This window comes from Pezoporus wallicus, unplaced genomic scaffold (assembly GCF_028554395.1).
Source record: "Pezoporus wallicus isolate ANWC-B61680 ecotype Strahan unplaced genomic scaffold, APGP_CSIRO_Pwel_v1 contig_4131, whole genome shotgun sequence".
Taxonomy (NCBI): domain Eukaryota; kingdom Metazoa; phylum Chordata; class Aves; order Psittaciformes; family Psittacidae; genus Pezoporus; species Pezoporus wallicus.
This window is the reverse complement of record NW_026641950.1, coordinates 2,357,916-2,644,424: the sequence shown is the minus strand read 5'-3', so window position 1 is coordinate 2,644,424 and position 286,509 is coordinate 2,357,916. Positions and strand designations below refer to the sequence as shown.

At 40.8% G+C, this 286,509-nt stretch overlaps 5 protein-coding genes, 2 long non-coding RNA genes and 22 other non-coding genes across 37 annotated transcripts in view; 23 read left to right on the top strand and 6 right to left on the bottom strand.

Moving 5' to 3' along the window:
* Window positions 1-21,295, bottom strand: part of TRIM55 (tripartite motif containing 55) — a 37,213-nt gene extending 15,918 nt beyond the window's left edge. The window contains exons 1-9 of one of the 3 annotated variants that reach the window (XM_057426112.1): window positions 20,939-21,286; window positions 20,357-20,529; window positions 12,567-12,732; window positions 11,031-11,126; window positions 6,986-7,219; window positions 6,110-6,132; window positions 5,886-6,010; window positions 3,517-3,740; window positions 1,357-1,644 (exon numbers count right to left, since the gene is read on the bottom strand). In XM_057426112.1, coding sequence (XP_057282095.1) covers window positions 1,357-1,644; window positions 3,517-3,740; window positions 5,886-6,010; window positions 6,110-6,132; window positions 6,986-7,219; window positions 11,031-11,126; window positions 12,567-12,732; window positions 20,357-20,529; window positions 20,939-21,127 — 1,518 coding nt within the window. In that variant the 5' untranslated portion in view covers window positions 21,128-21,286. Of the gene's footprint in view, window positions 1-1,356; window positions 1,645-3,516; window positions 3,741-5,885; window positions 6,011-6,109; window positions 6,133-6,985; window positions 7,220-11,030; window positions 11,127-12,566; window positions 12,733-20,356; window positions 20,530-20,938 lie in introns of all 3 variants that reach the window. The other 2 variants (XM_057426111.1, XM_057426113.1) reach the window with 2 other exon arrangements.
* On the top strand, window positions 20,432-22,220 carry LOC130608285 (uncharacterized). Its single transcript, XR_008974501.1, has 3 exons — window positions 20,432-20,557; window positions 20,894-21,049; window positions 21,590-22,220. It is a non-coding gene; the product is annotated as an uncharacterized LOC130608285 (long non-coding RNA).
* A 17,255-nt stretch (window positions 22,221-39,475) lies between these two features.
* TRNAR-ACG (transfer RNA arginine (anticodon ACG)) lies at window positions 39,476-39,548 on the top strand. The gene has a single exon. It is a non-coding gene; the product is annotated as a tRNA-Arg (tRNA).
* A 3,290-nt stretch (window positions 39,549-42,838) lies between these two features.
* On the bottom strand, window positions 42,839-42,929 carry TRNAY-GUA (transfer RNA tyrosine (anticodon GUA)). Its single transcript is given in 2 exon segments — window positions 42,839-42,874; window positions 42,893-42,929. It is a non-coding gene; the product is annotated as a tRNA-Tyr (tRNA).
* Window positions 42,930-43,107: 178 nt separating this feature from the next.
* TRNAR-ACG (transfer RNA arginine (anticodon ACG)) lies at window positions 43,108-43,180 on the top strand. Its single transcript has one exon. It is a non-coding gene; the product is annotated as a tRNA-Arg (tRNA).
* Window positions 43,181-43,839: 659 nt separating this feature from the next.
* On the bottom strand, window positions 43,840-43,912 carry TRNAR-ACG (transfer RNA arginine (anticodon ACG)). Its single transcript has one exon. It is a non-coding gene; the product is annotated as a tRNA-Arg (tRNA).
* Window positions 43,913-44,239: 327 nt separating this feature from the next.
* On the top strand, window positions 44,240-44,330 carry TRNAY-GUA (transfer RNA tyrosine (anticodon GUA)). Its single transcript is given in 2 exon segments — window positions 44,240-44,276; window positions 44,295-44,330. It is a non-coding gene; the product is annotated as a tRNA-Tyr (tRNA).
* Window positions 44,331-48,902: 4,572 nt separating this feature from the next.
* Window positions 48,903-84,289, bottom strand: DNAJC5B (DnaJ heat shock protein family (Hsp40) member C5 beta). The gene is made up of 7 exons (XM_057426224.1): window positions 84,118-84,289; window positions 83,950-84,021; window positions 83,022-83,270; window positions 80,272-80,399; window positions 59,176-59,389; window positions 55,098-55,272; window positions 48,903-49,210 (listed from the first exon to the last, which is right to left on the bottom strand). The coding sequence occupies exons 4-7, from the start codon at window positions 80,376-80,378 to the stop codon at window positions 49,116-49,118; spliced, it is 591 nt and encodes a 196-aa protein (XP_057282207.1). The 5' UTR covers window positions 80,379-80,399; window positions 83,022-83,270; window positions 83,950-84,021; window positions 84,118-84,289; the 3' UTR covers window positions 48,903-49,115.
* On the top strand, window positions 62,101-62,188 carry TRNAY-GUA (transfer RNA tyrosine (anticodon GUA)). The gene is given in 2 exon segments: window positions 62,101-62,137; window positions 62,153-62,188. It is a non-coding gene; the product is annotated as a tRNA-Tyr (tRNA).
* TRNAY-GUA (transfer RNA tyrosine (anticodon GUA)) lies at window positions 63,314-63,401 on the top strand. Its single transcript is given in 2 exon segments — window positions 63,314-63,350; window positions 63,366-63,401. It is a non-coding gene; the product is annotated as a tRNA-Tyr (tRNA).
* Window positions 63,724-63,796, top strand: TRNAA-AGC (transfer RNA alanine (anticodon AGC)). The gene has a single exon. It is a non-coding gene; the product is annotated as a tRNA-Ala (tRNA).
* TRNAY-GUA (transfer RNA tyrosine (anticodon GUA)) lies at window positions 64,881-64,968 on the top strand. The gene is given in 2 exon segments: window positions 64,881-64,917; window positions 64,933-64,968. It is a non-coding gene; the product is annotated as a tRNA-Tyr (tRNA).
* Window positions 66,111-66,198, top strand: TRNAY-GUA (transfer RNA tyrosine (anticodon GUA)). The gene is given in 2 exon segments: window positions 66,111-66,147; window positions 66,163-66,198. It is a non-coding gene; the product is annotated as a tRNA-Tyr (tRNA).
* TRNAY-GUA (transfer RNA tyrosine (anticodon GUA)) lies at window positions 67,324-67,411 on the top strand. The gene is given in 2 exon segments: window positions 67,324-67,360; window positions 67,376-67,411. It is a non-coding gene; the product is annotated as a tRNA-Tyr (tRNA).
* TRNAA-AGC (transfer RNA alanine (anticodon AGC)) lies at window positions 67,729-67,801 on the top strand. Its single transcript has one exon. It is a non-coding gene; the product is annotated as a tRNA-Ala (tRNA).
* TRNAY-GUA (transfer RNA tyrosine (anticodon GUA)) lies at window positions 68,548-68,635 on the top strand. Its single transcript is given in 2 exon segments — window positions 68,548-68,584; window positions 68,600-68,635. It is a non-coding gene; the product is annotated as a tRNA-Tyr (tRNA).
* TRNAA-AGC (transfer RNA alanine (anticodon AGC)) lies at window positions 68,953-69,025 on the top strand. The gene has a single exon. It is a non-coding gene; the product is annotated as a tRNA-Ala (tRNA).
* Window positions 69,772-69,859, top strand: TRNAY-GUA (transfer RNA tyrosine (anticodon GUA)). The gene is given in 2 exon segments: window positions 69,772-69,808; window positions 69,824-69,859. It is a non-coding gene; the product is annotated as a tRNA-Tyr (tRNA).
* Window positions 71,002-71,089, top strand: TRNAY-GUA (transfer RNA tyrosine (anticodon GUA)). The gene is given in 2 exon segments: window positions 71,002-71,038; window positions 71,054-71,089. It is a non-coding gene; the product is annotated as a tRNA-Tyr (tRNA).
* TRNAA-AGC (transfer RNA alanine (anticodon AGC)) lies at window positions 71,413-71,485 on the top strand. The gene has a single exon. It is a non-coding gene; the product is annotated as a tRNA-Ala (tRNA).
* TRNAY-GUA (transfer RNA tyrosine (anticodon GUA)) lies at window positions 72,212-72,299 on the top strand. The gene is given in 2 exon segments: window positions 72,212-72,248; window positions 72,264-72,299. It is a non-coding gene; the product is annotated as a tRNA-Tyr (tRNA).
* TRNAA-AGC (transfer RNA alanine (anticodon AGC)) lies at window positions 72,623-72,695 on the top strand. Its single transcript has one exon. It is a non-coding gene; the product is annotated as a tRNA-Ala (tRNA).
* On the top strand, window positions 76,314-76,401 carry TRNAY-GUA (transfer RNA tyrosine (anticodon GUA)). Its single transcript is given in 2 exon segments — window positions 76,314-76,350; window positions 76,366-76,401. It is a non-coding gene; the product is annotated as a tRNA-Tyr (tRNA).
* On the top strand, window positions 76,725-76,797 carry TRNAA-AGC (transfer RNA alanine (anticodon AGC)). Its single transcript has one exon. It is a non-coding gene; the product is annotated as a tRNA-Ala (tRNA).
* Window positions 77,524-77,611, top strand: TRNAY-GUA (transfer RNA tyrosine (anticodon GUA)). The gene is given in 2 exon segments: window positions 77,524-77,560; window positions 77,576-77,611. It is a non-coding gene; the product is annotated as a tRNA-Tyr (tRNA).
* Window positions 84,290-93,418: 9,129 nt separating the features above from the next.
* LOC130608280 (uncharacterized) lies at window positions 93,419-100,431 on the bottom strand. The gene is made up of 3 exons (XR_008974498.1): window positions 100,242-100,431; window positions 98,716-98,849; window positions 93,419-93,655 (listed from the first exon to the last, which is right to left on the bottom strand). It is a non-coding gene; the product is annotated as an uncharacterized LOC130608280 (long non-coding RNA).
* A 1,605-nt stretch (window positions 100,432-102,036) lies between these two features.
* On the top strand, window positions 102,037-178,188 carry PDE7A (phosphodiesterase 7A). 5 transcript variants are annotated; one of them, XM_057426110.1, is made up of 14 exons: window positions 102,037-102,634; window positions 142,989-143,049; window positions 149,821-149,853; window positions 150,351-150,434; window positions 162,599-162,750; window positions 164,447-164,510; window positions 166,761-166,856; window positions 169,172-169,272; window positions 171,116-171,247; window positions 171,972-172,063; window positions 172,726-172,870; window positions 173,719-173,815; window positions 174,812-174,892; window positions 175,961-178,188. In XM_057426110.1, exons 1-14 carry the CDS (start codon window positions 102,497-102,499, stop codon window positions 176,170-176,172), a joined length of 1,488 nt encoding a protein of 495 aa, XP_057282093.1. In that variant the 5' UTR covers window positions 102,037-102,496; the 3' UTR covers window positions 176,173-178,188. The 5 variants fall into 5 exon arrangements, with proteins under 5 accessions (XP_057282093.1, XP_057282089.1, XP_057282091.1 ...); XM_057426106.1 differs by lacking the exon at window positions 149,821-149,853; XM_057426107.1 differs by lacking the exons at window positions 102,037-102,634; window positions 149,821-149,853 and adding an exon at window positions 136,006-136,158.
* Window positions 178,189-179,695: 1,507 nt separating this feature from the next.
* On the bottom strand, window positions 179,696-204,275 carry MTFR1 (mitochondrial fission regulator 1). Of its 2 annotated transcripts, none has more exons than XM_057426130.1 (8): window positions 204,141-204,275; window positions 199,498-199,640; window positions 195,646-195,744; window positions 190,413-190,531; window positions 185,268-185,509; window positions 183,200-183,464; window positions 182,858-183,020; window positions 179,696-181,328 (listed from the first exon to the last, which is right to left on the bottom strand). In XM_057426130.1, exons 2-8 carry the CDS (start codon window positions 199,561-199,563, stop codon window positions 181,269-181,271), a joined length of 1,014 nt encoding a protein of 337 aa, XP_057282113.1. In that variant the 5' UTR covers window positions 199,564-199,640; window positions 204,141-204,275; the 3' UTR covers window positions 179,696-181,268. The 2 variants fall into 2 exon arrangements, with proteins under 2 accessions (XP_057282113.1, XP_057282114.1); XM_057426131.1 differs by lacking the exon at window positions 204,141-204,275 and adding an exon at window positions 203,228-203,252.
* Window positions 204,276-206,216: 1,941 nt separating this feature from the next.
* Window positions 206,217-236,626, top strand: ARMC1 (armadillo repeat containing 1). Of its 2 annotated transcripts, none has more exons than XM_057426087.1 (7): window positions 206,217-206,320; window positions 208,601-208,804; window positions 212,103-212,194; window positions 229,952-230,141; window positions 233,568-233,684; window positions 233,780-233,854; window positions 234,391-236,626. In XM_057426087.1, exons 2-7 carry the CDS (start codon window positions 208,613-208,615, stop codon window positions 234,580-234,582), a joined length of 858 nt encoding a protein of 285 aa, XP_057282070.1. In that variant the 5' UTR covers window positions 206,217-206,320; window positions 208,601-208,612; the 3' UTR covers window positions 234,583-236,626. The 2 variants fall into 2 exon arrangements, with proteins under 2 accessions (XP_057282070.1, XP_057282069.1); XM_057426086.1 differs by having other exon boundaries at window positions 206,226-206,320; window positions 208,604-208,804.
* Window positions 236,627-286,509: the final 49,883 nt, after the last annotated feature.

The following is a 286,509-nucleotide window of genomic DNA, read 5'->3' as shown; positions in this document are numbered from 1 at the left end:
CAGCTCACTTGAAATACTTAAGACAAGGTCATAGCAGCTTTGATAATTTAATTTTACTTTTTTTATTCCACTCAAATATTCTCAAATCAAAGCATGACTTGAAAAATAATTACTGAAATTTGGGGGTCAAATGTTGCTTTTGTTAAGTTTGGAGCTGGTGAGAATCATTCCATCAGCAAATTCAAGTGTCACTGCTAAAAGATAAGTGCCCTTTTATCATATCTGTAGGAAATCCTGATAACTTTCTGCTCACCATGTGGTGGCTTATCATGGTAAGACTTTTTATGTATGCCAAATGGTCAATTCCAACTTTAAAGGAAACAGCATTAAATACCTACTACCCACTTGTGCTTTTTCACACACACACACATAATCTCATCATACACATATATGTAATTGCTTTGTTACAACATACAGCTTCAGCCTGTAAATCAGGACAGTTTGATTTAGAGAGTGCTGTGCATGGGCTGGTAGACAGACACTAGAGCGGGAGCTGGCATATTGTGCAAATCCTTCACACACAGCTCCCTCAGTTCTGTTCTTTGAATCTTTGACCCATGTGGCGTTTGTACACATATACAAAAGAAGGAATATTCAAATTCAAGTTACATCAACTCTAACACTGTACTTTTAAGGAAAACACCCTCCTGTACATTGGTATCTGTTATCCCATCATGCTGCTGGAAGTCTAACACAGAACTGGAATATATTATCTCCCTGCTCTCCTTTAATCAAGTCCCAAGAATCCTTGGAGGAAACCCTCTGCAACAGATCTGAACCTAGGAAATCACACTGCTTACTGAGAGGCAATGAAGCACACAAGGCGGCTCCGGGTATTTGCATCGCTTCGTGTTCACGTGGGAAAGCCATACACTCCAGGTGCGGCCACAGAGCTGCACAAGGCAAAGCCAAGCCATAGCTGCTCAACCAGCAGTAGTAGGACAGCACGTGATGTACACAGGCTTACACAGGTGAAGGGAGTAATCTCTTGCACAAGATTTGTCTGCTGGTAATACATGCATCTGATGCACAGAGACATTGCGCAGCCCCTCCAACAGCTCCTGAGCATGCGCGTGAGCAACTCGGATAACAGCTCGCACAAGCAAGGTGCACTGGCAGCTAAGCACAAGCAGCCATTGGCATGCTACTCTGAAGCTGAAAAGTCAGCCTGTCACATATTGAAATGGTCTGTAAATCCAGGGGATTTGCTGAAACGACAATTTGTGCTGGTTTTGTATTTCTGAAATTATAATTCTTTAGCATGCAGAGGAAAGTTAAGTCACATTCTCCTTAGCAAATGCCGTTCCCGCCTTGCTGCACGTCACAGCCCTCCGAGGTGACTTCAGTAGCACTGACCTTGGACATCACTGCAGTGGAATTACTTTCCTTACCACTCCCCGGTGCACTCTCCTCGATTGCTGCTGTTGCTGGGGCTTCTGCCTTCTTTGCACTTGTTTCCAGAGAAACAGGAGGCCCTACTGTCCCCAGCCCACTCACTGGGGGTGAGCTTGGACTGCTTGGTTGCCGTGACTGAGCTTTATACCAGCTAGGGTAAAACAAAGGATCGGTGGCTTCTGCTGTGGCCGGCACTTGAGTGTCAGACTCTGGGGTCTGTTGAGAACCACTTGGTGTCACAACCTCATCCTTAATCAGGACAGATAAAGAGAAGAACAAGCATAGTGCACCATGTTACCTTCCTGCCATTGCCACATCGCTCTGCATGCCATGTTTTTATATATGGTCTGACAGAACTATAATCAAAATGCAAAGCAAAAGCAACTATCATACAAATAACACAGATAAGGGAAAGAAAATAAGTTACCCTAACAATAGAATTGGAGGGTAGAATTAGCTGGGAAGGGGATGCTGCCTGAGAAAGGAGCGAGCAAGTGGTTCCTTGATAATTCAGATAAACACCCAATTCAATCCTAAAAATAAAAGAAATTTTGCATAAGAGCCTCATGAACCGGCACTATCTGTGGACAAGTGTAGGTACCTACAAATGGTTTGTCAGGTTTTGGGTTAAAAACAACACATTTCCCAACAAGCCTGTTGATATGAGCAGTCGGAATAAGGGTAATGCAAAGACACTGGAGAGAAATATTTGCCCACCAACCTTGCTATCAGTGCTGTAAGCCAAGCACAGTTTCTCTGCCAGGTAGAGGAGCAGCCAGATAAACTGCACCCCTCTACCTGCACCAAGCTCTCAGGGCTCGCCCACACCATTTGTGCTATCACCACAGCATTTTTGTTTTGCCTTTCTTGCACCAGAAGGCAAAAGCTGAAATACAGGTATCCTGCACTCCTCAACACCCACATGCCATGTCTGACTCCACATCTGACCATCTTCTAATGACATTTTACAGTTGCTACAGCAGCATGCTGTACCTTTCCCATTTTAGCCTTAGAACTGAGGGACTTCATGTTAGTGGGCAGAACTGCTTATGTCTAGTTCTTTTTTGCATAAAGCCCTACATCAGTTAGGCTATATAAGCTTAGTAAGTCAGTGCAAAATCTCAAAGGACAAACTTCAGTTAAATCAATAAAGCCTGATTTAAGAGCATCTTCACACAACTGGTGTTAACTCAGGTATGTTTTTAAATCACAGCAAGAATGAATCTACAGCATTTATTTTCCCTTGTTTTATGTGGGGAGCTTGCTACAAGCAAAGATTCTTTACATGCTCTATTGTTTTCACACTGGGCTACTCAAATATCTTCACAGCAGACTTTACCTGCTCAGCAGCTTCACTGGGTAAATTGCATAAGAGGAGAATTTGCTAAATTAATTGTATGTAAGGCCAGCTAAAGTAGCACACAAAATAATATTTTTTATGTAGGTCTTTTAGAATATGCAGCAATTATGGTCTCATTCTAATTGCATTCCTTAAGAATAAGTGCTGGCCTAAATTATTCACACCCTGAATCTGGTTGTAAGAGGCCATTTCTGCTGCTAGGTTGTAAGAGGCCATTTCCTCTCCTCTTTGGTCTATGATATTCCTATATCCTCCTAGATGAAATCCCTAGCATAACAAAAGCAGAAGGTGGCAAATGTCATTCACAGAAAACAGATAGGAAGTATTATGTAAAAATTGGTGCAAAAAACCTCACTAAATCCAGAGAGAATACCATACTCTCTTAGTAAAAATATTTTAACAACCATTTCATTTATAATAGTTAGTCTGAGTTAAACCACAGCAAGCAGAACATTCATTGGTAATCTGCCTGATTCCCAAACTGAATCTCTTCTGTTTATATCTTATGTATCCCATATACATCTCACTTATTTAGCAGTGTAATTTTTTGCCTATCAAGCAATAAGTACACAGGTTGAGAAGACAGGGTACAGCTGTGCAAATGTGTGCAAGGGCAATAAACAATTCTGCTCTCCAGCGCATTGACTCCCTTAGCTGTGCTCCTGACAAATGGTGCCTACAAGGCACAGGGAAGTGTTTTCTTGCTCTGCCAGGGCACAATCAGCACAGCTGGTGCGGCAGTGGGGCACCGGGGCACTTACCTGGCCAGCTGGGGTGGCAGGCAGTGGCACTGCAGAGGGTTCGGCTGGGGGCTCTCCTGCTGTGCTCTGTGGTTTTGGGTCCTGCTGAGGTGGCTGTGGTGCTGTCTCAGCCCCTTCCTCCTCCACCTCTTCCTCCACCTCCTCCCCTCCTGATGACTCTGTGTGCACTTCATCCAACTCTTCACCATCCACCGTCTCCTCCTCTTCCTCTTCTCCCTCCTCCTCTGATAGGACACATGTAAAAGGACAGGGATGAGCAACAGATGAAGATGGCTACAATCTTTATGTAATTAAAAAGCCATTTACAACTACATGGCAGATGTACTGATAACCTTTTGCCTAGCAGGGGATGCAGGCTGGGGAGAGAACATTGGTGAGAAGCCTAGTCCCACCAGCCTGGATGGGGCACTGCCATACGTCTGCCATTGAGCACTTCACAACAGGGAGGACACTGAACACACACGCTTGTTAATATCTAAAGCTGACCCTTTCCATGGGAAGGAGGACAAAATGTCCAGTCAATGCAGTTATCCTCATGAGGGATGTGCAGCACAGCCCTGCACCTTTTGGGGAGAGGATACCTGCTCTGGCACAATCTGCCAGGAGAAAAATCCCTCCTGAAATTGTAGGTGCATGTTTGTTTTAAAGACCACTGAAGCCATCAAAATAAATCTTTACCACATCAGTGCTCTGCAACACCTGACTGGAAGTTTGGGATATCAACCTTCCTAAAATCAGACTGTCAAACTTGGTCAAACCATCATTTCTGCATCATCTGACACATCGCGTTGTCAGCATTCATGCCTTGGCTAGTTTCCAGAGGGAGCCCTCTAACAATGCACTTTCTTTTGCATAATCGCATTACTCATTCTTATAAACACTTGATGTTGTTCAGAGCCATCCTAGCACTTCAGAGAATGCACTAATGCAAGCTCCAAATTAATTGCACTTTTGCACAAGTTATAGTTCTGCCTGAATATTTAGAAGGAATGCAGATCTGTGAATTGAGTAACGCCCTCACAATGATGAAATGATTCTGCAGGCAAATACACTTCTGTAAGCAGAGTGCTGAATCTTAGCTTACACATCCCCTGGCTGCAGTAGGAGTTTCAAATACAGGACCGAACTCCTGATTGCCAAAGCCCTTGCTAATGGCTTGTCTCCAGGAGGTGGGTGTCACATTCCTTATCACATGGTGGGCATGTGTGTCTGTCCAGAGCATAAGGTCACGATCTTGGCAGACGCTTGTGCATCGCAGGGATGTGGCAGCTGTGGCTGATCACAGGGATGAACTGGGCATGAGGCTGTGACTAGGGACTGTCCCTCCCAGGACAAATCCCTTGAGGTTCATGGCCCTGTGAAATGACACCTGCTTCTCTGCTGCTGAGTGGTGCACAGCTGCTGTCCCGCTACATGGATCCCAGTGCCAAGCATAGCTAGTCAACAGATTCCAGCCCACATACAAAGGTCTGCACAGCAGGCATGCAGGGTCCTTTGCAGGGAGCAGCCATACATTCTGAAGTTAGGGTCTTGGCAGAGGAGTAAGCAATGGGTGGCATCTGCATGAGGCTTAATTGGCTGGTAAAGGTAAATGTAAATGTAAATGTACCAGCAGAATCCAGTGCTAGCAAGAAAATTAAAGATATCAAGACAACTGTTACAGCTGCCTTTTAATAGGAGAGATCTTATTTGAAACATTTGTCTCCATTAACTTCTTATGGTTACTATGTAAGGTAAAGCATAGGTGAGCCTACCTTTCAGGCTACTTTGGTAAACATAAAATTACAACAATAGATATATTAAGCATGTTTAGTCATGATGTCATGACAAATGACATCACACGAGATGCTAAATACATGAAAGATTATGACATTTTTTGCTTCCCTCTATAACTCTTCTGATCTTGAATGTTATGTTTGTGTTATATTTCTCAATTATTATCAAAAAAGAATAAAACAAAGTATCTTTCGTAAGTACTTCCTTTAGTAATAAACATTCTACTTCTTTAATGCCTTTCTAGAACAGACAGGCCACACAATAATGGCATCTTTAGGGGGCAAAAAAAAAGACTTTAGAGAATGAGATAAAAGCTTAATTTTGTGGTCCCTTCACATGAGGAATCAGTAAAGATCTCAGGCTTAGGAAAGTGCTGAGGATACATAAAAGGTAAGATTCATGGTGTCAACATGTTATGTGATTTTTTTTTAACTGTGATGGATTTTTGTTATTGATTATAATTGATGCAAAATGGTCTAGTTATACTTCAGGATGGACAGAAATACCAATTCAAGTTTGCTACTCAGTATCATAATGTAAATCACACAGAGCTGCAATTTAAGAATGCAATTTAGGCGAAATAAATGACATACCTCTGTCAAAATCAATTTCTCGTATTATCTTTTCTTCTCTACTGAGGTTCACTGTGAATTGGTTCATATTTTCATATCCATCCTCTATTTTTTCCATTTGAAATCCTTTAGATGCTTCAGTAATTCTAAAACACAGAAATTAGTTATTGGCATTTAGATTTGCAGATAAATTTGCAATTTGTGATTCATTATAATGATCAAGAGTCTCAAATTTAGGTACTTACTTTTGTAGCAATGTTTTGGCATTCTGTGAAAACAAAAAGGAAATAACTGACTTCTTAAATGGTTCATTTTTTTTTCAGTGATTTTATGCATTGAGATATTATTCTTACAGTGGCTGCTTCTAAACATGCTAATATGGATCTCATAAATGACAACCATGACAGATCTATGAATGCAATCTGATTTACATGGTAATTAGTATACAGTTGAGTAAACCTTTTCGTCCATTGAAGACTTTTTAAGTAAAATCCAAATACGATGGTAAATAAGTACAATTTCTACAAAAATGAAATGGAAGTAGTTTTGCTCTTCTTTTTTTGTGTGTTTGTGGTGAAAAGCAATTGCTGTGTTACATCTTCAGTCACAGCAACTATCTTTGGCCATCCATAAGGCCATACTTCTGGAGCCTTTTTGTCTGGAAAGAATATTGCCTTTAACGTAGAGAAATTGTAGGAAAAAAAAAAGTAAAGTCATAAAAAAGTGACTTCAAACATAAATATTTAATTCTTGGAAAGTTAATTGCTCTGTCAATACACAAACAAAACCTGTAACTCACAGAAGTTCAACTACATGCATATTAAAACAGCGGGACAATACAGATATGTTGGAAAATGTTAAAATTCCTGTTTCTTCTTTGGGGATAAGAAATTCATACCCAGACTAGTATATTCTGGTGCACATATCAAATACTTATGCTCTTGGTTTGGATACTATTCACAAGAAGACTAGTCATTTGCCTGTGCTGATGCAACTGTTTAAAAAATGAGTTTGTGTGAAAGTTTACTCGAACTCTGAATGTGCCTAAAATCGAGAAATGCTTAAATAGTATTTCAATAAACTCATCATTCTTCTTCTGTCTGCATTTATTGACTTTATACCTGCAAAAACACAGCCATTTCTGGTTCTTCCATAAACTGGATTCCTGATTCAACCAGCTTTGACACAGCTTCCAAATGATCTGCGTACTTCTTCATCAGGGAGCGGACATGTTCCAGTTTCTCCTCTTGGGTTCTAGTGATTATTTGTGTCATCTCATTTTTTCTTTCTTCCAGTACAGAATAGAGATAATCAAATTTTTCACACAGCTGCTCTTTCTGTCGTCTGCAGCATTCCTGCAAATCATTTGGTTTATGTTAAACATGTTATGTTCTTAAAAGAGTTTCTATTTTTACAGTTACTTGGAAGCATTTTCATCAAAGAGATTCCTCTTTCTGAGTAGTGCAAAGGATTCTGAATGACCCCAGAGACTTTTATAATTTTCAAAGCCCAAGCTATTGGAACAAAAGTTTTAAAACCATTCTCAGACTCTGAGTTTTGAGATACTGAAAGCCCCCAGATAGGTTATTGTATAACTTGTCAGTTATGCTAAAAATCTGTAACAGGTATTTATGATGTCTGCAGTGACGCATCAAAGTCTGCACAAAAAGTAAAAACCTCCACTTTAGTAGCAGCTGGATTCATTTGCATGGACAGAATGTTTTTAGAGCAGGGATTGTCTCATATCAGCTCTGGAGAATTTTATTTTTCTACCAGAGAACCTAGAACTATCCTGGCTGGCCTTGATTTTCACATACACCCACTCAAGACTCTATTTTGACAATAGGTGTCCATTATATTCCATTTACTGTGCACTGAATGAGGAAGCAGTACCACAAAGGAAACAGCGTGTGACAGAAGCACAAAGACAAGAAGAAGGTTTCAGGTTCCAACCCTACCTTCAGGCACTGATTTTAACATCATTTTTTGAGGCACTTTTATTATCCTTCCAATCAGACTACATAGCATATTTCACTGAGTAAGGAGGATGGGTTTGATGACTGCTTCATTGAGTGCTCTCTAGCAAGAACACACTGCATTTGCAAGGGAGGATTTATGGGGAGGAAATAGGAGACAGAGTATCTATAATGTCTGAGGTCTACCAAACAGAAGTACTTGAGTCATCTGTGTGCCCTGGGGCATAACCTTATTGTGGTTATATCTGGTTCTGGTTGGTGGTGATTATTTAAAAACCTTTCCTAGGAACTGAGGCTGAATCAATTCCTCATCTTCTTCCCTTGAGGCATAATGCTGAGATCCTGGCAGCACAGAATTATTAACAGTGCAACAGTACTTTTGGAAGTGATAAGACTGATTATTCATAGCACTTGGCCAGAGAGAATCCCACTTTTTCTCTTGACTTTCAGCCAGAGCTCTTTCCTACAAGTGGTGACAGTCTGCTCTGTATCATTCAGAGAAGAAAGCCTTATGAAGCTGGACACGTGGCCAAAAATCATAGTCTGCATTGAGGGGTGGGAAACGAATACAGATCTTGTTGCATTGACCCAAGTATCCACCTCTGCTTTCTAATGAGGAGGACTAGGCTAAACAGGCACTTGTAATTTAAAACTCCCTGCAGGGGGGCAGGCTTGTCCTGACCTTCTGGAGGTCCTTGCCACTTCCCAGAGATTCCTGATTAGTGAACTAAGGGGTGGGGATAAGGAAGTTTTCAAACCAAGTGAGTCACAGTTCCTGGGTGTCATTCTGTTCTTCAGACCTCAAATAATCTTCCTCTTTCCTTTCACGCCTCTCCTAGCTTTCTCCCCTTGTTGCCTGCACTTTTGCTTGCTCCAGATTCCTGTTCAGTTTAGTCTACAATGACCTCCTCAGAAATGTCATTCAGACCCCTTGTAAAACAACCTTTATTTCAAGACAGGTATGTGCTATCTTTGCCATTTGACACAGGACAAGATGTAGGAGGAGAACAAGAGAGTGATAGCAGGGTGTCCTGAGAGATCCTTCCTTAACTCTTAGCTGTAATACATTATTTCCTGCCAGTAGATATTACAGAGCTGTGAACCTCAAAAGTAAGAGTGTAAAACAGGTTCCTAACTGCAAATGCTGAAATATTTCTGAAATATTCTCTTTCTGCATAAAATGTTCCCATATGAAGTCTCTGCCTCATGGAAGTATCCTAATCAGATTCTGTGTAATGAAAAATTTTAACAAATACATGACTTTCCATTCTGTAATGTTCTCAGCCTTTTTGTTTCTTAAAGCATGGCTACAGCAAAAATAAGAGTCCTTGCCACTGAGCATGAGTCGCACTGCTTGTTCTGAAGTTATCTGTATTGACTGGTCTATGTTATTAGTATTTGACTGAAACACAGTAATTTTTCATTATTTGACTCATATTGTTTACAGGGCTAAACAGTACTTAATTATTTATACTTGTTTTCCACTATCTAGCATTTTATATTCCTTTTTTATTTTCAGTGTAATCTGTGTTTTTTAGGGTTGAATAGAAGCAATAACTAAATACGGAACTTAACCCAGCTAAAAGGAAAGTTATCATGTATTTTCTGCTAAAGCAGATATTTACTGTTCTCTACAGAGTGTTAAGCAGAGAGAAGAGACCATCGTGGATTATAAGCATTATTTCCATGTGTGCACATTTCTTAGCTCCAGCTGTAGCTTTTCATCTTCAAGAACAAACTGATGTCAATTCAGACAAAGCTTTTGTGTGGTAGGAAATGTGATTTGTTTGAAATATAACAAGGAAGTGCCAAGGTAAGCTCTAAGATCTATTTTCTGCAGTCTTTGACTTTAAAGGTGAAAAGCCTGTTTAAACATCTGAAGGCAAAATGGCTGCATTTTCTTTAGGTTTTGAGTTTAAAAGTTAGACTTTAAATTGAGTGGATGATTCTGAGGAAGCTAGTTTCAGAAACTGTTGTATTTGTTAAGGTATTTTTAGCATAGAGTTTTCTCCATACTTCAGACTAGATATTTGAAGTTTTGTTTCTGGTTCAGCTAGTTCAACTTAAGCGAGTATAAGGTTTTGCTTTTATATCATTCAAATTTCTGCAGCTAACCTACTCGAAAAGCTTGTTTCTGTCAGCAAAGTCCTGATAGCGGCCATTTCCTTCCTTGTGATTTCATCCTTCCTGACTACAAAGTTCTGGCTGCTGCTAACATCCACTCTCATTTACTTGGGTTAATGATTTTATGTTCCTTGGACCAAACTTGAACATTTTCTGTCCTTCCTTGCTCTAAGGAAACAGGAGCCTTGGCCAGTTGTGTACATTCTTCTTACCAATTAGAGTCCATACATCTTGGATTAACTTATTATTCTCTGCTATTTCTCTTTTCTGCTCCAGCTCTAAAGGGTCAATATTATTCTAATTGTGCTGAGAGGGATGCAACTCCTTCAGTAGATGCTTCATCAAACTCTTATCACAAAATCAATCCATATGAGCTCCTTTCAGCTTTTGCTTTTGCTGGTACAAACCTCTTGGAGAAAATGAGAGCCACTTCTGCTACTGAATGACACAAAACTAATTCCAGATCTGTCAGAGTGAAACCTTTACCAGAAAATCCAGTAAGAACCTGAAGTCTTCTCTCCCACAAGCAACAAAACAAGACTCCTTAAATGACAACGTAAGTGTATTAAAAAAGTGCTTCTGTGCAGAAGGCAGATCAACCAAATACAGAGCTCACTGACACACTTGGGTGCCATGCTACACAGGTTATGCTGTGGCTTAGGCTAAGGCTCTGTTCACAGGACCAGTCAGGCTTTAGACTTCTACAGCTCTAGAACCTGATCTTAGATGTTAAATGACATGGGAGTTGATGGAATTTTGTTGGAGCTGCTTTTAACTTCAGTGATATCTTATTCCAATAAGAATGCTGAGCAAGATGTGCTGATATGGATTATTCTTATTCTTTGTCCTTCATCACATGGCCAATGTCAGATGCAGGGTGCCCAGCAGGACGCACCCTTTGGTTGAGGCAGTACAGCTGATAATGTACAAAGTCTTAGGTAATGGTTTAGTAAAAGGCTGTGGGAATGCATTTGTGTAAAGTGAGGTCCGTTAAAGAATGATTGTTACCAGCAGTTTAAAAGATGTGAGTTATTGAAATAACTGCATTTAAAGAGGTAGTACCTACCTCAACCGTCTTGCAGGTCTCCTCCAGCTGCGTGACTATCCCTTGCATTCTGTCATTGCTCCCCACAAGGACTGCAATGCCATCACTCAGCTCAGACTGGGAAGTAAGGGGAGAACAAGCAAGAGGTGTTACATACCGTCCTATTTCAAGGTGGCACATCTAGTTGTTAGGAGCAAGAGATGAATGGGCCATACCAGGATATTAGCTTTACCTAGTTTCCTCTCTAAAAAAAAAACTATGAAAACATTGACATTTTGAAACTTTTAATGGAGAAGAAACTGTGGTTTTGAAAGGAGGAAGCACTTTGTTCTAGGAAGCTCTTCTAGATGTTTTTGTCTGAAGCACTTTTTCAACAGCCCCAAAATATTCCATTTGGGTTTGACAGAAAAGACTTTATCTCTTGATGGGTTGGTTCTTTTTAGTGTCTGGGTCTAGCCATGTTACTGTGCTATTCCCTGAGGCCTGCAGCTCTTGCCACTAGAGAGGAGAAGAGATAGCCCACTGACCTGGAAGGACCAGGGTGCTACAGAGCCCCTGGCATGAAGGCAGCAGAGCTGGGGCTGTTGTGAGAGGGGAAGAGAGGAAAGGAGGAGGCGAAAGTGGAGGCTGCTGATCCACTAGCATGAGGGAAACCAGTGGAAGTAAGAAATGGCCGGAATGTGGGGATGGTGATGACTGAGTCTTGGGCATGACAGCTCCTTTCCACAGGCACTCTGGGAAGGAAACCACGCCGTGCAAATCTCCATGCAAAGGGAGTGACTGGATGCATGGATTCAATTCAAGAAACTTCCCCTTCTCCCTCCTTTGTTTTGATTGAAATGATGTTTGTAGCTACTTTCCTAAAGCAACTTCTCATTTATAGTTTCCACACACAAGCATCTGTGTGACAAAGTTGGAGGCTGGGATTGCAAACTTGGCCTGTCTGATTGCTTGCCCCACTGGGACCCTCCAGAAAAATGAGCTGTTTATCTCAGGAGGATAACCCAGTGAGTCAGGTTTTAAATTAATACTGTATTAAAAATAAACAAGTCTTCTACTGGTGACAGCAAGGGCAGAGGATGTTAGGTACATCCTGTGCTGCCAACTATTGAATATTCCTGCATTCACTTGCAGAAGGAGGTTTTTCACTTAACTTTTCTTAAAAATTGGATGCTTAAAGGCAAAAGTGCCTGATAGATAACTACTTGGCTTGTAATGGTCTGTTCTCTTTCCAGTTCATGTGTTGTAAATCCCACTTGTTTTTCTGATCTAAAAGCACTAAAAAAAGACAACAGGAACCTTGTGTGAGAGATCCTCAGCTTCACATCAAACTGCTGTCTAAAATGTTTACTCACTATACTAATAAAAATTGGGGCACTCTAATATATTTCTGTGTGATCTCTCATAAATTTATTTTCCTGTGTTTCAAAACAGTTCTAACAGATTTGTGCGAGCCTTTCACTCAAACACAGGAATGGCAAAGGCCCCTTTGGAAACTCACAGGAATCCCTAGTGATGGTCCTGTCAGTTGACTGTGACATACAAAAAGATATTTACCTTCTGTTGCTGGTAAACATTTGTGAGAGGAGCAACTTGACAGTCTTTGTGGGCACCAAAGACTTTGCACAAGGAGCAGGTGGGTATTTCACAGTTCAAACAATAGATATTAATTCTCTCATCTTCATGCTCTTCACACATTGGCTGGTCACACTTCCTTTCAGGTCTGCAAAGGAATACAAAATTAAAACAAACTTGGTGCTCATGAGTTTTTGATGACAACACTTACAGTATCAGCATGAAATATGATATATAGCAGTGTCCAAGGCTAACCTGAATATGCAGTGTACACTTAAACCTGCCACATGGGATGACTAAATAGACAGTGGGACAGATTAATGTCCTGACACAACAGGATGTGATGACAATATAGCAATATGTCTTTATATGCGAATGCCAGCTGGGAGTGTGACTGAACCCTCACTCATATTTTAAAATGTAAACAACCTCACTAAGAGTGATCTCAGACTACTCATATACTTTAATTAGCATGTTATCTAACATCTATCTGAAATACAAAACATATGTAATTTCTCTCAGGTTCATCATACAAAATGTTGGGCACTTAGCCTTAAAATAGAAAAGCTCTTATGCAAGGGAATAATTGAATCAAGTTAGGTATTGATGGACCTTTATGCCCTTAACTCTATGTCTCTGCTGATGAGCATTGCAAGGCTCAGGTCAGGACTGTATCAAACAGGACTGGGTCCTTATGGCCTTTACACTAGGTCAGCAACCAAATAAGGTCTGACACAAATTAATTTTATCTGGGCAGCACGTGTCTAGCTTGTACGACGTTGAACTTTTTAACAGTAGGTAACTCGATTGTACCCATCTCAAAATACATGGGTTACACAAGGAGCATTCCTCTCCTGTGCTAAGCCAGGAACTGTCACCAGACTAGAGTTCAGTCCTGATCTTCTCTTCAGCAAAATGATTTCTTCATATACACACAGGTCAATTCCTGCTATTTTAGGAACTAATTTAGTTGTAGCTTCCTTTAAATGAGCCATTTGACTGATGTGAATGCTCCGGTCTAGTCTGCATGGGCAGGCTGATGGTTTTCTGAGACCATGCTTTGGGCTTAACACCCTGAACACATCTGCAGCAAGCACATGAGTATGTGAAGATGTGGTACCAGAGGACAGGGTCAGTAGCTTGATGGAAGGAGTGTGTCTGGAGGTTCAAGTCTCCAAAGATTGCCACTCCTATGGCAGCAATGTTAAATATTTCCAACATAAGCCATTATTGCCTTCTGCTGCCATTTGGAAGGAGAACTACGATTTACCTGTAGCAAGTGGAGCAATGGCATCACACAAATACATCTTTTCATCTTCAGATACAAAATATTTTCCAAAACTATAAAATGTAATGGAATTGCATTAAAAAAAAAAAAGCCATTTTATGGAGCTCTGTAGCAAAGAGGCAACCAGTCATTCTGTTCAACCGAAAAAAAGTATGGGAAAATCACTATTTTAGATTAAACTTCAGTAGAGTTTTTCCATACAGTTTGGTAGAATGGACATGGCATTTATTTTTTAATTTTTTTAAGTACAGGTTTTCTCTTCTTAAGGGAATGGAATGAATATGATCCACTAGATGCCTTTAAAAAAACATCAAGCAACAAAGAAGATGTCTCATGCACTCATTATTTAATTTAAAGAAGGCGCTAGAATTTTAAGGATTCATATGGAAAGTTTGTAATCTGCAGTATAACATGATATACCAGAATAAAACAAAACAGAAACTTCTGAAGGAAGCCTGTATTATTTGGGTCAGATTTCTAGCATATATTTACATAAGGCACTCAGTGTGTCAAATCCAGCATCATTTTAATGCTATTCAAAAGGCGTGTGTTTCCACCATAAAAACACTTTACACTGTCTGCAGGTGACTGCAAACAGCCCCTGATATATTCATGTTATAGCACACCAGTAGGAGGGCCTGCATGTGATGGCACTAACAGACAATGAATTTCAAAGTGATTAATTAAGCCTGAAATAGCTGCTCTTCCCACAAATATTTACAAGACCAGAAATTACTAGGTTACTTGACACTGGAATGATGACACTAACATGAAAGACACATCGCACACGGCAAAAAGGAGACAGTGTCAAGCAAGTTCAGCCAGAAGTAACCAACCTTCAAAAGTGCAGCAAAGAGCTGGGAGAAACCTGGCAGAACTCCCTGAACTAGTGGGGCCCTAAAGATACCGACAGAAGAGTAGAAGTAAACAGAACTACAGTCTCCTTCCCAGGCTACACAAAAGGAATGACTTTTAGCACAACATTCCCTAACTTCAGAGAGAATCCTCTAGGTCTACATTGGTGTAGCAAAGGCCAAAACAATCTTGATGTTTAAAATGGTGGCTGCTCCTGAAACAGGCGATTAAAGAGTAGCTGATTAAAGAAACAGCATGGCTGTAGTACAAGAAAAGATTCATCACAGATGTTCAGCAGGTTGCTGAAATAGCCTAATAGCTTTGTGCTCTCCTTCTCTGACTCTGCTCTTTGAATTACTTAGCCTGTGTTTGACTGTTAGGGGTTTATTCTTTTCCATTAAAATTGGGTTTGGATCCTAACATGTGGAGTGTTGTGTGTGCTTTATGGAGGGGAGGATTCTCAGCACTGGTAAGGCCACACCTGGAACACTGGGTCCAGTTCTGGGCTTCCCAGTGCATAAGAGACATGGACATACTGGAGACAGCCCAACAAGGGACCCTGAAGATGATTAAAGGTCTAGAGCATCTCTCCTGTGAGTAGAGGTTGTGGCTTGCGTTCCTGGATAAGGGAACGTTCAGGGGGATCTTAACAATGACCTTGATCTTACCAATATCTTCAAGTATCCAAATACCTGAACAGAGGGTGTAATGAGGATTGAGCCAGGCTCTTTTCAGTGGTGCCCAGTGCTAGGACCAGAGGCAATGGGCATAAACTGAAGAGCTGTAGGTTCTCTCTGAACTTCAGGAAACACTTTTTCACTGTGAGGGTGACCAAGCACTGGCACAGGTTGCCCAGAGAGGTGGTGGAGTCTCCATCCATGGAAGTCTTTAAAAGCCACCTGGACATGGTCCTGGGCAACTGGCTCTGGGTGGCCCTACTTGAGCAGGGCAGGTGGACCAGATGATGTCCAGAGGTCCCGTCCAGTCTCAGATGTTCTGTGATTCTATGATTTGGTGAGGAAATGCAAAGTTGCTGCGCAAGTAAAGGAGCACACTTTAATTAAAGGCATAGTAAGACCATAGGAAAGCTGCTGTTTTGTTAGAAAGCATGTTTTCCTTCGGATTTTTACAAGTCCAAGAAGGTGTCTACTGAAATCCTGAATGCAACTGTACTGTCACATCACCTAGTGCCTGCACCTGGTCAGGGAATGGAGAGAGAATCTGTATGGCTCTATGAGGCAGTGTCAGGTCATTAGTGAAGATATTACACTGTATTAGACTCAGTATTAATCTCGGGCATACACCATTAATGACTGACCTCCACCTGACTTCATATTGCTCACCATGACCCTCTGAGTCTGGCAGTTCAGCCAGTTTTCAGTCCACTTCACTGTCCACTATAGACCTTCTTTCAGCAGGTTGTCAATAAAGATGTTACAGGAGACATTGTTGAAAGTTTAGATAAACAACTTCCACTGCTCTCCTCTCATTCACTGGGTTAGTTGTCTCACTATAAAAGGCTATCAGATTAGTCAGGCTAATTTTCCCTTCATAAATCCATGCTGACTATTTCTAATCACCTTTTCGTCTTTTATATGTTTGAAAATAGCTTCCAGGAGGGTTTGCTTCAACAGCTTTCAAGGAACCAGTGTGAGGATGACCAGCCTGTAGTTCCCTGGATTCTCCTCCTTGAAGATTTGAGTAACATTTGCTTTCTTCCAATCCAGTCCTCAGGAACCTCTCCCAATTACCATGATCTTTCAAAGATTATTGAGAATGGTCTTGCAATGACATCAGCCAGTTCCTTCACCACTCATGGGTGGGTCTCACCAGGGTGTCCATTTTTTTTCCCTAACCTGATCCCACTCCTCCGAGGCTAAGTCTTCCTTACTCTAGTCTTTCCCACTGGTCTCAGGAGCCTGGGATTACTGAAGACTGATTTTACCAGTAAAGACTGAGATGAAGGAAGCATTAAGTACCTCAGCCTTTTCTATGTCCTTTGCCACAGAAGACCCTGCTCCATTCCAGCAGTGGACCCATGCTTTCTCTAATCTTCCTTTTGCTGCTGATGCACCTGTAGAAGCTCTTCTTGTTAGCTTCCATGTCCCTCCTGAGTCCATCTGTACATGATTGGACAGTGTATCCCCTGAGTCATCTGTCCACCTTGTTTTTGCTTCTTTTCTAGTGTTTTATCAGGAGCACCCTGTTAATCAATGCAGATATTCTGCCACTGTTACTTGAGTATATAGGGATAGACCATTCTTAAGTTTGGAGAAGATGGTCCTTGAAAATTAATCACAATGATAGGTTCTCCCAAAAGCAGTGAAAAGCCTGTCAACAGCCAGGGTAGAAATGGGGCTTGAAAAATTATAAGACTACAAAAGTTCATATGGACATGGGGATTCCTGCAGCTCCGTTACACAAGTACTATCATAAATGCCTGGCCCAAGAAACCAGGTGTGCCTGGGGCTTTGTCTCCATGTGGGACATGGAGATGGAGACAATGGGGGGATGGGCAATGGGGGGGTGGAGAAGATCCAGGTGATCTCTCTCCTCATGTCTTTCACTGCACAATCTGTGGGGCTTCTCCTGCAGCTCCCTTGTTTGGCAATCTGTGGGCAGGGAGCTCATCTCCCTGACCCAGCCTATCTGAGATCCCCTGCCATCCCTGCAGCAAGTCCTAGAGAGCCATGGGAGCTCTGGCTGAGGCCTCTGAGGTGTCAGGGATAGCTGCTCCTGGAAGTGGTGGCTTTCCCATCCTGCAGCACATCACCACTGTCACAGAGCCCATACATGCTGCTCTCAGCACAGCGCCTAGTCCCTCCTGTGCACACTGCTCCATCTGTGCTCAGGGCTGCAGGGACAGCCTGTACCTAGGGCTCTCCCTAGTAGGTGCAAGGCTTGACTCTCCCTGATCAGGATTCAGCTGGTAACAAAGCCCAAAGCGTCTTTTGATCGGGGATAGCCAGCCAAGCTTGTTAGAGGCTGCCAGAGCTTGCAAGAAGACACAGCCTCCTGTTGCTACCTTGTCCTTGTGGCAGCAGGAATCCTGGTGGTCTTCAGTCCAGGTAATCAGTGGCCTACAGACTTTCAAAGATTGGTTTAATGTTTTAGCCAACTTTATTTCAACTGGGTCAGTCCTTTGATGACTTTGTAGAAAGTCTACAAAACTTTGTAGATGACACATCCTGCTTGAGGATTTCTTTCCTGTGCTGCTAACAGGTTCTAAATTGGGCAACAGGTTACATTGCCATCAGCTGGAATTTGATAAGCAGTGGTATAAAAGACATTATGATGTGATTTTTAGTAATAGGGCTGCCTGTGAGGGCAGACCCTCTCAACTTGTAGCTCAGCTGCTGCCCCAGCTTCTACAAAGCCCTAATTCCATAATTTAAATAGAAGCTCAAATTTAAAAAAATATTTTAAAAATAAATTGGTTTTGCCTAAGCAGGAGATAAAGCTTGCTCCCTAGGTGAATTATTCATGACCCTCCTAAGTCCATGTGAAATGCAGCTGGGAGCTGGCATCATTCTGGCAGACACAGTTATGGTGAATTATACCCACAGGAGGACTGAAGGGAAAGAGGCTCCTGTGCAAATCACAGCTGCTGCCAGTTTGAAGGGCTGTCTTGGGAAGAAACAAGGAGGCAAAGGTCACATCTCACTCTTCCTCTTATGTACCTCTGCCAGACCTCAGCCCTTCAGTTAGGAAGAGGAAGGAAGAAGTGGAGAAGACTTGATTTCCCTTGCTTTTTTGTTTCAGTGGAACAGCATGGCAGATATCGCTCACATCCTCATAGGAGCTTGAGAAATGTTAGGCAGAGGGAGATAAGTAGCTGAGGCCTACAAAGTGCCAAATAGTTTAGATAATGCTGCTGTGCATTGCCGCTCCTACGTAACCCTGACGCTAACTCTCATTCTAAGGACATATATGAAGGTTAAATAAGCACCTTAACAGACTGAATAAACGAGCCTTTTGAACAAGTATCTCAGCAAATATGTGTTCATGCTGCAATTTTTTTTCCCTATTCTCCTCTTTTATTCATCATGTGGTTTACTTCTGTGGAACTTAAAAAAAATTCTACCAAATCTCTTACATTTGTATTTAACTGAATTTTGTTCCAATTCCCATGAACTACATGGGAAAAGGAGGAGCATTTATATTTTAAGTTAAATACAGCTGTGAGCTGAAAAAATAAACCCCCCCAAACCAAGAAAGATGTGAAGCCACACATATCTAGCTGATCTGGTCAAAAAAAGCAAAGTCCACCACCATAGCTTTGTTGATTCATTTCCTCCGAGATTTTCCTGACTAAAATAATATTTGGGTATCAATGACACACACAGGGGTAGCTGAACTTCCCTTGGCACTGAGAGCGAAGAGCAGCAAAAAGGACAATTTTAAGCCAGCTTCATGCTCTCTGACACTTTGGAGTCCAAACTATGCCTAGCTACAACAGTCCCCAAAGGCATCTGAACAGCCAAGAAAAGCCAAAGCCACCATTGGAAATGTCCTCTCTTTTGGTGACTGTCCTCCTCTGCCAGAGAAGGCGAGAAGTGCTCTAAGCCACCTCAGGCTCTCGGCTCCAAAGGCTGTGTCCACCTGCTGCAGTGATACCACCTCATTGTCCCTGCAAAACCCAGCTCCTTGTTGGGGTGGGATGGGAAGACCGTCAGGGAGCACAGGCAGGATTACACCCTCCTTCAGGTGTACAAAACACCTTGCCATATAAAACTGGCCCTGTGGATCCATGCTGGTGGCAAAAGGCCAGGCTTAGCCTTCCCCCTACTAAGCTCCCCATAGCAGTTCCATGAGTCTGACCCATCCCAGTGATACAAAGATGAGAATGCAACATTTTTCTACTGCTGGATCCATTACACATCCAATGCAGGAAATTAACATTCAGGAGTAATCTTACTTTTTAGGACAAACCCAGTCCTCTACCCTGAGGTCTTGACTCTCGTGCACAGCCACACAGCACTGATACATACTATTTCTGGGTATTCTTCCTCTTTTATGGAGTCTTAAATAAGACTTGATTTCATGAGTTCACATGCCAAGCTGTCAGGAATGAAGATTTTTTTTATTGAGTTCTGATTTGACATTGTGATTCAGGGTATCTTCTGTGTGAAATTCAGTTTTCTTCTTGTTTGCACTGTCTTTCCCTCAGGATTTTCTAACAAGACTTGAAATTTCTTTCCCTTCTCTAGCATGAGAACACCCAGGTTAAAGACAAATGAGAGTAATCTGAACTGTTTTAAAAATAAATGATGAGAACCTAGCTGCTTTTCCCTTATTCACGGAAACATGCTGACCTCAAGGGCTTTGCCTGCATGAGTTAAGTTTTGTTCAAGTGAATAAGCACAGCACAGTCCTCTGATGTAAATGGAAGCAGAGAAAATCAGCATCTATTCAGATAAGGTTTTCTGTGCTCAGTCAGAGCTGACTTCATTGTACAGCAAGCAGACAGGCATGCATGGCAGCACGATCCCTTTCTGTATTTCCAAGAGGCAAAACATCTCAATCAGCCTCATGTGCACCAAACAAAGACACCAAAGGCCACCAGCCTCCTGAGCCCTGTCTGATTTTGTAGCAAACCTCCTCCAAAGGGCACACATTCACCCTTTACCTTGTGGACTCCTGCTTGTAGATGTCGATGATGTTCTCCACCAGCAGGTTCCTCTGCAGCCCGTAGACGCCATGCCGGTCGAGGACCACCTCGTGCCTGCACGAGGGACAGCGGAAGCGGCCTCCCGACGCCACAGTTGTGCCTCCTCTGGTCGGCAGGTAGGGGTTGGAGGCCTGCTCTTGCCAAGAAGCACAAGGAAAGGTGAGTAAGGCCATGCAAAGCCATAAAAACCCCTTTCAAAAGCACTGGGGCAAAACCACACTTGTAGGAAACATTTGTCAATGAGCCCAAGGAGAGGGTAGCTCCAACAACCTCCCCTCAGCAAAGCACCCAGTGACCGTGAGGGGCCAGTTCCTCAGCTCACACACGTGGCCATGTCCCTGCAGCTAACGGGTGTCAATTCAGTCTGCTGTGAGCTCAGCCCTGGCCCCCAGGGAGACACAGCTTCTGTTTCAAATCACCTCCCTTCCTGCCGTACCCATGGTGGAAAGCAATCAGGCACACCATGTAAAAAACCTGCTTTTCCATTCATTTCAGCCAGTGCTGTCTGGGAAGCAGGGCTCTCTGCGGGAAGAAACCTACCTGGAAGATGTCGCTGGCGCACTTCCTACAGAGGTTGTGCTGGCAGGGCAGGATGACGACAGGCTTGGTGAACATCTCCAAGCAGATGGGGCAAATCAGCTGTTTCTCTAGGTTATCCATGGTTTCCTGCTCTTTGGAGAAGGACTTGTAGTTCAGGGCAGTGCTCATCCCTACCTTTTCCAGGGGCATACGCTTAGGATTACAGTCTCGCGGAGGGGTTTCCGGGTTAATTTCCCTTGAAATAAGTCCAAGGCTGTGCTGCGATCAGAGGCTCCCTGGGTTGCTGTGGCTGGAGGACATTGTTCAAACGCGGGGCTGAAGGGAGCAGGGGCTGTTTTTAGCAGCGCAGCGTCACGAGATGCCATCCTGCCGTGCCCATATAAGCGCGTGAGAGGAGGACAGGCTGGGACAGGTGACAGCTGGCGGGGGATGGGGGTTGGCCCCCAGGGCCCTGGCTCTCCTCACTCACACATGGTGGCCTTCACCCCTTGAGGAAGACAGCAAGCGATAAGCAAACTAAATCCGCTCCCCCCTTATCTCTGCCCGGCAGCAGAGAGCATAGGGCTGCCCCAGTCTAACAAATGCTCTGTTTCGAGCAAGCAGTCGTGGCTGTGAGATGCAGGATATTATTTTCCCCATGTGTTTTGGCAGGGTCCAGGATCTCACCTTCCCAAGGTGTGAAGCACGTGTGGTTGCTGGAGAAGACAATAGGAGCGACGGCTATGCTGGAGCTCAGACACATCAGGGTATAAACATGTCACCACCCTGAAGAACAGTTAAAAAGAAATTGCCTGCCTATAAATGTGCTTAAGGTTCTTCTGGTCTGATATTTTTCTAGGAGCTGTAACATAAGAATCTAACACAACCATTCAAGCTGTGAACTCCACAGTGGTTTAAAAATGCACAAAAAAAAAAAAAAGTTTGAATTTTCTGGTGAGAAAGAGGCAGAAGAAATACAGTATTGAAAAGCTTTCATTTGTGGTGCTAGAGAATAGGTGCTAATTGTATATGCTCTCTCTCCACACAGTTTAATTCAAATATATTTTAGTTTTGGGCACTGCTGTGTTTATATCTGTTTATTAGACACTGATATCCCTCTCAGCTTGGCACTTGTTCCAGAGTTATTTTTAAAATGACAATTTCCCAGATAATTTGTGGCATGTGATGCCTGATCTTAAGGGAAAGCCATCTGTGCTTCTACTTGTCAATTTATCACACAACTGTACAAGCAATAAATACCCTCAAATTTAAGCCTAAGTCCCTGCATGTACTGTATAAAATCACTTTGCCACTGTACTGTACATGAAATCAGAATGTTGTGTTCTCTTTTAATCAGTAACTACGATTGATTTCTCTGTTAAGTGTCTTGTAGACAGTTCTCGTTTATAATCCTTCATGACTGTACAGGGCTTGCATCTGAAAAATGCTATAGAGTGGCTGGGCAAGTCCCAGGGGCAGACCCCAGCTCCAAAGCCCTTCTCTGGAATGACCCCGACTCCAGGGTCCTTCATCTGCATGCAACACCAGTCTGGAAACTGTGTGCTTTAGAGGAATGTAAAAGTAAAGGTTTTTATTGCTCTCTGCATGAAAATGAATACTATTCTCTGCATGCAACAGCAATGATCACATTAAGTTAAATGTATTACTGACTATTTTATTTTCAAAGCCCTACATACTTTTAAAGTGTTTGGGTGAACTCCTGTACCCATTTTCAGCCCACTGAGCTGGCACTTCCCCTACCTAAACATACACATTTGTCAGCAGTCACACGAAAACAGATTTTTCTGAAGTCTTGCATTCATGGGACATATGTGATATCTCAGTTAAACCCATCTGAAATCACACCTTTGCTTTGACTGCCTAATGCAGAGGAGAGCCCGGAGCTGAGCGGGAGAAGCTGGTCCGGCAGCTGAGCCATGGACAGCTGGAGCTTTGCAGGACTGGCAGGGAGCCTCTCCTGGCATCTTCCCTCCCCTCTGTGGCTGGGTCAGAGGTGACTTTCACGTCTGCAGGAATCTGAATGCCTCATTCCTACCCTCCTAACTCTGAGTCAGCTGCCTCTCATGCATCAAAACCTGCTTTAATGAAGGAGTTTGAGTTAGAGGAGGAAAGCCATGCTTGCCTGGTAAGGCAGGCACTTCCACCTCACTACACAGGCAGAAACAGATAAAAACCAGGAGGAAAAGCTGAAGGTTAGAAATGTCAGTGCCCAGAAATACCTGCATATGGTGATGTAGGAAGGGGCGGATGTAGGCATCAAAAAAAGTTTGGGGATTGTGCTGCTGTGTCAGCCCTTTGGACAACGAACTGAGGCACCTTTCAAGGTGTAATGGGCCTTTAGGATGTAAATGTAATGAATTTATACTTAATCTGTGGTAGCCCACAAAAGCCATAAGTTAACAGGCTCAGTGTGAACCCTGATGCATCCGGATGAGGAATAACAGTTTTAAACTAAAAAAGGAGAGATTCAGGCTGGACATGAGGAAGAAATTTTTACAGTGAGGGTAGTAAAATCCTGGCACTGTTTCCCCAGAGAGGTGGTGGATGCACCATCCCTGGAGACATTTAAGGCCAGGCTGGATGTGGTTCTGGTCAACCTGATGTAGTTGAAGATGTCCCGGGTCACTGCAGGGAATTTGGACTAGATGAGCTTTAAAGGCCCCTTTCAACCTAAACTATTCTGTGATTCTGTGATTCTATGATCTGGTGGCAACAAGATACGGGACAGGCTGCTGCTGGTTTTCCCCTTTCTGTGTGCTGAAACATGCTATCACAAACCAGACGGTAAACAGTGCAACCATGAAAAGGAGCCAACAAAACAAAGAAAAACCCACCTCCTGCAGCCACACCTAAGCTGAAAGATTTTTCTGGCAGGGATATGTAGTTCAGGCACATAAAAAAATAGTTCAGGTTTTTCTGTCAAAGTATTATGAACCCCAGCAGTGATTGCTAGGTAAAGAGGTGCGGAGACTCGGTCATGATTGTGAATGCTGGATGAGAAATGCCAGGAACGCCACGCACTGCAAACTGCAATGTTGCATACTTGTCCTGGGTTCAGCAGTAGCAGTCATGTTTCTCCTTCTTGGTAGCTGGTGCAGTGCTGTGTTTTGACTTTCGGCCTGGGAGCAGAGCTGATAGCGATGTTTTGGTTTGGACAAGGACTTTGTGAGCCTCATGCTCTGCCAGGGAGGAGGGGAAGCTGGGAGGAAGCAGAGACAGGACACCTGACCCAAACTGACCAAAGAGGTATTCCATACCACACCACGTCATGCCCAGGATGTAACTGGGAGTTACCCGGAAGGGCTGGGAGACTGCGGGGTTGGAGGAGGTATGGGTTGGAGCTTGGTCGGGCTGGGGGGGCGAGTTATCGGTTGGCTGGTGGTGAGGTGATGTATTCTCTTCCCTTGTTATTTCCTTTATTATTATTATCATTGGTGGTAGCAGTAGTGATCTGTGTTATACCTTAGTTACTAAACTGTTCTTATCTCAACCCGTGGGAGTTGCATTCTTTTCGATTCTTCTCTCTGTCCCTTTGGGAGTAGGGGGAGGGAAAGAAGGGGGGGGGTGAGTGAACGAGTTACCTGACTGGGTTTAAACCACGACAATACTGCACTGTAACGAGGAGAAAGAAGAGCAAAGTCCAAGAGGCAGTGGATCCAGGGGATGGTTCTGCAGCCAGTCTTCAGCAGAAATTGCTTGGGTTGGACTTTGAAGTACTTGCACTGAGAAAGAGCCCAGCACCCTCCCATCTCTCCTTAGAAGCCCTGTCATCCTTCTCTTCCTCCCCTTCCACACTTGCAAGGGAAGGCCACTGGCATGCACAGCTGTCCATCAAGCCATCTCTCAAGTGACTAACAAAGGGCAAGAGGGCCTGCTTTAACCCCACTCACAGAAACTCTGGCTGCTTTCCAGCCATCACCAAGAAGAAAATACCATTTTTACTTTTTTTTTCAGTACTGCTTGCCTTGGAATGTTACTTGGCTTTGCTGCCACAACCAGAGCACTAATTCCCAGAGATATGCTTACTTTTATGGACATTACTTTTAACTCCTCTGGTTTTGCAGCCAAGTAACAGCTTGTGGGCTGTGGACTGTTGGCCAGGAGAGCCTGGAAGGCTAGCTGTAAAGCAGTGGGTTTAGGAAAGGGATTTGGAAGAGGAAGAAGAGGCTGAGCAATGTCCAGGTTCAGGTTTCAGGATTTTGTGTTCACAGAATTCCCCTCTGCAACCTCTTCTCTTGTACCAGTGCTGTGAAGCTCTTGTGTGTCAGTCACAGAAAGTCTGCTCTGTGGCTCTCTTGCATGGCCTGAAAACAAAGACAAAAAGCGTATTTTGCCAGAGGGTATGTCCCATGTGACTTACCTGTCCACTGAGCCCAGCAGAGACAAAGCCTGCTGTGCAAGCACAGGCTCCTTGCCCAGGAATGGACATGATGGGTGGCATGGAACATCCCAGTCCATGGGATGGTGCCCTGGCCTGCAGCCACCCCACCTCCTGCCTATCCTTGGGGAGGAGCAAGGATCCCAACACCCTTGCCATCCCTAAAGCAGGTGGAGAGCAGCCCACTCTCACCTGGGCAGAGTAGATACCTGCCTTCATCCCATTGCCTCCAGCAGCTCCCTGCATTCCTGAGGATCCTGGGGCTCAGCAGAGGGCTTTGCAAGACAGCTCTGCTGCTGGAAGAATACGGGGCTGGTTGGTGCCTGGAACCAGCAACCCATCTCCCCTCAGCTTTGCCCTCCCTTACTCACCTCTTGGCAAAAAGCTCTGGCTGCCCGAACACTACAACATCCTAACAAAAAGGAGGCTGCTGCATCCATTTCTGCCCACCCACATGTGAGATTTAGAATAAAATGACAGGGCAGCCTTCCCCTCCTCCCATCCTGCTAAGCCTCCCTTGGGGAGGTAGGGGGGAGGCTCTCCATCCATCCCACCTTTTTTCTGTGCCCATTTACCCTGCAGTGAGCAGCCCCTCAGCAGCGAATGGTGAGCACCAGCATTCCCACCTACAGCAGGCATGTTGCAGGAACTCAAATCTCACTTACATTTGCAACAACTCGCTAAGCCAATGAGCCAGCTATAAGATGAAGCCCTCCTACCTGCACAAGTGCAAGTTGCAAACAGTATCTAGCATTTTTGCCGACTTGCCCAGCAAGTCTGTCGATGACACCAACCTCTGTAGTGCAGTTGACACATGGGAGGAAAAGGGAAGGTTTAGACTGGATATTAGGAAAAATTTCTTCACAGAAAGGGTGATCAGGTATTGGAACAGGCTGCCCAGGAAGTGGTGTAATCACCACCTCTGGAAGTGTTCAAAAAACATGTAGACAAGGCCCTCAGTGACATGGTTTATCAGTGTACTTGGCAGTCCTGGAGTAGCAGTTGGACTTGATGAGCTTAAAGGTCTTCAACTTAGTTGATTCTATGAGCCTATAATTTCATTGTTTTATTGTGATCACTCAACATCCCACAATAAGTACCAAAACTACTCTTGTATGTCAATTTATGTTGTCAAAGACAGCCTTTGCAAATGACAAGCATTTTCAAAAGTAGTTGCTTTTTGAGAATGACATTTTTCTACTCTACATATATATATTTTTCTTTGTGTACCTCATACATGACGATAGGCCATATGCGGTCAGTATTTTGATACCTTCTAAAAACTACCAGAGAGATGGTTTCAGATCTCCCAGAAAACAAGGACCAGCACAGGAGATAATGACATCTTTCAAAATTTCCTTTTGCACATACAAAATCATAACAGCAGGGGCAAGCTCAAAGGATTTCTAATGGTGAGCCATTGAGAGTACATCAAATATGCAGGAGCACAGGATTTCAGGGACAAGCTACAAAGATCAGTAAGAGGGATGATTCTTTTGAATAGGGGATGGACCCTGACTTGAGCTGAATTGTGCTTGAAAACAGCTTTCTCTGGCCTTATCCATGCTCAGAAAGCTTCCACAGATGGGAGTAAACAGACAGAAACATGGGATCAAAGGGCAGATGAACTAGATTATAATTTCTGTCCAGATTCATCAGCAGTACCAACATAAATTATAGCAGAGAAACCTCAGAGATTCAGATTAAAGGACCTTGAAACATGGAGAGTCCACGGATGAACTCCATTGAGGATTCTACCCTGTGGGCCGTGGCTCTGCCACTGGTGGGACACCAATGCATGGGATCGGTGCTCTCAGCTCCCTGCCTGGGAGCAGGAGGATCCTGTGGCTTCTTGCTGCCCTTCAGTATTGCCAGCAGGCCCGTGTGGACCTAAGTGTCACCCAGTTTTAGGAGCCACAGGGAAACAGAACACCCTCCCCTCCCAATAGAAAGTGTTGTCTTTCTCATAGTCCTTGAGATTGGGATGAGAAATGGTGGTCATGGGAGGCAGGGTGACCACAAATGGTGATGATGACAAGGTGTTTTCATCTTCCCTGCAATTATCTGTTATTCACTAAAGTCTCAAAAGCAGTGAGTCTGAAAAGACAGGCTGCAAGTGCTGTGGAATAGCAAACACGAGATCAGTGCTTCAGTATCTCCCTGAGCCATACACAACTTTAAAAGCCCGGGGCTTCCCAAACCCTCATTCCCTTAACACATCACTGCTGGAAAGATATCTACGCTTCACAGGAGAGTCACAAAAATAAGTCCAAAGCACTGCATGGAAGAAGTACTGCATGTGGGGAAGAAATAGCACTGCCCTACTGCCTACCTAAAAATAGGTTCTCTCCAGGGCTAGGGACAATTTCCACAGATAACAGGCACAGGCTTGTTTTTCCACCCCCCAAAATATGCTCTGCAGTGAAAATGCGATGTGAAGGAAGAAAGGACGTAAATAAAACAAAATCAGGTAGAAAAATAGGAGAAAACACCAGTTAGAAAAGTGGGAGAATCCTGCTTCTTGTTGGAGAGTAAGTGACCAAATGCTTTATTATTCCAACACAGTCTCCCGCTCTTCAAATGCAGCCGTGACCCTTTCCCCTCTACTCTATCACAGCATCCCATGGGATCCTGTTTGTAAATCATCACTACATGTCTCTCTGCTAGCAGAGAGAAAGGAATGACAGCTCCTCCCTAGGTTCCTTCATTTTATGGAATAACATGATTGTTTAGTGCTGCGTTAACTGTGGTGGTGTTGGTGCTGTGACAGCAGGGCTGGACACAGGTAGCACAGCTGGGGCAGCTCTAGAGGACTTCTGACCATACCAAAATTCAAGGAAAAGGTGATTGCAGAGTTTTAACAGTAGGCATTTTGACTGGGAAATAGATACGATTACTGCTCAGGCTGTGGTATTCCCCTTTAAAATCTGCTGCTGCAACCCCAGCTCTGTCATTAGGAATGGAGAGTGATGTTTCAATAGAGAAGTGACTTGTGTTTCACAGCACAAAACCAGCTTGGGCTTCCCAGCTGGCATCAGCTCATCACTTTGCAGAGATACAGCCCTGTCCCAGTGTCAGGTTTCTCCCCAGCCTCGGTCTGTTCAACATAAGGCACTCTTGATGCTATTTCAGTACAACCCCTCCATAGCTCAGCTGGCAGAGTAAAGGAATGCAGGTATCTTTTTTCTCCAGGACAATGCTGAGGTCTGTAGTTCAAAGAAGAGATTGGTTTTAAGGTTATACTCAGCACATGACTTTACACTACATCAGAGACCTGCTGAGACTCTGTCCCAGCTCCTTAGGTAGTCTAGATTATGTTTTTGACCATTCCCTTTGAGGGTCATTCCTCCAGGACAGAATAGGGATTTGGTGCTGGAAGATAAAGGATCTGACATTATGGTATTACAGCTAAACAAAAATGCTGTTCTGTGGTGGCAGGAAGGCATTACCTGAACTGGTCAAGTGCATGCTTAGCACGTGACTGGCAACAGAGGTGGTACCTCTGTCTTTTAGCTCTTTTGTCAAATTTCTCAGTTTTCCTTTCATGTGTTCCTTTCCCCTGTAAATGCTCTTTAGACAGACAGCAAAACCAGCATGACTATTCATTTCTGAGTGCCAATGCCTTTTTTTCTTTTGAAACTTAGATTAGAAGAGCAAGTTTGCCTTTTGGCCATTTTCCAGCCATGTTCTTTCTCTCATTCCTTCATGTGAGATTCATGTGAGTATAGGGAAGCACGATGCATGAGAGATGCAGGTGCTTGCAAGGACAACAGCTGGAAATGCCTTCAAGCTGGGCAGGAGTTGAATGAATGCACTTCAAGCTATGATCAGGGATGCCATCCACTGTGACATTGTGTTCATTGTACCAAGCAGCAGTCTATTAGATTAATGTCTTTTTTAACTGTTACTTCAGGAAGCATCCCAAGCATGGCAGCAGATCTCTGCACGTACAGTCTTGTGTCCCCCTCTCCCATCCTGCTCTTCCCCAGGATTTAGCGTTTCTGATTCTGGCTGTGTTTAGAGAATGTGAGTGAAGAAAGGGCAGGCAGCAAGTTCTCTGGCCACAGAATGAATCAGATTTCAGATGCCTTTTCAAAGCTTTTGACCTTGCCATGGAAGGGGCAGCTGTGCAGTAATATCCGAGTAAAATCCTCAGGGCTGCCTGAGGATGCACATCTCTCCATGAAGTCCTACCCCCCTGTGGTCAAGTTTGGGCAATATGAATGAAGAGTTCATGGCAGCAAACTGCATCATATTAATCTGATACTGCAATCTGGGAGAAGAGTTTGGGGCTTTCTTCCTCCCCACCCCAAATTCTCCCCCTGCCTCCACCTCACTCAGCCAAGCACAGCCTGTCCCCAGCCTAGAGGGTGACTCCCCGTGACCCCAGCTATAGGCAGTGAGGAAGGCTGCTCCGGCACTGTGTATTGAGGTAAGGAGTGCTGCTGTGAGCTGAATGTGCCTCACCTTCCCTGCATTACCATTGTGGTCAAGAAGCTGGGAAAACAGGGCACCCCCATATTATAGAATCATAGAATGGTTGGGGTTGGAAAGGACCTTAAGATCATCCAGTTCCAAGCCCCCTGCCACAGGCAGGGACACCTTCCACTACACCAGGTTGCTCAAAGCCCCATCCAACATGGCCTTGAACACTGGAGCATTCACAGCTTTCTTGGGCAATCTGTTCCAGTGCCTCACAATTCTCACGGTAAAGAATTTTTTCCTTATATCTAATCTATATTTCCCCTTTAAGTTTAAACCCCTTACCCCTTGTCCTATCACTACAGTCCCTAATGAAGAGTCCCTCTTCGGCATCCTTGTAGCCCCCTTCAGATACTGCAAGGCTGCTATGAGGTCTCCATGCCACAGCCACCCTTTGGATTAGAAGAATGCAGCTGGGGAGAGGAGAGGTGTGTGCAGGGTGCAAGCAGGGCTGGGATAAGATGGCAAAGTAGAGCACAGGATCAGTGCCAGAGCTACTGTGCATTTCTGTTACCACAGCATTTAGAATTGTGCTGCCAGTGAAGCACATGGATGACTGCACATAATCTACAAGAAAGAAGAGGTGGTGCAAAATCAGTCCTCTGATGGATCTGCTTATTGCAAGCTTTGCCTCCTCATGTCACTTGTGCTGCTGTTTTTCTAATGCCATGGATCGTACCTCCCTCATCTCTATCCTGTTGCAGGGAATCTAACTTCAGGGAAAACTTCGGAGGTGACAAGCTGGAGCAGTACACAGTGCATTTCTGATGTTTCTGATAATCCCAAGGACTGCAGTGCAAACAGGAGAGAGAGGTGCTAATAGATTTATGTGTGAGTAGACTACAAACTGCATCTCTCCCAGTTACCCACATAGTACGCATGGCCTTGGTGCTATTTCTATCCGTAACCATTGCTATGAAGGAGCATGGAGGTGACAGCTTTGTAAGCAGCATCCCTTTGTGCAGAAGTTTGTATCTTGTGCCTTGTAGGCCTTGGCTCTCCATATCCCAGAGTGATGATTCTGCCACTTGTGATCATGCTGCCAGGACTGGGCCTGCTGCAGGATCCTGCTGGGAGTCTCTCTCAGGACAACATCTCTTATTCTTTAATAGCTCAGCTCCCAGGTGGAGAGCTGTGGTGCTTTCAGAGACCTCACTCCTGCAGCCAAAATAGGGCAGGCACGGCTACTGCTGCCCTTTAATATTCTAGAGAGCATGCCAAGGAGCCAGACTTGAGTTAAGAGGCCACAGGGTAACAGTTCACCATAACCTTCAGCAAGGAATGCCAGTGGACAACCAGTAACATGGAAATCGCACTTAATCCAGACAAGATTAAGCAAAACTGCAAAAAATTTATCCATAAGAAATCTATTAATACCCACCCAAAATAGGTTATATTTATGGAATACATAGATAGGAATACATGGTAGGAGACTTGCCAGACTGGTCAAGGAGGCTTTAAACTAGATGTGTTGGGGGAGGGGGGCATCATTCCATCCCAACACACCTAGTCAGTTGCCAGCACCTATAATAAATGCTTGGAGCAATGTAGAGATATCCCAGCCGCTCCAGCCAATGAGCCGGCTTCAGTTGGAGCTCGGCTCAGATGCCTCTATACAAATGCCCGTAGCATGGGGAACAAACAAGAGGAATTAGAGATGTGTGCAGGTCTACAGGGGTATGATATAATAGGCATCGCAGAAACAGGGTGGGATGGCTCCTGTGACTGGAGTGTTGGAATGGAAGGTTACAGGCTCTTTAGAAAAGACAGGCCTGGCAGGCGGGGAGGGGGAGTTGCCCTTTATGTTAGGGATAGGCTGGAGAGTATGGAACTCTGTCTGGGGACAGGTGAGCAGTTAACAGAGAGTTTGTGGGTCAGGGTTAAAGGGAATATAGCTATGGGAGACACTACTGGGGGGATCTGTACAGACCGCCTGATCAAGGATAACCTGCAGATGAAGCACTCCATAGATAGATAGGAAAAGCCTCACGCTCGCAGGCCCTTGTTCTCGTGGGTGACTTCAACCACCCTGACATCTGTTGGAAGGACGGTACGGCCCAGCACAAGCAATCCAGGAGGTTCCTCGATTGTGTGGAAGACAACTTCCTTCTGCAAGTAATAGAGGAGCCAACAAGGAGAGGTGCCATGCTTAACCTCGTGCTCACCAACAGGGAAGGGCTGGTGAGGAAATGTGATGCTCCAGGGCAGCCTTGGATGCAGCGATCATGAGATGCTCAAATTTGAGATCCTCAGGACAGTGAGAAGAGCGTGCAGCAAGCTCATTGCCCTGGACTTCAAAAGAGCAGACTTTGGCCTCTTCAGGAACCTGCTTAGTAAGGTTCCATGGGATATAGCCCTAGAGGGCAGGGGGGCCCAAGACTCTTGGTTGATATTCAAGGATCACCTGCTACAAGCTCAGGAGTGTTGCATCCCAACTAGAAGGAAGTGCAGCAGGAGGGCCAGGAGACCTCCTTGGATGGATAAGGAGCTGCTGAGGAAAATTCAAAGGAAAAAAGAGGCTTATAAAAAGCAGAAGCAAGGACAGGTGGCATGGGAAGAGTACAGGGATGTTGTCCGGGAAGCTAGGGACCAGGTTAGGAAAGCTAAGGCCCAGTTAGAATTAAACTTGGCTGGGGATATAAAGGATAACAGGAAGGGATTCTACAGGTACATAGCAAATAAAAAACAGACTAGGGAGAACGTAGGCCCCTTCAGGAAGCTCTCAGGAGAACTGGCTACACAGGATTTGGAGAAGGCTGAGGTTCTGAATGACTTTGTTGCCTCGGTCTTCACTGGCAAAGGCTCTGACCACACCACCCAAGTCTTGGAAGGCAGATGCAGGGACTGTGAGAATGAAGACCTTGGGCCCACTGTAGGAGAGGATCTGGTTCAAGACCATCTTAAAAATCTGAACGTGCACAAGTCCATGGGTCCTGATGAGATCCATCCGCGGGTCCTGAAGGAGCTGGCGAATGAAGTTGCTAATCTGCTGGCCATCATATTTGAAAAATCATGGCAGTCAGGTGAAGTTCCTGATGACTGGAAAAAGGGAAATGTAACCCCCATTTTCAAGAAGGGCAAAATGGATGACCCAGGGAATTACAGAGCAGTCAGTGTCACCTCTGCGCCTGGCAAAATCTTGGAGCAGATTCTCCTGGAAGACATACTGAAGCACATGAAAATCAACAAGGTGCTTGGTGACAGCCAGCATGGCTTCACCAAGGGGAAATCCTGCCTGACCAATTTGGTGGCCTTCTATGATGGGGCTACAGAACTGATGGACAGGGGTAGAGCAGTTGATGTCATCTACCTGGACTTGTGCAAAGCATTTGACACTGTCCACATGACATCCTTGTCTCTAAATTGGAGAGACTTCAATTTGGTGGATGGACCACTCAGTGGATAAAGAACTGGCTGGATGGCCGCACACAAAGAGTTGTGGTCAATGGATCAATGTTCAGCTGGAGAACAGTAACGAGTGGTGTCCCTCAGGGATCGGTGTTGGGACCGGTCTTGTTTAACATCTTCGTCGCTGACATGGACAGTGGGATTGAGGCGCCCTCAGCAAGTTTGCTGATGACACCAAGCTGTGTGGTTCAGTTGATACCCTGGAGGGAAGGAATGCCATCCAGAGGGACCTTGACACGCTTGTGAGGTGGGCTGATCCCAGGTTGGAGCAATCCCAGGCACAGCTACAGGTTGGGCAAAGAAGAGATTCAGAGCAGCCCTGCGGAGAAGGACTTGGGGGTGCTGGTTGATGAGAAAATGAACATGAGCAGGCAGTGTGTGCTTGCAGCCCAGAAAGCCAACTGTATCCTGGGCTGCACCAAAAGGAGCGTGACCAGCAGGTTGAAGGAGGTGATCCTGCCCCTCTACTCTGCTCTTGTGAGACCTCACTTGGAGTATTGTGTGCAGTTCTGGTGTCCTCAACATAAAAAGGACATGGAACTGTTGGAACAAGTCGAGAGAAGGGCCACAAGGATGATCAGGGGACTGGAGCACCTCCCGTATGAAGACAGGCTGAGGAAGTTGGGGCTGTTCAGCCTGGAGAAGAGAAGGCTGCGTGGAGACCTCATAGCAGCCTTCCAGAATCTGAAGGGGGCCTATAGGGATGCTGGGGAGGGACTCTTCATTAGGGACTGTAGTGATAGGACAAGGGGTAACGGGTTAAAACTTAAATAGGGTGTCCTGGGTTCAGCAGTAGCAGTCATGTTTCTCCTCCTTGGTAGCTGGTGCAGTGGAGTGTTTTGACTTTCGGCTCGGGAACAGAGCTGATAGAGATGTTTTGGTTTGGCCAAGGACTTTGTGAGCCTCATGCTCTGCCAGGGAGGAGGGGAAGCTGGGAGGAAGCAGAGACAGGACACCTGACCCAAACTGACCAAAGAGGTATTCCATACCACAGCACGTCATGCCCAGGATGTAACTGGGAGTTACCCGGAAGGGCTGGGAGACTGCGGGGTTGGAGGAGGTATCGGTCGGTGCTTGGTCAGGCTGAGGGGGGCGAATTATTGGTCGGCTGGTGGTGAGGTGTTGTATTCTCTTCCCTTGTTATTTCTTTTATCATTATTATCATTGGTGGTAGCAGTAGTGATCTGTGTTATACCTTAGTTACTAAACTGTTCTTATCTCAACCCGTGGGAGTTGCATTTTTTTTTGATTCTCCTCTCTGTCCCTTTGGGAGCAGGGGGAGGGCAAGAAAGGGGGGGAAGTGAGCGAACGAATTACCTGACTGGGTTTAAACCACGACACAGGGGAAGTTTAGATTGGATATAAGGAGGAAATTCTTTCCTGTTAGGGTGGTGAGGCACTGGAATGGGTTGCCCAGGGAGGTTGTGAATGCTCCATCCCTGGCAGTGTTCAAAGCCTTTTTGGACGAGGCCTTGAGTGATATGGTTTAGTGTGAGGTGTCCCTGCCCATGGCAGGGGGGTTGGAATTTGATGATCTTGAGGTCCTTTCCAACACTAACTATTCTATCATTCTATGATTCTATAAGCAGACCCCCACCTTTATCCATTTAAACTATCCATTTAAACCAGATGGTGTATAGGTGATTGCCCTAAGAAGGTACAGTGCTTCCTTGAAAGTTTCTTCTGCACATCACGGTTCAGGTTGCATTCTTTGGAGTGCTCCTGATGTGTCAGGTCTCACAGCCAATTCCCTGGGCTCCTGGCAGACTATAATCTGAAATGCATCCAGACTGGCTGCTCATTCCCAGGAACTGAAGCCAGCTATCTTTCACTTCCAGGGAAGTATGTCTCGTTATCAAGCTGGGTGTTACCCAGTCAGGTATAAGAACAGTGACATCTCTCCCATCCTTTCTCTGGTGACTTCATAATGTGTTCCTGGGTTGCCCCGGGTTGCACTGAGCTGGACATTGAGAAATGAAGCAACTGAAGGAGCCAATGTGTAGAGCAAGAAGCTTTGCAGGAGCTGTACAGGGGGACAGAAAGATGCTGGCCACTTCCTTTTCAGTTTAGGGAGGAAACTCTGCTGCCAGCAGGCTCACAGGTACCTCGGAGTGGTCCCTATGTGTGGTCACTTTGTAAAACTGGAAGGAAGAAGTTTGCAGAGGCAAGAGGAAGATGCAAAGGAAAAAGGACACGATAACAAGGAAAGATAAGAAAGGAGACCACATATGCATGCACAGAGGTAAGTCTAGGATGTCCTTTGCATTGAATAAGCCTTTTGAAGTGATTCCCCAAGTCCAGCACAACTTCCCTACCTCCTCTTCTACTTTGCAGCACCACATCAGCCTGCTTTTCATCCTTCCCACATCAACCCTTATCCTCCTTTATCTTCTTCCATGAAGGGAAGGGACTGTTTCACCCTCTCCCTGAAAAGACAAGCCCTGTCAACCAAAAGTTAACCTCTGCTTGAGCAGGCAAAACCACTCCTCTAGTTCCTTCACTAGCTTGAAGCAAGACATTCCCTCCAAACCAAGGCTGATTAACCCCACTATGCTTTTCCACATGCCCTTTAAAATAGTGATAGCAGGCAGAGCAAAGAGTAATTTACATTATTACAGAAAAATACTAACAATAATAAAAAGAGAGGCAGGAAAAGAAAGCAGTGGCATTCAAATAATCTAGCCAGTACATTTCCCATGACAGTACTCTGGCTTAGCACTTCACCCAAGGCATTGTTAACTGGCCTAGTAATGCTAAAGAAACGAAGTAATTTTTGCCAAGAGGAAAGGCCAGCATGTCTCCTGGATAACGAAGAAATAGGAAGAGCTCTGTACTAAAGTGGTGGACCTCCCTGGAAAGGGAGGTTTTTAGAACAAAATTAGATGCGAGAGGTACTTTATTTCCCCATGAGGAAATACTTCTTGGCCAACATAACCTGAGGTATAAGCTGAGGAGGAAGATAGGCTCGCTGCTCCTCACTGTGTCAGGAGAGCCTGCGGCAAAATGCCTCGATATGAGGGAATGGCCTTGCTGATTTATCTTCAAAGCCCGTAACTGTAGCCTGGTTTTCTCTCATTTCTCCACCTGCATCTTTTATAGGTTTATCTATCTTGGCAGCTGTGAGTAAATGTTTTTATTTGCTTTCTGTCTTAACCTGTCTTGAATTAAATATGATTTCAGTGTAAGTGGATACTAATGACTCGTTCCTTGCCACAGGATGTGGTAAATCTCCACCTAGAGCTTGGGGCACCTTACAAGCACCCTGGGTTGCCAGCTTCTTCTCTGTAATAACCAAATCATTACTGAATGTGCCTTCCTCCAGCTGCAGCCCTGCCCTGGATAAGCAACAGCCAGGAGGGGAAAAGTGTCTTTTAGAGTTGTATCATGCCTTCTCATCTCCAGCTCTCACCTGTATTCATTCCCTCCCTGGGACACTGGCCTGGTTTCCCAGCTCTGGCTCCAGCTTCCTCCAGGCATGAAGATGGTTCCCTGCTTGCCCAAGGTTTCACTTCAAATCGTTGTTCTTGGTTGCAGCCCTCACCTGGGCTCGAGCAGGGACCTCCTGCTGTTCTTGCATGCAGTATCTGTGTACCATTAGGCAGAACTGAGCGGCCTTGTTTGCTCAGAGCAATTCTGTTTGAAGTGCATGGAAATTTGGGCAATCACCCTTTTCTAACATCATTCTTCATCCCATTGTTGCAGCGGGGTAATAACATCCCTAGGATCTCTGGGCAAATACACAGGAGCCCTTTATCCTGCCTGGCCTAGGCATGTGGTGGATCATCTCTCTGGCTGCCAACTAGAAGAATAGGTGCAAGTTCAAGCTGTCCAACTAGAAAAAGGTGCTACCTCCAGAAACTCCTCTTTCTAATTAGGTTCTTCCTGGTTTTATATGCCCACCAGCCATTTGGACACGCTCACCCCCTTTCATTCACTTTGTGGTTTTTCATGATTGATTCAGAGGGAAAAAAAACAAAACCCATGTGCAAAAGAGGAGCCATTTGCAAGTTTCTGCTTATGAGGGAGGTGCTTCCCTCAGTGCCTACCCCTCTGCACTGGCTTGAGGCATTGGCCTCATCTTCACCACCTGCCTTACTAGTGCCTGCAAAAAGTAAAGAGAACAAGAAGGAAAATTACGAGAGGATGGACATAACAGAGAGTGAGGTGTCTGTGGAGGCAGACAGCGGCTCTACCTCTCACCTACTGGATATTCTGTCCAATTCTTATGCCTTGTTCCCACTCCCTGTCTTCAGTTTCACTGTCTCAGCACGACATTCTTCCTTTGGGCTGCAGTTTGACAAGCAACTGCAGGCAGCTGAGCTGCTCTGGCCAGCAGGATGGGGCAGAGTGTGCCTCTCACCTTCCTTGTGCTGGTCCTGGTGCAAGGTCCTGTCCCCAGCCGAGCTGATCCCCCTCACTGAGCAATAGAAAATTACCCCCTTCTTTGTTGGATTAACACATTGACTCAGGTGCCGGAAGTGACCACAGGACAAGGACAAGGCCAGTTGTGCAGGGGAGAAGAGGGGAGGTCAAGTGAAACCTTTTTACTTTGGAACAAGAGCTGCTAAACTGGCCCATTCTGCTTTCAAACTTCAACCTTAACATCCTCATTGGTAGCCAGAACATAATAATACCTTCAGTACCCCATGAGATGGTCCATGACTTGAAGGAGCACTCACAAGCAAGTCAAGTCAAAAGCGATCATTTACCACAGTAGTCTGGCAAAATAACTGCTGCTGAGGGAGGTACAGTAGCAATGAGTGTTCAGATAGGGTTGCAGTGATGAATATCTGTCTCCAGCAGCTCCTGGCATTTTCTCTGGCACCAGGTTACATGAATCCCATCCTGCTCCTAAGGAATGGAAAAAAGAGCCATGCCATTCACTTATTTTCATGCTTCCTAATGTCCAACACTGGCAAACTGGGTTTTTTGTTTGCCTAATAAAGCTAGGGCTAAATAGGCTAAGTTTATTTTCAGTAGCTGTGCTCTCTCTGGCACTGATTTCTGTTTATTTGCCTGAATGGACAAGGTCAGGCCAGAAATCAAACAGCAATCAAAGGCTACCACTGGAAAGAACCCAGGAGTTCACAGACACCCAGGTTATCAGCAGCAACAGGTCACCATGTTTGGCTGCCATAAGGTCAGCAAAGGGCTCAGAGAAGCAGGCAGCAAATGTCACCAAGAAGCCCTGACACTGAATCCAAATGTTATAAATCTGTGAGGCGTTCCCTGGCTCTTCCTGCAAAAAGCAGAACCTACTTTGCATCTGATTGACAAGGAAAAACTGGAAAACAAGTTCTGGGGTCCTGTGACCTTTGCAGTGTATACCAACTGACCAAGACAAGAGCTGCTGGGACACCGGTCTCCCTCCTGAAGAACCAGCATGGTGCTTTGTATGGATTCAGAGGCAAAGATTCTCTCGACAGACCAAAGAATGCTGTCTCTGACATCTGAGCTGCAGGAAGAAAATATGGGGCATGGACCAGGAGTAACTCAGAGGCTGGGGCAGGAATCAACATGCAGAGGTGAGTCAGGCACGTTGTAATGGGAGAGGAGTCGGTGTGACAGTGGAGTGGGGGTTTCCTGGAAGACAAGGTGCTGATGGTATCTTCAGATCTGCCCTGAACAGGCCAGCTCTATGCTGCACCACGCAGCCTGTCCCAGCCCTGCAGGCCCTCTCTGTCTGCTCTGGGGTCCTTCTGCAGAGGTAGGACTGAGTGTGGGGTGAAGGCTACAAGGCTCTTCTCCTACAGCATCATGGAGTCAAAGGCAGATCCCACCTCTTCCTCCCACTGGCAGGGATTCCTCCTCCAGACACTACAGGAGCAGGCAGGCTCTGCTGGCCCCAGTGGCTGCCTGGGGCGTGGGGAACAGTTTGTGAGTGAAGGGGCATGACACAACTCCCAGCATTTGGGAACTGGATAGGATTACTGCGTCTTCTTAATTTCCCTTTCAGCATAGATATTGCAGCAGGTGACGCAACGTGACTTGTTCCCAGCTTGTAGTTGCAAAGCTCTTCTTTGGAGCAACACCAGATAGTGAGCTTGGACAAGGATGCTGGAGGGAAAATGGGATTTCCACTGCACACCCTTCACAACTGCTACTGGGGATTTTGGGGTGTTCCCCCCAAAACAAACAGCACAGCCAAGACCAAGGTCGGGAGCAGCACTGAGACCCAGCATTTTGGGAACTGCGTGCGCAGCACTTTACTCTGCCCCACCGCAGGCCCCGTTTGGCCTTTGCCTCCCCCTCCCCCCCACCCTATCCAGGGGCCAGTGGCGCAATGGATAACGCGTCTGACTACGGATCAGAAGACTGTAGGTTCGACTCCTGCCTGGCTCGCTAATCTTTTACACATTCTGCCCCCCGCACCTATTCCCGGCCTGCACTTCTCCTGGGGCTCCTACCCAACAGTGGGTGGAAGGAAAAGTGGGAAGCTTAGAAGAAAAACAGATTGGACAGCTGGAGACACGGACTTCCTTGTTAGGGGATTTCTTTAGTTAACTTGGTACCTGCACATCCTGCGCAGCACCCTTGGAAGTCCTCAATTTTGTCAACTCATCTCCAAAGAGATTAGTTTTTTAAAATCTTGCTTATTACATGGATTCTTTCCGTATCCCGCTGTGAACCTCCAGCACCCAAGTCTATAACCAGCATCTTCCAGTTTTCCACTGTCTTGCTCTGGCTTGGCTGACCTCAGAGGATCCTCACTCATCCGGCTTCTGCTACTGAAATGGGGCAAGTTTGGCTGCTCTGGGGAATGGCTGGGGAGCTAAAAATCACTTCTTGGTGTCAGCTGAGACAGCTGCTGTTAGCCGAGTGATAACCACACAGACCTGGCGACCCTGAAATCCCATTTATCTCAAGCCGGGTGAAGAGTTGGTAGAAACAGAATAATGTGTTTACCATATTCATAAGAGAGACACTGAGAAGTTGACCTAAGTCAATAAATAATTTCAGATGCTAAGAAAACCAGGAAAGATGTTTCTCATTTCCAGTGGTTTCCCACCTGTGCGAGCAGCAGAACACCTTGTCCAAGCATGCTATGTATTAGCTCACACTGCATCCCTCAGCCAGTACCTCTTAATAGGAGAACATTTTCACCATCTCTTCTCTGAAATCCTCCAGGCAGTCCGAATATTGTTATCCTCATACCCTTGTCTCCCCTGAGATTTACTCTATTTCCCACTTCTCCAGGAGAAGGGGCAGCTTTTGGTGGAAATGCAAACAAACCTTTTCTTACAACACTGGAGCCAAAAATCTCTTTTTGTTGGAGCAGGTCACCCCCAGGTAACCATCAGGCTATTTAACAGCACCCAGTTAATCTGTTTGCCTGCCCACTTCACTGTGGTGACCCAGAGAATCAGTGTGAAATGTCTTATTAATGGCATTTTTGGTTATTAAGTGCTACAACTGATTGAACAGGGTACACATAGCTTGTTACTGGCCCTTGCTGGAGACCAGGTACAGAAGTAATGAAGCACTTGCAAGTGACTGGTCACTAGTAATTTGCTCCTAGATGAAGTGCTTAGCAAGCCACACTGTCATCCAAGCACTGAATAGGCTGTTACCGTTGTAAAATGCATTTAGTACCTTTAGATACATGAGCATCTGCTAGAAGAGTGGGAAGCTGAGCCAAGCAGTCGCATTAACGTAATAGCTCAAAAGGCAGAATAGTTGCTTAACATACAGTAAGTTCTGAGTCTATTTTTCTTCCCTGGCTTTCATTCTGTTGTATTTTCTTATTATTTCCTTTCCTTTTCCTCTGCCTTCCTTTTCCCCTGTGGGTCACACAGAGTTACATAGAAACCCATGCATGTCAATACTTTCTGGGTGGGTGGGAGACAAAAAGTATCTCAGAGATGAAGATGGGGGAAACGGGATGGTCCCTTCTCTGGAAGAAACTCTGTGCTTTTATTTTGTGAGCTATCCCACAGGAAAAGGGAAAAGGGGTGCTACTGTGTGCATGGAAAGGAGTAAAGGATTTTGCACGAAGTTCTGCAAAAAGAAGGAGCAGAGACATTGGAGAAGGAAGGGGGGAATCTTAACCAAGAAAAAAAATCAATCTTGTGCCCTGGACAAAGCGTGCCCTGCCTCACCCCGGGGCATGGCACAGGTATGTGCTTTTGGACTGTGGATTCAGATCAGACTGCTAGAGAGTGCAAACACATATGGACAATGCACTCCTAAGGAAATGGTGTCTTTCCTCAATTTCTGCTCACTGTGGTGCCTCCGTTCCCTGCTGGGCAGGCTTTCCACACCCAGATTTCTCCTGAGACAGCTCCCATGAGGGATGCCCTGCACCATGCTGGAAGGGAAAGGAGAGAAGTTTGGTGTTGTTTGGGTCTGTACACAGACACAAACCCCTACTAATAAATAAGAGTTAGCTGGGGCCAGGGATGTAATGCACAAGGTGTGTAAGCTTGCAGGTCTGACTCCTGCTGAGTTTCACCGATCTGTTTCCCTGCTGATAATCTTGATTGTACTACATCCCCACAGACACTGTGTCTTCCCTGCTCTCATATCTGAAACCTACCCCACAGAAACACTTATCCAGAGAAGTCTCATTCTGTGCTCTTCTGAAGGAGAAAACTTCCATTCTTCTCCCGCTATACAGTCAGACTTGGCTGCCTTCAGACACATTTACCTTCTCCAAGCCAGCAGTTGTTGCCAACCATATTTTTCTGCAGATCACGTAGCACCTGTAATGGAGAAGACTTGAAGGAAAAAGGAGAGGTGATGGCATGTATTGATAGGACAAGGGGGAAAGGTTTTAAGCTGACAGAGATTTAGGTTAGATATAAAGAAGTTCTCCACTATGAGGGTGGTGGAACACTGGCATAGGTTGCCCAGAGAAGCTGTGGCTGCCCCATCGCTGGCAGCGTTCAAGGCCAGGCTGGATGTGGCTTTGAGCAACCTGGTCTAGAGGAAGGTGTCCCCCTGCCCATGGCAGGGGGATGGAACTGGATGAGCTTTAGGGTCCCTTTTCAACCCAAACCATTCTGTGATTCTATGAAAACAGGAAAAAAAAAAAAGGTGAAGAATGAGTGCTAGCCCTGTTATTTACTAAATCTTAAGCAAGCCCATGTCCATCTGCATGGGGTTAACCTTTCTGTATGAAGGACCTCTATGCCCTCTCCTACTGCTTTACCTTCACCTAAATCATCCTGTGTACATCTGTGTGTATAACAATAAATTTGGGTTCGCATACGAGAATACCAAAATACATTGTAATATTATTACCAATTACATACTATTATTATTCATAATAGTACTATTACATATAATAATATTATGACAGAAACCAAAAAGCACTTCCACAAGCGTTGCTGCAAAATGGATTTCAGTGTTTACTGCAGGGCTGCTACCTCTTTGCAGTATTTTCCTTTCTTCCCCTCAAGAAAAGAAAAAAGGAATGGAAAGAGCAGAGAGATGTAAATTCTTACATATTACATGTGCTTGAGATGGCTTTGGGAGCCTCTGCCTGGGCGCGCTCCTGCCCTTCCGCCTCTGTCCGGGGCTCGGGCAGGGAGCGAGGGAGGGCAGGGGCGGGAGCAGAGACCGCGCCCCCGTCCGATACCGAAAGGCTAAAATAACAGAATTATTCCAAGATGGAATAAAAACGCGACGTCTCCTTCGAGCCGGAATCGAACCAGCGACCTAAGGATTTCCGCAAAGCCAAGCCTCTACAGTCCTCCGCTCTACCAGCTGAGCTATCGAAGGGACCTGACAGCCACCGCCCAGCGGCCGCCCAACGTCCCGCCACACCCCGCGCAAGGCTCTGAGCATGCGCCTGGCGGCGGCAGCGGCCGAAACGAGTGATCGGCGCATGTGCGCAATGGGCTTGGCGCGGGAGAGTATTCCGCCGAGTGGGCGGTGGCCGGCGTGTTTAGCGCGCGCGGGGCCAGTGGCGCAATGGATAACGCGTCTGACTACGGATCAGAAGATTGTAGGTTCGACTCCTGCCTGGCTCGCATGTGTTTTGGTTCCTTGGACTCGTTTTCACTACGCCGTGTTTTCTGTCGCAGTGGAGCGGAAAACAAACCCTCCCGGCTTTTCGCCCTCGCATCCTCGTGTGCACCCCGAAACCGCATAACACACACAGCTGCAGAGCATCCTTGGGTGTGTCCTTCTTTTCTGCTTCAGGTAGACATTTCTCGAGTTATTATTCCCAAGGAAGTTTCCAGACACAGCTGCCTATGGCTATTAGCTGAGTGAAAGCAACGGGCAGGAAAATGAGGGTCTCAAGGGATGTGTGTGACACAGTGGGGTGCCCTTTCGTTATGCTCCCTGTCTGCACACCCTTCTGTTGTGGCTGGCACTGGCACTGTTCACAGACAGCAAAACAAAGGATGGAGGTTCCAAATTGGTTATTTGTTCATAACATGAACTACTACACGCAGCAAACTTGCACTGAATCCACGGGCAGTTAATGCATTTGAGAAAATGCACTTGTGGATCGTCTGAAAATCTTGGGCCTAGATGTGTGCTTTGGGTGACACAATAACCCAGTGATGTGGTGGGCGTATAAATGGAGTTCAGTGCTGTATTCTATGATTCTATTCAGATGGAAAAGAATCCCCTCGGTGCATGTAAAACACCACCGCTGACTGCGGAGCGACAGAAAAACATGCGAGCCAGGCAGGAGTCGAACCTACAATCTTCTGATCCGTAGTCAGACGCGTTATCCATTGCGCCACTGGCCCTTTACGCAAAGCCCTTTTCTCGCTCTGCCATGTAGCCTCGCACCCTAGCGCAGCGCCGCCCGCCCTGCCGCCCGCCCTGCCGCCCGCCCTGCCGCCCGCCCTGCCGCCCGCCCTGCCGCCCGCCCTGCCGCCCGCCCTGCCGCCCGCCCTGCCGCCCGCCCTGCCGCCCGCCCTGCCGCCCGCCGGCGCTCCATGCAGTCCCTGCCCTTCCGAACAGTGGACCCCGGCGTGGGCTAGCGCCCGTCCCCGAGCCGTGTGCTCCGCGCATGCGTCCAGGCGCACCATGCTGGGTTCTTGTTGTATGGCGGCAGACTTATACTATAGGTCCCTTCGATAGCTCAGCTGGTAGAGCGGAGGACTGTAGAGGCTGGGCTTTGCGGAAATCCTTAGGTCGCTGGTTCGATTCCGGCTCGAAGGAGGCTGCGTTTTTTTTTCCCCACCCCCTTTTCCAAACGCGAGCAGTGTGGGTTTAAGCAGCCTCTCTAACCAGTTGCACATACGGTTGCTTTTCTCTACGAGATCCATCTGTGCCGCAAGCCGAGCAGCTCCGCTGTGACTCGCTGATACTGCTGCGGGAGCAGAGGATGCAGCACACACTGTGTAACTGCCAACACCTCGTTCATTTTAAGTGGAAACCAAGATGCGTGTTGTTCTTAGTCCAACTTGCCACAACTTCCTACAGAGCAAGCCAGAGCAGACCTGTCTCATCTCAGTTAGTTAGGATGTTGAAATTCTGAGGGTCTCTTTTTGTCTAGGCATTGTTTTCCCAGAGTAAGGATGTGTCTGTACATCTGCACGCTGCCACCAGAGGAGAGCATTTTAAAACCCAGCCAGGTGGTACTTGACACGTTAACTCTCTCTGCTAGTAGGAGATTACATATCTTCACTGGTAGCTTTCTGTTACCTGTAGGTGCTGGCTACTTTGCAGGTGTCCCATATTGTGGCTTTCCCAACCCTGGGATGGGTGACAGTGGCACGAAGGACTGAGTCCTCGTGTATGGACCTCTGTACCCATTCACCTCTCTCAGAGTGAGAGGAGATGCTGGATGTGACCTTTTGGCTGACTTTAGTTCGTGGAGGGGAGGAAGGGGATTCCTGTCATCTGTGGCCTTTCTCTGCTTTGTAACAGGACAGTGGACATTTGTACAGAAAATGATAGCGGAGAAAACCAAATCAGTCATTTCACCTGTGATCAGTTTGGCATGCTTCATCTTTTCTCTTGAATGATTTTATCCTGGAAAGAGGCAGAAATGTAATCCTTTCTGACTGAAAGCAAATGAAATCATGGTATCTACTCTGAGGGAAGGTAAGGAATGAAATTAAATTACATACATTTATGTTTGATATTTTCTGGATTAAGCAAACTTGTTGTGAGGAGAAAGGTGCACAAACTGCCTGAATAACTGGTTATGTTGACGGTGGGCCTAATTCTTCTATGATGCCTCTTCTGTTTGGTATTTTGTGTGAATCTGAGCATCTAAACACACGAAAGGACAGCCATTTGGGCATGCAAACAAACCAGCTTCCCCTTGTCCATTTCCCAAACGCCTGGGCTCCTGTGGTCACAGAGACTGGACACCACCTTACTGAGAAGTATTGGTGCCTCATAGCAGGCCCAGATCACCTGGCTGTTAGACAGATGCAAACCCCCTGGGTGAGATGCTGGTCCCAGGGGAGTGCACAGGACACCTGCTGCTGTCTTCAGCAGCACTGTGGTGTCACTCTCCACCCTTTACTGGGAGAAATTGTTCCATAAAGGAACTGATACTGGTAAAACTCTCTACAACTACCTGAAAGGAGGATGGAGTGAGGAGGTGGCTGGCCTCTGCTCCCAACAACAAGTGATAAGACAAGAGGAAATGGGCTCAAGCTGTGCCAGGAGAGGTTTAGAATGGATATTATGAAAAATTTGTTCACTGAAAGGGTTGTTGAGCATTGGAATAGGCTGCCCAGGAAGAGGTGGAATCACTATCCCTGGAGGTATTTGAAAACCATGTAGACGAGGTCCTCAGTGACATAGTTTAGTGGTGGCCTTGGCAGTCCCTGGGTAGTGGCTGGATTTGATGAGCTTAAAGGTCTTTCTCAACCTAAATGATTCTATGGTTCTATGATTCATCACACCACTGTTTTCTTTTGTTTTAATGTATACAAGCATTCTGCATTATATAAAGGATTTGCAATGTGCAGCTATAGCTCTGGCTGCTTTGCATAGGTAGGTGCATCTGCTGCAATCCAAGACCTAGTTCCTCTTTGGGGAAACCCTGAGTTGCTGCTTGCCGCTTGTTGGCGTGCAAAGCCCTAACTTTTGACAGCTGTCTCAACAGCTTCTCTATCTGCTACTGGAATGAACCTGCTGATAGTGTGGAAAAGTAAAGGGAGTGCTACAATTCATACATACAACCTTTATTAGTCAGAGTGGTTGACAGCAAGGGTAGCTTTGAATATATAGTACATTACATATAAATAAATGCAGTGAAGCAGAACAAACATTTGAGGTTCTCTACATTTTGAGAAGATTAAAGGGTATGCAATTGAACTTTCCACTGAAACAGGTAACATAAGAATGGCTGAGTTCACATGAGGAACTTTTCTGAGAAGCAAACAAATGAGTAAAATCCCACTGAAGAGCCAAGTCTTGAAATCCTTATTCATCCTTTCTCCATGTGTCCTCAGAATAGCTGATCCTGACAGCAAATGCCCTGGTACCCTGGAAACTGAGATTCCTCTTTGGAATTAAACAATGAGTTCAGACACTCTGATTTTTAAGCTGCAAGTCCTGGAGAACCTGCTCAGAGGCTTGGTCACTAGTTTGTTCTAAGAGTTTTGTAGTAGTACAGGTCCCTGTGTCTGTAAAAGGGCTTTGCAGACACGCAGCAGCTTGTCTACTTTTGCATCACACTGCAGGATCGAGTCATAAACCTTTCCCAAGAAAAATGTCTCATTTAGAAAGAGCAAATAAGAACCACATGACTCGTGGCCACATTTCAAGCCTATGGAGATTACTTCCTTGATTTCAGTAAATTTTGGCTCTGGCCCATAATGGGGCCCTGAGGGATATCAAAGATGTTGTATGTGAAACAATCACACCCCCCACCCCCCACCCCCCCCCCCATTGTTTTTGCTAATCTGGGATTTCCCTTTCCCTCCCTGGTTTTAGGCCTGCTCTGTAGCTGCTGTTGAAATGAAGGGTGTAAATCTTGTTGACTTCCATGGGAGCAGGAGATAGTCTGGCCCCCCAGAGGTAAGGTGCGCAGCACATGAATGTGTCTTCTGGGCTCACATCCCCTCAGCAGCAGGATAGTGCCACGAAGGCACGTCCACAACTGGGATGGATGGGCACATTCCCGCAGCACCGCTTAGCAGGCAGGATGGCACCCTGGATTTACGTACATACGAGTGGCCTCCAAAGTATTGCAACGTACAACTGAGGACAAAGAGGAGCCCATGGGTAGGAGGGAAGTGAGTGCCTGTGCACAGCCCCAGCCATGCCAGGACTTTCCTCCGGGGCAGAAAAATAGGACTATTTCTGAGGGCAATGTGTATGTCAGCTGGCCCCACTGCCTGCACCTGGAAGACAGATATATAACCTGAAGTGGAATTAATGGCTTTTAAAATGTCCATGTGTTACGGGAACTTTAAAGAAATGTTGAAAGTAGTATTTCTTGACTTCGAAGTTACAGCTGGGTCTATGAAACACACTCTTTTCCCATATATTTAGCTGCTGTGGGATGACATTTGATGTGAAAGGTGAGAATAGAAGAAAGATAATAATGTTTCACAACTGCAGGATCCAATTTTAACGTTTTTGACTGGTCTATATAGTATAGTGTAACATTATACCCCCCTTTGGACCACAGCACTTTGATTAGAAGAGCAGAAATAGCAAACATACAGGACTGACAGTGATTGGTGTAACATAATGATTAAGAAGAAATGCAGCTGTCTAAGGCTTGAACTATTATGCCCAACCACAGAAGGGCTAAGTTTAGGATCTAAGAGGTGTTTCTTCATCTCTTTCTTACAAATTAGGGGCTTACTTTCTTCATGCTGTACCCACCAGCAATACAACTCATCCCTACCTCTTTATTTTAAATCATGCCATGTGCTCTTAAACCCCCTGTGCCTGGGGCAGAGGGGAGGACCTGGGCTGTGAGGATAGTTGCTCCTCTGCTGCTTGCCTGCCTTGCCGAGTCCTTGCTGGTTCCACAGCTGTGGTTGCCAGCGCTGGTGCAGTGGCTCCCAGCCCAGTTCCAGCAGGGCAGTGGGGCCAGCAGCCAGGGGCATGGTACAATAAGAACTCCAGCTGAAAGCTGCTGGCTGGGGATCAATTTCCAGCACACTGCAGCTGCAGCTGGAGAAGCCAGGGCCGCATGACATGGGCAGCAGGCCTGACTGGGCAGGATCAGGGAAGCTTTGCCTTGGGGCTGTCACCAGCTATGGGGACAGGAGAGAGGCACTGGGGCAGCCAAGGGCAGCCTTCCCCTCCACAGGGTGCTTGCCCACCCTCTCCTGTGTTTGCAGGTGAAGGTACAAAGCCCTTGTGTGCTTCTGGTGCTGGATGAGGCTACAGGATTTGGAGTGACCCATGTTGTAACCATCTTCAGAACAATCTCCAAGCAGTTTGTCCTGGCTCAAGTTTATAACTGCCAACGCTGGGCCCAGGCAAGCTGTTCACTGCTTTCCAAAGAGTACTTAGTCTCCTGGAAGGACAGCCCCATCTGCCTTGTCATCAACTTTGCCTCTGAGCTATGCTAAAGAGCATTTTCAGGATTCTCTTCATGGGAATGCTTCACATCCAGCAAAACTTCAGCATGCGAGGAGTATTCCCAGGGCAGGCAGAGATGGAGCTGGTGTGTCCTGAAAGGGACTTGGGATTGTGTCTGGGAGGTGAACCCACAGCTAAGGGCCTGGAGGAGAGCAACTATACAAAAGGAAGTATTGTTAGAGGGAAAGACCATGCTGAGCATAGCAGTTTGAAGCCATGAGTATGCTGGTGGGTAGAGCTCTGTAGCGGCCCTAGGTATCTCCTTGCAGAGTGCAGATATCAACCAATGGGAAGTGGCCTAGAGGGAGATTCTGCCTTGATAGGAAATTCTCTCAGGTTACTCTTGATTAGCTTAAAGACAACTACAAACACAGGCTGCAGAGCTTATCAGTGTGTTTGTTCTCAGTGGGAATCACCAACAGGTTGTGTTTGCTGGCTCTAGGAGTCTGTGTGATAGCTCCGACGGCTGTCCCCTATTAGCTGTGTCTTCTCGGTCGCATTAGTCGGCTGAAGCATGATAGGAGTTTCTCCATCTAAATTGGGGAGGATGACAAAAAATACTTTAAGAATCCTTCAGTGGCTGCCAAAGTCAGACTTCTTGGTAGTACCACAACATTTCATCTGCTATTCTGGCTATAGCTTAGGCTTGGCTTCACAGACAGCTGTGTGCATACGCAAGAGGCAGCAATGTCCAGAGTCTACAAATGCCCTTACTCCTTGTCCACCAGTAATGCCAGATTTCTGGGTGCTATTAAACTGAGTATTAGCTGTACCTGGTGCTTTGCAGATATTGCAGGTTAAGGGTTCCTGCCTGTTCCAATTGCAAGTGCTTGTTCCTGCAAATGTCTGAATATAATGAGTGCTGTTGTGAGTCAGCAAGTACAAACCTTGATGGCGTTTGTGAGAATGGGCCAGAAATTACTCTTGAACAAGGCGAAGTTAACAGCAAAGAAAGAAGAGAGGTAAAAGGAAATAAAAATGTGTGAGAGTAATATACTTGAGGAAAGAAATCACATAGATCCTGAAAGGCAGCTAGTTAATTAGACATGTTAAATTGCATTTTGAGTTCTTACGTAGTATAAATGCAATAGGATTTTGAGAATTACTGTTTTAATGAGTTTGGAACTGCCAAAACCTCATATTATCCTCTACTGAATATTATCACTCTATTATCACGCTATATTGTCACTCTGTTGACTCTTACTGATTTGTACTTTCACATTCCATGAAGTTATGCAGTTTGGTTTCCCAATATAAATACATAAAAAGTGCCTTTGTTGTAGAGTGGGAGAAAGTGAAGTCCTTACAGAGTTCCTGATGGCTGTTGTGTTCCCTCTGATAATGAAGACAGTTTGGCTGCCCTTCTCTTGGGCCTCTTTCCAACACACCCTTTTTTGGGAGGAAGGATGAGACTCAAAACTCAGAGACTGACTTTTAAAGGTTCATCCATCTCAGTGAAGTGTTTACATATGAAAAATTTTTGACTAATTCTGTCTTGATGTAGAGCTTTCTATTAGGCTCTCTATCTCAGCCTTCACAGTAACTGAATACAAATGATGACCTTTCTTGCCAAATGACCAAATGTTCAGAAAAAAAACCTCATCTGACGTTTCCTACTGTTTACATGACAGTTGATGGGATGAATCACGGGCAAAAGATGCAATGTACAGGAGTAACTCAACCCAGAGCAGGAATCTAATTGCATGCCATACGGCTTCTCCTCAGTGGGGGAAGAACAACTTTGACTGTGTCAAGGTGAAAGGCATGAATGATTAAATGCCAGGTAGCTTCTCTGTATGGGCAATTCTGCATTTAGACACAAGGTCAAAGGCAGACATGTTTCATAACTTCTACAAGTATATAAGTAATTAAAGCTTAGAGCTCAGATTGGGCTCAGATTGGTTTGGCAGCTTCAATCAATTTTTAAGTTGCTGTGTATTTTCTAGATTTCTGAGCAGCACTCCCTCCCACCCTTGACTGCCTCCAAGTTGTTCATTTTCTGGAAGATCACTGATGGAGGGCAGAGACTAGCAGTTCATTTTGCTGCGATACCCAGATGTGCAACAAGGGGACAGGACCCACTGCAAATTATGTCACATTGCTCCCAGCTGATTTGCAGACAGTTCTGAGCTGACACCTTCTAGAAGCTTTTTGCTGCCCCCACCCTTTTAAGATTTATGATGGGTTTTATCAGAACAGGGACCCATCATATAATAAACTGTACAAATATAGTCTGCTAATGGAGAGCTACAGAATGGAGGTGCAGCAGAAATCACAGTTTAAACTGTGTAAACCACGACAACTGATTTCTATAGATAGCTCTTGCTTGCTGTTCGCCTACATTGATATCATATGGAGTGTGGAGGAGACAATGAAGTGCTAAAAACTTATTGCTTCTGAGTTGAGACAGTATTTTTTGTTACTTGGGTTCCTTTTTTTTCTTTTCTCTCCCAGATTTCATTTTCCATAAAATGAAAGTCAGTTTAGAAATGCCTTGCTTTGTTCTTACAATGATAACCAGAGAGAGAACAAACCTACCAAAATGTGCATCATTACAGCCTGAAGTAGCTACCTGAAGTACCAAGACAATCCAAATTCCAACAGCACCTCCCCTGGGACCACAGAAATCAACAAAAGGTTTGCCACTGACTTCAGTGGAAGCAAAATCTGGCAACCTGTCTCATGTGTGTAAGTGAAAATAATGAATCCTTGTATGCCTCTGTTCTGCAGATGAGCAAGTGGTATTTCCCTCTACCAGGGTATTTTTGCAGGTCACCCATAACATCATGGCATGACAACACAGATTACCCTACTTTATACTTTTTTAATGTCATGTTTGATCTGAAACCCTAAAAATTGCCATTTTTTAAATGTAATAATCCAAATATTTTTGGTCTTCCATTGTACATTAGGCCACAGTCCTCTCTAGTACAAATCAGTAGTCATGAGAGGGAATCACTGTAACCTAAGTACAAGTTAGGGCTTGCAAATCCCCACGTTCCTTTAGTTCTGATGGTCATGATACCCATGGAAGTATATGCTGTAAAGTGAATCTCTCATGGGAGATGTTTAGCTAGCTGAGCACCAGAACTAGTCAAATATATTTGAATAAAACTTTGTTCTAGAGGAGTATGCCATTTTAACAAGACTGAAGCATGATTGTGTTGATTTCAGTGACAACACACTTTGCTTTTATTTTAGGAAAAGGTTTGCTGAATTTTTGGCCTCACATCTCTTCTTTTTCACTAATAATCATGTTTTATGGTATCTTAATTTGAGGAAAGAAATCAACTGCGTAACACCTTCATTTTATTAAGGAGAAATGTGAGAGACTGAAAATTATTACTGTTGTGCCAGTTCAAAAGATGAAGTCTAAATCTCAACTCCCACAACACACATAGAGTGTCTTTTGAGCAGTACAGCCGGCTCCAAGCAACTCCCACTGAGCACAGTAACAACTGCTGAAGACTCACTAAGAGGATTTTAGCATCAGGAATGGTGATGCGCTATCAGTGTTGCATTCCTCAGGAAATCAGTGACCGACTACAAAATATTTGGATAAATTATAGTATGGCCTTAGCTTGAGAAGCTATGCTTTGGCCTTAGCAAAAAAGCTCTGGCTAGCAATAATACAGATAGTGGGAATCTTAATTAAGTTATTTGCAGGAAGCAATGAAATGAATTACCATCTAGAATGCTCAGTCTGTGGGCAGAAGGCATGCAAAGAATTTGGATCCTAATAGGATTTCCTCTTCCAAAATGAAAGCTGCTGCAGGAGTGATTACAGTTTGTTTCTGAATTACCTAAAATCTGGAGGTGGGGTGGGTGGCAAGGTGCATTTTGAGCCAATTGTCATTGATTTTTCTAAATACAGTGTAGTTCTGGTGCCCTCAACATAAAAAGGACATGGAACTGTTGGAACAAGTCCAGAGAAGGGCCATGAGGATTATCAGGGGACTGGAGCACCTCCCGTATGAAGATAGGCTGAGAAAGTTGGGGCTGTTCAGCCTGGAGAAGAGAAGGCTGCGTGGAGACCTCATAGCAGCCTTCCAGTATCTGAAGGGGGCCTATAGGGATTCTGGGGAGGGACTCTTCATTAGGGACTGTAGTGATAGGACAAGGGGTAACGGATTAAAACTTAAACAGGGGAAGTTTAGATTGGATATAAGAAGGAAATTCTTTCCTGTTAGGGTGGTGAGGCACTGGAATGGGTTGCCCAGGGAGGTTGTGAATGCTCCATCCCTGGCAGTGTTCAAGGCCAGGTTGGATGAGGCCTTGAGTGATATGGTTTAGTGTGAGGTGTCCCTGCCCATGGCAGGGGGGTTGGAACTTGATGATCTTGAGGTCCTTTCCAACCCTAACTATTCTATGATTCTATTTTCCTTTCAGCTGCTCACATTACCCTCTGTCATGGCATCTTTTCTTCCTGATGTGTTGTTTTCTTTTAATCTAATTTTAAAATATAGAGTATTCTACTCTATTGAGGCAATCTGGTTTTGATTGGTAGGAAGGTGTAGCAAGACTGAAGAGAAGGGTAAGAAAGGTACAAATATCTAGTTTTCTTCAGGCCCTACCTATATATTCAATACTGTCTTCAAAATACCTAAACCATATAATTCCATATTCTATTAATTTTTCAGGCTGGGACTTTGCTAAACATTTGAAATTATTTAAAAAACTGATATGTCTGTGAGACTTGGTGGGAGTAAATGGATGGGAAGTTGGCCTAAAATTACTGAATACCAAGAAACATCACCTGTGCTGGAAGGAGGGTGGTATTTGCCACTGGGGAAATTTGTGCTGGATTTTGAGGGAAAGAAAAACACCTGCCAAATTAGAAAAATAAAAAAAAAAATATCCAGGCAGAATTAAAAAATTCTTACCCTTCAAATTTCCATCTTCATATTTGAAACTTGGTTCTGCTGTCACAGACCATAAATATCAAGACCCATTTTAGATTTGCACTTTGCAGGTGCCTATGTCACAGAGTATATTACATTTATTTCAGGTAGTGCACTGTGGTTGTAAAGTCTTCACTAGTACGTTTTGTTGCGTTTGCAGAGACTGATCAAATATGATCAGTTTTTAAGCTGACTATATTTACCTTGATATGCCTCTAGGCAAAACACATTTAAAAATACCACCACACGTTGGCATACCAGTTGTATAAATAGCATTTGTTTCAACTACTACAAGTGTTTTGTTGCATATTTCTGGAAGGGTAAATTTGTGTGAAAAGTTGGGGGAAAAAAATCTCCCCTGCTAAGGGAACATGACTTTTGCAATCTGGCAGTGCTAATTTAAGCATAGTAAACGTAAGAATGTAGCAGCGTAAGACCTTCCACAACAATGGAAAAGAAAAAGAGTGATCTGAGTCCTTAGGTCCTTCCTCATAAAAAAGCATACTCCTAATCATTGTTTATATGAATTTGCAACTGAGAAGTGGCCTAAGTCTATCCCTGCTGAAGCAAGGGATGTTGCCTTTCTCATCCTGACCTGCAAGTGCCCAAATCTGTCCAGTCTGAGATGTTTCTGCTTCCCTTGAAGATGAAGGCAAACTTCTGCCCCACTTCAGCAGATTAGGACAGGGCTCTTCGTTTAAAATACGTAACTCACACTCATGCCAAGTCAGAAAATTACCACCATCATCCTTTGGTATAGGCAAAACTTGAATGTGCAGACAGAAGGGTGTCCCATTACCCTCGCCCATGCTCTTGGCCAGGCACTCTTGCTCCCTTCTTTGAACCAGCCTCAGCACTCAGCCTGCCTCACTGTGAGGCATGGCAAGGTGTTAAATGGGCAGGGAATTGCACATATTTTTGAGAGGATTAGTTTTCATCTGGATCATGTCCAAGATCTGGCTCCTGGTAAGGCAGCATAATCGCTACTGTCAGTGTAGGAGAGAGTGAGCAGCTTGGGGGCTGCGGCAGCTCCCATGAAAACTCTGTTAGGTTACTGCACAACCTTACTGTTGAAGACTTTGCATCTTCTCTTGAAGCCTTTTATTGGATGGATACAGCTGGCCCACCACAGCTAGCCATAAATTATACATGATAAAACCTGAATGAGAGCTTATTCAGGTGGGTCAGATGTGGCAAGCACCAGTCAATTCAGATCTCATGTATAAGTACGGGATCTAGGATATGAAGCAGCGTGGGTATGGGGGACAGAGAGTGAACACCATTGCTTAAGATAAGCCTTGAGACTTCTAATGATGCAGGAGATATTTGTTAGTGCCGTAAGTTTTCATTAACACATGACTTGGGAAGTTCATCAGGTCACGGTGTTAGCTAGAGTGAACTGGCACATCTCCACTGATGTCTGGACCAGCCTCAGCATCGTGAGCAGAATATCTGGCCTACAGGCTTTAAAGATTGTTGTGAACAGCTTTGCCACACAGTATGCCCACATAATACACACCTCTTTCCATGTCGTTCTTAATTTGCTCTTCCAAATCTTCTGGAGACACACAAAACTCCTGCTCTTCCCCTTCGGGTGCTTTGGGTTTACACTTCCCACAGCAGCAGTTGAAGCAGCAGCAGAGGCAGCAGCAGAGGTAGCAGCCCGTCAGCAGGCCACAGACTGCAAACAGGCCCTGTGTTAAACACAGAGGGAGGAAAACCCTGTGAGCAGTGACCTTCTTCAAACTCTCAGCAGCCTGCGGACGGCAAATTGTCAAAGGAACTTGGGTTCTGAAGTGCTTAGCACTCAGAGGAGTCCAGCTGCTGGCCAAGTGCCCAAACAAGGGCCAGACCTTCTAAAGTCCTCACGAATGAGCTCCTCTTTGCCGCTTAAGGACCACATCCGCAAAGAAGACACCAACCAATAGGCTCCCACAATGCTCAACTTCTGAAAGTCTGTCTTCAGAGGCTGTTCCTCAGGAAAAGCTTCCAAGCGGTATGCAAAACCCCACCCACCTCAAAATGACTCATTTCCATCTTAAAAATGACTCATTTGCCCAAGATCATTTTTGCAAACACTTATTTACTGGCAGGTTCTTGTCAATAGCAAAGCTGAGAGAAAAAGAAGTGAAGACCCAGATGCATCCCACATAACTTTAGGCACTGGAATAAGGCATCCAAATTAGGACTGTAGCTTCCATGAGCTCCCCACAGTCAATGGGCAGTTGAAAGTCCTTCCAGAGGGTGACTCAGCCTCAGGAAGATTTGAATTGCCCATCGGAGGTGTCTTTCTCTCCCCATTAGCCTGTGCCAGAGCACACAGGTGACATCTCCTAAATTAGACTCCTTGGTCTGTGTTTCCTGATCTGGGACTCAGGCGCCAAGAAGTTCTCACTTGCATCACCCTCTGCCCACTCCTGTCCCTTTGACACAAAGCACAGAGGCTTCAGCAGAGCCAGCACAACTGTCTGGGGCCGAGACTAGAGATCTTAGCCAGATTAAACAGCCAGAAAACTTAATTTACAGACCTCTTCTTCCTCCAGACCAAGTCACTGCCTGGGTACACAGCACAGCTCCGCAGCTGTGGTGCTGGGGGCTGTGTGTTGTGTCGCAGCAATGGTTTGGGGGACCTGCAGAAGAGGAGCCCTTATGCTGACACTGCCACCCCATGTTCCTTACTCAAGTTCTTTGTGGCAGAGGAGAAACCTCCACATCTCTCCTTGGGCATAATGGCATAAGATCAAAGGAAAGACAGTGACATTTCTGAAAAGCAAATCAAAGCTGATATGTGGAATGTGTATGTAAAGCCAGCACAGCTTTGTGGCCACCAGGTATAAGTAGGTTGGAGGTATAGCCAGGCTTTAGCATTATAGTTGTATAGTCTGTACTTTACTAATTATTCATTATATTCGTAAGAAAACATGCTGCTGAGGAAGAAAGCAAAGACAAATGTCAGGATATTGTCAAACTTTGACAATGAAGCTATGTAAATAACACTCAGTTTGAAAATGTTAGTGCAGGCCGACTGAAGCATCTCTGAATGTAGTAAGACTATTTACATGCCTAATATTAATATAGACATGTATCAAGTGTGAGCAAGGTACTTATAAATGAAGGACTCTGACTTTCTGTTTTAAAATGTGTTCCTTCCAAGGGACACCCACACCTATTCTAAATATTGTAAGTCCTAAAATAAGTTACCTGACTGTTTATCATTTATGCCATAATGGAGAATAAATAGCCACAATGGATAGTATGAAAAAAGAATAAAAATGTATAGAGGAAAAAAACCCTTACATTTATTCATGATACCTTAAATGTTTCAAGATTTCTTGTGTTTACATTATCATAGTAAATGTTTATTGATGTGATCAATAAACTGTTTTTATGGTAGAGGGAGAATTGCTTTTTGCTAAAACAACCAACCAAATCCTATGCTGTCCGGTAGAGAAGGAGTTAAAGTTACCATTAGCTATGTCAGTATGTTCCCAGCTTAACATGCCTGCTAAGGAGTCTGGCACTCCAAAAAAATGTAATTTTCACTTTGCATTTCTCCTTTCATTTGAGTTTTCTTACTTCTAATGATACACCTCCTCACAATTGTCAGATCTTCTGCGTATGAGTGTGCTAGGGAAGAGGATTTACTAGGAATGTTCGTAGTTGAAGAGAAAGATAATGTGTGAAAGCTATAGTCCCTACTGTCTTCTATCAGAATGGAAGAAATTAGGGGTCCAGAGGTCATTTTTAGATAATGTATCAGAGTCACATAGCATTGTGATAGTCACTAGAAAAATCTGAAAATGACCCAGCATTTGTGCATGAGTTAAAAAGAGATGAGGAATAATGAGCTCAGCTTGCAAAAAAACCCACTTGGATGGCGTGTTCATGCTTTGGAGGTGGCAAGATTTTGGGTTGGGGGAGGGATAGAGAGACTACCTGTGACAATCCTCAAATAAGTCTCTATGGAGATTTTGGAGTTTTTGTACAGAATTCTTAAAAACCAGGACACAGTGATAACTTCTGCTGGGATATTCAGGGTATCTTGTCTCACCTCTGGAATACAGCTACCTTGAAACAGTCCACACATTCCTCTTTTAACTATTAGGGACTTACTAGCTGCTTCCTGTACTGTCCACTGCTCTCCTTATGAGTCAAAGCCAAAGCAGTTATTTCTGTTCCTGATTTTCTAATCACAGAGGATTTTATACTCCATAAAATTTCCATTAAAGATCAGTAAGAAGAAGGGGAAATATAAGCTAAAAAGAGCAGCAAACTGTGATTTAGCTTACTTTGAAAAACCTTGCTTACCAAGACTGTTAATAGCAGTCAGCTCTAAGCCAATGCTTCCTGGCACCTGAACTGTGACACAGAGACCAAAGGAGAGGGTGGGCAGCAAAGAAAAGAGGGAATGATGCCGCAGGAAAACACAGTGGCTGTACTGGGGAGTCCAGCCTGCAGCAGGAGTGAGCTACAGTAGCTGCAAGTGAGCAGCTTCCAGCCTGTTTCTGAGGGTGCAACTGTGCCTTTGCAAGTGTAATTTAAACACCAGTATCTCATTCATTAGTTTCATTCACTGTTCTGCATCTGAGTAGTTGCTGTCTCATCCTGATTCAGCAGACAAATTGTGGCTTCTCACAAAGTGTGCAAGTGACTTCTCAGCTTGAAAGGGGGCTTCAGGGCAGTAAAGCACTGATCTTTGCTGAGTACAGGAATCCATGTTCCATGGTTCTCAGATCAAAGCTGTGCTTGCTTCACGCAGTACATATCATTTTCCTATGCACTCCAGCAGAGCCTTGCTTTCCTGTTGGTGGAAAGAGGTGGGGACAGCACAGATTTTGCACATTTGCAGTTCCACTGGTTTGTTACATTTCTGTAACATATGAGTATTTGCAGAAACACTCAATTTTGACATATGCAAACATCGGAAGACACCAGTGACATAAGAAAGCACATTAACAACTCTTTTATGATGAGAACAGCCCATGATGAGCTTTTCCTTGAGCAATATGCCAGTTTTTGATGTATCATTTTCTTCCTTTCCTGCTCTCTTCCTCCACTCCACCTTTTCTTCCACTTCCTTTCTCTCACCCCCTCATCAGGGCACATATGACACCATAATCACAGTGTTATGTATTATTATTGCTTGCTTACGCTATGTGCTATATATAGCAAAGAACACAGCTAAATTTGTGCTGTAATAACTTATTAACTGGTTGTCATATAAGTGGGACTTCCCGTTTTTGGACAATGAGTCATTTTTATTTAGTCATTACTGAAAAGAAACTCAAAATTAACCTGGAGCACTAGATTCAAATCTGATTAATGTCTGAAAGTGTTACAAAACATGCACCCTATTTAACTATTTACCAAGTTAAAAGGGAAAACATTCAATATTAGTTCTATTCTGAACTTACGTTACATTCTGCCACTGTTGATTTTTCAGATAATGTCATTGTTTAATTAAGCTTTTAGTAGTGGTTTAGAATCATATCGTACTATCTATTAAGCTTGTAGAGAGATCATTTTTCAGGGGGCTCCTTGTGTATAGAATTGTGTACATTGCAACATTCGATTTCCAACAGAAAATAACAGCTTACCTTTGCCCACCAGCTTGAGAGTATGAAGTAGGTGTTAACATTTTCCTCACCAAACTGTTCTGCCACATAGAGCCCTAAGGATCCATACTTGTCATATATGTTTCGCTTGGACAGATCAGTCAATGTTGCGTGAGCACTGTTGATCTCTTTAAATTTTTCTGCAGCCTCTGGATTGTCCGGGTTCTTGTCTGGATGGTATTTCAGAGCCAGTTTTCTTAAATAGGAAAAACAAAACAAAGCAAAAAGGAAACAAGTCATCTGTATGTCTGCATAGGCATACAGACACTTAGAAAACATTGCAAAACAGATTTTAATAGAGATATAATAATTCCAAACAGTTCCAGAGTTCCAGGTCTGACACACTCAGTGAAAGAAAAGTGACACAAAATGACTGAACATGAAAATTTTGGTAAAAAAGTGTTCTATGACAATAAGCATGAACTTTTTGTATGGATACCTAGTCAGCTACCATGTTAAAGGAGACAGTGAAAATTCTGAAAGCATAGATTGCAGCATGATAATAAAGCACAGGCATTTGTTTCATTATGACTGTCAACTGATTTACATCATTTAGCAGGTTTCAACAAAGATAAAGACTTTCTAAAGGTTGTTTAAAACCAGGATAATCACACTGCTTATGCCGTCAACACTGTCTTCTTTATAACAAATTCTGTATTTGATTGCCTGCCGAAAGTAGCTCTATTAAAATTTTGTGAACAGTATCTGTGTTTGCAGAAGCCCAGACAGTGGTTCTGTCTGGAAACACAGGTATGAGCTGCAATAGAAAGGAACTATCTTTCTGAAACACAAGTGGGAAATCACAGTAAGTTAGCCCCAGTTTTAAGTGCTTTTCTCTGGGCCTAGCTCCCCACTGGTGCACTTCTGAGACAGTCCTTAAAGCAGTGGAAGCTGATCATCAATAGCTTTGGGCTGTTTATGCTGGTGGGAAGGCTTTGTTGGGACAGGGCTCAGTACCACTTTTCCCCCCTGACTGTACTCAGTGCTATGGCATCCAAGGACAGATACAGCTTGAAAGGAACAGTGTGGGACTGTTAGCTCACAAACAGCACTGGGGAAGAAAAGCTTACAGAAGAAAGGGTTTGCTTCCAACCATGCTGAAGCATTGGCAGTGTGAGCTCACATGTACTTGTAAAACAAGCATAGACAGAAGTGTATCTTTTCAGAAGTCACCACTCCTTTTGGAGAACTGGCAATAAGATTTTCCCAAGACATGTATTTAATGACTAGTGCTGACCTCTGGTGGCATCAAAAGTGATTTAGTAGTGTTTTAAATAACTGATTCTCACCTCAGTCAAGGTGTGTTGCATTTCATAAATACTCGTTCTGAGTGTTTCAGGAGCTAGCCAGGACCATTATGCCCCAAAATACTATTTGTGGTGCAAAGGCAGTGTTCCCACTCTTCCCCTAACGAATTTATCCTCAGGGTGGAGTCCTGCTTGACTTTCCACTGAGTCCCAGTAGAAGATATTCCCCCAGTGAAATATAACTGCTTTGCTCCTGATGACAGTTCCTGCTTCAGACATATTCTGCCAATATCAAGACTGATATGAGCCTGGGAAGCACCTCTGCCAACAATGTCTTCAGTTCTGTATGCTGAACTCCAGTCATTTTCTCATAGATCATACAGAACTCCTTAAACATGTCTCCAATAAAGTGAAGAGCTTCAGTTTTGGTCATATTTACTATACTGTGCATGTGGTACCTTAAGCATACATTTTCAGTCATATTTAACATGTGGGACCTTAAACATAATAAAAGATGGAGAACTGGAAAAACAAGCTAAGTCTTGCATGACTAATGACATCACATGCCATCCAAGTATTTAAGTAGCTTATGCAATCTATCCCTTTTCTTAGCAGAAAGCAAACCTGCAATTAGAATTAAAAAGCAAAAAATGGGAGAGGTATTTACTTTCAAAACCTATGTGTGGTAGCAGGCATAGGACAACCAGTCTCCAGCCATTCTTCCTTTTCCTACATACAAAGAGACATCTTCTGCCCTCTCCGTATACCCTCAAATCTCATGAAAATAAGAATTTGAACAAAATGAAGTTTCCAAAAGGTGAAAAACAGCAGCTGCACACTCACCTTACTTAGTGTTATTTTAGAATACTAATAGAATTGCTTTCAACATAGTACAGTTAATAAAAGGTATGTTCTTATTTTGATTTTGGGAAAACTGTCCTCACTAAAAAAAGCACATTAACAAAACAACTTCCTGCAGACCAAGATGATATATAGTAATTAGAAATGATTTAGTAACGGGAAGGTGATCTATCTGCTGGCAGAAGAATTCATAGGAGTGAGAAAAAGGACTCGCTAGGTCCAACCCAAGAAACAGTAAGAGTAAGGACAAGAACTATGTGACCTAGCATGAAGTATGAGCTATATAGACGCTTCCCTATGGGTCCTTAGGAAAGTTATATTCCTAGTTGTGTGATAATCATTGTTCAGTACAAAGAGGGAAAAAGGAAAAAGCCAAAAAATGGAGAGTGAACACAGGAGTTTTTTGGCTACTTCCCATACAAAACACAAGGATTTAGGTCCATTCAATTTTTTTTTGTGATAAATGGTCTCACTCACCACCTCAGGACCACTAAACACTTCAGACCTCCAGAGCAGCAAGCAAAATGACATGTTTCAGAGAAAAAAATGAAAACAAGAAGGGTAACAGCCATGCCACAAGATGTATAAGGCACTTCTGGAAATGAAGTCAGAGAAATACACTCACAAAAATGACCTCTGTCAGTAGGAGGCTTAAGTTAAGAGGTAAGATCAGGACAGACTGTGCTGTAGGGGTGATATGAGAAGGGACCAACACGTGGAATCAGGAAAGTATCTTGCACAGGGAAAGATATGGTTGTGGTACAGAATCTGAACGGATGTCAAACACAGCCATGGAAATCCTTCGATAGCTCAGCTGGTAGAGTGGAGGACTGTAGGCTCCTTGCACGGCCATCCTTAGGTCGCTGGTTCAACTCCGGCTCGAAGGAGTGCCCTTTTGGCTCTGGAACACACCCTGTGGCACCTCTGCCTTTTGGCCCTGCCTGCCCTTCAAGGACCGCACAGCCTTCAGCTCTTGCCCTTGCTGAGGAAGAGGAACCAAGCAAGGCAGTTCTGGTGAACCCTGGGCAGGGGATGGTGACCCTTGTGAACCATCAGGGGGTCTCAGTGGTCACCACCAGCAGCAAGGTGGTTTGGTGGCTGGGATGGTGGCAGCCAGGTGGATGGGAGACCCAGGTTGCTGGAGAGGCTGGGTCAGGGCTGTGTGCCTGGGAGGGGAGAGGACCTCGGGGCAAGGCAATGGGCTGGGGAATTAGCTCAAGTGGTAGAGCGCTCGCTTAGCATGTGAGAGGCAGTGGGATCGATGCCCGCATTCTCCAGAGCTTTTTCTTCCTTTGCCTGGTCACAAGGCCCTTGGCTGGGAGCTTTCTGGGGTTCTGTGGACAGGGTGATGTGCCCAGGCTATACGGAGGAGGATGACATCAATGGCTGCATAAAAATTTCTAAGGGAAGCTTCATAGCGGGAATTGATTTTCTACTTTGCTTGACAACCATCAGATGTCATTTTCAGCACTGTGTCCAGGTTTGAGCTACCCCGTGCAGGAAAGATATGCATGAAATGGGAGCATGCTCACCGCAGGGCCTCCAAAAATGCCACCAGGGAATGGAGGCACTTCTCTTTGCAAATGGTTTCAGGACAGTGGGCATCATCCACTAGGAGATACAGAGGTTCCAAGGGCTTAAAGTATGTTTTTTCTCCTCCCATAGGAGCAGCTTATGGACTCAAGGAATATCTGTCCATTTGCCTGGAACTTGATGGGAGGGCAAAAGGCAGTCCAGTGACAGTGAATCAAGGGCAGCCGGAAAAGAACTTAAGGATGGCGATTTTGGAGTTGAGGAGAATCCGTGTGTTGATGACATCCCAGGAGGTTGTGTACCTATTCTGTTTGTGGATTTGGACGATGCGACGGGCTAAAGGGCTGAGCAAGTGTTGTGAGAACTGAGCCAAGGTTGTTTGAGTCAGGCTGTTGGAATGGAGGCATCATACTGCACTGCATCTTGGGCAGTTTTGGGTGAGCGTGTGATGGGGGACGTCCTGGGCATGCCCCTTGGTTCCTTCGATAGCTCAGCTGGTAGAGCGGAGGACTGTAGGCTCCTTGCACGGCCATCCTTAGGTCGCTGGTTCAACTCCGGCTCGAAGGAGTGCCCTTTTGGCTCTGGAACACACCCTGTGGCACCTCTGCCTTTTGGCCCTGCCTGCCCTTCAAGGACCGCACAGCCTTCAGCTCTTGCCCTTGCTGAGGAAGAGGAACCAAGCAAGGCAGTTCTGGTGAACCCTGGGCAGGGGACAGTGGCCCTTGTGCACCATCAGGGGTTGTCAGTGGTCACCACCAGCAGCAAACGGATTGGTGGCTGAGATGGTGGTAGCCAGGTGGATGGGAGACCCAGGCTTTGGTTGCTGGAAAGGCTGGGTCAGGGCTGTGTGCTTGGAAGGGGAGAGAACCTCAGGGTAAGGCTATGGGCTGGGGAATTAGCTCAAGTGGTAGAGCGCTCGCTTAGCATGTGAGAGGCAGCGGGATCGATGCCCGCATTCTCCAGAGCTTTTCATTCCTCTTGCCTGGACAATGGGCCCTTTTCCAGGGGTTCTCTGCCCTTTGGGGGCTGTGATGAGATGCAGATGTGCCCATGCATTACAGAGTAGGATGACATGCATGGCTGCATTAAATGCATTACAGGTAGCTTCAGAGTGGAATTGTTTTTCTCCCTCTTTGCTTGTATGTCTTCAAATGTGATCTCCAGCACTGGATCTAACTTTGGGCTCTCTGTGGAGCAAAGACATGAATGAAATGAAGCACCCTCAGTGCAGGGGCATCATGGAATGGAGGGATTTCTCCTTGCAGATTGTCTCAGGACACTGGGCATATTAAACCTGGAGAAAGAGGGGTTCACAGGGCTTCCTCATCACCTTCCAGGGCTTGTAGGAGGTTACGGGGTATAGAAAGCCTGTCCTTCCATGTGGTACTGAAACTGTAGGCAAAAGCCCAGCGAAACTGAAGCAAGGGATAGAGCAGTAGGATATGGGGGTGGTCTTTTTGGCCTTGAGGAGAGTCCAACTGTAAAAGAGAAGACTGAGAGGCTATCTCATTAATGCATATAAATATCTCAAAGGTGGGTGCCAGGAGGATGGTGCCAGACTCTTTCCAGAAGTGCCCAGTGACAGGATGAGGAGCAATGGCCATCAACTTTAACACAGGAAGTTTCACCTCAACATGAGGAAGAATTTCTTTCTGTTGAGGGTGGCAGAGCACTGGAACAGGCTCCCCAGGAAGCTTGTTGAGTCTCCCTCTGTGGAGACATTCAAAGCCCACCTGGATGCATTCCAGTGTAACTTACTATAGGTAGCCCTGCTTGGCAGGAGAGTTGGACTAGATGGTCTCCAGAGGTGCCTTCCAACCCTAACAATTCTGTGATTCTGTGCAGATGAAATCCTGGGAGCCTATAGAGCCTTAATATGTTTTGTTTTCAATGACTTGATGGGCTACATGGATAAGCAAGCATTGCAACTTTGGAGCTTAGGCTGTATGAATCAGGCTGTTGGAATGGAGGCATTGTGCTGCGCTACAGCTTGAGCAGCATTGGATGAGTGTGTGATGGGTGAGGTCCAGGAAATGCCCCATGATTCCTTCGATAGCTCAGCTGGTAGAGCGGAGGACTGTAGGCTCCTTGCACGGCCATCCTTAGGTCGCTGGTTCAACTCCGGCTCGAAGGAGTGCCCTTTTGGCTCTGGAACACACCCTGTGGCACCTCTGCCTTTTGGCCCTGCCTGCCCTTCAAGGACCGCACAGCCTTCAGCTCTTGCCCTTGCTGAGGAAGAGGAACCAAGCAAGGCACTTCTGGTGAACCCTGGGCAGGGGACGGTGGCCCTTGTGCACCATCAGGGGGTCTCAGTGGTCACCACCAGCAGCAAAGGGATTTGGTGGCTGGGATGGTGGTAGCCAGGTGGATGGGAGAACCAGGCTCTGGTTGCTGGAAAGGCTGGGTCAGGGCTGTGTGCCTGGGAGGGGAGAGGACCTCAGGGCAAGGCCATGGGCTGGGGAATTAGCTCAAGTGGTAGAGCGCTCGCTTAGCATGTGAGAGGCAGCGGGATCGATGCCTGCATTCTCCAGAGCTTTTTCTTCCTCTTGCCTGGACAACAAGCCCTTTTCCAGGGGTTCTCTTTCCTCTGTAAGTACTGGGGAAATGATGATGAAATGCTTAGGTTTTGTAGAGCAGGATGGCATTCACGACTGCATTAAAAGTAGTAACAGCAGCTTAACATAGGAATTTGTTTTCACCTATTAAATTGTCTGCAAACAAATGTCATCTCCAGCACTGTATCCAGGTGTGCATTTCCCCGCGGAGGACAGACACGAATGAATCAGAGCAGCCACACAGCAGAGACACCTAAATAACCACCATGAAATTGAGAGATTTCTCCTTGTGGATGGTCTCAGAAAAGGGGGCATTTTCTGCTCAGGGACAGAGAGGTTCAGAGGGTTTACGTGTGTTTTTTCTCCTCTCGTAGGAGCAGGTTACGGACTCAAGGAATATCTGTCCATTTCCCTGGAACTGGATGGGAGGGCAAAAGGCAGTCCAGTAACAGTGAGTCAAGGGCAGCCGGAAAAGAACTTAAGGATGGCGATTTTGGAGTTGAGGAGAATCCGTGTGTTGATGACATCCCAGGAGGTTGTGTACCTATTCTGTTTGTGGATTTGGACAATGCGACGGGCTAAAGGGCTGAGCAAGTGTTGTGAGAGTTGAGCCAAGGTTGTTTGAGTCAGGCTGTTGGAATGGAGGCATCATACTGCACTGCATCTTGGGCAGTTTTGGGTGAGCGTGTGATGGGCGAGGTCCTGGGCATGCCCCATGATTCCTTCGATAGCTCAGCTGGTAGAGCGGAGGACTGTAGGCTCCTTGCACGGCCATCCTTAGGTCGCTGGTTCAACTCCGGCTCGAAGGAGTGCCCTTTTGGCTCTGGAACACACCCTGTGGTACCTCTGCCTTTTGGCCCTGCCTGCCCTTCAAGGCCCGCACAGCCTTCAGCTCTTGCCCTTGCTGAGGAAGAGGAACCAAGCAAGGCAGTTCTGGTGAACCCTGGGCAGGGGATGGTGACCCTTGTGAACCATCAGGGGGTCTCAGTGGTCACCACCAGCAGCAAAGGGATTTGGTGGCTGGGATGGTGGTAGCCAGGTGGATGGGAGACCCAGGTTGCTGGAGAGGCTGGGTCAGGGTTGTGTGCTTCGGAGGGGAGAGGACCTCAGGGCAAGGCCATGGGCTGGGGAATTAGCTCGAGTGGTAGAGCGCTCGCTTAGCATGTGAGAGGCAGCGGGATCGATGCCCGCATTCTCCAGAGCTTTTTCTTCCTTTGCCTGGTCACAAAGCCCTTTGTTGGGAGCTTTCTGGGGCTCTGTGGACAGGGTGATATGCCCTGGCTATAGAGAGGAGAATGACATCAATGGCTGCATTAAAAGTTCTCAGGGAAGTTTCATAGAGGGAATTGATTTTCTACTTTGCTTGACAACCATCAGATGTCATTTTCAGCACTGTGTCCAGGTTTGCGCTACCCCGTGCAGGAAAGATATGCATGAAATGGGAGCATGCTCACCGCAGGGCCTCCAAAAATGCCACCAGGGAATGGAGGCACTTCTCTTTGCAAATGGTTTCAGGACAGTGGGCATCATCCACTAGGAGATACAGAGGTTCCAAGGGCTTAAAGTATGTTTTTTCTCCTCCCGTAGGAGCAGCTTATGGACTCAAGGAATAACTGTCCATTTGCCTGGAACTTGATGGGAGGGCAAAAGGCAGTCCAGTGACGGTGAATCAAGGGCAGCAGGAAAAGTACATAAGGATGGCGATTTTGGAGTTGAGGAGAATCCGTGTGTTGATGACATCCCAGGAGGTTGTGTACCTATTCTGTTTGTGGATTTGGACGATGCGACGGGCTAAAGGGCTGAGCAAGTGTTGTGAGAATTGAGCCAAGGTTGTTTGAGTCAGGCTGTTGGAATGGAGGCATCATACTGCACTGCATCTTGGGCAGTTTTGGGTGAGCGTGTGATGGGCGAGGTCCTGGGCATGCCCCATGATTCCTTCGATAGCTCAGCTGGTAGAGCAGAGGACTGTAGGCTCCTTGCACGGCCATCCTTAGGTCGCTGGTTCAACTCCGGCTCGAAGGAGTGCCCTTTTGGCTCTGGAACACACCCTGTGGCACCTCTGCCTTTTGGCCCTGCCTGCCCTTCAAGGACCGCACAGCCTTCAGCTCTTGCCCTTGCTGAGGAAGAGGAACCAAGCAAGGCAGTTCTGGTGAACCCTGGGCAGGGGATGGTGACCCTTGTGAACCATCAGGGGGTCTCAGTGGCCACCACTAGCAGCAAAGGGATTTGGTGGCTGGGATGGTGGTAGCCAGGTGGATGGGAGACCCAGGTTGCTGGAGAGGCTGGGTCAGGGTTGTGTGCTTCGGAGGGGAGAGAACCTCAGGGCAAGGCCATGGGCTGGGGAATTAGCTCAAGTGGTAGAGCGCTCGCTTAGCATGTGAGAGGCAGCGGGATCGATGCCCGCATTCTCCAGAGCTTTTTCTTCCTCTTGCCTTTACAACAAGCCCTTTTCCAGGGGTTCTCTTTCCTATGTAAATACTGGGGAAATGATGATGAAATGCTTAGGTTTTGTAGAGCAGGATGGCATTCATGGTTGCATTAAAAGTAGTAACAGCAGCTTAACATAGGAATTTGTCTTCACCTTTTAAATTGCCCGCCAACAAATGTCATCTCCAGCACTGTATCCAGGTGTGCATTTCCCCACGGAGGACAGACACGAATGAATCGGAGCAGCCATACAGCAGAGACACCTAAGTAACCACCATGAAATTGAGAGATTTCTCCTTGTGGATGGTCTCAGAAAAGGGGGCATTTTCTGCTCAGGGACAGAGAGGTTCAGAGGGTTTAGGTGTGTTTTTTCTCCTCTCGTAGGAGCAGGTTACGGACTCAAGGAATATCTGTCCAGTTGCCTGGAACTGGATGGGAGGGCAAAAGGCAATCCAGTGACAGTGAATCAAGGGCAGCCGGAAAAGAACTTAAGGATGGCGATTTTGGAGTTGAGGAGAATCCGTGTGTTGATGACATCCCAGGAGGTTGTGTACCTATTCTGTTTGTGGATTTGGACAATGCGACGGGCTAAAGGGCTGAGCAAGTGTTGTGAGAATTGAGCCAAGGTTGTTTGAGTCAGGCTGTTGGAATGGAGGCATCATACTGCACTGCATCTTGGGCAGTTTTGGGTGAGCGTGTGATGGGCGAGGTCCTGGGCATGCCCCATGATTCCTTCGATAGCTCAGCTGGTAGAGCGGAGGACTGTAGGCTCCTTGCACGGCCATCCTTAGGTCGCTGGTTCAACTCCGGCTCGAAGGAGTGCCCTTTTGGCTCTGGAACACACCCTGTGGCACCTCTGCCTTTTGGCCCTGCCTGCCCTTCAAGGACCGCACAGCCTTCAGCTCTTGCCCTTGCTGAGGAAGAGGAACCAAGCAAGGCAGTTCTGGTGAACCCTGGGCACGGGACGGTGGCCCCTGTGCACCATCAGGGGTTTTCAGTATTCACCACCAGCAGCAAAGTGGTTTGGTGGCTGGGATGGTGGTAGCCAGGTGGATGGGAGACCCAGGTTGCTGGAGAGGCTGGGTCAGGGTTGTGTGCTTCGGAGGGGAGAGGACCTCAGGGCAAGGCCATGGGCTGGGGAATTAGCTCAAGTGGTAGAGCGCTCGCTTAGCATGTGAGAGGCAGCGGGATCGATGCCCGCATTCTCCAGAGCTTTTCATTCCTATTGCCTGGACAACAAGCCCTTTTCCAGGGGTTCACTTTCCTCTGTAAATACTGGGGAAATGATGATGAAATGCTTAGGTTTTGTAGAGCAGGATGGCATTCACGATTGCATTAAAAGTAGTAACAGCAGCTTAACATAGGAATTTGTCTTCACCTTTTAAATTGCCCGCCAACAAATGTCATCTCCAGCACTGTATCCAGGTGTGCATTTCCCCGCGGAGGACAGACACGAATGAATCGAAGCAGCCATACAGCAGAGACACCTAAATAACCACCATGAAATTGAGAGATTTCTCCTTATGGATGGTCTCAGAAAAGGGGGCATTTTCTGCTCAGGGACAGAGAGGTTCAGAGGGTTTACGTGTGTTTTTTCTCCTCTCGTAGGAGCAGGTTACAGACTCAAGGAATATCTGTCCATTTGCCTGGAACTTGATGGGAGGGCAAAAGGCAGTCCAGTGACAGTGAATCAAGGGCAGCCGGAAAAGAACTTAAGGATGGCGATTTTGGAGTTGAGGAGAATCCGTGTGTTGATGACATCCCAGGAGGTTGTGTACCTATTCTGTTTGTGGATTTGGACAATGCGACGGGCTAAAGGGCTGAGCAAGTGTTGTGAGAGTTGAGCCAAGGTTGTTTGAGTCAGGCTGTTGGAATGGAGGCATCATACTGCACTGCATCTTGGGCAGTTTTGGGTGAGCGTGTGATGGGCGAGGTCCTGGGCATGCCCCATGATTCCTTCGATAGCTCAGCTGGTAGAGCGGAGGACTGTAGGCTCCTTGCACGGCCATCCTTAGGTCGCTGGTTCAACTCCGGCTCGAAGGAGTGCCCTTTTGGCTCTGGAACACACCCTGTGGCACCTCTGCCTTTTGGCCCTGCCTGCCCTTCAAGGCCCGCACAGCCTTCAGCTCTTGCCCTTGCTGAGGAAGAGGAACCAAGCAAGGCAGTTCTGGTGAGCCCTGGGCAGGGGACGGTGGCCCTTGTGCACCATCAGGGGTTGTCAGTGGTCACCACCAGCAGCAAAGGGATTTGGTGGCTGGGATGGTGGTAGTCAGGTGTATGGGAGACACAGGCTCTGGTTGCTGGAGAGGCTGGGTCAGGGCTGTGTGCTTGGGAGGGGATAGGACCTCGGGGCACGGCCATGGGCTGGGGAATTAGCTCAAGTGGTAGAGCGCTCGCTTAGCATGTGAGAGGCAGCGGGATTGATGCCCGCATTCTCCAGAGCTTTTCATTCCTCTTGCCTTTACAACAAGCCCTTTTCCAGGGGTTCTCTTTCCTCTGTAAGTACTGGGGAAATGATGATGAAATGCCCAGGTTTTGTAGAGCAGGATGGCATTCACGACTGCATTAAAAGTAGTAACAGCAGCTTAACATAGGAATTTGTCTTCACCTTTTAAATTGCCCGCCAACAAATGTCATCTCCAGCACTGTATCCAGGTGTGCACTCCCCCACGGAGGACAGACACGAATGAATCGGAGCAGCCATACAGCAGAGACACCTAAATAACCACCATGAAATTGAGAGATTTCTCCTTATGGATGGTCTCAGAAAAGGGGGCATTTTCTGCTCAGGGACAGAGAGGTTCAGAGGGTTTACGTGTGTTTTTTCTCCTCTCGTAGGAGCAGGTTACGGACTCAAGGAATATCTGTCCATTTGCTTGGAACTTGATGGGAGGGCAAAAGGCAGTCCAGTGACAGTGAATCAAGGGCAGCCGGAAAAGAACTTAAGGATGGCAATTTTGGAGTTGAGGAGAATCCGTGTGTTGATGACATCCCAGGAGGTTGTGTACCTATTCTGTTTGTGGATTTGGACAATGCGACGGGCTAAAGGGCTGAGCAAGTGTTGTGAGAACTGAGCCAATGTTGTTTGAGTCAGGCTTTTGGAATGGAGGCATCATACTGCACTGCATCCTGGGCAGTTTTGGGTGAGCGTGTGATGGGCGAGGTCCTGGGCATGCCCCATGATTCCTTCGATAGCTCAGCTGGTAGAGCGGAGGACTGTAGGCTCCTTGCACGGCCATCCTTAGGTCGCTGGTTCAACTCCGGCTCGAAGGAGTGCCCTTTTGGCTCTGGAACACACCCTGTGGCACCTCTGCCTTTTGGCCCTGCCTGCCCTTCAAGTCCTGCATAGCCTTCAGCTCTTGCCCTTGCTGAGGAAGAGGAACCAAGCAAGGCAGTTCTGGTGAACCCTGGGCACGGGACGGTGGCCCCTGTGCGCCCTCAGTGGTTGTCAGTGGTCACCACCAGCAGCAAAGGGATTTGGTGGCTGGGATGGTGGTAGCCAGGTGGATGGGAGACCCATGCTTTGGCTGCTGGAGAGGCTGGGTCAGGGCTGTGTGCCTGGGAGGGGAGAGAACCTCAGGGCAAGGCCATGGGCTGGGGAATTAGCTCAAGTGGTAGAGCGCTCGCTTAGCATGTGAGAGGCAGCGGGATCGATGCCCGCATTCTCCAGAGCTTTTTCTTCCTTTGCCTGGTCACAAGGCCTTTTGTTGGGAGCTTTCTGGGGACAGGGTGATATGCCCAGGCTATACAGAGGAGGATGACATCAATGGCTGCATTAAAAGTTCTCAGGGAAGTTTCATAGAGGGAATTGATTTTCTACTTTGCTTGACAGGCATCAACTGTCATTTTCAGCACTGTGTCCAGGTTTGAGCTACCCCATGGAGGAAAGATATGCATGAAATGGGAGCATGCTCACCGCAGGGCCTCCAAAAATGCCACCAGGGAATGGAGGCACTTCTCTTTGCAAATGGTTTCAGGACAGTGGGCATCATCCACTAGGAGATACAGAGGTTCAGAGGGTTTAAGTATGTTTTTTCTCCTCTCGTAGGAGCAGCTTATGGACTCAAGGAATATCTGTCCACTTGCCTGGAACTTGATGGGAGGGCAAAAGGCAGTCCAGTGACAGTGAATCAAGAGCAGCAGGAAAAGTACATAAGGATGGCGATTTTGGAGTTGAGGAGAATCCGTGTGTTGATGACATCCCAGGAGGTTGTGTACCTATTCTGTTTGTGGATTTGGACGATGCGACGGGCTAAAGGGCTGAGCAAGTGTTGTGAGAATTGAGCCAAGGTTGTTTGAGTCAGGCTGTTGGAATGGAGGCATCATACTGCACTGCATCTTGGGCAGTTTTGGGTGAGCGTGTGATGGGGGAGGTCCTGGGCATGCCCCATGATTCCTTCGATAGCTCAGCTGGTAGAGCGGAGGACTGTAGGCTCCTTGCACGGCCATCCTTAGGTCGCTGGTTCAACTCCGGCTCGAAGGAGTGCCCTTTTGGCTCTGGAACACACCCTGTGGCACCTCTGCCTTTTGGCCCTGCCTGCCCTTCAAGGCCCGCACAGCCTTCAGCTCTTGCCCTTGCTGAGGAAGAGGAACCAAGCAAGGCAGTTCTGGTGAGCCCTGGGCAGGGGACGGTGGCCCCTGTGCACCATCAGGGGTTGTCAGTGGTCACCACCAGCAGCAAAGGGATTTGGTGGCTGGGATGGTGGTAGTCAGGTGGATGGGAGACCCAGGCTTTGGCTGCTGGAGAGGCTGGGTCAGGGCTGTGTGCCTGGGAGGGGAGAGGACCTCGGGGCAAGGCCATGGGCTGGGGAATTAGCTCAAGTGGTAGAGCGCTCGCTTAGCATGTGAGAGGCAGCGGGATCGATCCCTGCATTCTCCAGAGCTTTTTTTTTTCTTTCCTTGTCAGAGGTACCTACGAGAGGTGTTCGTGGAAAATTGTAGCATCTGGGGCTGCACCAACAGCGGAATGGTCTCTTGATTGAGTTATAGCTTTTTGTGTCTTTGCTCAGCATGTGATTGATGGCATCTTTAATAATGTGTCTGTCCTGGCTTCAGCAGATACAGTTCATTTTCTTTGTTATAGTTGGTGTAGTGCTGTGTTTTGGATTTAGGAGGTGAATAACATTGATAACAGATTCATGTTTTAGTTGTTGCTAACCAGTTTTACAACAAGTCAAGCAAGGATGTTTCTGCTCCTCACACGACTACAGTAATGAACAGGCTGAAGGGTAGAAGAAACTGGTAGGAGACACTGTCACCAGACCTGGGCAAAACTGCCCAAAGGGGTGTTCCATAGCATATGATGCCATGTTAAGTATATATACTAGGGGAAAACTGGCTGGGGGTTGCTGCTTGAGAACTATCTGGGCATCAGTCAACTGGTGGTGAGCAACTGCATTGTACATCACTTGTATATTCTAATTCTGTCATTATTATTATATTGTTCTTGTTATTATTTTTTAATATTCCTTTATTTTTCTGTCCTAGTTAACTGACTTTATCTCAACCCACAAAATTTCCTTTTTTTTTTTCGTCCAGTTCCTTCCCCCATCTCACTGGTGGGGGGAGTGAGCAAAAGGAGCAAATGGCTGTATGGCGTTTAACTGCCGGTTGGGTTAAACCACAACAGTCCTTTTTCATGCCCAATATGGGGCTCGAGGATTTGAGATAACAGATCTGACCACAGCATCATAAAACATGTTTTTTTATAAGCATTCATGTTATTACTTTAATAGTCACTGGTGACAATGTTGAGTTATTTGCTCTCAGAGTTGTTGCTCATGTTCACAGAGTTCCATTGTTTATCAGCTTACTTGCTGTGTATGTTCCCCGGTGTGTTGTTTATCACCTCCTGGTGCTGGGTGAAGTTCATAATTTTGCTGTACTATGTAACACTAGTTTACGATAGGATTAAACACATGGTTTAGTGTGAGGTGTCCCTGCCCATGGCAGAAGGGTTGGAACTTGATGATCTCAAGGTCCTTTCCAACCCTAACTATTCTATGATTCTAAACTCCTGGTCATGAGACTACTCTGGTATTTGTACTCAGCATTAGTGTCATCTCCGTACTTTGGGAGACATCTATTGGAAACTATTAATAATTACAACTTTTATCTTTTTTCCTCCAGAGCCAATCTAATGGGGAGATACCTTCCTCCATCTTCCCTTTCACCTCTAGGCTAGTTACAACAGCTCTTGAGAACTTTGAATGTCAAACCAACATAATCCTATTGCAGTCTCCTGAATGTGTTTTAGCTCTTGTTTAAGGTTAAAACCAACTATTAAGAATATCACCCAGAGATCTGGCCTAAAACTGAGTAGTTGAATGGCAGGGTGTGGGGAATAGTATCAGCAAGTGCCTAAGACAGAGGCCACCTACCATGTTTTGGAATTTCACCCCTGAACAAGTGCAGAATCCTGAAAAACTAGTAAAATATTTGGAAAAAGTATGCTGTCACCCTGGCAATTCCAGAGATTTTGGAATGTTACCAGAGGAGGAGGTAACATGCTGAAAAAGCCCCAGTGTAATGAGCAAATAAAAAGCAATATGCCCTGTTCATTGATAGGTCCCGTTGTACTGTAGGAAAACACCAAAGGTGGAAAGCTGCTGTGTGGAGTCCCATGTGACAAGTTGCAGAAATTGCTGAAGGACAAGGTGAATCATGTGAGATTGCAGAGGTAAAAGATACCCAGCTGGTTTTAGACATTACTGAACAAGAAAAATGGCCAGTGCTTTATACTGACTCATGGATGGTGGCAAATGCCTTGTGGGAGTGATTGCAGCAATGGAAGCAAAGCAACTGGCAAGGCAGAGGTAAACCCATCTTGAATGCTGAATTACAGCAATTTTGCTGCTTAGGTAGACAACCTTGTTGTAAAAGTACATCATGTAGATGCTTATGTCCCAAGAACTGGGACATCGAAGAACACCAAAACAACCAGCAGGCTGCTAAGATTGAAGTGCCTCAAATGGATTTAGATTGGCAACATAAAGGTAAATTATTTGTAGACCAATAGACCCATGACACCTCAGGCCATCAAGGAGGAGATCCAACATATAGACAGGCTTGTGATCGAGGGGTAGTCTTAACCATGGAGACTATTGCACAGGTTATCAATGAATGTGAAACATGTGCTGCAATTAAGCAAGCCAAGCAGTTAAAGCCTCTCTGATATGGAGGACGATGGCTGAAGTATGAACACAGGGATGCCTGGCAGATTGACTATATCACACTCCCACCAACCCTCCAAGACAAGTGCCAGGTGCTTACCATGGTGGAGGCAACCACTGGATGGCTGGAAACATGTGGCACTGTGCCCCATGTCACTGCCTGGAACAGTGTCCTGGGCCTTGAGAAACAAATCTTGTGCCAACACGGCACTCCAAAGAGAACTGAGTCAGACAACAGAACTCGTTTTCAGAACAGCCTCACAGTCACTGGGCCAAAGAGCACAGGATTGAGTGGGTATATCACATCCCCTATCATGTACCAGCCTCTGGGAAAATTAAAAGGTATAGTGGACTGTTGAAGACTACACAGAGCAGTGGGTGGTGGGACATTCAAACATTGGGATACACACTTAGCAAAAGCCACCTGGTTAGTCAATACCAGGGGATTTTCCAACTGCCCAATCAAACATCAGACCTTTATGTACTATAGAAGAGGATAAAGTCCCTGTAGTGCACATAAAAAAGTGTGCTGGATAAAACAGTCTGGGCTATTCCTGATATAGGCAAAGGCAACCCCATCCATGGGACTGTTTTTGTTCAAGGACCTCAGCACACTTACTGGATAATGTGGGGGGATAGGGAAGTCCAGTGTGTACCTCGAGGGGATTAGATTCTGAGTGAGAATAGCCAATATTTGAATTGTATGTTAACTGCTGTACAATAATGTATGCCACTACTATGGTTGCTATCAGCCATATCATCAGTATTGCAATGAAAAATATCCAGATTAATGAAGAATGAATTTTGATGTAACTGGTCAAAGTGCAGTGATAAAAACAGAACTGGTCTCATTGTTCAACAATCCAACACCACACACCATCTTTTCTGCCCAGAAAGACTACTATGACAGATGGAGCCAAAAGTTATCAATTACATGAGCTCAAGTGATATGTTAAAAGGATGGATCATAGACTAAGAGAACATTTGTGTGTACATATCAAAAGACAAGAAAGGATGTAAAGTGTAGGAAATGGACATAATACAGATGCTGTAGAAAAAGTGGATATTATAGTGGTTTCAGAAGGAACAGACAATTTTTTTCATAGTAAAAGATATACTGCTGTGGTTTAGATTTAGGATGAGAAGAATGTAAATAACACATTGATGTTTTAATTGTTGCTAAAGAGTGTTTACACGAAGTAAAGGATTTTTCAGCTTCTCACATCTACAAACCAGAGAGTAGACCTGGGAACAAAAGAAGACAGAAGGAGACACAGACAGAAAATACCAGGCTGAAGGCATGAGCTATGAATGTCCATATAATTCCTTCGATAGCTCAACTGGTAGAGCGGAGGACTGTAGGCTCCTTGCACGGCCATCCTTAGGTCGCTGGTTCAACTCCGGCTCGAAGGAGTGCCCTTTTGGCCCTGGAACACACCCTGTGGCACCTCTGCCTTTTGGCCCTGCCTGCCCTTCAAGGCCCACACAGCCTTCAGCTCTTGCCCTTCCTGAGGAAGAGGAACCAAGCAAGGCAGTTCTGGTGAACCCTGGGCACGGGACGGTGGCCCCTGTGCACCATCAGGGGTTGTCAGTGGTCACCACCAGCAGCAAAGGGATTTGGTGGCTGGGATGGTGGTAGTCAGGTGGATGGGAGACACAGGCTTTGGCTGCTGGAGAGGCTGGGTCAGGGCTGTGTGCCTGGGAGGGGAGAGAACCTCAGGGCAAGGCCATGGGCTGGGGAATTAGCTCAAGTGGTAGAGCGCTCGCTTAGCATGTGAGAGGCAGCGGGATCGATGCCCGCATTCTCCAGAGCTTTTTCTTCCTTTGCCTGGTCACAAGGCCTTTTGTTGGGAGCTTTCTGGGGACAGGGTGATGTGCCCAGGCTATACGGAGGAGGATGACATCAATGGCTGCATTAAAAGTTCTCAGGGAAGTTTCATAGAGGGAACTGATTTTCTACTTTGCTTGACAACCATCAGATGTCATTTTCAGCACTGTGTCCAGGTTTGAGCTACCCCATGGAGGAAAGATATGCATGAAATGGGAGCATGCTCACCGCAGGGCCTCCAAAAATGCCACCAGGGAATGGAGGTACTTCTCTTTGTGAATGGTTTCAGGACAGTGGGCATCATCCACTAGGAGATACAGAGGTTCAGAGGGTTTAAGTATGTTTTTTCTCCTCTCGTAGGAGCAGCTTATGGACTCAAGGAATATCTGTCCATTTGCCTGGAACTTGATGGGAGGGCAAAAGGCAGTCCAGTGACAGTGAATCAAGGGCAGCCGGAAAAGAACTTAAGGATGGCGATTTTGGAGTTGAGGAGAATCCGTGTGCTGATGACATCCCAGGAGGTTGTGTACCTATTCTGTTTGTGGATTTGGACGATGCGATGGGCTAAAGGGCTGAGCAAGTGTTGTGAGAATTGAGCCAAGGTTGTTTGAGTCAGGCTGTTGGAATGGAGGCATCATACTGCACTGCATCTTGGGCAGTTTTGGGTGAGCGTGTGATGGGGGAGGTCCTGGGCATGACCCATGATTCCTTCGATAGCTCAGCTGGTAGAGCGGAGGACTGTAGGCTCCTTGCACGGCCATCCTTAGGTCGCTGGTTCAACTCCGGCTCGAAGGAGTGCCCTTTTGGCTCTGGAACACACCCTGTGGCACCTCTGCCTTTTGGCCCTGCCTGCCCTTCAAGGCCCGCACAGCCTTCAGCTCTTGCCCTTGCTGAGGAAGAGGAACCAAGCAAGGCAGTTCTGGTGAACCCTGGGCACGGGACGGTGGCCCCTGTGCACCATCAGGGGTTGTCAGTGGTCACCAGCAGCAGCAAAGGGATTTGGTGGCTGGGATGGTGGTAGCCAGGTGGATGGGAGACCCAGGTTGCTGGAGAGGCTGGGTCAGGGTTGTGTGCTTGGGAGGGGAGAGGACCTCAGGGCAAGGCCATGGGCTGGGGAATTAGCTCAAGTGGTAGAGCGCTCGCTTAGCGTGTGAGAGGCAGCGGGATCGATGCCTGCATTCTCCAGAGCTTTTCATTCCTCTTGCCTGGACACAGGGCCCTTTCACTGGTATCCAGTTTCTGTGGGAGCTCTTGGGATCTTACTGTGTTCCAAAAGGAGGAAAACATTTATGGATGTACCAGCACAGCAGTAACAGATGCATTGGTATAGGCACAGCTAAGAGATTATTCCTCTTTGTTTTCAGTCATTAAAGAGTGTTCAGTGTTTTGTGGCATTCTCAAAGCTCTGTGTAATCTGTGACAGAGTTTTTGATGTACTTTTTTTTGGTCTTTTGAATATACACTCTCAACGTGGATCTTTTAAAACTTCTGAAGAAAACATGTTATCTCTCTGCATGTTACTTCGTCAGCCTTGAAAGCAGATGTCAAAGTACAATTTAAGTTGTTATGCCAAAAATTTTTCTGAAGATTATTTTTGTAGAGTATTGAAGATAAAGAGATCTCCTTTGAAATTCTGCTGATTAGAAAAGCCTGTTAGCTTTAGTCCTTGATAAATTAGGTTGTGGCAAACTTTAAATAAACGTACGGAGAGGTACCTCTGTCATGTTTATTAAAAAGTGAATTTTGCCCTTGGCTGTGGTAGTATGATTAATACTGACTTAATTATTAATGGCAGGAAACTCAGAATCAGGTGTTGCTGGTTTCATACCCTGTACTAAATAATGCCAGTTCAGCAGCAGATTTTTGGATTAGCATAAATTAAAAGATAATTAGAGCAAATCTATGAGACTGACTCATCATTTTATCTTGCAAATATTTACAGCTACTCCATTAAAAGTGAATCCCTCTGACATTTCCACTTTAGTCAGAAGCAGTCTCTTTTTTTTTATTTATAATTACGAATAAAGATGGATAAAGCATCACTGTCATTTTTGCCGTAGATCACTTTGTAAATCATCTGTATTCATTTTCACCATTAAATAAAGTTAATTCCATACTATATTCTTCCATGACATCTCTGTCCTCTGTGTATCAAAGAAGGCCTCCTTTCCAGAAAATTAAACATAAAAGCAACAGGAAGACATGAGGTTTGATGCGGAAGATGGATTCTGCAGCCAAATTATACTACAGGGACACAGAAGGTTCAAGTCAGGAGTGAATTTGATACTGTAGGAAGTTTATTGCCCAGTGGTACAGTTATGCAAGACAAGAGAACCATGAGATGTTAACAGTTTTCCTTCTATTGTATGAAGAGTTTGAACATTCACTTCTTCATTCACCTCCTCTCCCACCTTTAAGAAGGGATGGCAGGAGAGGTGCAATTTGTTCAAAACCACACAGGACAGACTCCCAGCAAAATTCAAGCTAAACAATGATGCAAGTAGATGCATTTCACAAGCCTTTTTTTTAGTTCAAATATATTCTTACATTTGATGGGAAAAGCAAGCTGTGTTGAAGTTTGACTGGTAACACAGTTCAACTAACGAGACCCAGAATGTAATAAAAATTTTACTACATTTATTAAACCTGTAAGTAAGCATCTGGCGTATTTCAATGGCAAAACCATCTATTTCATTCATGACATTTAAAGTTCTTTCAAAAGATTTAACAGATTTAAGAGCAAAATGACCCATAGAATCTTCTAGTCTTACTTCTAGGTCTTGCTACATTTCAACAGTAAGTACTTTTCACCAGTGTAGTAACTCGTGTTTGAGTAAAACTTGAAGTCTTCTCTTTCCATAGAGAACCTCCCATTTCCTGTGCCAGTATGTTTCAGTGGTTAGTTTTGCTCACTGTTAAAATCATATGTTTCCTTTTCAGCTCAAATTGCTTTTAGATTCCAATCACTGGTTTTGGTTACGCGTGCCTTCATAGTGATGAACTCTCCCACATCTGACATTTTTCCCCTTCAAAGACATTACACACTACAATCAAATAATCTATCAGTCTACTTTTTATGGCAAGATAAATTGATCTAATTCCTTATGTCTCTTACCCTAGTTCTTCAATTATTACAGCATTTTTCTGCATTGGCTTCTCAACATACTCCAGGAGAAGATGTTAACACAAGAACTGGGTACAGTATTCAAAACCCACACTTTGCAAGCATAGTCTGTGTTAGGGTTAAAACATTTTTGATGAAGCACACGGATTGCTTGTGGGATGAAATCAATAGATACCCATTGCATCATCTCTGATTCTATTCAGGCTCATGGGGAAGAAAAACATTTTAACAATGAATGTCTACAGTGCAGGCAACTCAAAAGGTTTCACCATCCTAATCATGCCAGACATATGATCATTTTTAGACATGTTGCACAGCAGATTTCACATACCTGTAGGACTTCTTAATCTCATCATGTGTTGCTCCCTTCTCTAGGGCCAGGATTTCATATAGTGCTTCCCCTGATGTTGACAAAGCACGTTGCCTTTGTTCAGCCATGTCAGCAGTGCATTACCAACGCTGCGAATGTAGAGCAGAATTTTAAATACCAGGGACTGCAAACATGTATGGATAGTATTTTTACTTTTTTTTATTCACAATTTTTATATATTTACATTAAAATTTACATGTTAATAGATTTTAATCATGTAGTAGAATGTTAAAAATAAATGAAAATGAAAGGAATAAAATCTCCTCTAAGTTATTCTCTGTCCCTTGAGATATTTTAGTTATTTGAGAAAATGTAAAAGCAAGAAACAAAGAACAGAAGCTTTTGTGTTAAGTATCATTGTTCATAGTAAAGGTTTGATGTTATTCTCACTGAAATCAATGGCTAAATTTCCTACAGCATTAATGCCTGAACATACCATTTTCGTCTAGTTTTACTTGTGGTTGTTTACTTACATCTTTTCTACATCTTAGAAGTATAATTCTACTATTTGTTAAAGCTATTGGACTTCAGTGAGGTAAGACCTTTGTACCTCTGAGTATAACCTAATACATCACAGTGGTGAATATTTGATTTCTCAACACAAGGACTCATATTCAGCCTAACCAATTTTAGGTGCCTAAGTTGAGTGGTTAAGTTTGAAGCTTAGTCAAACTAGACTCCTTATATTGCCAACAGATAGAAAGACATTCTCGGAGCACAACTGATCAAGCACTTTCTCCTTTTTATCTTTACAGCATGCTCAGGATGATTGAATTCCCAGGTCATGTGCCTGAGGACAGGTAGAATGAATCTGGACCCAGGCAACGAGACTGGATACCAAGAATTGACCTCAGTATTATTATTATTGCAGCAAACTGATGCAATAAACAGCAAATACTGTTCCCAAACAACTGGGAAATACTGACATCAACCAAGATCCTATCTTATTTGAGAGACAAGACTTTGGGCTGAATTCATGAGCTTGTGATAAATTTAACAAGATGCCCTTACAGTAGAGTTCAAATAAAGACTAAGCACGGATTTAGTCCACTTCAGATCCATCATTCATTCCTTCTTTCATCACAGAAGCAAAGCAGACAAGTGATTCTCTACTGAGTGGCTCTATTACCTCCTCACAGTTCATCCTTCTCGATGTGAAGAACCAAATGTTTTTAAACCAGACCTAACTAATGCTAGGCAATGACATGAAAAAACTTACATAAAGCATAATTTAAATCACCAGATACAGCTATCTATCATTCATTAGAAAAAAGTTGCAGCTCTTTGATGGTAGACTTGTCACAACAAAACTCTCACCACCACCTCTTTTTTTCTTTGTATGTTGCACCCTTCTCTAAATGTTGAGAAGTGATCACAGATGTTAAAGCTGTAATCCCAGCCATAAGAAAAAAATTTCTGAGGAGCTGTTTTGTTAGATAAGACTACTCACTCTGCTATTTCACCCTTCTCATTGCTGAGCTAGAAACACTATCTTGCCATTATTCATATATTATTTACTAGGCCACATTTTAGTTCAGAAGCAGCCAGCAGTTCAGATAACACTTCTTTAATTTTGTTCAACCAAATATCATGTAAGTATACACAGAAATATAATCCACAGAGTAATTCTGTCACATACTGCCTGATTTACTAAAGGGCAGAAATTTATTCCTATTTACTTTGATTTTTTTTTAATAAGGTAGTGCACAATTTAAGGTCTTGGGATCTGGTGAAAAAAAAAACCTAATAATCCTTTCTACTTTCAAGTGTTGCAGAAACCATCAACTAAATGGACTGAGCTTGTTCGTATAAAAAGCCCCAAGAATTAAGAATGAAAACATATACAAGCATCTAAATATTACTTTACCACCTACAGTAGTTACAATGCTATTTATTAATAATGGTATGTCCAGACGATATTTAACATAATCCTGGAGTATGTCCTGATCACACTGGAATTATGCAAGGCACCTCAAGCCTTTTAATGCACAAGATAACACTGGGCAACCATGTGAAGTCACAGATATAGAGTGTTATTTAAAAACTCTGTTACATAATGCTAATTAGCTACATGGCAACCCTGAAGCATAAAACAAAATTAAAGTTATGATAGATTTCATTCTGAAGAACTGAAAGCTGTGTAATTGTACTTTCTCGTTAAATAATTTTAATAACCTAGTCAGCTATGGAAATTTAAACTCACTTGCCTATTCAGTCTTCTACCGATTAATCACGTCAAAGGTTTAGCTACTCAAAATAATTTCTTACTTATTTAAAGCAGTCCTACAAAATACTGAAAGTACAATGAGATTACACCTCTCTAGAAAAAAAGTTAAGCTCTCTTTATTGGAAAAAATACAGTTTTAGTTACGATTTTAGTACTAAATACACTCCTGATGGCTGAAATGACATTGGAATCCTATTTTTAAGCTGTGCATTTTTGTTCCAGTAGAACAGAGTAAAGAAGATGTTGTTTTCTTCCTTGAATGACAATAAAATATATTAAAAGACAATCCAAATTCTAGTAACAATTCCACATCTCCTGAGAGAATGGGACCCCAGTTAACTTCAGCTGTTTCTATACAAATTTTATACTAGCCATGATCAACTATCTTATACCGGGGTTGTAATAATATGCCTTTCTTATACAATACCCATAATTCATTTGGATTTGTGCTGAAAAATAAGGCAAGGTGATTCAGATAACATACCTGCTTCAAAAAGTGATGGAACACTGACTGGTGTGTATAAACTCACAACATTTTCCATTCAATACCTTGACGTCTTTATGCCAATATAATCCAAAAAGAAAGAAGCAAGTTCCTCCAGAAACCCTGTTCCACAGAAAAGGGCTGCTGATTTTCATCCTTCATCCTAATCAAGGTGAAAAAGGTTAGTGGAGTCTGATTACTCCTTTTGTTTGTTTGTCTGGTATCCAATTGGTTATCTCTCAGGAAGATCTATGAAAGAATGAATAAAACATTCATGAGCCTAAAGGCTGATATATCCAAGAGTTAATGACACCAAAAAATATGGGACAACTGTGTATTTAGTTAGCTACTCTTCTGTGCTTTACTCTTGATGGGGTCTTGAGTTTGTTGTTTTTTTCCCCCACGCAAATGTATTAAATTTGTTTAAAGATACAATGGTCTTGCTCTAAAGTATACTTCTTTGAGACCAGCTATGGCCTGCTTAGGTTTTACTATGTGGTCTATTCCAGAACATGATTAACTGAAGAAGTCCCTTCAGGATTCCTCCTGAATTCTTGTAGATTTTTAAATCAAAATAGATGATGTAGGGTGCCTTCTTTTATTATGATGGAGCTTCTCCTCTAATTTATACCGTGAAAAAATCTGGAGAGCTATTCCTTTCCATTTAGAATAGAGAAGACTGTAAATGCCAGAGACTTAAAAAGCCAAGCGCTCTTGGTATGTCATCTTTGGAACCAAACAGTTCATCCTTTGAACTCAAAGAATTCATTTCCCAGATCATCCAATTCCAAATGATATGTTTGTGTAGTAGGCTGACCTTGGATGGCTGCCAGACCCTTACGCAGACACTCTCTCACTCCCCCTCCTTAAGAGAACAGGAAGAGAAAATAAGATGAAAAGCTCATAGATGAAGATAAAGATCACTTACCAGTTACTGTCATGGGCAAAACAGACTCAGCTTGGGGAAAACTGATTTAATTTATTGCCAGTTAAAATAGATCTAGTGAGAAACAAAGACAAAAGCAACACCTTTCCCTCACCACCATGTTTCCAGGCTTGAGTTCACTCCTTCATTCCCAACTTGCCTACCCCTTACCCTTGAGCAGCAAATGGCAGACAGGGCATGGTAGGTTGTGATGAGGTCATAACTGCTCCTCTCTGCTGCTCCTTCCTCCTCACACTTTTCTCCTGCTCCAGCATGAGTCTTCCTCATAGACTGCAGTCCTTCATGAACTGCTCCAGTGGGAGTCCTCCATAGGTCATGTTTTCTGTCAGAATTTGCTCCTGCATGGGCTTCTGTCCATGGATCACAGTTCCTTCAGGAAATATCCATCTTTTTGGCATGGGGTGGATGGGCTGCAGCAAAATACCTGCACCACAGTGGCCCTCACCACAGGCTGAATGGAAATATCTGTTCCACCATGCTCCCCTCCACAAGCTGCATAGGAATCTTTGCTCCAGTGCCTGGAGCACCTCCTCCTCTTCCTCCTCCTCTTTGACCTTAAGTGTTCATAGGGCTGTTCCTCACACTTTCCCTCACTTCTCACTGCCAGTGTTCTGCTCTTTCTTAAGTCTGTTTTCGCAGAGGTGCCACCAGCTTGGCTGATGGGCTTGTCTGCATCCTGTGGTAGGTCTGTCTTGGAGCCGGCTGTATCCAGTCCCTGACCCTTCAGTGTTCCAATACTGAAATCTTGTCATGAAGCCCCAGTGCGTTTTGTGTGGACTGAAGTCCTGTAAATGGATTCATGGAACGCCATAATCCATTAAAGTCAGTGAGTTTGTGCTTGGATTCCACTGCAAGACATAAAATCAATAATATAAATCAATATGAATCATAAATAAATCAATATGAAAAAAATCCCTAACAAAAAAACAACAAAACCAAACAGGTGTAATTAGTTACAATCACATAAAGACACTACAAATGGAAAAGGAAGCAACAGTGTGACAGCTGATAAAAAAAAAAAAAGTGAAGTGGATGCTTTTTTAATGTGAAGCATGTGATTTTAACATTTCTCTTGTTCTTAGATATTCTCTTCAATTTCAAATATTCCCTCAAATTTCAGCTTTGGATGAGGACAAGGCAAGGCACATTTCAACCTAAAATGGGAGTGTTTTTCGTAGTTATGAAAAGTCAAAATATCGAAGTCAAAATATCTTTTTCAGGACATTCACAACAGAGCAGGTAAAGCTAATTCGATTAAGTTGTATGAGCACAATAAACCAGACTATTCAATGTACTTGCTTGATGCCAATCTCTGACATGATTTTACCATTCTTGCAAAATGCAATAAAAGTACACTTTTTAATGGGAGGAAGAAATTAAGGGGAAAAAAATATAAAAGGAAGAAAATAAAATCGCTTTAGGTTACCCAAATCCTCTGTATGTATATACAGTTTATCATCAAGAAAACGTCACTGTTCTGCAATCCTGTCACAGACCTAGACTCCCAGTTCCGTGTGAGCACAGCTCCCTCTGGTGTATGAAACTCTCACTGCTCTGTAATGTGTTGCTTCTTTCGTTTGAAGGAAGCAAACAGAGTTTCTGTAAAACTGTTTATTTTCCTTTGGGGATTCTATGCCTGTCGTGGTTTAAGCCCAGATGGTAACTCGGAACCACTCAGCCGCTCGCTCACTCTGCTCCTTTTTTCCCGTCCCGGAGGGGTGGGGAGGAAAACTGGAAGAATGTAACTCCCATGGGCAGAGATAAAAACAGTCCAGTAACTAAGGTATAACACAAACCACTGCTGCTACCACCAATAATAATAAGAATGATAAGGAAAATAAAAAGGGGAGGGAATATGAAACTAAAAGGGGAAGAGGAAAATAAGGCAATAAACGTAAGTGGTGTACAATACAGTTATCACCACTTGCCAACTGATACCCAGCCTGACCTGAGCAGTATCACAGTATGCTAGAGATCTGGGCCCAGTAGGCCCAGTGATCTGGGCCTTCCAGGTAACTCCCCCCAGTCTCTATACCAGGCATGACATGCTGTGGCATGGAATACCCCTTTGGCTAGTTTGGGTCAGGTGTCCTGTCTCTGCTCCCTCCCAGCTTTTTGTACCCCTCCTCACTGGCAGAGCATGAGACTGAAAAGTCCTTGATCAGGGTAAGTGCTACTTAGCAACAACTAATACATCAGTGTGTTATCAGCATCGTTCTCAGACTAAAGCCAAAACACAGCACTCTGCACCAGCTACTAGGAAGGACTAAAATAACTGTTACAGCTGAACCCAGGACAATGTCCTAAGCATGTTCTAATGAATCTTCAAAATACTCAAGCTTTAATTAGTTGTCATAACTCTTTCATCAATCAGATCAGCTATATGATTAGAATAATAAAACATATAATTTAATACCTGATCATTCTTGTCATTTGGGGTGTTTTTTTTTGCATCATAACACCTAACAGTGCACCACACCACCACTGTGGCAGGAAATGCAAAACTAAAATAAAGCCCTAGTCCCAAAAGACCTTATGTGTAAAAAGCCTTACACTTTACATTTCATGTATATGTTGCATGCATTTCAAAACAGACAAATCAGAACATGACTGAAAATGCAAAATTGCATATCAGCCTATAAACATTTGAAACATGGCCCAGACAGAGCAGGAGGTCCAGGGTTGCTTCAGAAGCCTCCGGGTACACACAACCAGAGCTAAAGGTTGAAGAACTCTGAGTCACTCTAGTCCTTTCTCCTACCACTCCCTCCTTTTCCTGGCTCACAGCAAGTTCAGGAACTAAGGGCCTGGAGCTGAAAGGCATACATGCATGAAAGGACTGGCATCATTGCTCAACAGAGGTGTGAATTTTTAGCTTCCAAGGCAAGGAAAGACAATTTTTAAAAGTTGAATTGTTTTCTTAGTTCATTGAGTCTGGAGGTGTTACTATTGAAATCATCAAAGCATGTGGGAGACACAAGTGGTCAGACAAAGCACTCCTGACCTTCATGGAGAACCCATAGCTTCTGACTTTCTTCCAATAGTGACTGGAAAATAAAATCTCTGGTTTTACTCAGAGGATTTTGGGGCCTGAAATAAATGATCTTGCTTATCTAGGAAAGCCAGCTGGTTAAGTGAGGTGATCCTTTCCCTCTGCTCAGCGCTAGTGAGGCCACACCTGGAGTGCTGGGTTCAAACCAGGGCCCCCAGTACAAGAGAGACATGGGCATACAGGAGACACTCTAGTAAAGGACCATAAGGATAATGAAAGGATGGAAGCATCTCCCCTATGAGGAAGGGCTGAGAGAGCTGGGACTGTCCAGACTGAAGAAGAGTAGGCTCAAGAGTGATCTCATCAAAGTATATAGATACCTGAAGAGAAGGTGTACAGAGGATGGAGTCAGGCTTTTTTTTCAGTGGCTGCCCAGTGCCAGGACAAGAGGCAACGGGCACAAACACTGTATACTGTTCAGCCTGGAGAAGAGAAGTCTGTGTGGAGACCTCATAGCAGTCTTCCAGTATATGAAGGGGGACTATAAGGATTCTGGGGAGTGACTTCATTAGGGACTGTAGTGATAGGACAAAGGGTAACGGGTTAAAACTTAAACAGGGGAAGTTTAGACTGGATATAAGGAAGAAGTTCTTTAGCATGGCAGGGGGATTGGAACTAGATGATCTTAAGGTCCTTTCCAACCCTAACTATTCTATGATTCTAAACTGAAACATGGGAGATTCTCTTTGAACATTGGGAAACACTTTTTCACTGTGAGGGTTAGCAAACACTGGCACAGGTTGCCCAGAAAGGCTGTGGCATCTCCATCCCTGGAGATACTCAAAAGCCACGTGGACATGGTCCCGGACAACTGGCTTTAGGTGGCCCTGCTTCCTTTCCCCAAAACTTCCATAGTGTGATAACTATTACCACTAATTTTTGTGCCTTGTTTTGTCAAAAAGGTGGTAAGAACATTAACAATGATGTTGGAATTTATGGGTAACTGACAAGAGAAGGAAGGCAGGTGATGAGACTAAAACGAGCTCTCGTTAATGACTTTTCACAGGTGAATGACTGGCTGTCCAGAAAAGACCCACACAAATAAAGCATGAGGTTATGAGTAAAGAATGGTAGGCTGATGAGATGACAGAATATGCACCCTGAGAAAGGGCATATACAGGGGTAGCATGTGCTGGTTTTCCACTTTTCAGGCAGGATTTATCTTTTGTTTTATTTTTTAGTATTGTGCTATGGTGATGTCAACATTATAAGACCCAGATAAGCAAGTGACTCAAAGAGCAAAAGATTGAGCAACTGGAAAACGATGCTTCTGCAAGATGTGCTCGGCCTCTGGCTCAGGAATAGGCTCTGTTAAGCAGGGAAGAGTACTTCTGAGGCAGCTGTGTCCCAAAATGTTCTTCTTGTAATTTCTTTTTAGCCAGTTCTGCTTCACACACTCCTGGACATTTAGTGTCCTGTCTGAACGGTATTGCATGCTACCTGTCAATATTCAGTCTCTTAAAGAAGGGAGAATTGGTTTAAGATCCTTTCTTCCGAGTGAGACATTGTCAGACAAGCCTGACAATTCTACAGCAAGAAATTACATTCCTCTTGCCACATTTCTCTGTTACAGAATAGTTACTGTCATTATGGCCTCAAAAGTAATAAAAGAATTGATTTAAATAATACGATTGCATAGCATCCATTTTTAAATACATGTAACTATATTGGAAGGAAGGTATTCCATCTGGTAACCCATCTGTAACTCCATCTATACAAGTAAGTAACCATAAGAGAACATTCACATATTTGAATTCTCGGAACATATTGTGACCTTCTGTTACTACTCACATAGAATATCTCAATTGAAATACGTGGGGTTTTTAATATCTTTCAACAACTGCAATATTGGAAAAAAGTAGCAAATTCAAGAAGTATGAACCTTAAATGAACAGTCGTCAATTGTATATCCAAATTGCTCATGCTGTTATGTGGTCAGTTTGACCCAGAGAAGCAACGCAAAACTGACTTCCTACTTTATCTCAGTAAATCCAGTTCAAAGGCTTGGTGGACGACCTAGGTGACATGATATAAGCATTCTTTCCCTAGCATTTAAATTAGAGACTTAAAAATGATGTTTTAAGTAATAGTAATACACTTAACTTTTTCAACAAGATACTCAATGAAACACTGGGAAGTCTATTTTCCTCTGTGACTTACGAGAAAGTTCTGTCTATCCTCCCTAATTTAAAATGGGTCATGGAGGTAACAGTAACTAGGACGTAAATCACAATCTTCTCTCTGGCTTTAATTTAAATTTCTTTCTGAAAGTCAAAGGATACGAAGTCCCTAGTTTACATAGCTTTGGCAACTTAGAAGTAAGTTATCTAGGACTTCAAGTAAAAGAGTCCCCTGAATTCTTACTTAGGCAGCACTGTGGTAATCTATTTTGCAAACAGCTGTAGCTGTTTTTTGCAAAAAGCTGTAGCACTTAAGGCAGAATTCTACCTGTTCTTATACTAAGTTAACAAACTCACACTGCTGGTTACAGGGTTATTCATTTTAGCACAGCCTAATCAACTACAGCTAAGAATTAGGAAGATTAGCTTGAATAGTATAAATAAGTGCTTTGACCTATTCCTCAGGTTATTTTACCAGGAACAGATTAGGAAACAGCAGTACCACATCTTGGTACCTGCTCCTTGGGAATCAACAGCTGCTTCCAGTCTTCCCCAGCAGGTTCCCAACCTTTCTCCAGCACCTAACCGTTTTCTCCACTTGTTCCTCCTTCACGCAATTTTCTAAACAATCACCCTTTGACATCTGCAGCCTTTGCCTAAGCAAGCTCTTCCCTGAAATCCCCAACATAGTTCTCAGTTCCATCCTACGCCTACCCCCCAACTATTCTCTCCCAGATTCCTACAAGCTGGCTCCTTAACTAACATAGTTCCCAGGAGGGAGAGGATGCAGCAGGGTAGATGGCAGTCAGTAGTCATTTATTTTAAAGCTTCATTAATCCTCATGTAGGATTTATTACGCTGTCTTAGAAATGCTTACTTAATTGATGGCTGAGAAAGCCAAACTCTCTCTGAAGTGCTGATGAGTAACTATCTTAACTTATCTAGGTCCAGAAAGGAATGTCTATTCAGTGGTTGAGTTAAAACCCAAAGAATTAAAGTGATATGTAATCCCAGGGGGAGAGGAATTACAGGTTAATGGATGAGAATACAGAAGTCTCAGATATATTTCTTTTCTGAATGTCACTTAGTGGGAGAAAGTAAAAATTATTAAAAACGCATTTAATCAGCATAAATATTTCACCAGTAAAGAAGCAAAACCACATACACTATTCTTTACATGCTAAATGTAGAAAATGCCACTGGAAATATTTTGCAATAATTCAGCAGACTAACATTTCAGTAAATTAGTAGCTTCACTGTTAACCATTTATCACAAAAGTTCTTAGGGTTTCCCCCCATCCATTATAACAAGACCTTTCAGCTGGAAAATACTCAGAGCTGAAACTCAAAGTCTAAACCCATGGGCTTACAGTTGGCTCAAGCCAATCCGAAGGCTGCCAACAAAGGCACAGTCCAAACTTACACTGATGTTTTTTCTTTTTTTCTCTTAGTTTTCAGTTAAATCAACTTGCTAGTCTGACTCACTCTGTGACTGGCATCAATACTGGAGCTGATGCAATGGAAGTGGTGACATCACACCTTTTCAGCAGCAGCAAAGTCTTACACAGTCTTCAGCTCACCAGAAAAAATGCACTTTAAAAGGTATAAGGGCCAGAATACCATGCAAGTAAATTCTGTGGAAAGTTAGGAGAATTAAGACTCCTCCAGACTAGGCTGTGGCTATAGGACAGGACAATGTGTGACAGCATATTGAATGTTTCTGAGGCTTCCGCTGCCAGCTTTGCAGTGCCATGGGTGCATGACACAACATGCTGCTCCTGCTGGAAGACTCCTTGCCAATTCAATTTGTTCAAACAAAACTTTGACAGGTTAACTTTGCCCCAGTGGGATGACTGCTACAACAGGCATTGGTTGCCCACACAGCCCTAACCCTCTGCGGTTCCGGCACTGTGCGTTCTTCCCCTGCAAGCAGGATAAAAGCAGACAGGTGGCATAAAAGCCTCAAGAAGCACTCTGCTAATTTGACAAAAGTGTAATCATGTGCCCACACCTGATCCAGATCAAATTTGTACTGTTGGGTGATGTGGCATGGCCCAGAGCCAGTGGTAATGATTGTGGAACCACAGCGCTCAGCTAAGGCTTCTCCTGCAGATGAATTACCCGTACAGGAGACTGTAAACACAGAATGCGGCCTATTACTGTGGAAACAGCTTGTGCAGGCTCCCCAGAACATGCCCCAATCCGCACAAAAGACACAGAGTGTAATCTCTTGCCAAACCACCTTTCTTTCTACCCTCAGAGAGAGGGTGCTGGGTTGCCTCTGACTGAGAGCATTAAGCAGGGGAGGGAAAAAAAAAAAGAGGAAATTACATGTCTGAGGTTTTTCTTTCAGGCAAATCTCTTATAAAAATAAAGGAGTGTACAAATGTCTTTGTTTCCCTGCCAACTTTTATAAGAACCAATTAAGACCAAGGAGAGCTTCATTTTCCTGTTTATTTCAGACAGAGAACAGCTAATGAATTTAACCTATTGATGATTTTGCAGCTGCCTGCTTTAATTTGCTTATGATTGAGAAACAAAAAGTTAGTGTAACAGCAATGAGCGGCCAAAGCCGCCGAGCGGTCACTGAAGCAGGATCCAGCTGTATGATCAAACTTCAGCTAGGCAGCCGTGAGAACAGCTGTCCTTCCAAGCAAGAAATCAGCATTAGAATTATCGCCACTGCTTAGCAGTTGCTTATTTCCGAGTTGACTGATTTGTTCATAGTAAAGTCAATATAATCGTAAAGGCACAGAGTACTGGCATTTATTCCCTGCTAAAGAACATCATGCACTTTTCAACTTTACGATTTATCTATTGGTTGTAATAGAACATTCAGGCCACAAAATTCAGTGGTAATTGCTATTTATAAATGAAGAATTATGCTTTAACAGAAAACAGTCTTTAGGGGTAAATATTCACAGGCCTTAGCATAACTCCTATGTCTTAGTTCAGGCAAATCGATTACAAGGCATTTATTTTATCAAAGAGTCCTACCGACTTTATGGAAATCATACAGAATTCAACAGAGATTTTTATGACTGCTGTAAAACCTACAAGATAATTTTTTCATGTCCTTTTGATTGAGGTGAGATCCCAGCCCTCTACAAATCAGTGACAGAACTCATTGAGATTGACAGAAAATGAACACCCAATCATTCTCAGCTCTTATTTATAAATTTTTCCATAAACTTCTCTGCATGACTGGAGAACCTTATGGGTTTTGCTCACATTAAATTCTACAGTGTTTTGTGGTTTGGTTTTGTTTTCATTTTCCCCAAAAGTACTGGGAAGGATGATTCACTTCAGGGAAAGAGATGTACTTTATTTTCTTGCTTTCCTTAAAAACCAGCTCTTCAAACTTTAACATGTCATTTCAAAATAATATTTCAAAACAATTAACAAGTATTAGACAGGGATTCCCAAACTATGGTATCCTAGCAGCAGGCTACCTAAGCTACTTAGGAAGGCATGTGCAGTCCTTGGGAACCACTGCAGCAGCCAAGGTTAACCCTGTGTCAGCTCATGCATGAAGCTTTGTATAGTTCTAACAAATGGAAACAGGAATATTGAATAACAGCTAACTCTCCAAATTTGCACTGTTACGTGTTTATTCTATTCCAAAATCACAAACCTGGAGATGTGAGTCTTTTCCTGGGAAGCAGAGCAAAAACTGCCTCCTTACAGCAAGTAGAAATTGGCCACCAGCACCCTCTGGCTGGAATGTTGCAGGATTATAGCATGTGCATGGAGTTTATGCCATGGAAAGGGGAAATGATTTGCTGCAGTATGTATGCCGTATCAGAGCAGAACAGAATCCATATTATGTATTACTTGGTTACAGTCAGTATATGCTGCTACTGTTCATTCACATCACAATCTCTTCTTCTGGGGCTGAGCACCTGACTCTGTAATCTTTCATCATCAGCTTTTGATGTCACAATTCGTAATAGGCAATTTGCAATAACGGATTTCACCAATTCATCCTTTTCCTATTTGCATATTATTTAAAAATCACATGCAATTTATGTATGGTTACAAATTACATACAAAACAGTGTTTGTTCTTACATTTGATAAGTACCAATTATCAAATAAGTTTGCATGCTGAACATTTGTTCGTTTTCCCAAGTAGTGCTTAGAAAGATCTATTTCACCAGTTGTTTCCTCAAATGGACATTCATGTATATAAACATAATAAAGTGACAAGAAAACAAAAGTATATCTGAAAATCGAATTACATAGAAATTATGCTTTGAATTCATATGCTGTTTTATCTTGCAATAAACTAGTCACTTGTAATGCAAATGGTATTGACTTGCAGTGTATTAGTATTCATTCTGACTTCTCTAAAATAAAAGTCAATTCTCCCATTATCTGGGAATTGATTACCTTAGCTACAGATTCAAGGATGGGTAGTTTGCCCACAGATCATCCAGTTCAAGATGAGCAGTAATGTAAGCAATCTTTCATCAAATTCAGTTATTCGGGCCCATTAGCTCTCAAGTCTTCGTGCTCTGCAGTAAACTGTAAGGATCTTTCATTAGAGGCTTCACACTCACTTTGTCTTTTTTAGACAAATTACAGATACTGTAGAATGTTTTTTCTACTTATTTTGTGTAATCATGAATTGAGTGTACAAGTAGAACTTGCATACAACTCAGCAGATGTCATGGTTTTCCCTGGTTTTAGTTATTCCATAAAACATGCTGTCTTACAAGTTTTGAACAATTTGCAAACTAGTGTATTTATTCAAATTTTATACATTTTAGAATTAAATTACATGGTAAAGAATTATATTGATAAATATTCAAAGTCCAAGGTGAGATTAAACGTTATAAAGGCTGAGTATTTTCTTAGGCCTATACTTGTAAAAAGTAGTCTACAAACCTCTAGTCAAATAATTTAACCTAGAAAAGTGCTGACATGCTATTGATTTATGTAGATTTAACTGATGCTCTGACACATGACCAGAGGGTGTTCTCCTAATCCCAACTCAGCAAATCATGTAAGGACAAGCATAAAATTAAGTATATACTTTGTACTACTAATACTTTATGCCAATTTTTGCAGCTAATTCTGCTCTCCCTGTCTTGTATCATAAATATTATATATGTATTCCATGTTATATATTCCATATATCTGCTACATATTTCAATATATGTTACATATATACTTGAAAGAATATCTTGATGTGAGATCTTGAAACTAGATCTTCTAAAATGAGCCACTTTTTGTATTATATAGTATCTAATTAATCCATTACATAAACCTTTAATCCATTACATAAACTCACCATGGTGCTCCTGTTGCCTGTTATATATCTGCTGCTTGTACCCGCTGAACAGCTTGTCTGGTCCCACTTTCGGGGGGGGGGGGGTTAAGGTTAATTTTCTTCCAGCTTAATGCCCCAAACTCTCCTAGCTTACCCTAGAGCTGAGCATCAGTATTGGTAGGAGCAAACAGCCAGCAGGAGTGAGATGGAAGGGCATGGCCCCTCTGCACAGCAACATTTAACTTAGCACAGATGTATTTTAAACCCATATTTCCAGTGCACTCCACACCATTAAGAGGCTCAGCCTCTGTGCTTTAGTGCATGACTTCCTCCCTTCTCCCTCAGCTTTTAACCAAGAGACTTGTCTCTAATTACATGCAAAGCTGCTTTTAAGAAACTGATCGAAAAATGTTCTCCTAGTACTCAGACTGGCTTTTACCTGAACATAAAAGTCAGTTTATCAGAGTTAATCCTTTTAGTATGCACTTGTCTTACAAAGTATAATTTTCTTTCATTTGGTCAAGACAAAGGAATTCAGGAATTTCTGTAAGCTAACCCTCCCATTGCTTTGTTGCGGTTTTGTTGACATATTGGCAACATTCTGTCCAGTTTTAATTGGATTTAAGCACATAGAAATTTAGTGAGTTGTAAATCAGACAGGATTCCAGCTACCCTTTTGCTGTTTTTAAAAACAAAAGGCCTAGCAAAGAATAAACCTAAATAAGACCACAGGTAGTCTGTTGAAAGTAATGAAATCGTCTCGCTGCATTTGCTCAGGTAGTTAATGGAAAGGCCGACAGAATGACAGATGTTTTTCCAGACTTTCAAGGAGAAGTCATGCTAACGCTAACCCTGACACATTCTTTCCTTCACAAAGAAATGTCAGGATGCTACATGGTGGAAAAACATGAGTTGCTGCAAATAACTTAATCCTCTCACTTCTATTCAGCTGAATGGTATTACCTTCTACTGCTATAGGTTTTGATAGACGAGCAGTCCCACCAATTAGCTAAAAAGCAAGCACAGAAATATGAAACACCCGATTAATGTTTGATACAAGCTCAAATTTAATGGAGAAACTGAGGAGTATATTTGAGCATCTTTTGAAAAGGCAGAAAAAACAACTACTTGTAATATAATGGAGTGATTTAATTTGAATACAATTAGTATACATTTTTTACTGCTAATATAATCCTCTGAATATAATTGTTAATGCTAATTGTAGTTAATATTTATTTCAACTAACGCTTTTTGTGAGGGAATAATTGCACAAAATGGCACTTCGATAAAAATAAAACTGAATAGTAAAAAAGCTGAAGTGGAAGAGGAAGGTGGGTGTAAGAGAAAGACTGCTCAGTTCCGGCATGTAATCATTTAACTATCACATGTGCAAATGTTGTGAGTTACTCGAGTTCCCATTCTGATTTGCTTCCCCCACCAACAAGAAACTCTTGTTTACGTGTCCTTTTTGCTGCTAGATATTTTCCAATAATTTTAGCATATAGAAAAAAGAAACTATTCTACATGATCATACAAATGAGCTTCTACAGCAAAGGAGTGTGCTCATGTTTAATATAACTATATTAAAATGTTCTTTCTCTGAACAATTCTAGTGTTAAAGGTCTCATTTTTGAGCTTTAAACAACAAACTCCTTTCCTTCAGTTCTGGACAATACAACACAGTGAGATAAATAAAGTACTGTTGCTTCAACCTAGTTTTAATATTGTAAAGCACTTTACCACACACTAAACAGGCCAGTAAAGAATCAGATAGGACACCAGGAATCTTTTGCATCTAAATGCAACTTCCAAATCCAAACCTAACTCTCAGTCCTTAATTATGCAACTAACTGCTTAATTCTTTCAAAAATACAAGACAAAATTGCTTTAAAAAAATCTTGTTAAGAATGTGCTGAAAATTATCCTTTTATGTAAAGAAATCTTGAAAGAATGTGCAATTTTCATGAGATATTGGGGCAACATATAAAACATTAAAAAAAATTGCAAAACCAGATGAAAATAAACTACATTTTCTAAAGACAGAACAGGTGATGCTCTACAGCTTATCATGGACACTACCAGGTACTGTACACTGAACAGTATGTTGATAAATGATTCAGCTGACAAATGTGCAATGCATTTGTCATATCTGTTCACACGGGTCCAAACCCATTAACAACACAAAAAGCTGTGAATTTTCAGCTTCTAATAACACCATTAAACTTGTAAGCTGCACCTCTGAAACTGCACCTGGGGTTCACATATCCTCCCACTCTGATATTAAAAATATTCTGTGCATCAGCTGTTATTATGCATGTAAAAATGACACAAAGAGAAGCTTTCTCCACAGGCTTATGGTGACACCAACGCCCTTAGTAATTTTAACACTACTGTAGCATGAGGTTTTTTTGTCCAGACAACTGTTATCACTGAGAAAAACAGAACTTCAGTGGCTGAGACCCCTTAAGTTGTGCACACTCCAGCAAGAAAGAATAACAGCATAAGAAGAATCACCTTTTCAAAACTGTTACTCCCAATAATATCTTCAGTGGAGTTACAAAAAGCTGTCTTTGAACCGATATTGAACTTTTGACAGCCTGTAGCTATGTTCAGAACTGACTTTTGGTAGCCTGCTTCCACGGTCAGTCCCTATTCCTGGAGACCACAAACTGACAGTAAAACTCCCATCTTAAATAAAGCATAGAGAGGGATTCTTAGAGATGGAAGCAAAGAAAAACCAAAATCCTCTGGGATCACTCTTTTTAACTTTCTGCTCCACCTTGCTGGTTTTGGTGCAGAATTCACATGTCTCTGTTAGCCATGTCAGTTTAGTGAAACTGAAGTTATTACAAATACTGAAAATATTCTAAATAGTTTCAACACAATATTCAAAATACCAGGAATTGAAGCAAAAGCAAACAAGCAGTCTGCCCAAGCAAGTCCAACCAACTTAATCTGCTTCTCCAGCAGTGACAAAACCTGTAGCTAATGGGAACACAGTACACATGACATAGTTCGTCTTTGCTGATGCTGCCCTTCTACACAGTGCACCCTGACACTACCATAAACAAAATCACTTATCTTACTTCATCTCATCAACTTCACAGACACAATGTGAAATGTCCAAAATGAAGAGAAAATGTGCATTGTGTTCCTTCCCTTCAGTGAAGAGAAAGGCAACTTCAAAGAATAACTTGACTGGCCTGCCGTCTTTCCCTTAATTATTGAGTATGAAATCAGCTTTAGGCAACTACTCTTTAGGTTAAGCTTAAGTTAGGAAAGATGAACCTGGGCTACAGAGCAGATAAAGCTACTCCAATATGGGTGCAGAAATGATTAGAAACCATTCCCAGAGGAGTTAGCAAGGGATGACAGGATATATTCAGGTGTTATATTCAGGTGATATATTCAGACACCATTCTTCAGGTGTCTTCCAGATCTTGGACTCACTCAGTCATAAAATTTTCACTGTTGATCTGGTTGATTTTGAAAGCATCCTTATTAAATTGGCAGATGACAGACAGCCGAGAAAGACTGCAAGTATATTGAAGGACAGGACTAGTAATCAGTATTTACCAACTGAAAAAGAAAATGGGTTGAGGAAATCACAACACACTCAGGTAAAAGCAAATGCAAATTATCCCACTCAGGAAGGATGAACACAGTGAGAGGATAGCTAAAAGTTCTGCACAAATTGATCTGTGGGTGCAGGGAATGACAAACCAAACGGGAGTTAAAAATGTTGTATTGCCAAAAAATCCAAAGCCCGATCCAGACCCAGGGTAAGTCAGAGGGAAGGGACACACCAAACAGGGACAGGAGTATGCTTCAACTGGGCTACCAGATGTCTGGAAGTTCTGTGGAAATATACAATATTCACTCAGACAATAAATCTCAGCAGAAAAGAGGATGTATTTGGATATATGCTAGAGAAATAGCACATGCCAAAAATGATGTGTAAAAATGCAGTTGCTGAGGACATAACAAATGAAAAGACATTTTTCCTGTGTACAGAAATTACTGTGCCTTTCATACCATGTAACTTCTTCAGGCAAGAGAAAAAGCTAAACACTCTTGTCTTGATCATGTACCTGTAAAAATAAGTATTTTCTGTATTCTTAGGGTGTGTTCAAAGTACAAGCGTGCTATGCTTTTGGGGATCTGTATTTTTGTTTTTGTACAAGAACATGGGAAAAGCATCTCTTTTTGTTCAGACTGTTAAGCTCTGCCAGTGTTAGTTGCCTGTGCCCCAGTGGCACTCTGTGCTGTGTGATTAGCCCAGAAGAATGTCTGCTGGAGTACCCGTGTGATTTCATCCTCTTCTCATATGAACTAAGAAACCGATTCTGTTATCTTCCATCTCTCCAGTTTCACAAATGCCCTTCTTCATGATAAACCCAACCATCATTAATGTTTCTTCCTTGCTGGACAGCACCCTGAAAATTATAATGATGTGTACAAGACAGTAACTGTAAATGTGAAAAGAATAATTGAAACTTAACACTCTCTCAATGTGAAGAAACTCTAATGTGTAGTCTCTATTAAAGGCTGTATATGCCATGATTAAGAAGCTACACTAAACAGAGCTTATACAGGTCAACTGTGGCACTTCATGATGTCATATGATGCATTTAAGAAGTGCAGCACCATGGTGCTCGAACAACTCCATGGCTCAGAGGGAAAATAACATCATTCAAACAAAATGTTGTGAATAAACACCTTGGTGTTGCTATACCTCTGTAACAAACTAACTAAAAATCTCTGTCATGTGCTACAAGATCTTAACTTTTTCACTGTGAGGGTGATGAGACATGGGAACATGTTGCCCAGAAAAAGTTATTGCTGCCCCATCCCTGGCAGTGTTCAAGGCCAGGTTGCAAGGGGTTTTAAGCAGCCTGGACTAGTGGAAGGTGCCCCTGTCCATGGCAGACGGGTTGGAACTAGGTGACCCTGAAGGTCCCTTCCAACCCGAACCATTCTGTGATTCAATGATTCTATGGACTTGCAGCAAGACAAGACAGCAGACAGAAAAGGCAAGATGTAACATATTAAGCATGTATTATTTTTGTACACAAGCATATACAGGCACTTTTTTGGTGACTTATACCGTAATTGCAAGGCTTTGTCTATCATCCTGAGGTGGGATTATTCTTCATAAATTCATAAAAACAATTATCACCTGGCTAATATTACTAACTTCTGTATTTATTAAAAATAGTAATTTTTCCTGAAAGCAGAACACTTATGGAATCAGTCACTGCCTGGAAAATCTATGCCTATTTTGTAATAATGTATTTCAGATTCCTCACAGGTGTTTATGCAACATTAATTAGAGATCAAAGATAACTTGTTTATTAACAAAGGAAAACATTGGTTATGCTATTTTAGCTCAAAATGAGCACAAATATGACCTTAACGGTTTCAGCTTGTCAGTTGGAAAGTACACAGAGCTGATATGAACTGTAAAACACATTATCAATAATTTTTATTTATAGTTTGACCATACGGGTTTGAAATATACACTATGTATATTCAGTAAAAGTAGGAATATACTTTTTGCCTACCAAAAAAAACCCATGATATATTGTTCATAAAGTGAATTTTACATTGACTAGAGTAAAAATCCATCCTACCTGAGCACAGAAAACTCATCTGTTATTAGCAGGAAAGAACCAGAAGTAATTTTGAAAACATGAATGAGGGAGGGAAATCCTGACTCCAGTGAAGCTGGAGGAATTCTATCAGTAACTTAAATGTGCTGTTGATTTAATGTAAGCAGGCCAAATATAAGTACACTGCCGAAGAATGCAGAAGAAAACGTGACATACCTTAATTACTGAAAAAAGATGAGTATGTTATTTTACTTTGAATTATGGTGTGGTTATTATATTTTGAATTATTGCACATGTACATTATAAAGTCATACTGTGAATGCTTGTGACATTTTTATTTCAAGAAACGGGAGAAAAACAACTGAAGAAAGCTTTTAAGAGGCAGCAGTTGATCCAGTGTCCCCTCTCGTGTTCATATTTTCATGTCGTGGAGGCTATTTGCAAGGCAACGTGGGATTGCAGTTCTGCAAAAGAATGAGGTGCATTTGTGGCCTTCATTGCTCAAACAGCCACCAGTCCACATCCATAAAACTTCTTGCTTCTGTAACTAGTTCACAGATGAAAATCTTCCCTACAAACCACCTATTCCTTCCAAATGGGCTCTTCCAAAGCTGTGTCACTGCCTATAAATAACCATTATCATGTGAAATCCAAACCTTTCTGCCAGTAAGCAAGCACTTAGAACAATGTATTATGCAAACTTAAATAATATGAATCATTTTGCAAAATCTGATTTTTAAGTGGGTACAGGCACTTCATATATTACTCAAACAGAAACGTTCCTTTACCTATCTTGCTGTATTTAGAACTTTTTTTAATGACGAAGAAATAAAAGAGACGAAAGGATGGAAAAAAGCAGCTGCAGTGAGTGACAACGGGAGGCTTGGTCCTAAAAATCAAAGTTTAAAGTGTCCCAGGTAACGTGATGTACACAGCTATGGGCCACATCCCCTCATGAAATTTTCCTGCTTCTTGCAGCCCTTACCCTGGAGAATTATGGTTTGCCAAGAATCTAATTTTCTACCTCCACAAAGATTACACGGTGTTATTACCTCTTCAACTTGTGAAAATCCCACCCCTCCACGTTTTAGAACCTGAACAGCTATAATTCAAATGCAAATACAAATTCCTCCGTGTATAGCTTTTGCGAGACAATGCGTTTTAAGCAGTTATCTTCCCCCATTTGATTTTGAATAGCCATGCGTTCAGGGGCAAGCCGTTCAGGCGGGTGGGTGCCTGACTACAGAAGGTGGATCGCACCCCGGGGCAACCGCAGCCCCCCGGTCAAGGGGGCACAGCTGCGTGGACCCGAGAGCTGACGGAGAACGCGGGCAACCAGCCCCTCCACGGCCGCCTTCCCTCAACGGCTCCCGGCCCCCTCAGACCTCGCCCGCGTAGCGCCCGGCGTGGCACGTGCTCAGCCCATTGAGTGGGAAGAGGGAGGCAGGCAAGTGAAGGAGGAAGGTGCCGCCTCCGGCCCGGGGCGGGCAGCACTGCGGGGCGGGGTGCACCACAACCGGCCCCCCTCAGCCGCCCCCCCACCCGCGCCTCCGGCATCGCCGCCGGCCGCCACCGAAGGCGCGAACAGCAGAGCGCATGCGCCTTCCGCGGCGCGCGGGGCCCGCTGGCGCCGCCGAGCCACCCTGCTGCGCACGGGCGGGAGGAAGGGGAGAGTGGGTAGTTACGTGATGACGCTCTGCGTGTCGCCAGTCGCGCGACCCACGCAGAGTCCGTCGGGCTTGTGCCTCCTCCTGGGCCAGTGCGCTCGGGGCTGTGCAGAGTGGGGGCGGGCGGGCGGGGCGAAGGCTTGCTTTCTCCCTCCCCCCCCTTCTCCTCCTCATCATCCTCCTCCTTCTTCTCCCTCTTCTTCCTCCTCCTCCTCTTCTTCTTCCCTCCTTCTCCTCCTCCTCTTTCTTCCTCCTTCTTCTTTCCCCTCCTCCCCGGGTCCTTTCTCCGAGGGCCCGACCCCTTTTCCCCGGCGGAGCAGGGCCGTGTAGCGGCGGCGCCTCCTCCGCCTCCTCCCGGCTGTGCCGGACAATAGGGGCGAGCGCGGCGTGTGTCTCACCCAAAGCGGCCCCCCCAGGCCGGCCTCAACTCCATGCGCGGCGCCGGGCAGCGGGGCTGACAGCGGCTCCCGCCGGCGGCAGCGAGGCCCGAGGGAGCGGCCCCGGACTCCGGGCCGGGACTCGCAGCCTCCGGCCCTTCCAGAGGCGTCCCGCTTTGCCGCCTCCCCCTTGCTCCCGGCGGCCCTTCCCGCCAGGCTTTGGCGGCTGCGGACAAAGGCCCGGGGCCCGGCGCGGCCCGGCCCGACCCCCCGGGGGGTGCGGGGTTGGTGAGGAGGCGCCGGGCCCCCGCGAGGTTTTGCCGCGGGCTCCCCCCCACCGCCCCGCTGCGGCGAGCCCTGCGCGGGCAGGTGCGGCGGCGGGCGAGGCCGCTGCCCTGCAGCGGGTCGGCGCACGGAGGCTTCTTCAATGGAAGTATGTTACCAGCTGCCGGTGCTGCCGCTGGACAGACCGGTGCCACAGCACGTCCTCAGCCGCAGAGGGGCCATCAGCTTCAGCTCCAGCTCCGCGCTCTTCGGCTGCCCCAACCCCCGGCAGCTCTCGCAGGTAGGTACCGCCACCGGGCCCGCCGGCTCCCTCCTCTTCACCGCAGCGGCAGGGTCTGAGTCCACTCAGCGTCCCGCTAGTCCCCTGCCCGGGAGAGCGTCTCCGGCTCCTGCTGGGCGCCAGGGCCTGCCTTTGGTGTCGGCAGGGAGCTGAAGTGCTGGGGGGGAGGGTGGGCTGGCGGTGGAGCTGCCCCCAGGGGCTCCCGCATTGCTGTGGCGGCGGCTGGGGCGAGCGAACGGCCTGCTTGTCGCTCCGGCCCCGCCGCCGGTCGCGGCTTCCCCGCGGCAGCGACGACGGCGAGAAAAATACAACGTTTTGTACGTTAATGGCTAGTTACTGTCGAGGCTGCCTTTTTAGCGAGCGGTAAACTCGCTGTTATTTCCAGAGACAGTGAATTATTTGCTTCTGTAATTTTTAAACGAGGGCTGTTTGCTAGCTTTTTAGCTTGGGCTTTCTCTGAAGGGTCTTAAGTTTCCTATGGGGCTGCCAAAAGCTGCAGTGACTTTACTGAAATAATGAACATGCACTGCAGTGTTTTATTTGGGATGCTAAGCTATTTCTCCCTCCAACTATAAAGACTTGCCAATCCGTCTAGAAAGAGACAAAGATCCTTGGCTTTTTCACTTCCATGGTATTGTTCCCTGCCCGTATTACATCAGTTACAAGATGAACTATACTGTATTTTGTTTTATCTGATCGTGTTGGAAATACTACAAATAGGGTCATTATAACTATTAGGACAAAAGGGAACTTTTTTTTCCCCTTATGAACACTGCCCTAAATTTCTGAATATGCATTACTATGATTTCCCAGCAAACAGTGATGAAATTATGTTCTGATGGAAGTCCCTAGAGAAAATGTGGAATTATGGTGGAAAGCATGTGTCTTGGTGCGAAGTCAGCTGGTTTGGGCTTCGAGGGTTTTTCTGTAGCGTCAGGATTGAAAGTGCTCTCTAGTATGTTGACCTAACAGAAGATGTTGCCTTTGCGCTTTGCATGTGTAATAGTCGTTTTTATTGTTTAAGTTTTTGGGGTATCTTACAAGTTATTCTTCTTTTCCATGGCTTGCTTCACTTCATATATGCACATATAGAAAGTACTGGTCTCTTTTGTCTTTGTCCCTCGTTTGGTAGCAGGGAAGCTCTGTGTGTGTGAGCATTAGGCATGTGTATGTTTGGGAAGGAAGAGTCGACAAAATACTGTTAATGACCAGAAATTTGAATGCATGTGAAAATAATTATTTGTAAGCAAATGAAGATGAGTGTATGCTGACAACTCTTCCTTCCTTCCTTCCTCGAGTATGAATATAAGGGTTGACCAAAACTTTGTTTTTATCATAAATTAATTTTCCACATAGCAAATGAGTTGGAATATTTTCTATTTGTACCACTTGATCTTGAGTTGTGCCTGGTGGTGGTGAATTTTCCATTCATATGTCTTCTTGAAAGTCCAGCCTAATGTAGCATGTTTTGTCCTGTGCATGTAAGAGTAAAGTCTCTCGTTTGAAGCATTTGTGGCCTTCTGGAAAAGGAATAGGCAAAATGGCAAGGTGATAGATTGTATTTATTCCTTTTCTGCGTGGTCTCTGGGGCAGGTGACACATGAAGTGTATACAAGTTTATCAAATTAAATATGGTATTGACATTTAAGATTGTTTTTTTTTTTCAACTTTCGAGCTTCTCAATGGATTCCTTGTTTTGTGGTCAGTATGGTGCAGGTAGATTAGAATGAGTCACAGGGATAGGTGCTTGAATAACTTGTAAAAAAAGTGTAAAATGCATGCATGCGTACTTGACCAATAGTATTTCGTTGGAGTAACTAGAGAACCAAGTTTATGCATTAGTAAAAGGGAATTTGGATATTTACGTGAAGAAGTCTGTCTGTGCTAATATTGGCCAGCTGATTACAGCTATGTTTTGCTGCTTTTACCTTTTTTTTAACTTTCCTCCTGAAGTCTCCTGCAGACAATAGGTTGTGAATGTCTGCTGGACCTGCAGTCACAAGCTATTGTAAATGATGGACTAAGAAGCATGACCAGTGAGGTTAATGATTCTATGTAACTTCTGAACTTCACCTTACAAGTCTCCTCTAAGACTCCTAGTATTTCACTACTGTTACTGTTCAAAGGCATCTGAACCCTGACTAGTTGTTTTCAGTCTTCTGCTTGGGCTAGCTTTGAGCAAAAGGAGGTGTGTATTAGCAAACTCAAGAAGCTGGTATTTGTAGACAGCATTTTACAGTTAATACATATTGGGAAGATTTTCTTAAAAAATGTAAGGTCTTGAAAATTGAATTCCCACGTAGAGATTAAAAGTGAAATGGCTGAGGCAGAAGACATTTTAGGCTTATCCGTTCAGTGAGAAGTATTTTACATGGGAAATAAAGGTGAGACAAATGCATGCTACATTAAATACAGCAGTTAATTGTGACAATGCGTAGCAGGCAAATATTAATCTCTTCTAATATATTAGGTGGAATTTCAGTTTAATATTTCGTTAGTTTTACTAAATGGGTTCAAAATGGGATGCGTGTTGGGTTTTCTATGAAGCTTAAATGAAGTGGTACTGGAAATGACCTCAAGCTTCTCTCAGCCCCAGGAAGGATAAATTGTACTTGCAGTATTATTAGCAGATGTTTATCTAATCTGTTTTCTTAATCTGTTTTTAAGATACAGTCTTATGAGATGTGGTGAGCTGACATAACTCATTATTGCTGAAGGTGAAAAGTCCTGACACTGGGCATGTGTTACTACTACTTCCTTTATGCCATCTCTGATGCTTGTCAGGTGTTTACTAATTTAGTACTCTAAACCAGCAGAAAAGTAATGCAAGCAGGAAACTGAGTAGCTGTCTGCTATTTCTTAGAACAAAATAGACTTACTGAAGTTTGTCAGAACTGTTTTAAAGAAAAGGTTGGTACCACTAGGCTTTTGAAACTCATAAAAGCCTCAAATAATAGAAATTACACAATCTCACTAGATGACTTAACTGTTCTTAATAGTGCTTAACTGTTCTTGTCATAAGAGTTCTTTCCTAATACTGAATTTAGATCTTCCTTGTGGCAATTTATGCCTTTTACTATCCCCAGTAAATGTAGAGAAAAGCTTATTCCTTTTCTCTGTGCAGTTTTCTTTTATGTACGAGTTATTTCCCCATAGTTTTTTCTTTAATTTCCAAGTATTAACAACAAAAATAGTAAAAGTGACATGTTACCTGGAGGTTATTTGTGGTATTTATTGTTCAAGCCCAGTCAAGTGAAAAGCTGCTGTTGTATGAGTTTATGCAATTGTTTGAGATAGTAATTGTCTTTGAACATGGAATAATTTTAAATGCTAATGCTAAAAGCTGTCTTAAGGGCACTTGAATGGGTAACAAAATGACTAGGACATTTCACACTGATGAGGTTGAATTTAAGTTCACTGTATGATCAAGTGGATGTTAAGTAGTACCTTGGATCGTATGTTTAGGGTAATGCACATAGACATGTGTCGTGTACATGTAATCCTAGATTTGATTTAAAGAGGATGTATGGGTAAAAAAAGTCACGAAGAACAGCTACACTGGTGGATTCTTCAGTGAAAGGTAGACCCTTCCTCTGAAAATCTCTGAACCTCAACATAGGACAAGAGGTAATGGCCTCAAGCTGAGTCAGGGGAGGTTTAAATTGGATATAAGGAAAAATTTCTCGACAGAGAGGGTGATCAGGCATTAGAACAGGCTGCCCAGGGAAGTGGTGGAATCACCACCGTCCCTGGAAGTGTTCAAAACCCGTGTAAATGAGGCCCTCAGTGATACGGTTTAGTGGTGGACTTAATTGGCAGATCTTAAAGGTCTTTTTCAAACTAGTTGATTCTATGAATCTATAAACGAAGTGCTTTGACCACCTTTTGCTATGTAACTCCTCAGTGTTTTTCACCCAATGCAATCCAAATATGTTTCTCTCTGCATGTAGCATTACAGGTTACAAGACGTAATTGAGAGGTGTATTTTTATGGTCTGAGCATAGGCATTGGTCCATGTGAATCCCATGGTTGGACCTTTTTGCTGGGAGATGTGTTGGCATGACCTATTTTCTCCTTGCAGCTGCTCATTTCTGCTCCTGCATTTTCGTCTTAGTTGTGACAACTTCTTTCTTCTCTCTTTTTGATCAGGTTATTTTCCAGTCCTGACTGACTACAGAACAGTTTCACAAATGGTTGTGCCTGTTAGTAAGGAGGAAGCAGTACACCACAATGGTAGACCAGGAGTAACGAGCAGTGGGGAGACAAGAAATACCTTAGGTTGCCCCTGCTATTGAATATAGAAACTTACCCTAAACCCTTTTCTTTCCTCATCCACTGTTTTTCATAACTCTTCTATACCTTTCTAATTCTCTCCATCAGTGTTATTCACTTGCTTGCTCTTCTGTTAGCTTTCTCCTGCCATTTCCCATATCTCTGCTGCATGAATAATTAACAAGTTAAAATAATGAAATAGTTTTCATGCAGTGATTCCTAGCCTCTGGAATTAATTCTGTGTGTTGCTGCTATGCTTGCCATTCCCTTCATCTTGTATTTATTGTGTCTGGTTGCTGAGATTGCATCTATTCATATGAGAGGCAGAGACTGACTCTGACTACGCACAGCACGGGCAAGTTCTGATTGGGGATTTCATGCATACAGTAATTTTAAGTGGTAGTTCATTTTTAAAATGCTCTCTGACTTTTATGACCAATTAACTTTTTCATATGTTGTAGTGTAAAGCAACTTTGGTACTTGCATTCTACAAAAGGTCATAGCAGCTTATTTCATGGCCTATAATTGCCTATGTAAGATCTAAGCAGAATAATAGTTTAAAGTCCCCATTAATTAGATTGTCTTAAATCTCCAGAAGTCAATTCTTCTTTGTTCAGATTGTGTAATAGTATGTTTTGTGCTTTGTATGAACCTCAATTTTCTGATGCTATCTTTAAAGAGAAATTGGTTTGAAAAGAGAAATTATAGCTATGTGCCCCATAAGTTGTGAAATACTGAATTTAAACCATAAAACAATTTTACAAGAAGTTGGCATTAATATTCAGTATTCTATATGAATTAATAATGCAGATGTGTAATACAAATACACGTTGTTGGAATTAGTAGTGTTTCACGTGGGATGTCTGTTTCAGCAGATTTTCTTTTACACTGCCTCTCCCCCACCCCGTATTTGCTAAACAAGTATTTTTTTGTTGCATGTTTGTTTTTTTTTTTTTTTTTTTTTTAGGTTGAGAAGAGCAACAGTATCAAAATTTGGTTAATTCTGAGTCAATGAGTTCAATTATGAATTAATAAAGTACCATAAAAAGCGTGTAATTTTCTGACATTTCTGTTATTCTCCTGTTTTGGCATGTAGAAAATAATGTTGAGAACATCTGCAGTTGAATCCTTATTTCTTCAGTTCTTTTATTTTCTGCAAAGCCTATGGGGGAAAAGAAGCCCTGGTAATAGCTAGAATAGTGATTTGTTAGACCATTGGCTTATTGTTGTCTTGTGTTTCCCTCATCACTCATTATATGCAAGTTCCCCCTGGTTTTATGCTAAAATTGCAGGTTTCTGAATAAACTCAGTTATTTTCTAGCGCAGAGGATCTGTGATTCACGACTGTATTTCTAGGTCCTGCCAGGTTATGGCTCACATACAAAACACCTTTTGATTGGACCAAACCTGTTGTATTTGCCTTTCTTACAAATTCACTGAGTCTGCATGGAAATAGTGAGTAATTTGGCAGCTCAAGTTAGGTTGTGTTCTGTGTTGTGTTTTTTTTTTTTTTTTTTTTTTTCCTTTCCTCCCAGAAGTGTGAAACCAATGTAACTTGGTTGTCCTTTACTGTGGAAATCTTTGTTAACACACATAATGCTTTCATCATGTGAATTTGTACCACTGTGTGTCTAAGATATAAATCCATGCATCTCATGATACTATTAAAGGAATGTAGTGTGTTGTTACTTAGAATATCCTTTCCTTGTAAATAAAGGACTGGGGGTGAACATCCTAAAAACTTTTAATCATAACCTTGGAAATCATACTGAATGCTGCATTTAGTGCAGTTAGTCCTTTGTGTGCATTCACAGCTGAATGAAATATTCAGTTCTACTTGAAAATTCTTCTGAATAAGCAAATAAAAAGTGCTTGGTGTGTGCATGCATGTGCATGTAGGGTCTTGTAGGAAGCATGTGTCTGGGACCAGGAACTGAACCTAGACCTCTCAAATTCCAGTTCAGTGTTATGCACAGAAATCCTCATAGGAAAACTTGGAAGAGTTTGTGTTTCATTAAATGTGGCATTTTCCTCAGTTTGTTCTGATTATGTCATTAACAAGTAACTGCAGTGTAAATAAGCACCCCGTGTAATCCAGCCAGGCAGCCTGCCAAAGGCAAGATATTTTATTATAAAAATGCAGTTCTGGAAAACTGGAGTTAAGGGTTAGTTGGGGAATTGTTTATTTGTATGTTTGCATCCTAGGTGTATTGTAAGGAATTCTTAGCCAAACATTTTGTTTTCTTTCTGTTTGAAAATAAATTTGTGGCTGTTATCTCACCTTCCCTGCCCTCCTCCCTTCCCTACCTCGAGAACTTTTTTACTTCTGTTACAGCAGTCTTAACTCATGTTTTCCTCCCACTTCCCCAGCTTTGTACACCTGTGATATGGCAATCTGATTTATTATCTTCCTGACCACACTCCCACAGTAATTATAATTAGAGAGATTCCTGGAGCCTGCTTTTCATCGCAAGGTAGAGGGCAAATTCTTTTCTCAGCTTCTAGATGAAAGTGTGAAGGAGCCAAAATTTGCAGCAGGCCCTCCTTCTCTGCCTGAACATCAGAAAGAATATGCTGCAATAAAAATAACCAAGGTAGTTCTGTATTAGCAGATTTTACTGTCTCACCTGCTTCTTGCTGTTAAATGAGATACGTAAAGAGAAAGAGCCTGTTTCCTTTATCAGTGATTTTATTTAGTTTTTTCCCCCCAATAGTGGGCATGGCTGTAGGCTTCTCTGACTAGTAAACTGGAGTAACCAAAAGGAAAATATACAGGCCCCTATTCCAAAGCTATGAGGGAAAAGGTTATAATGGGAAGTGTTGAGATTTCAGTAGGCAAATGAGTCTTGGAAAGGTTTAACATCTTTGTATGCATTCTCTGTCTGATACGATGGTCTTAGTTGTCATAGAAATTGAGGTACATATGGTCTTGGGATGCGTAGAAGTAAGTGATTTACAGAGGGACTCGGTTACACAGATCAGAAGTTAACACTCTTACAAAAAAATGCTGGTTTAACTAGTAGAGACTGGTAGCAGAGGGACCATATAGATAGCTTGTGGCAGGAGTGATGCTGGCCTGTGTTTCTTGCTTTTGTAGCGAAGACATTTCATATATTGATGCTACAGTTGATGGAGTACTGAGGAGGTTTCACATTTAGTCAGGCATGAACCCACACTTCCTTTTTTTTTTTTTTTTTTTAACTTTTAAGTAAAGTTCCTGTGCGACAGAAATATCCTGAAAGGTGTATGCATGGTGGCGGTGGGGCGTCACTAGTGCCCTGTCTACGCTTTTGGAACAGTAAAGGCCTCTAACCAGTATTCAAAAAGTCTGGAGTACTTAAATTTCCTTGATTATTATCTGTGCAGTTTTGGATAGTAGATTTCAGCAATTGCAATAGTTGAGCTCTTGTATTGGGCAAAGATAAATCCATGCAGTTCCTTTTACAGCTGCAAACATGGTGTGAAACTGCTAAATAAAAAATGTCAGCATATGGAAGTAGGTGAGTTTTTTATGTTCTTGCTTATTATGAGTGATGTAGAGAGTAATTTGATGGGGTTTTATTCTGTCATTTCTTTTGTTGTAAAGTCTGAGCTACATTTCCTTCAGCATGGTGATAGTAGGAATTTATGCACTTCTCATTGGATTTAAACAATATATTTAATCAGCTTTTCCTAGATTGTTTTCACTTGGAGAAAATAAGCATCTTTGTCCAGATAAAGCATCTAGTATTTAGCCCATAAATTGACAGAGGAAAAGGTAGAACTTTATCCAATGCCTGAATTGGATGAATATGAGCCGGCAGTGTGTGCTTGCAGCCCAGAAAGCCAACCATATTCTGGGCCGCATTAAAAGGAGCGTGACCAGCAGGTCGAAGGAGGTGATCCTGCCCCTCTACTCTGCTCTCGTGAGACCTCACCTGGAGTATTGTGTGCAGTTCTGGTGTCCTCAACATAAAAAGGACATGGAACTGTTGGAACAAGTCCAGAGGAGGGCCACGAGGATGATCAGGGCACTGGAGCACCTCCTGTATGAAGACAGGCTGAGGAAGTTGGAGCTGTTCAGCCTGGAGAAGGCTGCATGGAGACCTCATAGCAGCCTTCCAGTATCTGAAGGGGGCCTATAGGGATGCTGGGGAGGAACTCTTCATTAGAGACTGTAGTGACAGGACAAGGGGTAACGGGTTAAAACTTAAACAGGGGAAGTTTAGGTTGGATATAAGAAGGAAATTCTTTCCTGTTAGGGTGGTGAGGCACTGGAATGGGTTGCCCAGGGAGGTTGTGAATGCTCCATCCCTGGCAGCGTTCAAGGCCAGGTTGGATGAGGCCTTGGGTGATATGATTTAGCGTAAGGTGTCCCTGCCCACGGCAGGGGTGTTGGAACTAGATGATCTTAAGGTCCTTTCCAACCCTTATGATTCTATGAATTTAAAAAAAAAAGAAAAAAGTAAACTAGAGGCTCCCACCCATTTTTTTTTTCCTTCTCCTTTCAAAAAGGATACTGGTTCTCGTTCTGAAGATACAGTCACCCTGCTTATATCTGTCACTTCAGAGTATTGTGAGAGTTTCGTAACCTACCATAAATGAATACCAGAAGTTAAACATAGCAAATTGCAGGTACTAAATACCTTAAGTTTTGGTTGCAGGGAATGTGTTGGACTTGTACTCTATGATCTGTATCAAGTTTTAGGCTCTCCTAAGGAGGAGAAATGCTTAGTATCTGTAGAAGCGTTGAATAGTTGAAGCTATGGTTACCTTGGAGTTTTCTTTTTCATGTGTTATGGCATTATTTTTGCCAGTGCTGTCCAGCTTAAGGTGAGGGCCAAAGTGATGTTTTGTGTCTTAATGAAAGGCCCTTGGTTAAAATTGTTCACCTACCACCTTTTGATACAATAGACCATAAGTGAGATAATCTACTGGGCACTACAAGGCTAATCCATTTTCACGAGCTTTTTAGGAAAGATGATTTGGGAGGATTAGACGACAAGTTATTATGCATGATTGGTTGGCTAAATGTGAAAGACTGTTATGACTAATGAAGTTTAAGACTTCTTTATTTTTAATACTGTTGTATTCATGTGAAAGCATAGGAAAGAAGCTGTATACTGAAAAATCTGATTGTATTGAAACCAGTTAGAGAGCCAAGAGGTCAGATTTCTCTCTTATGCTTGAATGTGGCAGAGAGTCTGGTTAGGGTGGGAGGACACAAAGATTGATGTGCTAAAGAACACATTTTAAATTCATTTCTTAATATAATAATACACGTTGCAGAAAGCTTTTTTTTTTTTTTTCCTGACACTCCTCAAATGAAGATTGTAAAGTTAAGTACAATGTTTTTGGTATTTAAAGTGCCATGCAAAAGAGGGCAATTTCTGTAATTCTACCTTGTTCGATTGCTGTGCTTATTGCTTGGAGAGACATGGTGGTTGATGATTATCATTGACTGGAGACACAGTTTTTATTACCAATATTATTTTGAACAGGTTTCTTTTTAAGTTAAAAATTTTATTTAATGTCTGCAGTTGCAGTTCCAAGGTGCTTTTGGTGTTAAACAGTACTGCTTGCACAGTAATTGCTTTTAGCTGCATATTTTTACCCCTCCTCTTATGCTGACATTTGTGCTACTCTGACCCTGCAGAATGTTAGTTTACTGATCTACAGCAGCAGAAAGCCCTTTCCTTTTGTAGCAGTAATTTTCTGCTGATTTGTCTCTCCCTGGCTTTCTTGCAGAATCTGAGGAGAGTTGGTGTGAGGGAAGGAGCAGGGCCCTGCAGTGTGTGGCAACACTGACTCAAGTTGTTTCCACTGCAGTTAGAGGAATGTCCAGAACAGCTGATGACTGTGGAATTGTTTCACTTTCTCCCAAACAAGAGTGGGATGAATAATTCCCTGGTGTTATTTAAATTAAGTAATGCACTGTATTCTGCTATTTCACGTTCTTGGAAAAAGTGTCGTGCCCCACATGCCTCTTATACATTAGTATTCATGTAACTTAAAAATCTGTAATATACAGAAGCATAGGCTCATTTAATAAAGATGAAATTACAGATATGGGGTAAATTTGACTTAGTAAAAAATAAAAAACACATTGCTAACCTTTGAACAAATGCTTGATAAAGTACAGCAAGTCCAAATAATCTACATTTCTTTCTCTTTTTTTAACTGTAAAACATCCAGTTTGGAAACGTGGATTAATAGACTTCTTCAAAATACAAGATTTTGGTTTTGTTTTTCTCGTGTATGCGAAGTATTTTTAGAAAAAATGTACAAGTGAAGGGTCATTTTCATGTGAAACGGAAGATGTCTTTCTGCATTTTTTTACTGAAAAATAACCATGGTTGTTACAGTTTATAAATGAAATGTGTCAGAACATGAGGATCAGTCCTGTCTTTTGTCTTTGGAGCATTGCTGAGAATAGTTAAAAGGCTTGCTTGTGTGTGTGTATATGTGGGAGTGTGTGTGTATATATATATATGTATCTGTATATATATATATATGAAAATAAATCTACAGCTATATATGAAAATGTGTTAACTGAATAAGGGTATAGTGGGTGCTGCGTAGATTCAGTAAAGAGGAAAACCAATATTCATTGTATTATTTGCTACCATGTTGTCTTGTGTCCGGCAAGTCACAGGATAAAATCATGTCCTAAATATATCAATTTCTAGCAGACTTGTTGCTTTCACTTGATCTTTCTAAGCAAGAAGCTTGTACTTACTAGATTGCTAGCCTTTATTGTTTACAGTAAGGTCTTAGAAGCACATGGTCAGAATGAATAATAGATAAAGGCACATTAGTTTTATGCTGTTGCAAGTGCTTCAGGATGATGTCAGGTAACTTTTTAGTTTTGTGTTTTTTTTTTTTTTTCCTTCTTCATATTCCTAGTTGTTAAGTATCTCCTTCAAACTTTGTAGAGCTTGCCCTGGAGCATGTCTTAGGCCAAGGACAGTAGTACCATAATAGCTGTTCTCTGTTACTGAGTTGCCAAGTCAAGCAAATTTGGATTGACCGAGTATGTGCACAGTTGTTCAGCCATCCGTTTCTGCTGAATTTAGTAGAGCACACAGTATGTTGATCATGTTGAGTGGCAGAATTATTTTGAATCTCAGTCTGAAGTGCATCCAGTTCTGTTGGAGGTATTTGTGGGTGGGCTCGTTAGGGGCCTATGGGGAACCCAACCCCTGTTCCTAGAAGTGCCTTGAGGGAGTTTGGATGCCATATGCTGGTCTGCAATGCAGCACCATGAGAACATTCCCAAGAACCATCAACATACAAGAGATAAGATAACCTGTACTGCTGATACATTCGCTGAGTCATGATAGAAGAAACTGCAGCAATAAATGTATTGGCTTCCATTTTATGCATGCTGGCATTTGTGAGAAGAGAATTGATCAGTAGCAGATGATTGTTCTGCAGATGAAGTAAAGCTTGAGGATGGAGTGATGAGCATGCGCATGTTTTCTTAGAAGCTCTTCATGTTTGCTGTAGAGTATGCTGTGTGAAGGTCTTACCTGGATTTTCCTTTGAAATATTTGTAACAGCGAAGAACAAGGGCTGGCTAAAGGCAGTGTATGAGTTATGCCACCAGTACGTTCTGGGGTTTGTCCCCCTTGGGAGAAGGTGAAGATCAGATAACTTGTGTGAAGTCCTTGATAGCAGAATATTACCTCTGCATTTTAAGAGGTTGGTTTGAAAGTGATACGGTTTTGTTGAGTGCATACATTGATCCCCATCTGTTGTATTTTCTCACCTCTACTGCCTGGTGTGTAGCATTGCTTTTTTCATGTTCCTAGTTGGTGGCCCAGGTCTAGATACAGCCTCTCAAACTCTCTCTCTAAAAGTTTCAGGTGCCTTCATAGGGCCCACTTTACTCCAGAAGTGCCAGGGAAAATGGGCTCAGTAAATAAAATCAACCTATGGTTTATTTACTATAGTAATATTTAATAAAGTCTTAGGCAGATGTTAGTTTGCTTTTTATGAATTCTATTGATTTCATTGCTTTGGGAAAAAGAAGGAAGCGGCTCTGGTCAGGAGAAAGCTGTTGACTTCTAGGGCTTCTGTGAGCACCTAGGCTTGTGTGTGTTGTTAAGTAGTGGTGTGTATACTTTGATCCCTGCTTCTCATGAAGTGATATTCTTTGCTGGCGATGGGCTGTGCTGCTAATTCTCTGCAGGGGATGAAAAAAAGACTGTGCTGCAGAGAGTATGGCAGTGCCTACACAATACAGAGAGGCCTCCAGTGAGGCAGTAGTTGCTGAGTTACAGTTTCTAACATTGAGCTTGCTTCTCGATTGCTTCTTCAATGGCTGTGTATCAGTTTTCTCACCCTTGTTGAAGCCATATAGTGGCCTCTAGCACTGCCAGAGCAGTGAGAAGGCTTCTGCTTTTTTGTTGCAATGGTCTTTTAAGCCCCTCTCAGGGCCTCACAAGGATGTGAACTGGTTCGTGTCCATCTGGTCAGTTGTATTGGCTCATAGATTACATAATTAACTGTGTTCCCAGTTTGGGCCCCCTCTGTTGCTGCTTTGCCTCATAATTCCAGCAGATCCAGGACTGCTGCCTGCACACAACTAGGATAAAGGGCTGCATCTGAGATGTGCCTGGCACATAATTCACCATCAGTTTCAGTGTCCCTCTCTGGGTTGTGGGCTGGCTTTGGGTGGGCACAGGATGCACTAGTAATATTAACTTGAAAAAGGAAGGGCACGGAGAGAGAGAATCCTGGTTTTGAAAGTGAGCCTGATTCCGCTGAGTGTTCAGATGGAGAGTGTGGTTGCAGTTTATAGTTTCTGTATTTTTTTTCTGAAACCTTACTCTTCTTTTGACTGATCTGAGTCCTCTGAGCACCTGAGTCAACCAGTAGTGAGTATAGGCCTGAAATAGTTTATAAAGGAGGACTGTGAAATGTGTTTTTGTCCTTAGTCCACACTGTGGTGATTGGAGAGGGTTTGGCTAAAGTACTAGGGCAGTGATATCCAGAGGACTAACAGGGAAGTTACTGATGTGGGTTAATTGGACTCATAACAAACTGAAATAATTCAAAGTCAGTTTTCATCCCATGAACAAACTTACATGGCAAAACCCCCGTATATACAGCTAAAGGAACTGGCATCCTATCATTGCTGTACTTTTCTTTTTAATAGCTTCCTCTTTAAATTCAATGTCAGGCATCCTGTAGGTTTTTACTGTTTTATTAGCCCATGGTCTTATGTTTTCTAGTTCAGGAAAGAGAAATGTATTAGTGAAAATTCCTTGGTGCATTCACAGTAATGTTTGGATTTAACAAGAATAGGAGATTTGCAGTTCTGAAGGCAGATGAAATGTTTTTATAGTTAAAATGGATATTTAGTGACGTGATTATGTTCTTTAGTTTTGTAGTGTGCAGGTCTACATATTAAGTGACTTACTTTACCTATATTTTTTTTCAATTTGCAGTTCTGAACTGGATTTGTGTGTGGTAATGAGTTACACTTACTTGGCTGAAATGTGCAAGGGTGGTCTGCATTTGAAATCTTTTTCAGTACTGTTGCAAAACCTGGTGTTAGAATAAAACAGGGATCAAAATGCTGTTAAACCTCTGCTCTAGGGCTGAAGAATTATGCAAGGAGTGCAGGTGAGATAAGGGACTTCGTCATCTCTGCCCTATCAGTGGTGACCTCTCATGTCTTGTGTGATCTGGTTGAAAGGTGCTGCTGAAGATCCTCTAGCATCTCTGCTCCCATCTCAGCTATGCAGATAAAAAGAATGTTATCCTTCACTTGGCTGGTTTTGGAATCTTTCCTCCTTCATAAATTGCAAGCCTTACAGGCTATTCTATAGGCTCTTCTCTCTGCCATAGAATATGGTAGTTCTGCCCCTATACTTCTGAGACGAAGAGGGACTCGTGCTTTGGGGAACAGGGTCTGGTCAGTCTGTAATCCTTTACGCTGCTGTTTGAGACAGAAAAGGGTTGAGAATGAAGACATATATAAATATTTTAAGGTCTGATGATGCAAGCTGGGGCTCAGGGCCAGTAATACAGGATTACTGGTAAAGATACTTTAGTAGGCATCAGTGCTAGACTGGTGTAGCTTCCACTTTTAACTGCAGTATATTCTTGTAGTAGTATATTGCTATTTCACTAAATAAAATTAATGCATCTATGCTTACTTGTGAAAAATTACTCTCTGAGATAAGGACTCATCTTGCATAACAGCTTTGTTATACTAGATCTCCAACACTTAAGCCTCCAGAAGCAGCCATGGGTTATTCTGATTACTGGGCATGTTTTTTTTGCTACAGAGAGCAACATCATGACTTTTACATCTTTAGATTGGAGAAAGAATTTTTGTTTACGGGCTTTAAAATAAAATGTTGTCTTAGTATTCCATGGACATTAAAATGCTGCTGTTGGTCTGCTAAAGCAAGTGCATTTATCTTTCATGACTGTTCACCTTTATGAGTACATTTCAAGTGTTTAAGTAGTAAATTATTCTGACTGACTGCTTTTAATAGGCATTCTGCTAAGGGAAGACTGAAGGACTTCCAGGCTGTTTGTTTTCAAACTTCTCAAGCAGTATTTGAATGAAGCTAGCTAGTGGACAGAAGCATAAGGGCTGTGCTTGGTGATGCTGACTCTTCATCATACATGTGAAAACTCTAATAATTGGTCCTTCATACTCATGAAATGGAGCACATAGGTGTCTGTATCTCTTACTGTCTTGTGTAAACGAATGCTTTTTTTTTTTTTTACCTCACAACCTTAGCTATAATTTATCAAACAAATATGTAATATTCAGGAGTGTGTCCTTTTTGATGTTAAATACACAGGTGAAATATTTCAACAGTAGTGTGAAGGAGAAAAAAGCTGTTTGAATGTGTAAAGCTAGCAGGAAAGATAAGTAAAAGGCATAGCAGAGCCTGTAATTTAAAAAGGAAAAAAAATGGGGGAGTATGTTCTTGTGTAGATTTTTTTTGTATTTGAGATGGAAGTTCCAATATAGTGGTATTAGAGAACTATGCATGCTTTGGTCCTGTCCTTTGATTCTTGTCAGGGTACAGGAGGTGGCCTAAGCTCAGCCTTCTGCTGCTTTCTGTTGCCAGTGGTAAAGGGACAAACCAGGTAATTCATTCTCTCTTGTCAGGCACACATACAAAGGCACAGACTTGAACAAGAAATAAAGGGATTTAAAATGTAATGTATGGCTAGATAAGCTTTGGAATTAAGATGTTTCACGTCTGCTACTTTAAATTATCCTGCAATCACAGACCAAATTATGGCAAAAGGATGCCTTTTTGAAGATGGTTAAGGAATTTTAAGTATTCTAAGAGCAGCTCTTGAGGCCACAGGTCACAAATTAATTCTAATTAGCCCATGGTGGAATGTGTCACTGAGGTTTTAAAACTTTCTGTTCTGTAAGGTAGCTATCCCAGCATGTTTCTTGGGATGTCTTGCCATGTTAAAATCCACACAACACTACCTGGAGGATTCTTCTGTAAATTGCCAGTCTGCTTTGTGATGTGTATCTCCAAAGCCAGCCAACAACTCAAAGCATTTGAGTGTCTACAGGGACCACATTACATAAATGCGTTGGCACCAGTGTCGACTCTTCCCACGCATTCAAATGAAGCTGGTATGGCTGTACTGTATCTTCTTAATCAGCTTTGTCCGGCCATCTAGGTGATTTGTCTTTGGAAATGATGTCAGTTACTTAAGAATTTGTGGTACCTCACATGTTGGCAAGGAAAATGTGGTTGTAAGAAATGGGACAGGAAGAAGGAAAGCTGAAGAAGGTGGTGATTAAGTTCCCTTCTAGGAGCTGAGACCTACAGAATGTTTCCAGTATTGGGTCTCTTTCTGCAAACTGGTTTCAGGGTATGCAGATTAAGTGGAAGAATAGATATATATATTTTTTTTTTTTTTTTCTTCTGATGTGAACTTCAGGGCTGGTGTTTGTTTGGAAAAACAAAGTGACTGATTCTGTGGGTAATACCAGCTGCCTTAGCATTGCCTGGAATATAGGCATGGCTATGCATTGGAAGCTTATAAGAGCGCTCCAGAAGCTGTATCCATACTGACAAATGTAAGCATCTCCAGTTGCAACTTGGATACTTTTTCTTGTACCTGAAGAGTTTCAAAGTTCACCTAAGCTGGTTAAATTTTTTCCTTAAACGTTACCTGTTATATAAGTATGATACATTCATTGTAATTTGCAGATAGTATTGATTTAAATAATTTGATTTAAAAAACCACTTTGTGCGTCATGGCAAATAAATTTATTTTTGTATCCTGTTGCTTTCATTCAAGTACAATAGGTGAAGCATCATAATTACAGCTATTGGAATACACAATTTTTTTTTGTTCCCAGGCTTCTATTCATATTAGCAGAGGGCATTTTTTTTCTTTAGTCAGCCTTTCTTTTTCTCAGCTTTCATTTAAGGGTTGTATTTTCAGTAACTCTGAAGATTTCAGGTCAAATTCTCAGTATTTCTGAACAGTTAACTTTGATTAGTGTTCTTCTGTTAGTGGAAAAAGCAGAAGTGAAAATTTTATTTTGGTGTCTTTAACAAACATTGATAGAGGTTGCATCATAAAATTGGTGGGTGATTATTACATTTTCAGGTGTTCTATGCTTTCTAAAATAGGTTTTTATCTTAGCCATTCTATTATAACAAGTTATGTTATTCTGAAAGTATTTTGGCATGGGTTGGTGCTGTTCCTGGAAGTAGTCTCTTGATAGGGGAGTTCTTGGAGAATTTGAAGATCTGCTTTTTTGGTGATGGCTGAAGGTCAGAAGAGCCTTGCCAGTTAATGCCAGACTACATTTCTTCTGTACTGTTATGAAAAGCTTTTTGTGTGGATCAGTGATTTTGGTTCCATTAACAAACTGACTGTTCTTTTTACCAGTACAATAAACAACCTAATGTAATCATTGCACAGATCCTGAGTCTGGCATCCTTCATATCTTTGGGACCTTTTGTTGGGACTTACGAATTAAGTTGTAGGCTGTTGGTATTCTGCAGAGGTGCAAGGGGGGGAAAAAAAGTTTGCTGGCATAGCTGAGGAGGATTTTGTAGATTTAGAAGGCAGCTAAATCAAGATACTGAAGAGAGCTTTATCAAGATACTGAAGATAGCGTTATCAATTCTGTTAAAGATTAAACCGTTGTTACAGGTAGTGAATTAGCCTTTCATATCAACAGATGTAATGGGCTTGTTACTTCACTGATAGTAATTGCAGAGTTGATATGGCATTCAAGTGTATTACAGTTCTTTGCTATTTGGGAAGTTAAATATATGAGTCTGTGTAATGCTAGAAACCAAGCATTGTTCTTGTTACTCATTTCTTTTCTCTCCTGATCTGGTGATGCTTCAGCGCATTTCATACTGGATACTTTTTGATATCTTGCTTGTCAGTTTTGATCACAGGTACAAAACAATATTTTATTCTAGCAAGCTAGCTTACCTCCCTCTCCATTGTCTCTCCTCTTTTCTCCTCTAACTTCCCCAATAATTCTTTCAGGAACATGGATGGATATTGGAAATGCCAAGGGATTATGAGCAGGACTCTTTTCATTTTGGGGGATGCCACTGGTATGATGTTGATTTGGTTTGATGGAGTTTGACAACACCTGCAGTTTAAAAAGAAAGAAAAAGGTCTCTTACTTACAGTGAAATGATACATATACACATCAAGGAAATGAGTCACCTCATATTCTCTGATGGAGAAAGTACTTAGGAATCCGAGGAGCCTTCTGCACATGTGTAGCAGGCTTTGACATGCACAGGTTTAGTGCATACATGTAGGCTGTTCCCTTATTCATTAGTTCACTGAGTCTGTTGTATCAAATGATTTCAGTGCCCAGAATGTGCTGATGTGCTGTGTGTGATACCAGGTTGCTCTCTGAAGGATTTCCAGATATCTGGCAGTCCAGATTGATAAATGTAAGGGAATTGGGTAGGTTACTTTATAAGAACTTTGTCCAAACTGGTGCAGATAATAGGTGTGTTATTTGGCATTGCGTATGCATGCCAAAATGGAAACTGTCAGGCAGGGGTGTGTGTGTGGAATAGTCTACTTGCTGCTTTTTGAGAAAGGCAAGAATATGACTGGCTTCTCTTCTGGTTCCCTGTTTGTGTTAATTGTGAAGCAGAGCCCAAGTTTCTTCGGGATTAATCTGGTGGTGGTGTTGTGACTGAGCTCCTACCTGAAGTTAGTTAGGTGTCATGAGTGGCAGTTAAGAGAAAAGCCTATAGATGTTGTATTCTCCTTTCTTATTGTACATATGCTGTGTATATTTATATACTTGTGAATTCGGTTACTTTTCTTCCAGCTCCTGCAAAGAGTAGGGTTGCTCTTCTGGCTTTTCAGGGTGTTTGCTCATCTTATTTCAAGAGAAGAACTTATGCCTCGTTACAAGCCCGAGGTGGGTTTCCCCAGCCTCCTGTTTTCTAAACTCTTGGTTAATGAACTGTCTTCCTGTCGGGTTTCCCGAGCAGCTTGCAGACCTTGTTAGGAAGGTTTTGCTGCAGCAGGAAAGCTGAAAGGTAAGAATAACTAAGCAGCACTGAGAATGGGTTGCCTTCTTTGGGCTTGAGGGGCATTCCTGTAAATTCTTCAGAGATTTGCAGGTTGGTTGTACTTTTTCTAATGCAAGATAAAAGGTAGGAAGTGAAACCATTGAAGCTGAAACTGAGTAAACAAGCCTCTATCAAATAGATAATGTAACCTGGGGGGGGGGGGGGGGGGGAGGGTGATGGGACACATGACACACACAGTCCAAAACCTAAATTCAGTTCCGTGAAAATAATATTGGTCTACTGGTCTCAAAAATTTGCTCAGACCTCCTTGTCTTCCCTGTATTTTCTGTTTTAAGAGCAAACAAAACCAATAAGCAGTTCTGATGCTGAGCTTTCTCATCCATTTTTAGTCTTATCTGCAGTGCAGCAGAGGGGCTTTCAGTTCAGTTGCTTGTTGGGTTTCTTATATTTAACCCCTTTGTATGTTTGAAATAAGAAAAATAGTGGCACTTATAGAAACCCCACCCTTTCAGTTTTAAAGGAAGAAATTAACCACACATGTCAGAGCAAAAAAAATAGCAAAGTAATCCATCAGGTGAGTTTGTCAGGATATATTTTATGGTACAAAATGTCCAGGAAAAAATTAAAGTAAAATAAGTATATTGTGATAGTTGGTTTGAGAAAAGTTAAATTTCTCTTTTGAGTACTTTGTGATGTATTTTATAAGAAGGGAAGGTGTTGGGTACTGATGAGCTACTTGTTTAATTTTGCATGTGGAATTCCATTTTAGATGGATGTTACCATGATATTTTCATGAAATCATTCCATATAATTTCGTCTGTCAGTGGAAAATAGCTTATTGTCCCTTCTCCTGGTTTTGTGGGAGATATTTTTGACCTTTATAACTTTGCATTCAAAGAATTTTTTTAGCCTCTAGATGTCTTAAAAAAAAATAAAAAAAGGAAATGCTATAGTATTAACATGAAAATGTAATGTTTTTAAAAACTGAAATTTATCCTTAGTGTTTCGAAGATGTGTGGGGATTTTTTAAACATAACCATATTTTTCTCTAATACAGTAAAAGACTTGCTGTTCTAAGCCTTGAAGCTATAGTTTCAATTCCATGTCTGTTCCAACATGTGATAATAGATAGTTGCAAAAAGCTAAGCTTTTTTTTTTTTTCTCCAGTACTTCTCTTCAGGAGTCCTGCATTTGAATGAGTTTGTCGTACTACTTCACAACATGTCTGGAATTGGGAAGAAGTGGATTAATATATAATGCCTTAGGGCAAGCTGTGCCTCAGTGGAAGGCTGAAAGGTGTGCACCTGAAGGGCCCTGAGCCTCCTGTATCACACATCCGCGGTATGTGGGAGGCTGGAGCCAGGAAAGGAGTTCATCTTATTAGTCGTACTTTTTCCTGCTTCTTAAATGTTAAGTCTTAATATACTGAAACCTGTGTTGCAAAATGGGGGAATAAAGAGAAGATCTAACCATGTCAGTGCACTGAGGTGCAAGTCAATGCCAGGCCTAGGTGTTGTACCCCACACGTATGTACTGTAACAGGCAGCATAGCAATCTCTCAGTTCAAGGTGATCTTGAAGTACTAATGGTAGGAGTCTTGTAGCAGTACGCACAAGCCATAACTGATGACAAGAGGCATCAGTTTTTCAAATAAACTGCCCTATACCTGTGGATTTTAAAACATTCAGCAATTATTTTTATTAAATAGGGAAACATAATTATAGCAATGTTTAGTCTCATTGTAATTATTGCAAAGCTTCTTAGAAGGCTCACAAGCACTCTGCTGTGCTCTTGTGGCTAACCTGTTCAAAGCTCTGTGCAATGTTAAGTTTTCAGGGTCAAAGGCATTTCGGCATGAGCTGTGCCCTTGTAGACTTGCAGTCTGTCCTTAGTGATGGGAGTTTTATGGCTTGTGACTTGTCTACAACTAGCCCTGGTTACTATACCACCTACAACTCTAGTAGGTGTTGTGTGTTAAACAAACCTGCCTAGAGGAAGCAACTTTGGACAAGTTCTAAACCCAGGAGTTCTGAAGATTTTGGCTGAACTTTTGGGTTGAGAGATAAAAAGCAGCTACACCATGGTAGAATGTTCAGTTGTTCAGGGAAGAGTGTATGCAGCTTAGGTCTAGAAGGATAAAAATGAACTGGTGTACACAATTACTTCATTTTTTTTGCATTGTAAAAAGTTGCTACTTGCTGGTTAAGAATGACTGTGCATTTGCTTCCTAAGACAACTTATATGCTGAATGTGTTTGCATGTCTTTACATAAAGATTTGTTGCTCGAGATACATTTTCAATTAGTTTCCTAATTTGTTTTCTATTGTTAGAAGTAACCTGTTATGTCTATAGTTTATATCTTTAAAACAGCAGAATTGGCCTCTGAGATGAGTCTAGAATTTGTATCTTCTTTGGGAAGTTATGTGGGTAAAGGCTGTGCTGACTTGACAGGATTTCATAGTTTGGTTATTGAGTAGTGTTTTTTTTTTTCTTTTTGTGTAGGTTTTTGTGGGGTGGGTTTTTTTTTCCTTTCAATTAAAAAAAGCCCACCACAAACCAAAACAAGCAGAAAAAAACAAAAAAACAGCACCAAAGCCCCAAACCCCACTCCCAAATCCCCCCCAAAAAAACAAAGCCAACAAACTTCCCCCCTCGTCCCTACTATGACTTAAGTTTTCTTCCCTTGTGGATGTAACTCTAAAGACAAGAACAGCATATAGCAAATGCACATTTTGGTTGTCTGTACTATCCATGTTATCATCCTTATGTTGATGCATTGTGAGGTTTTAATTTTGTGTTAATATTTTCCAGGAAATCTGTACCTCTCTTACTGTACAAAATGTACTTTTGTTGTGAGAAGCGTTTTAACGATTCGTTGTGTTTTTTTGTCTATAAGGAATGAAGGATTGTGTGTACTTATAAGGCAGTTAAATGCCACTCTGGAGAAAAGATTTCTCATGCTTCCATCTTGTAATTGCTTATTAGTGCAGACATGTAAATCAGGCTTTTCCTAGGTCATGATTATGTGCTTCTCGTTTGTTAAGTGCTTGATGTGAGATCTTACAGCTGGAGTTGGCTTTCCTGCCCCCTGCATCCCCTCCACCCTCTTCCAGCTGTGGAGCTGTGCTTACATGAGGGCTGTATGTGATTTAAAAAATTGGAAGACTATAATTCTATCAGTCTTATATTGGGTGTCCAAAAGGACTGGTGTTTGGGCCCTGATCTCTTTGTGCTGGCCTGGGGTTTTGAAGTGTGATACTTATGAGATGCTCTGATGCTTTTGATGAATGCTTTAGAGAAGACTCTGAGAATTAATTCTGCCTTCAGAGTTGGAGCACTTGGCAATAAGTGATGCCTATTGCCATTTCAAACCTTTCGCTTTTCTTCTTAAGTAATGAATTGTAACTTAATTATGGCAGCAACACCCTGTGTGCACAAATTGACTTGGGAGTGCTGCAGAAGACCAGCATGGAATCTTACTGTTCAAAACCAGCATGGAATCTGTCTGTTCAAAAACCAAAAAGTATATGCAGTAAGAGAATTCAGTTCAGATACACCAGTACTTTTTTTTTTTTTTTAATATATGTATTTTGAGGAGTGAGGTTAAAACTAAGGACAAGGGGGTATATCTTTAAACTGAATGAGGGTAGATGCAAATTAGATATTAGAAGAAATTCTTCACTATGACAGTGGTGAGGCACTGGCACAGGTTGCCCAGAGAAGCTGTGACTGCCCCATCTGTGGCAGTGTTCAAGGCCAGGCTGGGTGAGGCTTTGAAGGGCTTTTCCTGGTCTAGTGGAAGGTGTCCCTGCCTGTGGCAGGGGGTTGGAACTAGGTGACCTTGAAGGTCCCTTCCAATCCAAACCATTCTGTGATTCTGTGATAAGTATGGATTATAAATGTCTGACTATGTAGGAAGCAATAAAGAAAAAGTTGTGGTAATAATTGTGGTGGAGGTAGGCTGATTTATAGCATGGGGAGTAAGGCTCTGCTGCGTATATCACAGGTCAGCTTCCCATGTCACCCCTCGAAAGAACAGGGATCTTGATCTACGGGCTGGGTTGCATTTCTTCTATTTTTTATTTTATTTATTTTTTTTTTTATATCTAAGCCCTTGGGGGTAGGCTCAGCACTTCCAGTATTGTTCCTTTCAGGAGCAATGGCATCTGTATTCAGTCACTTATTTTAAAGCAAAGAATGTTTTTAGTTTTTTCTATCATTCTTTTGTTCTCATCTTCAGTTCTGCGTGCTCATGTATATTTCTGTAAGTCTTAAAATTCCTTCATAAGATGAGAAAGGCTTTAATTATATTGAGGCTCGTGTCTGTCTTCCATCATATTTGGAGCAGTAACTGACAGCAGATCCTCCTTTCCGCTGGAGAAGGAGATGAGTGGTTCTGTATGCCTTTTGATCTGTGAGCTCCCAGCTCTGACAGAATGATGAGGAGCCTGGAATTACACTGCAGTCATGCGAGTTACTCTCCTCTTCCCTCATTTTCCAAATGTGTTTCAGAAGTTGCTTGTGGAGCTTAATTGTTTTGCCATTTTGCTTCTTTTCAAAAGTCCCTTTGTAAAATTAGATTGCTACATTCATAAGGAAATTATGATCCAATATACTAGACTCTCCCCTTACTGCCTAGGTCATATAATGTTAATGAAATTGCGTGTTGGTATTCTTAGTTTGTTGGGTACAGAGAGCACAAATTCAGTACTGGAGTTAATCCTGTACCAAGCTGAAATGGCTTTTCAGAGAACAATGTGATGATTAGTAATGCCGAATTTGAAGACAAAACTGGGATCTGGTAATAAAAACTTGCGTGATTTCTCTGTATTAAATGCTTTCAAATGTACTAAGCTGAACTACTGTTCAGGGCTCTCATTTTAAATGAAAGGTTTTTAACACTAGCTTGTGTGCAAACAACACTGCAAGCGGACTAAACCTTAGACTTCAAATAATAAATTCACCCAAAGTAGCTAACTGTTGCCTTAATTAGATATAGCTTCAAAGCGTATGCTGATTTTTCCACTACAGCTTTTCATCACTTCCACAAGTTCAGCATGCCCTATACAGATGCTTAATTTGTATGCTGGGCCCTGTGATAAAGCTATTTCTGTCGATGAGATTCCAAAATTGTAGGCACTGATGTCAATGCAGATGAGGTTAGCCTAATTTGGTCAAGAGAGGGCTATGCCATGCAAAATCTTCTTTACATGGGCACATAAAGGCCAGTGCCAAGACTGACAGGTGTCCAGTGGGTGGCAAGGAGCTTCAGAGAGAAACATTCTTGTTGGTACTGCTACAATTCTTGCTTCTTTAAGAAACAATATAATAATTGTATGGCTTTTTTCAGCATCCCTGCAGGATAACGAAGTGAAATGGAAATGGAACTTAATTCTACAAATGAGAATCTTTTAAATCCTATTGGAATAACTTTTTAATGCTAAGTTCTTAAATTCAATTTCTGCCTAATGCTAAAGTTTGACAATGACTGTAACATCTTGTTGCCTTCAGAAATGGAATATTAAATTCAGAGGTATGCTGCTGTGAAATCCCTGTAAGAAAAATTACTTGAAAGTGGTTTTTAATTGTAGGAGGTCTTGGAGTGTTGTAAATGCGATAAAGTGCACACTGAGGGTGAATAATGAGAAGTCTGTTAAAGGATAATGTATTTTTGAAAAGGCTGAAGAAGAATGTTAGTTGTAGTTGAGGAAGTCCCTGAACATTTTTCTGCTAGCTTTCCACCTTTTTTTCTATGTCAGCTGTGAAGTGTATATAAAAAAAAAATTATTAATCTCTTAATAGAACGCTTTCTTTGTATGTCCATTTCCATAACTCCCTCAATGCCTCCTGTGAATAGGGGATTGCACTCATATGGAATTTTGTGGCTGGGAATTTTTTATATTAGTTTTGAGCCTGCAGTTCATCTCTTCGTTTGTCAGCTACTTCTTTCTTAGAACTGATTAAAAAAAACCCAAAAACAACCAAAGCTCTTTCTTTGCATCCAGGAAATACTGTCTTATGCTGACATGTCTGTGTAATAGAAGGCTGAACTGTTTGTGTATTTCAGTCTCAAACACAGTAGTCTTTTTCAGTTCAACACCTGCAGACGTAAGCCACAACACTACTGAAAAGCTCTTCTGTTACTGGGTCAGCTTTATCTGTAGTGGGTGAGATGCTGAAATACATCAGTTTTTTGATGAAAAGTCTTTGGATGTGTGGATTGCTGGCATCCACCTAATAACAGAATATTAATAAAGGCAATAACTACATGTTTTACAGATGTGTAAATGTCTGTAAAGGTATTAATGCGAAACTGATGTTTTTATTAGACTTTATTGGCAAGTTTTTAAAGCATTCGCTGCAAGAAACATGCATCTGCTACAGGTCAAAGAAGGAGAATTTGGAAATATGTAGGTCAGGGTTTTATCAGTAACTCAATAGAAAGTGGGAAGCTTGCAATAATATATTGCAGGCTGGGAAGTGAGGGGAGTTGTTGCAATGGCAGTTGTTGAACTATGACATTTGTAAGGCTGGGGTTTTCATTAGAGCCTTTCCAAGTTTAAGTAGTTCAGCTGAAATTGGTCTGCTTAACCAGTTCAGTTGAAATTATTCTGCTTAACCTTAATGGGCGTAGGTTTAATTACTTCTTTAGAATATGCGTGGAAGACTACAAGCATTTTTGGGTATGGTGCATAAGCATGTTCTGAAATAAGTGTTTAGTGCAGGTGAGCCTCTAGATGAATTTTTTTCTGGGAAGAATGTTGCAGCATTAACTATAGTTCTGCTGCTCATGACTTGGGGTGGTGGTTGTTTTCTGGTTGGCTTTTTTTCTAAAAAAGCTTGAAATGTTAGAGTTTTGAGGTGAAAAATAAAATGTAGTTGGCCAGTGTAACTTCTCTTAACCTTATTTTTTGTATTTCAGATAGTATGCGTTGCTTCCTAGTTTTGTGCTTTGCTTTTTTGTCACATGCTTGGGTGCAGCCAATGTGATCTTTCTTTGAATCTTTTTAATCTTTATAAACTCTGTGATGACTATTTAAGTTAATTACTGTTTTCATTTTTAATGCCATCATACTACAAATAAAATATTGTATTGATTGTGGATTTTACATCAGATGGTATAATCAGTTTCAGTATTTCAGTTATTTTAATGGAAATGATCACAGAATGGGAAAATAAGTTAGGCTTGATTTATTTCAGATGTTCTGTTGCCATCTCTGCTTAATTTATTGATGTGAAACTTCCAGCTTTCCCACTGAAATTTAATCTTTTTTGACAACGTAATATTTCCATGTGATGGCTAGAAAGGAACCAGAAACAAAGATGATTTTATTACTGCCTTTTTAATGTTTAGCCTATTTTATGAGCTTCACCGTATGCCTGTGTGCCTAGGGAAATGCTGAAATGTGGGTTGTGTTGCTTTTTCCTGTGGAAATACTTTCTTAGTTCCCCTTTTTAATTCCTTTTTTATTTTTTCCCTTTAATAGTTGAAAATTATATCTAAAATCCTTGCATAGATACCTGCTTATTGCAAATGGAAGCTGTGTTGCCTGGGGAATCTCAGTAAGTGTTAGTATTTTAATTTTGTTTAAACTGCTCTTTAACTACTTCCTGTAAAGTGAAGTGTGTATGAAGGGTTTAAAGCTATCTTTTTAGCAGTGTTTGGAGAAGGGAGAACTTGCTAGTCCAGAAAAAGGCAGGCAGATGCTGCTTAGGCTTGAAGGAAGGTGAGCCCTTATGGTTACGGGAGATTATCCTTCGGAGCCAAATAGAAGCTCATGGGTTTTTATTTAGTCTGTTCATTTCTGATTCCTTTTCTTGTCTGAATGAGAGAAACCAGGCACCAAGTCAAAAGGAGCAGCACACATTATGCCCTGCCCCAGTGCCTTTTAGCCTTCATTCGTAGCACTGTGTTTCTCTCTCCTTGGGGTTCCTGAGCTAGACAGACACTTTTGTGGAAATTCATACATACAATGCTGCTGTCTGGGGAGGCCCCGACTGCTGACTGAGCTGCTCCTTTACATACGTGCTCTTCTGGGACCTGTGAAGCTGCAGAAGTGAGCTAATAGTGTTCATTCAAGTATTCATATAAGAATAAAAGTTATTGATGAAGCTTCTATCCAAGGAAAAAAGCTTAAGACTTGAAATTAGAGGACGAGCTTCTTGTGTCCTTTTTGTCTTCTGTAGGTAATTTATGAGGAATTGTAAGATGCAACTACCGTGGCTTAAATTTCTGTAATTTCCTTTTCTGGTGTTGTGATGTGTTGACAGTTTTGTGGTGTCATCTTCCTGTGAGATTGTGGTCTCAGTGTTTTTTATTTAGGTTTCCAGTTAAATATAAAACAGACGGTAAGACAGTCTTTCACTGTTCAAAGGATGTGCTTTAGAAATGGAACAGGGATATTGTATTGCAGTCTAAAATGCTGGTAGCTTTTCTAGTCATATATTACTGTTCATCTGTTTTCACTTAGGTGGCCAGGTTACTTGCAATATGTGAAGTATGTGGAAATCAAAATTACTCTTTATTTGCTTTTAGTATAGCATTCAATCTTTGTTGAAGGTGTGTTTAGTACTGAAACATGGTAACTCAGCCTGTCTGTACTCGGTCTGTAACTGAGAGCAGTCTGTCTTTACCGAATTGTAGTGTGAGGACCTGGTGGTACTTTGTCTTATAACAACAGTACTGTTTTTTAATTCTTTAAAATCACTAATGAAGGCATTCACTGAACTCCTAACACTGGTCAAATTTCTTGCTGTGCCACAGACCTTTTGTGGATGAGCAGATGACAGTATCTGTAAACACGTGCAAGCAGGTACAAATTGATGTAGACGAGTCCTGGTTGAACATCTGTCCGATCATGTTAAAGTGATTCTCTGTCTAAAATAATAAGCCTCAGTATGTCTGACAGACAGTTGAAAAAAATTTCCTAAGTAACAAATGACAGTTACATGTATGTAAACTGTCATCTTAAATTTTTAATGCTTTTTTTCAATTATTTCTTTAAACAGGATTTGCTAAAAGTGGAGTATAGCTTCTTGACATCTTCTCTTCACTGGGGCGAAGCAGAAATCCAAGTTCTGTGGATTCAAACAAAGCCCTACTAATAGTAAGCAAGCAGCCTCAGAAAATGCGTGTCTGAAAAAAATAATATTATAGTATAGAGCTTTAGTTCCTTGGCTAGATACACTTTCATAAGAATAAGGCTTTCATAAGGTACAAACTGGCACAGTGACAATTTTGATCCAGTTTAGATGCATAATGGTATATGCTCTTGGTAGAAACTCTGAAATTTACTATGTTAGGTATTAACAAATCACCAGAAGATTAACTAAAGTTCATGATTTGACAGAGGCACTGAGAGTTCTCTAATTTGTATTGCAAAAGAAGCATTTTAAAAGAAGTAATTTGTTTCTAGATGCTTAATCTATGCAAGGAAATAAAAAATGTGGTCATATCCACCACTAGGCTAAGATATGTGCATTTTTGCCAAATCACTTTTTCAGTGTTAAACAGCCATTTTTATTATCCTGCATAAGAATGAAGTTGAGCAAATAAGATGAAAGGTTAAGAGCAGCCATAAAAAAAATAATAAACATTTAAAAATAATAAACATTTAATAACATGATTGCTTTGGCAAATATTGGTTATTTATTTATAAAATATAGAATACCTCATACCCCTTTTGGAAATGGAGTGCACATAGGATGATCCTGATAGTTTTCTATTGCTGTGTTAGAGTACCTAATGAATGAGTGGTGGTATGGAAATGTAGGTTGTTGACTTCCTTTCATTCATTGGGTTTGGATCATTTCTTTTCTAAGGGGTGGTTCTTTCTTTTTCTGTTTTATTGAAGACTGAAATGGAAGTTTTCTAAAAATGAAAAGTGGCTTTTAAGGAAATTGCTAAATTCTGCTTTCTGGATCTGTAGCCATTCTTGGCTTTAGAAGTTCATGTTCTGGAGTTCTAAGCCCTTGGTTCAAGATCAGGCACCCTCCCGAGTTTAGTTGCACTGAATTAGGCAGCAGTGATGATTTATATATAGTAACAGAAGTGAATTTTTCTAACTTTATTGTATTTTTCATGTTTGCTTATTGCTTGCTAGCCAATCTATAGCTTTAAGTAGTTAAGTCACCATCCCTGGAGGTGTAGATGTAGTGCTTAGAGATATGTTTTATCGGTGGACTTGTCAGTGTCAAGTTTACAGTTGGACTTGATGATCTTGAAGGTCTTTCCTATCTAAATGATTTAATGATTCTATAATTTTATTAATAAGCAGCTAGAATAGTTGGAATCTTTCACCTAGTTCCAACATAGGCTAACATGGCAAATGTTTTAAATAAGAAGCTGAATTGAAAGTAAAATTCTTAGATAACATCTTAAATTAAGACGTTAAGTAACATTTGTGAAAGTTGGTTGGTGTGTATACATTATGAAATTCTAAAAGGTCTACTCTAATTATCTGTAAAAATAATGGCATATTTTCCCCTTATTTTTTCCTTAAGATCTGTGCTGAGTGGTTAGGTTTGGCTGCAGCAATACCTACCCACATTTTTTATAAGCGTACTTCTCATAGATTACCATTCAATTATTTTTTGTTAGTGAAGTCTGCTGAGGAGAGAGATCACACATGATCGATAATGAGGGAGGGAGAAAAGCAAAGCAAAGATGGAAATTAGCTGAGAGCTGTGATTTCCTCTCTTGCCCCCCCCCCCCCCCTTCCCCTCTATATATTGATAAATTGGTAAATGATGGGCTTGTTCCTCTGCTGGCTTTCCATTCTGTTAATATAAATGTGGTTGCGTTCCCTGACTGGTCTGTAACAAGTGATATGCCAGTCTGGAGCATAGCCTAGAAATGAGTGTTGTGTGCTTGTTCTGGCAGGGGGTTTTTGAAGGGCAAAGGAGGCTCCATGAAGAGCTCATTTCTGGGCCAGGTGTGTTAAGCGTGTGTGCATGTGTGTATGAAATCAGGTCACTCTGGTAAGTTGGAATGATCAGCAACAGGCCTCAAACCTCTGCATAAAAACTCATGTGGTGATGGAAATCTGTGAGGCCCTGTTGTATTTAAACAGGAGCATCACATCAGACCCAGTAATGTCTGAAATATAGTGCTGTTGCTTCAACCCTGGATTCCTTGAAATAAGGTGTGTGTGTGGGGGGAGGGGGCATTTAAAGATACTTCTGTACATTCTGATACTTCTGTTACTGAGGTTTGTAAGGCAACACTGAGTTGCCGTATTCTTCTTCTTAGTTGCCTACATTCTTCAGGACTGCTGAAATTCATTTCTAAAAGGGTTGGAACAGATGGATATTTAGAAATATTGCAAGTAAAACTGGGATCCTGTACTTAGTACTTCAAATAATAGAGTACACTAATAGGGAATAATGGGTTTCCATGTGGAGCCTTGCAGATCCCTAGGAGCCTATATGGAAATAATTCTATCCCTGCAAATCACCATGGCCTGTTAATGGGGTGCTACTTTGAATCCGTAGGAGCTGGTCCTATGTGCTGCCAGTTTCACAGTGAGAGCAAACCAGTATCTTTATCAAATTCATTAGTGGAATCTTTGTAACATCTATTTCAAGACCCCAAAGTGCTTTCTGCTGTATTGATAATGAGATTTTTTTTCTTATTAGGAATTACACAAAGGTTTACTCATCAAACGCAAAAATGGTAGCAAAGCATGCCTTTGACTGCTTACATGCCTCTACAGTGACGTATTTTACATTGAAGTCATTGGGATATTTATGTTCCTTTGTTTGGAAATGGTAAGAGACAGCAATTACGCTTGTACATTTGAGCTGATGGTAAGGACAGAGGAGCTAGATAATAACTTGCATGATGTATTTGACAGTTAAATACTGTAAATCTTGCTTTACCAAGCGTGGCATCTCTGCAGGTATTGAGAAAATGAATTTTAGAAAAAACAAAAAAGAATCTGCTAAAAAACAGGGAAGAAAAAGAGAAGACAAGAAAATGAAACAGCCCTAGAAATTTACATAATTTTTAAGACAAAAAAAAATAAGAAAACCAATATATGATAGCTCTTCCTTCTGGTGTGCACCTTCATGTCAAGATAAAGCTGAGATTGCTGGTGATGTCCACAGCCCAAGGGTCACTGATTGCACTCCCACAATGTTGCTAGTATAATAGGCAGCATGTTATCATTGAGGAGAATTTAGTACTATCTTATTTTTACATAGTCTTGTACCTGAGAGTTTACCTTGCCAGTGACCTTGAATTAATTTCCTTCGTATACCTGTAAGACATCATTTATTTCACCTTCACCTTAGAATTGCTAATGGGGTTATTCAGAGCAGTACTTTCCCCACTTGAGCTTCTTTGTTGATTTCTAATACTTCTCTTACAAACCAGTGCACTTTTTGGCCTTCCTCTGTCTCCAGATTCTGATTCCTATTTCTGAAAATGAAAGTCTTTCCATTTCCAAGCCATAGTTGAAACAAATAATGCTGTAGTGGTGCTTAACGCATGGGCAGATGTTTTTATTTCTGTGTTCTGGTATTAAACCTATCCTAGAGACAGTAGTTTTAAGAAAAATCCTCTAGTAATAGGAGGCTGATTAATTAAACCACTTACTGTTGGAAGACAAAAATGGAAATGGTGATTACCTTGTATTGTTGTGAGTTCTAAGATAATGTGTTTTCGGTATGAGTAGGAGAAAGGCTTGCTCCCCGAAGCTGGGATAAGGCAATCCACATACTCCAAGAAGTATCTTCATTTGTTCTGAGAGAGGAAAATAGAGAGCACTGATCAGGGGTTGAAAATAGTGGTAATGGAGAGAAGTGCTTGATCTTTCAAAGACTAAGGCTATATGTGTTATTTTTATCTGGAGGAGAATTCAGTCTTACACAAATCATCTCATTGTCCCTGTTATTCATGCCCATTTGTTTGTTTTCCATAGGGGTTTCAGTATGCGACAGCTAGGCTCCTTTCAAAAGAAACTAAACGATTCCACTGTGTATGCACCAAATGTACTCTAGTCCTGGAAAGGATCATAAAGGTTTGATCACTTACCAGTCATTTCTGGTAGCTTTGAACCTTCTGTGGTAGGTTGGGTCCAGGACATTTAAGCAGAAAAAAAATCTGGGCTTCAAGTAGTATAGGTGTAAAGACCTCCACAGCAGCTGTGTTTTGATCTTCTCCAGTTGTGCCAAACTGCTAGTGCAGATATAGCCTAATGACATTTATTCTGGGTTTGTTTTTTTTTTGTTTGTTTGTTTGTTTTTTTTTAAGTGACATCACACTGCTGCTGACTAATTGTCAGGGTGTCTTAACCTTGTCAAGTGTTCAGACAGGGTGATGTTAAACCTGCCTGAGTGATAGTTTGTATTTTGGGTGGAACTTGAAAAACCTCTAGGTAAGCGCTGTATTCATCAAGTGGGGTATCAAAAGGTCCATTCTGAATGTTCTTGCCTCTGGTTTTCATCTGGCTAGTTTTCAGGGGCATGGGGAGGGGAGAGAATAGAAGAATACATTTTGGAATGTAACATGTGCTGGAGGAACCCAGTTACTGAGTCTTTTTCATTCAGTAAACATCCACTGTGGTGAGTCTCCCCTTTTCCAGTGGATAGGAGGAAATTAAATTTTTAGTGCTAAAGCTGCTCCTTTAGTAATCTGTGGTAACTTTTGTATTGTGCACATATGGAATTTGCAATACGATCTTACAATGAAAGTAATTATAGGAAGAGCAGAACCTTCATGTGATTTTCAATTATTCAACTTTATCCTTTTAAACTCATCAATATCCCACACTGTTCCTTCTTTTCCCCCCTCGGCTGCTTTTTTTCCCAAACTATATGAGATTTCTTTGTATTTCTGAAATGAATCATTTTTGTCAGTTTAAGATGACAAAAATTAAAACGAGTCTCAAAGCTGCACCATCAGTTCTCTTGGAGGAGGTTATCTTTCCAGCCCTGGGAAGTGCTGGGGAGTGTGTGAGGGGAGTTGCAGGCAAGTTCAACACTCAGAGCAATAAACCAAAGCAACATGCCAGTTCAGGTTTGGTATTTAGTGGACAAAAGAGATTAGAGAACAGTGATTAGTTTCAATGATTTCATTTACGTAGTGCATTAACTTTATTTATAATAAGATGCTATGAAAGGAACCTTGACGTATGTTTTGAAGTTCAGTTCATACAGCAGTTCTCAAGGTGGCAGAGATAAAAGGAACTTGTGAGTATTGGCTATGGTCAAATCAGCTGGAAGCAGGCTCTTCATAGCAGTTAAAGACAAGGCAGTATCCTGAATTAGCTCAGGTGGTTTGAGTACTGGAATTTGATCCTGTAGTCTGTCCTGCTTTGCTGTATTAAAATGTGTTACCAAAGCACACAATCATGGGTTTTGTTTCCTTTAGCATTTCTGTAGGGTTTATAAGGCTTTTCTATTTGCCATGTCCTCCGGTTGTGAAAGTTTCTTGTTGAGTGTTGCATTTGCAGCCAGTCGTCTGGGGCAGTGCCGCTCATGTGGAGCACATTGCTGGGGCTGTCAGGTGACAGCAGTCTTGGCGCAGCTGTTGGTGGTGCAGGCAGCCCCTGCCTGCCTTCTTCTGCCTTCCCTCTGCGCACCGCTTCTCCAGCTCAGACACCCTCACGCAGCTTCCGCACTGGCGGGGATCAGAGAGGCGATTATGCTTCAGGTCTTTGGGGTGATCCAATGGGAATTGCATTGATCTGGTGTTTAGCTCTGATCTTTATCAAATGGATAACTTCTAAGGTAGGCCATTTTATTATTCTGTTTTGACTAACTGGGTTTATAAGTGCCCTGAGAGAAAAGTCATTAAGAACTTCACGAGTACTTATTTTTCTTTTTTAAATCTAATCTGTTTTGGAAACACATCATTCAACATTTAAAATTGTGTTCCTTCAATGTTCATACATGATTTTGTAGCTCTTGACTCTCGCCTGCCTTGAAGTGGGAAGAGTGTGTTTGTAGCAGTGCCAGTTAGGAGACGGGGAAAATAGATCTGAAATGGTTTCTGAATGACAGGGGTTTGCTTGCCTCCTCTACCAACAGATCTTTACCTATATAGCCCTTTTAAGGCTTTGTGAAAATTAGGAAAAACAATTTTAAGCATAGTGAGAATAATATAAACTAGTGTATTTTGCTTCCTGGACAGGATATCCTTTTTGTATTGTTGATTTCAGGGTTACAGGAGTGGAAATACCAGTTTTGTTTGCTTTTGGGGAATACTGGCCACTTCATTTACTTTGTAGCCTTTCCATTTTAGATGCCTGTGTTTTGAAAAATATGTGCTAATTGGACACATTAGACAAAATTCTGAATTCCTGTTTTCTTATCCTAAAGAATGTAAGAATCCCTATAATGTTTATTGTGGTAGTAAATAGAGGTAGGATTGGTGCTTGCTGATGAGACCATGCTCTTCTCAGTATAACTCACTGCATAACCTGGAATTCATTACAAAAAAAGGAATAGATTTAAGTTTAGGATTGTGAAGGAGTGTTAGAACCATTGGAGACAATGAGAGAGACTGAGAAAAATCAGTGTTCATGCATTTGTGTATAGATCAGGTTTTTTATTAATACACAATTCTAACATTCCTGTGCAATTGACAGGAGAATCTGAACAAATATGAATTTGAACTTGTGAAACCAAACTTTGCCGGGTATCTATGCCTGTACATTTTGTTTTTTGCCAGTAACAGTTCAACATTTACTAAAAACAAAGCCGGGCAGGCTTAGTTACTGACACTTGTGATAACTTTTGTCACATCAAGAAAAAGACCAGGATACTGTAATGTGGATGTTCACTTGTGAATGATGGTGGATTCTAAATGCTGAAGTTTTACAGCCAGTGTGTTAGCTTAATACATACATCATCCACATTTTACTGGTATACAGTCAAATAACTGTTTTCTGAAACTTGATATAAAAAGCCTGTATAAGAATTATGTCTGTAATTCAGTTTGGTAAAAGATTCTGTTGAGGTGGGAGAAACAGGAATTCTAGGTAGCTGACATAATACAGTCAAGCATAAAAACCTGCTGTTTATGGTTGTGTTTTTAAAAGAAACAACTGTTCTCACATTTAACACATTTTTTTTGTGTTCATCCAATTATCCTATTGTGCTGTTGCTTGAGTCCTTCTGCCACTCCAATTTAGTTCCTAAGGGTAATGCTTCTGGGTCTTTCTGTCATCACTTAAGTCAGTCACACTTCTTGGACTATGCTTTCTATTCTGATCAATTTCCAGGCTTTTGTTTTGTATGTTTTTGTTAAACCTTGAGGTTTTTATGTTGGTGAAACTTTGGGTAAATCATATGATGCCACTTGATATAGATCTAAAGTGTGTAAGAGAAAATACCTTGCAGCTGCTCGTTAGACTTATGTTAGATGTAAGTATCACTAGTGTTGGTAACTATCATTCAAATGATAGCTAAGTTTATAAATGATTGCCATCTGTCTTGGGAAATGGTCATGTGAAATAGCTTTATATGGAAGAGAATACTGAAATTGCTACCCTCAGATATTTAAGCGGGGGGGTGTGTGTGTGTCTTAGAGCTGATTAGCTTTGCCTTCCCGAAATTAACTATGTTTTCTTATCACTGCTTTGATAAACTTTCAAAATACTGCTTTGAACTCAAGTGTAATACTTAGAAAACAGTAGTAGGATTGTTTTGCAGTGTCTTGCCTGAGTTCAAATGCAGTTTCAGTACTTTAAAAGAATATTTTTTCCAGTGCTTTAGTGAGTAAACACTTGGTGATGCCTTGTGGAAAACTTAAGTTAGCATGGAGCTTTAAATTACTTGAAATAATGCTAAGAATACATGGTGGGCTCACTTTTGAAATCCAATAATAGTTGGAGAAATCCCAATAGCCTAAGTTTCTAATTCTAGGGTCTTAGAGTCAGTAAACCATCTTAGAATCTGAAATAGTTTCCAAGCGTGTTTATTTGAGGCAGTGTAACCAGTAAGTTGCAGTTGCCATGATGTAACAGCTTCTCCAAACTTGGTCTTAATTTCTCTTTCTGAAAACAATCCTCTGATTGTTGGTCAAGTTAAGTTGGACAGAAAAGCCAAGTAGGTAAAAATACCTGACTGGTTGTGTTGCTGGCCTCTTGATTTTTCTTTCCCTGCTTTTATGAACTGAAAACTGAACCACAGAATGTGGATTTTTTTTTTACTCCCATCAGAAAGCATAGATGGTTCTTTCTGTGTGAGGTTGTGTATTCAGAAGGCCAACAGCTCTACCAGTTTCTGCTGTTACAGAAGGAGACCAGCAGTTGTTTTGCTTGATAGTTCAAAAGCTGCCTTGCTGTGCTTGCCAACAGTAACAGTAGTGCTCTGCTCTGAACTGGATTGAGAAGTCCTTGTGATAAAATTGATACATCAATGGAAATGTTTTTTTGGCACAAACACCAGCAGGTGTTCTGTTTCCAAGTGTTACGTGCATATGCTGTGCTCACTAGCATCACTGAAGTAGCTTCCCTTTGAAGATGTATGTGTGCTATTTTGGCATGTCATTTCCATTGCATGGCCTTTAATAACATCCTGTACTCTTGTGAAAAGATTTCTTCAGAAATCTTTCAGAATCTATCTTCTGGTAGATACTCCCTTCATCTATGTTTGTGGAGAACTTGTATGGTTGTTGCTCTTAAAGGATTAACGGATCTTTCACTTTAGTTTGAACATGTTCCGTTCACTTTGTGGAATAAAGATTTGGAAAAAAAAGAGGAGAAATTAAAGCTTTTCTTACTGTATTGCCCCTGAGAAGAATAAATGACACTCTGAAAACCTCACCTTAAATTTCATATTAAAGTGAAAGTCCAGTGTAAACAGTCATTCCCAGTCATCTTTTCTGACATCCCTCTTCACTGCTGAAGCAGTGTGCACCCAGTTCAGATGGCTGTGCTCATGTCTGGGAAGGAGTGGAGCAGTTAAGAACCTCACCTAATCATTTGGGAAATTGTTGAATCAGTTGGTGTCCAGCAGACATTCCCACCAGACCAAGTTGCCCTTGAAAAGGGAACCTGCCTAAACACAAGGGTTGTATTCAGTTTGAGCACTAGTAATTCTGTCTGCCTGTTTGAATGATGCTTATTTGTTTGAGATTTGTACAGAGGGTCAAAGAGTTCAGTTTATGGTTATTAACAGGTACAAAGCCTCAGGTACACCAAAGAGGTGGCAGAGATCTAGAAATAAATTTTTACACCAAATGAGCTAAAAATATTAACAATAACATGGTATTTTGAAGTGTCAGAAGTCAAGCTCTGTTCGTGCAGTTTTTAGTCAAGGTTTCTGTAGGCTGGCAGAGCGTATGCTACAGTCATCTCAGCTGTGTAATTAGGGTAAATTTTTAGTGTAACTATAATCTTGATGTCTTAGTGTAGACCACAGAGAGTGGGCCTTTGATTAGCAATGAGGGAGGAGGCATTTTTGGTGGTCAGCAAGGGCAGAATCCTGGTGATTAAATTGTCTGAACCACTGGGCACTTTATTTCTTTAGGTTTGCTTACAAATCTGCTGCACATGGCAGCTCACATCTCGTTAGAAGCTGATGCATTAAATCTTACCTTTCTCTTTGCTGGATTTAAAAAACAGAGTCTGGACAGAGTATCTTAAAGAACCACTGGCAGGGTAGATTAAATATAATTTTTTGTCTTTTCCCTCGCATTTTTCTAGAGTAATGTAGGGATAGTATAACAAGTACGCTGATAGTATTATTTGAAGTGGGAAAATAGGAAGTATACCTCAACCTGTGGTACATAGTCTGTAACCTATTTGCAGTGTAAGCTGACACAAAGCAGTATGTGTCTGCATGAGCATAGTATTATTTAATTTGTCTACTTAGAACAAATTGCTGAAAACCTCTGTACCATTAGCTCCCCCCTCTGTCTCTGACTGCCCACCGCAGTGCTCCTAGCTGCCTGTACTTCACTCAGTTTGCCTGATCTGAAGGTACGAGGTGTGACTACTCATCACCCACCCTGTATCTGTCCCTTGGTGAAACCTGCCCATAAGTATTTTCCTCTTACATATTTTACTTAATACATTCCATGAATGAAGTCACTTTACGACCTCTACCCTTTTAACAAAATCAGCTGAAATTGTCCTACTACTTTTGAGGAATTATTCATAAGGTTTTCACAATAATTTTTAGGACACCATGCTTTGAAAGGTGATTTTTAAAAGGAGTTGATTGTTAAAATATTCCTACAAGATCTTTCTTGTAGGAGTCCTTGCAGAATGAAATAACTTGCTTGTAAAGGGACTGGTGTATCTTTTAAAAAATGTGCTTTCTCTCTGACATCATGGATGTACTGCTTTATTTAGCAAACAATATTTTAGAGAGCAAGTAATATTTTAGAATCAAAAGGATTTATTTTTCAGTAAATTCTTACATATTGTTCTATTTCTCAGAGACTACTGTTCCAGTTGGGCATGCTTCATCTAGCTGCATGTGTGCTTGGCTTTCTCCTGTATTAGATTACAGAACTGTACTGGACATGTCCAGAAATCTGTGATAGACAGGTGCAAATTGCAAGTTAGCACTAAATTACATCACTGATTGTGCCTAGTCAGTGATATGAAATGTTCCAGGCTACTGCAAATATACCCAGCTGAGATGTGCTGAAATTCAAACATAGGTTATATGAAGAAATTTGTAAATCTTAGTGGGAAATCAGCATCATTTTCTGGATGATGAGTTGTATTGCTGCCTTTGCCATCAGGACAGGCACATTGCTGTGAGAAATGCTGTACAAACATATTTGAGGGAAGGATTATTTTCATGATTTCTGATTTTCCAAGGAAATGGAGAACAAAAGCTAAGATAACAAAACTGCTGCACAGGGACTTCTTCCATGTAGTCTTCACAACAGCTACTATAATTGGACCCCTAGCTCCCCAATTGGAGCTAGGTCTTTGGTCATTTCTGTAATTAAATATTAATATTCCCTTTGGAAAAACTTCTCTGGCTTCAACTGTAATGCTTTCTTTTTTGTTTTAACATGAAAAATACTGTAACAATTAAGTGTGCTTCTGGGTTTGGAGTCTTAGCACATCAGTTGTACAAATCATGCTGAGACGTTGTTAATCTGTAGTCTTTCTTTGTGTGCATCCAGTTTGTTCTGTAGATAGATGCATGCAAGCAGTTTTGCCTTTTCCCCCTTCCAAATAATTTGTTTAATTACCTCTTTTTCTTTAAGAATTAATTTCGGTAGCCAACATCTGTTTTTCTGTCCCATTTCCTAACATGGTTTGGTTTCCCTCTTTTGAAGTTGGACTTTTTCAGGTGGTTGTGTGTACCTGGTATAGTGTTGTTTCTGCTACACAGCAGAAAAAAATAGGTGAGTGCATCCACCTCCAGGCTAGCTTTTACCTAAAGTTCTCAAAGGGGTATGGTAACCCTTTGTGGCACTGAAGGCTTCTCTGTCCTAAGTATAAAGAAGCAGCATGGTGGACAGGGATAGGTCATAGGAGTTTTTAACGTACACAGACACACTCACAAAATCTTACTTCTTTAAAGAACAAATGTTGTGAACTGGCAAAATTGAGTTCTGATTGTGAAGGTGTTCCTCTGATCCCTAGGGTTAAGAAAGAACATTAATGAACGCCCCAGGAAACAGCAGAAGATGGTGAAAGTGCAATAAAGGCAAGGCGTGAGGCTGGGTGCTAGGTCGTGCCAAGCTTTGAAGACTACCTGATGCCAGTGTTGTGTAACTATGAGAACATTCATCTAGCTTTTAGCTATTAGAGGGAGCGTTCACCACACTTGTGGGAGACTTACTGGATTATAGCCATTATCACATCAGTTGAATATGTATGGAACATACGTACTTTGTGTAGGTAAAAAATGCAGCCTACATGCGTGTGTCTTGGTGTCATGTGGGACTCTTCTAGACTTCTATCATCAAATGTGAAATTCTGCAGACTTGTTTTCTTTAAACTACCCTTATGTGTTACATCCTGCTTCAGTGGTACCGTGTTTTGTCTGCAGAGAGTACCCAGTGAAATGCAAGTAGCATGTGGCAGCCAAGTCCTGCCCTTGCAGAATATAGGTTGAATTCCAAGGACTGCAGTAATGGTGTCATTTGAGTTCTCTTACTTCTGTTAGAACTACTTTTAGCTTTGAAAGAGGGAAGTGCCACATAGGTAAAAATAAACAAACAAAGCAGAAACTGCAAGTATTCATTTTAAGTATTAGTTTCTAAAAGGCTCCAAGGAGCATGGTGGTTTTTTTGTTTGTATTTGTTGGGTTTTCGGTGGGTTCCTGGTTTGTTGTTTTTTTTTTTTTTTTGTCTTCTTAATCTTACTATATGTCTTTCTTTTTTTAACCTGTAAGGATGTTTGAGGAACATCTGGAAAGAAATTGGGGTGGGGAGGAATATTTTTCTCCACACTCTGATCCTGTCCTTCCTTTGTCCCCTCCTAAAACAAAATCAGTATTTACATAACTGAAAGATGCATGTTCAAATGTCAAAAAATGTTGACATTTAAATTGGAATGTCTTTAATTGGAGACTTTATTTTCCTTTCAGTTTAAAAATGATTCAGTTCTAACTTGCATAACATACACTTTTTGTTTCAGAGACGTGGAGCTATTTCCTATGACAGCTCTGATCAGACTGCGTTGTACATTCGTATGCTAGGTAAGCGTGATACTTCCTATATTGCAAAGTTTTAATGTTTATGATTGATTAAAAGTATTTTTTATATTTGAATTTTTAAACTTGTCATTTGCTTTCTCCTCAATAATATTCTGGTTAGATTCTTTAGAAGAGTTTGGGTTCTTTTGTGGTGACTTCGGAATTTTTAGTTGTTTGCCTTTTTTATTTTTTTGAGTTAACGGTTGTTGGATGTTTTGCTTCTATATTAAAAAAAAATACAAATCTTATAATTAACTGAACATGTGTGGTAGAGTTTAAGTTTTCCAAGTGACTCATGATTGAGCTTTATTTCTGTGATGGAGTTTATCAGCTCTGCGTGGTATAACTTTGTGGGTAAAACCGTAGCTTAGAGAACATTTGTGTGAGATTTGCCACACGCTTTTAAAATGCAGCACTGAGGCTATGAAATGCTGAGGGTGTTCTTAAAATAATGATATGATTTTAAACAATACTTCTTTTATTAATACAAGATGATTTGAGAAGGGAAAGGATGCATGACAGGGCCAGTAGCTTAGTCAACTTACTGAAGAATGTTTCCAGAGTAGCAACTAGACAAAGGGTAAAGCCAAATTAAAATGAAAGAACAGAATTAGGAGGGGAAGCATCGGGGGGAGACCCTCTGCAATAGTGAGTGCATGAGGTCAGTGGCTGGGAGGAGAAAAATGTAAAGCTCTTGCAGATCTGGCTGCCGGATTCAGTACTTCCAGCACCTCTTCTAGAGGTTGCTGGTGGTGCAGGCGGCATGGGGACTGTGTATGTGCTTTAAGTCTGTTTCACTGCAAAATTATGCCACTTAATTTAAGCCATCTTGAGCTATGATTTTATGTTGAAATGGACTGTAAATGCTTGTATGATGTCTTGCACAGCTCAGTGAACATCATCAGCTAGTGATTATGAATTCTTAAACAGCTCCAACTAAATCAGCCAGATTTAGTTGCTCTCTTTTCAGTTTAGTTGTATATTGTATGTGTTAAAGCCCCCAGAAATTCCTAGCTGCATTCTCTATGAATTTGAAGTTGTAAGCTATATTCATGTGTACATATTTATGTTTATGTATATGAATTTAGTCATAACCTATGTATGTAGGGTAGGGTATACACATGCATATGTGTATATAAATCCAATTTTGACTTAATATATTCACATTTTTGTTTTTCAGTTATTTTGATTTTATTTTTTTGTAAGCTTGCGAAGTTGTTAATACCCTAGCAGTGACTCTAGTAAAGGATTTTTTGATAAGGGAGTGTAATTACTTTGGAGATTGGTTATGAGGAGGAGGACAGAAAATGCTGGCTTCTAAATGTTTGTTGAACAGACTGCTGTTTTATTTAATTAAAAATTTATTTTCAAAAGTTAAAATAACTTTTTCATTTTTAATCATCCTTTTTGCAGGATGAATACTAGAATTTTTCAAAACATTGTTTTTCTGCTCTAGTCATAAAATCAAGAAAGTAAATTCAGGCCTGAGGTAGTTTTGTTTCTTTGAATTCATGATACTTGCTTTTAAATTAAATTTATTTTATGCTGTGTTTCTGCTTCAAAATCCTACAAATTAAGTACTGTTAATTCCACAGCAGGGAAAATATGGTTTTATTTTGAAAAAGAACTGATATGCTTGAATAAAAGGTACTGTAAGTACATGTCTGTGGTTTTATCTTTATAAAATTAGTCTGCTAATGATAGAAACCCAGCTTGTAGGAAATTAATTCTTAATTTCTGGGGAGAAGAATTGATTTCTTTGCTATTTTAGATGTTTAACTGTACCATGAAGTAGTTAGGCCCATTATTTCTGCAGAGGGGTTTGTGATAATGCTCAAGTAAATCTAGAAAAAAGCAAAGCATGGCTTCCTGTGGTACTTGGTACATACACCTGAACTGAGGGAAAAATAATTTATTTTGAAATCTTTCTCTGACTATTCTCATAGGCAGAACTAGAATATATTCAGAATGTGATGTTAAGTAAATTAAATTTTCACTTGTTCTCTCATTGGAATGAATTCTTAGACTATGTGATTGGTGCTTGTATGAATAGTATAGCTGTTGCTGGCATCCATTGCTGTTCAGTGATGCTAGCTATTCAGAAGCATTTAAAGGTTTGACCTCTTCTGACTTTGGCTGGGGGAGGAGGGTGCCAACAAGCAAACAAAAAATTGCTTATTGGATGTTTGAATCAGTATGCTGAAGTTGTATTACTTTTTCGCTTGTTGGTGATGATATTGTTTTCCCAAATGTTACCTACACTATATTGTACAACTTAGCAGTTATTTACAGATTTATTGCTGTTCTATTTGTAAATGGACTGTAAAAAAGACCAGCCTGAAAGCTGAACAGTTGGATGCATCGGAATGTAGATACATTCATATTGGAGTAGATTCAAGAATGAATATATTAAGTTAGTTTTTTTTTTTAAGAAATGTGAAGTACTGCATTCCCCATACAGTACTGGGAAGGATTTAGTTTGGGTTTTTATTTATCTTTGTATATTTTAGCAGAGTGAGCTTCAAGAAATCCTCAGCTGTAACTTAATGGGAAGTTAGGCATGGTCATGAGAGGTTTTGCCTATTACTTGGTTATTATTCAAAACGGATTGTATTTAATAATTAAATGTACCTCCATAAGGTGTTTATTTTAGCAGACCAAAAATACAAAGCTAAGGGTATCTAGGACACCTCCCTCTGCCTCTGTTTAGTTGTCCTGGCTGTAGAGTTGCTTCCTTCAGCGTTTTCAGGCTATTCCAGTGGGAATACAATGAAAATTCATTTGCGCCAAGTAAAGAGAAAGTAAAGAGAAATTACCGTGATATGGCGGTGTTTCAAGGTTCAATTTAAAAGATCAAAATTTAGGTGCACACAAATAAACAACTAATTCTTAGCTGTCTTCATCAGTGTCGACATAAACAAACAGCGATTACTAATGACTCATCTGTCATACGCCATTCCCAAAATATACACTAAGCCATTCCTGAGTAGCTTATTTACTATTTTAAAGTATAGATACAGATGCAGCATTGTAGAATTTTTCTTGGAAGGGCTAATATACCTGCAGCACCTCAGTCAGCTACTTCTCTCAGCAACTATGAGGAATTATCAGAATTTCTTGTAAGTGCTTCTGTGTAATCTTGATACTTTCTTGATTTTTCTCTTCCTTCCTTTTCTGGTTTCTTTTTCTTGTTGTTATATATTGCCTGAAAATTTTGCTGTTGTTCATGGGGTAGAAAGAGTGGGGCATTGACTACTTGTACTGGGGAACATGCACCTCTGAACTTAAACTGGAGCATTTTACCCTCCTTTAGAGGTCGTCATCACTTCAAATGGGAAACAGTGGAGGCAAGCTACTGTGTAATGGAGGGGCACTCTCTTCTCTGATAGCAGTTACGTTATATTCCTTTTGCTTCAGTTCCAGCATACTCAGCTGACCTGTCATCTATTTCTCCAACAAATTTAATAGGAACTTTAATCTCTGAAGCTAGTTATTCTTTCTGGAAATCCTGCTCTTCACAACTTCGTGGCTTTGACTTGGGTGGTTTACCTTGAAGTAATTTCTGCTCCCAGCTGTCTTCTGTGATCTCTGAGATCTCTGCCCCAGCTCTAGAAGGCCTCGGCTCCACAAGCAGCTGCTGCATTGTTACTGTGCCACACTGGAGTATTAGGGTAGCACAAACTATGTGCCCTGTAACCCTAACGCACAGGGATGTCAGCTATGGCATTTCAGCTGCCTTGTAAGTATCAGAGCTGTCCTTGCGGTGTGAGCAGGAATCTTGAGAGAGGGGTAGGAACCAAACAGTCTGTCTCAAGGTAAGTTTTGTTACAGCCCTGATTCCTGTTCAGTTTTCAGTTGTAGCTGCAGACCTCCCTCTTGCATTCCTTCTTCCAGTATTCAGTCTTCAATTGCGTTTCTGCCTGTATGACTTTTGTCTTAAAAATGCAAGCAATCCTGGTCACCTAGAACTATTCTGAAAAAAAAAAAAAAAATCTAGTGAAGTACTCAGCCAGCAGCTATTTTGTCATGTTGTGCACAAAATCAGATTGTTGTTGAAAGGAAGGTTTTATGTTTCTTAAATCTTTTTTTTTTTGATTCTTAGAGTTCACAGAAACTCTTAAAGAAGAAAAAAATTGTTCCTGGAAGTCCCCTGTCATTAAGATGCTGGACTTGAATGTGTTCCCCTAAGGAAACACAGGAGTCTCTTTAAACTAGCTAAAACTGCTAAAGAGACACTTGAGATTAAAATGGTTAGCTTGCTACCACTTCTGCCCCCTCCCTGGGAAGTTTACCTGTTAAGCACATGGTGTGACCTGATGATTTCAGAAGATTTTGTTATGACTTTTTTTTTTTTAAAGCCTAGCTAGGTAAATGAAAACTATTCATAAATTCTTTTGTTTTAGAATTGTTGTTGAATTTGAATTATCTTCAGCTACTGTAATAATGATTGGAATTCTGTTGCTGTTTGAAGGAACAATGTAACAGTATCCTTTTATCTGATAAAAGTAATCTTAAATCTGAAATATATTCAGCCTTTTTGTTAAGTTACCCATGATGATAAACATGTCTGTCATTTCAGAGTCACAGGGTTACAAAAATCCTGTACAGGATTTCCCAAGCAAATAGATGCAAATATGTTGTGTGCAAGTACAATGAAGTGGGTGCATTTGGGTGTCTTTCGATCTTTGCAGGTCAGATTAACTGAACAGTGAATGCATAATGGTGTTCCAGAATTTCTGGATGTTTCGGGACTTACTATGCATATGTAGTAGAGATTAGTTTCACTGTGCTGATAGCATATAATTTCATGATGTGTTTTTGTGTAGCTAGTTTAGTGCTATTACTTTTTATGTTTTGATATACATAGAAACTTCAGATGGTATCTTCAAATTCCATTTGAACCAATTTTTTTCCAAGCACATTTATTATCTGAAATCTTGAAAAATGGAGTAGTTCTGTACAGTGATAATGGAGACAGCTTTTATGCCTTTGATTTGGCCTAATAGGAATTTTTACTTTGTTTACTGTGATAAATTCCAGTCCTGTGAAAGTGATATCTTTTTCCAGATTAAATCCAAATTTTTTTTTAAATACCACATTTTACCTTTGTTTTTAGTATATCATTTCTTTTGGCTAACTAGTCTTATAAATAGATGTTCTACTTACTCCCTTTTGAAGCAGTGTAGTTAATTATACTTTTGCATTTCACTTGCAGACAGTTTTTCTTGTTTTCCTACTCAAGATATGCAACACTGCAGGCGTTTCAAGTGAACAGGGATACTGTTATTCTGTCTGCACTGTTAGACTAGTAGTAAATGAACAAAGCAGAATTTTTCAAGATACCAATTATCAGATGAACCTGTTTTGCTATTTGAAGAATTCCTTGTTACTCTTCAGGTATTCTTCTGCAAACTTCCTATTCTTGACACTTTGGACAAGTAAATTGTTCACCAAAATCTAGTTTACACTGACTGAAACTATTTGCTAGTTCACCTTATGGTTAGAAAATTTGGAAGGTTAAAACTGCCCTGAAAACTAAACATCACCTTTTCTGTAAGAAAATTAGCTCAAACTCTTTTAATTCAGCTAGTGAACTCATTCACACGGCTGTAGCTATGACTGGTTTCCCAGGTAAATCTTACTGAAAGGTAATGAAAGTTGCATTTTCCTCCATGTATACTAGTATTTTCATATGCAGCTACTAATGCATTTGCCTCTTCTTTTCCAAAATATCCTCACTTTTTCCTTTTTATTAATTTACTTTGTAAATAGTATTTATCAGTTGCTTGTGCCTAACAGAAGAGTTCTACAATTTGCTGCCTCTGTATTGCCTGGAACAAGACAAGCCTCTTGCACTCTGCTCAGATGAATGCTTGAAACTTTTATAAGTAATACACTGTCAGTGTCTGAGAAATAATATTTACAGGTAGTAATTGGGTTACTTTCCCTAGCAGGTCTGTTAAGGTTTTCAGTTTCAAATAAACAGAAGGGGTAGTAACTGAAAACCACGTATTTGTTATGTTTTTACTGATACATAAACTCAGACTTATCTGGGGAGCCCTGGGCCTACTTATCTCTTTGTGGTCCCTCCAGCCTGTCTCACAAGATAACATTCATCTGAAGTGTGTCACTATAGATATGGCAGTGTTTATAGATAAGTATCTCTAGAAAGATACCTGTTAAGTATTAAAAGTATAATACTGAATATTTAGTTAGTATCTTTAGTTATTTTCTGCCTGCTTTGGTGTTACAAATTACCAGGTTGGAGCAGGAAAGGGGAAAAACACTCTCAAGCTATTACCAGTTTCTGTAAATTAAATCACTATATTTTAATTTTATTCTTACAAAATCAGTCTTCGTTCCTGGAGTTAAATACTTGGTTTTGAGTCATGTGAAAAAAGCTGTGTTTGAGGAGAGGAGAACACTACATTTGAAGGGTTTTCATAATTTGAAACCAGAACGTTATCACATCTTAAATTACATTTCTTTTTTTTTTTTTTGTTAGGATTTGAGGAGAGAAACATTATTACATTTGATCCTCAAAGGTTTGCCCAAATTTGTAACTGCTAAAGGATTTTAAGTGAACGCTTTTAATCCAGGTGAACTACTTATATTTGTATGCATTAACGCCTAATGAAAGAATACTGATCAGCTTTCAGTTGGTAATATGCATAAGTAGAAATCAACTAGCATGCTAAAAGATTCAGGTTGAAGCTAATTGCAGTGCAAAATAGTTTGATAAAATTTTAATACTGAGTTTTGGTATTTTAATAGGCTCTTGTGTAATATTCAAACAGCTGAGCACAAGTAAGTAAATGCTAGTGGGAAAATATTCTATTTTGTAATATAAACCCATAGTGTAACTAGCTTATTTGCTAAAAGCTACCATTATAGAAGTTGAATCTTTTTTGTATTATACCAAATGTTATCGTTTTATGTGTGTTACTGAGGAACAAATCGACTTTTAATGTTCTTGTTTCCTGTCATATTAAGGTGCATTTTTATCATACTGGTGTAGCAAGCTGTTCCTACTTTCATCTGAATGCTTATCACATGCTTCTGGCAACGTATGCTTAGGCAGGAGAAATTTTTGACAAGAAAGCATGCAATTGCATGTTTAACAAGTCTTCAAACTTTGTTTTGAATTTCACCTTTTAAAACACAAAAGCATTGAAGTAGGCCTATTGTTTGAATAACCCTCCTCCATTAAGTACATGAATCTTTACCCCTCCAGGCTATGTTCATTTGCATTTTATCTCTGCCACTCTTCCACACTTTTATTTCACTCTTGACCCTGTTTCTAGGAGATGTGCGAGTAAGAAGTCGGGCAGGATTTGAAACAGAGAGAAGAGGTTCTCATCCATACATTGATTTCCGTATTTTTCACTGTAAGTATTTAAAAGCAGATAAATGACAAATAAACAAAGGCTTCCATTAATTTCAAATACTGAGCCTCTAAAAATAAAGTTAGCAGCTCATATAGCAAGGCCAATTTTTTGTATTACATAGGGAAATCTTTCATGCAACTTCATTACCAAAAATAGAAGAGGAAAATCTTCACTGCTAAATTTTTGGTTTTAAAAATATAAACTCATTGAATCCCTGTGGAAATAAAGATTATCTTGTATCCAGCCACCGATGTGTGTGCCGAGTTCTTGGCAGGCACAATCGGTTAAGAATAATACTTTACTGCTTTTATAAAGCAGCAGAAGGGCCTAGTCCAGGATGACTTTTAAACACAACATAGATGTCGGTTTTGACCGTATCATAATCAATTAACATTACATTTACTCAAACTTATAGCTAGGACTTTTTTTTTTCTTTCTTTTTGTCATAGACAGATCTTTTAAAGATTCAAGTGTGGTAAGGCTAAATTGTTTTGATTGTGTTTTAGGAAATGTTCTCAGAAGTGGTGCAAGAAGAATATTTTCAGATAATTTCACTTTTTTCTCTACACCTATATTGTTATAAATAAACATGTCAGAGTTGTAATATAAAAGCTTCAGAAACCACCAAGCCAATATGCAGCAAAAATGTAGGGGATTTAAGTCTTAATTAAATTATGCCAATTATGTTATTAAGTGTCATAAATTATCTATACCAGCATTGTATCAGCACAATTCCAAGTATTCTGAATGGAATGGAGAGAATTAGAAAAGCTTACTTCATGGTAACAAGTGTGGTTGTTGTAATTACTTTATTATAAAAATGAGTGGCAGAAACTGGTCTAATTAATATTCTGATCTTAAATGAACTTTTAAAAGTAGATCACCAGTTAAATTTAAAATTTTTGAACTCTGTCTCATTCAAAAGTTAGCATCATAAAATAGGTGAGAAAACAAAGTTTGAAGAGTGCTGTATTATTTTTTTATGAAGATAATTCCTTCCCAAGTCCTGATAATTCTATTTAGTAAAAATTCTCTTTAGAAATAGCACGCGATTTATGAATGCATAACTGTCTTTTGTATATATATGTGGCATTTCATGCTGATATGGGAAAATACTAACAATTATTAAAAGAGCTACCTGTTAAAAGGCAGTCAACGTAAAGTATTATTACTGTTGTCAAGTTAACTGTATTTTCTATGGGTACTCATTACACTGTTTCTTTCCATCCTGATGATTGTATATCAGGCAGATCATGACTAATCAGGAAGAGGATTTTCACACCCTTTCTTCTTGCCCCTGCTTGTTCAGGCAGTCACCAACTTTTAGCAACATCAACTCTGGTGTCTGATGACAGTGAAGAATGTTGCTAGGAGGCCCAAAAAATTCTTTGGCTGTAACTTCCCTCTCGAGTCAGCTGCTGTGGCAATTTTCAGAGTTGCCATGTTACAGTTGGAGTTTTTTGCACTTCGTGATTGTGGCCTATTGCAGTCTTGCTCTTTGACTTCAGGCTGCTGCTGCATCATGGAGTTTCTTCCGAAGGTGGCAGGGAATTCAGCCCCAACTCTCACTGTATCACTAGACTATGCATACAGATTTATTTTTTTTATCAGTAAAATGTTTTCTTTTTCTCTGCCATGCTGATTGAGCCCTGATTGTTGTTTCCTTACTTGTTTAAAGCAAAAGGTGTTTCATATCATACTATCAGACTGCAGGTAGAGAGGGATTGTGGGAGTTGGATTTGACCTCATTTTTAGGATATTCTCTCTACCCTCCCCCTGGAACTCCAGAAGGATTTAGCCATGTAGGGCTACATGGCTGAAAAACGTTCACCCGTATGAGTAATAGGTAGCATGTGAGAGGAGCCAGTTGAGCCAGCCCACACTTCTTTGCTTGGGGCAAAACTGGACTGAAGAGGATCTCTTCTGCAGCTGAAGTAGACTAAACCATCTGAATGTTGGCTTTTTCTTTTTTTCCCCCTCCACCACAACTGCATACTGAACATAAATAATGTATGGATGTGCTTCCTTCATGGTGTTTGTAAAGTTTCACTGTAACTTTCTTCTGTGACTTTGTGGTTCTAAATAATTTGCACTGATCATTGCTTACCTGTTTTGCAGATGACTTACATGCTGGCTGTCATTCACAGTGTTGAAGCATTGTTGCCATTTTGTATTTTGCTTAGCTAACTTTTATTGTTAAGCGTTATTTTCCTTTTTCGTCAGTAATGTTTTGTGAAGAAGTTAAATGTCTTCAGGAAGTCCAGCATAATCATCTGCTGACCTGTTCTCTTTATCTAGGCTCTTAACCCAATGTCTAATTAGTAGGTTTGGAGAGTACTGAATTCTAAATGCATTACTCTATTTTCAGGAAGCTGCTGATGTTTTTTTTTTTTTTTTTAGTGGTCACTTCTGTTTCATAGCACTATTTTTTACTTGCCCCTTCAACTAGTGTTACCAAAGTAAAGTTTGTTGGCATTTAGTTCTTAAAGACACTTCTGTTTCTTCTTAAGGATTACAAGCTCAGTGTCTGCAACTTCATGCCAGAGTTCTGTAATTGGCACATGAATATTCAAGTTTCTAAATTGACTAAAGTATTCTCAAGAGTAACTTCTTTCAGAAATCTTTAAATCTTTCTTAGATTTTAAAATTATTGTTGGGAAAATGTCTTTGTTACTGCAGAAGGTATGGGAGTCATATCTGAGGGTTATTAAATGCAGAATGTACAGATGATTAGACTGTTGGGTGATAGTTTTTCTACTCTGTTATCTGTTATTCCAGAAGTCACATTTTTATAGCTGATTGCAGGAACTAGCCAGGAGGAATAAACAATTTTTTGTTTCAACAAGACTGCTTCCTAGTGCATGGGGGAAATCAGGATTGCATTTTTCATGTTGGTCTGTTAATTGATTAGCATCAGGATATCACCAAGTAGTAGTTTTTCCTGTTTCTGTGGTCTGTTGATTATGTCTGTGTGGGACCATGGGCATAAACTTATGTTAGCGGCTCAAAGCCATCATTTTTGGGTAGGAAAGAGCAGCCACAAAACTTTCTTCCTCAGAAGTAATTTTTTTACCTTAAATATAATGGTCTGGTTTTGTTCAGTGGATGTATGTATTTCACAGTTGCACGGTAAATTGCATACACTTTAATATTGATTTGAATATAGGGCACTGGATCTACTTTTTCACTTGTCAGGTAACAAGGAAGGAGTTTGGCAGTTTACTGTCTGACAACCCTGCATGTGATGTTTGGTTTTCGGTGAAGTTACTGAAGAAGTGATTGCAATGGTTATAACCACTTTTGCTTTCTGCTGGTTTACAAATAGATGACTGTTAACATCATAGATAGTAATTCAGTATGCAGCATAGACAGAATATGTTGGTAAAAGCTAATGCAAACCAAAATCTTTGGTAGAGGAACTGGTAAATGACATCATAAAATATTTCCTTTTTCAGCGCTAGCAAACCAGGTTTTTTTCTCTTGCTGTTGAAAGGTTGTCAATAAAGTCTGTTGTTTTTTATATGCATCTGTCTGTGTGTATGTATACACACACATATGCTTTAGAAAGTTTGATTACATTTGCCTACCACGAACAAACAAAAGAATATATGATGTGCCCTAATCACTCGCTGTATTATCTGAAAAACCAGAACAATCAGCAAATGTGCTCAGTGGTTTATACAGTATATTTTAGTGAGGAAGTGAAGCCAAAATTAATAAAGTGAAGCTGAAGTGAATCATTAAGATAACAGCAAAAATATTGGGAAGTGTCTTAAACAGATACAAATCTAATGCTTTCAAACTTCCTTTTTAGGAAAGGGTTGTTGGATATAGTCTGAGAGAACCGGATAAAAACCAAATACTTTGGTTTTGTGGAGAGGAAACATTTTTTTCTTCTTGCTTTTCCTGTTGTGTCTGTACCAGAACAGATAAGATCTTGTCAAAAGGTTTGTAGAATTCTCTTGTGCCACTCTAGTCTGAGCTTCTATGATGAGATGGTGATGTTGCTAATGTGTGGCTCTTTTGTGTTTTATTGATAACCAGATGTCATATTTGTGAGTTAAAATATCTTAGAAGATGGGGGTTAGAGTTAAGCAGTATGTTTCTGTAAATGTTTAGGAATGACCCAAATTTGAATCAAATTGATACTTGCCTACAGCACAGTGCTTCACCTAAGAGACAGAATGATGTGACTGGAACTTAAGACTTCATTGATAAGCGGTTCTTAGTTGTATGTAGAGCTTTTTAAGCAAAGAAAGGAAAGGAAGAGATTAGGTGACTTTAATAGATGATGGATAAATCTCTTTAAGAGTGCAAACACATGAAGAAATTCCAAAGTTTATCTTTGTTATACAACTTTCAGACTGTTTACTTGGAAATCACAGTTCACAGAACATTTTGCATGCTACTCGGAGATCTTGAAAAGATGTCAGCATCTACATCTTGCAGTGTTGCTTTAAACTTTCAATTTTTTTTGCTTACAAATCATTTGAAAAGGTTTACCTTGGACAATGAATTTAGACTTTCCTTGGGTGAGAGGACAGAAGTCAAAGAAGAGACAAGTTCAAATCCAAATTGATTGCTTTAAATAGTTGGGAAATCTGTGTGTAGCAGCACCTGATCATGGTTTTGACAATACTATGTAGAGGTTAAGGTAAAATGAGCATAGTCCAGGTGAAGTTAAATGCTCCTTTTTTATATTCAAGAAAATAGAGTAATTACCTGAATCTGGTTAAGAATAATTGTCTGTCTTGTTCAACAGTCTACTGTGAAGCAGGGTTAGTTTCAGAATGAATAATGTCATGCAAGAAGATTTCTCTGTGGTCGTAGGTTGAATGAAGCATTTGTTTCTCTGTGAAAATGCCAGCACTGAGGAGTGAAAAGCTTGTACTCAAGAGATTTGTTTAAAAGCTGCCTTTCTGTGAAGGATGGATTCTGAAATTACCATCTATTCACAATCCAGATTATTCAAATAGGTGGTTTTCCTCAATGTGAGAGAAATTTTGACTTTGGTTTAGTGTGGAAAATCCAGTCCCACAAGGGGAAGTCACAGAAAATGTCTTAAATACAGCTGTGACCAAAAGAAAGCAGTAAAAAGTGAGCTTGGTTAAGGAAGATTTCAGGGTAGAAGCTTCCAATTAAGAATGCAGGACAGATTAATTTTATTTTAATTATATTTATTTTCCTTTTGCTATCCTATACTGTTATTTTACCTGTAACTTCTTTTCAGGCATGTGTGCTCTGGAATCTTGCTCTGGTACAACTCACTCAGTGTTTTATTGCTGAGGTACGTTTGCCCTTAGACGAAGACACAGCCACATTCAAGTTTTTTTCTTGTTTTAACCCTCTCCAATGTGTTCCTTATTTTTAAAGGCTTTTTTTTTTGGTTAAAAATTGGCCAATTTGGCACAAAGCATGTGAAAATTCTTTTGTTTTAATCTCTGCCTCTGGTTTGATTTTTGTGTTGACAGTCATACAGACTTTTAAGGGGTATTAATTTTGTCAACCATGATGTGTTAATTTTGAGTTCTTTCATTTCATGGGGTGAAAGGTAGCCATAAAGGATTACTTGATGGTTCTGTCATTCCCTGACTGTAGAACATACATAGAGCATACCAAAGACCAGTGCTTTCTTAGAAGACATTGAGTAAAGGATTTGGTGATGGTCTGGAATATATTATCCTTCTTTGGGGAAAAGAGATGAACCATTATGTTGTGTACTTGTTCAAAAGCTTCAGTATCTTGATTAACACAGCATAACCCATTTTTTTTTAAGGGATATATGTGTATTTTGGTGATAGTCTACTAAATATTTTGCTTCACTGAGGTTTGTTAGTTCACGCTATGTTGTGAGGTACAGATTTACTTTGCTTGATGAGTGGATTCAGGTTAAAAAAAGTACACAACTGCAGGATTGCTGGCATTATGATTCAGTAAATTGGTAGGGAAAGAGTATGTCTTGTATATAGTAGTTTGTAGTCCTGAGATACTTGGAAAATGTTATGCACTTCAGTACAGGAATGGCATTGTTCAAGTCACTTAATTTTGTATCCTTCATGAGGTGTTTACAGAAAAATTAAAAGGAGCCAAAATTCGAGAGCTTTATAAGTAGAATCCTTTAGATACCTTTTCACAGTGTTTTCTTTACCCTTCTGTTGCTGTGTAATGTCTTAACGATGCCACTGGAGAATTAGCATTTAATTCATGCTGAAGTAATGTATTTGCTACACTTCGAGTAGTTCTTTCAAATTAGCTCTGCTTTGAGCAGAGAACTGTACCAAAGGACTTTTAGGCTTTCTCTTCTGTCCCTTCCAACCTGAATTATTCTACCCTTCAGTTACTTTGTACTTTGCTAATGCAATATTTAATTTTGCAAGACCCTTCAGGAAAGGAGTTATCTTTGGTGTTGGTGCTGCCTAGCAGTTGCCCTCCATTAGGGAGGATCTGTTGAAAAATACTAAATTTTTTTTAAGTTGTGATGCTATTAGATTTTCTTGAAACTTAACACATTTTTCTGATTCCACTGAAGACATGTGCAAACCCATGTTTATTTAACTAATCTTTAACCTGCAGCATATTTTCAGGTGATCATTATTTGAAGAAAAAAGAAGCATGAATGTATAAATACATATATGGTACATGAAAAATGAAACAGTCTGGCTTAATGCTTTATTTTAAGCAGAAGAGGGGATATAGTGCCTTAAAGTGAAGCTAAGCAGGGCTTCAGAGTGGTTCTAAGGAAGGTAATTAAGACACCAGTAGTCTATAACTTAAAATCCTTGCCGAAATTGTATCTTCCAAACAGAATCATAGTTTTATATAAGACTTCAGTACTGAATTTCTTAAAAGTACTTTAAAATGCAAATCATGAGTGGAAAACTTAAAGAGCTAAATAGCAGAACTTAATTTTATTTTTATTTTTAATGTGTGCAAATCTATTGTATTGCATTTCTTCATGGTTTGATGGGAATAGATGTGAAATTAGAATGCTGCTGAGTCCCTCTAGTGGTGTGAAATGCTGGAAAAAGCTTTCAGGTGATGCATAAATGGAGGATGATTTGTATCGTGGAAGACCTTAGAAATACGGTTATAATTGGCATGTGAAATTGAGTATTTCTGTCAAATATTCACCACTACTGGAAACTTTCAGATATGTCAGGTTTGGAGATAGTATCTGCTGTGTAAAAATGATAAATGTGTAGTTGGTCTGAACGTTGAAAAATTGTGAGATTACTTCCATGAGAGAGAAGAGATTTCATTGATTTTTATTTTTGGGAAAAAACCCCTCTGGTGGACCTATGCACCTTAAACTTCTGGTTTCACGTTCAAACAGAAGAAAGATCCACCCAACCCTAACTATTCTGTGATTCTCTCAAATGTTTAATTCCTTTTTCTGTTAGTGGCAGTGATTCTGAGATTCTCAGTTAAGCTCCTTCTAGTGGTAATAACAAAATTCAATTATTTTTATCATGAATAATTTCTTATTTACCTTTTGGGCTGTAGCAGGGAATAAATGGGTGTTTAGTTTTTTATGCTGGATAGCCCTGTTTCGACCAGGGCCCCGTCAGAGGCTCAGAGTGTTTATCTTTACATTAAAAGAAAGTTGAAGCTTTTTGCTACAATTTAAGGTTTCTATTAATAAAAAGTTAAACTAAACCATAGTTCAGTTGTCACTCTTCCTTTTATTGTCTGCCCTTGCAATATGAAAGATGCAAAAATTCAGGGAATAAATATATCGGTATATTATGATTTTGTAAGTGATTGTCACTTGTCTTATTTTGTATTTTTATTTCAGCATGAGAAAAATAAATATTTAATGTCCCTGTGAGAGGTGATAAAAGTATTTTTATTTTTTTTTTTAGGTTTTCATAAAGTACAGCACATTTAAAAGATTGGGAGTGGGAAGAGAGATTAAAATAAGTATCTTGGAATACAGATGAAATCTGTTGCATGAAGGCAGCTCGCATGGTTTTATTTTATTGCTGTATATGCGTAACTGTAGCAAAATAACTGCTCGTAAACAGAATTATTCCTTTTTTTCTTCGAGACTTTTCTGATAATACCAGCATCTCACTTAAAATACCTAGAAATAAGAATATAATCATTTTAAGAATAATAAAAAAATCTAGGAAGTAATAAATAGGTGATATTCTAACTGAAAGTGGGGCACGAAGAGAGAAAAAGGAAGAAGAATGTTACAGGAGAGCTGCTGTTGAATAGGCACAAAGGCCTAGTTTGTCATCTGGTTTCTTGCATTGAAGGGACTTGTGAATGCTTTTTAACAAGCCCCATATCCTGACTTTCCTTTCATTCTGTTTCAGTTCTCAAGGCTGTAAATGTCATGTATGTTTATTTTTCTCATTCCAGTTTGTCCTTAAACTGTCCTTATTTCTTAGGAGTAAATGGTCACTATTGGATTTTAGAAAGCTATTTAGCACGCTGAAAGCTCCAAATGAAATAACGTTTGGGCTGGGAGGAGGGATGGTTTTGCAGCATGCTTTGTCTTGTGCAAATGTAATGCATTCTTCATTCTTCACCACCTTCTTTCCATTATAAATACATTACTGAACCTTGCTTTGGTAGGGCCTCTGAAATTAGCATCTCGTTTCGTGACTCGTGATAGAAAGAGGGTAGGTTGACATTCTCATATTAATCATGCATATAAATGAATTTTCTGCTTGTACCAGGAGGGAAATGCCAAGTTTCTATCACACAACTGTATCATCCAGTTTACCAGTCCTTCCTGCAAACTTGCCTTTGGTGGTCTGCCAGAACCACAAAGGGGCTGACTTTTGTATCCTTCATAATTTATCTGTGAGGAAAAGGAAACTGCATGCATGGATGTTATCACTGTTCCTGCAGCCGAAGAACCTATGCGGGTTTTTTTTTCCCCTCTTCCCCACTCCCCCTTCCCTGAAAGCTAGCTATTTTCTTTTTCAGCCTCCCTTTTACATTAATTACCTGTCAAACCTCCACATCTGACTTGCCTATTCTTAATTGTCCTGTGGAAAACGTTTAGCTGTTAAAGAGAGAGCAATTTACTTTCAGGGTTGGCATCGTCCCTCTGAATTAGCTGTTCTGGAACTGCAGAGGGCTGGCAAGGCTCAAAATATATCTTCTCATTTGGAAGTTTTTCTAATCATTGCAGATCTAAATGATAAGGTCAAGCTGTTCTTATCTAACTTGGGTTCAACATGTGGAATGAATAGTAGTTCAAAGGGAAGGGCAAAGCCCTGATCCTAGGGAGGAACAATCCCCCAGCATCAGCGCAGGCTGGGGGCTGACCAGCAGGAAAGCAGCATGGCCAGAGAAGGACCTGGGGGTCCTGGTGGGCACCAAATTGAATGATGTGTCCTTGCTGCAAAGAAAGCAAATGGTTTCCTCAGCTACATGAGAGGGAGTACTGCCAGCTGTAGAAGGAGGTGATCCTGCCCCTTTATTCAGCACTGATGAGGTCATACCTGCAGTGCTGTGTCCAGGTCTGGGCTCTACAGTACACAAAAGAGATGTGGACATAGTGGAGAGAGTCTGATGAAGGGTCAGGAAGATGATTAAGGGGCTGATTATGAGGGTCTGAAAGAACTGAGACTGTTCAGCCTAGAGATGTGAAGGCCTGGGGGGATCTTGTAAATTTATATAAATACCTGAAAGGAGGGTGCAAAGGGGATAGAGCCAGGCTTTTTTTCAGTGTGCCAGGTGCCTGGATCAGAGGCAATGCGCACAAACTGAAACACGGGAGGTTCCCTCTGAACATGAGGAAACCCGCTTTCACTGTGAGGGTGACCAAGCACTGGCACAACTTGCCCAGAGACGTTGTGGAGTCTCCATCCTTGGAGGTATTCAAAAGCCACTTGGACATGGTCCTAGGCAGTGTGGTCTAAGTCGCAGAGATGATTTCCAGAGGTCCTTTCCTGTGTCAGCTGTTCTGCAATTCTCTAACAGCAACATTGCTACCAGGAAGGCTGGAATACAACAGGCTTTTTAGTTTGTTTGAATTACATCAGCTGGAGCAGTGCTCACTCTTTTTTATGAACACAAATACAGGTGGAGTGCAGGCATGTTCTGCCAGAGATTAACAGGTGGTGTCTGTGACAGACTTATTTGTAGCATGACAACAAAAGCAGGTGTTTGTTAACTATAGATCTGTAAAAGAGTGCTTATGATCAAGAAAACTGTTTGCACTTCTAGAAGAGTGCTGATTTCTCCTACTTAAATGATTATTTTACTGAGATTTAGTGACATTCCTGGATTTTCTATGTGACTGGACGTTTTAGATCATTTTATGACCTAAATATACCTATTCAATACGATTTTATTTCCAACTTAACGACTTCTGTTCTGAAATGCGGTTTTAAGGGACTGGATCAATACTGAAGGGGTAAAACTTTTTACTTGAAGCCTCCGCTGCATTAACAAGAGCAGGTGTATTGCTCCCTGCTTCTCTGTTCTGCAGGGTAGCAGTACCCAGACTGTAACCTCATGTTAATGGATGTGGTTAAAAATATTAGCAGAGTAATGCAGTGTGGCAGAATCTGTTTGCGTGCTGTACTCACGGATGTTGCTTTATAAGCAACCTTTATTATATGGAGTGTACCTCCTTAGATAACTGATCAAGATACTGAAGTTTCCATCTTTATATGAAGTGTTTCAGCCACATCTGAAAGAATATTCCAGTTTTGTCAGTTTAATCTCTCTTAGCTGAGACTGTGAAATGCTCCTGCATTTTATTAGATAATCTGTGATAGTGTAATTGTCAGTTCTGTTCAGAGGTGCTTTATTAGTGTAGATTGGAAATAAATATATTAATGAGCTAATGTCGACCAGAAAGTACATTAGAACTTCAGCAGGGAGAGGATTTATGTAAATAAAGGTTTATCTTCTGTAGAATTAAACTGCTTTCACTGGAAATCACTGAGTTTTTTAGCTGATCTTGTTAGTAAGACCACATCTTTCCCAGTAAAATATTTTAGACTGACTAAAAGAACAAAAATTGTAACTGCTTACTTCCACAATTTCTAATATGCCTTGTTCTTAGAAGGACAAGAGGTCTGTACTCTACAAAGGTGAGCTCATTTTGGTATTGAGGATCTGCATTTTTGGAAGTGAGCGTCTTTGCACTTACTTTCTTACTTAATAGATTTATTTTTTTTTTCCTTCATATGACTAATCTTGGGCAGAATGGGGGAATATCAAGATTATTGACTGCTGGTTATATAAAACTGCTGTTTGGGATACTGCTGAGAAGAAAGTAAAGATTAAGCTTGATGTAACGGATTTCAGAATGAAAATACCTGGCCTATTGCATGGCCTGGCTATTGACCGCTGGTTATGTAAAACTGTTGTTTGGGCTACTGCTGAGAAGAAAGATTAAGCTTGGTGTAACGGATTTCAGGATGAAAATACCTGGCCTTTGCATGGCCTGGCTATGTGTAGTTTGATCTTCAGGTTTCTGAAACACTTCAAGTATATCAAATGGAATTGAACGTAAGCTAGCATCAGTCATTTGAATAAACCAGTAATGAGAGTAAAGCACAATATTCGCATTAATCTTTGAAAACAGGCTAAACCAATTTTCTGTAGTGTTGTTACTGTCCTGGAAAATTACATATGCTGCGAAGGTAAATGTGGTACTTGTCTGGCAGAAGAGAGATTCTGAACATGTTTGTCTGCAAATGCACCAAAGTCTCTTGAATGTATTTAAAGCTTTGCCACTAAAGTTAAAATTTCTGAGCTTTAAAATCTGTGTTAAAAGTTATTTGTATGTACTCAAAACCTACTCGTAACTCCTGTATCAATGCAATTACTGATGTGCTTTTGCTGGTGTACGCATCTTACGCGATTCGCTAGAGACAGTGATTGGATGTGTATACCCTGAGAGCAGTTCTCCAAAAAGCAGCTTTGTAGTACTCTGTGTTTTAACACGGAGTTTCCATAGTATTGCTGTCCTTCCAATAGCAGAATTGCAGCTGTGATACAAATACTTCTTTTTCTTCGCAGAAAAGATTTTCTCTGTATTTACTGTTAATGAAAACACCTGTATTTGTGGCTGAAATGTTTGACACACACAGAAATTGTATCACCTTTGTTGTACCAAACTTCCCTCAACAGTCGTCTTTTTGGTAAAGGTTTTTTAGAGAGAGTATTTATTTTCTTGTTTTTTGTAGCAAATTCTGAAATCGAGGTGTCTGTGTCTGCGAGAAATGTGAGAAGGTTGCTTAGTTTCCAGCGATACCTGAGATCTTCCCGTTTTTTCCGTGGTATCACTGTTCCAAATTCTTCAAACATTTTAGATGATGATTATAATGGACAAGCAAAGGTTGGTTGCCTGATTTTTATTTTTTAAGTATGTCTTTTAAAGTGTTTGCTAGTATATAACTACATTTAATGTTAAAAGTGCAAGCAGATATACACTTTAGGCATGTACATTTTTATATATGTGTATTTTTATTTGTGTGTGTATATATTTATATACATCTTAATAAAGTCCAGCCAAAATTTTTTAATGTTTTCTAACAAACTCCTTTAACACCCACAAGTTTACTGGGATAATTTTAGAGCTTGCATGGCTAGTGTGCTATTGATTTGTTTGTTTATATATAAATAGTGAATGTAGTATGCCCTTCAGTAATTGAAGATAAACTGAAGAAAGGAAAATGTATCTGTATTTAAGAAATCTAATGGGTCAATTTGTACACCCCCCCCCCCCCAACCCCCAGTCACTGCCCCATTTTCATTTTCAGTCTAACCTCCCTAGTGAACATCTGGCAGAGTGACTACCTACTAGTGAAAACTCAATAAAACACAGTAAATGGATTTATCAGAAGATTATTATGCCAAACTGACTTCTTTAGTAGGCAATTCTAGGAAAGTGTGATAGCCATAATAGGGCTGTGCTATAGTAAAGGCAGGTACTGGGAAGATGGGTGGTGCAAGAGACCATCTGGTTGGATGAAAGTCTAGTGTACTGAGGACAGAAGATGGATAGCGCTGAATGGGAGTGAGCAGCAAAGGTTTTTCAGGTTATTCAAGATCCCAAAGGCTGTCATCTTACTGATGCATGTAAAGCTTTTTGTGTCATCTTGACACAGAGAAACTATACACTTACAATACAGTGAATGTATCCATGTAGACCATGACCAGGCTGCAGCATAGAAAGAGTCTGATAAGATGGAGGATGGATTTAAAAAAACGTGCATGTAATTTAATAGTAGAAAGATCTTATTAATGCTCATGTTTCTTCTGGTAGCAGGATTTTAATGGCTGATGGAGAAAAGCTAGAACATATAATTGAATCACAAAACAATCTAATGAGAATAGGAGAGGGTTAGTGGCTGTTGTAAAACGTGCCAGGCAGGTATTTCTGATAGCGGTAGGGGAGACAAAGATTGTGACAGCTGAAGTCTGGTGTGAGGCCTCATGTACCGTTGGCTCCTTGTTGTTCTTCATCCTGCTTGTTGGAAGAGCAGTTCACATGGAGCAGCTGTGAAGTGCTAGTTTGGTGCGGTAGAATGCCAAAAGCCATTTTGTTGAAAAAGAAAATAAGAGCTTAGCTCATATGTTTGGTAAAGCATATGTGTATATATATAACTTCTACAAACAGCAAGGGAAAGAGGGAAAATCAGGTGAATGACTACACAGAGAATAATTCCCTAGCTCATTGCAAAAATTGAAGTGGAAAAAGTCTGATTACACAGTCATTCTGTCATACTGTCTCTGGTTTTAACCAGGTTTTAAATTGTGTCTTATTTCTTTTAAGAAGTTGACTGAAGGATGAAGGGAAAATCGCCAACCAGTTCTGTCAAGGCACTTCTCTGGTTTCTTCAGCTTTTAAACTCATAACATGCGTTATGAAGTTTTTCAGTTATTAGACAGATTTATTCTTTCAGTACTATTTTTTGTATGTAGAAATCGTAAGACTGCATCTGTCTCTGGAATCTTAACTGCTCCTCTGGGTTACAGGAAGATAGGCATATATTGAGGAAAAAAGTGACAGCTTTTGTGTTTTCTTTCAGTGTATGCTGGAGAAGGTTGGAAATTGGAATTTTGATATTTTTCTTTTTGATAGACTGACAAATGGTGAGTTTATTTTTGCCATTTCATTTGTGGTTTATCTCTTAGCATAACTATATTGCTGTTGCATTGCAGTATGTGATTGCTTGTTCACTTAAAAGCACATATTTCATCAGGCAGTACTTTTTGATTTAATAGTCTTTAATCTAGTTCACTGTTAATACTGGTACTGTCAGCACTGGTAATAATGACAGATTTGTAGAAGAGGCCCTTGTACTTTGTAGGTTGTTGTTCTCTGATAGTAATTTGATATAAAGTAACAAATAATCTTGCTAACTTAGCCCTTTTTTCTTTTTAATTTTGGATTGCTGGTAATTTATATGGTTGTGTTCAAAAGGTCATTTATATTGAGCAAGTATTCTGATAAATTTAATTTTAGAATAGTTTTATTACTTTTTAGTGCAATAAGAATGTATGTTGGTTTGAATGCATAATTAGAATACCTAAAGAACTAGGAATTGAGGAAACAAGTAGCTGTGCTCATAGCTTGCAAAAAATACAGAAAGAAAGAGATGCTATCATGGTTAGTTTTGTGCACCTATTACAGATAGTTGTAGGAACTACTGCAGTTGTTATAATCAAAGTATGATGTTACCGACAGTTAGAAAAGAGATTCGTAAATAAGCTGGAAAGGAGGAGGAAGGGGTGATGCAGTGGGTAGGGTGAAGTTTTGTATTATAGTTACAGCAACGGAAGCTGAATTTTGAATAGAATGGAGAGAGATGAGTGAGTCCACATCATGGCGACATCTGTGCCAGTGTGGAAAGCAAATGGAGAGCAGCTCATGGAGGTTTTATGTCAGTCAAATGGAGTTGGTAGCAGAGCTGCAGTTAAGACTGCTTAAAGTCAGCAGAAAGAGGCAAAGTTCAGAAAGGAAAATGTGGTGCCAAAAGGTAATTTTCTCTCCTGTTTTGTTGAAGGGATGCTTGGCTTAATCTATTGTAAAAGTAGTATCTTTGCAGTTTGATTTAAATGGATAAGAAAATTGATATAAATAATGAAAACAGCAAGATTTTTTTTAATAGAAAGTCTATAGAGGTAATAAACTTTAGACAAGATAACTGAATGAGAAAAAGCTATGTGCACAAGTTAGCTTGTTTGTAAGCATAGCTTATTTTGAGTTACTTTATCAGATGGGAGTAATCTTATACCATCTTTCTTATAAGAGGCCTTCTCTACCTTTAAAATAAGCTTTTTTCAAATACATTTTAGGTACTACTAGTACAGATTCTGTAGTGGAAGCCTTCCTATGCCATCCATTTTGCATCCTATCTCAGTCATTTAAGGAGGTCATTTTAAACAGGCGGTCTTGTTCTTGAAAGTTTGTAAGGAGAGAATACTGTATGTAAAACTGCTCGATGAGCTGCCCAGGATGAGCCTGTAAGAAACAAATTAGTAAAGACTGTTTGAAGAATTGCAGATCTTACTCTGTGGAAGTGGCATGCACGTGCAAATATATTAAGCCTAGTAATAAGTGAGATTTAGCAGTTTTTTTTTTTTTGTCCTTGTGTGCTTCAGTTTCTGTCTGTGCTAGGTTCTTTAATTCCTGCTAAATTACGGTTGTCAATGTACCAGAACTGAGTTATCTACCACTACATATTGTTTGCAGAGTAAATAATGGGCAAGCTATTTCAAGTAAACATTTGCAGGCTGTTGCTCTGACTCTTGCAGTTTTACTTGTTTTACCACTGCAAGTGATTAGAATATTATAGCTATGCGTAGACAAAGTATATTGAAAGCTTGTAATATAAAAATACATTTCCTACAGAAATGTAAAACTTCTTCTTTCAGTTCTTAGTGAAATAAATAGTTTAGATGGTGGTAAAAATGCGAGCTATGTATAATGTTCACTAATTGATGGTGTTGGTTAGCTTTTTTTTATCTGATTATTTTTGTACTTGTTTTTAAGCTCTATGTGATATGTTGCATTGTAATATTTATAAAGTTAAATACCATTGTAACAGGTTTGCATGTTGAAACCTCTTGCTTTTTTAATGTTCTGTAACATTTTCCTCCTATCAGTTGGCAGTGGACAATTGGTGAATGCATTATGATTTTGCATAAACACTGGTGATCACTAGAGGAGGTAGCTAATGGAATCTTATGCAGTAAGATTTATATATTTATCATAAATTGGTGTATAGAAATTTGCTTGTATAATTTTTGTGACAAATTTGTTTGAAATAATAAATTTCTTATGAAAAAGTCACTGATTTCATGGCTTCCAATGAATTAGTATTTTCATCTTATTTTTAGGAAACAGTCTAGTCAGCTTAACCTTTCATCTGTTTAATCTTCATGGACTAATTGAACACTTCCAGTTAGATACGATGAAACTTCGTAGATTTTTGGGTAAATACAGCTTTTTATTATGATGAATATTGCTGTTTATCTGCATTTTTATACCTTAACTGAATTGCTGGTTGCAGTTTAGCAATAAAGTTTGAAGAATACTGATGCAGTCCAGGTTTTGCAGTGATTTAAATTATATTGAGACACTCTCTGAAAGTTTCTGTGAGCATAGAAATCTCCATGTTAAATCCAAGCAAGTATTAACAAGTTTAGTAGTTTTGTAGCAGATACTGTATTGTATTAAATCTAAAACCCCAGGAATATATTTGACATTGTGTGACACTTTTTTGGGGGAAGGCTAGAGAGCTCCTTTCTTTGCTTTGATTTTCAGTTCTGTTTTAATCTTAATTTCCAAAGTTCATTATGTAGATGCCGAACTATATTGAACATACCAGCTTGGCCATATTTCACGGTGCCAATTTGATGTTACCTCTTGTTTGCTCAAACTCTCATACAAATAAGCACTGTACTGTGGGCATACTTTCTTCATAGAGTGCAAGACAGTTTTATTTGAGTGTTGGGGCCCATGGCACTGGAGTGCTTCAATTGGAAGGAATTGTAAGTGTGATACAGAGTATTTGAGCCACATGGTACTGTCACTTCGCAGCTGAAGAAACTGTATCACTGCATCCCTGTACCATAGACACAGATGCTGGTGTGAGACTTCCTTCAGTTCTTTTGTGACATTGCCTTTTATTCTGTAAAGTAGGATGCCTTTATTAAAATTTTTTGACTGAGCAGCAGAAAGAAGTTTCTGGTCCCTTTTAGTGGGCTTTCACAGTGTCATAGAAAACAATTTTGTGGTTGTGAAGCTGTCATTTAACAAGGGGGAAATCACATTTGGAATACTTCTCTCCTCTTTCAAAGAAGGGAATGCTTTTGTTTTCATTATGTAGTTCGTTCAGCTGTAAAAAATTTTGGTTGTCTTGCATTTTGTGTTATTTTAAAGTTGACTCAATTCCTTCCAGTTTCAAAAAGGTAGATCAGCTGACCTGCGGGCTGATATAGTGGATGTGAAGAAAATTGTGATAGAAATCCGGTCTGAGGCTACTGAAGTTGTTGTGTTCTGTCTTTCTCATCTTCCTTCTTTCCTGGTTAGTTGAGATTTAGCAAACGACAGCGCTTGAAAGACAGGTTAGGAATGACTGAATCAGTTAACTGGTTATCAAAAGATAATGATAGTCTTAACTAGGAATAGATGAAAGGGAGTTCTAATGCAGGTTAATAGAGATTGAAGATGCTTATTTTTGTTATTTTCCATATGAGATGTCAGGTATATGTTGAGTACTATTGACATTACACAATGGTTACAAGTATTTTGACTTCTCATGAACCACAGCTCTTCACAAATAGAATGGCAGTAAGATTCCAACGTTACAGTCACGATTATGTTAAAGGTACTGGCTTGTGAACTGAGTAGGAAAAGAGGCTGTGGGCATGTTTGTTTGAATGGAACTGACAGCTTGTAGTCAGCTGGGAAAATGTTCTTTTGAGGTTTGCTTAAAACAGCTAATGTGTCATGTCAGGCAAAACTTTAGAATATAGTTTGATTGCTGTGCCTCAGATCTTCTCCCCCTCTATACTTTTTAACACTATACTTCTGTCACTCTTTGTACTCAAGTTAATGTTGATGTCTTTTGAAGTATTCTACCTATGATGTTTAAAGACAGCCAGTAAGATGGAGGAAAGCCAGGAAGAAATTAAATAGGGAATATTGAATCTAGAAGTGGTTTGTCAGACCATCATCTAAACAATACTCTTTTCCAAATTGTATATAGGCTTAATTTTGCCTGAGTACAAACAAGTATGAGAAGGTGCCTAAAGTTTGTAGAGGTGGCTTACCATGACCACTCTCCTGAAAGGGAAAGAAAATCACTTCATATGACAGGAAAGCAGTGTCTAATTTCTCTGATCCTGTCTGTTTTCAACGCATGATACTTTGGTATATAGTGTCATCTCCATTTTGTATTTCAGATTGCCTCAACATTCAGGCAGGCTAGATTATCAAAGAGAGCTTTTTCCTGGGAAGTTCTCAAAGTAAAAGCATCTCAGGTTATATATTGATGTCAAGTTGTTTAATTTTAGCTCTGAAATGACTTTATATGTAGTTGATTTCTTTTAGGAAATACTGTTTCTTCACATAAAAATCTTTTATACCCGTGTCGTGGTTCAACTGACAATTTATTGACTTAAACACTTTTATGTGTGTGAAACTTGTGATATTGCATATTTCTGTGCCTAACAAGGATATATAAAATGGTACATGAAAAAATTGCTATTTCGTTTAAATTTGGATATTTTTTATTTTCCTGCAGTTATGGTTCAAGAAGATTATCACAGTCAAAACCCTTACCATAATGCAGTTCATGCTGCTGATGTGACTCAGGCCATGCACTGTTACTTAAAAGAGCCCAAGGTAAGGGAGCATTCTCACTTTGACATGACATGGGTGTACGGAAATATGTGTCTTTGTGTGTGTGTGTGTGTGTGTGTATAGGTGGGTTGTGTGCACATATGCACACTTATGTGCATATATATGTGAATATACACGCATTTTTTATATGTACACATATGTGCATATGCGCATTTTTTATTAAAAGCAACTAAACATAAAAACTCAACAAAACAACCTTTTGAACACAAAAAGGCAGGGAGTTACTCTCTGTGTTGCTGGGGCTGTGGGTTCACACTTAGCAGTATACTTTTCTTTTTATTTCTTTCCTGAGCTGGCATCGTCGTTTGTGTGACTTGGTGCTGAACCAGAATAGGAAATTAAGATTGCAGAGCTCTGCCCCAAGACATTTGCATAGAATTGCAGTCCGAGTCAGCTGGCAATAATAAACCTGTGTATTTGTCATTTGGGGTGGGTGGTGGTGGGGTTGTTTTCCTCCAGAAACTAGTTACCCTTGCTTTGCTCATCTTTGATGTTCATGAATAGTATGCTTCTGCTAGAGGCACCTTATAGAAAGACATCAGGATTATTTTTGGCCTTCTTTCTAATACAAGGACAGTGTGACAGACCTTAGGGAATTGAGTGTTTGCTTCTTAACTACATGGACTGCTGGCAGTCTGCTGTAAGTGATGTCAGACAATTTCAGGGCTAAATTCTGTCGTGTATGATACTGAAAACTGTAGCACTCTCTAGCCAGGTGAGGAATTTTCTACCGTGATGAAGCTGATCCCCAATCTGAGGTTCTGTTGAATAGCCTAGCTCTTCATTCTGAGGTAAAAGTTCTGGATCCATGGGTGTTATTAAGAGGCTCTTTGCCCACTCCTCCAACTCAGTTTCTCAGTGCTGCTTTCAGTTTAATTGTTGGTGCAGCTGATACACGATGAGCTTTTTTTATGGCACACAGTTTGGAAGCTCTGCGTGTTTTTTATCTAGTACTTGTGATGGAAGGTTTATAATTGTTCGGATGCAAGCATAGACTTTGCATTTTTAGTAACATACAACTACTGGTTCTGTTGCACCAAAGTGTATTATAAGCATGTGAGGCATGATAGGTGGTGAATGCAACAGGGAATATAAACTTCTGTCTTCACAGGGTGTTTACTGCATTTCGCTTTCATGCAGGTGAAACCGTCCTCTCTGGTTTAATTACTCAGTTTAACTAGCAAGCCTCCCAACCAGAAGTAGTGACAGCTACGAGCAGTGAAAATAAGTCCTTTCAGTTTCATGCTGAGTTAATTGACATGCACATACTTCTTAAAAATATTTATTTTTGGCAGATTTTCCTCTTTCTGTTCTTTGCCTGGTAGACTTTGAAGTAGAATTTTATGTAAGAGTAGAAATCCATTCTGAACAGTTCTGAAGTCTTCCAGAACATTAGTTTCTTTAAAGATGAAAGTTTTTTATAGTTTTTAAAATATAGTCTGTATTTAAAGCAGAATTGACACATACAGACAGACTTGGTAAATGAGATGGAGAGCTAATTTTAAGAACCTGCTGCTTTTACAGGATCTGGTTAGGAATAGTCTTTCATTAGCAGCCAGAAAGCAGAATTTTCTGGGCCAGCATTTTTAAAAGACTGAACCTTCCTATTTGGAAAGAAAAGTGCTTAAACCATTGTTGAAGTTCTGTAGGGGAAATAACTGTGAAAGTCAGTGGAATTAGTTTTATGTTATTAAAATTTTCTGAGTTTCTATTGGCTGTTACTCATCAAAAAAAGGAAACAAAAATGTAACATCCGTGCTTTTTTTTTTCCTGTGGGCACACTTGCATTGTTAACAGAATTACATTTGTCATTATTATCTTACAGCTTTCCAAATCTTTAACTCCATGGGATGTCCTGCTCAGCTTAATAGCAGCTGCCACACATGATTTGGATCACCCAGGCGTTAACCAACCTTTCCTAATTAAAACAAACCATTACTTAGCAACTTTATATAAGGTAAGGGCAAAATTGGTTACTTTGTTAAAGCCAGGTTTGGAGAATGCCTGAGGAGTACAGTTTAGCTAGTGGTAGGCTTGAATCCAGACATTGTTTCCACATCATTGGGATAAAAAAACCATTGTGCGAGCTAGCAAAGTGTTAGAATCATAGAATAGTTAGGGTTGGAAAGGACCTTGAGATCATCAAGTTCCAACCCCCCTGCCATGGGCAGGGACACCTCACACTAAACCATCTCACCCAAGGCTCTGTCCAACCTGGCCTTGAACACTGCCAGGGATGGAGCATTCATAACTTCCTTGGGCAACCCATTCCAGTGCCTCATCACCCTTACAGTAAAGAGCTTCCTCCTTATATCCAGTCTAAACTTCCCCTGTTGAAGTTTTTAACCCATTACCCCTTGTCCTGTCAAGTACAGTCCTTAATAAATGGTCCCTCCCCAGCATCCCTATAGGCCCCCTTTCAGATACTGGAAGGCTGCTATGAGGTCTCCACGCAGCCTTCTCCCAGGCTGAACAGCCCCAACTTTCTCAGCCTATATTAACCAGCCTATCCTAATCTGTTAATGATTTGTGAATTTTAACCTCCTGGGGAGGCTGGGGGAGGATAAGAAACCAAAACACCACTCCCAAGATCCAGTGAAACTGTTTGGTACCACTCTTAAGTCTGTAGCTCTTCAGTTTAAGTCATTGATTAATACCTGTAATACCCTTTTCATTTGCAGAATACCTCAGTATTAGAGAACCATCACTGGAGATCAGCAGTGGGGTTGCTGAGAGAGTCTGGTTTATTTGCACACATGTCATTAGAAAACAGGTATGTTTAAACAAAGTAGTATAGATTAATTAAAGTTGTAAGTAAACTGTCACTTCAGTAAGTAAGCCTTGCAAAACAAGCTAAGTTACTGCAGTTCTGAATACAAAATGTAGATTATGATCTATTTTAAGAATTCCTGGATATCATGCTGTTGGGTACCATGGGATACCATGCTGTTGGAGTAGAGTAGTTTGTGGTGCAATGCGATCTGTGGAAAATAACATCACTGTAAGCACACTGAAGATGTGTATTCATATAGTCAAGCACCTGTTTGGATTAAACTTGGCAGCCTTTTGTCATTCTGCCACCACAACTTTAGTTTAAAATAGACTCTCTTCACCTACTTGAACAAGAAATAAGCTTTAAACAACTGGCTTGTACGTTTTTAAGGCAAAAAAAGGGGGAGGAGTAGCTAAAAACTGATTCAGTCTTTCTGAATGCTGCTAATGAAACATCCTGCTATTTCTATGGATGTTGTAGGAATTCTTCAGAGAGGGGAAAACAGCTACATAAAAGAAAGAGTTCAGTGGAAAGGCTGATTATAGTACAAATGCATATGTGTGTATTTATATAATAAAGAGTATGATAAAAAGACATGTACAAATAGTGATGGCTGGTTTTAACTGTTATGCTTTTTAAATGTTTGGTATCACTAATTGCAGGCAGCTGATGGAAAGTCAGATAGGTGATCTCATTCTTGCCACAGACATCAGTCAGCAAAATGAGTATCTGTCCATGTTCCGGTCCCATCTGGATAGAGGAGACCTATGTTTAGAGAATCCGAACCATCGTCACTTCATTTTACAGGTGATCTTTTTGTTAATATTTTTGAAAATAGCATTGTAGTGTCAAAAGTCATTTAATTAAAATACTAAGTATTGTTTCTGCCAGGCTATCTCCTCCTCTCAAAATGAAGTAGAAATCTCTTTTAGTCATTTTGTTGCATTACTGAAAGGTTGTTCCCTCCCCTTCAGTCTTTCCCTCTCCCAGCACTCCTCCCAAGTGATGTGTGTTGGTAAGTCTGGTAACTTTGAGCTGCAAAAGCAAGGAGAGCTGTTTCCAAGACAAGATTTAGTTGTTCTGAGGACTCCAGTGCAGTCTCAGAACTGTGAAATGCTTCGTCAGAACATATTTCAGGAAAGGAAAGTAGTACTGTTGTGAATCAGTTTCAGCTGTGCTAGAGAAGAGGTTTAGCAAACCTTAAAAACAAAAGCCTCGTGAGTCTTTTGAGGTTTATAGAAAAGTTTATTACTAGGCTCATATTGTGGACTCTAAAAGAAAGTGGATAAACAGATGAGAAGTTGTCTTGTGCAAGCCATGAACTTTGGAGCCAGAAATAGAAAATACAGTTTGCTTACTTTGTCTCTCTTTTTGAATTTCTTGTCTCTTGTACTAGTGAGTATACTAAATATAGTGCCACCAAAATACTTTGACTTGCCTGAATTTCCATATTACTCAGAGATGATCATGAGATCTGATAGTTCCCCAAGCACTTTTTAGACATGATTACAGAACATAACTTTGCAGAGAAGCACGAATGGTAGGTAGGTTTGTTATTCACAAAACTTAAAATAATCTGCTCTCAGGACATAATTAATTACATATGTTTCTGTTGGAGGGAATGGTGATCTAATGCTGTATGTTAACATATTTAGATGGCTTTGAAGTGTGCTGATATTTGTAATCCATGTCGGACGTGGGAGCTGAGTAAGCAGTGGAGTGAAAAAGTGACAGAGGAGTTCTTCCACCAAGGCAAGTAAGAGTAGAAGTATCTGTTGGTACATAACGTATACTGTGGAGAGAGCGACCATGAGTCATAGCAGCTTGCAAACAAAGGGATTTATATTTAGGATTAGTAGAGATTTACAGTGTGGGATTTTTCTTTTACTTCCATGGGTTGTACTTCTTGCAAAAGGTTAGCATTACTAAAACCCAGCAAAGAATCTGCTTAGAATCTGAACCTGGAATGGGTGGTGCAGTACATCCCTCAGCCTGAAAGGTGCTTCGGGTGAATAATAATGCTCACTTCAAACTTACACAGTGGTTTGTGTAAATTACACTTATATTCATCATGTGTCTTCAATATTTAAACTTGAGCTGTGAGGCCTGTTGGTAAGCAGGTAAGACTAGAGAGGAGATGTTTAGTTACTGTGCAGTTAAGGCTAATGCCTTATGTAAGCAGTTAATAAAGCTTTTAATTGACAAGTGGAGTGAATTTTCTCCATGATTATTAATTTTTTTAATACAGTGTGCTGTTGCTTTCTTGAGGCTGGTTTAACTGACTTCAGACCTGCTAATCTGTGCATGGATACAACAAATGGGGAACAGACTGCATTTTTTTGGTGCTAATCACATGAAGCTTATTCTCAGATAAAGGTGATGGGGAAGCAGAACAACAGATTGCTTTTAGTAAGACATTTCTGAAGACTAAGCTGTTTCCCTACTGCTAAGCAGGATTTTAATTCCCGTCATTTCTGTGGCAGTCTAGGAGGTTTTGCAAGGAAATATATGAATCCTTCAGGAAAAATCTGATTTGATGGATTTTGTTTGATGACAAAGTACTGTTAGCCTGACTGATAGTCCTACTTGCTTTTTGGGGAGATGGGTGAGAGAAATAAATGCATTCAACCAGCTGCAAGATACCATCCTTGTTAACCAACTTGCAGGACTCATCTCTGGTAGTGTTTGGCTCCGTTTGTGTCTGGATGTGATGACTTAATGGTTTGTATTATACTTCTGTTTCCTTAGGAGATATTGAAAAAAAGTATCACTTGGGTGTGAGTCCACTTTGTGACCGACAGACGGAAACTATCGCCAACATCCAGATTGGTAACTGCAGTTTGATGTGTTTCAGTCAATTTTTTCAGGATGCAATTTGAATCAAGTACCTCTTAGATACGTTCCTTAAAGGCTGTAGCTGCTCTATGTGTGTGGCAGCATTTTGTCACAAAGAGCAGTTTTTTCCCAGTTTGCTATGTAACATTTCTCCCTTGAATGGAGTGTTTATCAAAGGGGCTGCACTGGCAGGCCTAGAGGCCGAGCTTGATTTGGATTTAAAAGAGTAAAATGACTTCTTATAGTTACTTTTAATGAAGTTGCTTATGTAGATTGAATAGAACTCACTTAAAAGCAAAAAGACTGAATATAACCACAAACAGTGCAAATTAGTGCTTTAAATTAGCGACAAAACTTGACCTGTTCAATCAGCTGCACTGTTTTTAGTGTGTTAGGAAATCATACATTTCTGTAGTTGATAGATTCAGTTTTGGTTATCTTACCATTGCATTTTTGGTTCATGGAAATAGACACTAGAAGTGCACACAGAAATGTGTCTATAAATGTTTGTTGTTAAATGTTTTGTGGCCTTTTGGTTTAAAAATTTCTATAACGTATTTCTTAGCTTATAATTTTTATTTTTTTTTTTTTCCCCCTCATAGTTCAGTCTGTCTGTGGGGCAGTCTGTCTGTGATGTAGAATCTTCTAGGTTTTCTAAATTAGTGTAATTTAGTTGCTGGTGTTTAGATTTGCTCCCTTCAGTGTTGTCCAGTATTCCTTTATTTGGTCATTGTTGTGAGAGAAAGGAGGCTGATTTGTAATCCATTGTGGTTCTGGGCAACCTGATCTAATTGAAGATATCTCTGCTCACTGCGGGGGGTTGGACTAAATGACCTCTGAAGGTCCCTTCCAACCCAAACTATTCTGTGATAATACGGCTAGTAAAATCTTACGCGTTTTGAGAGATTATCTTGTAAAGATAACTTTTAAACACATGGTGGAGCAGAGTGGTCTGATGCACTGAATTACTTGCTACTAAATATTAGTTAAAATATTAGGTTTGAATATTTTAATTTCTTTTTTGTTTTGTTTTCACCTGGCTCTGTTTGCTTGTTTTCAAAGGGTTTATGACCTACTTAGTGGAACCACTGTTTGGGGAATGGGCCCGGTTTTCCAACACGAGGCTGTCGCAGACGATGCTTGGCCACCTGGGACTGAACAAGGCCAGCTGGAAGGGGATGCAGAGGGAACAGACTGGCAGCGGTGATGATGTTGACCCCGCTTTTGAGGAAATGGACTCAGACATATTACCTCAGGAACCTCGACTGTCCTGACCTCAGTCTTCATGACAAAACTGCCTCTTTCTTCTCTTGGTATCTGTGCGGTTGGATTAAAGGAGATACTTGCCAGCCCAAGGCTTTGGTAAGATGATAAACCGATGCCAGCATTATTTATTTCCAAGTTTTCCTTTGACACAGACCATTTGAACTAGAATTTTTTTAACCTGCAAGATCTGAACACAGAGCAATATGCATACGCCTCAGTTGGTTTTCGTTCGGAACCTTGAATATGCAAAGCACAGCAGTGACTGAGCCTTGGAGGAACAGTACGAAAACTTTGTGCCACATGGCTTTGGGGTTGTTTGTTTCTTTTTTGTAATACTTGGAATACGCTCTTCAAATCTAAGACTTGAGATGGATTGTTCCACTTTCTTGGAATTTAGCAAGACTTGGATAAATGTGTTCAAAGCATACCTTCCACTCAGTCCCTGTTTTAATACCGAAATGTGAAGTGCCCATCCTCTGCTGCCTCTGGCAAGACTTGATGTTTACAAATGTACTCTGAAACTATCGGTTCTAGACTTAACCTTTGCGCATGGCTGTGAAGGAACCACTTGACTTGGGGGGTTGTTTTTCTTTTGCTTTTTTAAAGGAAAAAGATCAAAACGGAGACTGCAGCTCATGTTTCTTTGGATGCCAGAAAAGCCTCCCATTTGCCATGATTTTGTTTGTGCACTGGGAACTGAGCATTCGTCATAGAGCACAGCCAAGCTTTCTTCCAGTGCTATATGGGAATGCAAGTTTTTTTTAATGGCAGAAAACACTTCTGAATCTGGGAAGGGAAGGGATGGGATGGGAAAGGGGGGTGGAGGGTGGGAGGGGAAGTGTCTGAACTGCATTGCGATTCTGCAGTGGGAACATCGCATGTTGTTTTCACTCGTGTACACTTGAACTGCACATGCAAGAAAAAAAGGTGGAATGTCTAAAACACCATAACCAGCTCAGGGTATTTGCCAATCTGAAATAAAAGTGGGATGGGAAGCGTGTCCTTCAGAACAAGGGTACAAATGCCCCTTTCGCTGCAGCGTGTGTGTATGTGTGCGTGTGTGTGTGTGTGTGTGAGTATGTTTGGGACGGGGGAGGGCGGGAGGGCACTGGGAAGGGTTTGAACGGCAACATTCTTGTTTTGTTCTTCAGTTTTTCTTTATTTTTCTCTTTATTTTCTTTTAATTTATTCTTTTAGAATGTGACAATTTCATGAACAGCCACACTGGGGAGGAAACTGTAACAAATTGCTACAGATGCCTTAAACTATGCACAAAGCTAAGTGACCAAATTTGTTTTTGATTTGAAACATAATAATAATGGTAATGAAAAAAAAGTGCATTGTTTACGTATTCCTCCCTCTACTGAAACAGTACCCACAACAATGGGGTCTCGATGGGAAAAGCAGAAAATGTTTTTTAGGGCAAAATTAAAGGACTAATTTTAAACTTAAAACATTCCATTTTTGTAATTTGTTTTACATTGGTTTAAGTACCGTAAGCACAACTGTAATGTAGTTTGAGAAACTGGTGCTTTCTTTTAGTTCATTTGTATTTCCCTGTTATTATTGTAAAAGACTGTTTATTAATTCTGTTTACAGTTTGTTGCAACAGCCATTTTTGGGAGTGAGCTTCAGCGTAAAGCCATTTGTAAAGGCTTTGCCATATTCATTTTAATACGTGCCTGTTGCTGTTAACTTTTAATTAATAAAAAACTCCTCTTTTCACATCATGCTCCTGTACATTTGAGTTACAACCATCCAGGGTTATGGAGAGGTAGCTAAGGTTGCAGTCGGCTTCCACTGTAAAACTAAGCCAGCTTTTGGATCTGAAAATACTAGTCCTTGTATGCCAAAATGGATTGCTCTTGGAGCTTGGCCTTTTACTGTTTGAAAAGCAAATACTGACTTACCTGATTGTTTCCCTTCTAAAATGAAGTTGTTTTATTATTCTTTCATGTTCCCTGGAGTAGTATCATTAATCTCAAAGTGGCCATGTTTAAAGAAATAAATTTGTAATGAAACCATTTGCGTGAACTTCCTTCCTTTGCTGCCAGTGCAAGTTCTTGCTTTTGTCTGACTTTAGCAGAGAAGGATCAAGTGGGATATACTGAGCTTTGGTTATAACCTGCAGTAACAGAAAAGCTGTATTTTAACAGGTTCTCTTTGAAAGGCAGACACCTTCCAGCTGTCACAACAAAGAGGTAACTAACAGCTCTGTATGCAGAGTAACTTACTATGGAGAGACTGCAGCTTCCTTACAGCCTGCAAGGATTTGTAGGGTTAAGTGTGGAAAAGTACTGATTCCTCTTCGATATTTTTGAATAAAATATGTGCCAAGCTGGCAGCTGCTTTGAAAACTAACACTGAAAAAGGTATCTTCTGTGACTCACATTGTGACTTAGACAGCAGTTGAGGCCCTGTCTTTAAACTGAGTTTTGCAACGTGATACAGGCCACTTACAAGCTTATTTAATTTTCGTTAAAATGACACATTAGTTTATAAGTAGGTATATAGCAATATTTCAGTATGATATTTATAAATAACCTGTGGCTCTTCAATGTTGTGTAATATTGCCATCACCTGCTCTGATAGGAACCAGTACAGCTCGTCAAGGTGCTGGCGTAAAACATGAGCAATTTTGTTTTAAGACACCTTTCCTGCAAAGGGGCTTCTGCCTTTTCCTACCAGACTGGATTTAGACAGACTGGTTCTAATCCCATCCATCACTGTACATGGAAGCTTCTGGCATTTGACTGAATTGTGTGAAAGATTTTAGGTATGAAGATACAAATTAAGGTACAGCAAGTCAAAATCCATTTATTTGACTGCAGCATTGTGAGTTCATTTTCTTGTGCAGATGACACTTTTTACCACAGTTTTACATCACTGATAAGGCTTACTGCAGTTTTGTGTTTCTAGGGTGCTGGGTACCTGCACCTTGTATCAGTGCTTGAAAAGGACACTTCTCAGGCACATCGGATTTCTTGTGTTTTAGCCTCATTTACTAGGTCAAGTGGTATCTTGAATTTTACAAGTCAGTGATGTACTTGGATTGAGTTCCTTCACTTGAGCTCCAGCATTTACAGTAATGTTTGTTTGAAACACTTTCAGCAGTGGTTTTGTCTCTGACAGAAGGAAACTTCAGTAGAGGTTTTCTGGGCTGGCAGCTTGGAAGCTGTGGCCTTTTGGGAGGGGGATGGCCGTGCCACATCACAGGATGCTTGTTACCAGGGGAGAGGACATGGTTACATGAGTGCCTTCCTGTTGTGTTTGTGGTGAGGCGTGAGCTTCACATGTGTTCCTGATCTCTCTTTCATTTGAATGTAACTTAATTCACAGCACTGTGCTATTCTACAACTAGCTCTGCTGTCATACCTGCTGCATGGCAAGGGAAGGAGTCCAGTCCTGAAGGAGATGGAATTTGTCACTATATTGACTTGCAGTCACTATAACAGAAGGTAAACTATACTTTATTGCACCTGCTCTCTGGCTGCTGTTGTTTGCAGAGTATCAAAACTCTCATAAACAATGTTTACTTTAATTGCTTTTAATTTTATACAGTGGCAATAGAGCATTAAATACAAAACTTGAAACCAAAACTAACTTTAAAAATGTGTTTTAAAGGCATTTAAAAGAATACAAAGGTTTAATGGCCTGGTGGTAAGGCTGATGGCGAAGTGTTTTGGAAGGGAAGTACACTGTGTATGTAATAAAACCATTTCACGTTTCATACCATAAAACATGCTCCTCAATGGCACAATCTACCTTCCAGTTATAAGCAGCAAAGCTTCAGTCATCTTCAGTAACAAACCTCGTCAGAGCCATTCAGCTGCCTTTTAAGAAGCTGCTGCTTTTTCCTTTTCCCAGAATCCAGATGCTCCATGAGGCACCTGTCCTTGTGTCCAGATCAGCGCGGAACACGGACATACCCAGGCTCATCTTCTACTCACACCTGCAGTCAGAAAACTTGGTTTTGTTCAAGTGTACCACTTGGCTGTAGCTCTCCCGTTCATGAACAGGTTTTTTTTCAGCCTAGCTTCTACTTTTAGCTTGAGCCCTTCCCACATCTGTGGCTGGAGCCATGAGGAGAGGTGCCTGGTTAAGGAACTAGTGCTGTATGGATCTGCCAGCAAATTCCTCCTGTGGAAAGTCTCTGAAAGGGCTTCCCCTGGAAAACAGGTTCTGTGCAATGGCTTGCAGTGTATCTTCCCTGCAAATCAGACCACGGGGGTTTGTGCAGTCCCCAAGTGCTAGAAACCCATTTAGGGGCCTAAGACAGCTGGGGACAAAAAGGTGTCCAGTGAGCATTTTTTGGCACAGCTGAGATTAGCAGTATACTTTTGGCAACTTGCACTTAACGCATACTCGCTCTGACATTAATTTACTCTGCTACTACCTACTGCTTATTTCAAATTCATTTGGTTTCCACAGAGAGATCTACTTGTGCTTGTCCTGCGCTATTCGCATTGGCCACAGGGTGATAGAAGGAGGTTTTGCTCTTTCACCCTTGCAAGCTCATTTGAAACAAAAAGAGAAAACCTGCACAAAAAATCTAGTACTACCTAAAATGCCTTGTACCAGGTGACCGCTGCAGCAGATCAAGTTCTCGCTGTCTTTCAGTAGGCAGCAGAAGGCATTCAGGTTTTCTTTGGGCTAAAACATTTGCTAAAATCAAGTTTAAAAGAAAGATTTTGATATGAAAACTCAGTATCAAACTGTACACTGTAGTGCAAGTTACAGCTAAAGCTCAAATAACCAGTATTAATTTAAGGAGGTATCACCATCATTAGAACATGTACACAAATATTCAAGGTGGTCAGTCAGTACACAAAGAATGCTGTATATATAACTTAGTGTTAACCTAAAACCACCACATAAGTCTGAGTAGAAAGCCAGGTTTGGATACAAAATTAATACCTGAGTATAACAGTCAAATTTATTACCTTGATAAATTACATACAAACATGTTTAGTGCCTCCATTCTACATTTCACATTGGGTTTTTCCTGTGTTGTGAGAGACAATTCCATACTCGTGCTTTTTGCGACATAAAAGGTTCCAGACAAAACCGCTTAACAGTCTTTTGTGTAGTGATCTTAATACATTTAAGATTTTTCAATTAAAGTCTTCATTTTTCCTGTAGACTTCAGCATGTGCGGTCCAAACTGAGAAGGAAACCAGAAACATGTTCAGGTTGCTTTCACCAGAAGCTTAACTTAACTGTTGGACAGAGGCAATTCTTTCATCAACCTGCTTCTCTGCATATGGATTTCACCCACTTCATAGCCACAGAGCAAAGGGAGACTTGTGTCAGCAATGAGCTGAAATTGCTCAGATGGGGCTGCTGGAGCAGCTCTGGCTAGAGATAGTTCACTCTACCATAGCAAAATGTGAAGACAGATGCAGTTATGTTTAAAAGTTGACAGCCATTTGCTCTATCAGTAGTTTAACAGTATGTCTGTCCTTTTAAAAACTATCACACAAGGATATCATATGAGGACTGACCTAGCAAAGAAGTTACGTACTGGTAAGCAGCTGAGGACATATGTTCATTAGCTCATTATGGATCAACTTTCTCTCATTTAACAAGTTAAAACCTTTGATTTTCTTAGCCTTTGAGGACTTGATGATCCTTCATCTCGAAAGATGAACTGTATATTTCAAAATTGGAAGGTCACAAAACATTGCCAACTCCTTTTCCTTAAAGCCCCAGAGATCCTGGGGGAAAAAACTGATTCTTGGGGAATATCCAGTCTTTCTGTTACAAAGAACAGCCTGATTGTTACAGGAAATATACCTCAAAGGTCTAACCCAGAAGGCAAGTCAGTCAGCATTAATAAACTGAAGTACTCAGAAGCCCTGAGATTTATGGTTTGGGAATTTTACTTTCCTCAGAATTTCATTTAGAATGAAGCCAGCTTTTGGCGTTTCATGGGCATTTTTCCAAACGTTCACAGGAAAAAACAACTACTTTTCCTCTCTGGTTCTACAGTACAAGGCTTCAGGGACTGCTTATTAACAAAACTGATTTATGCTAGCCTGTTTATATATTGCTAGAAACTTGCATCTTGAGCATTCACTGTTTAAAAACCCCTTTAGTTTTAAATCAATCTGAAATAAACTAGAAGCCATTAACTTGTATACGATGTGGATTTTAAATGTAATTTCATTTTAAAGAGCTTACACTATAAAGAAACTGCTTTTATTTACCCAGCATTTCCAATTAGTAGAAAAAACTCCCTACACCACCATCTAGCAGGCATTCTGAACAATCTGCTTTCTGCATTCCTAGGAACGGCTGATATGTTTCAGGTTCTTGCTCAACACTTCACATGCACCATCTGAATGGTTAACGTTGGTAGCAATAGGCAAATGCAGTTTAGATTTGATTCTGGTGTGAGCCCTTAGGAATTGAGTTTTCAGCCTTGTGAGTATTTGGGGCAACAGAAAATACTTTTGTTTAAAAAAGGTAAGAAAACTACAACGGGGCTTTTTAAACCTAGGGCCAAAAGAGCACACAACCTTAAGACTCGATACTGAACCATGTCATTGCCACAAATCCTGGTGTAGCAGCAGTACTTCATGGGGTTTTGCAGAGAGGGATGCTAACTCATAGGTGTTTGCAGAGACATACGTTGGCTTTCACAACAACTATGATTTAGTCCAAGCACACATTCAGAATCCAAATACTCACCAGTACTCCCTCAGTCTTTGTCTCAGTCTTTGTCATCACTTTTTCTGTTTCACTTTGGCTATCGCTTCGGTATCGATAAGCAAACTTCTTTTTGAGCGCTTCTGCGATCAATGCTGCAGGATCTGTGGGGTCAGCTGCTTTACATCTTGTATCCTCTGAAGACCTAGAAAGAAATTGAAAAGCATTAACATAGCCCAAAACAAAGCTTTAGAAGTTGTGAATGCTTTTGCATCCTGTTTGTCAGATGTCACATCAGCATCTGTCTCACCTTGAAATAGCTCTAAGTCATAGAAACAATTGATGCAACTGTTAATACACTGGTATTTATTTGTATTTTTTTACCTTTTCACAGCACGTAGCTTCACCCTGTTCATGTCTTTGAGGATTTCTAGCATGTTCGGTACTTTTGAGTTCTTTGGCCCGTTTTCTGTCAGATTCTGTCCAGAGTTTGTTTTTTTGTTTTTCCTTTCTTTAATGAGCTCAATTGCAGACATACTCTGTGGTAGACCAGGGGGAGGGAGTGGTGGTGGAGGAGGAGGAGGAGGTGGTGGTGGTGCTGGTGGAGGTGCAGCAGGGACAGCAGCTGAAGCAACTGGACTTGACCCAACTACAAATAAAACACACATGTCAGTTTACCTGTAAATCCCCTTTATCTCTCACAAATTCTCAGTTAAGAATATAATAGCTTCAATGGCCTCCTCTTTGCTTTCTTTAGATTGTCACGTAACTTCTTCATTCTTAAACCACCTAAGTACAATCAGCTGAAAAGCCACATAAAAATCCTTCTCAAAGTGAGAGGCATTCTTTGGATTTCTAGTTCAAGTTCTAGGTGCATTCATGCATTTACTGCAATGGGATAGACATCACGACATCTTTTTAGTTAGGTTCTGCTTCTAATATTACCAGTATTTCACCACCTTCTTCCGAGAGGCAGGTATGGAGCTGGATGTCCCATACTATCTGCCATAGGAGCAGCGTTTCTTCCCACTTGTCATCACAAATGTGAAGTTACCACACAAGATTTTTTTTAAATGTAAACTTCAGAGCTTAAATCGTGCTTAAAGAGAAGCTTATTCCAGCTCTCTAAGGTTAAGGAGTTTTAGGCCAACTAGTTGTATGTCTGAAGGAAGGACATTCTCATGATAAGCTCGATTTCAAGTTCCCTGTACTCTTTAGATAAAAATTAATGGTAGAAATATCATAGCACAAATAACTTGACAAATAAATTAAGAAATCTCTGCTCAAATGCACCTTTAAAGAAATCGAGAAAACCAATTCAAATCAGAGTTCTGAGGCTTGGAGTATTTAGTGTGTAAAGAGATGTATACATATAATAGAAGTCTACTCTGTATACATGTAGGCATACACGCAGTGTCATTACCATGTTCTACCAGAAGAGGGAGGTAAAGATGAGAAAATAAAAATTTACTTTTCCTAATAAATAAAGGGAGAACGATGAAAAGCAAGTTACTGGTTATTTCACATGCCCCCTTGTTAAACAAGAACAATAATTACAATTCAAGAGTGAAACCATGTGATCCTTAAAACTATTTCATAGGTTTTGAACATGAACAGTTAAGGAAATATAAAGTAACTGCTGTCAGTTCACAGACAAAAACTAAACCAAAGCATCTCAAGAATCAGAATATGATTTTATACAACAAGCATAGGCAAAACTGTACTTGCTAAGTGACCTTAGGAAAGAGTAGAAAACTAACTGTCATCTGCAGTAGACAAGGGCCATCTCCCACTAATCTTTGGATTTTGTATCTTATTTACTCAGTACTGGAAGGCAGTCAGAGGTGAGGGAAAGAGGGGAAAGGAACTTGGGGAAAGAAGAATTATCATGTTTACTACCAGAAAAGTGCATTACTTTTGGTTCCAAGTGGACAATGTGTCTGATCCCAGGGGTGATTCCAGTAAACTATTTATCTCTTTTTCTGTTATTTATTTTATAACCTTGAGGTGTATATTACTACATATTCCAAAAGCATCTTGTACGATTACTTCCTGATTTCAGAGAGCCTATTTCATTACTGCTTGGGAGGACTTAAGTGTTAGTAATTAAGTTACAATCTTTTAGTTTGGTTTGAGCCATCATGTTTATCATGAACTTTGCGCTGAAAGCTGTTTAATGCTTCTTTAGTCATCCAGATTCAGAATTCTGGCAGACCTTCACACAAACAAGAAGACTTCTGGAACAGTAGAAAAAATAGGGAATCTGTCAGGTCTCTTGCCTTCAAGCCCTGTATTGCGGCCCTGGGTTAGTATGCTAGGTCTGTCTACCAAACAAACGAAAAGACATGGAGAAGTGTTCAATGTTATAGTATGCCACCAAAATGAATTAGCCCACCATTAAAGGGACAAATTCATTAACTAATTTTTGCTAAGAGTAGAGCAAATTTAATACCTGCTGTCAAGTTCTGCTGTTCTTGCAAGATTACAATTTTGGCTATTTGTGCTCTTAAAGTGGCTAGTTCATTTTCTAGAGCACTGATCTTCTGCAGAGCTTCTTCATTTGCAGTCGGTATGCTTCTGGACCCTGGTTCTTCTTCCAATAGGCTTTGTAAGGACATCTGTCTGCATGGGGACTTTCTAGAATGATGTAGTTCACCTGGAAGAAGCTGTGCTGGTTTAGACCAAACTTCTGACCTGTAACAAAAATATCACAAGATTCCTTTTTTAAAGTCTTTGTAATAGCTAAAAACTAAAGCAGCATTACATACAAACCAAGAATACAGGTTGTGAAGGTCTGACTTAATAACTGTCTTTACACAAATCACTTCCACCGATACATTAGCAAGTTAGAGCTTCACATCCTTTCTGTTTGCCTCACTAGCTGCATTTCTTGCCTTCCCCATCCCAGCTGTTTGTGGAATGCTTGATTTCAGGGGGAAAAGGAATAAATTCCCCACCACCCCCAACCTATTTTTCTGTCTCATACTGTCATGGTTTAAGCCCAGCCTATCAATCAGAAACAACACAGCTGTTTGCTCACTCACCCCCTTCCTCCCCCCACTCCCAAAGGGATTGGGAGGAGAATCAAAAGAATGTAACTCCCATGGGTTGAGATAGGAACAGTCCAGTAACCAAGGAATAACACAAACCACTACTGCTACCACCAATAATAATAATGATAAGGGAAATAACAAGGGAAGAGACTACAACTGCTCACCACCCGCCGACCAATACCCAGACCGACTGAGCAGTAATCTAGCCCTTCCAGGTAACTGCCCCCAGTTTATACAGTGGGCATGATGCGCTGTGGTATTTAATACCTCTTTGGCTAGTTTGGGTCAGGTCCTGTCTCTGCTTCTTCCTGGATTCCCCTCCTCCCTGGCAGAGCATGAGGCTCACAAAGTCCTTGGTCAGAGTAAACATTACTGAGCAGCCACTAAAAACATCGGTGTTATCAGCGCTGTTCCCAGGCTGAAAGTCAAAAACACAGCACTGCACCAGCTACTAAGAAGGAAAAAAATGACTGCTAACTACTGCTGAACCCAGGACACATACCCACTGTATTTTTTGTTGAAATTAATATTTAATTTTATTTTTCAAATGCTACCATTCTCCCCCCCCCCCCCCCCCCCCCCCCCAGGCTATAAACAGCCACTCATAGTGGATTCATTTGAAGAACAAGGAAGCATTTCTTAGTTTGTAGGTTTTGGATTTATGAAGGGACAGTACTCCATTTTAGCAGTGTTGCAACTATGGAGTATGTGAAACAGGTTAGTGATGCAGAGGCTGCTTATCAGTAAACGGGAAAGGGTCTTATACCTAGTTTTCTAACACCTAGTTTTAAAGAGCCCCATAAACTTCTCTCCTCTTTTTCACAAGAGCAAGAAAATTCAACTCTGTTGCCTTCCTTTATTACCCACCAAAGCTTAAGTTATGTTAAACACTGAGGCGCTACTGAGCATATGTCATCAAATAAGCACTTAGAAAAGGTTATATTCTCTAAGACACTAACATTATTAAACATTTTCTCTCAAGTGTCTGAGCAACCTGATCTAGTTGAAGCTGTCCCTGCTCATTGCAGGGGGGTTGGGCTAGATGACTAGATGGAAGGTATCATCCAACCCAAACTATTCTGCAATTCTGTAAGTAGGATTGATAAGGATTAATGACAACAGATTATCATAAACTGCAAACTTAACTCCTCAATCCTCTAGAACTTCAGTCCCTAAACTTCTCGGGCACATCAGGATTTTGTTATTTATTCAAACATGAGACTAAAACTAATGGCTAGAGAGAGGACTTTTCAGAATATGTAGAATGGGTCCAGATTAATGCAGTTTAAGAGCCACAACACTTTGGATCCATGAGCTAAGCTTCTGTGGATGTGCACCATGTTAGTCTTCAAGCAAGAACCAAGATTTATGTCTAAAATAAGCCCTGGGCTCTGACCACCTCAGTCTGGGATGAAATACACATTTGAAACTTTCACAACACTGACAGAAAACATCAGCACAACTAGCAGAAATTTGATCAAGCAGAACAGATTATTATCAAGGATGTTAAAATTTAGGTATTGCTATCTAGATAGGAATAGAGACTAAAACTGAGAAGGAAATACTTCAGCAGCCATCTCCCTCCTCTGCCTAAATAAGTGAGGTGGAAGGAGCCAGTGGTCCCTTCACTCTTAAAACCTGCCTTCTAGAAACTCTGTAAACAAGCAGAATAGCTAAACAACAAAGGCTATCTTCCACTCAGCATATTAGTGTTTTAAGGAAATGTCTTGATTGGAATATAACACCATGGAAAAATATTATGCCTGAATTGTCACTACTGCTCTGAGTAGGGGTAGGGGAAACATGATTTGTCATTTAGTTGCTTCCTCTATAAAACTGCATTTGCAGAAAAAACCCTAGGTCTGCAACAGTGTTTACAGCATTATACACTTAATACATACTTAACAGTAACACCTATGTGATCTTGACGAAACAGAGACTTTCGGATGCCTGGAAAACACCTAATGCATACGAGCTCCCCTACATAATAGTGTGCACAGATGTAATAGAATCATAGAATCACAGAATCGTTAGGGTTGGAAAGGACCTTAAGATCATCAAGTTCCAATCCCCCTGCCGTGGGCAGGGACACCTTAAGCTAAATCATATCACCCAAGGCCTCGTCCAACCTGGTCTTGAACACTGCCAGGGATGGAGCATTCACAACCTCCCTGGGCAACCTATTCCAGTGCCTCACCACCCTAACAGGAAAGAATTTCCTTCTTATATCCAACCTAAACTTCCCCTGTTTAAGTTTTAACCCCTTACCCCTTGTCCTGTCACTACAGTCTCTAATGAAGAGTCCCTCCCCAGCATCCCTACAGGCCCCCTTCAGATACTGGAAGGCTGCTGTGAGGTCTCCACGCAGCCTTCTCTTCTCCAGGCTGAACAGCCCCAACTTCCTCAGCCACTCTTCATACAGGAGGTGCTCCAGTCCCCTGATCATCCTCGTGACCCTTCTCTGGACTTGTTCCAACAGTTCCATGTCCTTTTTATGTTGAGGACACCAGAACTGTCGCACAATACTCCAAGTGAGGTCTCACAAGAGCAGAGTAGAGGGGCAGGATCACCTCCTTTGACCTGCTGGTCACACTCCTTTTGATGCTGCCCAGGATACGGTTGGCTTTCTGGGCTGCAAGCGCACACTGCCTGCTCATGTTCATTTTCTCATCAACCAACACCCCTGAGTCCTTCTCCACAGGGCTGCTCTGAATCTCTTCTCTACCCAACCTGTAGCTGTGCCTGGGATTGCTCCGACCCAGGTGTAGGACCTTGCACTTGGCATGGTTAAACTTCATGAGGTTGGCATCAGCCCACCTCACAAGCGTGTCAAGGTCCCTCTGGATGGCATTCCTTCCCTCCAGCGTATCAACCGAACCACACAGCTTGGTGTCATTGGCAAAACTGCTGAGGGTGCACTCAATCCCACTGTCCATGTCAGCGACAAAGATGTTTAACAAGACCGGTCCCAACACCAATCCCTGAGGGACACCACTCGTTACTGGTCTCCAGCCGGACATTGAGCCATTGACCACAACTCTTTGTGTGTGGCCATCCAGCCAGTTCTTTATCCACCGAGTGCTCCATCCATCAAATTGATGTCTCTCCAATTTAGAGACAAGGATGTCATGTGGGACAGTGTTGAACGCTTTGCACAAGTACAGGTAGATGACATCAACTGCTCTACCCCTGTCCATCAGTTCTGTAGCTCCATCATAGAAGGCCACCAAATTGGTCAGACAGTGCACATTGAAAAACTCACATTTGCTAAGTAATTCAGTTACCATGCTCCATTATAAGCTGTTTGCCTTAAGGTCACTATAGATCTGCAGGATTATTTTAGTCCCATCCCACATCCATCTGTCCCCCTTCCCTCCTTCACATGCAGATGTCTCAGCAAATATGCAAGTCCTACATCTTTCATATAATAGGTTCTTTGAAGTACCAAAGAGCTATTCTCCCTGTTGCCTCCATTAAACATAATAGCTTTACAGTTCAAGCTACAAAGTGTTTCTGTGCAAACAAAAGTAGTATTGGCCAGTTAATTTCCTTCACATCAAATACTTTGCAAACAGCGTTTCCCAAACAAGCATTGATTTCTGTGACTCCCCTCTGATTTTGTGAAATTAATGTGGCAGTGCCAGAATGTATGTTATGCAAGGCTTCATTATGGCAAGTCACGTTAGAGGGCAGCTAGGTCATTACTAACCTATTTTGTGTTGTTAAATTAAGAAGAGTATCCTGCAGTAATCTCTGAAGCCAACAGTCTGCGACTTTCTCTGGAAGGTTAGTTTGTTTAGAAGGAAAACTTGCTCTGCACTGCACTGCAGAACTGGCCCTTTGCTTCTGGCTAGTCAGAGCAGCAATTTGGGTAGGCTGGAATAGAGCACTTCACCACTTCAGCCAACCCATTTCATGCAGTTACAGTGCTATGTAGTACTCCTGGTCCAACACAACAGTACCTATCCCATCATTCTGGACAGAGGCACTCAAATGCTTCCCTGCCACTTTTCCTTAAGAAGATTAAAGACAAAACATAAATTGTAATTTCATAATTGTCTTTAGCAGACTGCAGAGCCTTAACCAGAAAGGCGAAAAACAACATGCCAGTTACTGGATGTCAGAATGACCACTGCTGCTCATTAGGAAGCTGAACAGTACATCACCCCATATTAATGAAAACCACAGGAGAACTGGAGCAGCAGTGTTAGCAACTGTGCCATACCACAGCAGACATTTTTGTGGGGACAAGGCTGCTTGAAGCTGTCACATGCAATTCTTCACAATAAGTAAGTAAATAAAAACCACAGTTTTCCTTGTATAAAGCCAATCTCCTCTATGGTCTCAAGCCAGTCTTTCATTTATAATCCTATTAGTCCAACCTCTACTTCTTTTCCAGACCCTACCTTTCCTATCACTCTTCTCTCCCTCCCAGCAATCAAATGCCCTCCATTAATTGCAATGCACAGTAGATACTCACTGGAGAGAAGCCAGATTTCCTCCTCTCAGTTCAGAAGTTCCAAGAGAAGATTTAAGGAGCATACCTGAGCCTTGTAGAGAGTTCACCTTCTTCTTGAGCAACCCATCCCACATCTGCAAAGGAAGCCACTGCATCTTCTTTAGGCTGATGAGAATGGTTTCCTTCTATGGCATGAGGAGTAAGCTAAATTTTAAAGATAAGATTGAAGGTTTTAGAGTCACTATTACCAGCTAAGTCAGTTATTTTACCCAACGCTTTTAGTCAGGCCACATATAACTACTAACACACACATGCACAAAACACATATGTATGTAGACTTGGCATATTTATTTCTGTCCTGAGCTTGGTCTGGAACCACTAACTTAAAACTACTCAATTTAGTCCACTGAACACTTTACAGAGGTTCACTAAGTGTACACTAGTTAGCTTAACGTAAGCTAACTACTTACACTATCACATGACAGTACTGAAAATCAAGTAGAAATGGTTATCTTAAACACAAACATCAACATTCTCAAGTAAGTTGCTATATTAACTCAAATAATACATTTTTTCAACTATATTCATGTTCACCATCTTTTCTTGATATTAGGGCTACTGGTACTTCTGAAGTCTTTTGCTCTGATGCAGTACTATTTTGAAAGTGAAATGCTGTTGAAGTGTGTTTCCCTTCCCCTACAACTCCCAGAATTTCTGTACAAGAACAGAAGTGTGTACATTACACAGGGAGAAACAAGAAAAATAAAAGGCAAAAAGCCATTTCTACTAGTTCAGTAATCACAAAGACTTTGAGTGAGAGGTAGGATGCAATCATAACAACAATATTATTTATAGCATGCTGAACAAAGTGACCATTTTCCAGCATAGTTCTGCCATTAGCTTTAGAGCCATGTGAAGCCAAAGAGACTGGAACCTTTCTTGGATTTAGTTAAGTGGCCTGAATGGAGATCTGAAAAATTGTCTGGACCATCAACACATGCTCCATAGCTCCAGCTATGCAAAATAGTTTCAAATCTACTTTGAAATACTAGATGCTTCCCTGGATCAAACAAGAGCATGTGCACCTGGTCACTGAACGCAGTATCTTGGCAGATAAAACTGCTAAGAAGAAACATCTTTCAGTAATTTCTTCTGCTCAGTCTGTCACCTGGAGTTACTTACCTACAATGCAACTGTGCCACCATTTTTGCTTGCATTACATACAATTCGAAAGCCAAATTTGCATGAGTCACTGCAGCTGTTTCAAGTGCTGCCTGCTGCTGGTAGTGGCCAAGAAGCTACTAATATTGACAAAGATGGTGGTAGTATGTACCAAACGGTCCGTAAAGACAGTCTGGACCCAGCCTGTTAGCAATTAGGTCAATTTTCAAGGCAACTCACCTCTGTAAGAAAAAAACTATTACATAGAAACAACCACAAAATGTTAGCGTTAATCTGAATTTGTAGCAGAGCTATCATAGTAAGCCTGCAGTCTGGATGAGGTGAAACCATTTCTGAAGAACATCCACGGATATTTTGTTTGGAGCCTTTGATACACAAGTCCCAGAAACATAGGAGTTGTAGGTTTGGGGTTGTTTTTTTCCCCAGGAATTGGTATGAACAGCTTTGGAAATTAAGATTAGTCATCTTCACCTCACACTCTCACAACTTGTATGTGAGCCTTTATCACAGCTCCCAGGAGTGTGTACTGGCACCATCAGATCATTTGGAAACAACAGGGTTTTTTCCAGGTAGCATCAGCACAGATGGTAATATGTTTATCACATTAACAGTTGTGCCTAATACTATCACAGTCTGCCTATCTTTAAAACAGTCTAGAGAATACTATATTGCATGTTAAGGTTGTCATTGTTTGAGGTTTCCTTGGCTTTCTTCTTTTTAGAATAAAAATAAATGTCATGACCACAGCATCTGTATTCATGTTAATGGCAATGGAAAATATCCACAAGACATTAACCACTTCTTGCAGGTGATAGAGATTTTCCTGATGTCAATGGCCACATGAGGAACTATTACCATGGAAAGACTGAAGTCACATTTAAATAAAGGCAGTATACATACTTGCATCAAAAATTATTTTATAAATCAACAGTAAGGAATGCATTTATCACTGCCAGGTTTCCTGCACTGTGAGATAAATAACTTCTAATCCAACATTTAGCAGCAAACCTTCTGTTACATTGTAATGCAAGGTTCTTCTTCCTTTTTCATTCATATTTATATGTAAACAGAATCTGCTTGTTACCCCATATACAGATGTTTCTTTTCTCTATGCCTAAAGATAACAAGGCCTTCCACAGCAATGGCGTTTCAAGTTAATGCCAGATTTTTACTTTGATTTAAAGGTTAAAAAGCCAACACCCACCTCTTAAAACCTTTGCTTGTCTGCAGAATGATGCTTAAACAACTCCGATTACCCTATTCCTCCAGCCAATCTCAGCTGAGGAAAACCTGGACAACTGCTTTGCCAGCACCCGAAAGGGAGAATAGAGAATTGAAAACAGAGGCCAACTCTACTGGATGGCAGGAACTGAATGAAATTGGCCTCCTTTTCTTTCTCTGGAAACCACATAGCTGCTTCTCCTGCTTCTTCCTTCATGGGCTTTTTTTTGCCTATTTTAGTGTGCTGTGTGCTGCACACACACAGGCAGGTTTCAGGCCTATTACAAATTTCTGAAGACTACACATACTGTACTGTTTTAGCTGATAATATGCAACACCTCAAGCTGGAAGGGACCCATAAAGAATCGCTGAGTCCAACTCCCAAAGAAAGAGTCAGCCTCACCAATGTTTTTGCCTGGTTTTGACCTAGGGACCTTTCGTGTGTTCAGTGAATGTGATAACCACTACACTAAGGTGGCTTAGGAGGCTGCCAAGGTAGGTGCCTACTTTTTGTTTGCCATCAGAAGTAGAAAGTTGAACAAACACTTTTATACATTTAAGGAGAGAATAAAAGCTCTAATTTCAAATTACTGATACAGTTCGGTATTAAACATTTGGAAATACTTCTTCAAGACAAACTTGCTATGATTTTTAAAATTAGCCCAGTAAATTCTGATGTTTGCTACATGCCCACCAGTTCCTTAGGAGACTTCTATTGAGTTATCAGGTTTCAATCAAAGAGGAGAAGCACAGGTCTAGAAAAGAGATGCTATAGCTGAAGGATACTATCTTGAGTTACATTATCGTATGTTTGGTTGAATTTACCTAGGCTGTATTAGTAGGTTTATCTTCTCCTACAGAATACAGATAAACCTAAAAAGTATGACATACAAAAGAATGGTATAATCCATTTTCATTTGTTCATGCCATGTAGAATACACATGGTAAGCTCTGTCAGCGCTTACTGAATACATAAGCAGCATTTAGCAGTTAATATGGCAAAAGCCATAGATGGATACTACAACAGTCAATAGAACTCAAAAATCAAAATGTTAGGCCACTATCTTTTTTTTTTTTCCAGACTAGCTGAACAAAAAGCATGCCAGAGGAAGAGAAAGAATGAAGGTAACAGAGATATTCTTTCAATATCTCTTACTGATTTATCATGAGGAAAATGAAGATATGTGAGAAGTTTGTGGCTCTTAGATAAAGTTAGAAACACTGTTTATAGACATGCACCCTCAGATGAGGCAAGTAAGTTTTGCTTTGTTTTTTAAATAAAGTGACTTACAGCAACGTTCAGTGCATGGTCCTTTCATAATATAGCTAAAGCTGGCAGGAAAGAGAGAGGAAGAGACAGCTATGGGAAAGCATCAGTTGCAACAGCATAAAAACGATTGAGACCAGTACTGAACTTGACTATAGAATTTTAACTCTGAGATAAAGACACAAGAAACAGATGTTAGCATCACACTTTTACATGTTCAGCAGTTTATGTATTAAACCAGTTGAAAGCCCACATAAACCACATGAATTCTAGTGTGTTTCAACGCTCAAGTTTCGAAATTCACATTTCTAATTCAATCAAGCCTGACAACTGTACTTCTATTTTTAGGATCTTTTAATCTAATAGAAGATTAATGTTTATGCTTTGTGTGCAAAAAATCTATGCAAAGCTGACTGTCTCTTCAAGAGGAAAGAAAGGCAAGTATTTTATTTATTCTAACAGAATTCAGATGAAAACATACACATATTTTTATTTCAATACTAAAAACACAGAGGAACAAATTCCCCAGATATATCTTCGCAAGAAAATTAACCAGAAATGTCTTATTTTGTGTACCATATTAAGAGAAGGCAGTATTTGGCTAACTACCTGCAAATGAGCATCATCTTCCCTTGTATGACCTTTACAGTACAGAAGGTCAGACACATTACAGGAGGATTTCATTTCTTTTCAGATCTTAGGCACATGGAGCCTTATTGCTGGCATAACAACCCTTAATCATATATCCAAAAGTTTAAATTCAGCATGTCATTTTGTTGTCCTTCTCACCTGCAGAAATGCTCACTCCTGCAATGTACATGTTTATGTTTTCAGTTTCACCAAGTCACTAGCAGTGGGAGGTGGTTACCCCCTAGTTTCTCAATGTGATTATTTAAGAGAGGCAAAACATTAGCATGGGTCTTACTGTGACACCAAAAAGGCTTCTATGGTAATCTGAACTACCTGATTTTGCTACTATAATTTCAAGTCTAAATATTGTTCATATATTTCATACAGGATAAAGAAATTAAACAGTGAAAAATCTGGCTGCAAGAAAACCACCTTGTCTTAGTGTAGGTGATGATTCCCATCATCCATTTTTATGTTGTCCTCCCTTGTCTGACCCAAGAAACATTCCTCTCTCAGCCTGAGTTTCAAACACTGTATTTCTCCATTTCTATAGCCACCCCCTATTCCTAACACACAGAGTTGAAGAGATTATGTATAACAGCTTCCACTTCCCCATCTGTTCCTGAAAGACTTGATAAAAAAAGCAAGGGTTTTCTCCTCCTTAAGCTTTTACCCTCTTTAGCCTCCCACTAAATGTAGCTGGAAGTTGAAAGCAAACAAGTCAGAAAGCTGCAGAGAACTGATGTTTCCCTTTCACCTATACAGAATTAGCCTTGTACCTGCAACAAAAGCAAACAGTGCTCAAGTTCTCTTTACTAATGTTCTGCTTTCTGATAAAGTTGTTTATTTTCCCAAAATATTTAAGTAACATTGTTCACCTTTACATGTCTCTTAAGCCTAACTTGGAAGTACTTGTGAGTACTTCTGATATAAATGTTTCAAACATTTTTCTCTTTTATTAATCTATCCTTTTATCAGTATAGTGAAACATGTATTCTAAATTTCTGAGACCACTTACCTGAAACTGAACCCTTGGACACTGTATAAGAGAGAGGTTTGTGCCAATTTTTCTTACGATACTTCGAGAGGAACCATAAGGCTTGCTTGACCAAAGCACCTGAATGGGAAGGAGAAAGAAGCCAGTTGTTAGAGAACTGATTTTTATACCATATTGGAATAGTTTTCCCTTATTCTTCCACAGTATGTTTGTGCTAAACATATTTAAAGTTATTCCTTTCATGCTAGTATATAGTCATAGAATCATAGAATGGTTTGGGTTGAAAAGGACATTAAGATCATCTAGTTCCAACACCCCTGCCATGGACAAGGCCACCTCACACTAAACCAGGTTGTTCAAAGCCCCATCCAACCTGGCCTTGAACACTGCTAGGGATGGGGTAGCCACAACTTCCTTGGGCAACCCATTCCAGTGCCTCACCACCCTACAGTAAAGAACTTCTTCCTTATATGTAATCTAAACTTCCTCTGTTTAAGTTTAACCCATTACCCCTTGTCCTATCAGTACGGTCCCTGATAAAAGAGTCCCTCTCCAGCATCTTTGTAAGCCCCCTTCAGATACTAGAAGGCTGCCACAAGGTCTCCACACAACCTTTTCTACTCCAGGCTGAACAGTTCCAACATTCTCAGCCTGTCTTCATACAGGAAGTGCTCCAGCCCCCCGATCATCCTTGCGGCCCTACCCTGGACTTGCTCCAACAGCTTCATGTCCTTCTTGTATAATACACATACACTGGAATTTGTATCAGTGAACTCCTTACATTCTATACCTGAATTGGCACAAAATTTCGTTTTGTCATCACAACATGGCTATGACTGTTTAAGTTCGAGACAGCCTTTGCATTAAGTTTAAAGTCAAAGCAATAACTCAGGTAACACAGAAGGATTCAAGAGTTGGAAGCATCTTCAAAAGCATTTGTCCACCTTCAAGACAATAAAGAATCTGTATTGGGTGAGACAGATCTTTTTAAGGGGTTTTAAGAAAAGCCACTCAATCATTAAAATCATAAAGTTTGCATTTCCCAAACTACCTTTTTTTCTTTTTTAATTGTGAGCTCTTCTAACTCAAGAATAGTATCTATCAGACTTCATGAAAATGACTACCAGCTAACGTAAGCATGAAAGAGAATTAAAGAACAAAGGAAAGTAAAAGGCAGAAAATAAAATATATAAGAATGAAGCTTTGTCCTAAAAACCACACACACCTAGCGAAAATTGCCCACAACACCTCAACACACCTGGCTTCATCAGAAGTCTTTTAACTCCAATTCGGATTTCTTCTATATTATTTCAATAGGGATTGAATTTGCTTTCATGTGTTGTACTGAATGATGGCAATGTTTGCTCTACTATTTGCCATAGTTGTATGAAATAGAAACAGACTTTAATCCTAGGAGAATACTATAAAATGAGCCAGAATAGAAGCAAGATAAAAAAAACACAACCCACAACCAACAAAACAAACTAACCAAACATAACAATAAACCAAAACCAAATAACAAAACCAGAACAAAATGGAGAGAAGTGGGAAAGATTTCAGCACAGGGAAAGGCAACATAAACAATACAAAGAAAAAGAACAGCAGGAAAACTCTAACAGAGGATGTTGTCAGTAAACAATTGGAACACTGTATGGTAATTAAAACACTTGGCCAGTGCTTACTTATGGCTGTAGATATGAATTTACTCCTTAGACCTCAGTTTTTAAAGGCTCATAGCTTTAGGCAAATTCAAGATCTCCTTAGAAGGTTGCCCAACCAAGTAAAATCCAGGCTATTAATGCTGAAATAACCCTCATCTGGCACGGCAGTATTGCCTGTGTAGTGCAGTGCAGCTGTGGGAGTTTCACAACACACAGCAGAATAGCATTTTGATGTACTTAACCAAAGATCACTTTTAATTTTTGAAAGGTCTATTAAAAAGGAAAGATCTACATTGCATGGTATTTACCCACAGATTATATTAACTCAGAAACGTCACACAAATTTTTTGCCTATTTCCAAACAAGTCTCTTTAACTGAAATGTATAAATTTTGACAAAATAAATGTGCACTGCACAATACGCTGTGCTAGATCTTCACATCAGAGCTGCAACTTTGCCATTAATCGACTTTGACCCATTTTTTCCATTCTGTGAAACATACATTCTCTTGCTTAATATGCTGCTAACTTTAAACACAATTTATTTCAATGCAGAATACTCTACTGATTCTACATTCTGGATGCCTCAAAGACAGACCTCACATTTGTGACTGTGACATTACTGTTTGTCATTATGTCTGCAAATAGCAGGTAGATCAGTAGCCTTCAAGAAAAAGTCACAGACAAACAGTACTGCAGTAATGAAGCCTCACTATTTACAACAGGTTCTAATGTTACAAGCAGAACTGTTAGTGATAGCCTCAAAGGGATGTTGCATTGGGAAAAAATACTATTAGTCAAGGGAAGGCTTAATTAATTACGGAAGTACTTCCACAACAGCAAAAGAGCCTACACTACATGCTTTATTACCAACATAAGTGCAATGCATTTTAAGAAGCAGCAAAACTTGTTTAGAGATTGCTCAAACCACAGACAAGACGCTACAAGCACACAGGTCCTCAAAAATACTGGGTACCCAATTGCCCTTGGGGTTGTTCAACACAGTGGTTTGGTGCACCAAAACTTCTAATGACTCAGTTTTGGTAACTCGAGATATGCTGGGACAATGCTTTCAGAAAACTGCATGCAATCTGTGCCACAAGGTACACAAATAGAGTCAGCACACTGCTCAGCTGAGCTAATGAGTGTCAGCACTGCTCTGCCCAAATTCACACAAGCTCTTGTTGACTTGAAGCACTGGCAGAGCAAGTCTGCAAAATACTATTTAGTCATACACTCTTATTGCATCAGTGTTCTGCTGTTGTCCAGAGCAGCTGACATTTAGAAATGCAACTGCATTATCACAATCTTGATATATACAGGGAATGTGGGGGAAACATATCTAAAATTGGCCTCTCTGCACCCCATTTAGGCTGAAAGATGTTGCTGACAATGACCACAGCAACACCCATGGTAGTCCAGCATATTCTCGTATTTTGAATTTTTAAAGTTACACTGCGTGAAAACTCAGACCAAAGTTTGAATAAAATCCTAAAGTACAGACTTGCGGTAATTTGATTTTACAATGTATTTTGCTCTCCATAGATTCCCAAGGCTGATAAAAGGTTCTACCACAGTAACCCAGAGTAAGAAATGCCTTCCTAAGTACTGCATATGGCTGTTAAGGATTTCCCCGCTGTTAAAACATTAAAGTATTTCAACAACTCATTGGGGATTACTGCACTTTAGTCAATACTTGTACTCAAAGATTCCAGTGACAAGGAGTTGATGTGTAGCAGATCTCTCTCCCTCTCTCTCTCCCTGCTAAGCATTCAAAAAAACCTCAATATACACCTTCCTCCAAGAGGAGAGCTATGCACGCACATTCCTCTGTTTCACCATTTTCGTATCTCCAAGGTACGAGCAAAGACAGAATAATATTTCAAAATTAACATAACTTCAAAAAAAATCAGTTAAAGATTTTCATTCGGCTTCAAAACACACACAGAAGTCCAGCACGAAAAGCAGTGTTTACAAAGTAAACAGGTTGTTACTAGAGCTGGAAGGAACTGCATGGTATTTTTGATACATCTTTTACTCAATACTTCAGTGTCCAAGAAGTAAATTTCCTACTTTTTCAGCAATGTAGAATCATACAAGCATTGAGTATACTTAAAAGTGTTCTGTTGGAACAGACAGGCAAACACTAAAACACATGAAGTGCTTTCTATACTTGATTTTCTGCAAACATGAAGCCAGTTTGAAACACTTACCGAGTCCATGTTTAATCCAACTTGTTCAAAAGCCATCCTAATTAAGCGCTTAAGCCAGCAAATCATCTGGAGCAGAAAAAGCCTTTCCAAATTTGGATTTAAGCCTTCCAAACCTACAGGGCTGCAGAGGTTCCATAGTACTTCTGAAAGGAGAAATGTAAGAATTTTAGATGCATGTTATGGAACACATACAGAAGTAAATTGCAACATGTGCTCCTAAAAAAATCAAGCTTTAGAAACAGTTACTGATAACAAGACATGTTAAGTGACAGCAACACCTAGTACTGCAAAACAAAGGCATTCAGAAGGCACTTAATACAGGTGACAGATTTTTTTAGTAGTGTTATTTTTAAGAAATCAAAGCTGATGCAATGTTAATGATTAAAAAGCTGGGAAAATGATTGCTCACTTGAGCTTGGGCAGATGATCGCGTTCAACACCTCTAAGTGAGCACTGAACCCTATGAGCACCAAGATTAAAGGGCTGTACTACTATCTAAACCACTTTATGCAGGAACAAGCTACAGAATCTGATCACCTCTCTTCATTCATATTCTCTGACAACTTTGTTGTTCCCTCCTTTTTCCCACTAGTGAGGAGAGAAAGGAAACATGGAAAAAATGACTAATGCAAGAAAGTGACAGGAAATAGCATAGATGTGGGACCTGAAAATATTCAAGCAATTTATAAAGTTGGACAGATTTCAAATTCTATTTATATGTGCTACCATTCACTTAAATCAAGATGTTTTTATTGCTCCTCTAGTGAAAATAGTGTAGGTTTTCTTTAACTGTGTTCTACACCAGTCATAACTTGGATGCCCCTGAGAAATGTACGCCACCAAAACCAAAAAGGAAGCCACAGATTTAGGTTTACATTTGTTATTTGCATCAGGCTAGAAACAACACTCTGGTAAACCACCCTGAACAACATATTTGTAGTATGAACAACACTGCTGCTGAAGCTACCATAAACATATATACATAGACAGTGATGACTAAAGCAAGGTAGCAGCAAGGAACTGAAACTCGGGAAGTTTGAAAGTCAGGAGATGGAAAAGCTATGCTGTTTGAAAGTGCCCACAAGCATTACAGTTAAACCATCACTGTTTCCATTGCAAATGTTTTTTTCAACAGTTGACAGTTACTTAGTAATAACCTGCTTCTCTTGGAAACTTGGCAGGAACAGAGCAACTCTATGGTTATCTTTTTTTTTTTTAGACAGGCTTAATAAAAAAAAACAACAACACAAAGAAAGTTGGTATTAGTTTCTCATCACCACATAAAGTAAAAGACGTTTCCTAACAGGACTTTCTTTTGATTATGAATAAACTAGGAAGAAACTATCACTAAATCTATCACCTAAATGAGGACTAATGAAAATGTAAGAGAATAACAATAATAATAACAACAACAACAATTTTAAAAATACTAAATGAACCAACCACCATGACTAGAATAGAAACTGCAATTGTTATGAGAACAACAGTAGGGAAGAGTAATGGGCTGCCTACCAAGTGCATGAATGTAAGTTACAGTCGTACAGAATAAATAAGTCACGGACTTTATGGAAAGCTGGAAAAGTCTGTTAGGGAAGCATTACCATCTACTTGATCTATTTTTTCTTTACACATCTGTTGTTCTTCTCTTAGACAAACTACTGTATGGAACTTTGACTACGTTACACCTGCTGTGTTTTTAAAACAGGAAGAACACAAGTCTTTTTACATGCCACACACTAGATTTGGCATCATATTTGGCACTGTAAACATGGAGTGATGTAAGAGAGACAGGAATGCTCCTTTAAAAACAGGGAGACTGTTACAAAAGTGTGATGCATGTGACGCACTCTGCCTCATTCCAAAGTTCAGACTTGTTGAACATGTAGTGTAGAAATCAAACAGAAGAAAAATTAAAGCCGTGTCAAGACATTCAAACAAAAGAGGAATACAGGTAGAGCTGTATTACTGAGTAATCAGAAGGACAGGACTGGCTGGTAAAGGTGAGTGATAGGGCTATAAAGCAATGATTATATTCTGATACATTGCACTCTTTCAACAAATTGCCAGGTTGTGAGTTTAAAAATCCCCAGACATGGCCAGTCAGGTTTTGTTTCAGGAAGTGAAGAAAAGGTATTATTTTGTTTCTGATCAAGTGCGAAGACTGAGTCTTTAATAACCGAGACAATTTGGACAGAAGTGAAAAGAGACTGTTAGAACTTCCTCTGAGGAAATCAGAGCAGGTCTACAAATCATGAGAGGCAAGAGGTAAAGCAATGACACATAAAATTGATAATATAATCAATTAAAGACACAAATGCAGATGCAGGAAAAAAAAGGCATAATACTGGGTTGACAGAATAGTATAAATATGAAGTTAAAAAAGGCTATGGTACAAAATGGGTTCCAACTTAGAAGCATAAACGAAAATATCCTACAAATGTATTAGGAGTAAGCAGGAGACAAGAGATACAACCACAATGTAACAGAAGAGAAAGCAATGAGTGATGCAGACAATCAGTATATTCTGTGCTTTCACTTGAAGACGGTGGAAAAGACAGACAGATGTTAGAATGGATTATAAACAACTCTGAAAAGTTATGAGCATCTGGGACAACAGCATCTAATGAAATTCACCTTGAAGAGCCCAGAAATTAGCCAAAACAATTTCTGAAATATTACTGATTACTTTTAAAAACTTGTTCAACAAGATCCAAGAGAGCCAGGAAGAAAAGGAGCGTGATGACACAAACCACCCACAACAGTCCAAAATATTTATCCTGCCCTAAAACATTCAGGTGACCTTTTATAATTCCAGGACTTAGAAGACTGAACACAGAAGAGCATTCATCCTACAAAACAACTAATCCGGTAAAATGATTGTTTATAGCTCACATCATAAATCATTGTTTCTTCTGTAGCCTAAAGTACCTAAGACTGGGGTCATCAACTCCTTGCTCTTGTCAATGACCTGCTCTCTGCTTTTGCAGAAGAAAGAGACCAACGTCAGTGCGTAAGAGAGCAGTGTACCACCCAGTTCCTGGATTAGTCTCTTTAGTTCTTGGCACTAATGAAAAGCACCATGTTCTAACAGCCTCCAGCTAATTTGTTATCTAAAAGGAGAGTAAAAAAGAAAATGCTTCCACGTATATAAATATTTTTATTAATCTATTAGTTTTCCAGAATTGTATGTAGACAAACTTTACACTCATTTCTTCCAGACTATATTTTACTATACCTTTCTTCATAAATCTCAAGTTATTTCACAATTATTTTACATGCCAAGAACAGAAAGGGTTCATTCCAAAAGAAACTGCTAGATAGCAAGAAAGAAAATCAGCCATTTTTTCTCTTGTGCTCTGTATACATGCCATTCTCAGCAGCAGGATTTACTTTTTTTATTGCTTTTAGTAAACTTGAATAATACATCTTTTAAAATAATGATTGTTTTATATCATCTTTATGCTATCTAAAGAACAGTAGCACTTTATTTCCTCTAACGTTTCCACAACCCAATTACTACAATAGAATGCCCTGAATGATGGTAATACTGCTATAAAACATGGCCCTTCTGCTGTCCTTAAGCAAAACTGTTATAATGGTAAACAGTAGTCACAGGCAAGATTACCAAAAGAGGTCAGAAGAGTAATTACTCAAAGAATCACATTTTTATTACATAAGGCCCGTGGGGGTTAGAATTTCATGGGTTCTTCATTTATAAAACTCTGCTTACATAGAAATTAGCAACGCTGAAGAACTTTCTGATACAGGTGCATGTAGGAATTCCTCGGTTCGGTAATGAGGTCTATATTTCTGAGCGTCGGGATTCTCACTTCAGCCTCCTTGAACTCTCTTATGCCCCTACTTTTCCCAATCACTTTTGCAGCATTCATTCAATACTGCTATAGCAGATACCAGTCTATAAAGCTGAGAGGTAATATCACTCATAAATTACAAAATGTTCAGTAAATAAAGGCTCTGGAGACTGTACACACAAGGCTTATCACTCAGTTAATATGAAATGGAGTCCTATGCTTGGCTTTCTAGTGAGTCCTACACATAAAAGATAAAAAGAAAGAAAAATCAGATGCAGCTGCCTTCAAATGGAAATTCTTGTATGAATATTTTCCAGTGTTGTATTTGTCTCTTTCAAATTATGAGTTCTTGTCCTTAAAAAGAAATTATATTCATATTTTTTCTTACTGAAGTTTCTTGCATTCATGTAAGGTCCACACAAAAATAAAAGGGAATTACTTGATGGGCTTGATGCAGCAGAGCATAAACGAATGAAATCAAAAAAAACAAAAGGTCTGGTCTCTAAATTGAAAGGGTAAGTGTAACAAGAACAAAACTTTCAAAGCAGCATGTTTTCAAAGGAATACCAACCACATCAAAAATCACACACAAAAAAAGAGAGCAGGTTCCTCCTTATTTTAGCAGGAAACTAGGGCATGCATATCTTCACAGTCTTTAGGACTCACACATGACCCAAGCTCATCTCATGAAATTATACCCATATGGAAACATATTAAAGAAGTAATAAAGAAAGATAAAGCGAACAAAAAGTTATCACAGCAACAGCAAACCAAACACACAAGAAGAATCTTCTGATAAACGACTAGGCCCTCTCCCAGATCAACACACACCATTTATAAGTAACTAAGTTTCTGGCAGAGGTCACACAGCCAAATACAGAGGTCTGTTTTCTTGCTTGGAAGCTACAAATAACAAAGTGCCCTACTACTTTCAGAATCACCTGTTTGGAAAGATACACAAAGAATCAGTGAATACTACAGAGACAGTCAAGGGCTTATCTAAACTGCTATCAGCATGAAATCTAAGGCATCTAGTGACCTCTATGAATTGAAAATAATACATACTTGCAATAGGAGTTGCTAAAGCTTTCTTTACTATGTAGCCCAATCATATACACTTCAAAGTGCAAAACCATATTCATCACATCTTACCCATGTACCATATCTTGCCAACTAACGACAAAGAACAAAAAAAAATCCATGTTTCAACACTAGTTTAATCAAAAGCTTTTGGTCAGCAGAGATTATACCTATGTGGTGCAATGATACCATGCAAAAGTTAAGTGAAATCCTTCAACATCTCTAAACCATACAGTATTATACTACATAGGCATAATCATACACCTACACTTTCCTGCCAGACATAAGAGATCTCTCTAGTCATTGCTGTGAATGCAAATCCTTCTGCTACATCTTTGAGAAACAAGAGCATGCAAATTTTATTAACAAAATTGTACAGCTGTCTGAAAAAGCATTTAAAATGTTTGACTCCTCCCACACAAATCTCTCTTTGTAACAACGTTGAGTTTCTCCACCCAATGATCGTCCCCTCTCTGAAAATTATTTTGATTCAGTTAGTTAACTGGAACTGTTAGAGCTGATGAGTGGGAAACTCACTTCTCTTATTTTTTGTTTTTCCTTTACCACATAGAAAGCAGTGAATAGCGGAAGACTGAATTACTTATTATTTAGTCTTTGTAAGTCTTGCCTTTACAAGAGCTACAGAGAACTATGGCTGTGTGAGGACAGCTTGTAAAAGTCTTGCTGATGCTATGGTCAATGTCAGCTTTCAAATACCCACACTTAGTGTTTGGAATTGGACAGCTTCTTAAAATAAAAACAAGCATCTAGCAAGTTAATTATTTATGACAACTGCAGAAGAACCTGAGCACAGCAGCAGCATCACTAAAGGTATACAAGCAAGCATCATAAGTTTACAGAACAGAAAAATAAGCACCAGACCCCTTAAGACTAGCTCTTTTCCCCTTTATATCCTACCCCGTGTTTTAAAGACTCCTTAAAAAACTCCTCAAACTTCTCCAAAATATCTCTGGATTATTTTTTATTTGCATGATTTCCCGTGACCTGTCACTCCTATCAAAGCAACATCAAAGCTGGTTTCAGTCAGCTTGCCCACAGAAACGTGAGCCTCGACCCCAACACCCCATGCCGTTTCCAAGCTGCTCTGCTCTTCTGGAAAGCCGGCTCTACCCCGGCACCTTCGCAAATCCGCTGCCTGCTCGGCACTTGACCTGCCCAGGATGGGCCCTAGGCGCTGCCACGCTCGTAGTGAGGCGGCGGCTCCATTCCGCCGCCCTGCCCCAGGACAGCAGCCATCAGCGAGGCCGCCCCGAGCAGCCTGCACCCACTTTCCGCCGAGCAGCACCTCTACCTCCCCTCGACACCTACGCAGGTGTTCCTGAGGGCAAATCCCACAGGAGAACACCCCATCAACACCCCTCTCCATTCCACCAGAGCGCCCGGTCTGAGGAGGCCCGGCTGAGCCGGAGAAGCGGAGTGAGCGCTGACTAAACACTACAGCCTCCGGGCCCGGGTCGCGCTCCTCCTCACGCACCGCCCCGCACTCGAGATCGTGCGCGACGACAAGGGGCTGCCAGGGAATAAAGGGAGACCCACGGGCCGCCGAACCGCTATCACCTCACCTGCCGTCTAGCTGCGAATTAAAGGGATTTACGAGGCCGCGGTTCACCCGTCGTTCCCCCGAGGTGCGGCGCAGCAGCCCTGTCTGAACTACAAGTCCCGGCGTGCACGGCGGTGCCACTACTGATTGTCGTCAGTAACAAAGCGCGCCACGAGTGGCGGAGAGGTGCGGGTGGGTCGGTACCAATCGGGTTGCAGGGTGGTGAGTGGTGCTGGGGTCAGAGCGGGCCCCGGTGGAGGTGTGTGAGCGGCGGGTTCTGCTGCCTCCCACCCCCCTTGCAGGCCGTGTCGCCCCCTGGGCGATGAGGCCACGGGGCTGAGCTGCTCGGCTGGGGACCTCTTCTGCAACGGTACGGGGTCGGGGAGGGGAACGGGCCGCGCTGGCGTTCGAGAGCGTGGGGCGCTGGAGAAGATGGGCGGGATGGTCCTGAGAGGGGGGCGGCGAGACCGGCGGAGATCCTTCCTGCTCTCCCTAACCGCGTCCTGGAGCTCTCCTTAGCCAGCTGGGCCTTCGCCGGCCGAGAGACGTGGGAGCTGAGCCCCGGGGCCTTGTCGCAGCCGGTCTGTCAGCTCCACCGCTTAGAGAAGGCTCAGCATGACAGTGGAGGTGCGGGGCTGTGGCGGCTCCTCTTCCGGGTCTCCCCCGGGAGGATGCGGGGCGGAGAGGGGATCCCACAGAGAGGTCTGCAGTGCTTTATTAATCTTTGATCTCAAAGCTGCAAGGAAAGAGCAGAAAAGAGCCAGTACCTGGCTAACTTCTCTTTTCGACACCAAATTCTAGGTAACTTCTTAAAACTTTTAAAAGAGTGTAATTTGAGTGGTTTTTTTTTGATTGTTTGGCTTTTCAGGAAAAATACGGGAGTCCTGTTTTTTCCTAAGATTAGTTGTTGCAGGTGATGGAGAAGGGAAAGGGCATTTTCCTTCTCAGTTGTGGCTGAGGAGAGAGGGAAAAGGGTTTGGGGAGGACATGAATGTGGCCTAATGAGATAAGAGGGGGTTAAAATTTCACTTGATGCTTTTTCAGGAGTTTAGAAGGAAAAAGGCAGAAGACGGCCAGAGTGAAGAGAGTTGAAGGAATGATCTGGTGCTGAGGACGCACAGCTAGAAGTCAGACGCTTTGGTTAGCATCAGTTCCACAACTGCCTTGATTTTAAAGTTTTGTATAAGTTCCTTTGCTAACTATGAAAAGTAATTAATAGTATTTAATGGAGTTTTGGTTTTCATTTTAATTGAGAGTTGTCTGCTTTGGAAATACAAATTATTGGTGGAGCTGCTGTATCTCACAGTTGATCTCTTTTGAACTTGTGATAGTCAAGAAAAATGGCCTGAAGACTAATGGTTGGTATGTACTCCACATTAGCACTCCCTTTCTTGAAGGAAGGAGATTGACAACATTTTTTTCTATGTGAAAATGTCAGAAATTATCATAACCAAGGTGCATATTTGTGGTTCATTCTTTTGGACGAGTGTGATTAGTTTGTGTTGCTTGAAGGCCTACCTTCAGTCAGAAAACATTGTACAATAGTATTTATTTGGGAAATGATACTAAAAGAATGTAACCACTTACATATTTAGTTAATTTTATTTTTATGCAGGGGAAATATGGGAGAGCACAAATTAACAATATGTATTTACTCACACTTTTGTGCCTTAGGAAAAGTTAATGCCGTGAGTTGGTACTGGCAAAACCAGGATCACAGTTAGCATGTAGTAGTTTCAGAGGTACATAGTCATTCTTTTGCAGGAATCTAGGTTTTTGCACCACGATGTAACATTTTCTCTGACTAAACTTATACTTTTGTTACCTCTTGAGTAGTTATTCCTTATTAAACAACTCTGGAACCTGATACTCTCAAGCTAACAGGTGTCTCCTTTGAAACTGATCTGGTGACTTGGACTTTGGCTGGAGCAAGGCATGATGTGCGTGCTTTCTTGTTATTGAGAGGGTACTAATGAAAAGACAGACCACCCTGAACCCAGTCTCTGAAACCCTTTTGGCTTTTGTATGAATGTGGCATTTAATATATAGATCCAAGTTAAAGCTTACTGTTCTTGACACAGTGTTCATCTTTTGCTATTTTTTCTGGTTTATTTTTGTGTAAAATTTGATTATTGCTAAAGAAAATAGTAATATTTTCTTTTTTGATATTTTGATTTTATATTGATATTTGATTTGATATTTGATATTGATATTTGATTATTGCTAGAGAAAATAGCAACTCTGAAAATCCGTATTATGACTTTATTCTTATACAGAAGAGTGTTTATAGACTTTTAGGGTGACTTGTGTGAAAAATATGCATTTCCTGGAAATATTTGTAAGTAGTGGAAAAGAATCCACACGAATATACTGCTGTAAAAGCTGGCTGATCTGAAATGATACACTGGAAACAAATCAGAATATTATTAACCATACCTGGCTGTTCTCTGCATAGGAGGTTTAGATTTCCACTTTGATCCACGTTCTTATCAATCCCATCCCTGTTCCATGAATTCTAGTCCTTGGGGTTTTTTTTTATACTTTTATGCTTATAACAAATCAGTGCCTTTGGGCTTTTGTTTTATTTGTTTGAATTAATGATAAATGTTGTGATATTAGTAATTGATTTCCCTGCTCCCCCCCTCCCCAGCAGGTATTTTGTATGCATGGTGCAGGAAAAATGAATTCTACTATGAGTGAGGAGCCTGATGCACTCTCTGTAGTTAACCAGCTCCGAGATCTAGCAGCTGACCCATTGAACAGACGGGCTATTGTTCAAGATCAAGGATGCCTGCCAGGTCTTATTCTGTTTCTGGACCATCCCAACCCGCCAGTTGTTCATTCAGCTTTGCTGGTAAGTATTCTGGGGATAAGTTTGTATGTGTGTAGGATGTTTTTTTAATTTTATTAGTATGTTTTTAAACAAGTAATAAGGTAAAAAATAAAATATTTTGTGTTATATTGATGTCCTTTATGTGTGTATTTTAAAAGCCATTTAAAAAATTGTTCAGCAGTGACACATTATTCCAGGGGAATTTATGGAATTTTTTGGAAGAGATTAATTTACTTAGAATTTTTTTCCTTAATACAGCTATTTTATTTTTTTTGTGTGGAGGGAGGTAAGCACCCTTAATTCTTCTTCTTAAGATGAAGCTGTGGAGCTTTAGAAATACACACAGTGATTTGACATTCATATTGTAAAAAGATACAAATCACAGAATAATTTAGGTTTGAAATGACCTCCAGAGGTGATGTAGTCCAATCCGGTACTCGAGGGTACTCGGACCATGGCTCAGGGTCATGTTCACCTTGATCTTGAATACCTTGAAGGATGGGGATTCCATTACCTCTCTGGCTTTATGTATCCGTATGCGTTATTTATACAATTAAGACTTGTCTGTGTCATAATTCTGTATTTTTCATTTGTTTTGCTTTTATAGTAGATATTAGTGGACTTCTTGGATTGATTTAGTGTCTGTGATACCCTTCTGGGCTCACGAAATGAAGACCTATAATCCAGGAGATGTGTGTCCTACTAACTGCTTTTAGGTTAGCCTTGCCATAGCATTTACCAGACTGTAATGTTCTTCACTGGAAGAGCTTTGAGTTGAGTTTACAGTTCTTGTTAATATGTTGCATTGTTTTTCTTCCCAGTGTGGTTTCCTTAGGTTGTGGTCTTAAAAAAGTATCTTGTTTGAATGTCTCACTCTCCTTTTCTTTGCTCCTTTGGGCTGCATTTTCACTGCCTGCATGAGATTCAGTAATTAGTCTGTGATCATGTTACAAAATAAGCTGTACATGAAAAGAACTAACTTTGTTAGATTGCTGAGGGCTAATGCAGTTTGCAGTGTGGCTCCAGAGCCGCAGATATTACTCAAGTTGTGTTGTAGGGACACCTTGTTGCATGGGGAGACAGCTGTGTTGTTTAGTGGTAACCTGCAGTTAGAGTGGATTAAGAATTAGGATTTAGAGGAGACCATGCTAAATCCCAGAACCCTGGCTGTATGGTCAAAAGTGCATTAGTTTACTGTGAAAACATGTTGGTTTTTTTTTTCTGCTACTCCAACTCCTTGTGCTGATTAGTTCTCCAACCTCTTAGGTTCTGTAGCATTTAGTATTTTTGCTGATTACTTTTTAGTCTCCGTTTTCTGTATTTTTCCATTCTGAAAGGTCTGTTTGTTTTGGTTTTGTTTTTGTAGTCATCCCATTGATCAAAAAGGTGCTTCTATTTGAATGGGAATCATTAAATGTAATGATTTTCCATTCAGTTTGTACCTAATAAAATGATGTACAGCACTGACTTTAAGTTTCTTATTGTGTTATTACACAATTCCAATATCTGTTTGAATCATGATAGTTCCTTATTTGACTTATTTGATATGTTGTACAGTCTTTTGGGGGTGGGGAAAATCGGACATCCTAGTGCAAAAAAGTCAGGTTACTCAAGTTGTTCTGATAACTTTGTCTTTGGTCTTATTTTAGTGGAAGTTACAATTGTGTGTAAAGAGTTTCTAACAGATGGAAAAGAGACTGCCTAAATTTTGACTCAAATATTTAGCTGTTAAGAGAATGTGTTTTTTTCTTTGTCTGACAACATTACACCCCTACTAAATTGCTTGAACAGAGAATAACAAAAATGAGACTTTTTCCACCATTAGGGATACATTGCTTGACATGAAAGTTAGTGGTTAAGAGCTATCATGCAGTTGAAAAGTAAGAAAACAAATGCATATATATACAACATCTATAAACTGTGGTTATTGATACTAATCCATGTCAGGAAACAGTAAAAATCTCATTTAGAGTTTCTGTCCTACCAGGCAGCAGCCAGGCTTTCTCAAAATGCAATAAAATGGTCTTGAATTTTACATAGCATGTGCTGAAGATACTTGAAAAAAAAACAAGGTAATTAGTTCTCTGTCTATGAAAGAATTAAGGATCATGTTATTTTAAAAGCAGCTGTTGAGCAGCATAGCTGTTATATGACTGTATTTAAAGAATTGGTGCACTTCTAAACCTTGCTAAACAAAGCATTTTATAAAACATTATAAAAATCATTTTATAAACCATTGTATTTGTGTATTGCAGGATTTTACAAGTGCAGTTCTTATACCTACATCAATAAAATACTGACTAAAGAACAGTGCACAGTACATCTTTGGCTGTTCCTTCTAAGAAAGCTTTGTCTGTCAGCACTAACAATAGAGAGATGGCTCATGAAAAGGAGGACTGACATTTTGACTAGGAGAGTATTAATGTTAGGAGACTCATGCAAATACACAGTTGCTGACTGGGGTCAACAATGTGAAGCTGTGCAAAGAGTTTGCCTTGAAAGCCAAAGAAACAAAACTTGTGCAACAAATTAGTATAAATTCCCAGTTTAGGTAACAATAACCTAAGCAGCTTCCTGCTGCTTGTATTCTTATTCCTGTGTGGAGTTATGAATATTGCAATTAGTCTTCAGAAGCCTATAAATGTGGTAAACCTCTTTCTGTAGACAGTAGAAACTTGGTGATAGATTTTCTAGTACTGGGGAAGCCCACAGAATGGATGGAAATTATGCTAGAAGCATAATGTATAAAAATTACTTTAGATCTCAGATCACATAAGTGTTTGGTGGAAGGGACTTCTGGAAGTCATTCACTTCAGCTTCCTGCTTGAATTGGGACTGTCACCGACAATCAGGTCAGTTGTAGCTTTGTCTCCTTGATTCTGCGGTGCCACTAGGTCATCTGTTTCAGTGTAGAACAACCTTCAGAGTGAAAAATCTTCTTGTAGTATCTGATTTAAATTTTCCAAGCTGCAGTTTGTAGCTGCTCCCCATTGTTATGTTGTCTGCTGCTGTAGCGGAAAGTTTGGCTTAATTATCTCTGTAAAGGCTTTTTAAGTAGTTGTAGACACCTGTTAGTCCCTTAGACTCTCTTAGCCAGTACAAATAAACCCAGTCTCTCAACCTTTTCTCATAGATTAGATATTCTATGCTTTCTGTGTATTTATAAGAAAGCTCCCTTTTTTTAATGTTCACAGTAGGTGATACTACTTTTATTTTGTTACTAGAGCTCACATTGTGACTGTTTTGCAGATGTGCGCTAATAAAAATGAATGATAATGTACTGGACATCTTGCTGATTTGCTGTGGTTCTTTCTTTTAGGCCCTTCGCTATTTGGCAGAGTGCCGTGCCAACAGAGAAAAGATGAAAAGTGAATTGGGTATGATGCTCAGCTTACAGAATGTAATACAAAAGTAAGTTTATGGTGGGTTATTGGATCCAAAGACAGTGTGAATGTAACATTCTGATGCAAAGTGAAACTTTGACTATTAATTTGTATAGCAAACTTTTAATACTGCATTCTTTATGTGCTGCAAGCAATTGATGGTTTTTATTTTTCAGTATAGCGAAGTAATTAGACCATGATCTACAAAAAATATTCATTTGAAAGTAATTTGCCGAACAGATTTCTTGCCCTTGTTACAGAAAACTAATTTTGTCTCTTCCCTTTAGGTTCTCTTTTAATCCTTCTCATCATTGTATATGGGTGCCTTGCACTAGTGCATTAATGAAATAGGCTGGCATCTGCCACATTTATCCTCTTAGAAGGGAAATTGTATGTGCAATGTATTTGTTTCAGTGTACTTTTGAAGGTATGTATTTGCACTTCTGTATTGAGGAAGCATCTTGCAGGTGGAGTGGAAGTCAGTGAGGTTTTTGGTGGTTTACTAATTTCTTGGTAGATTGGGTCAACTCGGTTATGTCTCAAAATTTGCAACTGTTGGATTTTGTTAAGATTGTTAACTGTTGAGTCTTGGATACTGGAACATGTGTGGGTACATGCACTCTGGAGAAGATGCACATGTGCACTTACCAGTAGAAATTAATATGATACACTAAGATGAATCATTATTAACAAAAAAACCCCAACATACCTTCAAAGATTAGCCTGTCATAGCAAGAATTAATTTGCCATCAAGTTACTAAGAGATGCTATTTTATACAGAGCTTGATAGCATTTTAGTTAACTGGACTTTTCAAGATATGAGGAACTGTTTCATGAGGGAGAAGAAAAGTCATATTGCTGCACTGAGGTAAATGTTAACTATTATTTAGAAAAGATGTAACACAAGTAAAATTGGGTGTTAAAGATTCAAGTGGAAAGCTTTTGAATCTCTTATGCGTTAGCTGAATCTCTAATGTATCACTTGTGGTATAAGTTACAAGTTTCTTTTAGAAAAAAAACTGGTCTAGAGTTTGCTAGTTCCTTCATTCCATAGTCCCTCTGGTTTTGGTGGTGTATCTTTTGTTATTCTGTCTCTCTAGCATTGCTTATCTAACGGTGTGAACCTGAAGAATTGGAGGGGAACTTCTAATCTGTCCACAAGTCCTGTGTAGTATATGACCTAAAGGAGATTAAAGCTGTTTACCTTTGAGTACTTCATTAATTCTGCTGAAACTAACAATATTATGCATTGGCATGAAATTCAGCATTGTGCCTGAATATAATCTTTTTATTCACCAGGTACCCAAAACATAAGGATTTAAAACATGCCTTAAGTGGGGCAACAAACTAAATGACTAGAATTCAGAAGAGAATAGTTCTTTTTTTGAATAATGCAATAATAAAACTTTTTTAAATGGTAGGTGTTTTTAATAGGATGTATGGGGAGAAAATGGAATTAAGTTTTACAGTGTTCTCCTTTTCTAAAAGACAAGCATAGTTAAGGTAAAATGCACATAAGTCTTTGCTACTTTTATAATAACAATAAACACTGAAATATTTAAGTAGCAACAGAAGCATATATTTTGAAAGAACTTTTTTCTAGTATAGATTACATGTCTGTTTAGAGCACAGAGACATCCTTAAATTGCTGAAAGGGGAATGCTAGTTCATTATCAGTCTCTGCAGCTTACAAATATTACTTAGGAAACAGTCATAATTAAAACTTTTGTTTAAGGAATTTTACAGACATCTCTTCGACAACATTTTTTTTTCCCTGTGTTTCAATTTCAAGGACTGAAAGTGTGAAGTTCAGAAACATGCAGAAAAGGAGGGATAAGTCAGTAAAAACTGGAAATCTTGTAGGTGTTCTTTTTTTTCTAGAAGGCTCGTTGGCAACAGTAAGAACATTTAATTTGTATGCTTGTAACATTTGGAAAGTGTGATATCATGAAAATTTAAATACATAGCATCTTCAAACACAAGACTTTGTCATGTGCTTGTCAGGATTTTAGGCTTTCACATTGACAGGAAATACTGAAGCTAAGTTTTGTGTTGCCTGCAGAAATATGGAGAAAGATGGTAGAAAAGTCCTGAGAAGATAAATGTAGAATTATTTTTGTCACAATAAACCAATGTTTTGGGGCTGTGTTTTTATGTTAGAAGGTCTGTAGAGGAGAAAACAAGGTCCTTTACCTTCTTGAGATCTACGTCACAAAATGCAGATACTAGCTTTTAATGGGATTTCGGTTTACCAGAAGATGTTGTAGTCCATTGCACTGAAAGGAAACATTAATAAAAGAAGTAATAAATGCTTTGGTAGTAGATGTCATTGTCTACTTCCCAGAATTTGTGGATCTAGCTCATCGCTCTATCTAGTCTAAAATCTTTTTATTATTTCCACAATTTAATTTGGGGTTTAGCTTTTTTTTGTAATATGTTTATAAAATTGTGAACAAACCATATGAAGAGATACGAACATCTGTCAGTATTGTGCTTTTCCAGTTACTCTGTGGTTCTTTGAAGCGAGGCAGAACCCACCACGTTCTGGATCAGAAGTTGTAGTTACTGGCTTTTTGCTCTTGACAGCTTAAGCACATCCTGTGGTCTGAATCTTTTCCTTTCATCAAGGATTTTGTAGCTGTCACTGTTCACTCTCTTTGACTTCTCACTTTACTGAATAATATTCAGTGGCTTTCCCTGTTCTGTACTGAATCGTGACAAACTGTATTCTGCCACTGATAAAGCTGTCTTATGTCTTTTCAGGCAATGAAATGGAGCTTGTGTGCAGAGAGGCAAGTTGCAAACAATATTTGTCATATTTCAGACTAAAGTTGATGTTCAGCAGTGCTGAACTGACACTGTGCTTACGAAGTCAAGAGTTTTAGAATTCCAGTTCTTTTTTGCTTTCAATTATGTAAATTCTGAAATTTAGGGCTTTTTTTGTCATGTGAGTGTCTTTTTTTTTTTTTTTTTTTTTTTTAATAAGCCTTGGAGGTTTCTGTACTAGAGACCTCAAGTTCAGGTATGGAATTTCTTGCCATAACCTGCCTACAGATAACCAGTCTTAACAGATCTTCAAATGGTCAGTGCCATTAGCTGGAAAATAGTTGGACTTGGTTTGCTACTTATGACTTCTTGTAATAGTACATGGGAGCCTCAGGCACAAGCCAAAACGCTTTTTTTGAAACTAATACAGAAATAGTGGAAGAAGAATATAGCACTTGTTTAAACTCATTATCCTGAAGGTAAGGTACTGTTTCCTTCATAAGACTACTGAGGTTGAGAGTTTAAATTGCCACTGGTTTATCTAATGATAAGCAGTAAATTATATTTTGTACTGCACCATGGAAAATGGGTAGGAAATATTTGAGAGACCTTCAGGTTTAATTGTAATTATTTGAGGTACCTGCATGTTTAATTTCATAACTTACCAGTCCCATAGAATTATCTGGTCAGCTTTTTTGTATTTGCTTATAATAAGCATTATAGCTCACTTGTGAAAATCATTTTGCTGCATAAAAGGAATGTTCAGCTAACTCCTTAGTTGATACTACATTTCACATAAGGAACAAAGGATAAGTTTGAGGTTCATTGTGAGAGTGATTCTCAAGATGTATGAGCACTAGGTTTTGCTGACAGAAGAGTAACATTTAGATGTAGAGACTGAAGCCTATAGGCTCTAGAACAGAAATATGAAATGTCAGCTCTGAGGAGTGCAGAATAAAAATCTGAAGGCAGTGAGATTTTTACATATTTAGGATTTCTTTTCAGGCTGAACTTGATTTGGAACATGTATATGACTTTCTGAGATACATCATAGGAAAAGCTTTATACAATTCCACATTTTCTAGGACATGTGAGGAGCTGTTCAAGTTTCATGGAATACTTCAAAACATTTTTCAAATGTAAAAAATTCTGTTGCCCTTCTCTATATTTACTGTTTTTTTTTGTAACGGGACATTTTTCTTTTCATCCAGTTCTGCTTATTTTTAAGTGAAGCTTGGTCCGTCTTCATGTTATCAGCTAAGAGTAGTAACAATGTTGGAGAGAAATCAGACCTTTAAAGTCCTTACCGGCAGGTTTCCAAACTTTTCTTTTAATATTTTGTTTTGCTTTTTATGGCTCATACTGCTTTGTTATAGTCACAAAAATGTTTCACTCCCTTGCCAGGTGACTGAGTACTTGGAAATGTATGTATAGAAATGTATGAGCCAATAGGTAAAAAGAAGAGGAGAAATTGAGGCTCATTGGAGAATGATGTTTCATTCTATTCCATCAGTCATCAACTGTTATTTAATACTGAAAACTGGTTTAGTTGCTGGCTTTATGAATTCTATAGAGGACTTACTGTATCCGTATGGACTTTATAAAATGTTATTAGCAGCTTCTAGAATTAAAATTAATTAGGATTTATAGCCTACAAGGAAAGACACTAATTTGTGTTCAGAGTGAAAGTGACTTTTGATGGACAGTAAAGGTCAAAGTTCATAATTTTTCATAATCTCTGTAAGTAGCATGTTGGTATTGTTTAAATATAACTAACATATTTAAAAAAACTGATGAAGAGTCAATACACTGAATAGCTCTTATTATGGAACAGCAAATTACTGAGAGTAAAATTCCAATTACTTAGCTAAAAGAGCTTTTCAAGATAGTCTTCCTTTGCCAGGGTGTCAGATTTAACAAGCTGAACTAAATCCAGTGCATTAATCAGCTCTTCCAATTTATTACTTGCCTAAGAAGATTAGGGCAATTAATATGTGTTTAATTAGAGTCCCTTGCAGATCTAGTAAAATACATGCAGTCTGTAATTGCTGACTTCTTACTCAATTTTAATTTTTGGTAGCCTTAATTACCTCTACTTTTTGAAAAATTAATTATTTGTTGAAACCACCAAAGTTTAAATTTATTATGTTGGACCAAAAAACTGAAAAATAAAGCCCAATATTTCAGGAAGTGTTAGCTGAAATTAACGTTAGGGATGCAGCATCACAAGAGTTATCTAATTTTTATTGTGTGACATGCTACTTCCCCCCCCCCCCTTTTTTTTTGTTTCCCTCTTTTTTTTCGTGAGAAAAGAGGATTGGTTGGAGAAAGACAGTGCAAAGGCCATTTATTAATTAGTAAGAAAGTGAACTACATATTTAAAGGGATATCTGATGATGAAAGGGATGTTGCCATTTCAGAACTGGCTTCAAGGTAATACTTCATGAGAAATTATAGCTAAAATTTTGTAGCCTTTTTGCATTTACTGCATTTATACATTTATGCCATTGATTGGAATACTTAAATTCTGATCTGCAAAGGAGAAAGAAATAGCTTTTTTCAGACTGTGGAGATTTTCTATACCTGAATCATTTAGTAATGTTATTTTTGTAATCCATGGTATGTGGGGCTTTTTTACACATCAGAATTGAGAAATAGTTGAGATTGGGTAATGGGATTCTGTTGCAGGGTTATTTTTGGAATCTACCATACTTGTGATTCTGTACTGAGCAGCTGTGTTTTTGGAGAAAAACATGGTTATCCTATGTCTTAGATATTCCTGTGAGCAGGAGCTTCCAAAAACTTTGGTTTTAGGAATTACTTACAAATTGCTGTGTATCACCTGAAACAAAGAGTAATACACACTTCCCTCTATTCCATGTTAACTTTCCTGGCCTTCCCTTTCCTGTTATTTTCCCAAGCCTCTGTGTTTTACTCACTTTGTTACATTTTGTCTATTAGAAGCAAAGTGCTTCTAGAAAATTACACTGCTTGCTGGTGCATCTGTTTGGGCTGTGGGGCTCCAGTCAATTCAGTGCTCTAGCAATGTGCTTGTTAATAATAGATGCTCACAGCAGGAGGACATCTGCCGGCTGTTTTATTCAGCATTGTTAAGCAAAGTGGCTGAATATCCTCCTCCCCCACCTCTAGTTTCTTTAGGGAATGTGTTTATTGTATATTTTGGTAATCTTACAAGTTTCAGAAATAGTTTGGTGTTTGAAGTTATTTTTGAAAAAGCATCCTCTTCCAAAAAAAACCCACCAAACAAACCCCAATAAAATATTAGGAAATGTAGGAAACATCAGTATGTCCTCTTTAAATATACAGTATTAAATATACAGCTGAATGCTCCTTTTCTCTGTCAAACAGCTTCCTGGGATTTGGAGGAGATTATCAAGGAGTTAAGGGGTAGGGGAGAGAATGGGGGCAGTGCTGTAGGCTACATAGGTCAGTAAGGCATGTACTCCGTAAAAGTTCATGCTGTTTTTGCTTGTGGGTCATGATAAACTAATAAAGAGTTCAGAATTTATCACAGTTCAGCAATTGTTTTAAAAATATTTCAAGACCTTTTGTTTTATTTCTGTAATATATTTGGCATTATGGAGGATATCTGAAGTCATGTCAACACTGATGCAGGCAAAGGAACAAAAAGTAACAAGAAGTAAACCACAAAAAGCATTAATAGAAGCATAGAATGGTTAGGGTTGGAAAAGACCATAAGATAATCTAGTTCCAGCCCCCATGCCATGGGCAGGTTATGAAATGGTGTAAAATCCTAGTTTTACAGTATTGGTGTTAACCTGGATTTTAGTCATATTATAATGGGCTTTCTAGGAGAATTTTATGGGGTTTGTGAGATAAGAAAATAAGGTTTAAAGGCTTGGAAAGATGGACATTGTTTGTAGGAATAGTCCAAGACTTGACTGCCAACAATTCAAATATAGCTAGTAATTTACATGTTGAGTATTACTGTGAATTGATATTTTTCAGGGATTCATAGAAAGTAGCAGTCATATAAATAACTGTTCTAAAGGTTTATTATGAAAAGTGTGATTTAGGATGAGCTGATTGGGGTGTTTTTGTCTTTGTGTGTAGAACTGGTTACTGAAAAAATATGAAAGCGTGACCAAATGGGAGTGAGCTGTGCCCTACGGGATGTGCTCAGATGTTCTCTCAGTGTACTTCTGATGTTCAGTTTTGATTTATTTTTTTTTTTTTTTAATCTCAGGACCTCTCTGTAGTCAGAGGTATTACAAAGTCATTGTTTCTTCCTGCACACAACTTCTTTGTTTAGTGAGCTCTATACAATCAGTAGTGTTTCTATACTTAAAACTTTAGGTGGTTGTCAAGCTCTAGATTTGGCTTTTGTGTGTTTGTATTACTGTTTTTATTCTGTCACGTGTCTATAATTCTTATTATAATGTTTCTGACTGCAGTCAGAATCCATTTTGGTTTCATGTCTTGCTTTCAAAGCTGCTACGTTTACCTTATAATATCCCACTAGATACCTGGCATCTGTATCACGGCTGCCGGTTGTGTAGCTTTTCATTTGATGTCTGTCTCAATTCATGTACTATATATATACATAGACTTTTTAATAAAACCAGTTCAACACAATACTAATTCAGTAGCCTAACTCTTAGTATACTAATTCAATATATGTACGCACTCAGTGAAGCAGCGAACCAGCAGCTTCTGTAACTGGTTTCCATGCAGTGCTTGCAGTTACTGCGCAGCTTTTTTGGTATGTCTCTGACACTACAGTGCTTGCATTTCAACACCTTCATCCTCTTTTTTTGATACAAATATTTTATTTTCTTGATATTTAGTGAATTCCAATTAATTGATAAATAATGAGGTATCAAAGTAATCATTAATGCAGTGTTTTTAGTTGGTCATTTATGTAATGTCAGATTTAGAGACTGCCTGTAAGTTCTTCAGAATCATGGCCTTCAGCTGGTTTACAATGACTGCATTAAGAATGTGATAACGCTTAATACAGGACATGTAACTTGCTACTTAACCGTTGAAGTACCTAATTTCTACAGAGGTGATTTATGTACAATATCTGATAAGGTACGTTATCAAATTGTAGGTTCCTAAACCTGGAAAACACTTTTCAGTACCTCCTACTGCGTAAACAGGCATTATTTTGGTGGTGTTTTTTGGCAGAGAGAGGGCCATGATCATAATTGCTTTGAGTGCTTTGTATTTAAATGTGAAGAAATGAGTTCGTAAGTTAGAAAATAAACTAGTAGTTGGAGGCAAGAAACTAGAAGTTATAGGCAAATTGTGACAAGTATTGCAGAATGGGGGGGGGGGGTAAAAGAGAACATTAAAACACTGAAAAAAAGGTGTGTGAAGTATAAAATAACTTTTCTAAAAATATATGTATATCAAAGCCTTTGGTCAGTGTCCTAGTCAATTTCTTCTTTGTTTAGAAAATAGCTGGAGCAGGAGGTTAAGTATTTTAGAAAGCAGTGGTTTTATTCCTGTTTTCCTGCAGACTTGTATTAAAACAAATACGGAACACTTGAGAAACATTGGTTATAAAAAATGAAATGGTTCACAGAGCATGGCACGATGTTCTGATATGTTAAAAAAATAGAAGCTGAATTGGCATTTAGCTTATTACTGAGTGTATGGTGGGGGAAAAAAAAAAATCAATCTAAAGTCAGTGCCTCAAGACCCCCTTGACATGGTATGCCAAAAGGCAACTGTCTTCTCTTTTAGTGGCAAGGTTCAGTACTGAGGTTGAAGGGAAGAGATTTAAGTGGATTGGCAGAAGAGTCAGGAATGGTAATAGCAACACAGGGTGCCTTTACTACTCAATAAAACTTGTCATCAGCTGGTGTGGAAAACATTTTGAGAACACAGTGACCTTCACTGGTTACTGTTGAATTTACAAGAAGTGCCAAGATAGCATTTTGAGATGCTGTCTTTTGCTAATGGCTTACTAAAATAAAGAGCAAAGGAGGCTTATGATGCTTTGAAATGCAAGTAGCAAGTTGTGTTGCAAAGTATTTAATACTTACCGCAGGTGCAGATTGACAGTGTTGTGGGCTGGAGCCTACATTTATCTGTGAAAAAGGAGTTGATAGATACGTAGCACTTGTAAGGTTTCTCATCTTTCCTTGTCAGTATCAAATGTCTGCTTTTGGGTTACAATGAGCTTGTCCACAGGTGATTTTTGTCCCTAGTATGACTTTCATGCTAAGCGTCCCAAAAAAGTTGCAGATTTTTTGTCTGTTAATCCATAACTGTCTGGATTACCCCCCAAACACTTTTTTCTTTTATTTTTTTTAATTTCTTTCCTGCATGCTGCTCAATCAAGAAACAGAGGAAAGTGCTGGTAATTAGAAGTTACATAGTTTCACGTGGATATTACAGGCAGTAAGTGCTACAGAGGGAAATGCCTCAAAAAATATTAGTGATGAAAAGAGTCTGCATTAGCAGTTTCTGAATGGAGCTGTTATTTCAGAAGAAAGTGAATTTTACTCTGGAACAACTAATGCAAAGTAGATATGTTATTCTGAATTAGATGTATTTATGTTCAGGAATGTGTTTTTATACTTTGTTGGTTTGCAGTATATGCTGCAATATAATTTTCTGCAAGATTTCCATTGAATTTGGCAGGTAGGAAATCCTGTGCACTAACTTGGAACAAGTTAAAATTATTAGTGCATTCTGTAATTGCACAGTGCATAATAGAGTTCACACGGAATTTTTTCCTAAACCTTGGTACATGCTTCAACCTGTATTCTGCATGACTGCTGTCCCTTTGGCTAGCAGTGAAGCTGCTCATACTGGCTTGCTTTAAACAAAAAAAAAAAATCCATTGGCAATGTATAAGTAGTACAAGAGTATGAAAACAAGATGTTTAAATAATAGTTGCTTTCAACATTACTTACTTCAAATCTCTGCTGAATAAATTAATAATAAATAATAATAAATTAATAAATTAGCAAATCAGTCAAATAGAAAGTTTACACACAGATATGCCTATGCATTTTTTTCCTCTGGTACAGGTTGCTGTAGTTTAATTCTTACTATTCACATGGGTTTTGTTTAGGAAAGCCTTCATCTGTAGGTTTGTAAGCCTTTCTTTTTACTTTCTCCAATAGTTTTCAGGGAAATGATCAGTTGAAGCTTACTTCTCAGAATTAAAATAAACCGTGAGGTTAAGACAAAAATGTTTTCTAGGTAATTATATACCATCATCATGTATTATAATATGATATACTTGATGCTGTTAGCATGCTAATAATACAAGAAGTGGTATTTGGCATCCTTCCAAGCTGTTTCCAAAATGTGAGCATCATTCCAGAACTACCAGTAGTGCTACCTGATCACTACAGCAGGGTTAGCAGGAAGGATTGGCTTTTTAATGCTATTATTCGATAACTTCCACCATAAAAGGACCAGGGACAGTTGTTACCCTTAAGATTTATTTTGTTTTTAACCCCAGTGCAGTTTGTTGAAGCTATATAATAAACATGATTTCTGCCATATAAATCCATGAAATGATTACTGTTCATTAGCAGGCAAGATGTTGGAACTAGCTACTGTGAAATTCAACATGGAGTTTGTGTGTCTGTTACACAGACTCTTGTCTAGCAAATGCTACTCTGAAGCCTTTTGAGTTTAGTTGAGTAACAGGCCTGGATTTTTATTTTTTTTTAGATGGAGAATATGTCCATATGGTAGGTACCAAGCTGTGGAAGATCAAAAGTTGATCTTCCATTTAGCATATAAATAGCAAGAGTTAAAATTGGATTAATAGCTAAGTTAAACATATGGCATATGTTTGAATCTGTTAATCCCATTCGTGAAAGTTTGTTCTCTTCTTGTGATCAGAGGACAATAGAATGAATCAGGGAAATGTTCTAAGCACGGGTAATTAGTTTGCTAAATATCACAGGCACCTATCTTACGTCAGTCAATGGGATTATACTGTGATTTTCCTCAGATTTAAATTTGTATTGAAGTTTTTCAGCAGTCTTCAAAACATCCCAGCATTTACATGTGATTTATCTGAATTTTCAGGGTCATTAGGCATATGACTTAAATTGAGCTGGAAGTGGTGCTGGGAAATCCAATTCTTGCTCCTAATTTCAGTGAGGTATCTTTTGTTTAGTACAAAATCAACTTCAGTACATCGTTTCCTCATTTTGTCCCGAACTTTTACTGTAGTGTTTCCTAGGTCAAATTGTCATAGTGTGAGTAGAGTCTGGAATGCTTGCCAAGTGGGAGGAATCTTACGGGTCTGGAAAGCATTCCAGGGAAGTCTGTCTGACATTGCCTTGTTTCCATGGTGCAATAGCCTTGGAGTAAATAAAGGTGACATGTAGCTAGCACATGGTTGATACCATTAGAGTGCAGTCACATAATGCACCTGCACTCACACAGTACATAGGTTCATCACAGTCCAGCTGCTTGGTCCTTGGATTTGGAAATTCATAGTGCTGCAGATCATTGTGTCACTTCAAGCTTGCCCAGTCCTACAGGTTCAATTGGTTTTCCTGTTCTGTGCTTATGAATTAGCTTTCCTATTGTTAACCCACTGTTACGCGTGATCTGTTGTTGTTGGCTAGAATAAGGATCCTGCTGTCTATATTCTTGAGGATTTTGGCTTCTTACTTTTAAGAAAGCAGGTGGTAACTGTTTTTGTCAGCTGCTGTGTAACGTTATTTGGTCCTTACTGGGTGTTTTGTGGCTAGAGGGAGCTGAGGTGTACTGTCATGGGTAGCATGTTAATAGCACTGTAATGGGACTGTGAGAAAAAGTGCATTGAAGTGCTCTTTTCCAGGTTGTTTTCAGATTACTTGCCTGTTGCCTGGAATGAGTCAGGAGAGCAGCTTGTGAGCCCACTGTATCATGGGATGCACTAAAATCTCACAAGAAAGAGCAGCATTCTTGGAGATGAGAAAGAATCTTGCCCTGGCACTGGAGCAGAACAGCCAGTAAAACAGCCAGATCAGATAACTGTCTTGAAACAGATTGCCTTTTCTCTAATACCATGCTCTTTCTTTAGGCTTGTCATTCATGCTCAAAGTTTTCATCAAAACCATGTCAATCACTGTGTCTCACTTCTAGAATCAAGGATTAATGATTTCCAACCTTCCCTTGCAGAATGTAGCAATTCTTTGCGGCTTACTGCTCCCTTTAGTTGTTGCTAGAGACAATTTCTGTCTTTAAATACAGAAAGAATGGGCTCTAAAAGAAATTGGTTACCTGGAAACGCATACATCAATGGTCTTAAGGCGTAGTTGATAGGAATATCAATTTGTTAGCCATTTTTAAACCATAATTATATCAAATGATAGTTAAATCAAAAGTACATGCTTTAAGGTTTCTAATGCAGGAGCATTTCCCCCACAATGTACTTAGAATTCATGCCAATCCATTAAATTCTTACTTGTGCTTTTTGTGTCGTAGAAGGATACTACGTTTGTTGCAGCAAATGAGGTTCAATATGGAAATAAAATGATGATTGAGAATAGAACTGCTTGGGCTCTTAGGGGAAAAATATTATTTCTGCCTCACAGGGGCAGTACTTGCATGTATTAAGAGGGGTTGAGTGAAAATGTCTACTTCTGTGTGATCATAAGTTTTCTCAGACTTTTTGGGAGGATGCTGCTTGGGTCATTCTAAAAATTGAGTCTCTCAAAGTGGTATTTTGAATTTGAAGATCTGTGCTTTAAGGTACTATTTTTCCAGTAGAATGTAAACTTCTTGAGATTGCAATACAGAAAGTTTTACCTGAACTGACTTTGCAAGGTTAAGGTCTATTTCCTTAGCTTTGGGTTGGGTTAATATTTCTTTCACCACTGCTAGCTTTCTTTGCTTTTACAGGCCTGCTCTTAACATTAATTTTTCTGTGTGTTGGTTTGCTAAGTACTTGTGAAAAAGAGTATAACGGTGAGCCATAAAGTGCATGTCCACCTTGTCTGATTGGCTGTTCAGAAGCATTCCTTCATGAGTTGTAAGACTGTATGCCATAGCCCCTCTTTGAAGGGGCGATGTGTACTGACAATATGTATAGTACAGACTATACAGATATGTTAAAGTGTTTATTGCATGTGAATAGAAGATGTATCGTAAATATACTGTTCTTGTATATCATTTTCCTTGCTTGGACCTTGTCAGAGTTTGGGGCTGTTCAGTGGTAGAAAGAGTCTGCCTCTGATTGCCCTCCTCTCATACAGGTTTCTCAGTCTTGTGTAGGGAGTGATCTGTAGTTCTTCTATCCTGAGGTGTAAGTGATGCCTCCTAAAGCTAGAAGTTGAGAATGATCTGTCTTTGGATCCCTTACTCCTGAGCAACCCTGGGGAAAAAGGTCTGTTGGTACAAGGCTGAAATTGGTCACTAGATTACGAGTACTCTTTTTACTCTTTCTTTTTGTAGTTCAAATGTAAACTCCTGTGTGAGCTTAGGTACATTGACATTTTCATCTATGTTGTGAAATGACTGGAGGTTAAAATATTTCTTTGGTGTTCCTCTGTGCCCTTACTTTTGGTTCTATACTAGATTTACTGAACACAATTATTATGCTAGGTAGAATTATGAAAAAATGCTATAGATTGAATGAGAAAACTTGGAGCAGCATTTTCCTAAAATCAGTATCATATCTGAACCAGTAAACTACTGGATTTTTAAGCTTTGTATTTAAAGCTTCTGAATTGATATTGTAAGGTATAATAACTTGTCCTCGATGACTGTGGCTAGTATGATCATGGCATAAGATAAAGTGAAAACATTTGAAATACCAATTGATAAATGCCTTAATAAGTTTTGAGAACAAAGCCTCCCCTTTTTCATCTAGCTTTCTCTTTAGTTCATGATGTCTTAAAATAAAACAATTTAGGACTGAGCAGTTAACTGTAAGTCTAGATATGGGAGCAGTAAATTTATGAAATCAAAATAAAATTACACAGCTGCTTATATGTCAGTCTTTATAATTACTAGGTGCATTAGAATTAGGTAAACCATCATAGAATGGTTTGGGTTGGAAGGGATCTTAGAGATTGTCTAGTTCCACCCCTCCACCATGGAGAGGGACACCTTCCACCAGACCAGGTGCCCCATCCAACCTGTTTTGTTTGTTTGTTTTGGAAAACAATATGTAGGAAAAATAGTTGGCAGGAAAATCAAATACATGTTTGCTTTACTTACATAAAAACCTAAAAATAAATACACATCACATACGCCTTTGGAGTTGTAGCCAGTAATTTTTGTGTCCTTCAAGTTTAGCTCAAACCTTGAAAAGTGTCCTGTTTTGCTAATAAAACCTCTGCAGGACTTGGACCATGTTTACAAAGTTATTTTTAATGGTGAAGAAATGGGGACTATTTCTTGTATCTTCTTTTGACAGATACAGCACATGTCACTTGGATTCTGTGTTCGTATTACTTATACAGCCAGTCTTGGGTGAACATAATGGAAGGACAGGCAGCAATCTAGGATGACAGAAATTCAAGAAGACAGTGAAAATTAAAGGTTTGGGTTTCTGACAGGCATCTTCTGAATCTTGCTGAAGTAATGTAGTATGTTGCAGCCTCTGAAAGAGATGGTAACCAGCCCTTACCAACTGTTACTCTGCTATCACTAGAGACTACCGTTTCCCTGGCAGGATAGCAGAACACTGGTCGTAGAATTGTAGTATAGCCCAGATTGAAAGGGACCTTGAATAATCATCTAATCCAACCTTTCCTGTGAAAGGGAGGCTAGATGACACTGACTAGTGACTGACTGCCCAGTCATATCATGAAAACTTCAGTGGTGAGCACTCTGCCATGTCCCTGCAGTGTTCCAGTGATTTTTGTCAAACAGTCTCTGATTATATAGTGACTTTATAGTGTACCTGTACCTTCAGTGGTAAATAAAGTGCTGTGCTAGATGGGAGTGGCAGAAACATGAGCAAGAGTTCCCTTCTGCTGCTCTGATGGTGGACAGCTGTGAGTAGTGGTATCTGAAACTGCTGACATACAGGTGCTGGGGAGGGCCTGTGTCAGTGCCCTCAGAACCGTCTTCTCTTAAGGTTGCATTTTTTTCTCATTTCAGGCAATAAAATCATAGCCCATGTGTTACTTTTGTTAAAACAAACAAAAAATCGCCACTATTCTATTCTATTTTAATTTTACATGTAATTTCATTGTATTTAGAATCATAGAATAGTTAGGGTTGGACAGGACCTTAAGATCATCAAGTTCCAACCTCCCTGCCATGGGTAGGGACACCTCACACTAAACCGTGTCACCCAAGGCTCTGTCCAACCTGGCCTTGAACACTGCCTGGGATGGAGCATTCACAGCTTCCTTGGGCAACGCATTCCATATTTATCATTTTCTTACCAATTAAGTGTATAAAGAAACTGAGCCAGTGTTGAATGGGGAAGGTTTATTATACTTACTTCTAGGTAGGTATGTTTTTTTGTTAAAGATCATAGTTTGAATTGGAAGAGACCTTTAAAGGTCATCTGATCCAAATCCCCTGCAATGAGCAGGGACATCTTCAACTAGATCAGATTTGCTCAGAGCCCTGTCTAATCTGACCTTGAATGTTTCCAGGGATGGGACATCTATCACCTCTCTGAGCAACCTGTGTGGGTGTTTCACCACCCTTATTGTAAAAAAATTCTTCTTATATTTAGTGTGATGTTAAGATTTCTAGTCTTTTTATAGCTGTTGTATAAATTAATGAAAGAATAACAGATTGATGCAAAACTTACGTTCACTCATTTTACCAGTACACTAAAAATTGTAGAAGGCTTTGTGTGGGATTTTGCACATCTTTGGTTTAACTGAGGTGCTGAAAGGGTAGTATTGCATTTCTGCAGACTAAAACTGGCTTATACCTTTATTGGGGATTGTTCTGCAATCTGATACTCATATGTGACATCTGTTGTTCTTGCCCTTGTAATGTAGTATATGAGTTTCACACTGCTTATTATTGGTTGCTTATTTTTCAACAGATTCTCTTTATATAAGATTAAAATCTTGTAATCTTCTGTTTGGTATTTTTAACGTTTATTATGTAAGAAGGGTAAGTAGAGTTATCACCTCTAACTTAGTGGTAGATACTATTAATCCTCTATTTGGGAAAATACAGGAAGTTGAGTAGCTTGTTTGTGTGTGTGTGTGCGCATGTATGATTTTTACCTGTATAGACTTGTTTTAGGAATATTGTCGAATGCTTGGATCAAGTGAGAGCAGATTTAAATTTCTGTTTTCAAATCAATGGCTTGTTTCAATAGTACAGTTAATTTTAGGTCATTAGTTTTCAAAGAACTGGCAGCTATAATGTTTGGAGCATAAAACACATGAAAATCACTGTTTTTTTACTTTTAGACATTTGCATATTTTACATTTGTTGATGCCTTGATAACTTCAAATTACTGTTCTTTTGTGTAGGTATATATGTTATGGCTAGTATTAAGTATATTTTATTTCTTATTTGTCTTTCTGTTTTTTTTTTCTCTAACTCTGGGATGCAATAGTACAATTGTATTCAAACAAAAACTTACCAACAGCAAAGTGGGTGCTGTAGGTGGGATAGTGATATTTTCAACAGTGTTCTTAGTTAACTGTACTTAAACTTACCAAAGCTTTAAAGTCCTCTGTTGTAAATCACTTGATACAGACAAGATATTTGTTGTTGAAAGAATTTGCCAAGGCTAATGGTGGGTAAATTTCTTAGTATCTTGATAAAATGTCACTTTTTCACAAGCTAATTTATTACTACCTCAGGACACCAGCATGCACGGCTTTACCATCTATTCTATTACTTTATCTAATAAATTATGGAAGGTTGAAGTTGCAGTCTTTGTGAGTTCCCAGCCCTTGTTTCTGTGAATTAGCATAAGCATTTTCTTCACCATAGGAAAGCAGAACATAATCATGTATTTAAAATTGAACATATGCTGAAATGCTTTGCTATTTTAGGTCTTGGTTGTTTGCTTATTACTTCTTTTTTTCCTTTCTTTCTTTGAATGCTATCAACGTACTGCATGATCACAAGAGCTCACATTTTCTTCTCCGAGTGCTGTTCAAAACAAGGTGCAGAGAAGAGAATGAAAAAGAAAGGCTAGCTGGGACCTCCACAAGTTGAGGACTCCTAACATGCCTGCTTCAGTGTTCTTTCTTGTCCATATGGTAGAATGGAAAAATGTGTTTAATGTCTGGTAATTAAGGAAGTAAAATGGGGAAAAAAATAAATCTAAAGGTACTTGTTACTTTCTTAGTGTTTGGTAAACAGAGCAGCAAAGCTGTCATTCATCATTTTAAGATTAATTGCAACTTGATGCCATAATAATTTTGCCTCTGCACATAGCTTTAAATCACTGGCATAATTAAAACAGGGCTGAATATGGACAACAGATTTATATTAGTACCTTACTAAAGTTAGTTTTAATCAATCATAAGAACTTAATATATATTCGGTCTATTATCTACTTTTCTTCCTATCTAAAAAAAAAATGCTTACCATATGGTTTGTACCATGACTTTTAGTCTAATCAGAAATAACTTTTGGATTCTTTAAGAAAATCTGTGTTTCTGCTTTGCTGTTGATGCCTTGTATCTTTTGGAGAAGAAAACATTTGGAAAAATTGCAGTTCTACAGAGAAAGTATTTTTACTATGTAGCAAGGAAGGTGGGAAATGAAAGATAACACAAGGCGATTGGAGATCTTTTGTTTAAAAAGAAAAAAGCTCTGTGCAAAGTGTTTTCTTTGTAGCAGTCAAACTGATGTAGACTGTATTCATGTTGTTTGAGAACACAGAGTTGTTTATAGTGATATTAGAATTAACAGAGTGACATAAAAATTGGAGTATGGGAATAGAAATAGTTTTACGTTGTTTCTCCTCTCCCCTTTTAAAGATTTTGCTATGTGTTGACTGTGTAACTGTATTTCTGTAGCACGTGGAGTATTCCAGTTGCAAGGAGATAACCAGCAGCTGTTTGGAGCTTACTAGTGTAAGCGCAAATATTTAGAAATTTTAATCCCTTTTTTCTTTAAGGACCACTACACCAGGAGAGACTAAACTTTTAGCTTCTGAAGTCTATGATATCCTTCAGTCTTCCAACATGTCAGACATGGACAATGTGAATGAGATGAATTATCGTCGACGGAAAGCACAGTTTTTCCTCGGCAGCACAAATAAGCGTGCCAAGACAGTGGTTTTGCATATAGATGGCCTTGATGATTCGGTAAGGAAATCTTAAGTGTTTATGTAAATAACGCATGCTGTACTGAGATGTAATTTGCCCACAGAAATAATGTATTCAGGCTACTTTTGTGGCATCATCGTCAGCAATTTCTGTGGATCGTATTTTGAAGATATGTATTAAGTCTTGCATAAATTGAGCTTAGTCAGAATATCTAAAGATGTTTTAAGGCAGTTTCCATGATGTTTTTTTAATTACTCTAAAACAGTGTTGTGTTTCCACCTCTCCTAGTTTTCTTTCCTTTTTGAAGAAAGTTTGGAATAAAGAAGGTATATTCACCAGTTTTACTTAAAAATAGCTTCTTGTTGTATCAGTTGTGTTAAACTAAAAGGTTTCCTTTTAGTTATGACAGATTTTAGACACTTTTTACTACTTTTAATGTAGCAGTGTTGTGTTTTCTTTAAGCTGGTTTTGCTGCATCTTTTTATTATCTGTGAGATCTTTTCTACTGTAGTGACCAGAATGGCATTTGAGTTAATGAGGTCTCGCTGAGTCTTTATGTAATGTCAGAATAACTTCTACAGATTTATCTACCATACCCCTGTAGATAACACCCCAGGGCCATGTTTGCCTTTTTACGGCTGCCAAACAGCATGTAGACTGTTTAAGCATGTTATCCACAAGTGCCCTCCGGACTCTGTATCTTCAGTTTTGTACCCATTTTAAATGATCAAACCTGATCCTTTGCTTTGTTGCTTTACATTTTGCCAAGTAAGCGTGTCCACAGGCCCAGTTCATCAACAGCATACGCATCGTACTGTTTTCATAAGACCATAGTTAATTCATTTAGAAATAACATGCTGCTCTAGCTCACTTTATACAAAGTAAATATTTTTCACAGTTTTGTCCTTCCAGCACTTACTCTGTCTAGAACGGCAGTGCTTTGTCAACACCATTGGCTTTTGTACTCTGAAGCGGGGTTTGACTTGTTTTGTTTTTTAATTCAGTCCAGTAGGTTGTCTCTTGTTAAGTTTGGTTTGATTTGTTTTTAAGCTTGTAGTTGATTTGTTTGTTCACAGGTATCTCCAAGCAAGGAATCTCATTCACTTCTACTTTGTGAATTTAGATATTCTGGCTATAGTGTGATTCTGTCTTAAAAGTGTTTCTTTGTACTCTTCGACAAATGGAACTCGGTGAGATGTGTGGCGTTTCTCTCTTAAATGCTGAGGCAAAGGTATTCTGAAAAAAGCATCAGATACTCAACTCCAGAGAGCAAAACTGCAGGCTCCTGTAGTTGCCTAGAGCACACCAGCATGTTTTCTTACCTCATTGTTGAAGAAAAGAAAAATCTGACTGTACGCTGGCTGGAGATGGCTAGTGTGCATAGCTCTGTATTTCATCAGATGATTAAAGAAATGTTAGGGATACTCCAGGTGCTCACCTAGCAGTTAAACAACCCTATAATGGTGTTATAAACGTCAGGGTAAGTTGGGACTGGGAAGGTGATGAAGGATGGGAACAATAAAAGCAGTTTAGTTTCATTCCACAGTTTATTTACAGCCTAACAAGCAATGAATATCAGGTGGGGCATACAAGTGTTAAAAGGCATATTAAGTAAACACAGAGCTGTAAACATTGTGTTCTCAGTTTACCTTTGTTTTGTTATTTAGATTTGAAATGGAGTTGCTGTCAGGAATGACTGCAAATCCTATAAAAGCTTGTCGATTTTGAAACCTTAAATAGCAGATACTGATTATTTCAGGAAGGGAGGGGAAAGGTCATTTGTTGTTCAAGATCAAATTATCAACTTGATGATAAGCTTTAAAAAAAAAAAAAGATAAAAATGAAGCAGTACTTCAGGATTCTGTGGCATCCCCCTCAATAAGTCTTCTAGTCTGTACATTTTACTAGTATTTGTTAGGGTATGGGAACCTACATTTCACCTGCCCTACGCTATACCTGCCCTGCCCTGTGCGCATGCGTCATAACTACCATGCAGAAGGATTCTAGCTGTGTGCTGCAGGGGTTTGTGCCTAGCTGCTACAGTTAGACATACTTTGCCAAAGACATCTCTGCAGCAAGGCTGGTGGCTGCCACGCTTCCAGGTTTTTAAGGAGTCTGTATGGACCTTTCTAAGTTTTGTCTTTAAGAAGCCATTCACCAGTTACCTGATCACTGAAAGCCTCATTGCAAATTAAACTGAAGTGCCTGTGATTTAACGTGGGATCTCGGGGTAAAAAGCCAAATTCTGTACAGAGTTGCTACATGCCTGCATAAGTATAGATTATTTTAGGCTAATAAGCTATGAATGTGGTGCCGCTTTTGTCCAAAAGTAGTTTCAACTTTCACTCATGAAAGACAGCCTATCATTTTTGCTATCAGATATTTCCTGTGTGTAGGCCAGGCAGCTTGTCTATCAAAGTTATCTTTTGTAATTCTCAAATGTTAATTATTTTAATACGTAAACTTACACAAATGAATTGTTTCAATATACATGCTAAAGTGCTAAAAACTGCTTTGATTAATTATTAGAGAGAGTAAAAGAATTTAGTTTACTTATGCATGAAAATTATCCCAACTACAGACCAATGATTATATGATAACTAATATAAATATGCTTTGAAATAACTTGCTATTTAAAACCTTGCAGAAATTTGCAGTAAAATTTAAATACATCATTACTTCGAACTTTGTGTAAGGCCATCACAGATACTGTTTATTTCTGGTATAGTGCATCTTTTCTTATTTTCCCCTTCTGTCCTATTAGTCTCTCCAAGTTTATTTTAATCCTTTTTGTTATAACCATCTTGTGCAAATATTAAAAGGGAAGAAAAATCAGAACATTCTAAGATAATATGGAACAGATGCAACTAGTACAGGTCAATGTAATGTTACAGCACAGTAGGTGATGTCACTTGCTTTAAACTTAACATTCTGTGGGTTATCAACCAAATATTTTCTCTCTGAAGTAAGAATTAAGCTTATGCTGTGCAGTGGTGTCTGTGAGCTGCCACAGATAAAGCAGCTGAAAGATACAACAGCTGCTTTGATGCATTCAGTCAGTATGGAGGCAAGGTGTCTGATAAATAGCAACTTACACACTAACTACTCACCAATGAGCACTTCAGTCAATCAGAACTTAACCAGAGGGGACTGTTTAGCTGATCGTACGGAGAAAAACATTCTTTGCTTTTCAGCACTTTCCTCTAATTATTTACAGTCGATTCCATCCTTTGTTGAAAAGAGTAAGCAATTTTTTCTTTTTTCTTTTTTTTTTTTTTTTTTGGTGGCAAGAGGATCTAATATTTGTGCGCTAAAATGGAGGTCTAAGGTTTTATTTTCTGAAGATGTGATTAACTAGCCACCTGCCCTCAGACATACAGGAATTCCTTAACAATCGGTTGTGAGCATTTAGCCATTGTGTATTATGAAAGTACTTTAGTTGTGGGGGTTTTGTTTGTTTTTCAGTCTCGAAGGAATCTTTGTGAAGAAGCCTTGCTGAAAATTAAAGGTGTTATTAGTTTTACCTTTCAAATGGCGGTTCAAAGGTGCGTGGTCCGAATTCGCTCAGACTTGAAAGCAGAGGTAAGCGCTCAGTAACACTCCAGATCCTTCCATTATTGTGTTCTGTCACACTGAACTGTTCTTTTTTTTTTCTTTCTTTTCCTGTGTGCTTGTAGGCATTGGCAACGGCAATAGCATCAACCAAAGTTATGAAGGCACAGCAAGTTGTGAAAAGTGAAAGTGGTGAGGAGGTAGGATACATATCTTTCTAAACTAACCTATCGTTTTAGTTCTGCTGTGTCTTTAATACCAGCACCTTTGTGCTGCAGCATCTGATACCAGGCAACATTTTGTAAGTGGGCGTGCTACACATACAGTACAAGGAGAATAAAGGGTATCCTATGTCAGGACATGTATGCATAGAACAGTTTTACAGAGCTTCCTGCTTAGGAGGACAAAAATACTGTAATTGCTTCTCTCCTTAATGATATGGAAAGGATCACAGTGAACAGAGTTGCTGAAGTGTTTTTATTTCACATCTACATTAAATGGGCTGTGCCTTTATTTGATACTTTTTCTTCCGTGTTAAGCCAAAGCTTTTATTGTGTGTCTTCTAAGCGTAGTAGCTTCCATATATCTAGTAGGTTCCATTTGTATTCTCTCTGTACAGGAGGATGAGGAGGAGTCTCACAAAATACATGCCTGTTGTCTTGAGTATCTGTGTAACTTCCATTCATTCTTTAAGTTACAACATTTGACATAATTTTAATCTATTGTGGTTTATCAGATGCTAGTTCCATTCCAAGATACTCCAGTGGAAGTAGAGCAGAATACAGATCTACCTGAATATTTACCAGAAGACGAAAGCCCGACTAAGGAACAGGACAAAGCAGTGTCTCGTGTTGGGTCACACCCAGAAGGTGCAGCAAGCTGGCTCAGCACGGCAGCCAACTTTCTATCAAGATCTTTCTACTGGTGACTTGTATTTGGTGTTAAAAGACTGTGTGAATGAACCAACAGGGGGGCCAGTTTTCCATTGGTGTGGTGAACTGCCAAGTGCAATTTGCAATAAATCATCACGAAAATTTTAGATTAAGCAAATGTATGCTGCATTTTACATTTTATTGGATGTTTAGCCTGATAGGGCAGGGGTCAAAGGACAGAGGCCTCCAATCAAATTGTTCTTTTTTTCTTTTCCCCTGTAGATTTTATTGCTTCACTTTTTAAATATGGGTCCACTGTTATATACCAAATGTTTATCCATATAGAGCTTTAAGTTTGACTTCACATGAAACACATGGTAGGAAGAATCCGTTTAACTCAAGTCTCAGGGCCTCTGTGAAAGAAAATTCTTAATAGCTCTAGCTGTGCTGTGCATTAAATAAAATGCCCTTTTTATTTCTGCTTCCCTTTGGACTAATGTTGTTTTGTTAAATTTTGTAGATTTTGACTCCAGAGAAAAATACAGTCTGCCTCTTTTTTTGCCTTTATTTTTGCCAGCCACATTCACAGTGTGAGCACGATGTTCCCCTTTCGCTATTAAACTAGACTCACTACAGACTTGAAACTTACACCCTTTTATGTATGTTGAATTTTTTTCCAGTCTGCCCTTAACCACTGGAGTGCTTGAGATTAAGAAATAAGGGATTGAATAAACAAATATGTATACATACGTTGTACAGTAAATAAACTAGAACATATTTGTAATGATGGCTGTGACTGGCTGATATATATATATATATAACTAATAAATACCACTGCCTGCTGTTTAGGCTAGCTGGGAAGAGTGTAGCAAAAAGAGCTGTGGTCTAATGTAGTGATGACCCATTGCAGCTCTGTCTGAAAAGAATAGAGGGATGTAGACTCTATTTGGTTAAGAAGTGGTGTTCACTGTTAGGAAACATTTGATGGTAACTGAAACTTTAAACTTGAAGAATAAAGCAGAACTGAATGCCTCTTGCCACAGTGCCACACTTACAAATTTTGACTTTAACCCTTTTTATTTTACCTAACAAATACGATATGTAATTATTCTTCCCTCCTAATATCTTTCGTGAGACTTCCATCAGCTTGGATAGGCTTAAAATCATGCAAACAATTGCCTTTGCCCTGTTACTTACAGACAGTAGAGGTTTAAAGATGTCTTGGTAGCTTCTGTGACCAGAAGTGATAAAAGTAGAACTTTTGTAGACAGAGAATAACATCTGGCTGAGCTGTTAGTAAACATTGTGTGAGAGGATTCAATACACAGTGCTTGAGAACTGCGGTGCCACTGCTTTGTTACACCAGAGAAATACAGCTGAGAACTAAATAATGTTATAAAATAACCTCATTATACAATGCTTTTTTGTGGTAATGTATTTGCTATAATGTTAATTATATTTACCACTTGGAGACTCAGAAAAAAAATTTAATACATCAAAGTTACTCCCTTGGGCCTATGCACAAGGAATAAAAAAAGATAAATCACAGGCTGTCATAATACTACAGAAATGCTGAGGAAATGATCATGTAAAGTAATAATGCAGCTCAGAGTTCACCCACCCAAGTTAGTTGTCATTTTAGGATTAAAAAAAGAGAAAAGCTTGTTGGCAGACTAGATGTCTCATGTTTTTTAATATATCTAGTTTATTTTTGATTCAGGTTTACACGCACAGATTGAAAATAAAGGCTTTCCAGGGCATGTATTGCTTTAAATATGTAATACTACTCATTTGGCTGTCTAGAATGTTACAGTACCAAATGTGTTTGAAAAGTCCTCTGTTCTATAGCCATGAATGCAGAGTTTTATTTTTCTGCGTTAACATCTGTTTGCATTTGCATTATTGCACATCTCTACTAAAAGACTGCACCCTTTGGATATTAATGGTTCAATACCAGTAGGTATTACAGTTTGTTTGTGCATTTGGTCTGTAGGTGTGCTTTTATGACAGTATTGCAGCTCTTGTAGAACAGTATAAGGCATCTGTAAAAGTTTTTGAAATATATTGTAAAATAATAAAGGATAATATAACTAAACAAAATCTGACTTGTGCCTTTTTAAATGTTTAAAGGGCTGGTGCCTTTTAAAATGTTCTGACGTTCTTTTAAACTGTTAGTGGTATTAGAGGTACGCCTTTTTCATCTTTAATTTAACAGAGGAGTGCAAATGTCTGGTCATAGTGAGGCCTTTGCTGCATATCACAGTAGGGCTTTTGTGCATGTTTAGAACATGCTTTCATTTTAAACTGAGTTTTTGTACAAAGTCTCAAATTCATTCTTAGGGGAATTTCTGGAGATTAGGGTTTTTTTTAATAACTGATGCTGTGCGGATGCGTCTTTCATCAGGCGAATTAAGAACCACCAACATTCCTGGAGAAACCTCTTACTTTCAAAAAGCAAAAAAAACCCCAGACACAGCACACAGATGTTAATTTTATGCTTGTTCTTTCTCAGGGGTCAAATGAAGGGTAAGAAAGCCCTTTGACCTAGGAGATGGCCAAAATAAAATTACTGCAAAATTAGAGGCTTCCAGAAAGAAGCTGAACTGGAAGACTGAGCACTGGTATCACATTGCACTGGTTGCAAAGTACTTGACTGCCGAGAAAGCCACTGCATGCCTCATGGTTTAAGCTCCTGAACTGTCGTAGTGTTACAGCCATGTACAGCATAATAGGTTAATCACTACCATGTTTCTTCATAAGAGTAAATGCTTATGGGATAGGTAGAGGCAAAACTGAGGCTTATAACTGTGCCCTGCGAACAGCTGTCAAAGCACTGCAAGCATTCTGCAGTATTGTGAAATACAATATACTCCAGCTTTCCCACTCCCCAGTCATCTACGGCTTATTCTATACAAAAATAGCTGCTGTGGCTGAGTTTTGCCATAGGCCGTGTAAGCTGATGGGGAGAGCAGTGCGTGGGGCTAATTCGGAAGAAAACATTGAACACCTAGGCAGATGCAAACTGGCAGGTGTGAAGTAGTACTGGAACTGCCTCAATGTAAAATAAACTGTGGGTGCTCCTTTTTGCCCGAGAAGAACACTCCAGCTGTCAGCTACGGGAGTTTAGAAACATACCTAGTAAAATTCTGAGCAGCTGCGTTTGTTGCTGTATTCACTTTGCAGAAGGCTGGGTGATAAAGTCTTTCCTCTTTCTTCATCTGTACCTAATTATTCTGAGTTCCTAAAATGTGAACAAATCTATTTGTTGAGAATAACCTCTCAACCCATCTTGGATTCTGAACGTAATTCTTCAGGAAAAGTTGAGAGCGCATTATTTGGTGAAAGGGGGTGGGTGGTGGGGTCACTGGAGACTTCTTCAGTGAGGTTCAGTATCTAATTAGCCTCGGGGGTGAGTCTGACTGCTAAGATTCTTCTAAAGCTTAATTTAAAGCTGCTACAAAAAGAAATTGTCCTATTTCTTGTAGTTTTCACAAAGCAGGCATTGCTTAACTTGTTCAGCCTGCTTTACATGCAGGTTTTGAATAGGGCTGAAAAAACCCTGATTTACATTTGCAGTACTTTGCATATATATTGGTTGAAACATGGAGAGCAAGGTCTACTTCTGTAAGCTGCTGCATGTGCTACATCAGAATTTACATTACTTGAAGATTTCTTCATGTCATTGTTCATTGATGTGCATATGGCACTAGGCTTGTTAAATAACTGGGAGAGTTAGAGCTTCCCCTGTGGAATAAATTAAGATCAATTAAAGCAGTTAAAGTTGTGTGGAGATACAAAACCATCTCAGAGATGCGCACTCTTACCATGTTTTTGTGCCGGTTGTGATGGTAAAAGTTGTCTGTTATGTTAGAACCTGAAGGCCGCTACCTGAAGCAAGTTCCTGGCAGCTCTGTCTCTTCATGCCATGAAGACTGCACAGAACTTGGTAGCTAAATAATTTCCATTTTAACACAGGAAGCACTGCTGTGCCAGCAGTGTATAGCAACATGTCTGATTGGCATGAAATGGCACTTTTAAGTAGCAGATATAAAATACTGAATACCACAAAACCACCATATGGGAGCATCGTTGCTCTCATTTCCTACTGGAGCACCGAGTTAAGTGTAAATACTGAGAGTAAGGGAGTATGGCTGGTTTGAAGTAATGCCTTGCTGCTTCATACCTCTTCTCATTGAGATCCTTCAGGGACATGAGTGTGCTAACCCACCGGTGCAGGGCATTGACATGTCGGCTTCTCCACTGGAACTGCTCCCCTGGATGTTTGCTGGTGGAAAGGGAGGGTCATCATGAGCTCATGGTGAGCTACCAGGGAGCAACTGGGACACTGTTCATGCCCAACATCCCACAGAAATACAAACACCTATAACATGAGGTCTTCACAAAGGTGTTTTTCTATTAACCTTGTTTTAGTTTGTTTATCCGAGTTGCTCAGGATTCCAGGGAAGTACAAAATTGTGTGGACTGTCTCCGATTCTTAGTTCACGCTTCATTACAAAAATTAGCTGAAATGCCTTCCATTTTAGGAGAGGACTTCACACTGTCTAAGCACCTCTGGCCTGAATTAGAAAAGTCAGACCTCTCATAAGCAGCTTTCCTTATTGAATTATATATAGGATTGCATCACAAGCCAGCATGGTTGTAAGCCAGTTTTGCTCTCAAAATAGACCTTATTGATTTGTTGAAGTTCTGTACTGATTTATTATCAGCTGGACAGCCTGCTGGGACATCCAGTCTAAGAAATGCTTTACCTAGAATACCTAGAAAGGTTGGACCTTGAGGAGGATCCTTGAGGTCTCTTCCAACCTGCTATGAGTCTGTGAACTTTTGGTAATAAATACCCTTTCTAGTTGGTTTTCCAAAAACTATATTTAGCTATCTTTACCTGATAGTTATGGTTATGTGTTATGGTGTTATGCTATATTTCAAAAGCTTTGTGCAACATGAGTTATTTCAGCAGTGCTACCTGCATGAGGTGCCCAAGGCATCTGCTGTCTTCATGTAAATTAAAGCATCGCCCTGACGGTGGTGTTTACAGCCTTTCCAGCAGTTAATGTTGTTTGTGGTATTTGATCCTTTGCATTTCTTTAAGAAGGCGTGACCTCCTTTATAGAATTCCCATGTATACACCATAATATAGCTGATAGTAATGATGCTCATTACTTTTCAAGAGTGTATGTATAGCATGGGTTGAAAGAGATATCACAAGATGTCCCATTTGTTATGTGATCCTTTGGCCATGCTTTTTTCATGGGGGAGAATCCATGGTGCTTTGGTTTGCATTAAACTTTGAAGAACACATAAACAATCCGGCATGGGAACTCCTATTTTGGGAAGGGTGGGAGGGAGGAGAGGGAAGCTGGAAGCCAGTTCCCAGAGAAGCAGGCATTCCACTTGCAAAAGGCAGCTCCCCATGGCCAGAAGAACAGCAGTAATTTAAGGTTACACAAGGCTGTCTAAAGGTGATGGTTTAATTTGTATTATTGCAAGATTAATTTTTTCCTGAATGAAAACTTAAACTGCTGTAATAGATTTTTGATTATAAACCCCTATATTGCTAATGTGGAAGTCCCACATTTAATATTGACAAAGCCATTCACTGTCATTATCTTGATGCAAAAAAAAAAAAAAAAAGCTTATATTATCCTTGGTTTTCATGGCTTTACCTCCTTTGCTACAACAAATATGTGCTGTAATGTTTTAGCAAATAACCATTATTGTTTATACACTGTAATTCAGTGGGATGGAGTAAATGGCATATTTTAAAGAGTCTATTTCTTTGCATATAAAATACCTGTAAAGCTTACTGAAGGTAAAGAGTGGCTACTACTTAGCTCTCAATTGTTGGCTACATTCCTGAAACAATGAAGATATATCACCCACTATAATAAGGAAATAGCAGCCATTTAACATAGTTGAGCATTAACTCTGTCATTTAGGCTGCTGAAGCAATCTTATTATTATAGTCAGTGTAGCTGGTTTTGTTTCTCCATATGTGTAGATGTTTCTGGTGTACAAAATGCTTGCTGTTTGTAACAGTAAATTACATACGCTTGAACACTACCCTTGCTATTTAAATGAAGTTATATCTGGACCTTTCAACAGAATAAGCAAAGATAAAGTGAATAACGTCTGGTTTTGAAATGTTTTTCGTGGTAGTAGCTTTAAAAGTGAAAATGCCCTGTGTCACCCTGCAAAATTTTGTTCTAAGAGAAAAAATAACAGTCCTTTTCTATGTAAACCTTCACTATGAAAACAGCTTCTTGAAACATATCTTTGCAGTGCTTATTATCAAAGAGGTGCATGTTACCCATTCCAAAGCTTGGACCCTGTAAATGAAAGCTGGTGATGGCTAGTTCTTCACCTGTGGTGTCTCAAAAGTCATGACCTCTTTAATATTACATTTGCAGTTTATACCTGTGTGTCTGGCTAGAGAAGTTGAGAATGTCATATTTTGCTCTGTTTTCTTTTTTCTTGTACATGCACGAATATACATATATATACACACCACCCTCAGTACAATGGACCTTGGTGCAAGTGTCACTAGTGCTATAGCTAAATAGTCAGTACAACTCAATCAAGGGTCTATAGATTATGAAAAGGAAATGGTATGTAATAGGGGACAGCACGAAACCAAGCTTTAGAACTTTTAAAAACTGTAATGTATCTAAATGTAAAAAAAAGCTTTATTGACACACTGTTCATAATATACAAGACCCTTAATGTGTGAAAGTTCCTTGCGTAGTTTAATTGAAGTAGGAAGACAAGAAGAAAAAACCTAATGCCACAAAATGAAGTGAAAGCTCAAAGGTAGACCAGCCCTCTCTGGTCCTTTTCTGCCCCTTGTCCCAACACTGTCACCACCAGTCTGCAGCAGGGTCTGTAAAAAGATGTGGGGAGTAGACCCTTTCCTCATGTAAGAGTAGCTTTAAGTGAAAAAAGGTGGGTACCACAGGCATCCCATTAGCTCTACAGTACTTTAATGTTAAACTGCCTCTGAAGAGATGTGTACTTAAATGCCACCAGTGAACATTTTGTTTCCTTCCTTCAGGATGAGAACACTCAAACTCAGAGTGCCTCGTTGAATCCTGAGCCCCAGGCTAGCTCCCAGCTGCTGAGTGATGGTTTTGGGATAACCTAAATGGATGATAATGGGTACCCAGCAAAGTTTCAATGTCTGCTCCCAGTGACTATAGCCCATCTCAAGTACCCACCTACTCCTAGACTGAAACGGCAGCTGGCATCAGCTACTCAACCAATCCAATTTACTTTCAATCACACCATTACTACAACCTCCCTCCTCCATCTGTGTAAACATATGTCTTTGTTAAACACCACCATTTGTACAGGATAAAAATTGTCAATGCTGACAAAAATGCCCCCACATAATGCTGTTGTGATTGCAATGTTGTCCTTAAGCTGATTTTAAAGAAGTCTGTGAGCTGATCAACATCTTCCACTGCCCTTAGTGGGAAACTGATAGAAATAAATCTTGTAAAAATGGTTTTATTTTATCCGTGGGTAATATGCTTTTCTAAGACTCAGCTCTAGGAAGCTATATATTAATTGTTAGTGGCAGTTTGCAGTTCCACAGCAATACCCCAAAGCAATCACTGTTTCCTGAGTAGTCCTTTCTAATATTAGTGTGTTATCTTGGCAAGAGCATATTTTCCTTATACCTTTTGGGGCTGGCCCTTAAATCTGGCATGGGAAAAAGTCACAACTCTGAAAAAACATTTGGTTATTAATGGCTGCTCCTTGCACCAGATTTTCTTCAGGAATGACTGCTTACGGTCTTTGTACAGGAGTTTTCCCTCTTCTTTTTCTTGTAGTACAGTGCACCTAGGACTGTCCTACAACATAATTTAATCACAGCATAACTGGGGGCCTCCACTCTCTAAACATGAGCATTATAAAAGAATCTCTCTTCAGCAAACTGAATGCTCATAAAAATTTTACAGTGCTTCTTGCTGGGCCATCCTGTAAAACATTGGCTTGATCAGCATTAAGGCAGGGAAAGAAACTGGTTTTGCTTTCTGGACCTAAGCTGCTCATTCTTTGGGCCTTAACACCAGACACTTAAAATTAACAGTCCCTATCGTTATATGTCTGCACTTCTCATCTTGCTCTAGCATCTATCAGCCCAGGGTGAGATCCTAAACAAGTAAGCATTTTCTTTTGTGCAAACCTGCTTCTTCTGGCGCACACTTTGCTCCTTTCTTTTGCTCTTATTTACAATACTTGTGTTGCCATCATCATTGTGCTTTTCCATCTGTTCAGCCCTGGTAATACTAAACATGAAACTGTAGTTAACGAAGTCCCACCATGAACTGGACTTTGATTCTGTGAGGATTTAAGCCCAATCATTTTGCTTCTTGCTAGTTTTCTCCAGCCATTTGGGCACTTGGGTATGCCAGTGTGCATTTCCCAGCTTTTTTCCCCATCATCTCTGCAGCTGCGAGGATTAGAGATGTTTGGTTTTTAATGAAAATTCAGGCTTTTTAGAATTGCTTCCTTTACAAATGAGCACTTTGCAAAAGCAAGTATCAGCAAAAGAAAACAAAGACCCAAACCCTGTAAAAAGATTAAACCAGTTTTCTGCCTTTCTTCTTACTTAGCTAATTCACTTCTTTCCTCAGTGGCCTCTGTTTTATTCTGGTGATCATTCTGCTGTTTCATGCTACCTTTCCCTGTTTCTGTGGCTTGGTGGTTTTGTAAAACATTCAGTGGCTTCCGTATTTTTTGGGATTTGGTTTTGTTTGCTTTGTTGGTGTTTTTTTGGCCTGCTCTGCTAACCATAACCATGATTCTTGTATAAACTAAGACGTGGGATATCAGGAACCTTCTTTATTCAGTGTTTGGAAGTATTGGTATCTCCCCCTGCTAGGGACCTGGTGGCTGCTCATGCAACCCACCAGTGCCAATAGGAAGGACTCCTGCCTTGTACTACTCCCAGTCCAGATAATTTTGTAGCTGCTGATCTGGCCTTATTCCTCAAGCTGCTGCTTAGTGGTTTATGACTATTTGAATGTTATGAAGTTTCTGAGGAGGCACTTTTTAATGGGTTAATCTTGCAGTTCTGATGAAAAGGGGGAAACTCCCACCCTGGTTTTCTGGTGCAGAAAGGGTGCTTTCGCCTTCTGCTGGGCCTCTGGACCCCTGAACTCTGCCTTGACTTGAGGCTCAGCCTCCATTTCACTGATGGTACCTCCACCACCTGGGCAAGGGAGCTAAAGGAAGGTGGCACTGATCGATTTCCCACATAAGCAGATGCTTGCAGCAACACTTTCCCCTGGTGTGCTTTCACTTTGAGTTTCCCATTCAGCTTTTGGAGGCCTAATGTGTCTTTTTGCATTTATTTTAAAAGGACCTTTAATTGGCTGCCTGGCTATGCAGATCTGCTGCATAGGAAGAAACTCCACGTTTACTGTACCTCAGGTCTTAGCACTTCTTTTGGCTGCTGTGGTCCATGCTAATTCCTGTTACTATTTATTTGGTCCTGTATCAAGCACAGAATGTTTAGGCCCAGCCCTTGGCAATGCTGTTAAGCACGGTTATATGGCTTTGCCTCCCAGCCAGCAGCTGATACTGTCCACTTAAAGAAGATATTTCATCATTCTACATTTTTTATGTGTTTGTTTTGCATGGCATACCAGGTTGGAACGGACCTCAAGAATCAACTGAGAGTTGGTCTGGTCGGACTCTTCCCAGGACTAACTTGCACCCATCACCCTTGTCTTTTCGATGTCACTCCTTGCAAAAAGCGAGTCTCAGTCTACTTTGTAACCACGGTTTAAATACTGGAACATGATGATAAAGGTCTCCCCGGAGCCTTCCCTTCTGCAGGCTGACCAAGCCCAGCTCTCTCAGCCTTTCCTCACATGGCAAGCTTCCCGGACCTATGATTATCCTTGTGGTCCTTTTATGGACCCTTTCCAGCCTTTCCACATCTTTTTTTTTTTTTTGTACAGCAGGGACCAAAACTGAACACAGTATTCCAGCTGTAGCCCAACAAGTGCTGAGTTGAGGGGGATAATGGCACCTTTGCCTCTGCTGGTGATGCCCCTGTTGATGTAACCCAGCAACCTGTTGATTTGCTTCGCTTCAGCAGCACACTGTTCCCTCATATTGAACCTGTGGTCCATCAGGACCTTCAGGGCCCTTTCCACAGGGCTGATCCCCAGCTGTGCAGATCCCAGCCTGTGCTGCACTCCTGGGTTGTGTTTTCCCAGGAGCGAGACCTTACACCTGTCCTTGTTGAACTGTGCGTGCTGAAAACCCATCTGCAAACAAAGCGCGAAGGGACGCTAACTAATTCCTGCCGGATTTGCTCCTGTTATCGCCCAGGTGGGGGCTGACAGCTCCCGGAGCCGGATCAGAGGCACAGCGGCAGCGAGTGCGGTGCGGTGCGGATGCGCGGCGGGGCGGTCGCGCTAGATGGCAGCATGGACGTGCCGTTGGGAGGGCGGGAGGCGGCGGGGACGCGGGACCCGCCGGGGGGGGGACTCTCGCTGCCACGGCGCTGGGACGTGCTCCTGGCTGGGGATCAGCGCAATGGTGAATCCCGAATCCGGCCCCTAGGTTTAACTCTCCTATCTCTATCTATCTATCTATCTATCTATCTATCTATCTATCTATCTATCTATCTATCTATCTATCCATCTATCTAATTCTAATGCATTCTTTCACTTTTCTGCTGACTTTTGTGTTGCCAAAAGAAAAAGACTTATGCTTATTTTTTACACCTGATTTATTCATAACTGCATACACAGTGCTATGGACAACCCTAGTGATCCTGAAATAGGATTCATAGCAGGGATTGTATGTCTGTGTGTAAATATCTGCATATCTATGCCCTAAGTGGCACCTGCTTGAGTGACAAAAGTCCTGATCTGTCAGCAATGCAAGCACAGGTTAAATTAATGTTAGTTTTAACATAGACTCTTAGAATGGTTTGGATTGGAAGGCACCTTAAAGATCATATGAGTTCCACCCCTCTGCCATGGGCAGGGACACCTTCCACTACACCAGGTTGCTCAAACCGTCCAACCTGGACTTGGACCCTGCCAGGGATGGGGCATCCACAGCTTCTCTGGGCAACCTGTGCCAGGGCCTCACCACCCTCACAGTAAAGAACTTCTTCCTAATGTCTAATCTAAATCTCCCCTCTGTCAGTTTAAAGCCATTCCCCCTTATTTTACCACTACCTTCCCTCATAAAAAGTCTCTCTCCAGGTTTCTTGTAGGCCCCCTTCAGGTACTGGAAGGCCACAGTGATATCTTCCTGCAGCCTTCTCTTCTCCAGGCTAAACAAGGTCAACTCTCTCTGCCTGCCTTCATAGCAGAGGTGCTCCAGCCCTCTGAGCATCTTCATGGCCTCCTCTGGACTTGCTCAAGCATGTTCAGATCTCTCTTGTGCTGGGGGCCCAGAGCTGGATGCAATACTCCAGATGAGGTCTCACTAGAGTGGACTAGAGGGAAAGAATCACCTCCCTTGACCTGCTGGACGTATTCCTTTTGATACAGCCCAGGATATGGTTGGCTTCCTTGTCTGTAAGAGCACATTGCTGGCTCATGTTGAGCTTCTTGTCAATCAGCACCTTCAAATCCTTCTGCTCAGGGCTGCTGTCAATCCATTTAATCCTGAAGGCAGAGGATCCTGGTGTTATTGAACCCAAAATTTATCCCAGGCTCTTTGCAAGTAAGTGCCCCTTTTTAGGTGGCTAAGGTTTAGTCTGCATGTGTTCATTCTGATTTCGTACTGTATTGTTTCTCACCCCGTGCTGGGAACAGGGAGAGCAGCCTCGCTCCTGGCCCTTCCTAGGGAGAGCTGCTTCACCTGCCAGGATGGAGTAGATACCACAGATGCCTCCCTGATGCAGCTGTGGGGCTTGGTCCAGGGGTGGGTGGAAGGACAAGTGGGGCAAAGGAGAAGTCTGGGTAAGGGTCTGACACTTTACCCACACTGGTATAAGTGAAGTTAGGCCCCAGGTTAAGGTAATCAGAATTTGAGATCCCAGTTGCTCCTTTAGAAGCTGCTGCCCTTTTACTCCCTCAGGCTTAGCCTCTGAAAACCAGAGGCATTAGTTGTGAAAGTGGAGGAAACTAACCCCATTGTTATTGAGACAATCAGTGTAGCAGAGATCAAAAACCATATTTTAATGTAGAACCCAGAAGAGGCACACTGATATTTTTCAGTGTCATGTATGCATTTTATTCCATAAGACAAGAAATGGATATTTGGAAACAAATATTTTTTCCTGTTCTAGGCCCTGTTTGAAAGGTTTATTGTAAGATCAGTTGACTTGGTGGATGTGGATGCATGAATGTGTAGGAGAGATAAATGCTGTGAGTATTAGTTCAAAGAGTTTTTGTTAACTGGACTTTCCTGAATAGCTAACAGTCTGTTTATAGACTTCCCCCCACTCCCGCCATCAGTGCATATTCAACAACTATATCCTATGCAATATATATAAAAGTTAAATTTCATCATACATGTGCAGCATGTAGCACACAGGACACATGATAACGATTAGCGTTATTTCCCTCATGGGACTTTTCCAACACACATCTGCTTGGTGTGTGGGCAGAGCGAGAAGACCAACTTAGGAATTCCTTTGCTTTATGGTCCTGCCTGGCCTTGTGTCAGACACACTGACCCCGGTTGTGGGAGAAACTGGAGAAGTTGGTGTAAAGTCTGCTGATGCTTGTAACGGGATTAAATTCCCTTCTCAGGTCTTTAGACACTTTCCTGGAAAGGGTCTGACATGTATTACTAGAATGGGCTGCTCAAAATTAGGAACCTCCACTGAAATAAAAAATAGGGATAGAATAATGCCATGTAAAAGTGGATGACGATAGCAATATTCCATAGAGAGAGAAGTGATAAATGAAAGTTGTGGGTGTTACTGACTATGCTACCAAATATTTTGATACCAATTAAAGTGTAGTGCCACTAGAGATGTTTTCATCACAATATGAGACACAAGTACAAATACTGACTCAGAGAACGACAGTGGGGATATGAGCTTGTGCCACAACAGATGTATAACTGCAGAGAGGCATGTATAGCAGAGTGATTCAGAAAAATCAGGCACACAGGATTGCATCTTGTGGAGATGACAGAAGTTGAGGTTTCTCCTATGGGGACAGAAAAGAGATCTCCCAGCAGTCAGGCAGAAAAGTGAATTAAATCTCAGCCTTTAGAAACGTCCCAAGTGGCAAGTACTATCGGCAAGTCTAGATGGCTGCAATACAGTGACTTAGGCTGAGTTTCATAGTGCAATGCTTGTTTTATTTTCACTTTTTATTTTCATACTAAGTCAAACATAGTCATTATGTGAAAACTTCTCAGATGTCTTACCCGAAGAAATACACTCTTGAGAGTGTATTTCAATGAGATTTGCAATCTGATTGGTTTGAGAGCTCAAGTCTTGGAGAGTCTCCTGTGTCTTATGTTCATAATGTATGGACATCATCAAAACGAAATTTAAGGTGTCTGTATTCTATTTGGCTTCAAATGGACAGGTAGAGGAAGAAATAGCTCACGACAGCTTTTATGTTGTTCTCTTCACAGTATAACTCTAACAGTTTGATGCATAAAGACTTTTAGTCCTTCATTTATGCCTATTGCTGTGTTACTAGCAAGATGGAAAAACAACAGTGGGAACTGAAAGCAGGAACAGACTATTAAACACAGCCATTCAGTGAATCCTGCAGCAAAATGAGCATTTCTTTATTAATATTTTAGCAAAACTGGATTCTTTCCCCAAATAAAACAATGCTATAAAATATCACAGATACAGCATCTGCTGGATCTTCATTAGTTTAATTGTTATGATTCAATTTAATGAAATTTTATCAGCAACACTTAAAACTGAAGTGCAGAGAGTGTTTTTTCTACAGATAACAACATCTTTGGGCAATAGAAACTTGGGCCTGTTTGCTGATGGTCTTTGTAGCACTACATTAGGAATAAATCTTACTGATTCTTCTCTCTCCAGGCAGAAAAGCGTCTAACAGGGTCAGCAAGTGTTCTTTGCACTGAGAAACACAAATTCCACTGGTGTGACTGCATACCATTCATGTTACGAGCAGAGGAAAAAGAGGATGATCAAGTAGCTCTTCAGGTCAGCCAGACATGTAAAAGCTTCTCCCTTCTTTTTTACCACTGGTTTCTTCCTAGCACCAGAAGTTCCAGAAATAAGGGTTTTAAGGAAGTTTTGCAAAATGAGGTAAAACAGATCGGCTGGGATCTGGAAAGGTCTAACCAAGCAAAGATGTCAGGGGAGGGCAGGGAGAGAGGACAAGTAGTACCACTGGCTTGTTGAAGGTGACAGTGAATTAGGATACCTCAAACAATTCCAAAAATTCTGGGATGAGGCGGCATATCTGTCAAATCCCACTGTTATTAAGTTCAGGAAGGTTTTGATAACAGGCAATTGTAACTTGGAGAAATGGGGTCATAGTTGTAGGCACCTCTGTGTATGGCTTAATTGCAACTAGCAACTATTTTGCCATGATTTCCTCTTACTTAGAGTACCTTGTGAAGTTCAAGGGTGCTACCTACGAAGCATCAAAGTAAATACAGGGGAAAGAACATCAAACGTTGCTAAAAATAGGGACAGGAAGCTCAACCTTGTTGAGCTGTGCAGCAGTGGTATATAAAGAAAAGTCAGAAAGCAAAAAAGGATGTTGCTTTAATGAATTTCTATTCTGTGCACTCCAATCTGCTTGCAAATCTGCAACCACTAAAACACACAAACGATAACACACAAAATAGTGCAGAATTGAAAGAAACTTGAACTGACCTTGGCACCTGGGGAACAAGAAAGTGGCTGAAATCCAGTTATTATTCCTTTTGCTAACTTCGGCCCTGGATGAAATAAATTATCAGAAAACCACAGTTTCATTAACCATTTACTGTTAAGCTGCCTGACTGCTTGCTTCTCATTCGACTGGGAGACAATTTGTTTTTCACTGCCTGGCTTGAAGAGACACTGAAGAGGTGAGCTTACTATTTTATATCAATATACCACCAGGAGCCTAAGACCCTTTTTCTCAATTCCTTCTCTTAGTCCCGGCAAGTGCTGCTGCTCTGGCTGTGCATAGCCAGACATCTCAGCATAATAGCTCATGGGCTCACACAGGGACAGGATTCTAAGAAACGCTTGACTCAGAAATCGACGCTGGGCTGTCAGTAGGTGGTGTGCCAGCATGAGGTTGAATAAGGCGTAACACACAGGAGTGAAGCCTTTAGGAAAAGTAGAGTTAAAGTGATCCTGCCTATAAGACTGTGCAAACTCTTTGGTACCCCTTGCAAAAGCAGAAATAGGATTAATGTCCTGGTTGACAAGGTAGCCCATGAAAGCATGCTGTGTGCAAGTATGATTTCCTAGTGTGGTGATCCAGACCTACTCTGCACATTAAAGGCTTTCATGCAGTACATGCAAATCTTGTAGGCATGCCTCTAATAGGTAGAGTGTTGGACCACTTGGTTAAAGAGTCCTCTGTATGTGTCATAATCACATAAGTTAAATTCAGCTTGCTGCTTGTGGAGCTGTCAGCCTGAATGCTCTTGAAATTAAGCTTTCACAGTTTGCCATCTGGGTCCTGTATGAAGGCAAAAATGTTTCCCATCTCTAGAACCACATATTAAGACACAAAAATTGAAGTTTTCTATACACCTGCCAAACCCACATCTTGGTACCAATTATGGTTGAGAGTTTTCTTGGAAAAACATCCATAGAACAAAATGTATCTTTCTGATAAAGTAGTGGAAGTATTTAGTTTAGAAGTTTCAAGTTATTCATGACTGGAATTGCATGCTTGTCATTATAACTGTAGTTAAAAGTCTTAACCTCTTGACTCAGTTCTTGTTCAGGCAAGAGCCTTACTGGTCTGAAATGCTAGTGTCTTCAGTACTGAACCCTCCAACATCAGGATCCTTTGTCACGGAGCTTCAGTTCAGGCTAGCTTGGTCCATAGGGGTGATTTTGAGCAACCTTAAGGAAATACCTAAGGTAACTTTTGTGAGTTTTTAGCAGGAATGGCTAGCACCTGGTAAAGTATTTTGCATTTTGCATTTTTTTAAAAGAGATGAGATGATCGGCATAAGTTTTGCTCAGATTGCAAATGTTCTCCTGCTTTTAATTTGCATTTCCGTCTACAGTTGACAGACTTTAGAAAGTCCCTTTCTCCTTCTGTATTTGTGCAATAATGAACAGACCAGCATTTGGCTTGGTTGTGTCATCAAATCTAACTTCATGAGATTGCTGGGATATAAGGTCTCTGTACAGTCATCCAATAACTCACTCCTAAGGTATGCCCATGAAGGAGACAACTGCAGTGGAACATGGGATAGCACCATGAATTGCTTCTCCTTCCTCTAACTTTGTGCCTAGATGAAAGAAATACTCAGAATATTGGTGTTTCATTATTATGACTACAAAAGGAGGGTGAACATAGTCATTAGAAAGCACTGATGTAATACATGTCTGTTTCTACATTAATAACCTAGATTTAGCTCGGAGGGCTGAAATGAAATATAAGCTTTGCTTCACTGCAAGCTATTTTAGTCCCTCCATGCAGACTTTACAAGCTGGAAATCCCATAGCCTTGGTATAGATAGATGGGAGCCAGCTAACAGGTGATTAAAACCACTTTGAATTCCTGGCTTTCGCTGTTTTATGTCTGCAATGTTTCGTCTTATGTAGAAAAATTTACTTTTCTGGGTGCCAGTACACAGTCTTGACATCTCCCTTTCCCTAGCAGGGGTCCCATGTCCCCTGCATGGCATCAGATACTGAAAACATGGTGGTTGCTGGTGTGGTTATACATTTTGCAATTTTATATAAGAGATATTTTGATAATTCTGCAAGGGATTTTTTTTTTTTTTTTTAATTAAAGCTTGATATTTTACAGCTGAACTGTAGCCCTAATTACTGGTAGTATCAGCAAGTGTAGTTTCATGAGAAGAGCTACAGCTCTAGAGGTCTCCAACACATCAGTGATGGTTCTTACAGATATATTTGCATCTGGTGGGAGCTGCATAAGTATTTAGTGGCATATTTGTGTCTTTGCTGGTGACAGAATATTAATAAGCACTCGCCCATTTATTAACAGAATCCTGTTTTAATTCAAAAAGAGAGAAAAAGCAACGGAGGCTTAAGCTCTTAAACTGTATCAGCAAAGAAACATATAATCAGGAAGAGGAATCAGCTTGTGAATGAGTCCTTAATTTAAAAAAGGCAACATTGTTACATGATTATATTTTTAATTATTTGACTAATTATTTACTAATTGGGTATAACATGTGAAGGCAGTGCTAACAAATCATGGCTTTGGGAAGTGTTTACATTCAGGATCAGTATAACGTGTACTTGCAGAAACAGTAATGCCAAACTGAAACATCTAGATTGCTGTAAGAGCTGGGTATCATTGGTGAAAATAGGATGTGAATCTCAGATGATTTCTCTAATTCTTTTTTCTGCAGCACATTTGTAATATCACAGTGTAAAGACCATGAGAAATAGCAATTTTGATTTGCAAATGAGTATTGGTTATTTTTCTGAAATTACTGGGATTTTTTTCCTCACCCATTTCTGTGTTTCTTCTACAGTGCTTAGTGTAGATAATATAAAACACTGTAACACTACATTCTACCTCTTTTGTCTCACGGAATAGTTCACTGGGATTATTATCACAACTATTTTGCTACGTTCAATGAAATTGACATTGATTCCATTCGTTGAAATCATATGGAGACTGCAACTGCAGTCTGCCTTATTATCAAATGAGTACAGTTTGCCCTTCAATAATTCTCTAAACTCTCAAATGCCTTGGAAATGATATGCTGGAGTGTTACCGAACTGTGACTGAAGCACCATTTGTGCAAAGTGTGACAGTGCACAAATGATATTCCACAGTAAGAGTTCAAATGACATTAATCTTTCACAGAGAGGTTCAGTGACTGGGAAGATGCCTCAAACACCAAATAAAGACACTATGGCCACACTTCAAATTATTTCTGAGCAGCTCCTCTGTATCCCTCCTTTAGAAACATGTACATTAATTTCTCTGCTGTATATTTAAATGTAACCAATAAGAAATTGGAAAATGTAATGTCCTGGGTTCAGCAGTAGCAGTCATGTTTCTCCTTCGTGGCAGCTGGTGCAGTGCTGTGTTTTGACTTCCAGCCTGGGAACAGTGCTGGTGATACCGAAGTTTTCGGTTGTTGCTAAGTGATGTTTACCCTGACCAAGGACTCTGTGAGGCTCATGCTCTGCCAGGGAGGAGGGGAAGCCGTGAGGAAGCAGAGACAAGACACCTGACCCAGGCTAACCAGAGAGGTATTCCATACCACAGCACGTCATGCCCGGGGTGGGGGGTAACTGGGAGTTCCCTGGAAGGACACGGGCTTCCGGGTGGGACTCGTTTCTTGGCCGGTGGTATCGTATTCTCTTCCCTTGTTATTTTCCCTTATCATTGCTGTCGTTGGTGGTAGCGGTGGTGATTTGTGTTGTACATTGGTTGCTGGACTGTTCTTGTCTCAACCCATGGGAGTTGCACTCTTTTGATCCTTCTCAGTGTGTGTCATTAAGTTTGTAATGGTAGGCAGTGTAATCCACTTACTTTCATTCTTTGTGGATGACACTGCATAACTGATTTTGTGGTTTTTCTTCCTTCTGCCATCTTGAATTACAGCCATTCCTCAGTCAAAAAGGGGGCAGGCTCTGACCACAGTTATTTTCCCACTGTCTTCATAGGATCCCAGTACAGGGAAGAGAAAATAGTGCTATCTAAATGGAGATTTAAATTTAAGTGGTGATTAAAGTTGTATTAGTTTTGGAAATGGGAGTATTGATCTCTGAGGGACCATGAAATCTGGTAGTAGGAATGTGGGTCTAGGAGCTGGGTTATTTCACTTTCAAGTCCTTCTCTTTTGCTTACTTGGTTTTTGGCTCTTGGGAATGTCTTCTCACTTCCCCCAGTGAGGTGGAGATAAGGCATTTGCCCTATACCACACAGGCATTTGAGAACTGATTACTCAATATCTGCACAATTCTTGTAGTGAAATTTCCTGAAAGCTGTATCTCAGTGTCCAATCTTGTCTTGAAGAACTGAATTAATGGAGAAAATGTAGACAGAAGTTATATGGCCAAGATCAGTTGGTAAGACTGTGCCACCATCGTTTATCAGAGGTACAGTTGTGTCAGCTCTTGGTCTTCCAATGTAAGTCTCAGCCCATCGTTTCCTCCCCCGATTTCCATCATTTGCTTAGCTGCATATCGCCAAGCATTCTGTACTCCTTTGAAAGCCAAGACCCCATCTAAACATACCAGTGTCTTCAGAGGCCAGAATTCACCTTTCGTGGCTGTGATTCTGCTAGGAACAGGGAGATGGCAAAAATCACATGCTGTTTGGTGCAGCAGACCCTTGTTGAGTTGCTCAGAGCCTGAACAGGGAAACCGTCCCCAGGGACTGGTGGAATCCCATCCTTATCTTGGAGTAAAAATTGATTTACTTTTCCATTTATCATCAAGGAAATTGCTTTCTTTGACTGTGACAAACCAACCTTCTGACATCACATCAGAGATTAATTGCTTAAGACCAGAAGGGACTACTATGACCATCTAATCTTCCTTCTTGCATACCATAAACCTTTGGATGTTCACTAAATAACTCACACTCGACAGCCAGTGTATCCCCAAGGGAAACAGCCAGTCCTGATTTTATTGCCAGATCCCACCACAACTTTTAGCATATTTTCCAATGGAGCTATCTGTTAACTATTTTGCAGTGTTTTCAATGTGTCCTGTGTTAATTGTTTGGGATTTTTGTTTCAATTTTTTGCTCAAAAGCAAGTGAAAGTTCTTCCTTTATGACACAGTGAGGAGGAAACTCTTTTGAGGTAACCTGCTTCCTGTTCCAGGAAGCTTCGTATTCTTCTTTTGAACTGGTGAGGACTTCTGAGTGGCCAAAACCATGAACCAGATCTCCCTTTCTTCTGGATGGTGCAGGCAGGTTCCCTGTTTGTTCTCTGGCACTATAAGTCTTGCACATCCGCACGCAGTGGGACAAGAAGACATCGTTTCAACAGAGACGAGGAACAATCCCTCCTCGTCTGTAATCTGCTCAGATACACGAGAGCTGTGGGGTTGATTCCCCTCAGTCTCAAGTACAGTTCAGATTTTAGTCTCCTCTTCCTGGTTTTGAGAACCTACCACCATGTTGTCGTGCAAGGCAAGTTATAGACAGATCGGAACAGCTTCACTCTCACAGGCCCTTGTCCTCATGAGGGACTTCAACCATCCTGATATCTGTTGGAGGGACGGTACAGCCTGGCACAAGCAATCCAGGAGGTTCCTTGCTTGTGTGGAAGACAACTTCCTTCTGCAAGTAACAGAGGAGGCGACAAGGAGAGGTGCCATGCTTGACCTCGTGCTCACCCACAGGGAAGGGCTCGTTGGAAATGTGACGCTCCAGGGCAGCCTTGGATGCAGCGATCATGAGATGGTTGAACTCGAGATCCTCAGGACAGTGAGAAGAGCGTGCAGCAAGCTCAGTGCCCTGGACTTCAAAAGAGCAGACTTTGGCCTCTTCAAGAAGCTGCTTAGTAAGGTTCCATGGGATATAGCCCTAGAGGGCAGGGGGGCCCAAGACTGTTGGTTGATATTCAAGGATCACCTGCTACAAGCTCAGGAGTGTTGCATCCCAACCAGAAGGAAGTGCAGCAGGATGGCCAGGAGACCTCCTTGGATGGATAAGGAGCTGCTGAGGAAAATTCAAAGGAAAAAAGAGGCTTATAAAAGGTGGAAACAAGGACAGGTGGCATGGGAAGAGTACAGGGATGTTGTCCGGGAAGCTAGGGACCAGGTTAGGAAAGCCAAGGCCCAGTTAGAATTAAACTTGACTAGGGATGTTAAGGATAACAGGAAGGGTTTCTATAGGTACGTAGCAAATAAAAGACAGACTAGGGAGAACGTAGGCCCCCTCAGGAACCTCTCAGGAGAACTGGCTACACAGGATTTGGAGAAGGCTGAGGTTCTGAATGACTTTGTTGCCTCGGTCTGCACTGGCAAAGGCTCTGACCACACCACCCAAGTCTTGGAAGGCAGATGCAGGGACTGTGAGAATGAAGACCTTGGGCCCACTGTAGGGGAGGATCTGGTTCTAGTCCATCTTAAGAACCTGAATGTAAACAAGTCCATGGAACCTGATGAAATCCATCCACGGGTCCTGAAGGAGCTGGTGAATGAAGTTGCTAAGCCACCGTCCATCGTATTTGAGAAATCATGGCAGTCAGGTGAAGTTCCCGATGACTGGAAAAAGGGAAATATAACCCCCATTTTCAAGAAGGGGAAAATGGATGACCCAGGGAATTACAGACCAGTCAGTCTCACCTCTGTGCCTGGCAAAATCTCGGAGCAGATTCTCCTGGAAGGCATGCTAAGGCACATGAAAAACAACAAGGTGCTTGGTGACAGCCAGCATGGCTTCACTAAGGGGAAATCCTGCCTGACCAATTTGGTGGCCTTCTAGGATGGGGCTACAGAACTGATGGACAGGGGTAGATCAGTCTCTAAATTGGAGAGACATCTGTTTGATGGATGGAGCACTCGGTGGATAAAGAACTGTCTGGATGGCCACACACAAAGAGTTGTGGTCAATGGCGCAACGTCCAGCTGGAGACCAGTAACGAGTAGTGTCCCTCAGGGATCGGTGTTGGGACCGGTCTTGTTTAACATCTTTGTCGCTGACATGGACAGTGGGAATGAGTGCACCCTCAGCAAGTTTGCCGATGACACCAAGCTGTGTGGTTCAGTTGATACCCTGGAAGGAGGAATGCCATCCAGAGGGACCTCGACACGCTTGTGAGGTGGGCTGATGCCAACCTCATGGAGTTTAACCATGAAAAGTGCAAGGTCCTACACCTGGGTCAGAGCAATCCCAGGCACAGCTACAGGTTGGGCATACAATAGATTCAGAGCAGCCCTGCAGAGAAGGACTTGGGGGTGTTGGTTGATGAGAAACTTAACATGAGCCTGCTTTAGTGTGCATTTGCAGGCCAGAAAGCCAACCATATCCTGTGCTGCATCAAAAAGAACATGACCAGCAGGTCGAAGGAGGTGATCCTGCCCCTCTACTCTGCTCACGTGAGACATCACTTGGAGTACTGTGTGCAGTTCTGGTGTCCTCAACATAAAAAGGACATGGAACTGTTGGAACAGGTCCAGAAGAGGGCCACGAGGATGATCAGGGGACTGGAGCACCTCTTGTGTGAAGATAGGCTGAGAAAGTTGGGGCTGTTCAGCCTGGAGAAGAGAAGGCTGTGTGGAGACCTCACAGCAGCCTTCCAGTATCTGAAGGTGGCCTCTAGGGATGCTGGGGAGGGACTCTTCATTAGGGACTGTAGTGATAGAACAAGGGGTAACGGGTTAAAACTTAAACAGGGGAAGTTTAGACTGGATATAAGAAGGAAATTCTTTCCTGTTAGGGTGGTGAGGCACTAGAATGGGTTGCTCAGAGAAACTGTGAATGCTCCATCCCTGGCGGTGTTCAAGGCCAGGTTGGACAGAGCCTTGAGTGACATGGTTTAGTGTGAGGTGCTCCTGCCCATGGCAGGGGGATTGGAACTTGATGATCTTAAGGTCCTTTCCAACCCTAATTATTCTATGACTCTATTGTACGATTCTATCACTGCTGCTGCTACATCTGTCAGAAGAATACTTCACCTGCTGAGTCCTCTCTGAGCAAGTGGTATTGTAAAACTGCACCAAGCTCCAGTGCACACCTGCTAGGAACCACTGTTTCCTACCAGCTGGAGGTAGGCAGCTCCATGTTCAGCATTCAGGAAACCTGGAGACCAAGGGGAGAAAAAGAGAATTGATAAGCTGAATCAGACTCCTTACTGACCACCTGGGGCGCTTTTTCTCTTATATAGGCAGCCTGAATCATCAGGCTGGGACTAGACATTTGATTTGCAGGTTTTGCAATCCTTAGTATTTAAATGCCTATAGTAGGTGTTCAGAATACAGTGCATGGGTCCATGGACTCCAGTGGTGCTGGAGTGGTTCTGGAGCAATAATTATAGGACGTCTGCTGGTGCAAGGTAACTCTGGTAGCCAGATGAAGAAAATCCTAATGGGGGAAAAAGCAAGAGAATATAACAACTATGGCTCCTTGCAGCCAGGTTTGCCGGTGCAGCTGCTCTTTCTGCAGCTGAGTCACTGTTCCTGTCATAGTTTTTGCTTACCTATGAATCCCAGTCATGGTATTTTATTGGTAAGGACCATCTCAGCCCACACTCTATAGTCAGCTGTATTTGCTGCAACAAAGATTAATAAGTTACTGGGTGATGAGTAAATATTTAACAACATTTTTCTTTGCTTTGCTTTACATGTAAAATAAATATATTTGCAGAATATTCATTTTTCCTAGGTCTGGCAGCTTCCTAGAGTCTTTCACTTTTGACTTTTAGCAGATATGTTCATATGCTGTATCTAAAAGAGAATGGTGAGGCAATCTTTATGTTGCATATAGCAAACATTATGTTTCATCCCCCTTTGAGAAAATCCCTTTCTGAGATTTAAACTAAATGTGTTTCCTCTTCATATTCAGTATGGCTCTACTTATGCTGCAGCTTCCAAATTATTTTAACCCTTGTGTGCCTTTTTTTAGTAGGATTTTTCAAGGATTTTCAAGTTCCATTTTGTTTATAATGAAATTTCTTTAACATGGCGAGACAAAAGAGCTTCCTTTTAAGGATTGAAATAATGATACTTTTATCTTAATCAGCCTTCCTTACACTATAGTTGACAAAATATATTACTGCTGAAATCTTTGTTATCTAGGTAAACCTTCTTTCCCCTACTATACCTGACTACCTGACTTCAGGAAGAAGCACACCAAACAAAGTATTCTGAATGTGGCTTAAAAAAAGGCCCCGTAAGAGATATTTGTTCCACTTCTGTGGAAATTAGTCCCAGGACTATATTTGTCCTTACCACCAGTAACTGGACTTTAACCTTCAGCTATTAAATTTGTTGCATTCCTTCTTCTGAGTTTTCTTTATCAAAATCCTGTTGGTGGGTTGGTGGCAGGTTCCCCATTAACAGGCTGAGATTGCAGGTATTGATTGGTCAAAGACTGACTTAAGCTGCAGAATAGACCCCAAACCACATTATAAGTGGTTGTAAAGAAATTTCATCATCATGGAGAAGTGGTAAAGGACATTACAAATGAACTTCATGCTGGGAATAACCTCAAAGGTCTGAAAAGAATGATGAATGGTTTATCAAGAATTCACCGGTGATGGTCTCTCTTCCATGTCTTCAAATACTTGAATTTCTTTCTAACTTTGACTGCAGGGGTCCCAGGCTGTGGAAGTGGTAGAAATAGAGGTCCTTTCTCTCAGAGGTGAAACCAAGAGAAGCCCAAATTTAAGAAATGATTACATTACAGTTTTCTGGTATTATTCAGGGAATTAAACACATCATGTTCACAACAAAGTAAAGATTGTCTGGGAAGGACAGCTGTACTGAGAACAGGTCTAGCCAGACTCTAATGTGAGTACGATTTAATTCTCCCAGTGCTGAAGAAGGTTGTTACTCCTTTAGCAGGGAACTGCCCACAGTTTTATGAGTGGTGGTGGTGGTGATGTTCCCCCTCAGAAAGTGTAATCAAATAAGATCCTTGATAGCAGTCTGATTGGAAGATCTGAGAAATCTTTGAATTAGTATATGTTCTTCTTTTTTTGCCATTCAAATGTAACAGACCTGGACCTGTATCTATATCCCTAATAGCACCACAGGTTTAAAATCATGTCCAACATATCTTTATTTAACTGCTCATGTTTCATAAAAAACAATTAGAAAGTATAACTAACATGACCTGCATGCTCTTCAGAGTTTTGAGGTCAGATTCTACTCTGAGTTACAAACACATGGCCTTCATTGAGGACTGTATGTGAACAAGCTGGGCACAGGGAAGGCTTAAACTCTCATTACAGGAAACAATTCCAGAGCATTATCTTCTGAGTTGCACTGCATACTTTTTTCAAAACAGTTTAACTGCAGAAACTACGACTAAAACCAAACTGCAGAAAACCAGACTAAGGCGGAAAGTCCAGTTGAAGGGAAACCAGGAAACCCTGCTCTCTTCACTTCCTTCTTTCACCTCAATTGCTAGTTTTTATACTTCACAACCCTTAAGAGTTAGGTTTGTTGAAATGTCATTGGGTTTTTTTCCCAATTTTTGTTTGCAAGTCAGTCTTATACTGAATCCAGAGCTAAAAATATAATATTGGAAATGTGACTATATTTGAAGTTCTTATAAGAAAATCATAGTTTCATGTCAAAATGGTTCCCTATCCCTTATAACTTTCCACAAATTTTATTTGATCAAGTTGTACACTTTAAAATGATCATTTATTACAAACTCTATTTGATTTAATGGTACACTTTCAAATTTGAAAAGATGTTGTCCAAACCTGCTGGGTCTTGTTTCTGTTGACCTAAGCTTTTTGTTAATGACCCGTCTTTATGAAGTAAGGGTTTTCCTTCTTTATTTTTGGCTTTTTTTTTTTTTTTTTTAACTCCAAGGGGAAACAAAGCAAAACGACTTGTGCTTCAGGTCTCTTGGAAAGAAAGCAAAATATCACAGGGAAATTCTTGCACAAGTGGGAGGAGAACAAAGTCTTTGAACAAAAGACTTAAAGTCCATCTGTCATTTCCACCCACTACTAAGTCTACCACAGACTGAACATTAATCCCACTGAGCTGAGTACACTACTGAACTGTGGTGCTATTGGTCACAGCAGAGCCCAGGCCTGGCTTTTTAGCTTTTTGAAACTGTTAACACAGATTTAGGTGCAAGTGAGAAGACATGAAGCTATGAATGTTTTACTGGAGAGCTCCAGATCATCTCTCAGCAGGTGAGTTCAGTGCCATCACTTAAAAGATTAACCTCTTATCCCTACAGCAGCAGTTATGACAGGAACAGCCTTCTCAGGTAAAGTGTATTAGATAAATCGAAACTCTATTGACAAATTGATTCAGTAAAGCTGACCTCACAGCTCCCAGGCTACATGGGAAAATGTGTAGTCTTTGTCTTTTTGTGTTTAGGAATCAGCAGGCTAATGAAGAATTAGTGAATGTTCATGTGACTTAAAGAGCAGTTTAAGAATGTGCCTGTTTTGCAAACATGTAACCTTCCCATGTACCATAGAATCTTTGGGATCTCACTTTGACAGCAGGTCTCAATCAGATTTAACACGTTTCCCTTCCATTTCTTAGGATGAATTTGCTAAGTAATCATTCCTCTGAGGCAGCTTCTTCCAAGATTCTGACATTATACCTAAGCTTTGATTTCAGCTTTGTAATACCCTGAGGTGTTGAGCAGGTACACTATTTTTTCTCAAGAGGAGAATACTCAGAGGAAGCATTATTAATATCCAAGTTTTCAAAAGCAGTGGTGGATTTTCATGCATGGCTCTTCTAACCATTGATCTACCTGAGTCTCCTCACAACCAGTTTTCAGAGAAGTGTGATTTGGCTGTACCTCCAGCTAAAACAGCATGAATCTGGAATGCTCAGTGCATCTGGAGACAGTGCCTATGGTGTCTGAGAATGTAAAATAAGGTATCACCACGGAAAATAAAGGGCAGTGTGACTAGTCTTGGGAAACATAAAAAGTCTTCGCCAAAGCTGAGAACCTAAATGCCCTGTTCCTATTCTATGAATAGGTCTGTTATGTTGTGTTTTCCTTTCTTCTTTAGAGAAAAAAACAACCCTAAACAGTGACTAATTTTTCTCATTTCTTCTCACCAGAACAAAGCATGTTATTTTCCAGACCAGAAATACTGATGAGTTATCAGCAGTTGTCTCTGTAGAGCAATGACAGTTAGCGCAACGTCTTAGATGCAGTTTAGCAAGGTGACTGCTTGAAGGGTTTTCCAGTTTAAATTGAACAAATGCTAAATATTTGACTGCAGTGCAGTACCTTAACAAGGAAGTGGAGAAGATGGGGTGGGAACAACTTCTCCTAAGTAAAGCCAAAATAAAGCAACTTCAGTTCTAAATGATGATTGGTATGTTGGAGGGATTGGTTTAATTGTTAAGATATTGTCCTGGGTTCAGCAGTAGCAGTCATGTTTTTTCCTTTGTGTTAGCTGGTGCAGTGCTGTGTTTTGACTTCTAGTTTTGAGAACAGCGTTGGTGAAGCCGATGTTGTCGGTTGTTGCTAAGTGATGTTTACCCTGACCAAGGACTCTGTGAGGCTCATGCTCTGCCAGGGAGGAGGGGAAGCTGTGAGGAAGCAGAGACGGGGCGCCTGACCCGGGCTGGCCGGGGAGGTATTCCATACCACAGCACGTCATGCCCGGGGTGGGGGGTAACTGGGAGTTACCCGGAAGGACAGGGGCTTCCGGGTGGAACTCGTTTTCTTGGCCGGTGGTATCGTATTCTCTTCCCTTGTTATTTTCCCTTATCATTGTTTTAGCTGATAGTAGCGGTGGTGATTTGTTGCTGGACTGTTCTTGTCTCAACCCGTAGGAGTTGCACTCTCTCGATCCTCCTCCCCGTTCCTCCGGGAGCGGGGAAGGGGAGAGCCCGGTGCAGGGAGGGGGGGGGAGACGAACACGGACCTTGATTGTTGTCAGCTTGGCACCACTCACTGGGAGTGAGTGAACAAGTTACCTGACTGGGTTTAAACCACGACAGTTCTTTTTTGGCGCCCAACGTGGGGCACGAGGGGTTGAGATAAGAACAGATCTGACTGGATTGATAGTCACTCGTCACAATGCTGATTTATTGGCTCTCAAGGTTTTTCCTCTTGATCTCACAGTTTCAGTATACCATATCTTACGTCCATCCGGTATTGGCTGTATTAGTGTTTTTCAAGTGTGGGGCTTGGGCTAAGGTTTTTATCCCATTGTACTTTATGGTAATGACTTGTAATACAATAGAATCATTGATCATGAAACTGATCTGGCTTATGTTCCCAGTGTGGTCACCACCTTTATACTTTGGGAGGTATATGATGGAGGTGCTTAGCAATTACACATCTTTTTTCTCCTTCTCAGGTGCTCAACCTGTGAAGGAGACATCCTTTTACCCTCCTAGTCGTCCCCCCAGACCATTTACATTCGCTTTACCGGGTAAAACTGCCCCACAAGTTACCTGACTGGGTTTAAACCACGACAGATATCTACTTTCAATGAACATCTGACTAAGGGACATGGAAACCCTAGGAAAAAAAGTAATTACTATTGTCCAGACCTTTGTTTTGTTGTCATGTAATGTCATTTGCTGTTGTTACCATACATGAGAATTGAGAAAATTGAAAATCCTTTATATAGGTTAAGGAAATGATTCCTGGACTGTGGAACTGAACTATTACTTCCTTTCAGAGGTGCTTATTAGCTGAAATGTTGAGAGCAGTGGTCTTGGGGCATGGGCCCACATTTATGGTGAAATTGCTGCTGCAGCTGGTCCAGATTGTGAGGGTCAGAGGGAAGTAGATAGGTCTTCATACAGACCAAAAAGGTACCTACATGCCTTTTAGTTCCTGGCTGCAAATTTAAAGCATGCTGTTTCATCCCCCCACATTCTGTTTTTCTCTCTACCTCCAACAAGGGAGGGAGTGGGAATATCCCCTGCTCCAGATGTCTGTGGCTCTCAGAGTCTTGCACTTCTCTCACCAGTGCTTCTCAGATGCACTCAGTGTGTGTGTGAGTACACGCATGTAACCTTTGCAGAAAAAACCCACAAACTAAGCCAGCCTATTGGAAAAATTGGAATAATAGAATAGAATTTTTGAAAAAATTGGAAGGTCAAAGGAGGGATCTGACTGACCACTCAGCTGCAAAACTGTAATGAAGGGCAAAAGTGGGAAATATTTCATTTAACTACCCTTATCAGTGACACACCTGCACCATCCACACATAATAAGTGATTTTAAAATAAATGTCCTCTCCTTAAGGATTGTTGCTTTCAAAGGAAAATATAAAAGTTGTTATCGTCACATACCCTCCCCCTCCAAGTTTTTGTGAGTGAATATCCTTTATCTTATGCCTTCAAGGACATTTCAATTTGAGTGGATGACATGACTCCACATGACGCATGCGTTACACCTGGGTCACACCTGAGCTGTTTGTCATGAGGGAAAACTTCAGATGATAGGATTTATTGAAAAAAAATTTAGATGATCCCTATAGGGTTGGGAGACTCCTTGGCAGAGGTGGCAGGGGTAGCAAGGCTGGGACAATGATCAGCAGTATGACTGGGAGAAGGTGCATGTGGGAATGGGGGCAGGAAGACCCGGAGTGAAGACTTAGGTAGTACAATGAGTTTTTTCTCTTCATATACAGATCAACCTCCCCTCAAGAGAAAAGGGCTAGTCTGACAACATGAACAGGATCTACATGTGAAGCTATGTACCAGATATCTCTTCATCTGACGTAAGAATCGCATTTGCTGGCCCTCCTGTGGGCTTGCTGCCTCCAGCTTTGCTCCATCAGCTCTGGTGGGACTGATGTACAGGGAAGTTTCTGTAAACTTTAAAGGAACTTCCAAAATCTCTTTCTGACTCTGACAGAGAGAGATTTCTTTACCTGTAGCTGCAGGAAGTCCTAAAATTCTGACAACCCTTTCTAATTGTGGCATTGGGTTATTTGTCTATTGATTGATGTTACACAAAAAGTTCTAGGCAGATGTTATGGCTCTAGAGCTATGTGTTATTACAGGAACATTCTACTAGCTTCATTTATTGTTACCAAGTGCTAACATCCCAGTTTTATAGGGGAACATTTGAGGTACACAATCTTTAATTAATTGCTGAAGTCCAAGCATAGACCTTGTGTTTACAGAGGTATCTGGGTTTTTGAGTTCCATTGAAATTTGTGGCAGAGAATAGCTACTATGAATGTGGGTATGGCCCATGAGTTTTAGTGGAACTTAAAACCAAACCCAATGCTACCTGACTGGATTTTCTGCCATGACTATACTACTGTGACTGAAGTAATCTTGTCCATCTCTTTACAACTTTGGATTGCCAGAGTCCAAAATAGAGTGACTTAAGTTCTGCATGTAACAGCAGAAGATTTGGAGGTCCTTCACAAACGTTGCTGCTTCTCTCAGGAAACATCACTTATCTCTCTGGTTTATGGGTTGAAGCTATTCTCTTAGTGTCTTGCTGGATTTGTGCTAGCACAAATGCCTTTTATAGGGCAGTGAACTGAAAAACTAGATACATAACAAGTTATAGACCAGTCAAGCGCTAGACTTCTCCCTGTAATTCATTTGCAAGGTGCGAGAATTGCTGTTTGTGTAGGAAGATGTGTGACAGCCCCCATGTACTGTGTGTCTAGTAAAACTTGTCCATGGTTGGTTTACCTGGATATCGGAATAGCTGAAAGTTTTTCTTTGTACGCAGTCCCATTGCATGAATGTACCTCTCTGCCTCATCAACTTTATCGCTTTTCAACCCTCATCTTAAAGCATACCTTTTCTCCTTCACCTGTATCTCTTAATTTTTCTTTTCCTTCGTCACTGACCTTACGACTGAATGGTTTAATTTATTCACCGTGCAATATCTTTATGATGCTGTTTGCTATAATTTATATCAGATACAAGACAGTGGATAGTGTTATTTAATTCTATAAAGGGTTTTAGGATGTCATTTGTACAAACGATGCATAAGAAATAAAATCATGAGTCTGCAAAAGATTTATTCATGCAAACAAGTACATTGAAATTGATGATGTTTCCCATGTGAAGTTTCCAGGTTGGACCCTAATGTTTTGTAGCTGGATACCTGAATGTCCCAAATGGATTGTCTTCTGAAAGTCCTCTCAGGAAGTTAAATTTCCTGACAGCCGGTTGATTTTCAGCTGGTTGATTTATAACATTCTGTGAGTCCAGGAAGGTGCTATTTTATAGTCATGTTAGGCGATATTTACCCCAGCCAAATATAGGTGTTCTGGAAAGGTGCATTCAGGAGGCAACACAGAACATGGATGTTTGAAGCCTGCTTTTCACCATGTACTTTACAGGGAGATTCCCCTGAAGACTCATCTCTTTGATGGCCACAAATAGATGCTTTCTAGAGGCTTACTAAGTCTCAGGCAGGTCTCCCTTAACTTGGGAGGATTTTCCTGTTACCTCATTAAAAAAAAAGCCATAGGCTTTAAATTAATATTAGAGCCAATGCTTTTAAACTTTAAAGTTATTTCATTTAATTTAGATAAATCTTTGTTTTTGAGAGTGGTTCATCTCCTGTTAGGTGTCTAGTGGTTGTTTAGCAGAACCAAATTACAGGAAAAAAACTAAACAAACAACTCAGAATTAGAGGGGAATAGAAAGCCCTAAGACTCTGGGCTTTTCTCTGAGTGTCCTTTCCATGTTAAACCAATCTCAGCTGTGTTAAAATATACCATGCTGGCATGTTTCTTCTCCCAGAATATCTCCAGTTCACTAGTCTTGAATTATGACATGTATCTCTGAATATGAAAGCTTTTGGCTGAGCCTGAATAACCTTTCTGGTAAGACAGATGTTCACTCTTTGGATATGTAATAGAGAACCCATCGAATGTCTCATCAGTACAAAACTGATGATGTGATGCAACTTTAGGTGCTTTGTCTCCTACAGAAACTTTTATATCTATTACCTGGAAAATGGCATGATGATTTCAAATTGGTTTCTAGTTGCTGATGGAGACTGGGCCCTGATTCACTGGCAACACCATGTCTTTCTATTTATTATCTCTGTTGGGGATGAGGGGGCAAGAAAGCAAAAGAAGGAAGCCCATCGAATGCATCAGTTGTATATTTTCTCTTTTTTTAACCCTTTTTTTTTTTTTATGTTTCCTGATTTTTCACTCAGCTGCATGATGGAGGAGCAACTCCACCTAAGCCCCAGTGCAGCTCCTTGTCCTGACCCTTGTCTTGGTGTTTCTGTTGTCTCACAGGTGGCTTCTGTTGTCACAAGGCATCTTCTTATTTACACTGATTGTGCTAGCCAAAATCCATCAATGTGCTTCATGGATTCAGGGCTGGAGAAGTAGGAAGAAAAATTTAGCAGCTCAGAATAATAGATCAGGCACTGTAGAGACTTCCCATTTCCCTGACCAATGAGCCAGAGATTTTGTGAACCAGCTTTTGGGAATGGCATTGTAATCCATTCAGTAACTGACCTGTTGTCTGGATTTCCACCCCCACACCCTACCTTCCTATTTTAAGATAAGCAAGAAATTATGTTTAAAAAAAAACATTCTTTATATTTTGATGTAAAAATATTGAGAAAAATGCAGTTTGCTGAGAGTGGAAGAATATCCTAATTTCCCTCAAAAATGAGATCCCTTCTGCAAGCAACAGTGACTCAGTGGGGCTCAGAAGAATGCTTTAGATGGGTGGACGTTTTTATAGCCTGTGTTAGGCCTCACATAAGGGTTATATCCAGCCATGACATATAGGTGTTTTTTATACGACTTCTCATGAATTCTCCTTTCATAATCACTTAGCTTTGGAAGCTGGGGAAAAGCCTGTTTTTAACAATGACCTGTCAGGTGGTTAATTGTAAACTATTTTGGAAGTGTTGTATTTTGCCCTCTGTAAAAAAAAAAAAAAATCTCTGTTCTGAGCAATTCTTCCAACATAATCTCATTCAGATATTCCTTAAAATAGCTCACTGAGGCAAGGAAAATAAGAATTATTTCAATTAGGAGATAAAAATTACAGTCATAGAACAGACTAATGTTTATGGTAAATACTGTATTATCTTTTACATTCAAACTTGGTTTCAGGGGATAAAGAGATTGACTGGAATGTAAGCTTGTAATTTGATTTAAACAGTGAGACGTTCATATACAATGAGGAGGCAGAAAGTAGTTCTTCTTTCCTGGGGCAGATGAGGAGAAGGCAGAAGAGAAGGCAAAGGAGAAAGCAACCAGTGACAGAGGAAGGGGTCCTGATCCCTCATGTAGGCGTTCCTATATGGAGCACGGAAAGTGTGTACCCTGGCAGTAGGGAAGCTGAGCAACACGGGTTCAGGAAGAGTGCAACTATGCAGTTCGTTGTGAATGAGTGCTAATAAGACTAATATACCACATGTTACCTGCACCATTTTACCGCTGTCTGCTGTTCCAAGGAGAAAAACAAAGTGGTGAAGAACAAAAGGGTGGGAGTGACAGGGAGAAGAAAAGAGGGCTGCTGCTGTAATCAGCATCTCACTGAACTGTGAATTTTAACAGGTTCTCTGTAGTTCAGATTGTTATTTTGTCCACTAGGTACCTGTACAAGATAATGATGATGGCTGACAGAATATTGCAGTACAGCTGAATCCTCATGGACTTTGCAAACAGGTCTCTTGTCCAATATGCTTCAACGTATATGATGGCAGCTTAGTCATATCGCCACATTGTTTTTGATGCTACATTGAATTTTATGAATAAACTGGTTTCTAAATTGCTAACCAGTTGTCTGATTAGCTGCCACAGATACCATTTAATCTAAGTGCTCAAGTAAAGCGTAACTGCTGCTTTTACGGTATTATCAATACCCATGTCATGTCTGTCTAACTGGCAGTTATGCAACCTGTGCTTGTATGATAAAATTCTTTTAGAAATCATTAAAGAAAAGTATGGGCATTTGTGAGTAAAACCAATGGTTATATTTATTTTTTTTGTAAATAGTACTTGTTACCCTACAGCTTAATGGCTGGTTGAATTTCAGTGCCAAATGTGGCAAAAAAGTGTAGGAACCGATTACATATCTTTTGTTCTTTCTCTTCAAATTCCTACTTTTGCTTCCCGGAGAAGCCGATGGTATATTTTTTCAGGATTTATTTTCCAGCCCCCAAGAAGTGCTTATTTTAGTATTTGTGGGGTACAATTTGAAAACACAGGATTTAGCTTGCATTCAAAATGAGCTACCGGAACAAATTTAGATGCTGATTTTCTGGAGATGTGCAATTTGTTCCGTGAAAGCAAACATTATGACCACCAGTCATGCCTGTAAAGGGAAAGCTGATCACCTGATAATGTGCTGGAATACTTGTAGCTGGTGAAGTAGGTCTTGTCATCCCTATTTCATAAGTAGAGACAAAGTAAAAGGAAGTTACATGGTGCACTGGGAATGCAGACAAAACACAGTAACATGAAGTTGATGACCAGGTGCTCACACTGCCCAGACTAGAAGCCTATGATGTGAATTATTTATAGTTAATGAAAAGAGAGAGGCTCTCCTCAGAGGGCCATCCAGAGTTAGCCCTGTGAAGCCTGGTAAAATAATTACTTTCTGATATCTGTTGGCAGCTTTTTCATAGTTTAGCGTTACAGACATTGGAACAATGAACAACAACTGAACAGAAGCTGTAAGCTACAGGAAATGCTAGAGGCTGGTCAGGGTGGATACAGCCTTGGTGTATGTTGGGCAACATCTCAGGGGGGAAGCTGCTCCCCATCACAGGATGTGCAGTGTGCCATGAACCAGGCAGAGTTGATGTGAAGAGCATCCCCTGTCCTGTCCTTGTGTTAAATCTGTGCCTACCAGCTATTGTATTTCTCAGTTTCTTATACGTACCTCTGGCTTGCTTGCTCAAAGTCAAAATATTGTCAACACATGATCGTGAGCAATGCGTGTTAGCTTGTAATGGTGTATGTTGCAGGGGTGTTAGTTTTTTGCACAGCATAAAATGGTTAACGTGGTGTTTTGCCTACTTATGGCTAGAGCTTTTTTACTTGCTTTATATGGTTACCTGAGTTATTTTCCATCTGTTTCCTCATGTCACTTTCAACTGGTTTAATCCGACTGCCTGAGAGTGGCACTTTCCACTATGCAGTGTAATTAACCACAGGCAACTATTCAACGTATTAGAAATGAAAGCAGCCTAGTGTGTTTTTTTCTGACTTTGTGACATGTGAAGGCAAAAAGAACAGCTTTATTCTCTCTAAAGCTTTTCTACCATTCTTTGAAGTGTGATCAGAATATTTTTAGATGGCTTTGCAGGTGTACAGGTATATCTAGGACCCTGCGCAATGATATTGCTTTGGCCCCATAACCAGCCTTTCCACGCTGAAAAGAGGAGAATGTTGGCAATGGTTAATATGTAGCAGAAGAAATTAAATGCCTCTGACAGTAATTGCCTGAAGGAAATTCAGAAGATGAGATAGCAACAACATAGCAGACACAAAATAACTAGATTAAGAGCACAATAGCCATATGTCAACATTATATTAAGAAAACAGTGCTTAAAATGGTGAGGTCAGAACCTTTGCCAAGAGACTGACGTGGTTGCCAAACTAGTTTTGTCGGAGAAAGTAGTGTATGGAAAAGGTGCAAAAAACAGCCTCCCCCTCTAGACCCTACAATTTGAAATCTCAGTGTGTCCAACTGAGATTGATTACTCCAATTGGTGAGGAGTATTAATGGGGAGGGAAATGTTAAAAATGAAAAACAATTATTTTTCCATTTCTTAGTCTACTTAGAACTTAATGATGCTAATAAAGCAAGCCATAGTTGGCTAACAAAGTAATTTTTTCCCCATGTAAATCTTGACTCTTAAAACGTTTGTATTGCATTATGATCTCTACAACTACAACTAATGTGAGTAATAAACTGGTAGCTTGCATTAAGAATGAAGCTCATTTTTGTTTGTGATTTTCTGGCAAGTCTGAGGTTGCTGATATCTATGGAGAGGGTTTACTTTCAGCCTTCTTTACATTTCAGTTAAACATGGTTAATTCCCCTGGTGTGAATATGGAGACCACTACCTTAATACCATTTTCAGAACAAAGATATAGATTCTTATTTTTGATATCAAAGGTGTTACATACACCTATCTGTTAACATGTAAAAAATTTATTATATTGGTACATTTTATTGGATACCTGTACCCTACAAGATTATTCTTCTTGTAAAGGTTCAGCTGCAACATCAAGAAACACTTTCTCAATGTTACGGTGACCAAGCAATGGCACAGGTAGCCCAGGGAGGTTGTGGAGTCTCCACTCTTGGATATCTCCAAAAGCCGTCTGGACATGGCCCTGAGCAACTGAATCTGGGTGGCCCTTTTTGAGCAGGGTCTTTGACCAGGTGTCCTCCACAGATAACTTTCAGCCTCATCTGTTCTGTGATTCTGTAAAGAGATGGCTAATGCAGAGGGCCTATTTATAATCCTCTCTTTTTTTTAGGAACCTCCGGTATGTGCCTAGCCTTACATGTCATCTGTATTATTTTGATACAAAGAGATAAATAGGCAGCCTGCTGTAAGGTGCCATAGTTATATAGTTTAGCCTGTTTATTCTAGCTGAAAACCAGAAAAAAACCAACCCTCACTGAGTGTAAGGTATCTGGATACAGATTTAACCAGATCTACTTTCGGTCTTTCAAAGGTAAAACTGTCAGCAAAATATCGCACCCCAAACTGACACAGTTATACCAGTGTGAATTTTTATATGTAGGCCAACTCTTGCTCTACTATATGTAAAATGAATCATAGGCTGCAGTCCAATTCCCTTAACAAAAAATAATTGGCAGGAACCTCTGCTGCCAGATTTGGCAGTGCAGGAACTGTACAGGCATGCAGGCTAATTTAGTCTTGTTTTCAGAGTACTTCTTCAGAACAGGTTACCCTATGTGAGTGGGGCATCATTAGGAAGTTTGCCCTGCTATTGCCTGTTTATTTAGTATATTTAACTCTGTGTACCACTTGACTGCTGTCATGGGAACTATGAGTTAATGGCCATAAGCTAAAACACAAGAAGTTTCACCCCAACACGAGGAAAAAATTTATGCTGAGGGTGGTAGAGCACTGGAACAGGCTGCCTAGGAAGACTGTGGAGTCTCCCTCTCTGGAGGCTTTCAAAACCTTCCTGCACATGTTCCTGTGTAACCTGCTACAGGAGTTGGACTAGATGTTCTCCAGAGGTCCCTTCCAACCCTAATGATTCTATGATTCTGTGATATACCCTGACATTGGTTATTACTCTAGGTATTAACCCATGAGCGGCTCAATGATATTCTCTGTCTCTCCCATCCTCTTTGTAGTTGCTCCGGCAGTGACACCACCTGGACTCTCGGCAGTTACCTCTCGATGTGGATACTTTGACTATGTGTGTAACCATAAGTTTTGCCCACAGTGCAACACAAAACATGCATAATTTTGAACCCTGCACATCATTTTCATTTTAACTTTGCAGTCTGTTTTCTAAAGCATTTGCTTCATATCAGCCTTTTGTAAATGCAGCACCTAGAACTGTAGCTTTTTGCACACTCTCCCAAATGAAGAGTGAAATTACTACCTAGTTAACTGACCATAAGATCTGGGAGTTTGTGAGAAAAACAGAGGATTCGCTAGAATTCAAAGCTTGGCGTTATTGCAATGTATGAAAAAAACATTTTTGTCATTGGTTAAATTAACACTCAATTTAATCCATCTTATTAAAAGCTATGTTGGAACAGCCTGTTGCTTAAATGAACATACCTCCCCATGAATATGTTGTTTTGATTCCGTGGTTCTTTTTCTGTTAAATCTGTTTATGAGCTGAAGGAAGTGAAAGACGAGTGGAAAAAATTAGCAGCTGATATCTCTAGTTCTGACTAGATGCTGCTACATGTTTAATATTTAGTTGATTTTAGATTTACAAATAATCTTGAGATGTATGCAGTACTGAAATGGTAAATACTCTTTTGCTGGGTAAGGCTCAATAAAAATTAGACTTAATATAATGTTTCATGTTGCTATTTTTTAAAAGGTTTCTCATCTTTGAAATACATAGGTGACTACTTGGCTTAATACCAGCTCACTGTGATTAGTGATACACGCTTATAAGGGGACAAAGTGTCCAAATTCAAACCATGTTAAGCCTTTCTCATGTTTAAAATCCATCCATTAGGTTAGGTGGAAGGGTCGTAAAGCATTCTGTGAAATCAGGCACTGATATATCACTCTTGAAGGGTGTTAATTTGGTTCTCCAGTTCTGATTTGTTTGGAAGAATGTATTAATTGCTTGTTAGACAGTATTAAACCATTTTGTGTTGCAAACAACAACAAAAAAAAAAAGAAAAAAGGAAAGAGAAGAAGAAAAAAGAAAAATTTTGCTGAGAATAAAAAGCAAGATCTTTGCAGAGCATTTTCATTCTGATTACAGCACCTTGTTTTGCAAAAGGCAGAATGGGATGATTCTGTCTTTTTGGATCTTTGAACAGCTCTGAGAAACAAAGGCTGATACTGCTGAGAGATGAGAAGCAGAGAGAATTTTATTCCCTGCCAAAAAGTATTCTTAAGGTCATAGTATTATGTGGTCTGCCTCAGCATCTCTCCTGGCTCACAACTCAAGCAGTCAGGAAAATGATTGCAAAAAAGCTATTCCACTTGAAAACAAAAGTGCTTGGTTCTGTTGCAGCTGTAGAGATATGATTGTACCTGGGGCCTGATCCTGTAACTCTTGAGCCGGGGCAGAACCACATTAAGGTTAATGAAGCCTAACTTGGGCATCAGGACATCGGTTAAGTCAAGAACAAAGTCATAACCACCAGGAATCCAGACAGAGGGGTCTTTTAAAAATGAGATTCTGCCACGGCAGTGTTCATTTTATAATACCATCAATTTTGAGCAGGCATGTAGGTTCGTGCTCTGTGTGTAGCATAACTGTAGAGAAGACAGTGAGTGATTGGTCAGGCCACAATGTGAAGGGTAAATGTCCTCATGCTCTCATGAAGTTCATTGTTTAGAAAAATCATGGTGCTGAATGAGCTTTCTAGAAACACAGAATTTGTGCAAAACCACATAGAACATCAGAGACCCATATTCCCATGGTACAATTGTAAACATTGATTTCAAAATGACAGAGCAAGGCTGTATCTCTACTAAATTGCATGACATATTCTCATGAGGGCTACCACTTCTGTCATGTATTACATTTATATGTGCAGAAGAGTAGCATGCTGGTGGAAGGACCTACCCATTCACATTAGCCTGTCCTTATGTCTCATTGTGTTTAAACAGAAGTTCACAGGGTGCTTAGTGCAACAAGGGGCAGCAAGCTTCACAGGAAATCTTAGGGAATATGGTGCTCCTTTGAGGTGGAGCAAGTGAAACTGAGAAGTGACTTTGATTATTTTCTACAATAGTAGTTGATTTCTAGTGTATTGTGTCAATGTCATGCGGTTTTCTTTACCAGTAGTTAGATGAAAAGAAAATTTATATGTACGTCTACTTTCAAATCTACCAAATACCTAGCCTTTTGAGGGTCTTGATTGTTGAATTGACTGAGAGACTCAAACTTTGCCGTTCCATTTTTTGGAAGTTTTTTCTATTTGCTTGATGGTTAGGCTGTGTAGGGTGATTTTCCTGTGTAGGTTTTAATTTTCCTTTTGCTTAGTTCAAATATCTATCTTCTTAGAACATGTTCTGTTTAAAGCTGAAAGGACACCAGTCTGCTTTTCTTAATAATGTCAGTTTGCAGTGTTGCTCTCAAATGACTATGGAGAATTCACTTAGGAAAGGCATGGATTTGGTATTTATATTCAAAAGATTTTAGAGAGTTTGAATTTCACAGGGATCCCTTCCAAATCTCAACTGTATGTGCATAGATACAAAACTTACTTTTTGTGGTGGCCTTTCCGTATCCTGCCTCTCCGCCTTGGCTGCTTCAGTTCTTAAGTCTCCAGCAAAGAGCAAGCTTTGATATCTTAAAAATACCAAAGTGGAAGACTTCTTTTGTGTAATTTCCTTTAGTATGCCTAAAATCTAGTAATTCAAACCTTGTGCTTTGCTGCTAACAAGGATGTGTTTTAGTCTTTTCTCCTTAACTCTTTAGCACCCTATAAACCTCTTGTTTTTTTTTTCCACCTTTGTATTTCTGTCTTATCCTCATCCTTGAGCTTTCTGAGCCAGGAGCTGTTGCCTAAGCTTGATATTGTGACTGCCAGTCACTCAAACTTGGCTGTCAGTTCCTGCATGCTCCCAAATGAAAAACAAAAAGCACCTCCAAACCCACACATCTCCTGATGTCTTTTTTGAGTTTTTCTTCAGGCATTTAAGATATTTTCAGTACCTAAAGGAGGCCTACAAGAAAGCTGGTGAAGGACTTTTTACAAGGGCATGTAGTGATAGGACAAGGGGGAATGGCTTTAAACTGAAGGAGGGTAGATTTAGATTAGATATTCGGCAGAAATTCTTCACTGTGAGGGCAGTAAGACACTGGAACAGGTTGCCCAGAGAAGCTGCCCTGGCAGTGTTCAAAGCCAGGCTGGACAGGGCTTGGAGCAACCTGGTCTAGTGGAAGGTGTCCCTGAAAGGGCATTGGAAATAGATGGTCTTTAGGTCCCTTCCAACCCAAACCATTCTGTGATTCTATGATATTTGTGCTTCAGGAATGATATGTATTTGCCATAAGGGCTACCTACTGACTTACATCACCAGGTTTAAATTAAAGTGGTTAGCTCAAGTGCAAATACTGTAATTTCTCCATTAAAGGAAATAAAATAACTTTTGTCTTCTTCTGAATTTCTATAACATTGTGAGATAAAGGTCATCCAATTTTTCAGATTCACTTGTCTAAACTTGTTTTGTCCATCTGTTTTTGTACTGGCATGCACACCAATAAATCCTTCATGTAAGTTCTGTTTCATTGTTCTTCCATAACAGTGAGGATGAACATTCAGAAATATTGTTGGTCTCTAAATAAAATAGAATTGCTCTCATTTTCTCTAAACAGGAAAATATCCATTAGCAAGACAGATAGGGATGTGAAATCCATGGCAAAATAATGATACTACATTTGTAAGTAATCAGGATAAAACATGGATTCATTTTAAAAATGAAACTTAAGATACAATGAAGCAACAGAGATGTAAATAATTAAAAATATTTTAACATGAGTTTTTCTTTTTTTTTTTTATTTTTATTTTTGAGGGATTCATTCATAGCCATCTTCAGATTTGGCCACAATTTAGTGAGCATGTATTTCAGCATTTTGCAGTAAAGCAAATTGCTGAAGCTTTTATATATTTATAAAATATATATGAATTATAAATGTTGTATGCTTATACACTTTGAAAACCTAACAGTCCTTTCTATTGTCACCCCAATGGGTAGGTGGAAATAGTGTAAAATTTATGAAGTGTCTGGTGATTCAAGGTTTTGGAGTCAGATTCTGATCTGTATTTGGATTTGCTAAATCACAGAAGAGTATCAGAAATGGCTGTCAGAGGCTTACATGTTGTTTCAGAAAAAACTGAAAACAGGAATGCCTTAAATTTTTAGAAACTAAGAGTCAGCGTGGTGAGCCCTGAACAAAGGAAGAGATAAGGCAGAACAAAATGCTTCAGAAATGTTGCTGTTTTGTGACAGAAATGCTTTTTGTAGCTATGGTGGGGAAAGCCAGTGACCCTGTTGTCACACGATGTTGTCACTTCAGGAGCAATACATATGACTTTGAGGCAGGATGGGTTAGCTCGGGTTTTATCTTAGGCAGCACGTGAGGGTGATGATAGGCAAAAATAGCTCAGCAGGGCACAGCGCAGCCACTATGAAGGACTTACCTTCACCTGGCATCAGCCCTGCTGCACTGCTCGTGCCGTGGCAGAGGGCAGAGCAGCGCCTGGCTGGAGCCAGTGTTGTCAATTCCTTTGGAGAGATGCTTGTTGGATTTTTTTTAAAAAATAATTATTATGCTGTTGAGTAACTGCTGTTGTACATCAGCATTTGGAGCATGTGAAGGAAAACTTCTCTCTAGGATGCCATTGTGAATTGTTGTTCTCTGGAAAGCAGTCAACTAAAAACCAAAAGGGCATGTAAAAAAAAAAACATAGTATTTGGGTAAGACTGAGATAAAGACAAGCAAAAGACAAGTTAATGCATCAAAATTATTTGTGTAAGGCAGCAGCAACAGTCTTACATAATTTCCACAGGAGAAAACATGGCCTGCAAATTTTCCTTTTCCATGTCAATTAGCTTTCCTCATGCTTCACCAAATGCCTTTAGCAGTACCTAGAATTGTTGTGAAAATGGAAGTTTAACTTGGCAAGAGGCAGAAGAACTCAGTCAAGGACAGAATAATGAACAGACCCTTTGTATTGACAAAGGAGAAAACACCCCCCCGCCTCCCCCCCGCCTCCTTGGCTGTGGCACATGAGTGTTCATGTCACCTCCTTGTGCAGCACAGTGATTGTCTGAAGCAGTAGATGGGCTTTGTACAGGCTACACCTGCTTGAACATGTTGTCCTGAAGTCAGAGTAAGAGAAAAGAGTGGATTTTTGACTATATTGACATTGCTACTATATATATAGTTTTTCTTGAACATCATTTTTTCACCTGAGTGGTAAGAAAATAGCTCTTTGCCAGTGTTTTGGGTTGGCTGCTTGGCGCACAAGCTGCTGGGTCTGACTAGGCTGTGTGTGCCCTGGATGGCGGATGGGCGTGCATGGATTAACTCTAATGGTACAGTGAGCCTCAAGTGCCAGGATATACTAGTATGTCTTTATTTTCATAGCAGATTTGATATATTTGGTATATGCATCATCTTTCTCGTACCTACATTATAGAAGAATCAGGAGCAAAATATGGCAATCCTAGATATGTGCCTCACTTCACACACTTTTATTTTTCTATTGCTCCTCTGAGTGGAAAAATTTCACCATAAGCTGCTCTTGTAACTACCTTCAAACAGTGGCCACAACAAAATTTTGTCTAGGTAGACCTTTTTGTTTAGCCATATTCAGCCCTGGCCATGCCAATGGGTTGTTGCATACCAGGATGAGTTTTATGGATATTGCACTGTCAAGAATCCCCAAAGAAAAACAAAACAAGAGTGATACTGCCTCTCATTTTGCTTATAATGGAGCACAGCACTCAAATCTCATCTTGTAAGTACTTTGAATTGAATCCTCAGCTGGTGCAAATTGTCTCCACTCCACAGAGGAGCAGCTTTTCTGTGTGCCAGGGCTCCCAGCAGCTTCAGTGGGAGCTCTTCATGCTGAGTACTTGCAAAAGCAAACCTGTCGCAAATGAGCCTGACTTGAATGCATTTGTGAGCATAGATGGATCTTGCCATGAACCAGAGAACAAATTGTATTTGAACTCTGTCCCCCTTGCAACTTTTTCTTTTCAATCCTCAATATGTTTTTGCATTTAGGGACTGGGGAGACCTTCTGTAGCTGTGCTAACACATGCTAGTTCCCCTGGGTTAGCTAAAAGCTGTTTAGCCTGGTAAAATTCTGCACAGCTGTTAACCAAAGATTGTGTTGGATGAGGGGCATGCCCCATATGTCAGAGGGTGCCGAGTTCACATGTTGATACAGCTTTGCATTTTAATTTTGCTTTCTAAACTCACAAATAGCAAGGACAAAACTGCAAGCCTCCCATGGCAGAATGATTGCAAATAAAGCAAACTATGATTGATTTTAGTTTGACAGCTGAGCATTGTTTTGCCCACCTAACCCAGGAGCACATAAATATTCACCAGAGAAATGAGTGACCTGCTTCATCTTTTGCCTTGTAAAGTCATTTCGGCCACAGTTCTGCAAAGACAAGGACATGCTCAGCTTTCAATATGAGGGCTGTGATTAAAAGTAGCTCTGTTTCTTGCTGAACAAAGGTGGTTATATATGCTTGGGTATGAACACGCTTCTGCACACGCCATCAAATTACAGCACCTCTGCAAGCAATGGCCTGTGCTCTGCATATTGTAATTGATCATATGTGAGTTCTCTAGTTCCTCACCTGTTTACAAAGCAAAATGCATTATTAAAACTGTTTTCACTAAGTTTTGAGTTGCATTACCTCTCAATGTTGTTTCAACCTTTGACTGCATGTTTTTAAAAAAGTGTAAGATGTTTTTTTCCCAGGATAGCGATATATGTTACGGTTTTGATTTAATTGAAGGGATTTTCTCCTCTTTTTTGGGCAGTTCCTTTTAAAAGTAATTCAGAGAGTTACTTACTGTACAATGACAACAGCAAATCTGAACTACTGATTTATTCCAACCCAAAGGATTTTTAATTATTAACAAGAAACATATTATTCAGAGTAAACCAAAATTACTAATGTATCTGTATAGCAGTGTATGTGTTAATTCAGATTGACGTGGAAATAAGAACTGTCTTGGGTGAACAAGGAAGGCAAAATCAATCCTAAAGCTCTTAATAAAGTAGGCATCAGCTACAACAAGCGCATTTTCAAATGAAGTTTTGTCTGCCCCATCCCTGGAAGTGTTTGAGGCCAGATTGAATGGGGCTTTGAGCAGCCTGGTTTAGTGGAAGTTGTCCCTAGCTGTGACAGGGGGTTGGAATTAGATGATTTTTAAGGTCCCTTCCAATCCCAAACACTCTGAGTTTATGAAAAGCCAGTGGCTTCTCTCTCTAATGTGGTGGCTTAACAACGTACTGACAGCACAGGTAGGTGTACCATTGCCTTAGGTTTAAAAGAAAAGTGTGAACACACCCAGTATTGGAAGCAAATATTCTGAAGGTTGCTCAGAGGCTTTGTTGGAACGTGTTTAGCTTTCTGCAGCACATAAACACCAATATAGGGCTGATTTTAAACTTCTCAAACTTCCAACTAAGTGCGGGTTTGCTGAGGGAAGTCACATATGTCATTACCCTAAAAGACTTACAGTTTGGGATGCTTTCTTTAGCTCTATTGATAAATGGGAATGGTGGGGTCACTCCACTGATCAGGGTATCTATCAGGTTTTCAAGATGGTCTTGTAAAATTTTACCTGGAATATTTAAATTAAGTGTCCTGGGTTCAGCAGTAGCAGTCATTTTTTCTCCTTCTTAGTAGCTGGTGCAGTGCTGTGTTTTTGACTGGCAGCCTGGGAACAGCGCTGATAACACCAATGTTTTTAGTTGCTGCTAAGTCATGTTTACTCTGACCAAGCACTTTCTGAGTCTCATACTCTGACAGGGAGGAGGGGAAGCAGAGATAGGACACCTGACCCAAACTAGCCAAAGAGGTATTCCATACCACAGCACGTCATGCCCACTATATAAACTGGGGGCAGTTACCCAAAAAGGCTAGATCACAGCTCAGGTGATCGGTTGGCGGGTGGTGAGTGGTTGTATTCTCTTCCCTTTTTATTTCCCTTATCATTATTATTATTGGTGGCAGCAGCAGTGGTTTGTGTTATTCATTGGTTACTGGGCTGTTCTTATCTCAACCCATGGGAGTGACATTCTTTTGATTCTCCTCCCAATCCCTCTGGGAGAGGGTGAAGAGGAGATGGGAAGTGAGCAAGCGCCTGCATGCTTCTGAGTTACCAGCTGGGCTTAAACCACGAGAGTTCTTTGTGGTGCCCAACGTGGGGCAAGAAGTGTTGAGATAACAACAGATCTGACTGGAGTGTGTCTAATCGTATTTGTGATAAGCATTTATTGTTTTGGATTAGTAGTCACTCGTCACAATGCTGATTTATTTGCTCTCAAAGTTGTTGCTCTTGATCTCAGAGTTTCAGCATGTCGTACCTTACTTACAGCTGTTATTTGCTGTTTTAGTGTTTATCGGCTGGGGGGCCTGGGCTAAGGTTCTTGTTTTACTGTACTTTATGGTAATGACTTGTAATACAATAGACTCATTGATCATGAAACTGCTCTGTCTTGCGTTCCCAGTGTGGTCATCACCTCTGTACTGTGGGAGGTATACAATGAAAGTGTTTAGCAATTATACCTCTTTCCTTTCCTTGGGGGGTCAATCTATGGAGAAGATATTCCCTCACACCCTCTGCCCCCCCACCAGGCTATTTACAGTGGGAGTAGATTCTGGAAGAGCTAAAGATCCTGAGTATCCTTTCAATGCCCTTGAAAGCACCCTGCTCCTCTTGCTGGGAGCCACATATATACAGCCTTTGCTGTATATAGTCTCTATGTTTTGCCTGATGCGTGACCACCCTGAGAATGCCTGATCTTGTCAGATCACAGAAGCTAAGCAGGGTTGGGTTTGGGTCTTGTCTAGGGTTAGACAATGATATAGGAGGACTAAGAGATTTTCCCTGAGGTTGGATAGTCATGAGTGGCAGGGCATGTGAGACAGTATGGGCAAGTATCTAGTCCAGTGGGCTCCTCCAGTGCTTTGGAAGCATCGGAGATGGAAGGCAGCTGTATGGAGTCCCTGACAACAAGTTGCAGAAACTGCTGAAGGAGGGGGTGAATCTAGTCAGTTTACCGAGGTGAAAGCCATCCAGCTGGCCTTGGACATTGCCGAATGAGAAAGGTGGCCAGTACTTTATCTCTATACTGACTCATGGATGGTGGCAAATGCCCTGTGGGGATGGTTGCAGCAATGGAAGCAGAGCAACTGGCAACACAGAGGTAAACCCATCTGGGCTGCTGCACTGTGGCAAGATATCACTGCCTGGGTGCAGAGCAGGGTGGTAAAGGTACGCCATGTAGATGCTCATGTACCCAAGAGTCAGACTGCTGAGGAAACCAGAGCAACCAACAGGTTGATAAAGTTGTTACGATTGAAGTGGGTCAGATTGACTTAGATTGGGAACATAAAGATGAACTATTTTTGGCCTGGTGGGCCCATGACACCTCAGGCCATCAGGGCAGAGATGTAACATACAGATGGGCTCATGATGGAGGGTGGACTTAACAATGGATGTTATTGCCAAGGATATTCATGACTGTGAAACGTGCTGCAATTAAGCAAGCCAAGCAGTTAAAGCCTCTTTGGTATGGAGGATGATGGATGAAGTACAAATATGAGGACGCCTGGCAGACTGATTATATTACACTCCCACCAACCCACCAAGGCAAGCGCCATGTGCTTACCATGGTGGAAGCAACCACTGGATGGCTGGAAACATATGCTGTGCCCCATGCCACTGCCCGGAACACCATCCTGGGCCTTGAGAAACAGATTTTGTGGTGACACGGCACCCCAGAGAGAATTGAGTCAGACAATGGGACTCATTTCTGGAACAGCTTTATAGACACTTGGGCCAAAGAGCATGGCATTGAGTGGGTATATCACATCCCCTACCATGCACCAGCCTCTGGGAAAATCAAACGGTACAATGGGCTGTTAAAAACTACACTGAGAGCAATGGGTGGGGGAACTTTCAAGCATTGGGATACACATTTACCAAAGGCCACCTGGTTGGTCAACACCAGAGGATCTGTGGGCTACAATACTGTAGAAGGGGGCAAAGTTCCTGTGTTGCACATAAAGAATTTGCTGTGGAAAACAGTCTGGGTTATTCCTGTGTCAGGTAAAAGGAAACCCACTTGTGGGACTGCTTTTGCTCAGAGACCTGAATGTACTTGGTGGGTAATGCGGGAAGATGGGGAAGTCTGATGTGTACCTCAAGGGGATTTGATTTTAGGGGAAAAGAGCCAATGAACTTAATTATATGCTGTTGCCTGCTATGTAGCACTTTTATAGCTCACCAACTAGATGTCTTCAGGTCACCAGCAACTGGCCCTGACTTCTCTCTGACCATCATCTCAACAAAGAATGATAAAACCAGATGAGCTCTGCAGTGACCAGATGAGTTCTGCAGTGGCATCAGCAGGCAACAATCCAACACTGCACACCGTCTCTCCTGCTCTGAAAGATTGTTACAAGAGATGGAGCCCGACATCATGGACAGGATGAACTCAGCAGCTTTATCGGGATTGGTCCATGCACTAAGGAAAGATATCTCTTTAGATATCTCTCTCTTTGCGTGTGTGCATATGTATATATATATATATATGAGACAAAAGTGATGGTATATTTAAAAATGTGGGATCTGAGCATGAGGTGAATGGTATGGAATAAGGGGTGGATACTGTCCTGGGTTCAGCAATAGCAGTCATTTTTCTCAGCCTTAGGAACTGATGCAGTTCTGTGCTTTTGACTTTCAGCCTGGGAACAGCACTGGTAACATTGATGTTTTTAGTTGCTGCTCAGTAATGACCTGCTCCTCAGTAATGACCAAGGACTTTCTGAGTCTCATGCTCTGCCAGGGAGGAGGGGAAGCAGAGATAGAACACCTGACCCAAACTAGCCAAAGATGTATTCCATACCACAGCATGTCATGCCCACTATATAAACTGGGGGCAGTTACCCGGAAGGGCTAGATCACAGCTCGGGTCGGGCTGGGTATCGGTTGGCAGGTGGTGAGGCGTTGTATTCTCTTCCCTTGTTATTTCCCTTATCATTATTATTATTGGTGGTAGCAGTAGTTGTTTGTGTTATTCCTTGGTTACTGGACTGTTCTTATCTCAACCCATGGGAGTGACATTCTTTCGATTCTCCTCCCCATCCCTCTGGGAGTGGGGGGAGGAAGAAGTGGTGGGGGAGTGAGTGAGCAGCTGCGTGGTTCTGAGTTACTGGCTGGGCTTAAACCACAACATTAATTAAGTCTTTGTAAGTGCAGCGGTGTGCTATACATCCTTTCTCATAACTGCCTTAAAGTTTCGAGTGAACGATAGTGGTGGCTACACAAAGAAGAGTGATTAAGCATGACTCAGAAAGCAGGGTTAAAAAATGGCTATTTGGCATTCCTGAACTTTCTTGCGAAGCCTAAGAACACTTACTTGTGTAGTTTAATTTAATTTATGTATCTAACTTTGATCTCATGGAATCATCTGTATGAATCCTATGAGAAAAATTAAGAGATTTTATTTCCATTCTTCTTTTTCCTAATCACAAAATTATGTCCAATAAAAAAGAAACAAGATTTTAAATATTTAGGAGCTGAGTTTAGATTGCCAAAACTCACAAACTATATAGGCCAAGGTTTTCAAATATTCTGCCTAATTTTACAATCCAGATTTGCCTCTTCCAAAAAAACCACTATACCTTTTGGCATTAATGGAAAATGCTGGCACTTGGAGATTTTAAGTCAAACCATTTCTGTACAAATATCAGGTCCAAATATGAGTCCAGTCACTTAATTATTTCTGAGTCTTGCTTTAAATGTCCTGGAGGATTCCTGCTGAGGGCATTACTCTGGAGCACCTAGCTTTTGGGGTTTAATGACTCCCCAAAGCCTGCAGCTCTTCCCTAGATGCTGAGAGCAATCTCCTTGCTGGCACAGCCGATCGAGATGCTTCATTCGCAGCCTATACTTTGGCACAACATGGATCCAGCAAGACTTGTTTTTGGCAACACTTGGCTCCTTCTCTGTGGTAACAGCAGATGCCTACTGAAATGCGGTAAGGCTCCTCCACCCATCTTAACCCTCTTTTTGGATGAAAGCTGTAAGACTATTGTGGAGCCTGCTGCCAGGTGCTGTGTTTGAAAACTTTGTTTCAACCTTTATCAGGTCATTCTGGAACTGCAGATTTCAGCTTCTGCTTCTAAAATGAGTGCTCACGTCTGTGTGATACACGAGCTATGAAATCTTTCTCTAAATTTGTTTTATTACTTTTATGTATGATATAAACTGCAGAATATTTTACATTGATATTCAATTCACCAAAGGTGGAAGCAGGTTGTATCACATTCCCTACATGGACATGAGGTTACCAGTTTACAAGTAAAAAGTGTTCTTACTGCTGTACACTCAGCATCCTTAACCTTTTAGCATGGTAAGAATAAAAGACACAGTTCTTCACAGAAGGGCAAAAGGAGAAAAGAAAAAGATTTTACATGAGTTACAACGAGGAGTGAATTAATGGCTTAAGCTCAAACATGAGAGCTATGAATTGTTGAATTCCTACACTGGATTAAAGGCTTTTAACAGAATGTTGAGAGCCAGGATTTTGCAAATTCCTCCAGTTTTCCCACTTAGTTATTGTCATATCTGTTAGATGAGTAAATGCACCTATAAGATGAGAAGGTAAATGCTGATGCACCGTATTTGGTTCCTGCAATGTTAACACTGCAGCTAATAACCAGGATTCAGATGGAAATCATTTTCTTTCCCTTAAGAAGTACTGTAAAGAATCTGTCACACTTGATTTCTTAAAAAAGAAAAGTCTAAGTACACATGCTAATGTTAATGAAGTACTCTATGTTTACTTTAGTGCAAATCTGTTGTATTCCCATTAAAAATAACTATAATTCTGATGTTTTGGGATACTTTCAGATCCATCTGGCCGAGTCGTCTTGCCTTGGGTTTATGCTGCATGTTTTCACCTGTCTTTTGTGTTAGCCACAGTCAACGCAAAGCTCATGTGTTAAAAGACCTGCAGAGTTCAGTGACTTTAATTAACCTGTTTTCTGAAGCCTACAGTGGAACTGAAGTGAGGAGGAGTGGGATGATACCTGCAATCTTAAGCTCCTTGAAAGTGGTTACTGATCTTGACCCACAGCTTTGAGACTTTAGCTCCAAGACACTCATGTGCCAGCCCTTTCAGGCCAAGGGGTACCATGATCGTCAACCAATAAGGCAATCTGCAGTGTCCATGTCAGTTCCTTAAGCTTATGTTATTCTGTGTTAAACAGCATTAGCCAGCTTGGGGATGTGACCCAGCTCTCTTACTCCATAGGTGCATTCCACAAGTGCTGGTCAGCAGAACTGGTCCCTCAGAGGTTCAAATGACTCTCTTACCAGCCAAAGAGAAAATTAAATGGTTGATGAGGCATGAGAAAGTATCTTCCAGGTTGTTTAGTGCTGAATGGATTTAGCTTCTCCTTAAAGTATATCTCATTTGAAGATTTCAACAGCCGTAAGGACCAGCCTTGATCCTGTTAAGCCTTACTTAAATGAGGAATCTTAATTCATGCATGTCCCAGTGACTTTGATGGAACTGCTCACATGTGTAAGAGTCTGCAGGATCAGCAACCCTTAACTAACAAGGGAGTTACGTAAAACTGAATGGCATCTGTAAATAAGCACAACACTACAGACCCTGGTGTGCTGCTCTGTTCCTTTTTGGACACACTATCCTATCTTTGCTGCGGCAAAGCCTTCCCTGCTCTCTTTGCATCACACAGATGGGATCAAAAAGCTGAAGAACTGTTTTTTCATGATGAGAGTCCGTCACAGGAGCATTGCTATTAGTCTTTGCTAGCCATCAATGTCTGGAAATTTCACAGGCAAGTTGCTAGTGATTGTATTGAAAGGGTTTGTGTGTGGGTGGCTGAAAATATGGTGCTTGGCCTCTGGTGCCAAACTCTCAGGCAATATCAGCTGTCTTTACACAAGTGATGAAGCAGAATATGTTACTTTAAGTTTAATATTCAGAACTTTGTCTCTCTTGCTGCGAGAAAGCTATATGTGTGGAGGGGATTGCTGACTACAGAAAGTACATAATTAAATACTTCAGCACAGGAGAAGACATCATGTAGTTTTCCTGGGGAAAGGTGGTGCAAATTGGTTCTTTCACTGTTTACATTTAAATTAGTCTCCTCAAGGGATTTTTTAATATATACATCTATAGCAGAAATTTGTTGTTATATCAGTAGTACCTTAATTTTAGACTCTCTGGGTGTGTGGTTGACTTTGCTGTGTCTTATTATGTGTACACAGAGAGTCAGGCTTGGCTTTTTCCTCCACACATAGTAGAAACTTTCCTGTTTGTTTTTTACTCATTGTATTACCTAGTATTACTGAAAACATGGGAGAACTGAAACTGCTGAATTCTGTCCCTGGTTTTCCTTGTGCTTCTTTTTGATTATAAATTGTTTGTAGCTTAAATTTTGAGAAAAAAGGGAGGAGGCTTGAAAATGAAAAAGGAACCAAGGGAGAAAGGAGATCCTGAAAAGAGAGTGGAAAAGGCCTTGAAATCAATTGAGTATAGCAAAAGAAGGCTAAGGATGAAATGTAGAGTGAGCACATGGACAGCACATGGACACTGGTCATAGTAAAAGTGAATATCAAGGAGAGATGGAGAACAGGGGGAGGGAATGTTAGGTATTTTGCAAACCATTGCATTTGTATCAATGCACAGCTTTAATGATGTGAATTTTGCTTTCTTCCTTTCTTTTATAATGCTTGTGAAAACTGGAAATACTCTCCAAAGGACATTCAACACATGTCTGGCAGGACAACCTCTTTTGTGCCACCATTTAACCTTGGATGTAGGA

What these genes read in the sequence shown, in the direction of transcription:
- MTFR1 (XM_057426130.1), bottom strand. Translation starts at nt 199,563, where the DNA reads ATGATTTGCTGGCTTAAGCGCTTAATTAGGATGGCTTTTGAACAAGTT. An exon ending in ACAGCAGAACTTGACAGCAG is followed by an intron (nt 183,465 to 185,267) that starts GTATTAAATTTG and finishes TTTTATTTGTAG; the next exon opens with TTGGGTCAAGTCCAGTTGCT. An exon ending in CAAAGACTGAGGGAGTACTG is followed by an intron (nt 181,329 to 182,857) that starts GTGAGTATTTGG and finishes TTTCCTTCTCAG; the next exon opens with TTTGGACCGCACATGCTGAA.
- PDE7A (XM_057426110.1), top strand. Translation starts at nt 102,497, where the DNA reads ATGGAAGTATGTTACCAGCTGCCGGTGCTGCCGCTGGACAGACCGGTG. An exon ending in ATTATAATGGACAAGCAAAG is followed by an intron (nt 162,751 to 164,446) that starts GTTGGTTGCCTG and finishes GTTTTCTTTCAG; the next exon opens with TGTATGCTGGAGAAGGTTGG. An exon ending in ACTTAGCAACTTTATATAAG is followed by an intron (nt 171,248 to 171,971) that starts GTAAGGGCAAAA and finishes TTTCATTTGCAG; the next exon opens with AATACCTCAGTATTAGAGAA.
- ARMC1 (XM_057426087.1), top strand. Translation starts at nt 208,613, where the DNA reads ATGCATGGTGCAGGAAAAATGAATTCTACTATGAGTGAGGAGCCTGAT. An exon ending in TTACAGAATGTAATACAAAA is followed by an intron (nt 212,195 to 229,951) that starts GTAAGTTTATGG and finishes TTTTTCTTTAAG; the next exon opens with GACCACTACACCAGGAGAGA. An exon ending in AAAGTGAAAGTGGTGAGGAG is followed by an intron (nt 233,855 to 234,390) that starts GTAGGATACATA and finishes GTGGTTTATCAG; the next exon opens with ATGCTAGTTCCATTCCAAGA.
- DNAJC5B (XM_057426224.1), bottom strand. Translation starts at nt 80,378, where the DNA reads ATGGCTGAACAAAGGCAACGTGCTTTGTCAACATCAGGGGAAGCACTA. An exon ending in TCTCAAGCTGGTGGGCAAAG is followed by an intron (nt 55,273 to 59,175) that starts GTAAGCTGTTAT and finishes TGTTTAACACAG; the next exon opens with GGCCTGTTTGCAGTCTGTGG. An exon ending in TAAGAACGACATGGAAAGAG is followed by an intron (nt 49,211 to 55,097) that starts GTGTGTATTATG and finishes TCCCCAATTTAG; the next exon opens with ATGGAGAAACTCCTATCATG.